The sequence below is a fragment of the Pezoporus wallicus genome, unplaced genomic scaffold (assembly GCF_028554395.1).
Source record: "Pezoporus wallicus isolate ANWC-B61680 ecotype Strahan unplaced genomic scaffold, APGP_CSIRO_Pwel_v1 scaffold_11491, whole genome shotgun sequence".
NCBI lineage: Eukaryota > Metazoa > Chordata > Aves > Psittaciformes > Psittacidae > Pezoporus > Pezoporus wallicus.
In genome coordinates this window covers 4192397-4405202 of record NW_026642649.1, presented here as the reverse complement: position 1 = coordinate 4405202, position 212806 = coordinate 4192397, and the positions used below count along the sequence as shown (strand labels likewise).

Sequence of the window (212806 nt, the reverse complement as noted above, 5' to 3'; positions counted from 1 at the left end):
GCATCTGCAGCTAGGCAGATGGCTGCCTTTCTTGTTCAAGTCCCTGCATGGGAAGTTAACATACATGTGTTTGTGGGATGAGGACTTTACAATATTAACAGTTACACAGGGTGACAACATAGTTCGTTATGTGGACTCAAAGACTAGAGAGAAATGGCATGTGTTAGAGAACATAATGGCACACAGCATGTATGAGAGGTGGTCTGTAGACATTCTGATCTTCCATTGGAACACTAGCTAACATAGCTATTTAGTTTTTAATGACTGATGAAATCAAATACACTCCAAATCCACTATACTTGACCCACGAGTGAGTAGCAGGAATCAGCACACAAGTGTTGTCATGGCTTGCCTTGCTCATTTCCCCAGACATGGAAAATCCTTCCCGATAGGATTACTTGACAAACAATTCCTTAATCTCTGCAAAAAAGGCCATTTGGCATGTACCACCTGCAAGACTGTGATGAAAAAATCCCCCAGTTCACTGCATTAAGAGATTACCTAACAACCACCAAGAAAAGAAAGGTTGATGATGACAGATTCCCTTTTTTTCCCTCGCAGTATGCACGCAATGATACCTACTTCCACATCAGTACAGAAGTTACCAAGCTGAGACTCCATCAATAGTGGTGATGAGGGAAAACAGACACAAAAGGTGGTACAAAAGATGGGATGACACAGACCCTTGGGTTGTTCACTGGATGCTGTCTAGGGATAGTGACTTCTGGACATCAGTGAAACATAACCTCCCCCTCCTTGACACATAAGAGAGAGCAGTTTCTGTATGATTTGAGAAAGAAGAGGGAATTTACACATTATCTGTGTATTTCTTCATAGCACGCCCCGATAGGTGTTCAGGTTTTCTTTCTGTCTCATGTGTGCTGAAATTACAGACAGCAGCTTCTATAAATAATCAAATCTATAGCACAAAACCATACAATCTGGAGTCAGATCTCTTTGCTATTTTCTAGTGACGCTGCAGGTATGAAAAAAACACTGCTGGCTATCCCACTGAGAAGCTGTTCTTTATAAATGTCACCAACAGAGAGAAACCTGGCGAAATTATGAGTCCACAACTGTGATATGAGAAGAAGGATTTCTTTTGAGTTTCTTACCTGCCATTCCAAGTGCTTGTTCCAAAAAAAACTTGGATCGTAGGTTCAAACGATCCAGCATATTTCATTAAAATTCAATTAGGTTCCTACCAAGATGTTTATTCAGTGGAATGAAAATAGTTTACTGCAAAATCATCAAGGTACTCCAGGGAAGTGGCTGGAAAAGGAGAGAGCACCTAAGCAGAAATAATGAATTTCCAACAGCTTTTCTCTCTATCCCAAGCAAGGACCAAAAGCAACTGAAAAGATTCTTTCTGTGATTAGTTATCAGAAGTCAAATGTAACATATCTGGCCTTTTGAAAACAAAGTGCTTTCATGGGAAGTGCTAAAGCTCTTGTGAACAGATCTATACCTTCACACAGGTTGACACTAGCTACCTATACAGCCCCTCCAGCACGTCTTGCCAGCCTGAATGCTAGCTAAGCATTAACAGTCCTCACTGTGTGAGATGGGAAACTGAAGACATAAGAGACTAAAGGCTTTCACAAGTATTTGTCAGTGCTAAGGTTCATAAACTGATTTACCTTTATCCTCTGGTCTAGCAGCTGCTGTATTAAATACACGTGAACGTTTCCAGCTGGTTTTCCTAAGAAAACCAAAACCAGGAACCAGATTTGATTAGCTCCTACTGCAGTAACTATCACACCTCTACTCCCATGGAGGGATTTGTGGTGTTTGCTGTTATGAACTCAAGATGCTGTAGACAATACAACCTAACAGCCAGCTGCTGCATAAAGGACTTGCTGTGTTCCCATCACACTGTCCTGTGTTTGCACCAACACCCAACATCTCAGGAGACAGTTCAGGAAGCAAACCCAGCAGAAAATTAGCCCTGCAAAAAGCAGGGAAACCTTCCTGCCACTCAGCTCCCTGAACCAGGCTAACACAGGGTCAGACATGCACCAGTACAGGGCTGGATTGGGCAGGGAGACTAGCACAGTCACCCCCTTGGTGCTTGCTAGTCACTCAGTTGGATTTGCTGCAGTGCCAAACCATATGCGTACTTTATTCTCCTCTTCACCCAGGCACAGCTTCCTCTGTGCCACAGCTGGAACAGACACTGCTGCACCCTCGGGGGAAGCAGAGGGTACCAGCCCAATGCTAGCTCATGCTTCATTTCAGGTTTCACACTGAGTGAGCAGCATCCCAGCCAGGAACTGGTATTCTAGCCTACCAGCCTTGTGTTTTCAGTTTAGCATAAGCAATAGCATACTGGTTCTATGCCTGAAAAATTATTTTTAAGGTGACTTTGAGCTGGCATTGTGTATAATTTAATACTTAACAAAACACCACGCGCTCCTTCTACCTCTGCCTGCTTTCAGATGGCACCTACTGGTGGAGAAATGGGCATAGCAACACTTCTCCCTTCTGAAACACAGTGAACTCATAGCATCCCAAAGCTGACTGGAAGGTTAACCTCCTCAGAAGAACCAGGGCTCACGCTGCTGCAAGGGCCCACCAGAACCCTTCTGCAGGCTGCTCAGTGCCTAAGGGCACCTTCTCCAACTTCCTTACACAGGCATCTGTTAAGTGTTATCAGATGAATTGTTCTGCTTGTGCTCTGCAAATGTCAAAGCAGTTTGCAGTGCTATCACCTTCATGTCACAGAGTGGAAATAATTTGGTGTGAAGAAGTAAGGGCAAGATAAAACGCTGGATGACTGGAAAGGGAAGCCTGCTCCTAACTCCTGCATCACCCACAGCTCACTTTAGTCTCTCCATGTGAACAGTGGCTGCTACATCACTTACCCTACAGGGAGCAGCACTTCATCTCTCAGTCTTTGTAAAACGCACCAGGATGCACAAGGAACAGCACCATTGCAAGACTCAGCTACAGGATGGAGCCAAGGCACCTCCGTGTGCCACAACAGGCACGCTGCAGCATGGGGGAGGAGGCAGAGTCCTCCAGGTAAATCTGTACCTGAGCTTCTGCATTCAGAGCAGTGTCTTGGCAAAGGTTGCTCACACAGGTCAGTGATATCTACTGCAGGAGAAAGCTGTCTCTGAGCTCATGCTCCTGTCACAGCAATGTGGCAACCCGCAAATTCCTTGCATTATGAGCATGACTTCTGCCAGTCCATGCCTGTGAGTCATCCTTCAGCCAAATGCCCTCTGCACACGTAGTGAAGATCATTGCATTTGAGCGAGGAAAGCAGAAATACTGACCTTTTCTTTTCCCTGCATCTAACATTTTACACAACCACCTTACCCATAAAGGCTAACATGATGAATTCACAGAGAAACTGCATACAAATGGGATGCACCAGCACGTTTCCACAATTTTACATAAATAAAACTAGAGGTGGGAGGCAAATCCCAGCATAACTGTGTAACTAATGCTGCCTTCAAAGTGCCAGCTGAGACATGCCTTTAAACCTGGACCTAAGCCTTCCAAGGCCTAAAATGTTGCTGCTACTTTCTATGATTTCCACTGAGTCTGTTCCAGATTTAACAGCTGAAATGCTTCTTGGTACTCTGCTCCTGACAGCTTCTAATCCAGAGTTGGGCATTCCAGCCTTACAGCTTCCTGCTGGAGTACAGACACAAAGGAAGGCAATGCAAACACTCCTCCAGATCTAACTGTCCTCTGTCACATCTTCCTGTGACCTTCTAGCAACCAAAGGGGACAGCAAGAGTAGGAGGGGAGCCTGGGTGCACCAAGGAGGCACAGGAAATGAGACTTACCTCCCAACTTCGCTCTCTGCTTCAGTAGTTATTCCCGATACAAATAGGTGCCACTGATCACATCTTTGGTGTTACCAGATGAACTGTCACACTTGCACTCTTTAGTTCTTAGGGCCTGCTCTGTGTGAAGCCAACCCCTGTAAGTGCACAGCGGTGGTAGAGAAATACAGGGAGAACACAGCATGACGGACATAAAGAGGATTGCAACAAATCTCCCCAACACAGAATCATCAACTACAATGGCTCAGTTACAGCTAACAACCCTTTCACAGAGAGTGCCTTAAGTAGGATAGCTGCACCTTCCCTTTGTCAAGTAAGCCCAGGAATATGGGTGGAAAACACTATATAACAGTATTTTCATGGGCACAGAGACAGTCAAACACTCCCCCAAAATCAGAAGCACTTTTTATATGTTTATATACACATATGTAATGATTTCAAGTGAAGAAGTCACAAAGCATGAAATGATCCTGTATTGGGAACACATACATGTTTACTTTTACATTCCTGTAATACAAACCAGTGCTTATTTGACATGTATCTGTCGTTTGGGCTCACGCTTTAGCAGCAGGAACACTTGTCTCCTCCTGAGGGCTGACCAAAGCGAGTCATCAGAAACAACGTCTCATGCAACTACGACTCCTGTTTTCCAACACGTCCTGCCTCAAAACTCTTTAACACATTTTAAAGCCACGGTGAACCTTTTAAACACCGTTCTTCCCCTCTCCGGAGCTCAAGGTCACTGCAGCACGCAGTGACCACTGCAGACACCCACTGTTAGCTTCGTTTTGCCGCAGATACTCCCGAGGATTCACCCTTGACTCAGGGAAGCTCTCACCGACACATCCGGACATCGCACACAGGGCGGTGTGTCACGTCTTACTTAACCGCACCAAGACGGACCCACACCGCATTTACGAGGTGAAAAGTGCCATTATTCCCTTGCACCCTTTACAACGGTGCGCGGCCCTTTCTGGGCTGGTCACCTCAGCGCACGATAGGAGCGAACGCCGATTCGCCTCAGCGGTAGGCGGGACCGCCGCGGCTAAACGCTGCTGGCCCGCGCCGCCGCTGCGCTCTCCTTCCCCGACAGTCTCTCTAGCCCCGCCGCTGGGAGCCGCCGCCATGGCGGCCACCGAGGAGAGGAGCCTCGACGACTTCTTCGCCAAGCGGGACAAGAAGAAGCGGAAGGAGAAGAGCAGCCGAGGGGCCAACGCCGCCGCCTCCAACGCCGCCTCGAGCGCTTCGGGGGCGGCCGGAGGAACCCGCCCGGCTGACGGAAGCGGCTCCGGGGCTGCCGCCTCCAACGCCGGCTCCGCCAAGACGGCCACCAAGGTGCGGGCGGGAGCGGGGCCGCGCCGTCGGGGCGGCGGTGGGGGAAGGGTCACGGCTTCCTCCCGCCGGCAGGGGGCGCCGCAGTGCCTGGCCCGCGGCAGCGGCGCGGCGCCGCCCGGCCATGCGGGCGCCCGGGGCCGATGGGGCCTGGCGGAGCTGCCGGCCTCGTATCCGCTGGCGGGGAGGGAAGGGTGGGGTGGCCGGTTCCCGGTCTCCGGCTTCGGCCCTACCCAGCCCGCACAGGTTTCTGGGCCTCGACGCATGGTAGCAGCCGGAACTGGCTGTTCGGATCAGGTGACGGCTGTAGGCCAGCTGGGTGTGTGGCCTATGGACCTCGGTGGTAAGGTCCCCCGGCTCTGCAGGAAAAGTACTCCGAGCTCATTGCCTTCCCCGTTTCCGGCAAGGGTTGTACTGCCAGTCATTAGTCCTTTTTGTGCCGATTTACAGTGAAACAACGGGAATGCGAGAGAAGCTTAAGTGCTCATAGTTGAGTTAATGCCTTACAACTGGTCGTGCTGTGTATTTTAAGCAATTTGAGGAACACGCTGCTACTTCCCAGTGTTCTTTAACTTGCGGAGCTTGACACCAACAGTAGCTCCCTAAATAGACCAGGGTCAGTGGTACTCTTTAGCTGCTCATTTGCTTGTAGAATAATACATGCTTGTGATTGAAACTTGTAGTTGGAATAGAGATAAAGATCATTAAATGTGAAAGGTACTTTAGTTTGGAAACAGTGATGTTTCCATGGAGATGGGGATATAAGAAATCCAAGAGATTTTAGAGCTGTTGGCTCAGGCTCTTCCAAAGGACTGGATCTTCAGCAGACGGTGCAGTACATCAGGTCATTTTCTGTTTCTGCTGTTACTTTAAAGCAGGTCAAAGTTTTCCTGCTAGAGGTTGATAATGTAAAGGTCCTAGGACAGGGCTCTTAAAAGAAGCTGTATTCCCGGCTGAAAGGGGCCATGCCATGGGTAGACCCTGCTTGCCGGGTCTTCATATTTGAAGTAATAAAACTGCATTTCATGTAGAGTGTAGGAATTATGTTTAACTTAAAGCCTGGTAACTTTAATTAGGCTGAGTGTGTGTGTGTCTTAAAGATGTGACTAGAAACACGGGAGGCCTGCTTTTCTGGTCCATTTCTGGCCTACCTTATCCCCAGAATCTACTGATTACACAACAGGACGAAATTGGACCCACTTAGGTGGGTCCTGATTTCTCCAAACATGCAGTCAAAATCCTGTTTTAAAACCTTAAAGTGGGGCTCTCCAGAGACTTGTATTCCACTGGTTTTGTGTGCTCAGATTGCTGTGGGATTTGAAGCTGACCTTTTTACTATTCTAAAAACACTATTAAAAAGCCAAGAAAGGCTGTAAATGTGGTTGTGAATGTGAAAAAGTCAAATGTACCAATATTAATCTTTGTCATAAATCCACTGTAAGCTGTTCCAAATGTCCTTTAATGTTTGGCTCATGAAATAAGCGATGGAAAAGTAAATCTAAAGCCTTCTGTGCATTCAGGCTGTCACAGAAGCTTTCCTTTATGTAAAGGGAGAGGTCTTGTCCTTGTATTTTCCTGGTCCTGTGCTGCCCTGTGACTTCCCACTGGATTTTTACTGACATGATGTGGTTTTCTTTCACTTGAACAACTTTTTGCTGGGGCATCTCTTAGCTGTGGTAGTGAGTTAGTCAGCTCACAAGTGCATCACATATGGTAAGTGAGGGGAGGAGGGAGTGGAATTCCTTCCCAGTTGGCAGTGGCGCAGATAGATCAGTTTCCCATGGAACTGCACCTTCACCCTTAGTTTTCTTTTTATTATCTTAGTTACCTTAGTTACAGTCTTCTACTCTCAGTGTAAAGAAGTTAACTTGTATTTCTCTTGTCTTACAGGAAGAAGATGATTGGAAGGAGTTTGAGCAAAAGGAAGAAATTGATTATAGTGGTCTTAGAGTTCAGTCCATGCAAATAAGGTACTACTTCTCTTGTTAATTCTTCTCTCCAGTATAATCATTACCTCTGCCTAAAAACTATGTTCTTCAGAGCTGCCTTCCGGGAGTCCAGTTAAACAGAGGTCTGATATGTTTCTGCTAGTGCAGAAGTTTGCTGAGGTTTGACTGTTCTCTGACAACGTTCTCTTTATTTTCTGTATCTCTGTGGATTCTCCAGGTTTGTTTGGTTTGGTTGGGGTTCAGATTTTTATTACAAATGCTTAACATTGCCCTCTGTAAAGATAGTGAAGTAGGAATTTTCCTGAGGGAGGAGTGCAAGACAGTAATTCCCACTGAATCATTGGACTGCTGTAAGGGTAGCTGACTCAGTCCATTCAGCATCTCAGTTTGGGGAGTGAATTCCTGAGCCATTGCATTTTTATGTCAAAAAACCCAATCCTGTGCCATGCCATTGAAGTGGCTAATCACATGTCTCAACAGACACGTGACAACTGGGCTGCTGCTTCACTACCTCTTGGTACTTTGCATTCCGGATGCTTTTGGTGCTGTGGCACATTCTCAGGCGCATGGAAGCTTCTGCCAGAGGATTTTATAGCTACTCAGTAGGTTCAAGGGAAGAGTGGAGAAGTAAATGGAAGAGCAGCCCACTGGAGGTTATAAATTATCCAGCTCTGGAGATCTCTTTGCTGAAAATAAGCCATGGAGTCTGTGGTGGGAGTGGGATGTGTGTGCTTGCTCTGCTGTAGCTAGCCTATAGGCATCTGCCTTTGACTGGAGTTTAAAATAGGATAGTGATGTGTATAAGTTCTTGGTCCAGCTTACTGTGATTTTTACTGTGTTTGGACAATAAAAGGGCATTTAATTTTCAGCAATTATAGGTATTTTTAACTGTTCTCTGATTACTTTTAAAGAAAACTTATCCAATCATGATGAGTGTATTATAACTTCTGTATTCCCACTTTGGTGCTGCGATGCACATGAGTGGCTTTGGTTTTTCTATAGCCTCCCCCTGTACCTTTATCCCATTACACCACACATCTTTCTGAAGCAGCTTTGTTTAGCAGCTTATTTGGAGTCTTTTGACTATTTCTGAGCAAAAAAAGAATAGTCTAACTAAAATAGTTTTTTTCAGAGTATTTCTCTTTAAAAACTGGGGTAATTCTGTCTGTGGTTTTTCTGATTCCCTCTTTTAAAAACCCAACCAAACAGCACTGACTTGGTTTGTAGATTGCCTTGGTATGGGCAATAGGAATGTTTCTTGGTTGTGGTTATAGGGAAGGGGAGCTCAGGACTTGCTTTCTGTCACTGTATTTTTCCACAATTTCTTCCTCTTGAGTAAAGCATTTTATGAAAGCAGGACTTGTAGCGCTTTCCTTCCTTAGCTTCTCCTCATGTCCAAATGCTTGACTGTCTTGTTAAGTAACTTGAAGCACAAAATAAGAAATCAGTTTATTTGGGTCACTTAGTACAGTTTGAATTCTTCTTTAAGAACTTTTTTTCTTCGCATTTGCCAAGTTATGTAGCAGTGTACCAAAAGCTGTTCAGGTGCAAGTACCAGTGCAGTGGTTACAGGACTGATGTAGTCTGGTTAAATACAGTATCTTCAGTGCAGCAGCTGTGAAATCTTGTCTGTGGTGATAGCGTAGCCTTTGGCGAGTCTTAAACCTCTGTGTGTAAAAGGCTACTTATCATTGCTCTTTTTTAGTGAAAAAGAAGATGAAAAAGATGATGATGAAAGTGAAAAAAGAGAAGAGCACGGTGACCACTGGGAGGAGACTGGTGGTGGTGGTGTAGACAGATCATCTGGTCCTTGGAACAAGTCAGCTCCTGCGCCGGCACCTGTCGTCGAACCAGTTGGTAAATTTAACTCAAGAGTTGTTGTTTTTTCCAACCAGAAGCATGTTGGGTGGAATGAAGCTCCTCAGAGAGTAGGGCTCATGGAACAGTTCCTATTCAGGCATGTTCTAACATACCATTGGCTTGGTTGACATACTAGGAAGTGTAGTTTTCTTGTAAAGGGATCTGAGGAACTGAACTGATAGCATTGTCAGGTACTTTAAGAAAACACAAGTGGAAGGGTTTTTGGTTTTGGCTGAAAGCGATCTCTCTGCTTTGCTATCTGCAAAATACCTGTTGGAAGCATTTCTGTTGATCCAGAAATACTGCTTTGACAGTCAAGTGGATGTTCAGCCACTATCGGCTGTGTGGATGGCAGTTCTTGGGTAGGGTTCTGTAGCTGGTAGGACGCTTTTCAAATCTGCTCTAGGGCACAGAGAGCATGACATTGTAAAATTGACTCTTTAACTGGGATAGGACTTCAGTGGAGATAAATCACTTGGATGTGATCCGAATTCAGGCTGTTCTCTTCCATGGAGAAACTCATTTCAAAGTGGGCTGATGTATTTTCTCTTGTTTCTGCAAGCAAGGAGATAAAATTAATGAGTTACTTCATTGTAGATTGTTACGTTAAATATGAACTGTTTGGGAATTCTCTTCTGCATCTGGAGAGGTGCTTGAAGTAAGATTCAGCCAATACATAATTATGTGTTTGCATCTCTAGTTTTAAATATAAGCTGCTAATAAATAGCGGATAAGAAACGTGAAGTCCTCATCATTGCTTTTGGTTCCTTGAACTTTGTGAGGCAATACACTGAAGCCACATCTTAATTTGACTACTAAGTATAGTTTAAATCAGGTGACACCTGATGTCAGAGCTTTTAAAAGCGCAAAAACATACCTGTCTTTTCTCTTTATCATTTGTGGTTTGTTTTTTTTTGGTGGTGTTTTCCAGATATGAAGGCAAACTTCTCTTGTCTAAATCTTGTTTTTATACCCAGTTACAGAAGCCCCTGAACCAGTTCAGACTGGTGGTGTGTACAGGCCTCCTGGTGCCCGGGAGGGTGGCAGGCCACGGAGAGCACAGCAAGGACCACCAGAAATCTATAGTGATACGCAGTTCCCATCACTGCAGTCCATCGCCAAGCTCATAGACAGTCGAAGGTAAGTACATCCCTATAAGATGCATTTTAACTGCCTTCTCTAAGGTCTTGCTTCGGTTTAGAGCTTAAGCCTAAATCAGTCAAGAGAGGAAAGAAATAACTAAGAAATTATTTATGGGAAACAGGATTTTCCAACTCTAGGAAGGACACAGCCCAGTGAAATAGCCAAACAAGACTGCCCGTTCCCTTATCTTTGGCTTGCTGAAGGGTTTTCCTAAAGCAGAATATTGCTGTAGCAGTGATAGCATCTGGTTCCCTGGGATACTAGCCACGGTGAGGCTCTGTGTTACTAGCATCAGTAGGCATGAGTAGGGTGTCTCGAGCACACTGCCCTCTTATTAGAGCTGTGAAGATGAATAAGATTCCTTCTTAAATGGAGGAATGGGATTTAATGCCAATATAAATCAATAAACCTGCTGTTGGAGCTGTGGTTTACAATGATGAGCTCCCAGAGTTTGCTGAAGGGTTTTCTTTTCGTGGTGCTGAAGACTTGCAGTCTCACCCTGCTTTAGAGTCTTCATCTTTTCACAGCCATATTCCCTACAGAAGATATAGCTAGGCCAGTACACTTGGGTTCTTTTGTTTCTTCTGGGTTTTTTGGGGTTGTTTTCTTCTTTTTTCCCTTTTTTTTTCTTTGTGTGGCTTTGTCTGCTTGGCAAATGAGCTGTGCTGTCATTGCTCCTTTAGGGTTTGAGGGGTGCAAATTGAACTAAGAGGAAATTCTGAGCGAGCATTCTAGAGATAGACTGCTGCCTTTTAAAGCCTATTTTTCATAAATGCACTGAAAGTTACTTTTGAGAATGTTAATACTGAAACTTGGAATGTGATCTGAATTGTAGTGGGTGATGAGCTTATTCTGGAGATAAGGTTTTACAAGTTTTGCTTGGGAATGCTTGGCTGTTGTGTTAAAACTTTAGACCTTAAGTGTTCTGTGTTCTTAATGGTTTTGTTGGGCTGGGGTGGAAGTAGACTAGAAATTCACAATTCACAAGCTAGTGATAAGATATTTACTGATTACATTTATTTTCCCTTAGGGATAAAGAAATGGAGAAGAGCTTTGAAGTAGTAAAACACAAAACTAGAGGTAGGGATGAGGTGTCAAAAAAACAGGCACTTAAACTTCAGCTAGACAACCAGTATGCTGTGCTTGGGGATCAGTAGAGCTGCATACACATTACAATTAAGGAATGCTTTTTTGGTAACCCTTCTACTAAGGTAACTAAACTACAGCTAACGGCTATGATGAACATGCCACCTTATTTCTGCTGGATCTACTGCAGCAAGTGCAGACTACTTTTGACGTAAGTGCTTGGTTCTCCTCCGCTATGGAAGCGTTATATGTTACAACTTCTCCATTGGAAATGGGGCAGATTAAATGTAAATGATTGAACAAGAGTCATCAGTGTTCTTTAATTGCTCAGAAAGATACCTTCAGCCAGTGGTCATTTCAAAATCTTTTTATGTTCAGATACTGAGCCTTCGTAAAGGTTGACTACCTCAGACTTGCTGCACTCATTGTGGACACCATGTGGATCACAACTTCTGGAAGAGAAGGTTACAGCTGTTTTAGTGGCCATCTGAAACTTGAAACCAGCTCTACTGGATTCCTGTCAGAAATCCTGCAGAAGTCAGCCATTTGGTTCCAATTTGCTATAACAAAGATTTAAGTGACCTTAAATGACAAACATATTCTGTTCCCCTTCTGAGGAATCCTGTCATGTGTAGCCATAGCCTACTAGAGACTTCTGGAGCGTACCAATACCACTCATGCTACCCAAGTATAACAGAGCTGTAGTTTGTTTACCTTTTTAGATAGCTGTTCTGAAGTAACTGCAAAACAAATTAAAACTCACTATCAGATTGGGGGAACAATGGGTTTGAATGGTCTGTTTGCATTAGCCATTTTCACAGTTGTCTGTTGAAGCATCTTATTTTTCCTGTTCTCCACAAATGCCTGCCTTGTTTCTGATATCAAATTGCAGTATATTTAAGTAATGATGAGATGTTGTAGTGAAATAGGGTTTATTTTGGCTTTTGTCATGAGGTTTGTCTTTCCTACCCTGCAGCATTAAGAGTTTTTTTTACACAGAGGTATCCAGACTCTTTAAGTAAAGAATTTGGCTTTTAAAAATGAGATACGTGGCAGTAGTGGTACTAGATAAAAACTTCTCCTCTATTAAAAAGTGATTTGTTTGTTGAAGGGTAATGGTTACTTGATAACCAGAATAATGTAGTATGCAGAGGGATAACTAGAGCTGGTAAGCCTTATTTGTTTGGCTACTTCTGTGAAGCATGCAGGCTCTTTGAGGCATAAATCCTCTATGTAAAACTCAAATGCTGTTTATTCAAAGTTGGGAAGTTTAGTACTAATGGAAGGCAGTGACTTCTTCCAGTTGTTTTCATCTTTGATTTAATTGAGTGGAAGTAGGCAAAATGGCACTGATACACTAAGAATTTAGGACACTGCCCCCAACACTGATTTGATGAACCAAACCTGTCAAGTACCAAAAGTGTCCTGCTGTAACTGCTTTTCTCTTCTCTGAATTCTTATACCAGAAGCAAAATGAAGTAAAATAGTGGCATGCTCCAGTGTTGAGGTCTCTCAGAGTAAATGCCAAAAACTAGACCCAACATCTATAGGAGTTGCCAATGGCAAGAAAAACCAGGGAACAAAACAAAACTTGTTGGCTCGTGTGGTAGTTGTGTGTATGTGCAGAAGATGAGGTTAGTGCAGGAATCGCCTCATTGGGTTCCCTTTTGACTGCTGACTTTCTTTAAATCTGCTTGAGGCCAATGGGAATTTTGCTGTTGACTTCAGTGGGGCTGGGGCTTCACCTGAGTCTTTTGTGCACAGACTAAAACTGGCCTTGCCCTTGCAGAGTTACCTGTCTCTAAAACTTCTGCTAGAAGCTGCTATTAAAGAGGGCTCAAGAGACTATCCTTAAAGTTGGAGAGTTCATTTGGAAACAAAACCTCACAGAAAGACTCATACCAATACCTTGGACTCTGAGCCATGTATCTTCCTTGAAAATATGTTGTTGCCAGCAAAACTGTTGATTTGTCACTAAAGATTTCTGTGGAATTCATGGTAAACGGACACGTTGCTTGATGTGGTAGAAACATGAAAGCTTAAAACACTTTTCTTGATGCTCTAAAGTAATTGGGATCACCAATGAACTGAGTTTTAGTCTACTGTATGAAGGGTAGATGAGACTGTTCATTGTACCATCTTTGAGGTTTTGGGCATGAATTCTGGCAGTTCAAGAAAACCCTGTAACAGTTTCAAATCAAATAAAATGGAAATACGGAGTCTGGAGTGTAATGAATCTTTACCTTTAGTTCTAGCTTATGACAGACAGCTGAGGAGACACAGCATTTGGATCTTAAGGGACAGGCCATGGAGTGGGTAGTCAAGTCAGCCTTATGGTCAGGTGGGCTGTGTGTAAGAGCTTATAGCAGTGCATTCTAATACAACTTCTGTTTGTACAGAGAAGTTTAGTTGCTTTCTGTCAGAGTGTCTTCTTAGTCCCACCCTATATGACTGGATTGAGATCGTGAATTGAGTGTGAATGAAGCTTTGATTTGCTTTTCACTTGAAAGTAGCTCTGCTAAATCAAAGAATGAAATAAACCCGTAAAACCTCTTGGATGGGTGCTGCCATCAGAGTCCATCAGCTACTGATAACTAGAGCTGTAACTCTGGGGGGCTTTTCTTAAGCATTTCATTCCAGGTTCTTTCTGGAGGCATCAAGGAAAAGAAAGAAAACACAGCAATTTCCATAGCACAGAATGTTAAACTATTGAAAACTGTTCCTTGTGTTAAATATCGCTGCCACGAACTAGCAAAAAACCAGTTGTCAGTATCTTCCTGTAACAGTGAATTGTTGTGCATGCCTGAAATCTTGGAAGTCATCCCTCTGTGGAAGCTCAGTATGCTTTTGAGACTCTGAAGTCCAACTTTACCTGGTTTGTTGTTGCATCCATTCGAGGCACGCTGAGACTGTCCATGTCATTCCTTCAGAATGCTTCTTGAAGGCTCATTCCATAAATGAAGGATTGTAGAAATGAGATTCTTGGTACCAGTCAGTAAAATGCTGTTGTGTGCTCCTTCCGAACCTGTAACATGCTTTTGTGGTGGCTTGGTTGTTAGTTTCCAACTTCAAGATTCCATTTTACTTTGTCTGTGACATAAAATGAAAATACAGCCATGAAGTTACCGACCTGCTGGTAGAACGTTTAAACGTCCAGTACCTAAAGGGAAAGGAACAGTTGGGATTTGTGACTCTCAGTGGTGCAGTCTGTATTTAAGGAATGTTGAAATGCCAAAACCTAGATCATTTTTAATAAAGTTGGACTTCCCAAATCCCTGCTGTAGGAATCTGGCATCTGTATTTCCTTGAAGTGATGATAAATATAGAAGAGGATTAGTTTTGATCCCTGCTGCCCCTGGTTTAGCTGTGCCATGCTTAATCTTACAAAAAAAGAGGAACTGACAACAAAAAGCAACCATCTCCTGCTCCTTCAGTTTTGTCTCTGAAATTACCTTTACCAGTCATGTCCAAAGTAACTCTTGCAAAACTTGGGAATAGCTGAATTGTTAATAGCACAGACTGTGTTACAGACCTGATACCAGTGTTTTGGTGTCTGCATGTGCTAGCTCTCAGAAACTTTCACCACAACACACTGTTTAGGTCAGGTAAACACCATATAAATGTGATAGGGCTGCAGATCTTAGAGTTTGCTTATCTGAGCTTTTGCAATACTTGTTGGGTTTCTTTTTTTTGTCTAAGTTCAGCCTGGTTGAGTAGTTTTAAACTTGCTTGGGGTTTTCTGTCAAATACTGTAAGTAACGAGCGGATGATTGGTTTTTAGATTAATACAGCTTCATGTGCTTAAAGGGTGCTTAGTTACAAGGTATTAGTACATTATTCTGTCCAATACTGACATGGTCAGAGAAATGAATACCTCCTCTTTTACATGACCAATTTGTATCAGAGGCCCAAGAAACTAAATATATCAAAACCACCTTGAGTACTTCACAGTCTTTATGAATAGCCACAATCCAGGTTTCAGCACCTGGCTGTAACTGAGTTCCCAAATTGTCCCCTCTCTGCGTTCAGTTTTTGATTGCACAAATTGAAGGCAAATTGGGGCTTTTTTGGGGAATGTAACAAAAATAATAACATGCCTTTACATTTCAGAGAGATGAATTAGGTACGTACAAAGGGGGAGGAAATCTGATGGGTATTTGCTAAGGAGTTCTGAAGAAAAAGTTAAAAGGGTGGCTTGTCTGTGTCCAGGTTCATACAAGAACCTGCTTTAGCTGATGGAAGAAGAAATGGCAGCAGGAAACAGCTGAGGAGTCTAATACTGATTTGGATAAGTTGTAACTGTCATGTACCTATAGTTTGGCTTCTGAAGCCCATGTGTAGTCCTACTGTGTTCTGTTTGAAGTGAAACTGAACAGCAAGGAAGAGATTTTTATCCTTTTTAAATAAGGGAGATTGGAAATTATGCAAATAGAACAGAAGGTAAGAGAGGGATTGGGAAGGGGGCTTTCCTAAAGGATAGTGTTAGATGCATAGCCTGAGGCAGGGAGTGGAGTGTAAGTGGTTGGGTAGAAGTGCTGCTTTCGCAAGTGACAGATCCATCTGACCTGAAATGAGGCAACGTGGAGTTCAGTACTTAAGGAAGCCATCCCATTTTCTTTTTTCCCTTAAAGAAAAGGATTGGGAATACCTGTCCAGAGAGAAGGTAGAGTTTTGCATTGGTCCAAAGCTGTCTTAACTGGTTGCCTGTGGAGAGAACAGAGAAAGGACAAATTCCAAGACAGCTCAGCAATCTTCTTAGGAAAAAACTTGTTTCATTTTTAAGAAACCTTTCTTGCTTCTGCATGATGAAAAGCTGAAATGCTGATTCAAATTGCTGTGAAGACCTTTCTTTTTATTGTGAAGCATGTTCTAATGGTACGTATACGAGGGGCTTATATTCAGTAACTTAGGGGCTGCTATGCCAGAATACAACTATTGGAAATGTTAATTAACAGTGTTAATGAATCACCAGAACAAGTTCAGCTGGAATACCAGAATGGAAAAGATTGTCTGAAATCACTGCATGCACTGAGAAGCATCCCATTTTGTAGCAAGAGCATGGACCCAGGAGAGTGGGATTTGACCTTGGTTTTCCACTGTGCTGCTTTGTTGACTTCAAGCAGTTTAGGTTCCCTTTGCCTCAGTTTCCCCAGCTGTACCAAAAAACCCCAGCCACCTACCTCACAGGGGTGTTGTGAGGCCAAAGCTGCTCCTTGTCAAGGTTTGGGACTGCTGGAAGGTGCTGCAGAGGACTAAAAACCTTCATTAGAGGCTCTTTATATTAGCTTTCATTACAGTATTTTAATACTACTTTGGGAAAGGCTTATTTCTACAGAATGTAAATTACATTCTATTTAAGCATTATGTAATTAGACGTAGTATGTATGGGTAAGGAAAAGGCTCAGGCTGAGCACTCCATCTAACTGGTATTTCATCTCTAATTCTCTGTGCAACACAAATGGTATACTAATATAAGGCTTTTTGGGTTTACGAGATAGGGCAAAATTGATTTCATGTATTCCACATAAAAACCAATGTCTGAAATAAAATCCTGTGCACAGTGGATAGCCATCTCTTATAACGTGGCTGGTTTAAAGTCTATTCCAATTATATGAACTAGAAATGTTCACTGTTGGAAGTATGTATTTGTGTCAGGGTACTAAGTGGTGTTTTGTGATTGGAAAGTAGTTTTCTTCTTTCACTGTAAACACACGATTGTCCTGCTCTTTATCCTTTCCCATGTTGAAGCAGCATACAGGTACAATGGAAATTGGGAGAGACAGTAATCTGAAACTTTAAAGGCTGGTACTGAGGCAGGCTGTGGGGGAAAAAGATGAGGAAATAAAACAAAAGGACACAGTTGCCCATGGGGAGGCCTCTGTCAAAGGGATAAAGAAATGCTCAGAAGGCAGAGCTGAGAGGGGCAGGCAGGAGAGGAAGGTGTATAAATACAGAGGTGGTGATGACCCTATCTACTTATCTCCTGTTTAGCAGTTAACTGCAGCTGAAGGAACATGAAAAAATGATCGTTAGGAATACTAGAGACCCTTGTCAGCTGTAATGGTGAGATCAAGGCTCACTGCTCAGCTTTTACAGTGGGTCTCCACTGGAGAAGCAGAGAACATGATGGTGGCATACATGCAGAGAGACTGCAGCTCTGGTGGGGACTGACCAGAGGTGAGGCCTGGCAGCTATTTTCTCTTCCTAATGTTTTTCTCACTGCGGCACCTCTAAGACAGTTGTTCCTCTGCATCAACCATGACAATGCTCTGTCAGAAATGATTACTGCTAAATTTCAACACATTGCTGCAGTTGCTTCAGAGGAAACGTTGAAGTTGCTGAATTACAAGCATTAATGAATAACACAGGGAGCTTTTTGGAATACTTGATGATGAGTGACATTGAGGTCAAGAGAGTTGTAGGTGGCTTAAAATGGATAAGATAAATATCCTGCTATATGGTGGGGAAGAGAATAAAGGTGTAGATCATCTATCCTTTTTCCCTTTTATTAAACAAATTACTTTGGTCTTGATGTCTTTCAGCTACAAAGAGCTGCTTCTGCCATTCTCTTACCACTTTCCTCCCTATACTTTCCTAATCTGTCACTTTTAAAGATGCTGATGAAACAGCAAATACTCATTGAGGCTCTTTAAGAGAAATACGTGCTGTAATGTTTTTCCATATTATTCTGTCTTTAATGCAGCCTAACACCTTACTCGCTTTCTTGACTGCAACTACACATTGAGCAGATGTCTTCATCCAGCTGTCCATGGTGATGCCTAGATCGTCCCTTTGAAAGATCACAACTAACTCAGAATCCACCAGAGCATGTATGAGCAGTTTAAAGCCCTTCCAGTTTTCACTGCCTTGGGCTTCTTTTCTCTCACCACTGAAATGCCAACTTTACAGAGGGATTTAGCATCCCCTGGCACTCACCCCCTTCCCCAGTGCTGACAAACCTAACAACTTTCTATGGGTATTGATTCTTGCCATCCGATGTACTTCAGTCTTCAGTTTCATGTGTATAACCCACTCTCCCTACCAGTTGTTAGCGCATGGCACGCTCTTACCAATTTTTACTCAGTCTGACCTTTTCTGTTCTATTTCTTGTCTCATGTATTGAGTTTTTACCTAGCTCAGTTATAGCACTTAAGTAACCAAGTTAAAACTACTTCATTTCAAGTAATTTGCCTCCAGAAAACTGTCAGCACAAGCTTCTTTTTCCATTAAAACAAATAACTTACCCTATACCTCTTTCAGAGTATGTACAACCACAACAAAATGATTCAAATTGTAAAAACAGGCTGATGATAAAAGAACAAACATATTGAGAAACAAACAGTCTGAGTTTGATCTCCCAGAGCTTAGCTTCTTTGGTTTCAGTGGAGTTATTTGTGTCACATGAGCTCAGTTTCATTAAAACTTGATTTGAGATCTTCTCACTTGAAGTCTAGATACAGCAGCTGGAAAGGAACACAATGAATAAGCCCCATAGCAAGCTTGCTTTAAGTTCCTGGGTTATTCTCCTCCATGTTTGTGGCAGAGATGAAGCAGATGTATTACTTGGTCTCTGAGCAGCAACCAGCTGGGCTCAGCCACACTTAGCTGAACATACCTGTTGTAGTATTTAACTGGACTTTGAAATTAGATTACAGGAGTTGAGATGGAGATGAGTGCAACACTGGATGACAGGCTTAGTCTTTGTGGTTTGTTTCATCTCTTCACATTCTCATCTTGTACTTTAAAGATGGTACAGCTGTAAAGAAGGTTAAGTTGTTAAGTGCTGACTGCATCTACCAGCAATGCTATATTTATAAATACAAAGGGGATGTCACGAGGGAAGACTCAAGCCTGTTGGAATGCACAGCCTGCCACTTGAGAGCTGCACTGTCTCAATACCAGAATACAGCATCATATACAACAGCTGCAGCTCAGTTCTAATAGATGAGTAGTATGAAGAACATACCTTGGATTTTTCATGCAAAGTGTCCGGTGTTCTGTTCCACCACTACCAGTATTCTGTCAAAAGCAATTGTGGCTGCTGGTGTTTATAAAGCTGGCAAATTGGAGCTGAGGTGCGAGTTAATTCTGAGGGGATGAGGGGGAAGAGAGCAGATAAGGAGTAACTGAGAGCTGTTAGTGCAGTACTTCATGTGTGTGGGACGGGGTATGAAAGACTCCTCTCTGCTGCTACACTCATCAAAGCCATGTCTTGCCACTGTAAATCCTGTTACCTACTACCCACCCCGTGACCTTCAGGACTGACTAGTTGGTTCTCTGACTGTGCAATGTCTTTAATCTGGGAATTAGGTAGAAGGCAAACTGGCTTTGTGAACTGGCATAACAGTGTGTTCTAGACAATTGGCTCTGCTGCTGGTTTTGGTTGGTTTGGTTTTTTTTCTACAACTCACAGCCCAGCAAAAATCTCCTGATTTGACCTTTTTTCACCCCAGAGCATTCCCTCATTTCGTTCATCTACGTTATTACCATGCCAAAGTTTTCTAGTCAGGTACCTGAATTATTCACCACTGTAGAAATTCACCATTTAGAAAGCTCTGTAAGCAAAACCTGAGTCTTGATCATGCTGTATTTCTTCAGTCCGGGCTCCCAGCATCAAAACATGGCTCCATCTGTTGCAAAACTGCTTAGCAAGTAAATATGGTCTCCATGGGCAATTTAAACCTAGACCCTGGAAGGCTACACAGGAGCCTAATTCCCATGGAAAGAGCAAAATGAAGGCAGGAAGCACTGGTCACAGTACAGCACAGTTCAACTATGAGAAAGAGTAGGGTTGCATGACTGGTAACATGCTAGCTCAAACAAAACTGGCGTACCTGGACATCAGGGTCTGGCCTAAAGCCTTTATTTTTTTAATGAAGAGATGACTGAAGAATAGTCTCTGTAACTGAAAAAATAGGAAACTGACTTTGCTTTCAGCAGTGTACCAGAATGTCTCACCACCAGACTGAACCTAAAGAAAGGAAGATAAAGCCATTTGAGTGCTTACTGTAGTGCAAAAGAACAAACAATACCATCTGGTTGGGAAAAGGGGTGGCTGGGAGCCCCCCGAGCACAGCAGAAACTGCTTGAGCCAAAGCTGAGTACAATATGATCTGAGAATCCCTGTGTGGCCCCCACAGTTAACACAGGAACCGAATGGTGCCTGTATGTTTATATATATAGTTTAGAGTTATAATTTAAGCTCCAAACCTGAACTCCATTGTTTTGGCAGTAGATTTTTTTTACCCTGGTTTACCTCGCATGGCTTCTGCAGATGACAGCTTCAAACTGTGCAGTGCACACACCCCTTGTTGCCCTTTATGTCCCACGTTAAAGGAATGGTATTGAACTCTGTAAAGCACTTTTGTGATGTTTCCTGTGAAGAAAGCTGAAGAAAATAAACTGATTTTAACTGCACCAACTGAATTCCTACCTCCAGTTTGTCTCGCTCTTGTGTTAACCCCTCTCTTCAGTGACAGAGCAGTCAGTGTGAGGACAGCAGCATGCTGGTTCCAGGCTCGGTGTGGAAGCGGGACTGGCACACACGTGCACACGCTGAGCAGATGCCTGGAGAACAGGTAATGCTCAGATCCCATGTCACTGGTCCCACTGGAGCTTGGGATGTGTCTGATTTCAGCTGCTCCCCTTCTGCTTTGCCCCCAGGATTCACTGTGGCTGTGTGGCTCCAAGGCTGCTTTAAAGCTTAGCTAAGTGGGTCAGGGAGTGGTTCCTTAGCTGCAGAGTGAGAATAGCAGCATGACCCTTCCATAGCAGCTTTTTCCAAGGACTGGGAAGAAGAAAATACAGCAAAATCCCAGGACCCTCATGTCTCACCTGCCAATATCCATGCCTGTTTACAAAACTTGCCAACCAAAGCAGCATTTTGGGGATAGAACAGAGAATTGCCAGGGAAATACGAAGTTAACTCAAAATGTGATTTAAGGCATTAAAAGCAGCATTAGTTTCAGCATGTGGATTTGGAGCAAATTGGAGGTGTTTGTTGGGCACCCACAAAGAGCAAAAAGCATTCAAGCTGTTAAGGTCAAGAAAAACAAAGCAGGTGGCAAGACTAGTCCCTGCAGCTCAGCAATCGTGCCACAGCCCAAGTGCCCACTGATGGGAGCACAGAAAAGAATCAGATCCCTCATGGCCACGGGCATCTTCCTGACAATTCCTTCGGGTCATCATGACAGTGTGTTGTGGAGCTCACTGACAAAACATCCCCTGCACTGCAGCAGGAAGCAGACAGCGGAGCCTTGCACACCAGGGCAGGCTGCCTTCCTGTCCCCTCCCACCTGGAGACCTTTAGCCCTTCCTCCACCACTAGTTCTCCCCAGCCTGGGGCAGGGCTCTCCAGACTGAACAGCACTTACTAGATGCTTGTGGCTCCTCCTGTCTTCTAGCTGCAACCAGTACTGATGCAAAGACTTCCTGTACAACAGTATTCAGCAACTAGAAAATACAAGTAGGATAAATCTCCCCTTCAAAACAATGGAGATGTAAATTAAATATAAAGATGTTACATGCTCCCCCAGACAACCACACTGGGTCCTGTGTAACTGGACATTGTGCTTTTCCGTTCAGACAGGCCACAGCAATTCCAGCTGCTTAAACACAACTCTTTCCTAAGCACACTTTTACCCAAGCACAGTACAACTCACATACAGTAAGTTCAGTAAATAGAGACCCAGACCCCATAGTTACTAAAAGGTCAGTTTGTCAAATGTGGTTGTCTGAGTAAGGCCATTTCCAGCTGCTGGAAACCAGTATCTTTGTTCTGGCTCTGATTCCTGTCACAGACCCAGACTGGGAGCGTGGTCAGGCAAAATTCACCTCTCATGTTAAAGAGCTGGTTCTGTGTTTGCTGAACAGATGCATCAGCACTCAGAATGGCAGCACCTCAGCAGTGCCTCTGCTTTATAGAGGTCATTCATATACTCTTAGTACAAAAATTTACAAGGCAGTTCTTTTTGTCCTGTTCCCCCTTTCCCCTCCAACAGAAAATAACAAAAGGCAAAATTCATGTGGAACCTAACAGAATTCCTGAATAGAATTCTTATCAACTGGTATTTTCCCCACAACACACGCAGAGAAGACATGACAAGCACCTCACAAAGTTTCTTACCCATTATTATACAATGGTGTTCCTAAAGGAAACCATTAGTGGAACAGCTCGCACATTTTGGAGACACTATTTTTTGGATGAGTTCTTGCTGTATTTTTAGATGCTCCTGGTAACCAAAGCAATCTTTCCTATGAATGTTACTGTAAGATTATTTTAATCTCAAGACAAATGAGAAGAGAAACTCAGAAGCTTTTAATTTTGGTGGCGAGAATGAAAAAATATAAATATGAATTTAAAAATGTACAGCTGGAAAGCACAGGAGTTGCTCAGTGGACTTTGGATCGCTTGACTCGGCTCATCTCTCCCACTGCTTTTCTCTTCTGGGACAACCCCGTTCCAAATTCTGTGTTGTTCTGAAGGGAAGATACAGCTTCTGGTAGGCAGTAAGACTCCACTGGGGGAGGTGGATCCTTCAGTAGAAGAAGACAAAAAAAAGACACAACCCATAGATTTACCTTAAGTCTTTGTTTAGCTCAAAAAGCTTCTGAGAAGAAAGAAACAGCTCATTTGTTTTCTAAAATGGAAACTATCAAACCCAACATTGCACACCTACATTTTGAGTAGGTTTCACAAGCTGCCTATCCTGCAGCACTGCCAGCTCTAGAACAAGTCAGGTTAAAGTCTGAGGCCACATACAGAAGTGCTGAGCACAGGCACTTGTGGCCAGGATTCCAGCATGCACACCTGGATGAGGTAGTCAGCGATGTACTCTGGTTTCAGGCAGTTCACTCCTTGGGCTGCTGCCTCTGCTATATTGACCCTGCTGTCCCCTGGCTTCAGCTTACTGAAGTCAGCGAAGAGGTGAGTTGTTTCTTTGAAGAGAGACACAGAGTGACCAGAGAACACCTACACATCAAAACACGACAGACAAAACAAGTTTAGTTTTGTGGCTCTTTCCCCAAGACAAATGCAGTTCATGACCTATAATTTCACCCATCAAATTAACTAGTGAACCAATGGGGAATAAAATGCCATTTACACTGCAGTCTGTACCCTCACACACCTTTAAAGAAGGGTGATCTTTCTCATCAGAGCAGGGCACAGAAATTCTATCCTAATTCCCACCAGCACTACTGACTGTGTGACCCCAGGTAAGCTGCTGTGCCCAACTGCTTGGAAATGGAAATGACACAGCTCTTTCCTCCCACCCTGTGACCACGTTTCAGATATCCTGTTGTCGTGGTTTGAGCCCAGCCAGTAACTCAGAACCACGCAGCAGCTCACTCACTCTCCCTCTTCTTCCCCCCCAACTCCCAGAGGGATGGGGAAGAGAATGGAAAGAACAGGTTGAGATAAGAACAGTCCAGTAACTAAGGTATAACACAAAACCACTACTGCTACCACCAGTAATAATAATAATGATAAGGGAAGTAACAAGGTGAGAGAATACAATTGCTCACCACCCACCAACCGATACCCAGCCCAATCCGAGCAGTGATCTAGCTCTTCCAGGTAACTGCCCCCAGTTTCTATACTGGGCATGACGTGCTGTGGTATGGAATACCTCTTTGGCTAGTTTGGGTCAGGTGTCCTGGTTCTGCCTCCTCCTGGCGTCCCGTGCCCCCTCCTCACTGGCAGAGCATGAGACTGAAAAGTCCTTGATCGGAGTAAGCATTACTTAGCAACAACTAAAACACTGGTGTTACCAGCGTTGCTCTCAGACTAAAGTCAAAACCACAGCACTGCACCAGCTACTAAGAGAAAAAATGACTGCTACTGCTGAACCCAGGACACCTGTGTAAGCAATTTTCTTGCTTCAGACCTTTTACTCATACAGAAACTGCCCAGCATAGAGTTTAACAGAAAGAACCCCCCCCAACCAACCAAAACCCCACAAAATCCAACACATATGTATATTTAATTATTAAAACCCCAAAACTCTACATACTTTTGCTCCTCCTGACTGAAGAAGGCGTCTGAATCCTGCTTCCTTGGTTTGATCAACATTCAGGATCACTTTCCAGCCACTGAAAGCTCCCTAGATAAAAGACTCAATTTAGTCAAAAGTACATCTGTACTACAAAGACTTACTGGATCTCTCATTTTCCTCTTTCAGGAATATCCATCAGATAAAGATATGCCATCACCTCATTTTGTCTTTAAGTGTAAATAGCAGAAAAAAAGCACTCTTTCTACCTTTCAATGAATGCTCAACTCCAGTGCTCGATGTGAGAGAAGAGTTAAAAGACTTTAGGAAACACTTTTTGGGACCCCTTTAGGGAGTCTTTTAACAAGAGGGAAAGTCCCACTTTCAAAAGCCTCACTGAAAGACTATGGAACTCGCACCATAAAGATCACAGAAGGTGCTTTAGGGAAGCACCTTATACTGTTTTAAATGTAACAGTATGCACACCGCCCTGTCCTGTCCACCCATGCTGAGTATCTAAATATCTCCACAATACCATACCTCAACAATACCAGTTTCTTGTCTCCCTTTATGGATTTTTTTCCGCCACCTCATGGCAGCAAGTGCTAGTTTCTTCTGGTTTATGCTAATTGCAGGCAAAGCATTAAGTATGGAATTACTTCCCCACTCATAATCTTCTTCCTAGAACAATCAGAAGCTTCAATTACAAAACATTCCTGACAACTTTACCAGCAGAAAAAAAAGTTTAAGAGTAAAAATTCATCCCCCCAATCCTCTCCAAATCCCATCTCACTCTAGTTTTATCCGTTGAGTTTATCTGGCCCAAGCAGCTCTAGTTAAAGATGAGAGACCTGGCTCTTCACTGCACATACATGTCTAAATCTACTCATGTATTTCTGTGACATCAAGTCATGTACACAACCAGATTCCTCTGGCAGTTATCTACAAAGGAATTCAACAGCAAGTGAATTCCTCTGTGTGAGTCCAGAGTAGTGAGCAAATTAACCCACTACTCTGGGTGCCATCAACTCTACATTTCTGCAGTGTCTTCCACAGCAATGAGAGTTGGTGTTGATACATCAAGATATGAACCAATTAGCCTGGTCAATGTAAAAGAACCACCAGACTCAGGAGAACTGTGAAGTAACAGGAAGGTGAGGAGCTAGAAGAGATACTGTTCAAAAACTGTTTATGTCCATGGTTAGAGAGTTGGATTATTTAAAACTATTCCATGCTCATTTACTGAAAGGATCAAGATCAATTCCTGGTGCAACAAAGCCCATGTGATGCCAGCTGATACTAGTGAGAATTTATCAAAAGGTATGCAAGCTGCAGTTTTCAGAAGCAGCTATAAAAACTGTGGGTATTTCATTTAGCCAATACTGGGAGTTTGGTCCAGGACTAGTTTCCAGAGAAAAGCCTGTCAGTCTTTGGATCCTCTAAAACTCCTAAGGCACAGGCACCCTAAAAACCTAATTGGGTTTGAGAGTTTTAAGTCTAAACTAAAAGGAAATGCAGCAGTGTACAAGTACAGGTCACTTGCCTGAACAAAGCAGCCAGCTCCTCTACATGCCTCCAGGTAGGAACGATGAAGCACCCACTTCCCAGCTGCCATCGAAGCCAAGAACTTTTCGTTTCGAAGAGGATGTCCCACAACGGTGTGTGTGCAACTTGGATCAAAGCACTGTTTCTCAAGCAATACTCCACCTTGAATTGAGAAATGAATTTTATTCACGTTATTTAAAAGGTACCATAAAAAAGATCAACTCAAAATGAGAATTACTTGAATCCAGATAAAAATATATTTCACTCAAATTCACATTGAAAGCATTATCACTGAAGTCACACTGGCAAGGAAGGAGAAGCAGCCGGGAAAGAGTGGCTCTGATAAACAGACAGGAATAAGAGAGACACCAGAGGACAGCAGATCCTGGGCACTCCCAGCAGTAAAGAATGAGGCTGTTGTGGAGACAGCTAGAAGAAAACTGCCAGCAGACAAACCCACTGCTGTTTTATGGCAAAGCTGAGTGCTCACATCATAATAATACATTCAAAGAATCACTCATAAGCACAGAAAGCCATAAATTTGAGACCTCAAATCTGGTAAGTCAGTAACAGACGTCCTTTCTTTTCCCCAGTGAGCCACAGCTGACCAGACACATCCACACACATACTATTCTTTGCATTTCACAAATAGCTGGTACCTAATTCCTCAATCAGATGGCAGTAATCAAATCTTTCTTCAGGATTAAAAGAAGACAGCTGAAATTTACGGACTTTTTCTGGTTCTTCATCAGCCTTTTCTTCTTCTGTAACAGCCTGGAAGTACAGTAACAGATTCTGAATGTATGACAGAAAGATTAGGTTGACAGCTGACTATTTCTCTCCCAAACATTCTGGATTATTTTTATACTCAGCTTTCTTTTAGCCAGCAAAAGCAGAACCAAACCTGTCAATTACTTGACAAAAAACATTGCATCAAATCAATGTTAAGTTCCTGCTTAACAGCCACGTGGTTGCCCCTTTCTTCAGGGCACAACTGAACCAACCTGTCATAAAAACTAATCCTTCATTCATATCCAGTGAATGACAAGTTGAACGCATGAAAAAATCATCATCCATCTATCACACTGCCTCATTCATTCACACTTCCTATAATTCAAGGGTCTTCTGCATTTCTACCACAGCTTATGTACTCGCATGACAAGTTATGCCTCTAAAGACACACTGCTGCTGGAAGTTTGTGCATCAGGTGATACACTACAAAAGACTAAGCTTTTTTTCCTAGCCCTTTCCTAGTTCCCTATAAAGTAGTGGAATTTTAAATCAGGTTTTTGACAGAAAAATAACTTCCCCTTTGTATCTAAGCATAAATTCCAGATACCACAACCAACCACTAAACTTCTTCCATCATCCTAACACGGCTGGAGGAGTTCCAATGAATGCACATAATAACTCCTCATTCCAAAGCCTACCTCAGCATTCCAGCAGGAACTAACTGGACAAAAAGCTTTATCTGTCTGAACAAAAAAAGCTTTTTCTCTTTCAGCAAACATTCTTTGTCCAAAATCTCAAAGAAAGGAGGAAAGAGAAATAGAACTGCACAGAAGTTATCCACAGAATATCCACAGAATTCTGTGGTTTTAAACCACAGAATCATAGAATCAACCATGTTAGGAAAGCCCTTTAAACTCATCCAGTCCAACTGCTCCCCAGCACTGCCAAGGCCACCACTAACCCATGGCACTGAGGCCTCGTCTCCACGCTGTGTGAACACTTGCAGGGACGGTGACTGCAGCCCTGCCCTGGGCAGCCTGTTCCAATGCCTGAGCACCCTCTGGGGAAGGAATTGTTCCTCAGCTCCATCTAAACCTGCCCTGGTGCAGCTTGAGGCCGTTTCCTCTTGTCCTGTCCCTTGTTCCTTGGGAGCAGAGACCGACCCCACCTCACTACAACCTCCTCTCAGGCAGATGTAGGGAGCGATCAGGTCCCCCCTGAGCCTTCTCTTCTCCACACTGAACCCCCCAGGTCCCTCAGCCGTTCCCCATCACACTTGTGCTCCAGGCCCTGCACCAGCTCCATTGCCCTTCTCTGGCCCCCTCCAGCACCTCAATGTCTCTCTTGCAGTGAGGGGCCCAGAACTGAACACAGGATTTGAGGTGCAGCCTCACTAGTGTGCAGTGCAGGGAGACAATCACTGCCCTGGCCCTGCTGGCTATTCACCTCTTTTATACCTACTGTCATGTTCAAAACTATTTTAAGTGCCCCTACATCTCTCAGAACACAACTCACTGTAAATATTTCTTCATCTGACCAACCTTTTCTTTGGGCTGAGGTGCAACAGGAGGGTTAGCCAGTGGGAAAGCAATGCTGGGGGCCTGCAGAGTGGGGATCGAGTGATCTTTGATTGGTGTTTCAGGATCTCCACATACAGGATTCTTTAGACCTTCAATCCCATCTCCATCTACAGCCTCAGGAAGAGCTGTGAAAATAAAGTGCTGACTTGCTTTTGGCTGAATATAATTATGGGTAACAAAAATTAACAATTAAAGAAGTAGCTATCCTAAAAGGACAAAACACAACTGCTGCTGTAATACCTACAGTTACATTTCACCACTGCCCTTCCGAAAGATGCTCTTCCTCACACCACAAACCAGCAACTATAATATTGCAAACTCATGTCCCTGGATGCCTTCCTTGGAAAAAAAGACTCAAAACCTCAACAGTTCCGGTTTCTTTGTCTAAACCACACCAACATGGTTGAACCAAAAAGCAATGGAATGCATTTAGCCGATTTTCTTCGGCCTCCTCTAGGACAAGGCCAGTTTTCAGGATGACTGTTGCCACAAGCAGAAACTCTCCAAGTAGACTGAGGGAAGGAGATGGGGGCAGGAGGGAGGCAGTGGGGAGAGAGGAATAAAGGATTCTGCTATCTCAGGAGGCAGAATGGGAAGAAAGCAAAAGCACATGAAAAAACAGACGTATGTTGCTTCCTTAGTCCTAGCAGCAGACTAAGGCTTAAAAAAAACAGGGAAGACAAATACAGTACCTTCACTGAATCCTGACTGAAGCACATCCATTGGCAGCTCTGACATACCTGTTTTTCAGGCTCATGGGTTATCTGCTTCCTGTAATCTTCATTCTTCACTTGTTAATACTTCCACTACTTTGCTACTAGTATTCCCTTTAGAATTCCACTACCCTGACCTGAACAGGTTATCTGGAAACCAGTTGTGGTTCAGAAAACACTGGGATTTCCTGAAGTTGAGGTAGACCATTTTAGAGAAGCATTGTTTTGGTGTTTGACCACAAATGGTAAATGGATAGGAAAGCTTCTCTTTATAAAACAGCAATACATAATGGAGCTCAAAGATGTGAAATTGCATTTCTGGCATTCAAGAATGGCAACAGTGCTCTTGTTTTGTTTCTTTTTAAGTAGAATTCAAACACTACCGTATTTTAAAGTCCCCAGTATTAAATGGATGCTGTAGCAAAGAACAAGGATATTGTATTTCTCATTTTACCTATAGCAGCAATCTCTGCATCAGCTAAAGATCCTTTGAAGACAGTTTCATCTGTGTTCTTATTGGCATTACTCTGACCTTGCTCAGTGTACTGGGAAGGACTATTAGGCCACTGAAAGTTGCTGACAAGTCTTGCCCTCTCTTCCCTGGCAGTAGGATCATCCCAGATGATCTGCTCACTCTGCGATGGCTCTGTGTTTATATCTGCGACAGCCTGGCGGGACTGCCTAAGGAGAAGAGCACAGATACCTTAAATATGCATTTGTTGTACAGACTGCCAGAGCAATGTGTTAACAAATCTCATCAACTGTAGCATCCAAGTGACCTCGTTATTAGAAGGCATAGATGGGAAAGGGGACAATTTCAGTATAAAGGCAACTCCAGCAGCCTGACTTTGGGAGCTTAAGTGTCAGCATGGCTGGAAAAAGGCAACCAAAATCTCACAGAATCACAGACTGGTTTGCGTTGGAAAGGACCCTTGGGTTGGAGAAGACCATCCAGTTCCATCCCCCTGCCGTGGGCAAGGATGCCTCACACTAGACCATGTCACCCAAGTCTCTGTCCAACCTGGCCTTGAACACTGCCAGGGATGGAGCATTCACCACTTCTTCAAGCAATCTGTGCCAGGACCTCACCACCCTCAACATCTCAGTAGGAGATGTTTTTATTATGTGTCATATTGATAAATTACTCCAAAATGAGTGTACTCCACTCTTTACTGAACCTCTGAATTTGCAAATGATCAAGTTAAAGGAGTAATTTTGCAAGGTTTCCATTACATCCTCACTGTAGCTCAGCACTGTTAAGAGTTCAAAACCTATTCTCTGTTTAGAGAGAAAAGAAACAGAGGAGAACCATCCACAGAGGCACTTTGCAGGAATACCCACTACTTGTATATGACCTATGTATTGAAATAGTGCAGCATTGCTGTCTTCGGAATTTATGAGAACACTAACTAATCTGAAGAGAAAGCAATCAGTTGGCCTAATTCAATTAAGACCTAAAAAACAATCATACCATTCTGTGATTTTTTCTTTAAACCAAAAGATTAAGGTAACATTCTGACTTTATCTGGCACATCAAGTTAAAGATTGTGAATTGCAAGAGACGCAAATTAAGTGTATCAGTAGAGAAAGACAGTACACTTGAAACCCTGGCCACCTATTCATGTTTCAATGAATGTCTAAGTATGTGCAGAGATAACAGCTCTGAAACACAAACCAATACCTGAGAGCTTCCAAGACCCTACTGCGGCCATTCCGCGCAGACCGTGCGCTATCAGGAGTGGCTGGAGAACCATCAATACTGTTCCTTGAAAGGGATCCTCTTTGCCCTGGTGGTTTCACCAGTGATGTGGCAGACATGATCTCCTGCAGCTGCCTTTGGAAGTTCTCCCTCATTTCTAGTGCTTGGGTTAAAACTTAAAGAGAAGGAACAGAACTCGTAAGATCAAGACTGTTATAACAAGTGAAAAGTAACCAAACCTCCAGTCAGCTTCCCCCCTGCACTGGGACAAAGACAATACATTGAGGAAAAGAAAAGATACCTGGGAAAAATTACCTAGGAAAACTACACATGGCCAGGTCACCTGTCCTAGACACAAGAAGTCTCCCCTTGGCTCACTTCTGAATTTGCTAACATTATCTAACTTGCACCCACAATTCTCCTGTCACACATTTCTTTGCATAACAAAAGGTATATTCTGAAATAGAGATTTCTCATGCTAAAGACCAACTTCAGTGCTCTAAGAACAAGGAAATGGCAGTTAAGTAATTGCAAGGGATGATCATGATTTTCTGTGGGCTATCAAAGTCTTCAAAATAGAGAACAAAACCCTTTCCTGTCATCCAGCAACAATAAGAGCTAGCTATACTTGACCAGCATGTAATAAAGAAATACCAGATCTTAATATTCAGCACCTGAAACTAAAAAATTTATCTTGTTAGTGTGATGTTCCACAACTATTTTGATTTACATTTACCTCCTTTGGATTCACTTGCTCCAATTTGTTCTTCTCCTGCAGTGACCATTTCCTTTATTTGGTCAGTGGTTGCATCATCTTCCACATCATCTTCATCCACTGGAATAATCTACATACAATAAAGCAGAATGCTCAAACACCATTTTGTTTTTTGCTTTTTACCCATGTTCACCACCTGTATAAATACTGAAGATCATTAATCTTGCCTGAGAGTAAATCTAACCTTTCTGCTACTGCAGGGACAGCAGAACAGTAGAACCGTGCCATCAGTGACATCTATTCTGCAGTCTAAATGTCAGCTAAGGGAAGTTCACACCTTGGATCTCGTTACCTACAAGGGAAGGCGAAGACTGGACCTATATTCATTTCAAATCTGGGAAGTGCTTCTAAGCCCAAAATGCCTGTGTTTCCATCCACTGCACTACAAAGAAGAGTATTACAAATGCAGAAAAACCTTGAGGAACATCTGCAATAGCTACTATTAATTACTAGCTAAACCTGAGACAGGTCATCACTGAATAAGCATCTATGTTTTTTATTTATAGAATAGTTTGTGTTGGAAAGGACCTTTAACACCCTGCAGCCAACCCCCTGCCATATGTTATTATAACAACAAACTGAATCTAAATTGCTTTTTAGTACACGAATTCACATCACACATTATACCTCGGTTTCCTCTGATGGTTTTCCAGTTGATGGAAGTTTACTGGAGGAAGAGAGTCTGTCATCTTGCATTGCACTGATGTCCAGGCTCATTTTGGGATTGTATGTGTGAGGAAAGAGAGATTCAGGAAGCCGTTTACATTCTTGGGCACACTGCAATAATATCAGTTAACGTAAGAAAGATGAGAAAACGATCTAGGATAAAAGAAATTTCACGTCTAAACACAGGAAAAGTATAATAAAAACGCAAAAAAGAAGTATTTTACACAAGAGAAAAACATGGTTCTCTTTCTGGGAAAGACACGGAAGAAACGTTCAATGGAACAGAATTTCTTTCCTCCTCATGGACAGCAAGGTAAAAGTACATCAGTGAATACTGATGAATTTATATATTCAAAACAGGATGCAAAACATCAGTAAGTATACATGTTCAATATAAATGCAAAACAGAAAAAATGAAGGGAAATGGTTTTAAGACTCCATTTCCCTTCAATTTTACAAAGCAAGCTCCATACCTCCAAAAGCCAGTGTTCTGAAACAATATGTATACCCCGTTCTTTAACTGATTTGTACTCCTTATTACTGTCATTTTGTCCTCCCTTGTAGATGAAGTGTGTTACTGATTCATCAAAACACCATCTAGAAAAGAAAATGAAACAGAATCACAGCCTGGTTTGGGTTGGAAAGGACCTTAAGATCATCCAGTTCAACCCCTTGCCATGGGCAAGGACACCTTCCAATACAACTTCAAGATATCATTTCAAATAATTTTCAAATGTAACTCCAAGATATCATTTCTATGAAAAAGTATCAGAAATCCAAAGCAGAAGTAGTCCTATCCCTTGTTCACATTAACATATTGGTTTGCCTATTTTGTTACGCCTAAATAAGCAATGAGCCCACTTTCATCATCAGAAAAAGACAGCAGTTTCAGGATTGAACAACTTCAGTGTCTTTTGAAAGCATTCCTGATGCAAACAAACCAAATGTGATAAACACATGGAATAGGAGGAATTTTGCTTTGGTTTGGTTTGGGTTTATGTAAGTAAGTGGAGTTTCAAATCAGTTTCTGAAAAGAATATGTGACCCAGGATGAGAAAGCTTTTATCTTTGGTTGATGTACTCAGCTACAAGTGAAATACTGATCCTCCAAGCTCAAAATATACAAAATGCAGGATTCTAACACTTAAACTGATAATAAACCCTAGTATTTGCTACCTAATGCAAGTATCTTCAGCATTTCTAAACCAAACATAAGTGTAACCTATCCAACCTGTGAATAGTAACACTTACTGTAGAAATCAGTAACAAAACACATAAATTGGATTTAGTGGGAGCAGTCTTAAATCCCAAAAATTCTTTCCATGACAACCTATTTTTCCTGAGCTTTTCTACACACACAACTTGGCCAGGCTTACAACCTGCAAGATAATTCTTTTTCAGTCTTCCCAAGACAGACTTTTATCAAGACCACAGAGAGTGGGGACATGTCAGGGAATGTGTGTAGCATTATTTCTCATTAATAGTGGATGGCCTTATTTGCAATTGAAATTGTTCAAGATGGTGAAATCTAATGTATAGCTATAGCAAAAGCTCATGTAGATAAAGCATATTAGAATCCTAAGATTCATACTTATTAGACGTTACATCACTGCAGAAGCTTAGAAGTTGTTTGTATCAGTTCATACCTGTAGTCTGCCCCCAGAGAAGCTGCTACTGCATTCAGTTCACTTTGTTTCTTACCAAGTTTTTTACTAACATAAATAACAACATCTGCTAGAGGCTTGGGCTCTTCTTCCTGTTCAAGCAGCAAGGATAAAACAGAAGATAATGTCTGGAAGGTTTCTGTATCAATCACAAAAAAAACGCTAATATTAAGTATGACATACAATCATAGAATAGTTAGGGTTGGAAAGGACCTTAAGATCATCCAGTTCCAACCCCCCTGCCATGGTCAGGGACACCTCACACTAAACCATATCACCCAAGGCTCTGTCCAACCTGGTCTTGAACACTGCCAGGGATGGAGCATTCACAACCTCCCTGGGCAACCCATTCCAGTGCCTCACCACCCTAATAGGAAAGAATTTCCTCCTTATATCCAATCTAAACTTCCCCTGTTTAAGTTTTAACCCATTACCCCTTGTCCTATCACTACAGTCCCTAATGAAGAGTCCCTCCCCAACATCCCTACAGGCCCCTTCAGATACTGGAAGGCTGCTCTAAGGTCTCCACGCAGCCTTCTCGTCTCCAGGCTGAACAGCCCCAACTTTCTCAGACTATCTTCATACAGGAGGTGCTCCAGTCCCCTGATCATCCTCGTGGCCCTTCTCTGGACTTGTTCCAACAGCTCCATGTCCTTTTTATGTTGAGGACACCAGAACTGCACACAATACTCCAGGTGAGGTCTCACAAGAGCAGAGTAGAGGGGCAGGATCACCTCCTTCAACCTGCTGGTCACACTCCTTTTATGCAGCCCAGGATACGGTTGCTTTCTGGGTTGCAAGCGCACACTGAAGCCAGCTCATGTTCATTTTCTCATCAACCAACACCCCCAAGTCCTTCTCTGCAGGGCTGCTCTGAATCTCTTCTCTGCCCAACCTGTAGCTGTGCCTGGGATTGCTCCGACCCAGGTGTAGACCTTGCACTTGGCATGGTTAAACTTCATAAGGTTGGCATCAGCCCACCTCACAAGCGTGTCAAGGTCCCTCTGGATGGCATTCCTTCCCTCCAGCGTATCAACCGAACCACACATTTAGTAAAATAAGCAATAATAAGAAAACTAACCACATTTTTACTTCTCCCAAAATCCAAGGTCAAAATCCAGTACTATTGTAATTCCATGCACTTGGAATCCAAAAGCTGAAGATTCACCCTCAGCCAGTTTCCCTGGAACATAATCTCCGCATAGAATCATTAGCTAATCCACTTCCAACCCCCCGCCATGGGCAGGAACACCTTCCATTAGACCATGTCGCCCAATGCTCTGTTTAACCTGGCCTTGAACACTGCCAGGGATGGGACAGCCACAGCTTCTCTGGGCACCCTGTGCCAGCGCCTCAGCACCCTCACAGAACCCCCAAAGTCTCCTACCTCTTCTGGCTGTGCAGCAGTCAGATGTGGGCTGGCAGTCAGAGCTGCTGCATGCCTCGTGCTGTTTGCCAGGGCCGACTTCAAGTTCCTGCTGATGACTTCAGAGAGGGGTGTGCTCAGCTTCCTGGTTTTTTGATCAGGACCTACTGGACTTTCCAAAGCTGCCAGAGCATCCTACCAAAAAAGAAGCAAGTGACTTTCAGGACCACATTACATGTCCTAAACCAGGACGGGATACTACAGTAGAAGCTAGCAAGTGCAACTATAGTACCACTGTACAAAGGCAGTACAAAACAATCCCAATCTCAGATTATATAAGCAAAATAGGACGGTAAATTATTAGTCTCTCTTTTCATTGCATCAATGAAAACTGCCTTCAGTGGAAAAGCCAGTGGCCAAACCCTGGTATTCTTAACCCCAATCTATTACTTTAATTTACTAATACCTCCCACAAAAGTTGCATATGAGTATGTGATTCTACCTGCACCTTTTTAAGAAGGAGAATTTTTGGTCTAGAGTATGTCATTTTGAAAATACCAGTGTAAACTATCAGATTTTGAAAAGCAGGGCACCAAACTGAATCACAGAATCACTCAATCCCAGCCTGGTTTGGGTTGGAAAGGACCTTAAAAAGCTCATCCAGTTTCAACCCCCAGCCGTAGGCAGGGACACCTTTCACTAGACCAGCTTGCTCCAAGCCCTGTCCAACCTGGCCTTGAACACTGCCAGGGTTGGGGCAGGCACAGCTTCTCTGGGCGCCCTGTGCCAGAGCCTCAGCACCCTCACAGTAGAGAACTTCTGCCTAATGTCTAATCTAAATCTACTCTCTTTCAGTTTAAAGCCATTCCCCCTCATCCTAACACTACACTCCTGATAAGGAGTCCCTCCCCATCTTTCCTGCAGGCCCCCTTTAAGTACTAGAAGGGTCCTATAAGGTCTTCTTGGAGTCTTCTCTTCATGAAGCAGAACACTGAATTCTTCTGGTTTGGTAATACAGGTTTTGTTTTATTGCAGGCAGAGGCATTAAAAAAAACCTGAAACAAACCAAAACCACAAAACCAACAAAACAACCCCAAAAAATCCCCAAACACCCCGAAAAACAACACCACATCAAAACAGCCAACCTACAACAAACCCCAGAAAAACCTAACAACTCTGCAGGAACTCAATGCACTGATCTTTCACTTAAGGCCTCAAAAATGAAAACACAGATTGCATACTGTGTGAGGTGTAGAACACACAAGCATATGATGCAGTGGGCACAAAGGAGATTTGTTAAGAACATTATTGCATCTACTAGTCAATAAATTTGGTCCACAGGTCATTAACTATATATATTAATACAATATATGTGTGTGTGTGTAAGCAGAGCCAGTTTTCCTGGCTTGGCTTGGGTTGGAAAGGACCTTAAGATCATCCAGTTCCAACCCCCTACCATGGGCAGGGACACCTCACACTAGATCATGTTGCCCAAGGCTCTGTCCAACCTGGCCTTGAACACTGCCAGGGATGGGGCAGCCACAGCTTCTCTGGGCACCCTCACAGGGAAGAACTTCTGCCTTAGATCTAACCTGAACTTCCCCTCTTTCAGTTTGAACCCATCACCCCTTGTCCAATCACTACAGTCCCTGATGAAGGGTCCCCCTCCAGCATTGAAAATGCAAAGTCTACATGTTAAGAGCATGAAACAGGGTAAGCAAAGGTTTCTGAGCTGTTTTAAGATTATACACATCTTTACTGGCTTTACAGACTAAAGAATATGCAATGATGATCACCTTTACATCAAAAGAAGGCTTGAACAACTTGTCCTTGGAAAGAAATTTTGATGGTGTATCAAGATGTAAAGACGGCTCTTTCTGTAGCACTCCCCCTTGGGCAAGAGGGGTTGTATTCCCCATGTGACGAGAGATGGCAGCCTGGAAAGCTTTACTCTGGAACCTGCTGATATCAAGAGGAGTCACAGGTTTTTTTCTTCCAACTTCAAGGAGATAATTATATTGTTTCACATCAGGAGATTTAACAGTTGTTGGTGTCTTGCTAAGCTGAGTAATGGAACTCTCCTTATCTTTAAAAGAAGCAAAAAAAACATAAGCAAGCAATCGATTTTTAACAGAGATCTCACATATACTCTTACTTAAACAAGAAGTTCATCTGACCTTTCTTTCCCTAAAAAAAAATATAATTCATATCCTCTCCAATAAATGCTTGAAACTGACAGTTCCATTTTAAAAGCCAGTATTGTAAGTGTCTCTTCCAGTTAACTACTTCCATTAACTACACTGGCACTGAGTGTCAATACTGAGACACCCTAAGTGTCTGAAAAGGAGAGAGCAAGCCCAGGTCTGCTCACACAGTTCCACACATCCCTGTATAGCTCATACACCTCATACAACTACCAAAATACAGATGTAATACACAACAAATCCTTCCCTTTCAACATTAAAGGCATTTCCTCTCTGGCTCCTTACTTCCCAAGCAATGTAAAATGTCATGACTCTTAATCACAACACCTCTTTAGGTCACTGCATACACTTCCAGTCCTTTATGCCTTTGGATAAATAGGACTGAAATTTAGACAGCAATAAGCCCTCAAAGCTTCTCCATCATAAATGCTTCTATTTAAGCATAGCTCAAAAACATTAGCGCAAGAATTGCTTTTACATTTTATTGCTCATGTTCCCAGTTTCCCCTTCTTTTTTTTTTTCCTTAAAAACGTAATATACAGGGAAAACATGCCTATGCCAACAATGTATTTTTGTTCTTTAAGTGATCCATATAACTAATTCACAAGGGCACTGGTAGTACAGGTCTGCTAGCATTCAGTATTAAATCACTGAATCATTAGATATGGAAGAAATATTGCCAAATAAAAAGCATGAAGTAAAAGGAGCAGAAGCTTCAGAACATGAAGCAGGCATCAGAGGGGCATCATGTCATTGCAAACTAACAAGTATGAAGTTCTAAGCGGGATCTACCATCAACTCCCAAGCAACCTACAGAGCAGAATGTGTCCAAAAGGACAAAGCTGAGCAACTGAGCCAGATTCCCAACTGACTGATAACTACAAGAATCCACTAGGTTGCTCCAAAATACTTAGAGCAAATGCACAGTATTGTTTCTGTAATCACAACTCAACAGCAGGAGAAAGAAATATGGAAAAATACTTGGAAAAATATCCTATAGCTCTAATACTTCAAATGTGTCAGGGAAGAAAAATTCATACTACCTATACTCTTCATTATGAATGAACAGTGATGTGACACAACCATATTCCCTAACTTGCTAATAACCAACCTTCAGCCTCTGCATTTTCCACCAAGAACTTGCTTTCATCTGCTCTCTTTCCTGTCCTTGCAGAGTGCAAAAGCCAAGCTACAGTGACTGCTGGTAAATTCCACTTCTTTGCAGCTTCATATTTAGAACCATCCGCTTCTCTTACCACAAGGTGGGTACTGGCAAACATGCCCTTTTTTGCATTGGCTTTCCGCACAAAGAATTCTTGGACTCTAAAATCAGATTAATAAAATACTCATTGAGCCATAAAATCTTCATTTAGTCATAAACAAAATTCATTTAGGGCAGATTTATACTATTGTAAAGTGCATTCAAGCAACAGAAAAAGGACCTATAGAATTATCTAAGACCATCCACATTGTAACTTAACCTACCCTACACTTACAGGCAAAAAACCCCATAACATTTCTCATACTCTAGAAATCCTCACATATCCCATTTTCAAATCATAGCATCGCAGAGTGGCTTGGGTTGGAAAGGACCTTAAGATCATCCAGTTCCAACCCCTTGCCGTGGGCAGGGATGCCTCACAAAAGAACATCTTGCCCAAGGCTCTGTCCAACCTGGCCTTGAACACTGTTCAATGGCCAACAACCATCGTTTTCAAATGAACAATACTTTTCCTCATATTAGTTTTTCTCTTATCATCAAGGACCCATATTCCAAGATGACACAGGACTGAGAACTCACAGGCAGAGAATTTAGTCCAAACAGACCACAAATCAGATCAAATGATATTCTAAGTTGTACAGTAAGAATATATACAATGTATGAAACGGCCACTTCGTGATTAAATATGTTGTTCTTAACAACGGCTGTCTAAGAACAAGAAAAAAGGGTGACAGAAGACATACCTGGCTCCTAGCAGTCCTGCCAGATAAACCAGAGAGTCTCTCTCTGCACCAGTGAACTGGCTAAAAGAAAGAACACAATCTTCCAGAGGGGTAACTCCTTCCATTACCGGGACTGGTGTGAAAAGTGGATTGGACTGAGGATCTAAAAGGAGCTGCTGTTCCACACATGTTAACTTAATGAAAGCGAAAGAGAATAAAATACAAATCAAGCCAAATAGCAACAAAGCCAACAATATTTCAGTAACTGTACTATAGCATTTATGGACTCAACAGCAAGCAATTCTGGGTCCATCCTTACATCTGAGACAAAGTATTTCCCATTGAATCAGACAAATTCTTCCCTGAAGGATTTTGTCAGGTCTGACATACTGAGGCATTATTCAGAGCTTTTCAGTTACTACGCTTCCAACCCTGAAGGCTCCCTGAAAGTAGTTTTAAGACATGTCCTAAGATTCTGCATAGATTTACTTCACAGAAAGCTACCTAGTACTGAGAAATACTAATAGCAGTTAGTCTACATCATGTGCACACTCTTGGCAAATAAGGTTAGTATTTGACTTTGAGCTATGAAGCTGACTTGCAATTAAAAAGCTGTAAAAAGCATGAAACAAGAAAAAGTTAAGCACAAAGATATCATATGAAATCATTACTAGTCAAATGGCTCCTTCTACAATTATTAGTTAGAGAGAATGCTGTCAGACTGTCATATGAGGAGCCTTTGAGTCATGACAATGAAGTCTGTTTAACAAGCCAGTAGAAAACGAAGTGGAACAGATAAAAGATTACTTACCAATGCAGACACTTTAAAACATGCTTTCATTTAGTACACATCAAAAGCAACAAGGCTAATCTCTCAGAATCTTACTTATATTTAAGCCACTCATAACTCTGCATACTGACAAGACATATCTCTAATAGATAAATGTCTACTCACAGAACTGACAGTGTAACTCCCTTACCAGCCATGTGTTTGTGACAACATCACCAACAGTCATCTGCACTGTGCACCCCAGTAAAGGTACCACTGCATAGTCTGCCAGGGTTCTGCTTTGCAGTGGCAGGACATTCCCAGCATTCTCCTTTATAATATCTGCAATGCAAGACTCATCCTCTTCACCAAAACCCAGAAGAAGAAAGCTCTTTCTGACAAACAGTCCTTCTTCAGCTAGTGCAGACGACTCTCCCAGAAAACCACTATGGATGGAAGATTCATTCTCTCCTTGAACAGTCAAGTGAGTAACATCACTGAAGGTTCTGGATGTTAGTTTTCCAGCTTCATCTGAAAGGGGAAAAAATAATAAATCTAAACCAACCAAAACCAGTAATTGCTTGATTAGAAAATTAAAGACAACTCAAAATAGTTTCATGAAGAAACTACAGTACTTAAACAGGGGACACTGGGGGCAAATGTAAGGAAGAAGTTATACATTGTGAGGGTGCTGAGGCACTGGCACAGGTTGTCCAGAGAAGCTGTGGCTGCCCCATCCCTGGCAGTGTTCAAGGCCAAGTTGGATGGAACTCAGAGCAACCCGCTCTAGTGTGAGGTATCCCTGCCCGTGGCACGGGGTTGGACCCAGATGATCCTAAGGTCTTTTCCACCCCACACCATTCTATGATTCTGCTGCTTTCAGCCAGGTTTAGTTAAAACTGCTCTATATAGGCCTGATTTCTAAAACACACTAGCTGTGGCTAGCTTCTTAATAACGAAATGTTGCAGGACTTGCATGCTAATAATCATGAGCAGTTAAACTTTCTATGGTATGCTGAGACCAGAACATACCTAATGTAGAATCATTAGTTACATATTGAGAGAGGACATCATCTTCAGCAGCTTTCTGATGCTTTCTAACATTCACAGCTTCTTTCTTCAAGAGACTGTTATTTTTAGGAAGAACTGACTTCATTCCAGGTTGCTCCAAAATTGGATTCTCTAACAGCTGATAGTTTACAGGGATATATTGCTCCACTGGCTGTAGATTATTTTTACTGAATGAGTCCAGCAACCATTTTGCTGTGACTACATGAGGCCTATAAAATGAAGTATGACACACACAAGTTACAGCAGGTTTCAAACCTGTTATTCTTCTTTCCTACTCCACAAATACTAGTAAATACACACACACACGAATTTTGTAACTCCAACACTAAAAAGCTTTGGGCACTTTACAAACCTCAAGTTTATTGTTTGATTGGTTGGTTTTTCATTCTTTGAGTCTAAAACCAAAGAATTTCATACTCATTTTCTATAATGTGAAGTATATCTGCCACTGCAGGGTTGCCAAACCCTTTCCTCCTCAATATATTAACAAATACATGTTAACACTTCTTTTCAACAATTAGAATACTGTTCTTCTATTTCCTGAGGTGACTCATAGCTACCCAAAGAACTACAGTATTCAAGAACCCATGAGGATGTACTTATGAATACTCACTGAAGAACTGGTTATCCTTTCTACAGGGTGGTGGGAGAAAGAAAACAATCTAGAAGTAGACCTTAAGCAACAAAGTTACTATAACCTGTGAGACGTCTTGTCCAAGAAGTGTTTCAGCTCCTCATCATTTTCCCCCAAAATGACATGGGTAACATCTTCATTAAGTTGATTAAATCGAACACCACCACCACAATTAATAAGCCGCCTCATCTTGTCCAACTTCCTGCCGCTGAAGCCACATAGATATATCTGCAAAGGGAACAGAGCAACAAAAAAGGCTTTGAAAAAAAAGGAAAATAAAAAAAAGAAAGAAAAGAAAAAAAAAATATTTTGGTATAATTTGACTGCTGTAGAACACAGAAACAAGTGGTATAGCTTCTGAGAAGCAGCAACAAAGTTAAGCATTTAGAACTCGATTCATTTATCTCTGTGCATAAATCGAGCAAAGTGTTTACTAATGGAATGAACCCCCAGCCACTCTCTATAGTGTTTAAATATATGTCTATGTCATTTTGTACTTATACTGCGTATTGAATACAATCACACACACACACATACAGTTAGACACACATGCAAACTACAGCATGTCGACACAAAAGAAATGTGGCGTTTGCTGCTGACCATGGAAACAATTTACTCAAGCAGCAATTGCCAGCTTCAACCTAGATGCTGCCACAGGGTTAAAGGCTGAACATTTCAAAGTAGACATTGTTAAACATACTCGACACCCATCTAACAGATCTTCGGGGGCTTGAAAGGAACTTATATCCAAGTTTTCCAGCTCATCAGGAAGAGGATCCTGCCTGCTGCTCAGAGCAGAGCTGAATTCGGTTTCATTAACACTACTCAGATTGATGTTGGAAATGTGGCTGACATCTGGAAGGGCATGATCTGAAACAAAAATTAAAAATAAAGAGGAGGTGTTAGTTTTGATTCATCTTTCTCTGCTGCTTCACTAAACAGAACACAAAACTGCCATGTATGATTTTGTTATGATAGAAGGAAACATAAATCTGAATAACAACAAACGCTAGAGAAGTACGACTGGTTAAACCAAGGGCTTTATTTATACGCAGACTGAGTACAGTCTTACTAGCAGTTTTCAAAGCTTTTATCCCAGTTTTGTGCTCACCTATTAGAAACACTCTTAAAAACAGATAATCCTCTCTATAGTAAAAAGAAATCAACATGAAGTCCAATGATGTTAAGAGTTATATGCAGTTTCCATAATACCTAACTTGAATTCCCAATGCTCTTTTGGTAGTGCTAACCCAGCGCTCCTGCTTAGTCACTTCCTGAAGTCCCAGGCAGTAATAGGTGTTTCGAAAGGCACATTTAAAGCCAACTGGGTCTTTCATGCTGCATTCATGTTTGTTTACAAAATGCTTTTAGTTTTCCTTATGACAACAGCATGGATTAAAGTAAAAAAAAAAAAAAAAAAAAAAAATTAAAAAACCCCAGAAAATTAATAATTAAAATAAAATCAGCATTTGTTTCCCCCCTCCCCAAAACTGCTTTTGAGATTAAAATCATAACAGACTCATCTTAACCTATAAATGTATGAACAGTCATGCTTTTTTAGGAGATACACACCACTGATTCTTAAACAGACAATCCTGTGCCTAATTCAAGTCTACTTTTTAAGTATTCACATGTTAAGTCTACACACATTGGAATATTCAATGTGCATAGAAGTAATCTGTTGTGTTTTAAGCATAAGTAGAATCAGAGCCCAAACTGCCAAACCAGCATTGCAAAAGCAAGCAGTGCCCTACTAATTAGGAACAGTCTTTCTTCCTTACTACACGTTTCCTACCTTAAACGTATTTTAAAATGTCTTACTTACTATCAGGCTTCCCAACATCATTCGTAGGTGTTGATGTACTGGGTGTCAGTTTTGATCCAGCTTCTATTTTATACATTGTCTCATCCTGACAGAAGCCTTTCTCGATGCTGTCAGAAAACCACTTGATAGACACACAATGCACATTCCATTTTCTAGCACATTCATACTTCTGACCTTTCAAATGTAAGCAAAAATACAAACCACAGATCACCAAAATGCTGTCAAAAAGTGATCACTACAAGGTGGCTGGACATGAAGAAAAGTTAAAAATTCATGATTTCAATGTGCAGGTTGTGTTACCCTTGGACTCTTCTGATAAGCTGCTTATTTATTCTCGAAATAAAGTTAGAGCAAAAACTCTCATTGATGATTAGCTCAAGGGTACAATATGACAGGACACTAAAGTAAAATTATAAAAAGGGCTTTAAAGCTTTCATACACAGGGGAAAAAAGAGTTTATAAAGTCCAAGGATATTTACCCATAGGAAAAGGGAGGGAAATTGGGGAAAATTTTCTTCTCACAATAAAACTACAATTGTTTCATCTTCCCAAGAGGAAGGAAAAGTAGCTTAAGGAAGCTTTCATTTTACCTTAGTAGGGTGCTCAGAGGGCACACAGAACAGATCAGGTAAAAAAACATTAGTCCACAACACAATTTCAATCAGAATATAAATTAAGTCCTATGCAGCTCTCCCAAAAAACTTAGTTTTTCCTTATTCTTCCATCCCCTCTTGGAGTCTCCCTTTTTCTTTCCTTAAATACCATCTGGGTCTCTGTTCTTTTGCTCTTTGGTTCTCTTTCTCACGCCTTTAGAGCAAAGTCAGGGTGCCCTGTGTTACTCTTCTTATGAACAGTGCTCCCCTAAACAGCATCAGTGAGAGCAACACTGAAGCAAACTGACAGTTTAAACTCTCATACATATTTACACTACTTCAACTCAAGAAGTGAGAATAATGTTTACTCTGCAGGTCCTACCTTTTGGCTCTTGAACTATCAGATGAGTACATTCATTCATCTTGAGCTGCCCCGTATATTGTCCACCATGTTCAACAGTGAGGCGCTGGACTTCTTTCCTGTCTGAAGTGTTTAAGCCAGTTACACAAATTGTACAGCCAAGGAACACAGGACAAGCATAATCATCCATGTTAACATCAGTGTATGTCATTATGCTAAAGGAGGAAGAGAGAAAAAGAAACAGTTTTTCTTCCAAGTAAAATCAACCAGAAAAGGAAAGCAGACTGTATCAGCATAAGAATTAGCAGTCTCCAAAACAAAACTGGTTTTGTTTAGTTTCTTTATACCTTTGCTGAGACTTATCCCACAGAGTCTTAACCCAAGCTGGAAGCAAAACAGGTTTTTTCAGAGAAGCAGCTACTACGTATTTCTTGCTGCCAACTTCTCCAGCTATCAGGTGAGTTACTGCCACACTGAGGTCTCTGGACACACGTCCACCCATCAGCTGCACATATTTATGAACTTCTTCCTGAGTGAGGAAAAAAATACAGAACATTAAAGAAAAAAGAAAACCTACAGTACTTATGTTCTACAGTTGGACTTGATGATCTTAAAAGATCTTTTCCAACCTAGTTGATTCTATGATTCACCTTAAAAACCAAAATCGTGGATTTCAGTAGTCCATGGTTTCTCCTAAAAAATGGTTCAAAACACAAAATGGATCTATATGGAAGCCATAAAAAACCCATCAAATATAGTTTACATTTGATTTGTATTTATGATAAGCTGAACATAATACACATCCTTAATATAAATACTACATTCATATGGTACAAGTAAAATTTTATGGCTGGTTGACATCTTCGGTACTATATATTAAAAAGAGATACTGGAATAACTAAAAGGTCAACTTCAAATTAAACCATTTAAACCATAGCTGCCTGGGTAGCAGATCTTTACTATGTAGTTTTGAGTAACCAGAAACAGAGCATGTTGCCTGCAGCGCTACAGCCACAGATAAACCAGCAAGATAAGTGATCTGTCCCATCAGTTAATAAAAATCCCTAAACCCTCCATGTACCCCCATATTAATACAGCTGAAATCTTCTATAACTACATATATACATATGCTTACATAATATATATATGTGCATGCATGGATAAACCACCAGAGAGATACACATTTATACACTACATCTACAACTCCTTCTTTCCCCATACAACTCCCTACATAAATTATATGTAGTGTATGAACTACAGCAGACAAATCCAGACAGAGGCACAGTAAAACTTAGATACAGTATGACTGCTGCTGTAGCAGTGATCCATCTGAAGCAAATGTCAATGACAACCACCTAAGCAATCTATTTTGTACAAAGCATTACCCTAACATCCTTTTCAAGGCTGGTACAGGATACTGTTACATCGACCATGGTCATGTTGTACACGGGATACTCAGCTCTTGGGACACATCTCTGGGCCTGTATACAGTACAGGACTACCTGTGGTCCAACAATCCTACAGCCAAGCTGCAATAAATTAACAGGGGGAAAAAGAATTAGCAGAAGGTACAATGGTATCAGAAAGGTTTTCCTTGTCTCTGAATCCTGAGGAAGGCAGGACCTCTGGTCTGTACTCCTTTAGCATCTCCAGGTAGCTGACAGTTTTGGTTTTACTTTCAGCTGTGGATTTCAGTACAATCCTTGTAGATTTTCTGACCTCAGTAAAAAGCAGCAGATGGCATAAGCTAACATGCCAGAGAATCCCAGCTATTCCTTGCATGTCAAACAAAATCATATTACTCAGGAGGCAAAAAGGTGTGAAAATAAGCTTAAACCTCCACCAGAATCAGAACCGATCATGCCATTTATTTTTGCACGTGCTTCAAAATATTCCTTATGCTTTGCTAGTCATCCTCCTTAAACACAGAACACAGTGAAGCTTCAAAGACTTTATTGTGAATACTTCATACTGCTGTATTCAGTGTAAAAAGAGCATACAAAATAGGGGCACCTATGCTTCTAGAAGAGAATATAGGTAGAAGTAAGTTGATGGGTATCATACCTGTTTGAGATGATTGAAAACGACACCTGTAAAAGGATCACAAATGTAAAGCGATTTATCATTTTCTCTTATATTGAGCGCTGTCCCTTCGTCAAGGATCTGGAGATGTTCTTCTGACTGAAATTCTTTCATAGACTGCAGGTAAACAGCATATACACCACCACTTACTTGATTATCAAATCACAAACAGCCAATCCTGTGGAAGCTACATAAGTACATCTGCCTGAAACAGCTCACAGCAAAGCTACCACACAGGAGTACACTGGCAAAAGAAAGGGCTAAAACACCTCATAGGTGTCACCCTTATTCCCCGGACTCTTCACCACACACACTTTCAGGACCACACAGTGCCCTTAGCTCCCACTATCCTCTCAAGGTGGATTAAGTCTGCTTAGTTTATATGAGTGACACCCATCCAGACCACTTAAACTACATGCCACTTCACTAAATGTCAACAGGTTTTGAAATTACAATTATTTCGTGTTCAGGAAGCAACTTCTTCAATAAAAGCGCCCATCAAACTTTATTAAACACCGGAAGTAGCTTTATTTATGTATGCATGTAAGTTACATCTAAGCCAACCACAGAAATCATTTAATGCCTCACCAAGCTCACTCAGAAAAGCGATCAAACCTACTCACCTCAAGAGCTTTATAGAAATACTCCGAGCTCGCAGCAGACTTTATGAACTTCACAAAAACCAGCTCCTTACTGCGTTTCATTCTTTAACTGAGAAGCAAAGCCCAGTAAGCCTCCTAGCATTACGGCCTAGCCCGGAACCCCCTCCTGCCCCTGATCCTCAACGGCCCGCCCCAGGCCGCCGGAGGAGTAAGGGGCCCACCGGGAGGCCCTTTACCACAGGGTCCCCTCCTCACGAAGGGATCCAGCGCACCCACCGTGCCCTGCTCCGCACCGGGTGCCGCCGGTTCAACCGCACACACACACCCCCCTCCCAGTCCAAGTCCCGGTCCCGGTCCCAATTCCCGGCCCCACAGCAGGACACAAACCCCAACCCGCAGAGAGCGGGAAAGCAGGGCTCACTGCTCTGCGCAGGCGCGGACAGGGGCCAGGCAGCAGTGGGCGGGGAGGCGGGCGGTGCCACGTCGCTGCGTGACTCTGCGTGACCCTGCGTGGCCCTGCGTGCGTTCCGGGGGGTAGCTCGATGGGGGTGGTGGCTTCGCCCCCTCCTTTTCCCCCTCCTTTTCCCCCTCCTTTTCCCCCTCCTTTTCCCCCTCCTTTTCCCCCTCCTTTCCCCCTTCTTTCCCCCCTTCCTTTCCCCCTCCTTTCCCCCTCCTTTCCCCCTCCTTTCCCTCTTCCTTTCCCTCTTCCTTTCCTTCTTCCTTTTCCTCTTTCTTTCTGCTCCTTCCTCCCCTCCTTTCCCCCCTTCCTTCCCCCCCTCCTTTCCCCCCTTCCTTTCCCCCTCCTTTCCCCCTCCTTTCCCCCCCTCCTTTCCCCCCTTCCTTTCCCCCTCCTTTCCCTCTTCCTTTCCTTCTTCCTTTTCCCCTTTCTTTCTGCTCCTTTCCCCCTCCTTTCCCCCTCCTTTCCCCCCCTCCTTTCCCCCCTTCCTCCCCCCCCTTTCCCCCTCCTTTTCCCCTTCCTTTCCGCTCCTTTCCCCCCTTTCTTCCGCCCCTCCTTTCCCCCCTTCCTTCCGCCCCTCCTTTCCCCCTCCTTTCCCTCTTCCTTTTCCCCTTCCTTTCCGCTCCTTTCCTCCCTTCCTTTCCCCCTCCTTTCCCCCCTTCCTTCCGCCCCTCCTTTCCCCCTCCTTTCCCTCTTCCTTTCCCTCTTCCTTTTCCCCTTCCTTTCCGCTCCTTTCCCCCCTCCTTTCCCCCCTCCCCGTTAGCAGTAGTTCCAGAGAAGCCTCTCCAGGTCGGGAGTCATTGCTGCCGTAGGAACTGTCGGGAAATACTGCTTCCACAGTCCGGCACCCCCAGAAACTAGTCTCCTAAACCCCCCTCTGAGTCCATCGGGGAGGCTACATGGAATAGGCTTGGGGTGTCGGTGCTGTGCTAGGGACAGTGTCACAGCTGCCAGGGGCTGCGAGAGGTTGGAAGCGTGAGCATCCCATTGCCGTCCAAGTTTCAATCCTTTCTGTCTTTCCAAAGGAAATAATGGCAGGGAATGTAGTTTTATTCTTGTCGCTTCATGGACAAGAGTGCCAAATGCTCCCCTTCCAGAGCAGATGGCTGGAATCCGGACAACTTGAGGGCGTGCAAAACTTGTGCTGACACCAAGCCTCACTTCTCTTACATCCCACTTGGACCACCGTTAAAGGGTGACCATGCCCACCCATCAATGGTCCTCCTTTCGTAGTGGCCAAGAGTGTTTCCTAAGCCCCATCCCTGGCAGTGTCCAAGGCCGGGTTGGACGGGGTTTGGAGCACCTGGTCTAGCCGAAAGTGTCCCTGGTTGGAACTGGATGAGCTTTTAAGGTCCCTTCCAACCCAACCCGTTTGATAGCATGAAACAATACGGTGTGGCCACAGGATGGCACCCTAATCCTAGGAATTGAAGGGAAGTGTGTGCTCAAGTCTGCTGTGGCTGAGGTGTTCGGTCGCGGGCAGATCCTAAACACACTTAACAATTCTTTTGCATGCTTATTTATTTTACAAACACTTAGTCTTTTAGGATCAGCGTGAATTGTGTGAGATAGTGCTTTTACCATCGGTAAAAATAAAGAAAACCAAATGTGACGATGACCAAACTAGTATATTTAGCATTATATTATTAGTGGCAAGCAGTTAAGAACACTGGAGTCATCTTGGTGGTCCTGTGTTATCTGATCATGCTGGTTCTTAGTCCACTTGTAAACCCCTGACTTCATCCTGCCTACTCTTTCAGCAACCTGTTATGAAGAGGAATTTGTCTTCATTAGATAGGGAATTTATGTTCAATTAACGGGGGGAGATCAAGAAGTCTAACACAAGAAAGTTAACCAACTTTAATGGCTTGTATAACACAAAACATTATTACAATCTATTGGCAAAGTCTATAACTGAACGTACCAGCAGAGCTACCAGACACTGTGTTCTCTGTTGTCTCCTTGAATGTGGAGCACAGCTCACTACAGTAGCTGAAATCTGGTTTATTCTCATTTGCTGAAGTGTGGTCCCTTCTCGGTGATGGGATAGCAAGTCTTGATAAGCTGCTGAGGCACTGGGCCACCAATCTCTTCAGTTCCACATCTTCCCTCTGGAAGCTGCTTGTCACTTGGAAACATCCAAATGATGCTGAAAGTAACCAGTTTCTGCTTATACTGATGTGTGTTTTAAAGGCATATGCAAAGTCCAGAAAGTAACAGATGTGCAGGGTCTTACATGCAGCTGAAGATCTTGTATATTAGAAGTTGCAGCATACTTCTGTTCCAGTTCCCACGGGGATGTAGTCCAAAAGTGGGGCTTAATATGACAAAACTGAATAACTTCAACCAAGTGGTTTGCTAAGCAGAGATTTCCCTATTTTACTTCCTGCTTTCACAAGCACATGGCAATGTAAAACCTCTTTGGGGCTGCTTAAAACAGTTGCTTCTTTGAAAAATAATATTTATGAGGCTATCTAGAGGAGCAGAGAAACAGAAATTGCTCTGATGGAAATCAAAATCCTCAGTTTTAATTTCCTGTCTACACAGTTGTCCAAACCCACATATTTTAGGGGGAATACAGGAAATGCTAGGAAGGACAATTTGTCCTAAATTAATACTGTGATCTTAAGAACACAAGTATTCCCCTTTCATTTCATCTTTTCTACATGTTCAAGTGCTTTGTAGCATCTGAGCTTTAAGGGGAACCCCAATCCAGTCTTACTAATTATGGAAGCTTTTTATCTCAGTAAAACTCCTAAAGGGCAGAAAAAGCCTGCTTCTAAAACAGAAAAGAGATGCTGTAGTCTGTAGAACAGTGAATATTTTTACTTACTCGTATGTTTCAATAACTTAAATGTCTATAGCCTATGTTTATCACTGAAAACATCTGGGTCAACCCTGTTCAGACATCATTTTCACACCTCTGATGGTGTTGTGGTTTTGCAGCCATTGCGGCTGTGTTCTTTTGAGATTTTAAAGTTATTCTCTTATGTAGGCTAGAAAAATGGCAAGCAAAATCACTGCACTAAAAAGCTAAACCTGTGTTGATTCAGCCGTATTTGATGTAGCCTGGTTAAAACTCCATGTGCAGTGCTTTATTTTTAAGGTATCAAACACATGGGTTTTTCTGATCAATGATAGGTCACTGGATTAGCTTTTTAGTACAAATAGCATATAAAGCAGCAGTTGATTAAGAGAGAGCTTGCTGAAATATCAAACTCTTAAGTCACTCACATGCCAACACCTAGTAATCAAAGCTATTATGAGAAAGATCCAAGAGATTGGTACTCAACCATACACAAAGGAAAATATACCTTGAACTATCAGAGTCTATTCTAAATGTGTAAGACTTTCCCATACCACTTGTAAGGATTCTCTATCACAGGCCTCAGTAATTTAGCATTATTTACAGAGATATACAACCAGGCTTAGTAAAAGCTGTGACTGAGACTGATTTAAATGAGTGAGATACCTTGTATAAGGTACAGTCAAGAGATCTGTCCGAAGAACCAGTGTGAATTCCTAACCTCTAGTTCACTTCAAAAAACCAGTTCATGAGCCTGCTAGCTTAGGCCCCCAGCTTTTGTGTGATTTTGGGCTCTCTGATACAAAACCATGCTTTTGCAGTCACACAAAAAAAGCGAACACCTTTTTCCCCCGTACAGGTGAGCGTATCTAGGTAGCTAATTTGATGCATCCTTTTCATTAATCATAGAAACAAAGAAGGGTTTACGTTGGAAGGGATGTTAAAGCTCATCCAGTTCCAGTCCCCTTCCACGGGCAGGGACCCCTCACACCAGAGCAGGCTCCTCCAAGCCCCATGTGTCCAACCTGGCCTTGAACACTGCCAGGGATGGGGCAGCCACAGCTTCTCTGGGCACCCTGTGCCAGCACCTCAGCACCCTCACAGGGAAGAGCTTCTGCCTTAGATCTAACCTGAACTTCCCCTGTTTCAGTTTAAAGCTATTTACATACAAATACCCAAATACATGAGCAAAACCAAGCTTTGGTGAACATGCATTCTGTGGTCTTTTGCAGCTGCCTTGGAGCCAAAATCCAGGACAGATTCTGCAGGTTTCCATCATAGACTTAATTCCACGCTAGTCAATTCCCCCTTTTTGCTGGGCACAGCTTACAAGGCAGCAGAAACTTCTTGTTCCCCAGTAGACTGCGTGTAGGTGGAGCTGGCCCTTTCAGCTGTGTCAACATAGAAAACGGGACAGAATTTAGGGAAGTGGAATGCAAGCTGCTTTCGGAAAAAGCTATGGAGGTACTTCCTGAATTTTTCCCCAGCGAAGGCATAAATGACAGGGTTGATGCAGCAATGGATCATGGAGAGCGTTTCTGTCACTTGGATCGCTTTGTGCAGTTGACCACTGCCTTGACAAGTGTTGATGAAAAAGGCACCTTGAAAATCACGCAGGAAAATGCAGATGTTGTACGGTGCCCAGAAAACAAAGTAGACAATCATGATGATAAAGATCAGCCTGACCGCTTTATGTTTCTTCTCATTCCTACATTGCAGTAATGTCTTTATAATTTGCGTGTAGCTGCAGATCATAATGAACATTGGGATAACCAGTCCCAGGATGTTCATTTTTAAGGTCAGGAATTGCTTCCATACATCTCTCTGCTCTGATGGATAGTGAGCACTGCAGGTGTAATGTGCGTTTTCCTTCTGAGTTGTGTGGAACACCATGCCAGGAACGGAAGCAAACGCTGCAACAGCCCAAGTGACCACGCTGGTGAGGATGCCGTAGGTAACTGTCCTGGCTTTCAAAGCAAACACTGCGTGCACTATGGCCAAATACCTGTCTAGGGTCAACAGGATTATGAAGAAGATCCCACTGTAGAAGCCAAGGAGGTAGACACCGGAGAGAATCCTGCACAGCGCCTCTCCAAAAATCCAGTCGTGGACAGCATAGTAAGCCCAAAAAGGGAGAGAAAATACAAAGAGCAAATCAGAAATTGCCAAATTGAGCAGGTAGATGTCAGTCATGCTCCTCAATCTCTTGTATTTTACCAGGATAAGGACAACAAGCATGTTGCCTGTGAGGCCAAAAATCACCACCAAAGAATAGAGCGGTGGCAAAAGCTTCTCTGCTAAGTGCTTTTCCTCTGTTCCCTCACACGGTACTGCATCACCGTAGTCATATCCTGTTGTCTGTTCCCAGTTGTCTAAGTCTGTGGTGTGGTTTTCCATGGTGCGTTGGTCTGGAAAGGAAGAGAAGGATGTTAAAGTAGAGAAACTCCAAGCTTGTCAGTGATGGGAACGAAACACACGGGTGTCCTCCTCTGCAATGCTTTTTGCTGTTGAGCACATGAGCATTTGCACCTCAGGGTGTGGATGAGAATGAAACTGCAGAGCTCCCAGGAAACCCATCTCTGTACCTGTGAAGCCACACTGCTGCATGTTGGAAGTGTGCTGAGGATGATTTCCTATGTGTACGCTCTCTGGTGTGGTTTCCCTTACCACCAGCTGCCTGACCCAACCAGAAGCAGAGGAATGATGAATTCAATCTGAGCAGCGGGTAGTTTGGTGCTGTTGTGCTCAGCAGTAGCTCAAAACCACCACTTCATTCTCTCTGCAGGAAGAAACTCAGCTTATGGCTGGAGGGAGCCAGGGGCAGACCCTTGGTCTGCTTTTGGTGACGCTCATAGTGATCCACTCTGATTTGCAGCCTGTGAAATCCCTGAAGCGCCTCTTTGTGTCTCTCTAGACAAAACTGTTAAGTTCAAAGGACTTTTTCATCCTGTAAGCACTGATTGCTCAAAATGGCAATGTCCTTACTGTATTTTGTGTTAAAGGGGTTAATTTAGCTAAACCTAAGCTGAGGTCCTTGGGAAGGGACTGGTTGCACGGTCTTTGACCAGTTTCCTGTCCCAGGATCTGAGCCCCTCCTGAGCTGCCAGGTGCTAATGGAGATTCTCATGCTGTAGAGCACAGACAGGAACCTGCCCCAAAAGGAGCAAGAACTATTGGAGCCCAGTCTGCACCTTGGGGACAAAAAAGAGGTGCTGTTTCTGCAAACCTTTTTCCCACCCCTTCCCCAACTTCTTCCCCAGTCCGGCTGTCATCTCTGCTCCGAAGAGCATCAAGACTGAGTACATCCATGTTCATCCATTCCTTTGGTGTGTGGAGCATGGCGTGAAGTTTTCAGGAGAACAAGAAGAGAAACTTGGTGTGTTTTGGGGTTTGGGTCTCAGCTTTGCCCAGACACAGTTTCTTGGGGAGGAAAGATTTGCTGCCAGACTTCTCAAAGGCAATCTCTGTGAAGCCTTTCCCCCCCGCAAGCCATACTAACTACACAGTTATTTGTATACTGAGACAGTGGGATTGTTGGGAAAGGAAGTGGTTGTGGCTCAGGTGTATTGACAGTAAATAAGTTGATTTTAATGTATCTGAGGGTTTAGATTTAAGTATTTTCAGCAACTTTTCTAGAAAAAAAAAACAAACCCACCTTTATAAAACACTCTTTGGTCCAAAAAATGAACTTCTTTCTTTCAAAACATGACCAGACTCAGACACTGTGAAATAGTTAATATTCCATTCAGCTACATCTGTGTTGCATACCCTGACAGTACAAGTCCCTGGTAATGCACCTAGCCAAATACCTTCATTTCGGATGTGTCACTCAGCCATGCTGTGTATTGGGATTATGGGATGTGGCACTGGCTGCAGCAGAGTGCCAGACTCAGCAGGTCCTGTCTTGATCGTTTGGCACCTGCGTGATGCTCGTGTATAAACACGGGTGTGGAAAACACCCAGGTCATAAACCCAGAATGGGATTTTATGAGTTTATGGTCAATAGGATTCATGCAAATGTTACTGCAAAATGCTGCCTCCACATTATTGTGGTAATTCTTTCTGTGCCAGCCCCTTCTCCCTGCTAACTGCTGTCTCAATGCCTTCCCTCCTTTTCCTCTGCTTTCTTGGAAAGACAACCACATCTTCCCTGCGTTTCATCTCCTTCCTCTCAACCCTTTTTGCATGCTTAAATTGTGGTCTCCCCTCCGGGTGCTGCCTTTCACTGAGCCCTATTCCTCTAGCCCAGCCCTTGCTTCAGCAGCCTCTCTGAAAAAGCTCTTACTACTTACTACATTGTATTGTGTAGTATGCAGCACATGCTGACAAGGGAAACTTGAGGTACTAAATGTGGAAAGCAGAAGAAGGAATTGTAAGTGGTTTTGTGCTTTATGCAGAAATCTCACTCCTTTAGGACGCAGTGCTGGCCACTGGCTAGAACGCTTCAGTGGGTTATAATCGACCTGGCTTGTTCACCTAATGTTCTAATGGTCAGATAAGCTCAAAGATAATACTGGAAGATCCCTGAAGAAAGGATGTTTCAAAAAGAGGTCTATCTTATGTTAAATACAGCTTAGATAAATGCAGGATCTCTGGATATCTGCAATCTGCTGTACAAATTCTATTGCTCTGGTTAAGACCAGCAGTCTGTCATGCAGTTCTGGAGAGAAAAGCTCCATAGAAAGGCTGAGTAACTCATGCCGTGTTTCAGTCTGAGTTTCAGGGCAGAGCCCTCTGTTTCTAAAGAAGCAAGACTTTATTAAGTGATTTTCAGTTCATTTGCACAGTGCTATATAATGGTAGCAGTTCAAAAGCTGTAGTAAATAGAGGTAAAGTGCCAGCTATGCTGCACGTGAACAAGTTCCATGGCACAGTGTTTAAAACACAGCATCAGATTTTCTGTACTCATCCTGTGAGAAGAGTTAGGACTCTTCACTGAAACAAGCTGGTTTGTCCTTGCAGTAGCAGGTTTAAAATCCAGACTTCCATCACTATTTATCATCTTATACATTTCTTATATATTCTCCCTGCTCGTGGCAGGGGTTGGAACTGGATCATCCCAAGGTCCTTTCCATCCCAAACCATTCTGTGATTCTATGATCTTCAGAGAAAAAAAATATCACAAGCATTCTCCATCATATTTCTTAGCTCAATCTCTACAGGTTTACTTTTTTGCTTGCCTGGGTCCTCTGCTCAGGTCTTGTAGTGGTTCTGTCACTTAGAAATAGTGTATTCCATTTACAATATCCCATGCATTTCCCAGTGTAACTGTTAAAGGGGAGTTCCCAGGCAAGATTCCACAAGTGTTTTTTCACCTCAGGCATTAGACTACCTAAGCAACTCCTATATGTGAAAAACAAGCAAAGATGACTTACCATGTGTCTTATGGTGGGAGTGATGGCTTGGGTTATTAGATGGAGAATAACGCTAAACCGACTTGTCAGTCACGAGAGGAAGCTCAAAAACACCTCTTCCTGCTTGAAAAAGGATGTATCCGTTTGAAAACTTCTAGCAAACAAGTCTGTTTGCATTGAAAAAAAAAAAATAAATCAAGGAGCAGTTCTCTTTTTGCTAAAAATGAGCCATCAGATGTTACTTTGCTGTGAGACGTGCAGAGATGTTGAAATGTGGATCCTCCTAGGAGCTGAACTCACGGTTTCACAACCCGCAGCTGGAGCTTTAGAAAGGGGGGTGTTATATTGTTGTGGTCTCTTTTTGATTGAGCTAAGCTCCTTGGAGCAGGACCAGTTTGCAGGAGGTTCATCCCTTTATGTTTCTGAATCATTCAATGCTTTATGGGGTTTGCCCAGGGACAAAAAGTGAAGCTTTTGTAGAAAGCTTCTGCTTCTACTCAGAATTACCTGTGCTTTGCGTTGGCTTGCTCTGAGTTTCAGTCTTTGTATTTTAGGAGATGTGATTGATTCTATTCTCCTCCAACCTAGTCTTTTGGACTGTGGTTTTTGTTTCAATCCCTCTCATAAGACTATGACTTAGCCTCTATAGTGAGTCTCACTTCTTTTAAAACAACACTGTTACTTCAGAATCAAGCTTCAGAAAAACCTGATAGAATCTGATTTCCGATCAGTTCACTTCCTTGTGGCTGATCCTGTGCCTTTTTGAGTCAAACTGAAGCTGCACCATGAGCAGCTTTTTAGATCCTTCTTAGACATCAAAGAAACCACACGGGAGGCTGGAAAGGTACAGAAAAAAGCAAGAACAAGGTGATGCCTTATCAGATACCTGGGAACCCCTGAGATAGAAACCTTGAGAAGATACCAAATAAAGCACATCCTCCTGTTGTGTCCCCCCCCTTGACATCTCTTTGGGCAGTTCCAGAGTGTCTGATTCTATCAACCTAGTGAAGGTGCTCAAGGAACATCTTTCCTGCACTCAGTCCTCAGTAGCCTTAAAAGATTCTAAACTGCCAAAAGCCCAATGGAGATGTCTTGCTTTGGATGCTGCCATTCCTTAATGGAAGCCAAGGGAATCACGGCTTCTCAGTTACCTCTCAGATCTGGGGGGAGACAGTAACAAGCAAAAAGCATGGCCTGTTTTCCTTGTCAGCCCTTCTTTGCATGAGGGAAGGACTCTTCAAGGTCTTTATCCCAAAGGATCAATAGATTTTTCTCTTCCTTTCCAAATCACTTGTTTCAGTGAGCTCTCTAAGGGCTGGATTCTCAGGGTCAAAGTGAATGGCCACTGTAGGGTATTTTAAGGGTATGCTCGCACTACCTGATGGACCCCCTATAGAGTCAGTGGGAAGAGATGTTTCCACTCCTAAATAATCAAGCTCCTAATTGCTGCCAAAATCCTGCACTTTTGCCATTAATTCTTATAATTCTCAATGTATCAAATTAATGTTTCAGTGTATAATTCCTAAAGAGCCCACAGACTGAAATTAAGAGACACTTAAAAGAATTCCTTTCTGAAACCTGCCTCACTGTTCTCTGTTACATGTTACTGAGCCTGCTGGAGGCTCCAAAACCTTCCGCAATCTCAGTGTGATCAGCAGCTGGGTATCGCATTTACTGAGCACCACTGTAAGAGTGCAGAGGGGGTTGCACGCCAAAAGAGGGCCTCTGGCACTCACGGTTACAGCGGTTAACCAAGGGGAATGGTTTTGGTCCGCTCATCAGCTGGGTCTTACAGCTGCCTGAGACGCAGAGTGAGAATAGCTGTGACATCTGCAGCCCCAATACAGGGACACATGCTGGCAGCAGGAACCTGCGCTGTGGCTTTTGTTATCAGCACCTACACCGTGTGTTCACTCAGCTCTACAGCAGCTGCACATAAGCAGAGCTGCTGGGAAGTCAGATTTGATCAGGTCTTACATGTGGCTGGAGGTGAGCCCGGGCCCCTGGTGCTGTTTGCTGGCACTGGGGTGCTGCTGGTGTGCTCTTCACCAATGCTGTTAGAGCTTCCTTTTGGCCCCTGCTCCCCTCAGTCACTGTCAATGAACCTCTGCAGGACTCGGTCTCCCACCCAATCTGAAGCTCCATCACACCAGGCTGGGACTGGCCATCCTCTTGCTGCATCACCCCTTCCTCCCTGCTGCCTTCATAGAGTCCCAGAATCCCAGACTGGTTTGAGCTGGAAAGGACCTTAAAGCTCATCCAGTTCCAACCCCTCCCATGGGCAGGGACACCTCACACCAGACCAGGCTGCTCCAAGCCCCTGTGCCCAACCTGGCCTTGAACACTGCCAGGGATGGGGCAGCCACAGCTTCTCTGGGCACCCTGTGCCAGCGCCTCAGCACCCTCACAGGGAAGAACTTCTGCCTTAGATCTAACCTGAACTTGCCCTGTTTCAGTTTGAACCCATCACCCCTTGTCCTATCGCTACAGTCCCTGATGAAGAGCCGCTCTCCAGCATCCTTGTCCTTTAGATTGCCTCCATCTAGCGTGTGTGTCAACACTGAGGTATGGACAATGCCAGCAGCATTGCTACAAGTCAGGGTTTTTTCAGCTTTTCTCAGTCCCTTGCCCAGCATCTCTTTGGGAACATGCGCTGCTGCTTGCCAGGAGCTACAGCACATGTAAGAATTTCACCTGCAGGTGAACCTCCTGATTTTACCAAGCAATTGAAGCTATTGTTCAGTAAGAAAAGGAATCACACAGTGGGTTGATGTAGCTCAGAACTGTACCTGTTATGGTTTTATTTCATTGATGAGTAGAAGTCCTGTTTAGCATTGTGGCACTCACTCCCGCTGTAAAGACATTCCTAGAATGATACGGTGAAGCAGAAGCATATTTCCATGTTGAGCTTTAAATGCTTAACATTCCTTAAGCATAAACCTTGAGAGATCAGGTGCATCACCTGGCTGGCGTCACTCTATACAGTGCAAGGAGGTCGGAAATCAGCTGCAGAAAGTCTATGGAGTCTTCATCCCAATATTAAAAGTCTTTATATCACTATTAAGAGTGTCAGCTGTTATTACGCTCCTTTATACCTCCTCTTCTACTTATACACAGCCCTGTTTCTCCAGATTTCACCCATCTAAAACCTGTGGTCCCAAAGCTTTTGTAATGCCCTCTACTCAAGCTTGTGGATAGATAAATCTGGGCCAGTTACAGTAGCTTGAGGACTGGGCAGACAGTTCTTTCTTTGGTTTCTTTTGCTGGAGTGTGGTATGGCAAGGGTTTAAATCTGTTCTATGAGCAGAGCTGATGCCCTTTTACTGATGGAGAAGGACACGGTGCTACAGGGTTTACATTGTTTTTCAGACACTGATTTTATTAATTTCCCTTCATTAACATGGAAACAGAAAGAAACAGAATTCCAACAGGGCAAGAATTTAAGCTACAGCAGTAGCAACATCACAGTTACAGCAGGGTTTGTATCACACTGAACTCATTTCTGCTTTAATATTAAAAAGGTGCTTCCACTTTTGTGCAGTAAAACAGTACAAAAGGAAGGAAGAGTATTATTTCCAAGCAACGAAGCTTACTGTGGGGATAGTTTTGGGTCTTTTGGCTATTGACATCACAAGACAGTGGGCAGATTATAACAGCTGATAGGATAAAAACTAACAACTAACAGATGCAGTGGTTGATGCTACAAGGCTTGAGGGAGAAGAGTATTTGCACCACCTGGATTAAGGCATCTGAACCCAAATGAAGAGGGTTTTCTAAGTTCCTCCTGCAGTTGGACAGGTAATCGTCCCGTTTCAATCATATGTCTGCTTCTGACTTGGGCATCTCTCTTTCTCTGCTGACCACTGAAGGACCTTGAAGATACTTGCTTCAGATGAGGCATCTGAATCATGTGCCTCATGTTAAGTAGTGTGGAATCCCTTCTTGTGTCCTTATGTTGCCTGGAGGTTAGTTGAACTTCCAGATTCCCATAGGCAAGGCCTTACCTGTAAGAGTGGTGCCCTTTGATGTAAATGAGAGAAAAAGCAGGAGGACAGTTCTCTTGTATAAAGAGTGTTCACCTGCACTTCCTTACAGTCTGAAGCAAGTTCTCCCTCTTCTTCTTTGCTAACATCACGTCCCCAGAGCACCACTTTCTTGTACAGCAATGGCATAAATGTATGGCCATAGGACACCAGTTGACTAACGGCCTCGAGTCGTCAATCAGCATGCAGTAGGCCATGAGCACTCTTCTCCAGGTATGACTCCTCTGCAGTTGGTTGCTTTTGCAGTTCCAAGGCTACTGTCTGCCTGGAAGTGTATCCCAAGCATCACACTTAGGAGCTGTGAAGAGCATGTTTTTCTCACGCAGGAGCCTAACCTGACCCACTTACTGCATCTGCCATGTAAAGTCTTCCTCTACACACATGATTTACCTTGTCCAGGAATAGGGAGGCCCCCACTCAGTGCTGTGCTCACAGTGTCCAGAATCCTTCAGAGTCCTGGTACTTCTTTAATACAGAAAGTTGCATAGCAAAAACCAAGGTGATTTTCATTCTGGCCTTGCAGATCTCTGCTCAGGGCCTTTTATTGGTTAAAAGTGCTGCTTTCCTTGGAGAAAAACTGCATCCACTAAGCCCACTTTGGAAAATGTTAGCACCTGAACAGAGCTATGGCAGGCATAACATTAAAGAACTCCAACAAAAAGACTATAACTTAGCCTATAGTCCAAAGGATTATGTTGAAAAATTACTACACTATTAGCTAACAGGTAAACCCCTGGGTTAAATGGCCCTGTGAGATAAAGGTGGTTCAACTCTCCCATCAGAGGAGAGATATCACATTGATCTATCTCATATTCATCCTCAAATTCCTTTTCATGGAAATATCTTTTATTCATGCAGGGGAAATAAGGGGCTGGACATGAAGAAAACTTAAGGCCTCCCCCTATCAAATGCCTGTGACCGTGTTGCAGAAAGAATACAGCCACTTCCAAACGTTACTCCATTAATGCTGAATGCTAAACAGGTACATCTATCCTCAAAGCTTCATCCCAGCGTTCATTTTATGGTGTTCACACACCAGTAAATGGCTCTTGTGAGATGATATAGTACTCCTTAGTCTCTTCAATACTGTATTGTCCCCAGGTCAATCTCACTAGCATTGGTTCATTGGACAGAATTTGGGTGAAGAAACAGAATCATACTGGTTTAGGTCCCACCCAAATCTTGATGCTCTGGAGAACTCCATGATTCACTTAGTTTAAGAATGGAAAATGCTATATATAAAACCCCCAGGAACAGTTAACCACAAGAACTGAGGCTCATTCAGTAGTGGTTGGCAGAAAGACCTTCAATAGCATCAGGCGGTCCCTAAGGCAAAGCAAGTGATGCAACTAACTATTGCCTTGGGGTATCTTTACAGTCCAGTAGAGACGTCACGCTCTGCAGTGGATGGTGTGGCTATGGAAGTTACTCTTTCTAGGTCCTCATGATAAAGAGCTGGGCATTTCCTACAGAGGTGGGCAGCAACGTGCTTTCGGAAGAAGACACGGAGATACTTCCTAAACTTTTCTCCAGCGAACGCGTAGATGACAGGGTTGATACAACAGTGGATCATGGAGAGCGTTTCCGTCACTTGGATTGCTTTGTGCAGCCGAGCCTCGAATTCACAACTTGTGACAAAAAGTACATATTGAAATGTGTGCAGAAAAGTTGAAATGTGGAACGGTGTCCAGAAGATGAAGTAAAAGATCATGATCACAAAAATAAGCCTGACTGCCTTCTGTTTCTTCTCATTCTTACACCTCAGTAATGTTTTCAGAATCTGTGAGTAACTGAAAATCATGATAGCCATTGGAACAATGAGACCCAGGATGTTCATCTTTAAAGTATAGGAGTACTTCCAGTTGATTGCGGTACCACTTGGATAATGAGGACTGCAAGTGTAACGTCCATTTTCCTTCTGAGTTGTGTGGAACACCATGCCAGGAACGGAAGCAAACGCTGCAACAGCCCAAGTGACCACGCTGGTGAGGATGCCGTAGGTAACTGTCCTGGCTTTCAAAGCAAACACTGCGTGCACTATGGCCAAATACCTGTCTAGGGTCAACAGGATTATGAAGAAGATCCCACTGTAGAAGCCAAGGAGGTAGACACCGGAGAGAATCCTGCACAGCGCCTCTCCAAAAATCCAGTCGTGGACAGCATAATAAGCCCAGAAAGGGAGAGAAAATACAAAGAGCAAATCGGAAATTGCCAAATTGAGCAGGTAGATGTCAGTCATGCTCCTCAATCTCTTGTATTTTACCAGGACAAGGACAACAAGCATGTTGCCTGTGAGGCCAAAAATCACCACCAAAGAATAGAGCGGTGGCAAAAGCTTCTCTGCTAAGTGCTTTTCCTCTGTTCCCTCACACGGTACTGCATCACCGTAGTCATATCCTGTTGTCTGTTCCCAGTTGCCTGAGTCTGTGGTGTGGTTTTCCATGGTGTGTTGGTCTGGAAAGGAAGAGAAGGATGTTAAAGTAGAGAAACTCCAAGCTTGTCAGTGATGGGAACGAAACACGCGGGTGTCCTCCTCTGGAATGCTTTTTGCTGTTGAGCACGTGAGCATTTGTACCTGTGGAGCTCCCAGGAAACCCATCTCTATACCTGTGAACCACAGAATGATTTGGGTTGGAAAGGACCTTAAGATCATCCAGTTCCAACCCCCTGCCACAGGCAGGGACACTCACACTAGACCAGCTTGCTCCAAGCCCCTGTGTCCAACCTGGCCTTGAACACTGCCAGGGATGGGGCAGCCACAGCTTCTCTGGGCACCCTGTGCCAGCACCTCAGCACCCTCACAGGGAAGAACTTCTGCCTTAGATCTGCCTTGAACTTCCCCTGTTTCAGTTTGAACCCATCACCCCTTGTCCTGTCACTACAGTCCCTGATGAAGAGTCCCTCTCCAGCATCCTTGTAGCCCCCTTCAGACACTGGAAGCTGCTCTGAGGTCTCCACGCAGCTTCTCTTCTCCAGGCTGAACAGCCCCAATGTTCTCAGCCTGTCTTTGTATGGGAGGTGCTTCAGCCCCTGAGCATCCTCATGGCCTCCTCTGGACTTGCTCCAACAGCTCCATGTCCTTCTGATGTTGAGGACACCAGAGCTGCACACAGTGCTGCAAGTGGGGTCTCAGGAGAGCAGAGCAGAGGGGCAGGATCACCTCCCTCAACCTGCTGCTCACACTGATTTTGATGCAGCCCAGCACACAGGGGGTTTCTGGGCTCAAGCACACACTGAAGCTGCTCATGGGGCTGTTGTGCTCAGCGGTGGTTTTCCAAAGGGATGGAGAGAGCAAGGAAGGCAGCAAAAAGCAAGCACAGCATCCAGTGTGCAAAGTGCACCGTGCTTCTCCTTGGGACACGGCCACCTTCTCACCATGCCAGCCCATACTGTAGCCTAGAGGACGTAGTTTAATCTGGGTCTTTATCCCAGTGGATATATATGTAATATAAATAGTGTTCTTGAATAAATTCTATCGATTACACAGTGTTAAAGCAACTTTCTTTGTGTGTAATGCACAAGTGTACATGCATACATATACACTCATCTATTGAATCATGGCATTGTAGAATCATAGAATGATTTGGATTGGAAAAGACTCTTAAAACCATCAAGTCCAATCATTACCACACACTGCCAAGTCCACCACTAAACCATGTCCAACAGCACCACACCCACAGGTCTGCTAAATACCTCCAGGGATGGTGACTCAACCACTGCCCTGGGCAGCCTCTTCCAGTGCTTGACAAGCCTTTTGGGGAAGAAATTGTTCCTAATACCCAATCTAACTGAGATTTTAATGCCGAAGGGAACATCTGCAGACTTCCTTGCCAAGAAGTCTGGGTTTGGCTGAAAAATTATCTAGGCATGGAGCACCATGTTGGTGTGTAAGCAAAGAAATCTCCAGCTACCTCTGCTCTTGTGCTGTACATATAAACAGGCTCTTCAGACAGGTTATGATTTGACAACTTGTGATTATTTGGCTTATTTCCCTCTTCCAAAATGACAAATGAACATTGAGGAAGTCTTCGTGGTTTTCAGTTGAGGGGCTTTCTCGTTGGTTTTATGGACTGCATGTGGCCACCAGTGCCCACACCCCCCCTAGTCTCTGCCTGTGCAGGGTCCTTTTGGTTGCTAACAGGAAGTCTGGATGATTTCTGCAAAAGCAGGCAACCGAGGTGCGACCTCACCAGACAGTCCCCTCCAAAACGAAACCTCGCTTTGGAAACCTCTTCCGCTGCTATAAGAGCTGAGCATTAGAAACAGCTCCTCAGAACTGCCTCCTGACTGAGGAGGTTTCTTCATCCCTGCAGAACTTGCATGGAAAAAACATGTTCTGGGCTGGAAGAAACTGCCTTAATTCCCTGGGAAGCCTCAGGATCCAATTGTCTCTATTCCCACCAAACCCAGAAAGACACTGCAAACATTCTGAGCTTTTATGCATCTAAATAGAGGCAGTCTGTGGTCACAAGACAGAAGAAGTAGGAAGCATTCTTACCTAAACAAATGTACAGTGAAAGAGCAGCATAAGCACCGAAAATGAGCACTCTGAGAAAGAGAAACTTGTGACAGCTATTCAATGTCTTCCTCTAAATCGTGGCTGTATGTTTAAGAGGACTTTTCCCTTGTGTAGGCAAAGTCCTGTGCTAGTATCTCTGTTCAGTGGTGTGGGTTTTCCGCAGTGTTCTCTACTTAAACTGCTTCACATAAAACATTGAGTTGTAGTCACAACCCATCTGGAGATGAACTCGAATATAAGAAAGAAGGATAACAGTCCGGAGTGGAGATGGCCACTTGCATGGCAGGATCATGTCCCGGTCATGTTATTGCTATAAGGGTCTCCACGCAGAGTTCAAGCCCACTGTTCCTTGCAAATCACAGTGCAGTTTTCCCATGAAAGCAAGTGTTGCTATAGCTGCATATTTGATATATTACACACACACAAGTTATATTCTTAGGCTGTTGTAGCTGTTTTCACTAATACCCAAGTGGCAAGTCTCATTTATCCAAGCAGAGAGCTCACCATCCCTTGTATATGGAGAGAGTACAATTCCAGTGTAGTACTGATGAATTTTATTCATGGAAAAATGTGTTCACAAAAATTGCAAGCCAGATTATGGCTGATGTCTCCAGCTGAGTTACGGGGTAGAAGCTTTCTAATGTAATAGCGCAGAGACATCACATTAAAAAGCAGAACTGATCCCAAAGAACATATTCTTCTATAACATGACAATGAAACAGCACTTTTAACAGATTAAACAAATAACACAAAGAAACCATGCGATAGGATAATGATGAGGAGAGGAGATGCAGAGCATTTGCATCTCACAGGGCAAGATGCAGCTAGGATTAGCAGAGGTTAGGTTAAGCATGAAGGGTTTCACATCTGAGTGGTTTATATCCTTAGCAGAATACATCTTCAAGCTACTGATCTCCTGGAACAGGTTCAAAATCAAGACCCAGTAAGTTTCTAGTACAAAAAAAGAATAGCATTTCCTACACCGTTTGTCCAGTGCAATCCTCTACTCTCACATTTAACCTCATCCCCAGTCACAAGCTAGTTACGAGACTCAATTGTTCTTAAAGATAGTGCCTCTGCTTGAATGGTTGCTCTACTGCCACTGTCATTAGGCACATATACATCCCCACTGAGTGAACCTGTAACTGCATAGACACATTTACATGTAAAAAAGGAAAAAAAATAAGCTACTCACTGATTTATCAAGCTGGGGCTGTCTGACCGGGTCTTCTACTTCGTGAACAAGCACATAGTTAAACCCTATATCTGAAAATAGGAAACAGCACTTCCTGTGTGATGTGTGTTGCACATAATTACAAGAATCAAGGGCATGGTTCTTCTTTTCTGGAAACACTCCATTTCCAGGCTGGGTTCAGAACTGAGGGAGGAAGACCTTATGGGTGTCCTGCTCCAGCTGGAACTGGAGCAGTCAGTATCTCAACTGCTGGGTTAAGACTGGGTGGTTGAATTCAATCAGACCTGAGTATTTCTAGCTGCTCTAGACACTTCTGCAGCCCAACAGAAAGTGGTGTGAAATACCTGGCATCCAGAATGTGTGCTTAGAAATGAAATTGTTGTCTCTGTTGAAACAACACCACCAACGTATTCTTTACGTTCATTATCACCGATTGACTTGTACATCATTTCGACACGGTTGTGTCATCGCTAGTGAAAAAGAATCTGTAAGCAAAATTAGGATGTGTTTATACTGTGCAAACCATTAGTGTGCCAAGTTCAATAGCATCACACTTGCCTTAGGTGAGCATTGCGAAGAGACACAAGTGAAGGTCCAGAGGCTTCTGAGCTTATTAGGTCAGGCAGAGCACTGTGCTGGTACACCTACCTTCCTTCCAGCTATGTGGTGCAGACTGCTTGAGCTGGTTTACACCACGCTGCACCCTGTGGTGCAGACCCCTTCCTTGAGCATCTATTGTAATTTCTGTAATGATCTTACACTTCCAAGAGCCTCTTGTATGAGGCAAGCTGGAACCTGCAGCTCATTCCCTTTCATGATGGGACATCGCGGGATTGAAAGCAATAGAAAGAAAGAGATTAAAATAACACAAAGTAGCTAAGATAAGTTTTTGCTTCAGAGGCAGGAAGTGCAGTCGAGTCTAGAGGCTGGTGTCATGCATTTGTTGGTTTTAGACATTCACCTCACCGATGCCATTGGCACTGCATCTGCAACAGCCTTCAGCTGATGGAGGCCTGTATAAGTGATCATTATCATAGAATCATAGAATCATAGAATCATAGAATAGTTAGGGTTGGAAAGGACCTTAAGATCATCCAGTTACAACCCCCCTGCCATGGGCAGGGACACCTCACACTAAACCATCTCACCCAAGGCTCTGTCCAGCCTGGCCTTGAACACCGTCAGGGATGGAATGGGTGGATGGATGGGTGGGTGGGTGGGAGGATGGATGGATGGATGGATGGATGGATGGATGGATGGATGGATGATAAACCAGGACTAATGAATGATATGGCCACTTACCTGCTCCCTGAGGAGACTTTGTACAACTGTGTAGCAAGTTACAGCAAGGCTACCCATTGCAGGCTTGCAGGCAGCAGCTCTTGACCATTTTCTCTAAGACTGCTGGGTGGTTTCCTACAGCATTTCCCAAAAGCAGTGAGACTGCCTTGTGCTACAGTTATAGCTGGATTGGGTCATTTCCTAGAAAATCTAGGTAGTTTCAATAAGACCAGCCATACAAGACATGACCACAGGCGTTCCAGAGAGTGTAAAGGAGACTTCGCCAAGCTGGGGCTGGTGCCTAAGCAAGGCTTTAGGAAGAGGGGTTTCTGTGATGGTTGAAAGAAGAGAAACATTTCCTGTTGATCTCAAAGGAGCTGTGTAATTTTGCTGGAAGTAGAGACAGCAAATCACGGAAAACCTTCAAGCCTGAGCAGGAAGGACTTTCCATACAGGAACACAACGATAACAGGGAGACATAAACCACAGATTTTCTTCTTGTACCATCTCCCTCTGAGTTGCTGTTTGAATTTGCAGAGTTATGTGGTTTACCACTCAGGAGATCTCTTCCTCCTCCACGTACCGGCTGCTAGCTCAGCAGGTTGGTTTGCAAGTGTCATCTTTGGTGAACTGCTGTTGCTGGTGAAGAAACACTTGGTTTGCAGCACCAAGAATCCTGCCCAAGGCACCTTGTTTTCACTGCCTTATCAAAAAGAGGGGCTTGTCTTCACTCTTGAGAGTAGGGCTCCTCTGGAGTCTATTGCCCAGGGGCTACAGAGGGTTTGAATTGTCTGGGGGGTACCAGAAGTAATCCTCGCTCTGTCTTGTGACATTGGAGCTTCCTTCTGCCTTTTCCAGGGCCTTTCAGGAGTCACCAAGCTCCTTCTTTTTGCTCGCTGTATCAGTTCACCCAAGCAAAAAGCTGGGACAACAACCTGTAAGATGGCAAAAGCCTGGGGAACTTGGCAAATGCGGCACTTTGGGATCGAGTCCCTCCCATGCAGGGCAGGAAGAAGACCTAGTTGAAGGGCAGACAACCGTTTCTAAACAAATGTGGGAAGAAAAAGTGCATGCAAACCTGCAGGCATCCAGATATTGACTGAATTGCTAATATTAGAAGGCTCTCAGGAGTTAATGAACTTGGTTTTGTTTTCTGTCTTACACAGACCAGTTGTAGGAAAGATCATAAAAGAAGTCATTGCTTGGAAGACCTAGGTTTGGTTCCCCTTGTGATGGGGAAGGAGTGACTCGTGACTAAAAACGTATCCTTTGAAGGAAACAAAGCATGATTTTGCACATCTGGTTTTAAAAGAGCTTTAATTCTTTGTGCCTCCAGCTTGGGTGCTTAGATAGAAGACAAGTGGGCAGTGTTCTCAGGTTGCCGGAGCTCCAATTGCTCTCACTTTTGATAATAATGGACAGTTTCTTTCCAAAAAGGTGATGTGAATACTTGGAAGCTACTTCAGAAAGTTTGATGGAGATTACAATACGGGGGAGGGGGGAAAGAAGGATTCAAAAGAGAGGAAATATTTCATATTGGACACTTCATTTTAGGTGACTGGAATGGGTTGCCCAAGGAAGTTGTGAATGCTCCATCCCTGGCGATGTTCAAGGCCAGGCTGGACAGAGCCTTGGGTGAGATGGTTTAGTGCAAGGTGTCCCTGCCCATGGCAGGGGAGTTGGAACTGGATGATCTTAAGGTCCTTTCCAACCCAAACTGTTCTATGATTCTAACTGGGACTACATTTTGAGTTGTAGCTATTTTTGTTATTATCATTGTTCTAATTGTTATGTTATAGAGGATAGGACCTGTTAGAAAGGACAGAACAACCCCAAAATCCCTTTTGCAGGGATCTTGAGACTGAAGAAGTATAGGGGAAAGGAATGCAATGTTCATTGGTCTAGGAAGCATGGTCTGTGAGACAGGATTGGGAAAGGTCTCCCAGACTTGCATCTATGATTTTACTCCTCACATCCTTCCTGCAAGGGTTTAATGAGCTTTATAAACATTCACTAATCCAAAGAACTGCCCAAGAGATGGAAGGGGAGGAAGCAGTGGGAGAAAAGCATCCCAAAAGCACAGACAAGTGTAAGTGGAACCTCTTGTGTTCCAGTTTGTACCCATTACCCCTTGTCCTATCATTGTTTGCCACTGAGTAGAGCCTGGCTCCATCCTCATGACACTCCCCCTTTATATATTTATAGACACTTATAAGGTCACCCCTCAGTCTCCTCTAAACTATAGAGACCCAGCTCCCTCAGTCTTTCCTCATAAGGAAAAACAGTTTGTCGTTCTTCTTGGAAGAGATTGTGCAAGTGTTAAGATGAAAGCCACAAATAAGTGATAAAAATAACCAAGAGAAGAGCTATCTGAGCAAGAGAATTCAAAGGAAAGCTGGTATTTCTACCTCCTTCGGGCTAAAGTACGCTCAGATGAAGTCTTACCTAAAGCTTTAAGTGAATCTTAGCAATAAAACATATTTGCTTTGCCTGAAGTGCACTTGGATTCACCTGAAATCTCAAAACCAAACTACCACTTGAGTGTTTCTTTAGGGAATTACCATCATGCACTGAGGCTCCATTTCACAAGACTTTTTCAAGTCACTATATGCTTTCAGTACTGTTAGCACTTGTCCTTGGAGAGTGAAGTTTACTGTCTGTTACCTGTTTTTACACTGACAAAGGTCTATTCCTTATCTCCTAGATGTTCATATGCTAAATGCATTAAGCATTAAATACTTACAGAGTGCTCACCACTGACAACTTCCAGCTTCCCTCCCTCCACCCATTGAACTGAAAAGACTGTCAGGTAAGCCTAAGCCCCATAAACCTGTGTTTTTAACCTGAAATCAGGGAGTCCCCTCCTATTGTTTTCTCTGCCTGTGAAAAAAAGCCTGGAAAAGCTAGGCCCAAAGGCTTTGGACATCACAGCCTGGAAAAGCTGTATCAGGAAGCTGTAAGAAGGGAAAACACAGTTTGTTACCAAGCCTGGGCATCGGTGTGAAGGAGGGGGAGAACAGGATGACCCATTAGGAGGGGAGACAGACTGAGCAGCCAACACTGGAGTGCACTGGGATGGATGAGAGAGGCCACCTGGTTATCTTCTCCAGCTCAAGAGAAGGAAAGGAGCTGCTGACAGAGAGAGAAGCTGAGCACAGAAGTCGTCTAAGGGCCATGAATATCTCTGGGATGCTCAGGTTCTTAGAGAAAGCTGAAGGCAGGCAAGCTTCAGAACTTCGTGGCATCATGAGGTTGTTTCAGCAGATACTGTAAACCACAAAGTTTTGTGTCTCACTTCTGGGTCAATTCATTAATGCATTTGGGGTTTGCATTGGATAATGTATTTGGGTTAGAGTGTGTTTCTGATTCAGAAGAGCAGAACCCACACAAGGTGTCAGAAAGAAGACTGGATGAGGTGTGCTTCTGTAGCCAAGGGCTAGAGGTATTTAGAGTGCATGGCCACAAATGAACAATATCAATTTTGGCTGATCCAACTCTTCTTTATATCTTTATCTTAAATAAGAGCAGAAGGTAATAAGTAGTGCTTATCTGGATCTTTTTAACGCTGATGGAGAATGTTATACAAGTCATGCTGACCGTTGCACCCAACCTCACTGAATTCAGTGGTGGATCTCAAACGTGTGACAGAACCTGGCTTTAAATTGGCTATAATACACAAAGCAGTGAAAGCTCAGGGTTTCAGGGTGAGCCACATTCTCTATCTCATGCCTGTGTTGGGTTTCCCCATAGTGGTGCTGTTACTCAGGAATTTGCAGTGCCACAACCCAGCCTGTCTGCCAAGGTGCAGAGGACTACTTCCTTTGTTACAGGAGGTGTAGCCTGGCCTTCAACACTGCCAGGGATGGGGCAGCCACAGCTTCTCTGGGCACCCTGTGCCAGCGCCTCAGCACCCTCACAGGGAAGAGCTTCTGCGTTAGATCTAACCTGAACTTCCCTTCTTGAAGAGTCCCTCTCCAGCATCCTTGCAGCCCCCTTCAGACACTGGAAGCTGCCCTGAGGTCTCCACGCAGCTTCTCTTCTCCAGGCTGAACAGCCCCAGTGTTCTCATCCTGTCTCCATACAGGAGGTGCTCCAGCCCCTGAGCATCCTCGTGGCCTCCTCTGGACTTGTTCCAACAGTTCCATGTCCTTTTTATGTTGAGGACACCAGAGCTGCACACAGTGCTGCAAGTGAGGTCTCACAAGAGCAGAGCAGAGGGGCAGGATCACCTCCTTTGACCTGCTGGTCACGCTCCTTTTGATGCAGCCCAGCACACGGGGGCTTTCTGGGCTCAAGCGCACACTGAAGCCGGCTCATGTTCAGTTTCTCATCACCCAACACCCCCAAGTCCTTCTCCTCAGGCTGCTCTGAATCTCTTCTCTGCCCAACCTGTAGCTGTGCCTGGGATTTCTCCAACCCAGGTGTAGGACCTTGCACTTGGCATGGTTAAACTTCATGAAGTTGGCATCAGCCCACCTCACAAGCGTGTCAAGGTCCCTCTGGATGGCATTCCTTCCCTCCAGCGTATCAACCGAACCACACAGCTCGGTGTCATTGGCAAACTTGCTGAGGGCGCACTCAATCCCACTGTCCATGTCAGCGACGAAGATGTTGAACAAGACCGGTCCCAACACCGATCCCTGAGGGACACCACTCGTTACTGGTCTCCAGCAGGACATTGAGCCATTGACCACAACTCTTTGTGTGCGGCCATCCAGGAAGTTCTTTATCCACTGAGTGGTCCATCCATCAAATTGATGTCTCTCCAATGTAGAGACAAGGATGTCGTGTGGGACAGTGTCGAACGCTTTACACAAGTCCAGGTAGATGACATCAACTGTTCTACCCCTGTCCATCAGTTCTGTAGCCCCATCATAGAAGGCCACCAGATTGGTCAGGCAGGATTTCCCCTTAGTGAAGCCATGCTGGCTGTCACCAAGCACGTTGTTGTTTTTCATGTTTCCTAGCATGCTTTCCAGGAGAATCTGCCCCAAGACCCTGCCAGGCACAGAGGTGACACTGACTGGTCTGTAGGAATTCATTGTAAGATAGTTTCATGTGATCTTTTTTCTTTTCCAGAGCTGTAACATCCTAAAGTATTGCATCATTCAAGGACAAAGGCAAAGCCCAACACAGAACAAACCAGCACTTTACCCTGCTCTCACACCAGGCACAGCTCTTCATTTATTCCTTATGGAAAGAGGGGGGCTTCATGGGGCCAAAGAGAGAAAGGATGATCACCAGCAGCACCACATCTTACATGATGTTCTTGCTTTTCTCCCCTGCACTGCTTTGTGCAGTTTAATAGCACCTTATTTGTTTTAAAGGTAGGTGTTTTTGAAGGTGTGTGCATTTGGATGCTTTGTTGTACACTGCCAAGTGGTCTTGGACTAGAAAAAGGCCAGACTTTCCTCTCAGTGCCCTCCGCACCATGCAAAAGGGCAGAAAACATGAAAGGGGGGATTGTGAAACGTGTTAGATGAAAATCAACAGCTAGAAAGTTCGGTTGGGTTCACAAACCTTCTAGATCTAGCTAGGGAGATGCTAGCAATGTGAAAAGCGGTACTTGGCAATCTGATAGCAATGGTACGTGTTACAGCTTGGCCCTTGGAGTAACACCAGTTGCTTTAGTTGTGCAATATCTGATTAGGTGATCTGGTCTACAAACATCAGTCGTTTCCTTACTCCATCCTCTTCAGAACAGTGACCAGCTTTCCACTGATTTAAAGGAACAATATTGGGCTAGATATTTTGGTATATATATTCACATCACCTTGTACAGCACCAGGAAATCCAGGTGACATCAAATCTGAATGTTCCTTGCTGCCTTTGCATCTGACAACATCTCAGCACATGAAAATGAACTGATCTGAGTAGACTGCAGAATCCTTTTGCCAACTTTACTTTGTGTCAGAACCCTTTCAACTGAGGAAATAGTGCATCTGCTACCTGCTTTACCCCAAGGAGAATATTATGTCTGCAGGAGAAAGGAGATTGTCATTGACAAGTCTCTAGCTAAAAGTAATTGTAACAGAAAAAATGGCACTACCAGCTCCTTAATAGTGTGATGCTGTGGTCCAGAACTGTTTCAGTGTGTAGAAGTGCAAACATTTTTGAGCACTGCTTACCGTCTCCATAGATTCTTTCCGTCGCATATAGGAGCAGCATAAAATCCTGTGGGTTTTCAACAGTGTCATGTTTAGAGAAGAGGCACAATGCTCCTGAGAGCTCTGCTGTACATGAGAACTTGGGGTTATGTTGGGTATGTTTGTGTCTCTAGACTGGTAGTTCATACTTAAAAGGGGGAAAAGAGCTACTTGTATTATTGCTTTCTACAGACACATTAGGCAGAGAAATAGCCTTCTGAAGGGAAAAGTGTCCTAAGGATCAGCAATCTTAATCTATGAGAGATCAACAGTGCTTGAGAGAGGAGGGTGTGTGGGTGTGTGGGTGTGTGTATGTTAGATGTATACTACTGGATTCTTAAATACCAGTCAACACTGCGAATCTCTATGCAATGTGTTTTATGTGACACTGGCTAGAACATCCTTTCCTCCTCCTAACTGAAGCTTGTCATCCATTGGAAAGACTTTCAGGAGCCAAGACAAAGAGGTGCAGTTAATATGTTTATTCAAAGAAGACAATTCTAAAGCAGCAGGAGATGATGATGTATGGAAAAAGAGACAGAGCCTACGTGCTACATGCTACATTGGGTGGTGCTTACATTCAGCTGCAAGCTCTGGGGGCACAGAGTTGTAGATCCCACACCCCCAGCAGTGATGCAGGCTACCAGGCTGCTTTGATGATGACATATCGGAGTGTACGGGACTCTATGAGGCACCTGGAGGTGTTGCTTTGCTGTTTTTGAAGGCATCACCACCCCAAAGGCTCCTTTGGGCAGCTGCAGCTGCAAGGACCCCCCTAGCTGTGTCCCCTGGGATCATCCCACAGGAAAGCAACAGGGCCCTGGTCTGAGTGGCCTCGTTATCTGGGAGCTGAAGCAAAATGGGAATGGTGACAGTTGCTGACGTGACTCCCTCTTTGCAATGCGAAGTAATCCCATGCCTTCCTAGAGGAGCGTCCCATGCCTGTCCCAGGGATGTAAGGATTCATGTATGGAACAGCTTCCACAAGGCAGAGCATAGTCTGGGGTGAGGCAGAACCGATGCTTTCATCAGAAGAGAAAATAAATAGTAGAGGAAGCACGCTACTTGCTGAAATGAAAGAGCTCTAAAGCTTAGCTAAAACCCATTCTGTGGCAAACTCGTAAAGTCACCATCTTACAAACCCTTAGGAAACTAACGTGGCCTCTTCTTCTGCTCACAGCATACCCCAAAAGGAGGTATACTGGTTCTCCCAAGAGGATGCTGCACACATGGTACCAGCCTCCAGGTCCACGTTGGACCTTAGGCCAACTACTCACACAGGAAGAAGGCAGCTCGGATGGGCTCACAGGATCACTGCACTGTCCGAGCAGCTGGAGATCTGGCTGGGTGCTGGGAACAACTGACCAGCCCCAGCACCTGCAATGGGGCTGGAGAGGACACGGACACAGGACTGCAGCAGTCCCTTCAGATGGGCTTTGAATGTCACCCCAGCAAAGGCGTAGATCACGGGGTTCAGGCAGCAGTGGATGAAGGAGATGGTTTCCGTCAGCTGCAGCGCCAGGGCTATCTGGTAGCTTGCCTTGCAGTCATTGATGATGTGCAGGCTCTGCAGGGAGTCGAGGAACAGCACGACGTTGAAGGGAGTCCAGAAGAGGAAGAAAACAATGACGATGATGAAAATCATCTTGATGGCCTTGATCTTGTTCCGGTTTTTGCATTTTTGCAGGTTTTTCAGTATCTGGGCATAGCAGCAGATGAGGATGCTCAGGGGAATCAAGAGGCCTAAAATATTGGATGCAAACTGAGAAGCAACCTTCCAGGTATTGTCGCCTGGGGGGTATATGGGGACACACTGCACAGACTGCTCGATTTCCAGCTGCTGGTTGAACATGATGTTGGGGACAGAAGCCAGGCCAGCCACCAGCCACAGGATTAAACTGGTGATTATACCACAGGAGGCTGTCCGTATCCTCATGGCATAGACAGCATGGACAATTGCGATATACCTGTCAATGCTCATGAGGGTTATAAAGAAAATGCTGCTGTAAAACCCTGTGTAATAAATGCCAGCCATTATCTTGCACATAGCGTTGCCAAAAACCCACTGGTCTGAAGCATAATGGGCTTGGAAAGGGAGAGGCACAACGAAGAGAAGGTCAGAGGCTGCGAGGTTCAGCAGGCAGATGTCAGTCATTGTCGTCAGCCTTTTCCTGGTCAGGAGAACCCAAAGGACCAAGGTGTTTCCCAGAAGGCAGAAGACAAACACAAGGCAGTAAAGAATCGGCAGGAAGAGGGATTTAAACCTGCGAAAGCCATTTCCTTCATTGCATGGAGCAGTGTTTTCATCATATCCATAGTCATATTCTGTTGTGCCAAAGAATGGGCTTGTGGGATTCATCTCAGATACCTGTGCAGGAAAGAGCAAGGGATAAATGGCTGGTTGTCCTGGCATGGGACTCCCAGAGTGGCTTCTGCCTCCCTCTGTGCTGCATCGAGCCCATGGGTCAGCCTTCAGGCAGAGAGGGACTGCAATATGAAGTCTTGGTCTCATTTGTACCACTCAAAAGCACGGGGCTGGTGCTGGAAGCCTGCCACCATTCCTTTACATGCATAGTTATGAGCACTGGGGTGCTCTTTGTTTCCCCCAAACTGCCTCAGTGGCAGTGAGTTAGCCCCTCATCAGAGGAACATAGATTTAACTAGGTTGGAAAAGACCTTTAAGACCTCAAGTCCGACCATTACCATTAGAAAGAATTCATGCTCTGAATAGTTGTAATGGTGTAAAATGGTACAAAACCTGCATCTGATCTAAGAATCTGGATTTTATCGTGGTTCCTTGGCTGGGGAGGTTCTTCACTTGTAGCATAAAGACCCTTATGAAAGTGTGTTGACTGAAGAAGCCATCACCCAGCAGCATCAGCACATTTTCAGCTGAGCTGATGAGGGCATGGAGAGCATTTCCTCTCTGTCCTTTCTGAATCATTGCAGTGAAGACAGTGTTAAAATAGTCTGATCTCCTCTCCAAAAGGGAGTCAGTGCTTTAAGCCACCTTTTGGGTTTTGTTTGGTCATTTGTTTCCAGATGTCACCTCATCACCCCTATAAGAGGGATCTGGTTTGCAGGGTGAGGTACCCACATTTTAAGGAGTGATGCTTCTTTCGAAAGACACTGTTTCAAAGGTGTTTGCCTTGTCATTGCCAAGACATTTGTATGTTTCTTGTTCACTGCACCTCTGTTATGCCTGCGTACAGGTTGATCACGTCTTGAAAGACCTTTGAAGATACCGTTTCCAGGACTATAATTATTGCTAATAAGCTCTAATAATAAAATAATTGACAGTGATTAATTCATTAAAGCAGAGGCCATGCTCTTGTAAGTTAAAAGGTATACAAAAAGGCAGAGAATGGTGGAAGTGTTCATATTGACAAGGAAGGAATCAGAATTCACCCCTTCTTGCCTATCTTGTGCCACCTTGTGCAGGGAAATAGGAGGATCAGTATGCACAACACAAAGAGGTGCTGGAGTCAGTGGTCATCCTCTGCTCCAGCTATGGATACTCATCCCCCACTGATCTGCCTCAGCTTTCCTTGGGGCACCAGGACTGTTTCCTCCAAAGGCAACTGGCATATGCAATGCAGAGAAACCTTTTACAAATACAGCACTCAGCCCTATGGAGTTCCTTGTTCATAAATATGAGTAATGAAAAGAAAGCAGCACTGCAACCTACGCTGATCGGGTGATGCTTTCCTATATTGAGGTTTCAGCTGTACGTAGGACATTTGTGTTATTAACTTCAACTTTGTTTTCATGCCTAAGCCCCTAAATATTGACACTTCGAGTCACTAGATAACGGCTGTTCATGCAGCAACACATATGGGTAGAAAATGTTTCCTGCTAATGCTTTTGATGTGTGACCCCCCACACGCACTGTGACTGTTCACATTTCAGCAATGGCTTGATTTTCTTATTTCCTTGAGGGACCCCTTAAAAGCAGTCAATAGATTGAATCAAAAGTAAAACCAAAAATCAAACAATAATGAATGCTGTGCTATAGATATATATGGGTATATAAATACATGCATCGATTGGTAGATTTATAGATATAAAGCATCTGATTTTGGTTGAATAGGGATTGGAGAGGCTCCGCTTTGGACTTTCAGATGACTTTTGAAACATTTAATACCTTTGACAGCTTCCAACATGGGCACATTTTCCATCATCTCCCCTCTCCACATCAGTCAGTGGAACAGTCAGAATGAAAAAGCAGTTTTTCCGAGGAGAGAGGTAACTGCTGCAGGTCCCTTCACCCTCTTTGCCAAGGTTAGACTATTACTTTTATGAGTAGCACATTAAATGTGGATGGACTTTACCTTTGACAGCAAGAAGCCTCTACTCTCTCCGCTGACCCTGGTCCCGTCCTTCTACTGTGTCCTTGTCCTCTCTTGCAGTCTTGGGAGCTTCCAGGACGCTTACTCCATCGCCTGTGGAGGTGGCTGAGCTTTGGTGATATGCAGGTATCGAATGGGCAGCTGCTAGTTACAGAACAGAGGCAAACTGAAGATCCTGAAGCTGCGGTAAACAGGAAAAGAGGCGACACAAACACATTATGTGAAACAAAACTCAAACACGGCCCTTTTCAAGGCAGCGACGGTAGCACCTGAATAGGTGTTCTCCTTCCAGAGCACTTGCTAAACCCCACTGCTTCACAGCCGCCCCTGACAGAGGTGTGAAGTTGAGATATCTCCATCACAGAGCACATACATAAACTTGCAGCTTTCGACAGAAGCTGGTGGATCATTTCCAGCTTGTGTTATTTTAGTGTTCTGTTTCCTTCAGCTAAGATCTGCACCCTGGCTGGGGCCCTCCCCATCAGTAGCCTATTCACCTTAGGAGCAAAGTAAGAACTCACAGCTGCTGATACCTCTTCGCAATCGGTTTTTAAGCAGCTTTTATTCAAGTGGAGCTATCTCAGAGCTTCTTTGCTACTTGGGAGTTCTTTTAGGTATAATCTAATGCATTATTTTAGGTCAAGGATAAAATACTGAAACAAAGACAAGCTTGACTTTCTTTACTTTATTCAATAGCTTTAAATGATGTCTGTACTGTATGTTGTAAACTGTGGTGCTTTGTAAGTCAGCCAAATGATACGTTTCTCATTCATTAATCTCAACAAGCACCGGTTTCCTGATTTATAGGAGCACAGAGAAGATGAGCTTTGCCCAAGAGACACAAACAAGTACTTGTTAGATCCAGAGCTTGGTTGTTATTAAAGTCATTCACTTCTTTGGTAGCAGCTCCAATCCAAAGTAGCTTTCCAGCTTGCTGGCTGGTGCAGAAACAAATAGTGAAAGAGGATCCCAAAAAAAGAGAAGAGCTAAAAGCTGGAGGCAGACAAAGAAAAAGGTGAGAAAATGGGCTAGAGAAAAATGAAGAAACAACCTATTTATAGAATCATAGACTCACAGAACGGTTTGGGTTGGAAGGGACCTTCCAAGCTCATCCAGTCCAACCCCCTGCAATGAGCAGGGACATCTTCAACCAGATCAGGTTGCCCAGAACCACATCCAGCCTGGCCTTGGCATGCTGGCCACACTCCTTTGGATGCAGCCAAAGGACTTGGCACTCGTCAGTAGCACAGGCAGAAAGAAAAGACCTCTCCCTTGAGGAATTCAGAATGCTACCAATGACCATGGCACCACTCTGCCTCTAAGCACCCAGTTACAGGGTTTACTGTTAGAACCCTCCTCCTGTTACACGCATAATGTAACTCCATTCTACCTACTTTCATTGTTTAGAAATCAATAGCTTTCATCATTTCTTCTTATGAGCGAACATCAGTCAATTAAAGGTGCCTCCTTTTCCATTGGATGGTTTGTGCATTGGCCAGTAAGTTATTAACATATATACAAAAGTATGAAGAGTTTGTCGTGAAAGCAATAAAACAATGAAATACAGCTAAATTTTAAATATTCATGATTATTTTAAAATGGAAAGAGAATCTTGTGCTTTTTCTTGAATCATTTTCTGCTGCAGGTATTATGCTATTGCAAAAGACTTCAGTTCACTCAAAATGCCTATTGGTTTCAACTGGGAGATCTTCAAGCTGTGTACGTGCAGCAGCAGCAGTCCTGCAGAGCCAGGCAAAGTGAGGCATGGAGGTGGAAGAGTGTGGCAGGGAGCACTCTGTGGGTTGGAGAAAGCAGGAGCAAGCAAGAAGATGCAGAGAACCTTAAAGGCAAGGAAAAGAGCTTGAATTCAAGCAGCAAAAGAGGAGATACAAGTGAGCAGGCCTGGTGACTGCTGTGGTTGGAGCTCCCAGGGTGATGGGTGATCCTGGCACAGTCATCCTCCAAGCTTTCCTCAATGGAGGAAGGCAATTCAGTAATGGCAATGGAAGATGTAATCTGTTGAAGGCAGTGAAATGAGGGGAGCAGCGATGGGTTTAGGAGATGACTAATCTGGCTGTTCACTCTCTTACAGGTAATTTGAGGTGAGTATGGGCAGAGAGAGCGCTGCTGGGCTGGAGGGTGGTAGAGATGAATGTGTGTTCACAGATGTGGGAGGCTGAATGCTGTAGGCATGCTACGCTTCCCTTGAAAGCTCAGAAGAGGTTACCTGGAGGGGGAAGGATGGGAGGGACGTGTTTCCAATGCTCTCCACCATCAGCTATGAGCCAGGCTGCAATGACCTGCACCCTTTCCATCCTTTTTCAGTCTGCAAGTAGCATCGGCAGTGTTCAAGGCCAGGTTGGACAGAGCCTTGGGTGACATGGTCTAGTGTGAGGTGTCCCTGTCCATTGGCAGAGGGTTGGAACTGGTTGATCTTAAGGTCCTTTTACAACCCAAACCATTCTATAATTCTATGACCCTGAGTTACACCTCCTCCTGAGTTACACAAGGACCACGCAGGCAAACAAGGACTCTCTATGGAGCCAACAAACATCCTTTGGAGTTCACCTGCAGAGGATAACAAAGCAAAAAATGTGGTAAACCAGCAAGAGGTTTGAAGTTAAAGGTCACCTGCATTTGAAAGTGCTGAGCTCGGATGGAAAGAGGTGCAGAAATGCTGCGAGGTGGCAGGAGCACCCACATGAGAGAGCTGGGCTTAGCCTGATAAAGGAAAGACATGTGAGGGATACATTTGGAACATACAGACAGCCCAGCATGGAGAAGGGCAGGGGAAAAGAGGATTGTCTTGCTTTACAGAAAGCACAGGCATAGCAGGGCAATGTTTGCAGGTTGCCCCTTGGGCTGAAGGGAGCTGGTGCTGGTGCTGTGGAGCAGCCTTCCTGCAGGAGGAGAGCAAGCCAGCTGGTGTAAGTGCTCCTTGGTTAAGTGTGGGAAGGGAGACACCAGACCCGGAGGCTCTCATAGCTGGGGATGGGGCAGCAGGCACCAAACAGTCCCTCCCAGGGCTTTGGGGGTGATCCCAAGGTGCTGGGTGGGACACGGAGGGCAGGGAGGTCTTAGATCTGCTTGCTAAGAACCCATCCAAAACCCACCCTAGAGCTCCCTCCTCCAGCAGGCCTGGCTGCTGCCTTGCAGCATGCTCCAGCTGAGTTTTATCTGGACTCTAAAAGCAGTGGTAGTGATGGCTCCCCATGTTCTTGTGGGCTTCCCTGGTAGAAACACCTTATGGCAAGAGAGACAGCTGATTGTTGGTATCTCCAGTGCTCCAACCTATGGCCAGTTTGGGTGCAGGAGCTATGCCACACACTGCTCCATGCCCCCAGTCAGAACTGCAGAGGGAAGAGCCACGTGGCATCACCACCATGGTGAAAACACTGGTGCACAGGTTCAAAAACTCAGGGAAAATGTCACTGTAGGAGAAGCCTTCTGGTTTGTCTTATGTTTTGATGGTGGTTGCCAGGCTCACCCTGCAGCAGCCACTTTGAAGTTATGGTTTCTGCCTCAGTGATGACGAAACCTCCCATGCAATGCTTCATGTAGACACTGTCAGCCTAAAAGTGACCAGCACATCCGAGTAACGCAGAGTTCCTCTCCCCCAGACTATTCAGAGCCCTGAGGTCATGGAAGTGATGCTCTGTGGAAGCCCATGTAAATTGGAAAGGCTGTGGCAAATGCCACGACCACAACGAATCTTGCTGTGAGGCAAGGAGCATGGCCACATCTGCAGCTCCTACAGCCAGCCATACCTGCTGGCACTGGGGGAACCACCATGCACACCAGCTCAGCTTCTGACATCAGCCCCAGAGGGTTTTCTTGTCCCTTTGGGGTGACAGCCAGCTTAGCTGCTGCAAAACTATGCCTGCTCTTGTAGAAACCTCTCCTTCCTCCTGCAAATGGTCTGGGTGAATCGAGCTTCATCACAGAAAGGAAACTGCGGTTGAAACAAAAGACACCACCAGCAAGAACTTGCTTTGGCCTCAAGAGCCTCAGCCACAAGCCCTGCTATAGCTCTGGCTGTTTGGTCAAGTGGAGGGGAGGCACCTTTGTGTCACCATGGTAAAGGCTATGGTGTTGGTGCAGCAGCCATTAAGAAAGGATGGGAATAAAAGCAGAGTAAGATACCCTACCTGGTAGGATATTTCCCAAGAAAAGACTAAGTCTTTCCTGGAACTGCTCACTATCATAGTGGAAAGTGGAGGACCAGTTTGCCTTGATGTGGTGCTCTGCTTCCACCCATCTCAACACGGTGGTAACCATCCAAGTGAGGCCCAGAGACTTTCTCTACCTTGGCTTGACAACCAAATAAGAGCAGCTTCTTAGTCAAAAAGAGGCCTTTCCCTTTCAAACCAGCCCTCACCTTGCATCTCAGAGTTCTTACTCTCCCATATTAGAAGAGGAGGAGAGGTGACTTAGCTCAGGAGGGGAAACAAAGGCAGGACTGAGTGCAGCAGGGGGTATGCATGCTCACAGATGCTGGGTTGCTCAGCGAACATGGTTTATAAACCACCAGGAATCATCACTATTGATGGGGAGAACAATGACAACAGCTTGACTTTGCAGGGAAGGCAGGGGGTCGGGGCAAGCATGTCCTTTGTGGAGGGAGAGCAATGCGGCAGGTAGCACCTTGACGAACATCTCACCCCATATTCCTCTCCCTGGCCATCCCTCTGCACCAAAATCCCTCTCCCAAGTGTCTCTGCTGCCTGCATGGACCCACAAGAACCTTCCACTGGCTGTATCCCCCTTGCACCCCTCTCCCACAGGGCAGCAGGGATTGGAAAGCACTGAGTGCACAGAGCTGGCACTCACCTGGGAGCTACAGGAGGAAACCCCACACAGGAGCTGTCTTTGAGGAATCTTGGCCTTTTTCAGTTATTGCCACGGTATCTGGGTCTATCAATCAGAAGTTCTTCAAACGTGCCTATGGATGATCTTAAGGTCCCTTCCAACCCAAACCATTCTATGACTGTGATTCCACAATCAGCCTCAGCTACCAAGACACCAGCTTAGCGGGACTGCATGATCTTAACCAAAGATGTTTAACCAAACACTGCCAGTGTAGAGGTACAAAAATGCCATACACAGAAGGGCTCGTTTCACTTTCCTGATGGGGATATCGTGTCTGTATGCCTGCGTACAAAGAGGGGGCTGAGGTTTTGTGACCAGGTGAGATTTTGAGTATTTGGGGCTTTTTGTCATCAAAAAAAGTAGGTTTATATTGACAAAAACCTCTGAAAGTGCCGAGGGGGATTCCCCCTTCCAAGTTAGAGGAAAAAGAAAAGTAACAGAAGAGTCACAATACTTTATTCTGATAAGTTCCAGCCAAACCGTTGCCATTTTTCACCCTTAAAGGTGTCGTTTTCAAATACAGCATTTTACACAGAAATAACCTCTTCTTCTAACCCTGCTTCCTCAAACCAGGCAGGCTGCAAAGCTTCAGAGGTTCTTCCAGTAGAACTAAGATGTGCCTGTTTTGCTGACAGCAGACACAAACGTGTAGTTTTCTTTTCAGCTTGGTCAGCAGACACATTGACACCCTCCACCACAGTGAATGCATCACTGTGACAACGCACTTGTGTGTGCAAGCAGCATCATAGAATCAACCAGGTTGGGAAAGCCCTTTAAGCTCACCCAGTCCAACCGTTCCCAGCATTCCAAGGCCACCACTGCCCCATGGCACTGAGGCCTCGTCTCCACGCTGTGTGAACACTTGCAGGGACGGTGACTGCAGCCCTGCCCTGGGCAGCCTGTTCCAGTGCCTGAGCACCCTCTGGGGAAGGAATTGTTCCTCAGCTCCATCTAAACCTGCCCTGGTGCAGCTTGAGGCCGTTTCCTCTTGTCCTGTCCCTTGTTCCTTGGGAGCAGAGACCGACCCCACCTCACTACAACCTCCTCTCAGGCAGTTGTAGGCAGCGATCAGGTCCCCCCTGAGCCTTCTCTTCTCCACACTGAACCTCCCCAGGTCCCTCAGCCGTTCCCCATCACACTTGTGCTCCAGGCCCTGCACCAGCTCCATTAACCTTCTCTGGCCCCCCTCCAGCACCTCAATATCTCTCTTGCAGTGAGGGGCCCAGAACTGAACACAGGATTTGAGGTGCAGCCCCACCAATGCCCAGCACAGAGGCACAATCCCTGCCCTGGCCCTGCTGCCTACGCCACATGTTCAAATGTGCCTATGAAAAGCCTTGCCCTGTCTCCCTCTTCTGCAGCAGATGCTCAGTGCAGATAAAAGGCTGTGATCCAGGGCATCCTCCAAAAGCCGGTGCTGAGTCTGTGAAGGAGAAGCAGCTGGAGGTGCATGGCGAGGCCTCTGGCTCACTCTCCTCCACGCTCTGCTTCTCACTGCCGCCACCAAAGCCACAAGGATTACGGCTCTGACAGCTGCAGCCTGGCGCAATTGCTGAGTTGCAGCCAGGCAGGAATCAGAGCGTTGCAAACCTCCCAGCACACTAACTCATTCACAGCAGTGCCAGCAGCCAGAGGGGTTTTCTCACCCAGGTTTCACAACAGGGCGATTGTGGGACAGAAAGAAGTAACCGAATCCACCCCGTGCACATGGGATCTCTGAGAACAAGACTGCCCCTTGTTTGCCCCTCATCTGATGCATTTCTTCTCACCCTGAAGCACTCTGCTGTCCCACACCTTTGGTATCTCAGCACAGGGCACCTCTCAGATCTGCATCTGACCCTGCTTTGCCTGAGGGTGGGGAACACAGAAGGACAAAAGCAGGAATGAATGAGAGCAGAGAAATCCCATGAGAGGGCTGGATGGGATGCTGGCAGATCAGGTAGTCCATCTCCTGTCTTGAAGGCAAGGGCAGTGTCCCACTGTTATCCTTGCCGAGCCTGCTCCTACAGCCCCTGCTTTCCCCCCAGCTTCTCCTTACAAACCACCCAGTGCTTCTTCAGACTCATTCCTAGTAAATCTGTCTTACTACTTCTTCTTCTTTAAGTACTTAGTGCTTAATGTCTAAAACCCTCCTGGTATGATTCGAGTCAGTTATTGACCTTCTCCCTGGAGGAACAAGCACTACTTTCTTCTAGATGCTTCAAAGCACCCTAAGTGCAGTTTTCCCTTCGATTGCAGTAGCTCATATTCCATCGTCTTTCTCCTTTTAGGCCATGTTTTCTAGACTATTAATTGTGGCCACTGTTCTCCTGTAGCAGCTGCCAAGCTTTCCTTAATCCTTTTAGCATCACAGTGCCCAAAACTAGACATAAAGCCCCAGCTGTGGCCTCACCCCTGGCAAAGCAGACTGGAAGCCTCTTGCCTGCAGTAGCTGTCTTGTTCTGCAATTCACGTACCACTGGTGACTTATGCTTCTGTCGTGCTGGATGACAGCACCCAAATCCTTTTCTCCAGAAGCCCTGCCTTCCCCATCCTGTGTTTGTGGTCTCAGTTGACCACAAACTCAATGTCTATGTGCAGAAGTTGGTGCTTGTCCTTAATGAACTGCAACCCATTGCTCCCAGGCTTTTTAATCTGTCAAGGACACTTCATCAGGGGCTGTAGCGATAGGACAAGGGGTGATGGGTTCAAACTGAAACACGGGAAGTTCAGGTTAGATCTAAGGCAGAAGCTCTTCCCTGTGAGGGTGCTGAGGTGCTGGCACAGGGTGTCCAGAGAAGCTGTGGCTGCCCCATCCCTGGCAGTGTTCAAGGCCAGGTTGGGCATGGGCTTGGAGCAATCTGGTCTGGTGTGAGGTGTCCCTGCCCATGGCAGGGGGTTGGAACTGGATGATCTTAATAATCATAGAATCACAGAATGGTTTGCGTTGGAAAGGACCTCACACTTCCAGGGATGGGGCAGCCACAGCTTCTCTGGGCACCCTGTGCCAGCGCCTCAGCACCCTCACAGGGCAGAACTTCTGCCTTGGATCTAACCTGAACTTCCCCTGTTTCAGTTTGAACCCATCACCCCTTGTCCTATCACTACAGTCCCCTATGAAGAGTCCCTCTCCAGCATCCAATTGAGGATGATGTGATAAAGCTGCTTCCTGACAAATATGTATTGTCTTTTACATTTTCTGTTCTCTTGCAGGCTGTTTATTCTTCCTGTACTTCCCAGCAACTGCAATTACACTGACTGGCACGGAATTCCCTCTCTGGTGTAGGCTGCTGTTTCCTCACCATACTGACTCAGATCAAAGGGCCACTGGAGTCTGGCACTGGCAATTCTGCTTTGAAGCAAAGAGCCACCAGAGCCAGCACCCTGCCCCAACAGCACCCAGCCCCAGTCTGCAAAGGGGACAACCTCTCCTGCCTTGGGCCATGCCAGCCTGGGGGATGTGAGGGGTTGCAGGGTGGGATATTCCCCGTGCAGCCCCCGGTGCCCATGTCCACTCTCACCACAGGAAGCAGCTCTGGTCATTTAGCATGTTCTAAAAGGAAAAATAAAAGGCCTTCAGTGTATGCAACCATGCTCTTAAAGCAGGGAAGCCTGTGTGGGTTAAGAGCAGGATGGTGACTTGGGGACCCTGCCACTTGCAGCAGGACCCCTTGGAGGGACCCATGCCTTTAGCAATGCCCTCGCAGGGTGGGCTGCTCTTAGCACAAGAGCATCACACAGCGCATCCATTGGCGATGCCCATCTAGACCACAGTGCCTACGATGGCAGAGCAGGCGTCTGAGCGGTGTTATCCCATCTTTCACATCTTCCCTCAGGCCTCTGCCCTTGCCGGACTGTGAAGAGAGCTTTGCTGAGGGAGAGGAAGTGTTAGGAGAGCTCGGCAATGCCGCTGATCGATCTATACCTGAGCCGCTGGTAAACAGGAAGCTGCTGAGCGGCTTTATTCTTTTTCTTGGGTTTTTTAGGCTCTTTTGATCTGGTTTGAGTAGCTGTTTTTTTTCTGCTTATTTCATCTCAGGAAACACATTTTTTCTGCCACCTCTTGCAGGAAATGTGCAAGATACAAAGTGTTGAAAACCTCCCAGTTAGCCCAAGCCGCTCTACAAGAGGCGGTGAGTCAAAGGCAAGGAGGGCATCACAACGGCACTGAAAACTTGCACTGAAAAGCTGAAGCTCGTAGTAGTGAAGGAAAGGCTAAACCAATTCAACCGTGCAGAATACAGACACTTGCACACATCTGTGCTATGATTAGATCACAGAGTCACAGTCATTAGGATTAGAAGGGCCCTCTGGAGATCATCTACTTCAAGCCCCAAACTCAGGGGCTTTTCATCAGTATCAGAAAGAGCTTTCAAAGCATTGTGGTCAGGAGAGCCAGGGGCATAGAGCTCTTTCCAGAGCTGCATCACCAGCCTCTTAGGAACTCATTTTCAACACCAAAGTCCCACCATGGAGCCTGCTGTCCCCACCAGGCTCGTGCACCATCCACACTGCTGCAAACAAGTGCAGCTGCACTGAGCCCATGTGCCAGAGTGTGATGGGGAAGAGGGATGCCACTTGTGCTCAGCACCTTAGCATGGACCCAGCAAGTCATCCCAGACACATCAGGAGCAATGAGGACAGACACTACAAGGGTTTGGCAGATATCTGTGACTTGTCCTATGCTGCAGGCAGCAGTGCAGGTACAAATCCTGCAGGGATCAATGCTCACTGTGTTTAAAGTCTCTCCTAATCTTGCTTAGGAGAACAAGCAGATAATCAGGCCCCTGATGCTATCAGGGAGACAAGGTAATGCTGGCAGGAGAGGGTGAAGCTGTGGGGAGTAGAGGGATGGACAGGCATTCCTCCCACCACAGCCTGGAGCTGCAAGCTTGGCTTTGTCTGCAGCAGGGCTGATCATGCACTGACAGGAATGGGTTTGCTTTATGCATCAGTCCTTCTTAGCCCCTCTTCACCTCACCAGCAAAGAGGATCCCTTAGGATACCCAGGGCTATCCCACCACCTACACTGTCCTCCTCTCCTGCGGGCTGGGGATGGACATGCACACCTCAAACATGATACAAGATACAGCACAAACCTACCAGATCCAGCAAGAGGCTGGGTTGAAGAGGAGGAGGAAGAGGATCTTTCTGGCATGCAGATGCATGGGGCAGGTTTTCTCATTACCAAACTGCAGTTTCATGTTTTTCTGGTGTACTGAAAGCACAAGAGGTGCTCTTGTGGGTTTTGAATGAGTGGGACAGAATAGATGAACTTTTGTTACTGTGAAGGTAACTTCTGCATTTCCTTTTATAATACCCAGAATTTCTCTTGCTCTCTCTTTGCTGATACAGCCCAATCATCTCAAGAACCATCAAGGTTTCATACCTCACCTCTGATAAGTTTGGAGGCAGAAGAGGTAAAAAGTCAAACGTTTCATTGCTGTTGTGAAATCACTGGGTGTGAATGTGTCTTTCTGAGCAGAACCTAACACAAGACCAACTTCAATAGACAAGAGTAATAGCAAAGTGTCCACATTGCTTGGGCAGAACAAAGGACAACTGAGAAACCCTGAAGTCAAGAGCTGAGCCCCGATGCTTTAGGCCACCTTTAAAGAAAAAGGAAGCTCTTGAATTAGCCTCAGATAATATTGAATATTCACTAATGAAAAGTAGTGGTTCGGGTGTTAGTGCTTCTTCTACCCCGAATGCTGTCTGCTTGTTTCATCTTTATTCTATCAAACATGTGCAAAGGCTGTGATTCCAAACACAGAGGTTTTCCTTAAGGAAGAGCACAGAGCAAAGGTGGTACCCCATTCTGCACTGGGAAGTCTGTGCACCCCACTTTGCTACTGCTGATTGTCATAAGCTGGGACAAGGAAGGCTTTCCTTTGTGGTCACTTAGGCTTTTTGTCAGTAAAGTGGGTCTGAAGGTGAACCAGAACAACCCTCGTTTATTCCTGTTGTGTTTCGTTTCAGTTTTGGAAAATTAAATCCAGAGAGTTAAAGTGGAGATTCTCCATTATAATGTAATAAAATAGATCCAGGGTCCAAGGCAGCAAAGTGGAACCACTTCATAAACCCCCAGATGCACAATGTTTGGGGTTTTCTTTGCCTTTTGAAATGTGAATAGATGTTCTGATGAGATATTAAACAGCACCTAACCACATATACCACAGGAGGTTAATGTTCTATGTACTTCCCATAAAGGCATGCTACTCAACAACACGAGTGTGCTCCCAACATCACTTCATTTATGCTCTCCGTGTTGAGCTTGGATTAAAACACACCTTTTTACTAGCCTATTGTGGAGGAAGTAACTACATAGAGCAATTACATGTTTGCCTCCAGGCTTTCCAGAAACCTGTGACCAAGAAGGGTCATTGAATCACTCGCTGTGTTAAAGCCTCAGCCCTGGGACTCATCTACAAGCCTGATATTCAGACATGATTTCAACACGAAGCTGGGTTTGAGTCTAGGATCATAAACTATGGCCTGTGCATGCTGGTGGCCAACGAGATCACACAAATGGCCTGCAGGGGTTACAGAACCATGTCAGGAGCAGCATTCACCACCCTCCATCAAAATGCTGCCCCCAAGGGTGGTCCTTCAAGAAGCTCTTCAGGAAACAAACTCATGTAGGCTTTTGGATACGCATGCGACCAACAGGATGCTAACCGAGGGACCTGGAAAGGACTGGGAGAGGTTGGCCTAGCAAAACACAGCCATAACTGCGGCTGGCACAACCCCTGCAGCACACACTGCCAGGGGCACGCCAGGGCTGCCTGCTCTCCCTGCCAATCCATCTGCTGCAAGCAGAAAAGGCACCAGAACAACAGGTTTTCAGCAGCATCAGAGAAGAGGCCGGTTCCATCTGCGGTGGCAGGGAGGTGCCATGCAGGCAGTGGGGAAGAGATGCTGCCTGCTGCTGCCTGCATTTGCCTGCTGCTGCCTGCATCTGACTGGTACTGCCTGCATCTGCCTGCATCTGCCCACTGCTACCTGAATCTGCCTGCATCTGCCTGGTACTGCCTGCACCTGCCTACTGCTACCTGAATCTGCCTGAATCTGCCTGCTGCTGCCTGCGGCTGCCTGCTCTTGCCCTGACATCTCACTCCTGCCACATGGTCACAGTACAGTCCACCTGTGCTGAATGGAAGGAGCTTGCCTATGGTAAAAGCGCAGTGGGGAGGGAATTGCCACCAGACAGAACATGATGCTCTTATGAACAGCAGGCAGCTCGGCTGCAAATCAGGGGTACCAGGGATTGGGACCTTCCAGAGGTCTCACATCCCATTTGAAGTGTTTTGAGAGAACCAGTCAGGTGAGAAAGGATCAGCCCTTTGGCCATTGCCGAAGTGTGAACACACCGTGCCTGAGCTGAAAGCATCATCTACGCTGTTCCTCCCCTAGCAGGCCTGTCTCAGCTCCTCTCTCATGTCACAGGCAGTAGGGACTGAATTACCAAAGGTAAGAAGCACCACAAAGCTGACGGATGCATATGGTCACTGTCCCCCGAGCTGTGGGTGCAAACATAGAGCAATCAAAAAGAGGGGAAGGAGGGGCAAATTTTCCATATGGCAAAGGCAGCTGTGTGAGGAGGAAATGTGTGGCAACAATTAGTCTTCATAGAGTCATAGAGTCACAGAACGGTCTGGGTTGGAAAGGACCTTAAAGCTCACCCAGTTCCAACCCCCTACCCATGGCAGGGACACCTCACACCAAACAGGTTCCTCCAAGTCCCATCCAACCTGGCCTTGAACACTGCCAGGGATGGGGCAGCCACAGCTTCTCTGGGCACTCTGTGCCAGTACCTCAGCACCCTCACAGGGAAGAACTTCTGCCTTAGATCCAACGTGAACGTCCCCTTTCAGTTTGAACCCATCACCCCTTATCCTGTCGCTACAGTCCCTGTTGCAGAGCCCCTCTCCATCACCCAAAACACACCAGGAGAGCACAAGAAGGAAACCAACGGGCTGTCCTAAAGAGAAAACACCACCACCACGGAGTCCCCCTGTGGAACAGTGCCGGGGTTTGGGCACGTTCTCCTCAGCGGCGGGGGGGTAAAGCAGGTTCCCGTGCCTGGGAGCGGCACCTACCTCCCAGCTCAGCTCCGCTGCAGCCTCCTCCTCCTCCTCCTCCTCGGCCGGAGCAGCGCTGTGGCAGGAGCCGTGCGGGATGCTGGAGGCAACAGCTCTGAGTGCTGCAGGGCAGCAGCTGCTGGCTCCTGTGGAGCTCCCAGCTGGAAGCTGGCGCAGGGACAGCACCGGTGGCTTTGGGCATCACGGCTCCCCCCTCCCTGAGCAGTCAGATAGAGCCTGGGTGTCTCCGTGTGCTTCAGCCCATGAGGCTGTTGTGTCCATGGCTGCTGCCGCTGTCAGGCAGCTCCTCTGCATGGAACTGTGAGCTGGGGTCTGAGAGCGCACACAGATTTCATGTTACACCATTACAGTGCACAGTTCTCAAGCCACACAGTTGCCTCTTAGGGGTGTCTTCCCCTTGCACAGCCTCTTGCCCTGTGCACCATCTACCCCCCTGGGCAGCAGCATCTCCTCTGGAGGTGTCCCCCACCAGACTCTTCCTCAATGGCCAGAGCCACCCCCCCACCCATAAGACATGCACGTCTAAGTCTTGGGCTGATGGGATGGCAGGGACTGGCATGGGATGGCAGGGGCCACCATGGGATGGCAGGGACCACCATGGGATGGCAGGGGCCACCACGGGATGGCAGGGACCACCATGGGATGACAGGGGCCACCACGGGATGGCAGGGACCACCATGGGATGGCAGGGGCCACCACGGGATGGCAGGGACCACCATGGGATGGCAGGGGCAGCCTCAAGCAGAGGATGGCAAGAGGCATCCAGGCACCCCAAGAGGAGCAGCAGGAGGAGGGATACAGACAACATCTGCTGATGGGACCCCTTCTGGGCTTCTGCAAAGCACAGCCCAGAAGTGCCTTGGATGCCCACAGCTCTCCCTCAAAGGACATCTCCGCAACATGGGGTGACAGTCCTGCAACTGCAACCATTCCCCTGCCAGCATCTCACTGCTGGGAAGAGGGGGCTTTGCAGGCATTCAGCAGAGGAGTCAAAGGGATCTTAGCTCCTCTTTTCTGTCATCTGGTGTAGCATGTTAGCCAGGAATTGCAGACAACAGGAAAAGAGCTGAGCAATGGATTTGGGAGAAGAGAGTGAAACAGCAAGAGCACAGGGAGGGGAGATGCAGGGAGGTCATGGGCAGCCCGGACAAGGCAGGACGAGCAGTGATGCACCAGGAGGGAAACAGGAAGGAGCTGGTGATGAACATCTTGCACAGTCCTCAGCCTCGGCCACGCTTGAGCTGATCTGTCTTAGGTTTGTGTTCTGAGGTGCTTCAGCACCAATCCCTCATCCGCAGCACCATGCTGACCCAAGGGAGCAAGCTCTGCTGCCACTGCTGCCAGGTGGGTGTGGAGCTGGTTTTCTGCAGCTAACTGATGCTTAACTTTACCTGCTGTAAACCGAGAGCATCCAGTTCCCCTTTGTGCAAAGCCTATTTGACTACACACCCCGGCATTCACTTTTGGCCTCCTCACAGCTGTGTGGCTCTGCAGAGATGTGGTCCACCTTCTGCTCTGCTACCAGCTCTCCTCAGCTTCTCCTTGCACACCCTGGAGTTCCTACTCCAAATCCCTCCAGACAACAGGAGAAACCTTCCAGAACACACCATTGCCCTGTAGCTCTCCAAAGCTACGTAAGTAAAAGTACTGTGAAGATCAGACCTGTCCATGAGTAGTGCCAAGCAAGCCAAACTCCTCCCATCTGCCTTGCCCTGGGGTCTTTGTCTCCTGGCATTGTACCTCACTCTCAGATGCTCCTTCTCCAGTGTTCTTCTTTAGCACACTAAAGACATGCTCTTTTCTGCAAGAAAACATTAAAGAATAAGCTTTGGATCTGGAGCTAGCATTTGTCCCGAGGTCCTGACTCCAAAACCTACCCTATTGAAATACCCTCAAATGTTCACCCTCACATCTCAGATCCTGATTGTCGTCACGTCACGGGGCTGGTTTTGTGGTGGCACACACTGCAGCAAGGAGCAGAGACTACAGAACAGCTTGTGGGAAGGGCAGGGCCAGAGATTAGCTTGAAAGGGAAGCATTGGGAAGAGGAAGATGCATCAGGGTCCAGACTGTCCCCACCCAGATTGCTCCTGCCTGGGTTTATACTTGTAAAAGTAAAATTAAGACTATATATCTTTGATTATCATCACGGCTTCAGTTCCAGAGCAGGATTCCAGTTCACTCCTGTGTATTTCTCCTCCCTTTCCACTTTTCCTCTTGCAGTTTAGCAGGACAGAGGCCCACAGGGTCAAATTCAGCCACCCGGGTGCAGCTCCACTGACCACAGCGGGGTTGCTGCACAAAGCACTGGGTGAAATGCTCCAGCGATCTTTCTTTCTGGCCTCATCCCTCTTCCCATCCCTGCTGCAGGTCATTTACACTGACTCGGTTTGATCTGAGCTCTTGTGATGACTGTATTCCTGAGCCAAAGCTGCAGAGTGGGAACAGCAAACTTGGGAACGGGCATGCAGATGTGCTGCATTTACCCCAATGGAGAGGGCCTCGCTGATTTGCTCCTTGTTCTTAACCTTCAAGCAGAAATCCAAAGAGGTTTCAAAAAGCAGATGGTTCATACCTGAGGTTTCCACTTTGAGGCTTTCATTGTGCAACAGTGATTTGCTGAGGATAGCTTTTATTTTCCAATCTGCTCCAATCCTCAAGTCATGCCAGCAGGGATTGACTCCTGCGCCCTGTGCTCCTCATCCCTGCAGTGTTGGACTGGCACGAGACCTTCCATAGGGTCACATCTTTCAAAATACTGCTCAAGAGGTCTGGGCAAACTCCCAAACACCATTCAGAGCCTCATGGCACCAGCCAGGCTCCCATGACCCCCTCCAAAACACCACCCCATAGGGAATCACCCTAAAGGAGAGGGGCTGCTTGGATGTGTGAGCCCTGGGTGCAGCTGGCCCTGTGTCAGCCACACTTTGTCAGGTCCTCATGGTGTCCTCTAAACAGGACATGAATCCACTCTGCCATCTTCAGCAGAGCAGGGGCTCAAATGGGGAAAGGTAATGTTTCAGCTAAGTCTGATGCTTGGTTTCATGATGACTTCAGTAAAAACGTGCAGGAAGCTACCAAAACCGTACCAGTCCCCGATGCAGGAACATGTGGTGATGCTTTGACTCAGTTTCTAGAATAGAAAAGTCTTTCAGGCAGCTTAAAAGCAGGTTTTAGAGAAACCTGTTCACAAATGGTTACACCAAATCTGATTGAAGTGGGGCTTATTAACTGAGCTTGCCTTGAGAGGAGTAAGGTATGAAGTTGATACAGCAATACATAAACAGATATAACCAGACTTGAACCGAACTGCGATGTCACTTGCATGATTTTAACCAGATCAGCTCATAACCACCCATTAAAGCTTCATAGCTTCTTATGGCAGCAACTCGAATCCCTGCCTTCAATACCCTGTGCTAAAGCAGCAAAGCGGGGTGTTGAGTGATGTCTGGTAAAGCTGGGCACTAACGTTAACCCTGCTTTCCTCACCAGTTTCAGCTGAACAACCTGACCTGCATGCAGGGTGCACGCATTTCATCCCTCCAGGGGGTGAAAAACCTGCCCAAGGGTCAGCACATACAATGCTGCATCCGTTCTCCTCCGATGGGGTATGAAAGCCCACAAGAGCCCGACCAGCTAAAACCCCACAAAGGCACTTGGAACAAGAGTTGCAGGGGCTGTTCTGGTGGTGTTGTCTTCAAGCTGCGGCTTTGGTTTTGTCTGTCTGGAGCAGAAGTAGACCTGTTGCCTTGGCAGGGGGTTCTCAGGCTCACTTGTGCTCTGCCTCAGCTATACTGGGGTTGAGAAGCCTGGTTTTGCTAGGAGAGGTCCCTGCTTCCCTGCGCTTAAGAGCTTTCCCAGCCTTGAAGTGGAAACATACTCAAAACTTCATTAAACCTGTTTTCTCCAAAGCATTCCTTTGTCATTAGAGGTAGAAAGATATTAACAAAATCAACCTAGCATGCAGGAAAACCACTTCCCATCTCAACCAGTCATATTTCATTTGCCAGTCAGCAGAAGATCTCTGCATTCAGCTGCAGAGCACTTCAGGAAAACCAGAAGAGTCAAACCTGCCATGTGCTGTGGGCCACAGCTAGAAGTTTGCCCTGCCTTTTTGCCTGTATTTAATTTTCTGAGCTTCCTTTATGTATCATAAGGATGCATTTCCAAGCCAGGGTGCAAACTTTGTCATTTTTCTCTGTCATTGTTAAAGAAAATATAGGCATTAAATCTTCAGCACAAAAGAGCAGAGTTATACTCTGTTGCTCAGATACCTGAGGGACAGTCACATAAAATCCTAGATTAAGAACTGAAACAAAAATACCTCTATAGGTGTGATAGAACAAGGGGTGATGGGTTCAAACTGAAACAGGGGAAGCTCAGGTTGGAGATAAGGCAGAAGTTCTTCCTTGTGAGGGTGCTGAGGCGCTGGCACAGGGTGCCCAGAGAAGCTGTGGCTGCCCCATCCCTGGCAGCGTTCAAGGCCAGGTTGAACAGAGCCTTGGGTGACATGTTCTAGTGTGAGGTGTCCCTGCCTGTGGCAGGGGGCTGGAACTGGATGATGTTAAGGTCCTTTTCAACCCAAACCATTCTGTGATTCTATGATTCTATGAATTGAGATTTGAGACTTAGTTTCATAACCAGAGGCTCATAGAAAAGAAGACTTCATCAGTTCATCTTGTATCTCCTCCACTCGAACTCCAGTTGACTATAGCAGGGTTATTTCCTTGTTTATTACCTTAGAAGCATTGCTGCAGCCAAAGGACCGTCCATACATGGTAGATACAGCACTAACCACTGCAGCTCTGACAAAATCCTGTCACCCCTTTTTGCTGGTTCCTGCATCACCTGCCTCATAGGGATATTTAGGAACAAGCATCATTGATGAGCAATGTGGATACACCCAGATGGAAGCCAAGATGGGGCAAAGTATCAGGGTGTCTTTGAGAAAGGGAACGCTGAAACCTAGATACTGTGTTACCACATTAGGCGGTTGTTATCAGATGAAGTGTGAACGTGGCTGCTGGTGGTGGAGCTGTGATGAAAGAACATGCTATCTTTTTATCTAAAATTGAAGCAAAACCATAACACTTCCATCCATCAGACCTGGCCAGTTGGTGCCTCCTGTTTCAGACACCTTCTCTTTGGAAATCCCATGAGAAAGATGCTTCAGGAGGAGGTGCAGGCAGCAATTCTGCATTCCTCCCATCCAGGGGCAAGCCAAGGCACAAAGATGCATGGCCTGGGTAATGGAGTAAAGGCACCCTGCCTCTTACCAAAAGTCAACATGGGAAGTTTCAGCTTCTAAATGCAAGGCTTGCCCTTGTGGTTGTGGTTTAAAATGGTATTTGTACTTCCAAAACTGAGAAGAGCACCAGGCAATATGAGTGCTCTCCTGCCTTCCCCAGGAAACACTTTGGTCCCAAGCAAATGGATGTTTCTCTTGCTCTTTCACTAGGAACAAACCCCATGCATTTTTGTTTCAAGTGTACTTGAAATCCTCCCTTTGCTGCCAAGGTTTTAGTCCAGCTCCACAGAGTGAGCCATGAATTACCCATGTGGATGCTGCCAGTGCTCAGAGCCTCTCGTGGGCTTTCCAGGAGAGACTCAGCTGCCTGCTGAAGACCATGGGACCCAGAAACATCCAGCTTGGTGGCTTGAAGGCAGCAGGGAGGAAGGGGTGATGCAGCAAGAAGATGGCCAGTCCCAGGCTGGTGTGATGGAGCTTCAGATTGGGTGGGGGATCGAGTCCTGCAGAGGTTCATCGACAGTGACTGAGGGGAGCAGGGGCCAAAAGGAAGCTCTAACAGCATTGGTGAAGAGCACACCAGCAGCACCCCAGTGCCAGCAAACAGCACCAGGGGCCCGGGCTCACCTCCAGCCACATGTAAGACCTGATCAAACCTCTGCCTGTGATCTAATGCCAGTGTGGATATGGATGTATCTGCTTGCAGATGAGCTCAGCTAAGCCTGCCTTTGGAAGAGAGCAAAGGGGTCCTTTCCACGGGATGTCTTGAGCTGCTTGGGGGAAGGCAGGGGTTAACCCTATTAAAGCATGCCACCTATTGCTAACCCTCACCACTGCACCCGTCCAGCACCCTTCTTCCTTCTGCAGAGCCAGTGTAGGCAAGATGTGCTGGAGCTTTTGTCAAATCAGCTGGTCCTGCTGCAGAAACCAGGCAGAGCTCTTGCCTCACGAGTCTCCTTTCCTCCAGCTCTACTTAGAGATCTAAGAAAAGCAATAGTATCTGTGAATATGCAGGAAAACTCCCTTAAATACGTGCACACCTCATCCTCAAGCAGGACGGAGAAGGGCAGCGCTGCTGCTGAGGGGCATGGGCAGGGTGGGTTGTCACCAATCAAAGCAGACACCCCAATAACCCTTCTGGATATTAGGGTGTCTTCTATAACATGCATGTAAGAAACTGCATTATGCTTGAAGCCCAGGGAAGCACAGGGCTCCTAGTTCTTCCACTTGTAGAAGGAGCAACCTGGTCTAGTGGAAGGTGTCCCTGCCCATGGCAGCGGGTTGAAACCAGATGAGTTTTAAGATCCCTTCCAACCCAAACCAGTCTGAGAATCCATGATTCTGTAAGAGGTGCAGACAAACACAGAGGTACTGCTGGGGGGGGTGTGTCTTAAGTTATATAGCAAAACCTAACAGCATTGTCTTTGAGTTTTAAAGTCTTTAAGGTTTCCTTCAAGGAGCACAGGGGCACTTGAAACCCCTGTGCTCCTTGGGGCTGGGACCCCTTGGAGCTGCTCCTTTGCGCAGGGAGGGGGTATTTGGGATGACATCTGTCCCAGCTGTGAGGAATGGAGATGTGCTTCTTAATGTTACATCCTGCACGGATCCTTCATGCCATCCATGGCTCATCAGCCTGAATTCAATTCCACGTTACCATCCACAAAGGTATTTAAAATCTGTTTTAAGTAAGGAACAATTGGGAAGGAAAAGTGTCCTTTACACAAGCCTGGAGACTCATGCTCACAGCTCCTAAGCACATTACTGCCTTCAGCTTCTTGTTTCCTGCCCCTTAATTTGAGGGAAGGAATTGGGCATCCTTCCCAGCTCCCAAACTTCATTTTCCCTGAGAGAAGCAACAGTGGTTGTTTAACGTGGTTTGAGCACAACATCACTAGAGAAGAAGCATAACCCTCTGCCATGTGAATTGACCGGACAGATGGCCTGAGCGATTGGAGCTACCTTGGAGCTGACGTAGGAGCAGAACATGCCAACCCTTGTTGCATGACGCATTGGTTGCCCTCGTTACCCTTACCACAAGTCCACGCCAAAGGACAGATGGCCGGAGATGTGTTGAAATGCCTCAGGAACTGGAATATGAAGGTTTCGTCTCGCTTCACCCATGCTTCCCGCACAGAGCCCCTGATGTTACTTCCTGCTGTGGAATGTGGCCTAGAGCTGACTTGATGCTAAAGAACAGATTATCTGGGTGGGCTTGGTGCTGTTGGCCACCTGCTTGCTCATAGTTTGGTGCTGAAAGATGTGTGTGCAAACCGCACAGCACTGGCAGATGGAAATGTGCAGATGTCTTCTGGTTGTGTCAGGGTAAAGCGCTTTGTGCTGCCTCTAACAGCAGCAGTGGATCTTCAAGATCAGGAAATGAGCTCTGGGAATGTGAAAGCAAGCCAGGGCTAGCAGGAGCTTCAGAATTGCTGGGCTCAGTCTGAAGGTTTCAGCCAGCTGTATTTCAGCCCAAACCTTTGAAAGGAACAACTGGGCTCAAGGGGAGCCAAGGGAAAGGATTTCTGCTCTGAAAAGCCTATTGAAAGGGAAACATGCACTTTGACTGCCAGGAGATGGGTCTTGCCTGGCAGCATGGACCAAGAGCAGTCCAGTGACACCTGAATTGCAATCACCACAGATCAGCTTAGGAGGGCTGGACTCTTCATCCAGTACTGTAGTGATAGGACAAGGGGTGATGGGTTCAAACTGAAACAGGGCAAGTTCAGGTTAGATCTAAGGCAGAAGTTCTTCCCTGTGAGGGTGCTGAAGCGCTGGCACAGGGTGCCCAGAGAAGCTGTGGCTGCCCCATCCTTGGCAGTGTTCAAGGCCAGGTTGGACACGGGGGCTTGGAGCAACCTGGTCTGGTGTGAGGTGTCCCTGCCCATGGCACGGGGTTGGAACTGGATGATCTTACAGTTCTTTCCAACCCAAACCTGTCTGTGATCCTATGAAGCCATTGCTGCCAGTGTTGTTCTTAAGAACTGGGGGAAACATTTGAAGAGATGAGATCCCCTCTTCAGATGAAGCTTTTGCAAATGACCCTGATGGGGCTGTGCCTCTGGCACCAGGAGGAAGCGCTGGCATTTGGGGAAGTAGTGGCTACACCAGCACAAGAGTGTTTCTGGCTGCGGTCAGTCCGTTGTGGTGCAAGTTACGAATTGCCTCATTGCTAGCATAAACAGTGCTCTGAATGTAACCACAGCTTGGGGGTTTTAATGAAATGCGATTTATTTTGCTCTGTTTCATCAGTGCATCCACAGCGAGCTGGGAAACAGTGCCTCTCCCCTGTACCTGCTGTCACACCAGCACTGCCAGCAGCTTCCCTCTGGTTCAGCATCATTCCTGCAGCAACACTGGAAATCCCACCCCACATGTGGTACACAAGTTCTTTGCACGTATGGCTTATAACCCTCTTGAAAAAAGTGTTTAAAAATGGGGTGTGTATAGCAAAAATACACCAGCAGCAATGGAATTCTATAGAGAAATACATCCCTGGTCTGGAAGTTGCTCCTGAGCCATAAAAATGAGCTCATGAACTTCCTGCAGAGGCCGAAGCTTTGCTAAGCTTCAGAGGGAAGATAAGCAATTATTTTTCCCCAAAGTGAAATATGCTCCTTTGCCTTGATCACCCTCTTTATTTTGTGACTGAAAGAACTGGTGAAAGAACAGCATCAGCTCCTTTACACACATTTACTTAACAGACCCCTTCCACAGTCTTAACATTAGCTAATGAAATACATGGTGTAGTGTTTGCTGTGTTCTGTCAACGCCAGCCCCATTTTGCAGTATACCATGGGGGGATGCTTGTACATCGACACACAGAGAGCCAAAGCAGGCACAGGGCAACACTTTGTTGGCAGCAGAAACCTGCAAATCTGTTCTGCTTTAGTATTAAAAATAAGAAGCCAATTTGCTTGGCTTCCTACTAAGAACCAAAGAGATGTTCTTTTCACAGCTGAATAATGGAGCGTTTATGCTCTCCATGGAGCAGATGGAAAATTGATCTGTCACATCCCTGCTGTCTGGCCTATGAGAAATGCACTAGTGTTTGGTGCCTGGTAAGTGTTGCTATTAAGACAAATCAGAATTACATGTCAGACACAGAGATCAATGCAATCTCTTTGCTTGCAGACAATACACTTAAAGTCTCACTCGTTTCTACCCTGTAGAAACAAATGGACAAGTTCCTCACTCAGAAAACCCCAGACAGCTCCAGTTTGCTGTTTCCTGCCAGAGGACTATTTCTTCTCATGCTCAGGGTGCTCACTTTTGCTCATCCATCCCTTCATGAACTCCCAGGAAAACCATGGCCAGACTCTGCCCAGCAGGGGCTGGATGGATTGCTCCTTCCCTTGCTCTTGGGCAGCATGGGGAATACCCTGAGCTATAAACACACTGGCTCAAAGCCTATTGCGGGCAACCACAGGCTGGTTAACTAACACCACTTCCATCAAAGCCTCTTTGGCCGACATTGCTCCTGCCTGAGTGCTTCATGGTTGGTTGCTGCCCAGCCACCAGCACCACATCCTTTCCTATCAGCCTTAGAGCCAGCAAAACTGGATCAAGTAGGCACAGGGTCATGGTTTCACCATCAGGTACCATGGTCCTGCAGGCTATATGCCCTCACCCCAGTGCCCCAGCAGGGTGGCAGGAGAGGGGTTACTGCAATGCCCCCAAAGGGAGTCCCCAAATGCCAGCACGTCCTGTTGATAATGTGTAACTCACAATGACAGTTTGGTTCGCTCTTATCCCTTCTGTCCAGAAGTGTGGTTTGGGATGGAAGGAAAGGTAGCAAAAGCAGAGTGTGAAGGCCAGGGTGTTATTTCTCCCCCCACAAAATACCTCCAGAAGAGAGGAACCTACAGTGAAACTGTGATAAAGGGCCCAGGGCATGTGCTGGCAGCTCTTCGGAAAGAAGAAGCTGGAGAGGGAGAGAAGAAGAAGAAGACACCATAACCTCTTCCTCATTGCAAAGACAGACTTAGCTGCTAATTCTACCACCAGGGCAACTCTGGATGAGGAGAAGGGCTGCTGCTTCAGCAGCTGCTGTGGCAGTGCTTCCAAAGAATATCATCCTTTGCATGGCAAGTGTCACACACATTAATTCTCTGTGTCTACACAGATAACATAACCTGGTCCTGCCTTGGCTGTAGTGGTACCTAGTATGCATATTTGATCTCCTATAGGTATTTCAGGAGTGGGGGCCAGGCTCTTAGTTTGAGATGTTTCTGCTTCCCTAGACTGAGGTTATCAAAGGGCTCAGGACTGAGGGCAGAGATCAGAGATCAGGGGGGAACTGGAGCTCAGCAAGGAGCTGAGTGCACCGTGTGTATTGGGAACCTGCCTTGGGAAACCCCTGGAGCACAAGTGGAAGCACTAGTCCCCAAAAAATGACACCAACTCAAGAGCAGGTTTTGCTTTAAAAGTACAGTAAGAGTTTTCTTGAGGAGCTGTGCTTCTTGGGGCTCTGCAAAACTGAATGGGGCAAAGAAAGTCCTGCTGACTTTTCACTTTACCCATGTACTGAAAGAGTCTGTTACCATGTGCAAAACTCCCCTAAGGCAGACAAAAAGTCGTTTCACCCCACACTGTCCATAATACTTCTGTGCTTTGGGCTAAGTCGACATCCTAATCATGACTTCCAGGACTTAGCTGTCCACCTCCAATATGTGACTCCAAGTGTGTGCTCTGAGATTGATACCAGTCATAGTTAGGGAAGGAGAAACATTCTTTAATGTGCTTTAACTTCTTTCAAATAAAAGGCTGTTCCATCAACCTGTTTGAAAAACTAAACCCCCTTCCTGCCAAAAAGAATCCCCATTTGGGTTTTTTCTTGCTAGCCCGAATTGGAACAGGAGATTGGTTGAGGAAGCAGCTACCAGGTAAATTCCAGGTTAGGGGAACAGAAACTTGGTTTTTGACCTTTGCTGCCTCCGTGCAACCTAAAGTGCAAATCAGACTCTGAGAAACCTGGAGAACAACCTGTGCTGCCCAGAGGAGCAGCAGCAGTCTGAACACAGATGCTTTCAAGGTAGGTGCCATCAGTGCACGCCTTATGGTAGGGGGCTTGTCCATGCTAGATTCACTTCGTCCTTTCCAGTGAAGATGTGGTTAACCTCGGTTTGCCTGTGTAATTGACAGGAACCTTCCCAAAGCGAGCTCAGCTCCCACTGCAAGGGGATGAGGCTGGTGTAATACCCACTGAGGGTGATGCGGGTTCTGCCAGTGCCAACTTCTCCCTCCACTGACTGTAAAGGGAGCAGACAACTCTTCCCAGCCACTCTGTCCAATGCTCAGCATAAGGAAGAAAGGAGCTGACAAACATCGTGGACCGCCAGCTGACAGAGGAAGTCTAACTGAAAACCAGGAGTGAACTGGAGGCCCCTAATGATAACACTTCCCCATTTCTCTGTTAAAATCCCTTTTTTTTCCATGATCCAAGGCAAAGAACAACACTGCTAGAAAAAAACAGCTTCTGGAAAAGCTGTGGTTTCTGGCCGTGAATGCAATGAATGCTGAATGCCTTGCTGAGTGCTCTTCACAAGGACAGGGATGACTTTGAACTGTAGGATGTGCTTTTCTTCCGTTCCTATTTGTCCTGACAACAGAAACTGAGGTAATTCCCACCTTCCAGTCACCTTCTGCTCTCATTTGTATCATCATATATATAATGACAACACCTGTATGATTTGTACTTCATGTGTTACCGTAGCATCTTCGCCTGTTGATTCAATCCGATCAGGTTTTTACCTCCTTTGCACGTTTCTTTGCTGAAAAATCCATGTACAGGAGTTCCTGTTTACAGAGCAGAAAAAGGTCAAATACAATAAAGAAAATATACAGGTTTAATCCCAGCAGTGCTTTACTGAATCTCAAGCAAGAAGGGAAAGATCCAGGTGCTTCAGTTTCCCACAGGGCTCCTTTATTAATCAGTGACCTGATGGAGGGCTTGTACAAACACAACATCAAAGCACACACTTAGTCCTGCTCCACCCAGGAGCAGGAGGCCCCAGGTGACATGGGAACAATGAGCCATCTCTGGGGGCAGGTGAGATCCTCCATCGAGATGCTATGGAGGAGTCATACCTTCAGCCTAAAATGAAAGGGGACATGATGGTGATCAAGACCTCAATCTAACCCATAGAGAATCACAGACTGGTTTAGAATTGGAAAGGATCCAGTTCCAATCCCCTGCCACAGGCAGGGATGCCTAGCACTAGACCACATCGCTCAAGGCTCTGTCCAACCTGAACACTGCCAGGGATGGGGCAGCCACAGCTTCTCTGGGCACCCTGTGCCAGCGCCTCAGCACCCTCACAGGGAAGAACTTCTGCCTTAGATCTAACCTGAACTTCCCCTGTTTCAGTTTGAACCCATCACCCCTTGTCCTATCGCTGCAGCCCCTGAAGAAGAGTCCCTCTCTTAATCTCTATTAATCCACAGATATTAATCTCTATTAATCCATATATATCAATCCATATATCTCTGAAATACCATCTGTACCGCCAGTAAAACCAGAGGATGACTTCCTCGGCAGGTACTTGTCCTGCAAGCCTGAAGATGGCAGCATGGGACAGACTGAGGGCCACAAGCACCGTTTCCAGTTAGAGCTGCGACCGGTGACAAACGTGCCAGGGCCACTTGCTGTCACAGTGCTGAATCCCGCACATACCTCACCTCCAAAACTGGATGACCACATCCCAGTGGATAGACGGTCCCTGGATTGTGCTGCCTGTGCGATGCTCTGGCTGACCTGAAGCACCTACCCCCACGGATGGCATTCAACGCTGGCAGCCAGCAGTGCTCCCTGGCAGCTTTCCTGCTGTAGACAACCCTCCCTTCATCCAAAGGTCTTCCAAAGGCAATGTGTCTTTTCCTGGCTGTAGCAGGCAGGTTCTGCCTTCACTGATCCAAAAAGGAAAACATCACCAGCACAATTTTGCCCTGAGTCTGGGAGATTCTTTCTTGCAACTGTACTGCCAAAGAAATCAGCGGCAGGTCCCTCACTGGCTTCAGTCAAATCAGTATCCAAACAGGGTGCTGTAGGTAAGCCTTCATCCAGGCTGTTACTTTAGACTTTGAACCACTGGCTGGAGCACTTTTCTATACCTATTTTTAGCTGACTTTCATGAAGAAATGCGGGTACTGTGACCATGTACGTTTAGCTGATTGTATGTCATCTTCCAAGTCCCAGTAACTTTTAATACTGTTGGCCAGTTTCAAACCACCATCCAGTTGGGATTAAACTCCTGACTACAGACAGCTAGACAAGCAGAGGGCAGAACCCCACAGAAGAGGGCTGCGATGTGAGCTCTGCTCTTGCTGCACTCCTGAGAATCAATGCACCCTCGACCTTCACATTGTAGAAGCTCAATAACTAACAGTTGTCACCAACCATATTCATAGAATCCCAGACTGAAAGGACCTTAAAGCTCATCCAGTTCCAACCCCTTGCCATGGGCAGGGACACCTCACACTAGAGCAGGTTGCTCTAAGCCTCTGTGTCCAACCTGGCCTCGAACACTGCCAGGGATGGGGCAGCCCCAGCTTCTCTGGGCACCCTGTGCCAGCGCCTCAGCACCCTCACAGGGAAGAACTTCTGCCTTAGATCTAACCTGAACTTGCCCTGTTTCAGTCTGAACCCATCACCCCTTGACCTATCGCTACAGTCCCTGATGAAGAGTCCCTCTCCAGCATCCCTGTTTGTTTTGTATTGATTTAGAAGCATCTTAGTTTCTGACTTCTTAAGTATTTAAGATCTCAACATTGCTTTGAGGGTAAATCTTCAGTACCCACCAATTCATTCTCTAGCCGTAAGCAATGACTTCTTTCCCTCCCAAACCCAGGACAAACAAGGTAGTTTCACTGCTTCTTTTTGTCTCTTAAAACAGAAGGCTCCACAGCAGGAGTTTAGTTATTGGGTTGATTGTCGTAAGGATTTTGGGTTGATTGTTGCAGCTCTTCAAACTAGCTGCTGGAGAACAGTTCAAGAGTTGCAGAGGCAAATGGATGAATACTATTATACACCCAATTCAGGCGATAATTACTCCTATGAAGATGTTTTTAATGAAAGCAATGTCTGTGAAATGGGCAACTATTTTGTATTTTACACCCATCTCTCTACTGTCCTCTACACTCTGGCATTTATGCTCAGCCTGCTTGGAAACAGCCTCGTGTTACGGATCCTATTCAAATACGAAAACCTCACATCTTTAACGAACATCTTCATCATTAATCTCTCTGTCTCTGATTTAGCCTTCTCCTGCATGCTGCCTTTCTGGGCAGTGGACCAGTCCTTTGGGTGGATTTTCGGTGAGTTCCTCTGCAAGGCAGCAAATGCTGTTTTCTCCATTGGCTACTACAGCGGTGTTTTCTTTCTGACACTCATGACGATCCTGCGGTACTTGGCCGTAGCGAACCCACTTTCAACCTTGAGATCCCAGACGCAGTGCTGTGGGCTTCTGGTGAGCTTGGCTGTTTGGACTGGTAGTACATTAATCGTGGTTCCTGAGGTTATCCACACCACAGTGCAAGGAAACCTGGGGGACAAGATCTGTGATTATGATGATTGGAAATGGAAGAAGGTGGACATTTATCAAAGAAATATACTCTTCCTGCTTTCCCTTGGGGCTATTGTATTCTGTTACATCAAGATACTGATAATCCTGCTCAGATCAAGATCTCGCAGAAAGCACAGAACTGTGAAACTCATCCTCACCATTGTGTTGGCTTTTTTCCTGAGCTGGGCACCTTACAACATCCTCAGCTTTCTGACTACTTTTCCATCACCTACCTGTCAGTATGAAAAAGACTCCAACCTTGCCTTTTACATCAGCCGTAAAATCGCTTTCTTCCACTGCTGCCTCAACCCTGTGCTCTATGTCTTTGTTGGAGCCAAGTTCAAGAGGCATTTGTTCCGTTTATGCAGTCAGTATTCACCCTGTGGCCACAAACAAGTCTCCAGCCCCAGGGTCTTCTCCCAAGGCAAATTCCACTATGAAGATGTGTCCATCTACTGAAGCAAGACCTCACTCGTAACACTTACCCTGGATGAGCTTTCTGATTCTAAAAGCCATGGATAACCTCTAATTCTTAGAGGCACTTCCCTGAGAAAGACACATAAATTTACTCTTTGCAAACATGCCGTGTATGGAAAGTCACAACAAAATGTACTTGTGGTGGGATGGGGAACTGAGGATGCTGAGAAATCACTTCATTGACCTGTAAGTCTTATCTTTATGTTTTGTGCAGTGAGATGGGTTTTCTCCCATGTTTAGTTTCTTTTTAAAAGCAATATATTTTAAAAGAAATATATTCACCTTTTCTTTGGGAGCTAAAACATTGGGTTTTAATATAAGCAGTGCTGCATGTTGCTTTGTCACCTGACTTAGAATACATGGGCTGTATATAGCAATGGACACATGTATTTCTGTAGCCTTTATAGGATTTGCAGTGTTTACCAGTGCTGAACTCATTGGTTATCTCTTTTGGGGACTCTCAGGATTAACTGGCCTGACAATAGAGATAAGAACTCTAAGTCTCTGAAGTTCTCAGCACAAATGTTCTTTTATCTCTTGGTATATATATGTATATATATATAAGTAGATTAGTGTAAAAGTAGTCTTTCAGATCTAAAATGGGAAGTTTGGGAGAGCTCTAGAAGGAACACAAGCTCTTAAGCAGATACTTCACTAGGATAGTAGTTTTCCTCCTGTTACTTCAGGCACCTTCCAGCCTCTGAATATCCCTTCAGGAGGCTGCAGAGGATCAGCAGCCCATCCCCACAGCAGCACAGGAGCATATTTGCCTCCAAATGCTCTCTCCCTTTCTCCTTTTGCCATGGAGCTGAGAAGACTTAAACTTTCTAAGAAGCTTATAGCACAAGTCAGTCCTGGTATCCCATTACTACAAATATTGCCTAAAACTTAAAAAAAATTGAACAGGTTACTCATTAATCCCAAAGTGTTCAGACAAATGGAAAGGCAGAGGTTGCCATGTGTCTTGTGGTGAAGACCAGCCTTTGGCTCTCGTCACCTGATAAGAGACATTTGAAATGGATGTGGTTGTTTCTGTGCACTTCAAGAGACTTTGGACTAGAGACTCAATACCACCAATTATGAAGAGACAACCTACTGAAGGACTAATGAGTCCAAATTCTTCTTCTGCTAAGCCAGGACCCCCTCATGGGCACCAGCAAAGCTCTGCAAGAGGAAAATGCTATGATGAGGAGTGAAAGGTCTTATGCACCTACATCATTTCAACAAACTGTCCTTCAACTCCTGGCACTAGAGCTATACCACCCTGAAATCAATACATTTTACATGTCTCTAAAAACACCAGTCAAGAATTAACAGGAGCAATAAAATGAGAGATTGAAATATCTGCTCTGTGCAGGCTTGAACAGGTTATTTAGTTGTCTGTAGCTTGAGCATGTTTTGTTACAGTATGTCTGAGTGTGTAAAGGGAATACTTAATACTGCTCACTTGTACTGCTACCTACCATAACCAAAGTAACTCAGAATCTGGAGATTTCCCCTCCTGATCTAATAAAGTTGTACTAATAAACATTCAGGAATTCACTGTGACTATGGTTCTCTGCCTTTGATAACCACCTATTAAAGTTAAGGTATTTGAAGAAGTAATTGTGACTTTTCATAGGTTCATTTATCTTGGAAGAGTCCTCGAAGCTAAGGTGGAGGAGGATGCTCCCAGTTAGACAAGGCTGCCTGGGGCCTTGTCTGGTCAAACTCTGACAACCCCCAAGACCAGGGACTGCATAACTCCTCTGTGTCTCTGTTCCAACGCTTAACAACTCTCATGGTGGAATTTTTTCCTTCTACATGAACAAAATCTCCTTTGCTGCAACCTGGTGATGTTGTCTTTTCCTTGCCTTCTCTATGTCCTTGCTGGCTGCTCCCAAACATTTTTGTCCTGCTTCTGGCTGGTAATGGCTTCCAGGAGGATTTGCTCCACCATCCTCCAAGGGCACAGGAATGAGACTGACCAGTTTCCAGGATTGCCCTTCTTGCCTTTTCTGAAAATGAGCATGAGTTTTGCCTTTTTCAAATCACCATGGACTTCCCCTCGTCACCATGGCCTTTAGAGGCAATAGATAGCATGCTGCAGTGGTACTGGGCAATGCCCTCAGAAACTATCACATGCATCCTGTCCAGTGCAGACAACTATATATCCAGTCTACTTAAGTTGTTCCGAAGCCATTCTCCCCTGTGTGGGCTGTATCCCTCTCTCCAAACTCTGCTACTAGGCACAGAAACCTGTAAGGCACTTGCAGCTACAGCCATCAGCAACAAGAAACACATTGGTGTGACTTCCACCTTTGTTTACACATATATGTTATTAAATATCTATATTGCTAAAGCCATAGGATGTGTCCCATGCAGATCTAGGGATGGGCAGCCTTTGCATCTCTTTCTCTCCAGGACCCCCAGATGCTTGGAAAATACAGACTGCTCCAGATAAAACATAATGCTCAGGAGACCTTGAATCTTTAATTTCACTCCATCAATCAAATATTATGTGGTCTGAGCAAATGCAGAACTGAGAGAAAGAAGCCTGTGAAGTGAAAAAGGAGAAATTAATTGGGTTTGGAAACCACAGTCTATCTGGGGGCTGGGAGTGGTGTCAGACTGAGTGGTCGGAGTACTACAACTGTTGTACAGTGCCAGGGTGGCACCTCTAACCCTAGTTGCAAGTTCCAGTTAAATGCACATGCTCTCGCTGCTCTGATTAAGTCCATACTAAATTCCACCCAGTGGGAATGGGAGGACAACGGCTTCTCTCACAAGCAGTTTAGCTGGACTGAGCCCTTCTCCCTAGCTCTCTTTACAGCTGGTCAACACAAAGCTGAGCATCACTGCCACAGCCTGTCAGAGCTCCAACCTTCCGTGCAGCCATGGGAGCTTGTACCAGTAGGGAAGATTCTCACTGGTAAGGGTCAAGGCACCAAATTCACCCTTTCCACTGCTAATGCAAACTGACTTACATAAAATAAGCAAACTTAAAATCCACACATTTCAGAAAGCATGCTGTTCGTACTAAAATAAATGATAACTTTGCTTCTGATCATAATCAGAGCAACAGTCAGACTCGTAAGTGGGTGCAATGAATTGGGCAAAGCACAGCATGCACCACTTATTGCCAGAAGGATTGTCACTGGGAGTCAGGATATCTCCATCTGTAACTCAGTAGTTTGAAAATACCACCAGTGTTATTAAAATCGTAAATAAAATTCTATTGTATCTTCTCCTTATGGTTACTACTCAGCAGTTTCAAATGCTCTTGCTCATCCAGTGTTTAAATAGGAAGGGCTTGTGTTAAACGGAGAGTTTTACTGATAAATGAAGGGAAGTTAAAAGAACATACATGTATCTTCAGTTTTACATCAAAAGAACGGTGTAATATGGCAGATCCTGACTGGAGTGAAGCAAAGAACTGAGAATGGCAATGGGAAGTGCAGGGAGTGGAGTACTCTCTCCATAGACAGGAACGGCTGATACCAAATTTAAGATAACTCTGTTTCTTTCATTCTTCTAAATAATGCTGCCTTCTGAGGTCAAGTTCTCTTTCTTGGTGGTGAAAACCTTCCAGCCCTCTGAACCAGCTCTTAACTTCCTAAACCTCAGTATTCTCTTTATACATATGCCATACATCTCAGTGTATATAAAAGACAGCTCATTTAAACTGCACGGTCCAGAGTCTGTGCCCTGGTTCTCCCATATCATTGCTGCTCCAGTTGAACCAGCATCAAACCAGCTCTACCTGCTTTGTCCACACAAGAGTGAAATTCAGCCAGTTCTGAGCAGTGGTAGCTCCTAAACCTGCTGTGCCCTGGTGGAAGTCAGTCTCAGAAGCTGACAGCTTCCAAAAATCAAAAACCTTGACCCTCTTGTTGCTAAGAAATGAGAAGATGTAAGGAATTCTAAGTAAGTTTTGGTCAGGTACGGGCATAACTGGAAACAGAACGTTCTTCTCAGAAGAAATTGTCTGTATAAACAGGCAAGAATACAATAATTAATGTCAATTATTAAATATTTCAGACAGTAACTTGTCACTACATGATTAAAAAGAGGAACACTCTATTGTACTTGATTAATGTTGAGTGAGAAGTAAAACTGCACATAGACTTTATGCAAAGTTGCAAAAAAAAAGGCCATTGCAGTGAGATGATGTGGGGTTTCATTTATCATTATTTGCAACTGATGACCCTGAGGTTACTTTAGGAAGACACCCAGTTGTCTGCTGATCACTGGTAGACATTTGTTTTCATCAGATGCTCTTGGTCGTGTAGTCCATGATGCCGTAAAGAACACAAACAGAAGTCAGCCTGAAGGTTGCTTCTGAACTATGCGAGACATCCCATCATGCTTCACAAGTCATGTACTCACAACAACCTCAGCCCTATTGATACACGGATAGACTCCACAGCGCGTTAAAGTTGTAAAGTAGGTATGTTTTATTCAGCGCTGAGGCGCATGGGGGATCGCTCCTCCAAAGGCATGCGCACCTTTCCTTTGTTATTCAGTTTGCTTATATTACATATAATGATTATATAAACACGATTGTTTCACACCTAATATATATGCAAAATCTATTCCCGTCTAGTATTATAATTAGATTTTCTGGTATCGTCCCATTGATGCGCTTGCACAGTGCCTCCTGGTGGTGGTTGTTACGGGGTCGTGAGGATGAAGGCCTGCAGTTCCTCTTCATCACCGTGAGTAACCTCTTGTTTTCACGCAGACTCAATGGGGTTTTGGCTCCCATCCAAACTTCAGGTTTGGTACAAGCAGGTTTTATGTATCTTAAAGCAAAAACTTGTCAAGTTTGTAAATTTTGTTACTCTGGCTATCTTTTGTTCCTTTTCTTTCTAAAGATACTATTTGAACAAGAATGTCTTCAATATTAAGCTATGAATCTTATCTACTACAATTCTGCCTAGCAGCTGTTAACTCCTACAATTCTGCTTCGCCATTCTAGCAACTTTAACTCCTACAGTTCTGCTTCACCAAGCACAATGACTGCTTAAGCAAGCAGGCCCAATGTTAACCCTTTATTCCCAGGTAGCACTATAACCTGCACTTCTGAGGGCATCAGAATGCTTTTGAGCTATGCAAAACCATGGGGAAGATTAATCACCAAAACTTATGGTCCCTTAGTCATCCTGAAGCTGAGGATATAGAAATGAGGATGATGGTGACATGCCAGTGACTACATACTATATGTATTTCCTCAGGAGTGTTGAAAATACGATGTTTTGACCTTATGGCTGCCTTAAGCTGAAGATTATGACCTTAACATAGTCACAAGCATTGTGACCAGAATTGATGACAAACTGGTCACGAGTTTTATTTAAAACCATTTATTTACCAAAGCAACGTGCAAAAAAAAAAAAACCCACAGAAACTGAGTTTTCAAGTACGCTTCAAGTTGCAATCCAGCATAGCCTATTTCAGCTGCGGTGAAATAAATACCTTTGAAGTACCACATGTGTTACGGAAGGGTTAAGATTTGCATAGTGGAAATACTTTGCTTGTAGGAGCTGGTGTGGGAGTGTTAAGGAACTCCATGCACCACATACCCCCCGCACCCCACCTTAGGAAGGGGGCCTCTTCCAGTTTCACACCTGCTTCCTCACAGTTCCTTCCCATCTGTAGCCTTTACTAATCCCTACCTACGCCTTTCAGCTGTGGGAAGAGGCTTTTCCTTTCGTCAACCAGGGCAGCAAGGGCAAAATCTGTGCCTTGGATTTGCCGAGCCTGACTTCCACATCCGCTTGCATTGTCCGTGCAAAGAGCTTGAGGAACTGCTGCACAAAACCCAACATAACCCAGAACAAACAAAAACCCGACAACGAATCCATGCTGAACCGTGCTGAGAGCAGGTCCGTACTGCATTAAAAAGTGCTTGGGGGTCCCAGCAACACAGCCCCCTTCAAAGTAACCCCCAGACCCTGCAGCTGTGCGGAAAAGCGACTATTTCCCCCACAGAGACATTTAAAACCCCTCCGTTTCCACCACGGGGCCTTCCCCCGGCCTCCCCGCTGAGGCGGCCGGGCCGGGCGGGCAGCGCACACCGCCCGCGGGGTGGGGAGGCACGGCCAGCGGCCTCACGGGAGTTGTAGGCGGCGGGGAGCGGCGCCGGAGCCGGAGCTTCACCCCCGGGGCCTCCTCTCCGCGACATGGCGGCGGCCGCGCAGGTACCGTGCGACAGCCCCCGCACAGCCCGCTGAGGGAGGGAGGGAAGGAAGGAAGGAGGGAAGTAACTTCGGTGGCTTCCACTTGTTGCCTCTCGGAGCTCGGCTCCGAGGGGAGGAGCTCCGGTGGGACGGATGGAGGGGGGCAGAGAGCTGAGCTGCGGGCCCTCAGCGCCGTGGGGGGGGGGGGTGTCGGCCACCTCTGCCCGCCGTGCGGGGACCGGCTCCGAGCGCAGCGGCCCCGGGGGTGGCCCGTGTCCGGCCAGGCGCTGGCTGTCCCTAAGGGGGTGGCAGCCAGCCCCCAGGCCCCGTCATCTCAGGGGTCGTTGTTTGTACGTGGTGAGCGGTGGCTTTAGGCCGACATAAACACTGTTCTGTCCCCTGGCATCCACCCCACTTCGCGCAGCGGCGGGAGCAGTCACTTGGGGCCCTGCTAGAAACTAAACGCCGGCCCGTGTCCGTGCTCTCACCCGCTATAAAGTGCTGACAGGGAAATATTTGCTGCAGCCCTAATCCCGCTCGCCCTTGTGTCGGCAAATCGCCGGCGGACAGACGGACAGGGAGAGTTCTGCTGGCACAGACGGGCCGGGTCTGCCTCTAGAGCAGATGCTGGGGTTGCAGCCAGCCCTCTTGCGTTGATCCCGGTAATCCAGAGCCAGCAAGGAAGGAGGGGGGGAAGCGAGGCTTTAGTGACATGGTCATCTGCTGCCTTTGTGCTCTGGGCTCTCCTCGGGCGGAGGTAAGTCGGGCTGTGGCGGGGCTGTGTCATGTGTTGGACGCTGGTGGATCTGTTGCTGCCTGTTTCGGAGCTCAGGGTCCCGGTGTTTGTGTTCCCCGGGTCATTGCACCCAGCCTCCTGCTGGTTTTGGCCTGTGCAAAGGTTTCCTTGGCCTGTGGAGGTGGCCTCTCACTTGAAACCCAGTTACTTTTCAAGTGTAAACAGGGAGGAGTAGCAGTGCTGAAGAGTGAAAGTGGGTGTTTGCTTTTATCCAGCTCTGGCTTCACACACCCATGGAAGCAAGCTGGAATTAAACTTCCAGCGTAAAACCCAGACTCTGTTTGCTGGCCTCATGGTGACGCGTTCTCTGTTACTGGCTCTGACGTGATGTTGCAGGCCACGCAGCAGAGGAGATAAACTGCCTTGCAGGACTGCGGGTTCTGGTTTCTGGATATTACTCTGTACAAGGCAACTTTCTGGAGTCTTCCAATGATCCTCATGGGAATGCTTGAACTTAAAAAATGTTCCTGGTGTTCCAAACAGCGTTTCTGAATGTTCACATTTAGAAGAGAACGCTGCAGTTAGAAAGTTGTATCTGAGATATTATGGTGGAAAACGAGTGATGGTCGATTTTGCTCATGTTGCAGTATATATATATTTGACAGCATTTGTTGTGAACGCAGTTTCACGACTTCTTCTGACAAGCCAGTTAGTTTTGGAGCCTGATTTTCCTGTAGAAACTAGCCTTTTATGTACACCATCTGGTAACAGTGAAAGAGTGTATTGTATTTGCAGGCACTCTTCTCCATTGCTGCATAAAAGGAAGACATCCTGGATCCCAGGGTCTTCTATGCCTTGGTTGGTATGGGATCAAGACATAAAGGAACAAATAGGGAAAGAAAGCTATTCAAAATGTGAAGAAAAATATGTGTAAGTACAGAAATGACCTGGTGGACTCCAGGAAAAGTAGTGCTGAGAACTGTTTTCGGTTTAGAGTGTTACTTGTTTTTCTTAGTTGATCCCGTTTAAAATGAACAATTGCCTATTTGTCAAATAAATGCCAAATCCTTCTGGTATTCCTTAGATGTTGTTGAGATGATTAAACCGGAGGGAACTGTAAGAGCACTAAGTGTTTTTATTGTGACACATTCTTACTTACTGACATTCCTATGGTTTTATTTCTGTTTGGTTTTGCCAGTGCAAAGAGACTTTTTAGCAGCTCTTGTCTAATCTAGTTCATATTTTCTTGTAGGGTTTGTCCAGGGAGTGGTTGCTCTTTGTGTCCAAAAATCCTATAATAGTAGTAAGCTTGAATGCTTTGCCCAGATGTGTTCAGAAGAAGGCCTTACAGTTTGTAACACTGGCAGAAGGAGCAGAACCTTTTGTGTAGAGCATAGCTCTGGGAAGCTGTTGCTGCACAGGGCCTTGACTTGTACACCCTTCCCTTTGGATTAGTGTTTTTGTCCATCACAGTGTTCTGTGATTGTGGATGATAAAGTGATCTCAGTAGAGATATCTGTAAACAGTTAACCCGAGTGTTTCCACCATGACACTGAGTTTACAGCTCAGTGGTGACAGTCTCATACAGGTCTCTCTTCCAAAGGCTTTTAAATGGTTGGGATTTGTAATTGAAATTTCCCTTTTCCCCCAAAATGGTGACCTTCACAGGAGAAAAGAGGGAGAGAGAAAATACTCCGTACCTCCTGCTACAGAGGAAAGGAAACAGGGTGTTTTGCTGTTGGCTGGAGTAGCATTATTCACCCAGTGACCTGTCAGTGTGGGTTGTCTCAGCGCGTTTTTTGCTTAATGTGTTTGCCTCACCTCCTATTTGATTTATGTGCGTGTGCCCAAAACCTATAATTTCCAGTGTTGCTTGTTGCTAGTTCCCTGGGAACTACATATGGGCTAGGGAGCTACTACTGCTGTTGGCTGGATGGAGGACAGATGGAGTTCTACAGATGAGCAAGTCTCAACATCCACCTGCCAAACTTCCCAAAACCTTTAGTTGGAGGCAGCCTTTCGAAGTACTTCTGAAACCTCGGCTTGGAAGGTCAGTGTGGAACGGGAGATGCAGAGGTCACAAAATCATCCTGAGGAAAGCTCCCATTCAGCGTTAGGATGCAGTGGTTGTTGCTTTAAACTATCCCAAAGGCCCAGAGGTGGCTGAGATGCTGTAGGCAGGCCGAGCTTGCTGAGGAAGTTAAACTTCAGAGACCAGCTTTGGAGACCTGAAAACCTCAAGATTTGTTGAAGACTCCAAGCTTGTATGATGAGCAAGTATCGTGGACCACCAATGCTCCTTCGCAGCTGGAAGACCTCTAGTGTTTCTGTTTCTGTAGGTGTCTGTGTGGTGCTCCTCAGAGTAGCATCTGATCATCAGGAGCCTGGCTTGAAAACATGTAAGAGATTTAAATAGTTGGGTGAGTTATGGAGAAGAAGAGCAGGTTTTATGGCAGGGTGTCTGTAAGTGTCTGTATTGTCCTCCTCAGAGTATCATTTCAGCAGCAGGAGCCTGGCTTGAAGAACGTGCAAGAGGTTAGAATAGCTGGGTGAGTTATGGAGAGGAAGAGAGCAGGTTTTATGGCAGGGCAGGTACATAGGGCCATGGGGAGAATGGCTTGGAAGAATGAGAATGCAAATGGGGAAAATAACTTTTAACTTTTGGATGAAATATATCTTTTAAACTAGCCATACAGGTGCTGAGGCAGCAGGGTACGTTTTAGGGGAATGAAATAGGATGGGAGCAGCTGAGGAGAAGCAAGTCTCTGAGAGTTAGATGTTAGATGTTAATAGACACAGCCTAGCATTCCTGACGCACAGTGAAGTCTGTGGTGTCCTAAGGGAAGAGGGCAGAAGTGTTTGTTAAAAGCGATACGAGTGCAATTCCTGTTATCAGAAGAGCTTTCTTCTCCTTGTGAACTGACTGCTTCCTCAAACAGACAACTTCTTTAGTCATAAGACAGGGCTGAGACAGGCTTGACTTTGTGAGATACGTACAAGCTCATCCCTGTGGTGGTGGTGGCAGGAAGTGGTCATTTGAGTTCGCGTTGTTCAGCAGTTGTTGACGTGAGGAGTATCAGAAAAAGCACTGTATTTTTCCAGTCAGGAATTTGTGTTCCTGGTCTAACGCATCTGCCCTTAAGGCAGGTCGTGCAGTAGAGATCCAATTTGGGAAATGTGGCATTAAAAAACATTGTTAGGGTTGTCAGCTTTCACCACTGAGAGTTAAATATTAACTTATCTCATGGAGCTGTTATCCTGCCACTTGTATACTTGATTATGTTTTGAGCTTTTCCAAAGAACAGCTTGCAATTATAAGGAATAAAGGGGGAATGCAGGCCAGGTGTCCATAGAATAGAGAAGTTTGCACAAAGATTATACAAAACTTTTCCAGTTCTTTTGTGTCAGTCTCTCCTGTCAGGGGTTAAAGCAGGATTTTGTCTATGTCATTAGCTTGAATTCTTATGCTGTTAGATGCAATTATGGCTAAAGCACAAGGGCCTCCCCACAAAAGGTCTTTATTGTAGGGACCCCCTGACTATAAGCATGCTACTTTTTCTGCTAGGCATCTGCAAAATATGTGATTGGCTTTGTGCACTTTGTCTGGTTGCTCGGTTTTGCTGAGCTATACTCTGTGAATTTCTTTTTCTGGATGCATATTTTCTGCAGGATATGTGTTAGTACCGAATGTTAGATTAGATCTAAGGCAGAAGTTCTTCCCTGTGAGGGTGCTGAGGCGCTGGCACAGGGTGCCCAGAGAAGCTGTGGCTGCCCCATCCCTGGCAGTGTTCAAGGCCAGGTTGGACACAGGGACTTGGAGCAAGCTGGTCTGGTGTGAGGTGTCCCTGCCCGTGACAGGGGATTGGAACTGGATGAGCTTTAAGGTCCTTTCCAACCTGAACCAGTCTGGAATTCTATGAGTCTAGGTTTATATGCCTGAACACTTCAAAACAAGGTTTGTATCTGTGAGTGTGTGGAAATCCAGCATAGGTTTGCAGCATGGCCTTAGATTTGAAGTGCTAAAAGAAAGAAAAAATATTCCTCCAAAACATTAGTTTTGTTATTGAAATGTGAAGGTTTGTTGGTGTAGAAAATGAAGGGGGAAGGTTAACTCAGCAAGAAAATTTCACTTCTTGGAATGGAAACCTTGGTTGACATTCAGGCTGTGCCTGCCTTTTGTTTTTTAATGCTCCTATTTCACGTAGGCCAGTGTGTGTTTTTATCAGTCCCATATCTTTATATGCAGTGTTGAGCACAAAGGGTTGGGTTGCTCAGGAGAAGCATGTGTGTGTGCCTGACAGAAGAGTCGTGCTGTCTTTTTTGGAGTTCACCTCAGAGCCTTATTTCTAGCAAACAGTTCTTTAGCTTTATGGATGTGCAGCTTTGTGGTGCAAAAGGAGGAAAACTAACTCCACAGCTGTAGTAAATTCCACTGGTGCTCTGATATTTCCTGCAACAACAAAGTGCTTTTCCCCACATAGTTACTGGAATGAAATAATTTAACTGAACCAGTGGTGGTACAGTCCTGTGAGGTAGAGGTAGCTCTTTTTCCCCAGCTCCCACTTCATCTTTGCTGTGAGGTTTGCATTCAGTGTTCTTTGTCAATGTTTCTTTTAGCATTGTATGACCGAGTAGGTTGGTTTTGTCCACACGCTTTCCAGAAGTGTGCCTTGCAGTATCTGCTTTTATGGGACAAATCAAGATCCACATTACCCAAGAGAATAACACAGTTACAATTGTTGGGACTCATGGATGTAGGATTTGGCTGGTTACCCTCACTTTTCTGTTTTGTTTCAGAGTGTTAGAACAGGTATGGAATTGCAGGCACCAAATAAAGGTCTGGTGATAGTAGTGGGTGCCAAGTGGTGAGTTGTCCTTGTTTTGCGTGGCTAGACCAGAGTAGTTACGTCAATGTAAAGTATTTTTGTAAGCAGTAGACAGTTGTGGCCTTGGTTTCCAATGAATTTGCCTTGCAGATATGATTTGAATCATAGAATCACAGAATGGTTTGGGTTGGAAAGAACCTTAAGATCATCCAGTTCCAACCCCCTGCCACGGGCAGGGACACCTTCTGCTATACCAGGTTGATCTAAGCCCCGTCCAGCCTGGCCTTGAACACTGCCAGTTTGAACCCATCACCCCTTGTCCTATCTCTACAGTCCCTGATGAAGAGTCCCTCTCCAGCATCCTTGTAACCCCCTTCAGACACTGGAAGCTGCTCTGAGGTCTCCACGCAGCTTCTCTTGTCCAGGCTGAACAGCCCCAATGTTCTCAGCCTGTCTTAGTATGAGAAGTGCTCCAGCTCCTGATCATCCCTTATTATTTGATTTTGAACTGAGCTATACCACGTCTGAAATGTGAGCTCTGCCCCTAGTATGCACTGCAAATGACTTGGATGGTGGGTGTATTCTCTGATACCAGGCTCTGACACAGGTCTCGCTGCAGCCTTTTTATCAATGAAGAGGAGCTCTGCTGATGGACTTCCTCCAGCTTCCCGTTGGGATTGCACATGGAGGAGTGTAGTATTTTGAACACCTCTACCTTGTCAAGGTTGGCCAGAATTAACCAATGAATTAAGCAGAATGTAGCTGCTGGAGATGCAAATATGCCTACAGAAACACAAAGAGAAATGTTATGAAATCAGATTAAAAGTGGGTCATTGCCACTGCTCCACTAACCAGTTTAATTACAGTCATTTTGCTTCTTGTTTTGGATGTGTCTCACTCCCCTTCAGGTCAGTCTTTTCCTGTAAGTGGGCTGTTTCCTATCTGCTTCTTAAATCTCCAGGATATCCTGCTCTGTAAAGAAGATTGACACCCCCACACCAGTACTTATGCCAGCAGGGAAGAGAGCAGCCACCTTCAGACACCAGCAGGCATGGCCCAAGAATGCAAGGAGGGACTGGTGACATGCCCTGTCTTGTTTCTCTGCCCTCTGGGTGCCAGGTCCTTAGTGTAACTGCACTGATGTCATTGCAGCTCTGCAGTTTTATGCCAGTTAATGCCCTCCCCCTTAGTCAAATGCTATTGCATAAGAGGGAGCGATGCATCATCTAAAAAGCTTTTGACCCACAGCTGGCCACTCGTGCCTGACACATGGGTGGTGCTGTTTTCACCTAGCAAATATTTATAGGCCTACATAATAGGATAGGAAATGCTGGGGAGGAACAGGATTGTGCTCTAAAGAATCCTGGGCAAAGTGTTCCGTGGTCAGGAAGGACTAGATCAGGTGTTACAGAAGCTCTTCCTGTTTTGAAACCTCAGGAAACCAGTTAAGGCCCGTTGTCAGCTTTCTTTGCCATAGGAAGTGAGAGCTCTGAACCTTTCCATGAGATGGACTGTGCTTCCAAGGACCACATCTGGAAGGACCATGGAGAGGATAAGTACCTTTCTTCCCATATTGCAGACAAGGCAGGTAGAAAACATTCCAGCACATTAAGGTGTCCCTGCCCATGGCAGGGGGTTGGAACTAGATGATCTTTAAGGTTCTTTCCAACTCAAAGCACCCTGTGATTCCCTGATTCTCCATGTGCATTTGCCCAGGTCTAAAGATCCCTTTTACCTCCAGGAAGAGGAGGGAGGAACTAAAAGTTTCATGGGTGGGAGCTGATGCAAGGGAGGGGGAAGCTGTGAGATCCTGCTTCCTGTACTGAGGAAGGGGGTGACTGGGAGCAGACAGGAGCTCAGCTGTCAACTGCCTTCTTTTCCGGGATCTCTGTTCATGCCTGCAGTTGGCCTGTTCACTTTTCCTGGCATGCCTCTTGCATAGTCTTTGTGCCTCTGGGACCTTGCACTGGGGCTTGTTCCAGCCATTGAGAAGGACAGGCAGGATCCCCTGGTTTGTCCTTGCTCTTTTCTCCCGTTGTGTGTGGAAGAGCATTTTGTTTGGCCACGTGCTTTGGTTTTCCATTGCCCATATTTCAGTCTTCTCACTTAAGCTCCTTTCTGTAACAGTTGCTGAAGTGAACAGATACAGCTGATGTTAATGCACATGTTTAGACATGGAAACATTGACTTGCTGGGTTCCCTTCTTGCTTTTTTTCCCTGGCACCCAAACTCAGCAAGGAAGTGTGGTGCTTTATATGATCACTCAGTAGAATCAAGATAGGAATCCTGGGTAAGTAATATTGTTGCTTTAGGGTAAAAGTCTATGTTTGGCACGGCAAAGGGTTGTGCTGTGCTGGCCTCCTCTTCCTGAAACAACCCAGTTGGGGTGGGGATTTTGCAGGCCAAGGCCCTTCCTCAGACACCACATGGGCCATGAGACACTTGTGTTGTAACAACTGCCATCAAAATATGGAAATAGAAACTAGCAGGTAACAAAACACAGGTATTGAGAGAAGCATCACACTAGTAAGATTAATTACAGCCTTTTCTTTATACTTCCCATGTTTCTATCTCTATGGCTTTGTTAAGGTTTGCTTTGTTTCAAATGGAAAAGAATACAGGCTTACACCAGGATAATTTCCAAACAATACCTCGATACATAGGGCAGAAGGATTTGCGTTTTATTCATTCAAACACCTGCTTCAGCCGCGCTAATGTAGTTAGGGGAGTGAAAGAAAGGAGTAAGATGTAATAATTTGACCTAATTACATGTGTACTTCAGAAGTTTGTAAGATTTTCATTACAGCTTAATTTCACTATTGTTGAGCTTGAATGATAGCAAAAGCACAGAAGTATAACAGCACGTTTTCTGAAAATTCAGTACTTTGTTTGCAAATTTGGCTGTACCATTGCAGGCAGAATGCCTGGTTTTGAGAACAAATGTTCCTAGGCTCGTATTTGAAAGTTTGGGTCCCCAGACGTGGTTGTTTTAGCAAAGTGTTTGAGGCTTTAGATTCATCTTAGTTCATTAAATTTAACGAAGGAGAGGTTTTCTACGAGTGCTAGGTATAGAATAGAAACACAGAATGGTTTGAGTTGGAAAGGACCTTAAGATCATCCAGTTCCAACCCCCTTGCAATGGTGTAACTTGCTTGTCATTGTTCTAAGCAAGGGAAGTGGTGCAAGGTATATTTATCTAACCAGGGGTGCTGCTACAGAGCTTAAAATAGAGTGGTATCCTCTTACATGTGTTTGGAACAGCGGGTTCTGAGGAGGGGATGTTTCTCGTGCTAAAACCAGTGCTAACTGTTTTAAGTAGCTCTGATGAGTTAAAAATATGCATCAATGCCAGAGAATCAAACATACATCATTTTTTTGACTCCTTGGTCTCTGCCTAGTCTGTGTCTTGAAATAACCTCTCTGCAATGGAAAAGTTGTTGTACCGTTTTACTCTGCAGCCTGTGGGGAAGATCTGGCAGAGGGTTTGTGAGAGGAAAGTCCCTTGTCATCAGAACCGACATCAGGGTCACAAGGTGAATGGCATGAAATGCCAGCCTGTGTTGGGCTGTCAGACCGACTGTGTTGTAACTCCAGCAAGGGAAAATTGCTCTCTGAGGTTTGCTCAGGAGTTTTGAAGGATCTAACTGAAGAAATAACTGAAATGGAAACTCAAATCTAGACAGAAATAGGAAAGAGGTTCCTGGAAAAGGCTTGGCCTTGTGGGAATTCATTACTAACCAGGATCTAAAATGCCAAAGCACCTCTCTTCTGCTTCTTTGACACTATAAAGTCTTTTGTTTTCATTTTGACTTTTACAGAATTGCAGGTATCACAGAGAAGAATCATCTTCATTAGCCCAATGATCATCAAGGACATGAACTCTGCTGTTTTAACTTAAATGGATGAGAAGGTCAACAGCCCATAAGGGGAGCTCCTTTGGTGTTCAGCATGGCAGCAAGTGGTGGTGAAAGCCAGTTGCAGCGGATTATCAGGGACTTGCAAGGTACGGTGCCATGCTGGCAGCTTCATTCTGTAGGCTGGAATGCACCTCTGTGTTTGGAAACAGAAGGAGTTGTGTTTTCACTTGTGTAACTGTTGTGCGGCAGTTGTACCAACATCGTTCAAGGTGTGTGATGTGCTCAGTAGAGATGTGGCTGATGTTTCTTGTGAGCGATGTGCTGTACCTTCTGCAGCTCCTTACATTCTTAAATCCTGCAAATTTAACCTTGCAAGATGAGAAGTAAGTTTTACAATTAAAAAAAAGAAGTGTCTTTGGGGTGTGTTGTGTGAGCTAGGACTTTGTTGGCTATGCTGTTACAAGACTTAATGTGACATAAAGGAGGAGGCCTGGTTTTTACACCCTCCCTTGGTGGGAAGCTGGTGAGGAGCTGTTGCTAATGTGGGAAGGATAAAAAACAAGAGGCCAAACCAATCTTGGAATGGAGACACAGAGGAAGAGTGCTGAGTATTGGATCTGCTGTTCTTGGAAAGTGCTTTCTGTGCACCTGATTTGTCCTCTGCTACCAGTAGCCAACTTAATTTTCCACAGCTCTTGTTGCAGGCAGGCAGAGATTCGTAACTGTTTTGCTTGCTCTGTCTCTGTCCTAACCAGCTGTCTATTCCAAGATCCAGATATTTCTCCTTTTAATTTTGGTTAAATGTAAAGTGTGATATGCACCGAAGCTGGGAATCTAGATCTTCCTTTAACATAATAAAAGAGATATGTGCCTGCTAACAGGAAGAGACTTTACTTCACAAAGGGGATCAAGTGGGACTGTGAGCTAAGGCTCACTCAGGCACCTGGAAGAATTAAAAAATCAAGTGGAAAGCAAGCTCAAAACCAGCAATTTCTGATGCTGAGAAGTGCACCCTTTGGGGGCCAGAGTGTCCAGGAAGATTACAGAGTTTGCTTTGACTTGGGGTTTCCTTACCCACTAAGGGTGTAGGTTTTAGGGAAGAGCAGTTGCTGTCTGCTTATTTTAATGTAAATTATTTTCCCCATTTGTGTTTGTAACCAGCACAAGCTGAACCTTCCTGAATAAAGCATGGAGAAGATAAATGTGCTGACTGTTCTCATGTTACTGATCCCCTCTAGCAGATGACATGCTTTGTCCTTTCTAATCAGAATCCTCTTTGTCCTGTGGCACTACCTTAATGTGCACATGAGGCAGCAAAAAGTTATTTCTCTTTCCTCTGTTGAAGAACCAGTTAGCAACTGTCTGTTACTCGTGTCAGAAGGAGGTTTTGCTCTTTTCAAGAAGAATTAGCCCGTGCCACAGATTGCTGTAACTTGAGCTGTAAGTTTTTTATAGGTCATCTTAAATTGCACACATAATCAGGAAGCTTTTTGCACTGTCCTTAAGACACTTTGACTGAAAGAAATTGCATACACATGTAATGTCCATGCAGAAAAGCCATTCATTTAGTCGTTTATGGATTCAGTGCTATATATCTATTGCAGTAGTTAACCGTTTTGGTGTCTTGTTTTCAAGATGCTGTGACTGAATTAAGCAAAGAATTTAAAGAAGGAGGGGAACCAATCACAGATGACAGTGTCAACTTGCAAAAATTCTCCTACAAGCTCGAGTACCTTCTACAGGTAAAAAGTGATGCGTGTCATTCATAATCCACCGTCAAAGTTAGGCCTTGCTTTCTCTTCTTGCCACTTCAGTATGTGGGATTCAACTCAAATAATCATAAATATCCGTTTGAGTCTCCCTCTTTTCAGTAAGAACTGAAGTATGTGCTACTCATTGTACATACTTCAAGTGACAGTAAATAAATGTGATCAAAAGGCAGTGCTGGCAGTTTGACTGAGGAATGCAAGGCATTTTTTAATTGATCTGAAAGATTTAAGCTTGAGTTTAAAGACATCTCCTGGTAAATTATCCTGGAAAAAAACGATGGTAATGAGATCTTGACAACATTTTAACACAAAATAAATACTAGTGAGGTGTTCACAGTGCAAATATAGTGCTGTGAGTAACTGACAGAATTTGTAGCAACTCACTTTGGAGATTCATTTTAATTGTATGGAAGGCTTAATACAAAAGGCTGATTATTCATTTGGCATGCTGCTCTTTGTCCATCCTCAGGATTTAAGTAAAAAGAGGACACTGCTCGGCAAACTGAAATCCAGTTTGCATATGTTCGTGTCCACACATAGTGCGTCCATGTCACTGATTGCGACAAAGACATGCTAATCTAGGCAAAGGGAGTTTTAATTGGGTTGCAGAGGCTTCAGCAGAAGCTCTTCAGCTTTCCTTTGGGATTTGGATGGTCCAAGCTACAGTCCATGCCCTCACTGCATTGCTGCTCTGAAGGTGATTTAGATAGACCAGGTTTTTCTGATACATACACGTGTGCTGTTGCCACACTTGATTCCAGGTCTCTCAGCAACTGATTGTCACTCTTAGACAGCTGCTGAATCTGCTGCAAATCTTTGTTTCAGCAGTTTTGAATGAATGTCTGTATTTTAACTATACCCAGAACATTATTATCTGTTAGTGTCTGTAAAGTAGCTTATGGATCTCCTGGATTCCATCAGTGTCTCTTTCCTTTGTGCATACATTGGCTAAAACAAAGAGGAGACACGAAAGCTTGTTGCTGGGAGAGGAAGAGAATTCCAAGTAGCTAAATATATTTGTATTTAAGTTTTGCTTATTGCATTTTCTCTTGCTTAAGTTTGACCAGAAAGAAAAGAACTCGTTGCTGGGGAACAGAAAAGACTACTGGGATTATTTCTGTGACTGTCTAGCAAAAGTCAAGGGAGCTAATGATGGAATCCGCTTTGTCAAGTCTATTACAGAAGTGAGTATATCAGTTCATCATCATAATATATGGCTTTACATTCTGCTGTGTCTTTGAGAGCAGTAGAAACCAGAAGAAAATGCACTGCTTTTAACATACAACAAAAAAAGTTGGGAATTTGTATTTTTAATTCTCATGTAAAGCAGCGTGAGCAGCAGGTCAAGGGAGGTGATCCTGCCCCTCTGCTCTGCTCTCCTGAGACCCCACCTGCAGCACTGTGTGCAGCTCTGGTGTCCCCAGCATAAGAAGGACATGGAGCTGTTGGAGCAAGTCCAGAGGAGGCCACAAGGATGCTCAGGGGCTGGAGCACCTCCCATACAAAGATAGGCTGAGAACATTGGGGCTGTTCAGCCTGGAGAAGAGAAGCTGCATGGAGACCTCAGAGCAGCTTCCAGTGTCTGAAGGGGGACTTCCAGTGTCTGTCCAGTGTACATCAGGGACTGTAGTGACAGGACAAGGGGTGATGGGTTCAAACTGAAACAGGGGAAGTTCAGGTTAGATATAAGGCAGAAGTTCTTCCCTGTGAGGGTGCTGAGGCGCTGGCACAGGGTGCCCAGAGAAGCTGTGGCTGCCCCATCCCTGGCAGTGTTCCAGGCCAGGTTGGACAGAGCCTTGGAGCAACCTGGTCTGGTGTGAGGTGTCCCTGCCCATGGCAGGGGGTTGGAACTGGATCATCTTAAGGTCCTTTCCAACCCTTTCTATGATTCTATCAAAATACCTAGTTACTGTTTTTACTAAGGCACTAAATTATATAGGATCAAGTAATGCAATTCTTACTTTATTTTTAAGACCACTTATGCAAGTGATTGTCCTTGTTTGTCTCTGCTTCTGCCTTGCCTTTTCATAAACTTAGTGCCATTTTCTCTTTAAAAGAATGAAGTCAAGGGTAGAGCCTGCCATTCTTAGCATAGCTTACAGCAGGACTTGGCACTAAGTAAGAGGAAAGATTCACCATATTTCACATTTTTAAAGACTTTTTCAGCTAGTCAGTAGAGTTGAGGATGACTGGCTGATTCCTTTAGAACTCAAACCAAAAAGGTGTTGCTGCCTTTGCTCCACATTTATTTCCTTATTCCATTTATAAAGAACATTTTTGTATATAGTGTATCAGTGAGTTAAATGAGGAACCTGAGTCTGAGTTGAGCACAGAAGCCCAGTAGCAGCATGGAATACTGATGAAGAAGGAAGGAAAGTGTGGCCTTTGAGCCTTCTTTCACACTAACTGTTCAGTCAATATTCACAGTAACCTACTAACTTGTGCCTCAGCCCCTCTCATGTTGGATTCCATTTCTTGAGTCTTGAGTACGTTTGGTTTGTTAGTTGGATGAACGGTTTAGTCGGGAGCATTGCTGCCTGGTGAGAGATTCTTTCATCACTATCAGTTTCCATTCCTAAATTGATCAGTGACTTTGATGGCTAGAAGAAATAAAACACTGCTGTTTAGTGTTTCACTGTTTTGCAGGACAGCAAATAGCTCAGATGTAAAAAACAAACCAACGTCTCAATTCCCCAAGTCAAGAGCTGTAACAAAGTTAAATACTGAGTTTTGTGATGCCCTTTATGTTGATATAACAGCTGTCTTCATGGAAAGAGCCATTAATTTTGGTCATGCAGCTGCTCTTGGTCTGAAGTAAGAATTAGGTTTTTATTAACTTAGTGGCTTAAGTATTAAGAAAGGGTGAATGGGTCTGTGGGGGTGTGTATTTGTGTATGTGTACATCTTTGTTCTATGACTAGAGCTGCTCTAAAGCTCTTCCAGCTGTGGCCAGACACATCCCAAGTAACCTAAGCAGACACTTCTGGCTTTGCTGGGCACATTGGGATTTTGCCTTGTGTTGGGAATCGTCCTTAGCGTAGTCTGTACTCATGTACTCAGTATATGAAATGAATCATTGGTCCTGTGATGTCTTTTACACTGTTAAAAAGTGGACATCAGCCAGCTGTAGGTGCACATTCATCATTCAAAAAGGGTTCCACCCAGTGACAGTATTGGGAGAAGGCGTCTCTCAGTTCTTACTGCTTCCTTTACAACTAGTGGCTTATTGTGAGTGGTTTTGAGTTGATACGTAGGCTGTTCTGGCCACGTCTCTACATCACAGATGATACTTAGGATTTTCTTTTCTTGTGGTTTCTCCCTTTCAGCTACGAACATCTCTTGGAAAAGGAAGAGCATTTCTTCGTTACTCCCTGGTGCACCAGAGGCTAGCAGACACCTTGCAGCAGTGTTTTATGAACACCAAGGTGACCAGGTGAATAGCAAAGTACCTTGTTCACTAATGGGTGTTTGCTCAGTGTGATCAGGCAGCATCATAAAGTAGCTATTGAAAGGAATTGAAACGCTTCCAAATGGTTGGCTTAGAGAGCTGGTAATAGGATAGGAAGGATAACAGACCTTTTGGCCTGGGTCACTGGTTCATACCTATTTTAGGCTGGTAAAGATTGAAAGTTGTTACAGCTAAATATCTGTTGAGTGGGAGGTCCTGATGCTTCTGTCTGTTTGTTTCAAAGGTGACATTTTTAGAAGCATTGAAGATCCTGGGCTTGATCTTCTGTGCTGGGCATCATAAAGGAGGATTAATTTGGATGTGTTGCTCAAAGCCCGAGAAAGCATTTAAGTGTATCTCTGGGTTGTCACATAGAAGAACAGCTTGCTCCTGCCCAAGGAACACCAAAGATAGTTTGTAGTTGGTTGGGGGGGGCATTGCTGTGGCTGTTAGAAAAAGCCATCTATTTACGCAGTGTATTTAACTCTGATTGCTGCGTTCTTTGCCTCATTTCTGATGTTTCAAGTGTGTGCTTTAGGTATCTACTGTGTGATTACCCAGTGTATAGCAAATATTTTGTCTTGCTGGTGTTTTGGCCAAGCACTAGAACAAAAAATACCTTGTGTGGGGGCTCCTCTAAAGATATTTCTGTGGACTTCATTAAAGCTGTTGAATTTCATTCGTATCAAAGGGATGGGTTGTTTCAGTTTGTGTTAGTACAGTGTATCATAATTTTTCTGGGATGGAGTGAAAATGATGCTGTGGGGCTTTTTGCGAGTGAAGCTGCTGCTTCTTTTGTACTTATGAATGAGTTTTGTGACTATTGCTTACTTTATTTTTGTGTCTGTTTGTTTTCAAGTGACTGGTACTACGCAAGAAGTCCATTTCTCAATTCCAGGATGAGTTCTGACATTGTGGGTCATCTCTATGAGCTGACTGATGTTCAGTTTGACTTGGCATCAAGAGGCTATGATTTAGATGCTGCCTGGCCAGCATTTGCCAGGTATGATAGAACTACTTTGTCATTTAGTATTAACAGGGCCATAAAATGTAGCATAAAATTCTTCAGAGTCTGTTAAAGCTTCTGCTTTTGAAGGTAGGAATATTTGTGTTAGAGCAGTATACGCTTTCTCTATGTAATTAGTCTATGATCAAATTGGCCTTTATTTCTTTCAGTATCCTGTGTACCAGAGATCAGAGTTGATGCTCTGTAATGGAGTACTTCCAATAAGGGCAGTTTAGGCCACCTCCCAAGCTATTCTCATCTTCAGAGGAACAAGAACAAATATTCTTAGCTCCTTCTGTTTTAAGAGCTGAGACATGCGGTGACTGAAAAGCCAAGCAGTGTGCTTCACTTGTAGCGATGGTAGAGATGACAGTATGTGGTCACTCACAGCCTGATCCTACTTCAAAGACGGGGAGAACTTTAGGCCTGATCCAGATCCATTTTCCAGTGGGTGTTTTCGAGGGCTGCATGCTGCCACCACCTGGCTGAGCCGCCACCAAGCAATTGCTTAGAGCAGAGCTGCATCGTGGTTCTCGTGGATGTGGGAAGTCATGGCTGCCAATCCCATAAGCTTTCTTGACATCCTTAGTTTGTTTTCCATCCACTTCAGTGGTTGTTGGCCCCATAACTGCAGGTGCTGTGATGTCTTTTGGTATATAGTAGTTCCAACTCCACAAATGTTACGTGTGAGAGTAGGAAGACATGCATGTATGTGCTTAGACTTCTCTTATAGCTTGTTTCTCTGTGTGATCAACAGGAGGACACTGTCCTCACTTGGATCTTCTGCATATTTATGGAAGCCCCCAAGTCGCAGTTCCAGCATGAGCAGTTTAGTGAGCAGTTATTTGCAGGTAAGCATATTACAAAGAAATGTTTATGTGACATATTAGATCCTTAATTAATGGCATCATTCCAGAGCGCTTGATAGCTTTATGGTGATTATGACTCATGTAATGGTAAACTACAAAAAAGTGTTCTTAGTTAAAAGTAAAGAGAATTGTCCAGTAGCTGATTCAACTGAACACGCAGACCTTGTATCTGCCTGCAGATAGAATCATCGAATGATCTAGGTCGGAAAAGACCTTTAAGATCAAGTCCAACCATTACCCCATGACTGCCAAGAACACCACTAAACCTTAGGGCCTCATCTACATGCTTTTTCGTTTATCTTTTGTGAAAACAAACCCCATTTCCTGGGAGTTGATATCTTATAACGCTGCGAGTGCAACATACAACATCACTGTGCATTAGAAACCTGAATTTGCTCTCATCTGAGCACACTATTTAAATGCATTCTTAAACTTTCTGCTTTTTCCCCTTCTGTTCCTTTAGGCCCAGGAGTTCCCCTCCAGCCCTGATGCAAATAACTCACTAAATGTTGAACACCTTGAGGGCTTTGAAGAGATGCGTGTAGAACTTGACCAGGCTGAGTTGAGGCAGAGGGAGCTTCAAGATCGTATTCACCAGCTAGAAATGGAAAATCAGGAGCTCCAGGCAGCTGTCAGCCTTCAGAAGGAACAAGTACAGGTAGAAAAGGAGAAGAGCAATAACTACAATGAGGAGAACTCCCGGCTGACAAAGATGATCACAGAGTTACAGAAACAGTGTGAGGTCTCACACTCCACTCAGAGCACTGTTCATGACCTGCAGAAGTGCCTGCAGTCACTAGAGCTGAATGCAGTGGAGCAGCAGAAGGAATATTCAACAAAACTCGAGCAGCTCATGGCCAGCAAGGAAGACTATGCCTCAAAACTGCAGGTGTTGAATCAGGAGCTGGAGGCCTCTAAGGCTTTGGTTGCTATGAAGGATCATTGCATTGATGAGCTCAAAGCCAAGCTGAGTTCCACAGAACAGAAGAACATCAATCTCCTTGCAAAAGTTGATGCTGCCTTGGAGGAAAGGGGACAGCAAGCCACAGCCCACTGTGATTCCGCCCTACAGGTACATGCACTGTTAGAGAAGCTTCAGGAATCAGAAAAGGAAAAGGCAGGCATGCAAAGACTCAATAATGAGCAAGCGTCTCAGCTGAAAGCAATGAGGGAGGAGCTGCAGCTGAAAGAAGAGGCACAGAAGGAGCTGGAATCTAGATACAATCACCTCACTGCTGACTCCAAAGAAGAGGATGAAAAGCTGCTTGGGAGGCTGGAATCCATGGCAAAGGAAATGGAAGCACTTCAGAAGGCCCTAACCCTGAAAGAAAAGGAAGTGTCTGAGCTCCAGACCCAGGTAATGGGGTCGCTGGCTCAGGTGGGGTCACTGGAAAAAAGTCTTGAGGAAGCAAGGAAAGAAAAAGAGAAACTTGAGGAGGAATATGGTAGGAAGGAAGGAACACTGAAACAGGAAGCCCAGTCACAAGCAGAGCAACTTGAACTGCAGGAGGGTCGCTTAGCAAAGGTGAGTCAGTCTGTGTATAGCCTTGAGGAGCAAAACCGGAATCTCTTGTCTGAGAAGGAGCATCTCGGCCAGAAAGTCAAGGAGCTGGAGGAGCAGATGGAGCAGCAAAACTCTGCAGTGAGTGAAATGGGTGAGGAGGGCAGGAAGCTGAAAGCAGAGAATGTGGATTTGCAGCAGTCCAAGAAGAAGATGGAAGGGAAGCTGAAAAATCTGGAAGCTTCTAAAGCCTCCCTGGAAGCTGAGGTAGCCAGGCTGAGAGCCTCTGAGAAACAGCTTCAGAGTGAGATAGATGATGCCCTGGTGTCAGTTGATGAGAAAGAGAGGAGGCTCCGGAGTGAGAACAAACAGCTGGATGAAGACTTGCAGAATGCCAGGAGGCAAAGCCAAATCCTGGAGGAGAGATTAGACGCTCTGCACTCAGACTATGAAGAACTAAAGCAAAGAGAAGAGACCATGAAGGAGTCTTACGCCTCACTTGAAGGACAGCTGAAGAGTGCCAAACAGTACAGTTTACAGATGGAAAAAAGCTTAGGCATTTTGGAAGAAAGCAAAGAGTGTCTCCAGACACAGCTCTTGGAGAAGGAACTAAAACTGCAAGACATGGAGAGCCAGTGTGAGCAGCTAAGAGCAGAAGCTGAAAGACATAGGAAGAAGTCAGAGGCTCTTGAGGTAGAAAAGCTCAGTGTTGAAAAGACATGCCTTCATCAGACAAAGCTTATAGAATCCCTCACATCAGAAAAGGAATCCGTGGAAGAACATCAGCTACAGCAGGCAGCTTCTCTGGAGAAGGAGGCAAAAGAGCTGACCTCCAGACTGGCCATGAGTGAAGAGCAGCTGGAGGTCAGCCGTGGTGAAGTGTCTAGACTGCAAGCAGAGGTCCTTGACCTGCGAGTCAAGCTTCAGCAGGCTGCTGATGAGAGAGAGCAGATGAGAGGTGAGCTGGCAGTCACAGAGGCTTCCTTGGGAGAGCAGAAGGCGCTTGTCCAGCATCTTAAAGAGCAGAGTGAGTCACTCAACAGAAACCATGTGCAAGAACTGGTGCAATGTAAAGAAAGAGAAGAAGTGCTGAAAAAAGAGCATGAGACAGCAGCCCACCAAAAAGCTCAGCTAGAAAATGATTTGCTGAGCATGAAGGAAGAGCTATGCAAGGTTAAGCAGTGCCTGGAAGTTGCTAGAATAGAAAATGAAGAAAACAAAGATCTCCTCCACAGGACCAACACAGATATGGCTGAACTTGGTATTCAGATTTGTGCCTTGACCTCTGAAAAGGTGGATGCAGAAGAGCAGTTGGCCCAGGCTACAAAAAGCCTCAAAGAACTGGAAGAACAGGCAGCCAAGCAACAGGAGAAGCTGAAGCTTGATATCTCTAATCTCAGAGAGGAGAACAAGAGCCTTCAAGAGAAATTAGAGGAGGCTCAAGTATGTGCCTCAGCTGTCCCAAGTCTGCAATTGCAGCTGGAGGCAGCAACGAAACGGGCACAGAGTTTCCAAGAGACCAGCCAAGAAGAGCTGTCTGCAATAAAATTTCAAATGAGCACTGAGATTCTAAATTGTCAGACAAAATTCAAGGTAAATGAATGTGATGGTTACAGCTGAGGGAGCTGTGCAGGATTTCCCCAGCTTTACCATCTGCTGCAGCAATAACTGCATGAAACCCTGAGGTTTGTGATTGTCAGGCTCTGAGACTAGCACACAGCTAGTCTTAACCTAGGAGTCTTAAAATGCCTCTACACTTCTTACCTAGGACTATTTGAGGTAAAATCACAGAATCATTAGGGTTGAAGTGACCTCTGGAGATCATCTGGTCCAACCTAAGTGGAGTGGGGCCAAGGCAGGGACACCCAGAGCAGGTCACACAGGAATGTGCCCAAACATGTTTGAATGTCTCCAGAAAGGGAGACTCCACAACCCCCCTGTGCAGCCTGTTCAGTGCTCTGACACCCTCAGTGTAAAGAAGTTCTTCCTCATGCTGAGGTGAGACTTGTTGTGTGTTAGTTTATGGCCATTGCTCTTCGTCCTGTCACTGGGCACCACTTGAAAGAGTCTGGCACCATCCTCCTGGCACTCTTCTAGTATTTTGGAGATGTGTAGTGTGGCCACCAGAGCACAGTGGAGAGGCCATGTAATATAGAAAAGCCCACCAGTAATGGAGAGAGAGTTGGCACTTTAGGCAGTGTATTCTGGAGCTGTTCCCTCTGGTCACAGCTTTGATTTCTTTCTCTTTTGGTAGGAACATTGCAAGACCTGTTCCCAACACCCACAGTGCTACTTCTCCTTAAAACTGATACTGACGAAAGCAAACTTAGACTGAGACCAGATACTTTTGCAGTTAATTCCCTCATGTAGTTTTGTGTTCAGCTGTTCAAAGCAGGAGCAGAGAAGATCAAAGTTTTGCTTCCAGAAAACATAAGTCAGGCCTGTGTATGTGAAACAGCACACCTAAAGGCTGAAGGTTTTATTGTGTTTGTGCTGCCGTGCTGAGATCATGGCTAAGAATGGCAGTCGATCAGAGGCGTATGCTGCTGGTGGTATCCAGAAATCCCACAAGTTTGACAAAACAGCACCCATTCACCTCTGTTTCATTTCCATGAAGGCTTCGTAAACCTTTGTATGATTTGGGTTATCTCCCTCTTTTGAGCCAAAGCATTTTGAAAGTTGGGCCGCCTTTTTGTTGAGAGCTGTAATGGGAACAGTAAACCACAGCTAGTCTGCCACAACAGAGGGGAATTTCCTTGCATCCAGGAGTTGTGTTTCTCCTTAGCTGCCTTTCACAAGGCTGACAGTGGTGCTGTGTTTATCCCATACACGGCAGTAGAAGCACTCTTGATTTACAGCTAGGAATCTTGTAGAGGTTCCCATGCATAAGCGCCTCAGCTGAGAAGATCCCATCTCAGGAGAGCACATCTAAACAGGAGGCCAGTGTCCACAGAGCAACAAGTGAAGGGGAAAGTGAAGGAACATGAAATAGGCCTTTGAAACACCTCTGGTGGCCAGGGAGGAGACGGCTGCCTGGAGAAAACTGGTCAGAGGGAGACAACTGCTCTGTGGCATCTGTGGCAGATACAAAAGGGAATTTATCTAGGGCTGTACTAACAGGAGCACTCCCAGGAGCCTGAGGGCAGTGATTATCTCTCTTTACTCAGTACTTACAAGGCCACATCTGAAATATTGTTTGCCCCTTCAAAACCATCAGTAACCTGCAGCTTGATCACCAGAAAGCCCTCAGGAGGATCAGTGCTGGAGCACTTGCTCTGTGCAGGAAGGCTGAGGAATGGGGCTTATTCAGCCTGGAGAAGACACAGCTTCATGGTGCCCAAAGAGCAGCCCCCCAGCGCCTTCAGAGTTACTAAGAAGAAAGAGCTGGGCTTTTTACAGGGGTGCAAAGATGGGGCTGCACGAAAGACAACAGACAAATGGGAGAGAGCAAGGGTGGCTGCTAGAGGAATGCTAACTCTTGGCTCCATCTCTCTGCTAGGCTGTCAGTGAAGAGTGTGGGAAAGTAAGAGAGCAGCTAGAGGAGCAGAAGCGACAACAGCGTGCTGCAGAGGAAGAGATTGCAGAGTTACAAGTAGGTGCTTGATCTGATTAAAAGGCAGAGGTGTTTGTGTCAGCAGGCATTAGTGTTCTCTCTGAGAAGGCAGCAGCATTTCTGGTGACTGGATATGAGGCTGGGAATGTCCCTGAATGAATACAAGTGCTGCAGACAAAATACTTGGCAGCTGAAAGTTAGCCACTGAAACAGCACTTAGGATTTGTCCTGCAGTGAAAGCTAGTTAGGGTTTAAGTAAAACCTAGCTATGTGTACACTTCTAAATGGGGGTGCAGGTTTAAAAGGTGTCTGTCTTAGGCCCTGCTTGCCCACTGCACACAGCCGTGTGTGTGGATCCAGCTGTTTGCAGGCTGCAAAGCACACTGAATCTGAGAATTAATCTGGTTGAGAAATAATCCAGCTGGGAAGAAAACATGATTTTTGCAATACATTTATCAAACAGTTGTGTTAGGAGGGGTGTAAGGACCCCAGAAATAAGACAGTTATTGAACCTGGCCCTGCCTTCTAGCAGAGATATGTACACCTTTAGATGCAGCTAGGTATGTTCCCTGAGGACTCCCAAGTTTGCCAGACTCCTCTGGAGAGGCTAGGTGTGAAAGAAGTTTTTGTTTCCATTATACTTCATGTGTCATATAGCTTTAATAATCATAGAAGCAGAGAATGGTTTGGGTTGGAAAGGACCCTAAGCTCATCCAGTTCCAACCCCCTGCCATGGGCAGGGACACCTTCTGCTAGGCCAGGTTGCTCCAAGCCCCATCCAACCTAGCCTTGAGCACTGCCAGGGCTGGAGCATTTACCACTTCCTTGGGCAGTAAACATTTCCCAAATACATTCTTTGTTCTTTTGAAACTTTCAGGTGGTGAAAAACCTTGCAGGGCATATTCTTTTGCCATTATCTTTGAGAGATGTTCCTTGATAAGGAGGCAAAAGCTCAACTGATACGGACTAGTAAGAATTAGAGACTTAATACTGTCTCGCTTTAGAGTCTATCCCTTACTCAGTGTGACAGGAATAATCAATCAGTAGTACACAACTAATTAGCATCTGCTTATACAAGAATATCTTAATTGGTGGTTTGGCTTTAACAGATTCTTTTAAAGCATTGTTTAGGTGTCTTGGTAATTGTCCTATACTTGATAAAGTGTTGTTTTTCTATGTAAGGAAATACAGTCATTTATTTCACTAGGCTACAAACACAAGTTTGTCTAGAAAGCTGGATGAAGCAAGAGAGCTGCTGTCTGAATCAGAATCTGCTCGGCTGCAGAAAGAAGAAGAGGTGGCATCTCTGAGAGAACTCTTGGAAAGGTGGGAATTTGGGTCCTTTACACCATTACCTGTAAGCCAAGTAAGGGGCCAGTAACCAAAGCATCTTGAAAATGGCTGTGGGTTATGAAGTGGCATATGCCACAGGGTTTATATAGGGCAAATAGTGCCTGGGCACTGGTGGAAAGTATGAGGTTGACACTTCAGATGAGAAATCTGTAAATTGCACAGCACACGTAAGTGCAAGGTTGGGTTTTGTTGTATTTTTAATTTAGCTGATGACATAAATTCATTGTATGACTTCCTTTATGAGACTGAAAGACATTTTACAACTTCTTTTTACCTTACAGCGTAATAACAAAACTAAAGCATCAATATTGGCTCTTTGTTTTCATAAGGAATGGAAAATTTGTGCTTTTTAACAGGTTTTTTTTTCCTCTCCTCAATATTTCAGAGAATCAGTAAGAATTATTTGAATGGGGCCACATCCTGCATGTCTTTGTCATGTTTCTTATCAGTTTAAAGTATCTAACACAGGTTTGAAATGTGAGCCTGTGTGGTGTGGATTAACTGGCAGTCCAGAATAGATCTTCATGGGGCATGGGCTCACACAGAGTTTCGGTTAACCAACTTTGTTTGTACATTTTTTGTGCTGATATCATCTGTCTTTGTGGGAAGACTGATGATTCTTGATCTGTACTGAAGGTTGTCAGTGCAAAATCTAACTCGTCAAAATATTTGAATACAGTTGAATTAGCTGAGTGAGTTCAGAGCAGCTCAACCGTTTGGGTTGTGTTGCTGTAGCATCTTTGATCCATTGCTGGGACTCACAGGACTGAAACTGCCATATTGTTAACTCAAAACTTACATTCTTGGAAGCTTCCTGGGAAAATTTCCTTCCACTGACTGTGCAGTGAACTGAGTTGTCTCTAGCCTTTAGTTCTTGAATTGCATCTGTGTTAGAAGAGCATAGTGAGAAACTGGTTTGCTTCCCTTTTGTGAACGTGAAGCTCAGTTTGCAGCTGCTGCTGATCTTAGCTTCCAAGAACAGCTATTTTACTCCCAGTGTGGTAGCCATCATAAGCTTTGCTATAAGCAGGGCATCCAAGAAATTGCTGGTTGCTGAGTGTGTTCACTAGATAACAGATCTGTGTGCACTTTCAGTGATGTAGAAAAGTGGAGAGATTCTGACTAACTGTAAAAACTATGCACACTGAGAACATATCTGTTTATGAGGGTGAAGGACCCCTTTCTTCCATGGGGAAGACTTGAATGCACATGAGCTAAATTATTCTTAATTGCCTTTGTATTTGATCAGGATGCAAAAAGAAGCTGAGGAAGCAAAAGAGAAGGTCCTGGATTACAGTGAGAAGCTTAGCAAGGTGGCAGCAGACAAAGACAGAAGCGACCAGAAGTTATTTGCTGAACTGGATGATCTGACAAGAACAAAACAGTTCCTTGAAGAACGTTTGATAGAACTTATCAGGTTGGCATTAAAATAAAGAGCAAGAAGCGATTAAAATCCTAGCTTAGGATGTTAAGGGTGGTTCAGTCTTGTATTCCTGAGTGGAAGATACAGGTAATGGCCAAGTTCAGCAGCAGTTGAAACTCTGCATTTCCATAATGCAGTCAAAAATATAGCATCCACTATTATTTCCTCCTTAATTTGCTGTCTGTTTTGCAAAAAATACGTAGTTCTCTCCATGACATACGTTTTTCTCTGCTCCTCCCTAAGAGCTTTGGTGGGTTTCTGATCTATCTTTATGTCTGAAACCTCCTCAGAAGTTTCATCAAAGCAATTTTTACTGTGAAACTTTTGCCAACGTTCAAGTTGAGGTCGGTTATCAGTAAACCAGCAGTAATCATTTCTGTGTGTTTTTCCTCTCTTTTAACTGTGTCTCTGCAGAGATAAAGATGCTCTGTGGCAAAAATCAGATGCTCTGGAGTTCCAGCAGAAGCTTAGTGCAGAGCAAAGGTGGCAGGGGGACACGGAGGTTAACCACTGCCTGGACTGCCAGAAAGAGTTCTCATGGATGGTGCGCCGACACCACTGCAGGTCAGTTTGTGGAACTCCACTACGCTGCTCAAAAGCAAAATCCAGTTTAAATGTTTTTATGGATGAAGTACTTCCTAATGTTCACAGTTCATTGGTCAAAATCATTAATACAAGTCATTGTAGAGGTTGAAAGAACACGAGCTCACAAGGGGAAAAGAGACATCAATGGAAAGGTCTCTTGACATGTATTAAGGCAAGAATCTGGATGCAACTTAGTTTCTCATTTCTGGAAACAAAGATAATCACACCTTATATAGCGTGTGTCCATGTTTTAATGTATTTATTATGCACTGCTCTGTGCATGGTGTAAACAATATTCACTAAAATGATTTTGCTATTGTGATAGAAGTACTTCAGAACACAAGCAACGTGCTGTGCAATTACAAATTTGGTTCCTTACGCTAGGTATGCTCAGGGATATTTGCTGATTGCAGAGTAAACTGTAAAAAAACCTTAACATTAAATTACTTCCTATGCAGTGAGCCTGCTTGGAGTTAACTAATGACTTGATCTAGATTTACTGAAATGTATTTAAGTGGATACATTTCAGGGTCTTAGTCATGTTTGTTTTGTCTCTCTTTACTGTTCTCTATCCTCGATTCATCCTCTAAGGTGAGTAGTACTAGGACTGTTTCAATTGCATATGAACGTAGGGAACATTCAATGAGGATTAATGAATAGTGAAGTCATTTCCAGTACCAACTTCCAGATTACTCATTTCTACTAAAATCTGCAAAACCTGCTTGTGTTTTCAGCTGCTAATGATTTATTTAAGAAACCAAAACCACCAAGACTTCATGAAGAGCAGTCATCCCTGCTGGGTGCTTTTCTTCAGGAAAATCTTAACACATTCATTAAGAAGTAGTTGTCAGGTTTAGTACTGAGAGGCTGCAGAGGTGAGAGAGCAGGAGGGGTGGATGTTCATATATGTGTCCAATGCTGGTTTTTCTCCCCTGTCTGAAGGGGAAAAGGATGGTTATTAATAGAGATGTCTAGATGTGTTCTTGTAGCCCTTACAATGAAATGGAGTTTGGCTCTGAGTATGAGATTTGGCCTGTGTAATATTGTTAAGTATATTTCCTTCCTTCAATATATGTAATATTTATTTGTATTGCACATTGGTGAGTATTTATTTGGCTTATGTTTTTATATTTAAATGTATATGTAATTGGGTTTTTAGTGTTTTTTTTTTAGTTTTTTTTTCTGTTTTCCCTATTTATTAAGGCAGTTAAGTATGAATCTGTCCTGTTTGTCAAGAAAACTTGCTTCATCTCAGGAAGCAGCACAGTCTGTATTGAGTACATGGGTACAGCATTTGTGCCTTTGCAAAGAACAAGACCATCATGACAAAGCCCCTGGCTCTGTCACATGGATGTGTTCCACTTGGATGTGGTACTATTCTAACACCTTTGGTTTTGACTCATTTCTAGAATGTGCGGACGCATTTTCTGCTACTACTGCTGCAACAACTACATGGTGACAAAGCCTGGTGGAAAGAAGGAGCGTTGCTGCAGAGCTTGCTTTAATAAGCCTAGAGTCATTGTGGACAGTACAGATGACTCTGGATCCAGTGCCAACCAGGAAGGATCACCAGCTTCACTGGAATCACCCGTGTCACCATCCGAGGGGGCTTTTGGTTAGCTTATTGTTTGCATGCTCTGGGGAAACAAGCAGAGTTCTTAGGCATTATCCAAGAAACCCCATGGCCACCTCGTGCATCAAGGACCTACATGTTCATGGAGTGTTTTCAGGGTGGGACTGGTCCAATTATTGAATTTGATGAGTATTGACAGACATTTGCATGTGTATTCAATGAGTGTCGTTCAGCCTGAGGTTTTCGGTTGATTCCAATAGTGACCTAATGCTTCCGTGAAAGTAAAGGAATGGCTCAGGCTTCCCCTGTAAGGGTTTTGCTTGTTTGGTTTCCAGACAAGCAGCTAATATTGTTTTATGTTTCTTTTTGTATCTTTGAATGGCACCATTTCAGGTGAAGCCTCGAAACCACCAGATGATGCAGCATTTGATATAATCACTGATGAGGAGCTGTGCCAAGTACAGGAATCGGACTCTCTCCACAGTGAAAGTCAGATGGAGCAAGATTCTCTGGATCAAAGCGTGACAGATCTGTGAGTAAACACTGCTTCGTGGAGAGGGGACTCTTCTGGGTTTTATTTGCATACTGTTTTTTGGGTTACTTTTCAGTTCACCTGGGATAGCCAACCTCTGCATACAGAGAAGACACTTCTGCTACCAGCCACGTGTTCAGTAGACCAACACAAACTGATTTTGGCCTGTTTGCACAATCCGCATCAAGTCTACTAAATCCAAACAGGTCCACCTACTTCACCACAGCACAGAGGAGTAGTCACAGTTCAGTGCATGTCAAAATTAGCTTGCAGGCTACACTGGATCACGTTCACACTTAACTTACAGTAGGAGCAAAGCAGTACTCTTTATCAGACTCACCATTACTTAATATCAAGTGAACAAGGAGGCCGGGAAAAGATAAGGAAAGATATGCTCTTTTTATGACAGGCTTTATTGAACTGAATATGAACTAGCTGGTCTGCATCTGTAGGATTCCTTACTGCTTTAGAGATAGCTACTTACAAAAAGCAAAAAGAACAGGAACTGCATAGCTAAATCTGGCACAAGTTTATTCTTTTTTCCTGAAATGAGCACAAATGCAGGTTTCAGTCATGTCTTTTACATCTAGTTTACATAAATGAGCAAGGAAGAGGACCTAAGGCCATCTGAATATCCAAGTACTTGGTTTGCAAAATATGTTGTGGCATTAGAGTTTAATATATATCCATATTTAGACAAAATATTGTTAAAATGCTACTAAATATTTTCCAAAGTTTCTGTTCTGTAATATATAGTCTTTCAAAATCTCCTATATATTTGAGAATCAAAATAAAAAGAGGGCATTTTCACCTCAGTTCTGGGCTTGTTCTGCTTCTGAGCAGAAAAAGAAGCATGATAAATGAAAATGCTAAGCTGAAGATAGCCACAGAGTAACCAGCCTGCTGCTGAGGAAGCAGACTTTGACTCTTTTGCCCTCAGCAGACCAGTTTCCAGCACAAAGCACAGCATTTTGCAGTTTGGGTAGAAGGCAGACTGTACAGACTGATTTAGTTGGGGGAAAAAAATCCAATTTTGTTGTTGGTAAATAAGTTGTATGCATCCTGCCCATTTTGTGTACTGTGACAGTGTATGTTTTTCATGCATTAGACAGACATGAGCAAACTGAACTTCACAGTGCTCTTTTGAAGTGAATCTGGCCCTTGTTTTGCCAAGGGACAATTTGTGCATGGGGTTTTTGTTTCTTTTAAGAAGAAAACCAAGTGTAATGTACTTCGAATTCATGCTGTCTGCAGAGAGGATGTCAATGAGTTAGATCCGGTGACTACAACCAGGACTAAAGAAATTAGTGTGTGTCACCATTTGTTTCAACTTGTCCCACAAAATGTTAAAGCTGGACGGAAGGATTGCCACTAGTGATGGAATACTACTCTTGAAGGGCACTCGTGCAACATCCTGCTTGACTGTGTAAACTGTTAGAAGCTGTCTGTCGCCCCTTGTTCACAGCTTAGAGGTAGGAAAGCCAAGTAATAGTGTTTTAACCTCTGTTGCTCTTGGTTCATCAGTCCTACTCTGTGCTTGAGACACTCTGAACACTGGAGAGGAGAATGGCTTGGATGGAGAATTACACTGTGGATGACTTGAGCATCTCAGTGTGGCTGAGATTTTCACGCTTGCCTTACCTTATTCTGGGTGTGAGTCCTTGCTGCCTGGAAATGCAAGTTAGTGCTCAAAAGAGTGAATGATCTTAAAAGATATTTTCCTTTTTACTTGTGCCCCTTTTGGTGTCTATTACACTGCGCTTTCCTAAAGGCTAGGATTAAAGAGTAGTCACTTCATGCTTTCAGGTCTGTTACGTAAGTTTGAAGCAATCTGATTGTGAGAAACTGAGGTAAATTGTGCAGTTGCAGCACATCCTGCTACTTCAAGGCTCATGGGTTCTCTTTTGGAGTGTTGTATTTTGAAGCTCTTATTTCTTTTCACATTTGCAGATTGTGTTCTACAACACAGGTCAGGAGGATATTGCATAACACTGAATCAAAGTCCACAGGGTAAACCAGTGTTCCCATTTTCACATATTGCAGAAATTCCATGCCTGCAATTAACATTGCAGCAGCAGAATCAAGATCAAAACAGAAGTGTGAAAAAACCCAAAAGGTGCCACTACCCTGGTATGGAAACAATGTCTTTGTTCACACCTTTTGTGTGTATTCACACCTTTGGCTGCTTTTGGTAGAAAGCACATCTTGGCCTGTCTGCACTGTGGTTGCTTTGGTTTGGATTCTTGTTTTTTAGAGACTCATAACAGTCTTTCCTGACCTGATTACAACTCACATGGCTGGGCAGGGTGCCAGTGTAGCCAAAAGGGGGAGCTGATTGTGGTCTAAAGCATTCTTTGGCCTGCACAGAACCAGCAAGGGAGAGAAGTGGGGACAGGAGAGCTTCTCACCACTCTCTGCTGATAAAAGCAGCCTTGTTGGAGCAGCTTTACTTGCCACACAAGCACAGCACATTACTTCCTAGTTTTGTTTTTAAGGATGTTGCGCTATTTCACTATGGGAGAAACAAGAGGAATTGGGTAGTAAGGAAAGGATTGCATAAACAGCTAAGGGGAAAAAAGTGATATGGATGTCATGGTGCCAATAAAGGTCAGATACAACTGAGCTGCAGTCATCTGGTAGGAAAGACCGAATATGGGGAGAAAAGGAACATCCAGAGTGAACATGGCTATTGCAAGAATGGTTTGAAACAGGTTAAACCTGGTATCTGAAAGCTGTGATACAAAGGACTTTCAGCCTTTGGGCCAGACCCAACCCTGTTTTCATCATATGTAGCCCACAGCTGCATAAAGCTCTCCCTCAGCTCCTCTGCAGCATCCCTTCTTTCTTTTCCCTAATCCAGTCTTCACTCCTGTTCTGCCACTCTGTGCAGGAGCTTTTGCATACTTTCTGCCCCAGTCTGCACTGCCCCTGTGCACCTTTGTGCCTTCCACTGAGAAATTAAAAGGCCAGAGGTGGAAAAGAGGAACTGCAGGAACAAGGAAGGAGAACAATTTAAGGAACCCAGAGTTTCAAGGCAAGAGATCCAGGGTGCCAAGGAGATGCCAGGAAAACCAAGAAAGACGTCGTGGTGCAAAGAGTGTGTGGGAATTAAGGCATGAGAGTTTACATCTGAGGAATGTTAGAGCATCTTGGTGTTAGAGCCCAAGGGTATATGATGTCACTTAGTTTATGTACCCACTATAAAACTGCCTAGAAAATCTGGCAGCTATTTACAGCTTCTTTTCTTTTCTTTGTAAATACTGAGATAGGCAGCCTGCAGGAAAGAGGAAATACAATCCCACTAGTAAAGATATTGTGATCAGCATTAGGTGTTTCATGCTTTTCCTGATCAGAGCTGATCCTAAGCCAAAACTGGTCACTGAGTTAAGTATATCTTATAAGACCATTCAGTGGAGGGATAGTGACCAACAGCAGATGCCTGAGGAAGAGCATAAGAACAGGACAAGCATTAAGTAATACCTCTTCAAAATGCTCCACCAGCCTCTGACAATACTTGTCTCAAGGAGCTGCTGAACCAGAGCTGTTCTCTTCTTGCTGTAGTGTCTTTCCCATGTGTCAGTTCTTCCTGCTTTTCAGACCCGCTTCACTTTCAAAAGACAAAGAAGAGAAACAGTCCAGACTGTTTTAATAGATACCAGAGGGTGCATATTCACAAGCTGGGGAACTGGCAAGCTGCAGGAACATCCTTAATGCTGCCACCTGGTGTGAAAAGCCAGGCAAGAATCAATTCTGTCAGGGAACAAGAGCTCTTGTTAAATCTTGAGACTGTTTCTTATATTTTCCATATAGGCTACCAGACCTCAGCTTAGACCATTGGACTCAATGGGATATCATAAAGAGAAGGGAGATTTGCTTTGTGATTGTAATGCACTTGGGTTTAAGAGACAAAGTAGAAGACTTAGTGTTCCCTTAACCTATAGCGAGTAGGTCTGCTGAATTTATGGATTAGAGCATCCAAGTGGCAAGCTAACCACCAAGCCATGTGCTTGCTTGAAGCAGCAGGAATAAGGAAAATCACATTTTATAGGAGAACATGGAAAATGTATTGGTCCTGGGATTGAATTACATTTCCAGGTCCCAAAAGAAAGGTGAAATAATGGATTAAATAAGGAACTCTAATGGCATTGCATAATAGATCACGGAGTTAGACACTTCTGGGAACCAAAGGCTGCGTGGAGACCTCATAGGAGCCTTCCAGTGTCAGAAGGGGGCCTATAGGGATGCTGGAGAGGGACTCTTCATTAGGGACTGTAGTGACAGGACAAGGGGTAATGGGTTAAAACTGAAACAGGGGAAGTTTAGATTGGATATAAGGAGGAAATTCTTTCCTGTTAGGGTGGTGAGGCACTGGAATGGGTTGCCCAGGGAGGCTGTGAATGCTCCATCCCTGGCAGTGTTCAAGACCAGGTTGGACGAAGCCGTGGGTGAGATGGTTTAGTGTGAGGTGTCCCTGCCCATGGCAGGGGGGTTGGAACTGGGTGATCTTAAGGTCCTTTCCAACCCTAACTATTCTATGATTCTATATTAGTTCTCTTGGTCTGTATAAATTCCAGGCTGCAAAATGAAAGCTGTGTACCTGTCGTGGTGAGAGGGTAGAGTTCTGTGAATCACAGCATGAAGTCTGCTGCTGTGCAAACAAAATATATGCATAGGTTTACAGGCTATAGTTTAGTTTTCTAGGGTTTTTATCAGAAGCAGTTTTCTTACATAGTTGTGTAAAGATAATAAATTATTTGTATTGCTTTATTTGCATAGGTGTTGTATTAACCTTTAGGGATGAAAATGTAGTATTTCATTCCTGCATTTCAGTGGACAGATTGTGCTTGTTTCTTGCTCAGGTTTGGGCACTTAGTGACAGGTTTGAGTCTTTCCTGCAGGTCACAGCTGTCTCCTTAGGGTATAAACGGTCCTGGTATGACTGTTAATATGACTGTTGACAGGCTGAGAACATTGGGGCTGTTCAGCCTGGAGAAGAGAAGCTGCGTGGAGACCTCAGAGCAGCTTCCAGTGTCTGAAGGGGGCTACAAGGATGCTGGAGAGGGACTCTTCATCAGGGACTGTAGCGATAGGACAAGGGGTGATGGGTTCAAACTGAAACAGGGGAAGTTCAGGTTAGATCTAAGGCAGAAGTTCTTCCCTGTGGGGGTGCTGAGATGCTGGCATAGGGTGCCCAGAGAAGCTGTGGCCGCCCCATTCCTGGCAGTGTTCAAGGCCAGGTTGGACACAGGGACTTGGAGCAACTTGGTCTGGTGTGAGGTGTCCCTGTCTGTGGCAGGGGGTTGGAGCTGGATGATCTTAAGGTCCTTTCCAACCTAAACCATTCCATGAATCTGTGGACTGAAGGTGCTGTTACCTGGAGATGTTTTCTCCTGCTCTTCTACTCAACACTGCTGCTTGTAGAGCAAGGTCCCATAGGATTTCAAAGAAAATGCTGAACTGTGCATTGGTTTTAAGAATCGGTCTACAGAATGTGTGGCAGTTATGCTGTTGCTACATGATTGATGGTTCAGAAGCACATATGCTACATGTGATACAAGATTTTATTAGATACCACTGGTTTTTGGAAGGAACCAACCAGTTGGTTCCCTGTGTATAAGAAGCCTTGGCTGGGAATGACAGCCTAATTGTCTCAGTTGATCAACCTGCTGAGGTGCAGAGAAGCAAAGTAAGTATCAGTTAGAGAAGCTCTTACATGGAAACTATCAGCATTTGTTTACTGACTCTCAAGCTCATTCTGTCTGTGTCCCAGTCCTGTAATTCCTAGCCGGTGCTACCCCAGTGTTCACCCAGAGCTTGCACCCTTTTGGAGGCAAGGAGTCTATTCCTTACCATCCATGGCAGGTTATTCCATCTACTTCCTTTGCTCTTCTGGATGCATCATGGTGGGGAGGAGGTATCCTGCTTTGTCCTGTAACAGCTTGTTTTGAGGTATTTGTGTTTGAATCACCCAGTATTTCTTCTATGAAAAGAAGATAAATGGTAGTGATTCTACAGCAATAAGATACACCTGGGGCACCATTGTCAGAGTAGGGAACTGGATAACATGTCTGTAAAACACCTCACAGATTAAATCCAGGGCAAATGGCACATCCCTGTGGAAGCTTCTTTAAAGGACAAGTCTTGCTTGTGCCTGCCCTCCATCAAGATTTCCACCTGCCAGGGAATCTCTAAAACCTGGCAGCATCTCAGATTATCTTCAGACTGTAGGAGGGATGTTCTGGATGTATGTGCTCCTAGCTCATGGAAACAGGATCAGAAGAGTGTGCCATTTGTGCACAGTGGGTAGCAGAATGGGGCTGCAGTTTTGCCCAGTTTTGTCACTAGAATTCACAAAATAAAGATTCTAGAATTGGGCATCGTGACTGTCGGAAGGTTTCTGTTTTAGGAAGGCATCAGCATGCAGATGGTATTTGACCACATATCACTCAGAGAATCATGTCTTTCCTCTTTTATCTTGTCCTAGAAACAGCACGTGCAATTCTTCAACCTTTGATGAATCGGAAGAGTGGCAAGTTGCTCAAGATGCTGAGATATGCTTGTTGAAGTCAGGAGAAATCATGTAAGCAGAACAGTTTCATTACTACCAACCTAAAAGAGTAGTATCAGCCATGCAAGAATAAGTTGCAGACTCCTGGGAGAGCTGATCACAGTAGAATTTGGTCTGAGGAGGAGGAGCAGAGGGTATAGCTCAGCTACACAGAGCAGGAGCAATAAGCGGGGCCCTCTCTCTTCAGCCCTGCAAAACTTCAGTGCAAGAGGGAGCAAGAAGGAAAGATCTGGGTCCACATCACATTAGAAAACCTTCTTTCCTGTTCTGATTGAAGGAGGTGCAATGAACAGGAAGGGGGCTTAGAGATAAGGCCATGTATTTCTTGTAGTCTCTGGAAGAAACTGCAAGGGCAAGTCCGGAAGTGCAGTGTGAGTTAGACCTTTGTCCCAGGGAGGGAATTTGTGGCCTTTTAGAGCATGTATCTATTATTTATTGGTGGTCTCATGGAAACTGCATTGCCTAGCATAGCATAATATGTTCAGCATCAAATGTTCAGCTGAACCTCTGTTCAACCTTTGTGAAGAGTGTGCACACAATTCCCTGCTGTATCCTGCTCTGAAATTAACAGTTGCATGCAGTAGTGATACAGCATGTCACTTGCACAGCCAAAAAGGGAATCTAACATACGTAAATGCCTGGCACATGGAGAAATTCCCCTTTTTTCCCTGTCCCCTTAGGCCTAGCTTTGAAATTTTGGCATAGTTACGGGGAAGGTTTTAAACTTCAGTCTGCAGGGAGGTAAATTAGTCCGTGTTTCAATCTGGTTGCTGCTCTTTGCAGAACCAGTAACTAAAATCATAGCTGGGCTGTAGGGCAAACCCAAGAGTATTAAAATCAAAGAACACCTGAGACACCCCAGAACACCAAGACACACTTCAGCCAAGAGGAAGTAGCAAGTTAGGCAAAACTTCATATAAAGTTTCCTCTGTTGCCATCCCTAAGCACTGTGTGGCCATGGCTGCACACTGAGCTCTTCCTTACTCTAGAGCAGCAAATTGTCATGGTGACTGTATAATATCCTCTGGTAAATGTGTTGGGTTTTGATAACAAATCGCAGTACTGTGGTTTGCTGTGAGCTCACTGATTTGGAAACAATTTAGTTGGCCTAAGGAGAGAGGTGTTAGATCAGTTTTACTTAGGGTCATGTAGAGGAGATCCACAGCTCTTAGAAATGACAGGTCTCTCCTGAAGAGAGCAAGCAGCGTTCTCCTGTTTAAGGGCCTCACTGTTTGCATTTTGGAATACATATCAGAATGAGGTAGGCTAATACAATGCTTCAGGACTTGGGATCATCTAAGAACTCCGTTTTTCCTTGTACTTTAAGTCAGCTTTTATGCAGCTTGCTTGGGTAAAACAGCTGTAGCATTAGATGCTTTGGAGGATCTAGGCAGAGCTGCTGTTCACATTCCAACCCTCTGTCCCATCTGTACTCCTGATCCCTATTTCCTGAATAAATAGTATCTGGAAAGGTGAACAAATTAGGTGACTATTTTTTGTTTCAGTTTTTCTTTAAAAAGAACAGTAGAGGGCAGCAGACTTTTTTTGTTGTACTCTATGTTTTGTACTCCTTACGTTGTAATTCTGTAAAGCTTTATTCAAGCACTACATTTTTCTAGTCAAAATGAACTAAATAAGTGAATAATATCCACATTTGCCAGAGTAGTGAAAGTGCTTGATATCAGTCATCTCTTCTGTACCTCTTGCCTTCATCCCAGGCTGAATTTTCCTGCATCTTGTGAGCATGTGCCAAAGTTTCTGTGGAGTCTGCCTCAAATAGATGGAAAATAAAAGACAATGATTACTGTTTCTGTCTGAGTGATTAGACTGGGTGTCATGGTTTAAAACCACTGGGTCTCTTCAAGTAATTGTATTTTTCTCCTTCCCAGGGTCAGATTACCCCTTACAGTGGAAGAGATCTTAAATTTTGGGGAAAGCAACAAAGAGCTGTTCATTAAGTCCAGCACCTACAGTATCATTCCCATCACTGTTACAGAGACAGGGCTAACAATCAGCTGGATCTTTTCATCAGACCCTAAAAGCATATCCTTCAGCGTTGTCTACCAAGAATCAGAGGACACACCGCTGGAGCAGTGCAAAGTAAGGCCTTTGTTTCCTTGTTACAAGAGGTTGTAGTACACTACAGTCAGCCACCAGAGGAATCAGCAAATATAGCTAGAAGGTATCCACAAGAGTGCCAGTTGCTACTGCATTAAGGACTTGATTCTGCAATTAAGCTACAGTGCTGCTGAAGGCAGAGCTACATCTTCGTGTTGCCTGGAAATGTGAAGTTGAAAAGCACTGTAGCTTCTATAGGTCACATCTAAAATTCACCTTGTTATTAATCAAAGATAAAAGTCCAAGTCTCCAAAATTATTCTTTTTCCCCCTCCTCTCTCTGCTCTTAAGCAGAGGCCACAAGGAGACAGATGAAGCAGTGAGGCACAGACTTAAGTGCCTTGATGGTATGCAGAATTGCTTTGCCAGTGCCCCAGGTACCATTTTCTATGTGTGCTGTCTGTATTTCCTGAGGATTATGGATTAAGTGAATAAATGTTATTCAGCTAATTACAAAGTTTTAATGAAGACAGGGCAGCTGTTGGTTTAACCCACTGTGGTAAGGGGGGACCGCACTTGCAGCACTGTGTGCAGTTCTGATGTCCTCAACATAAGAAGGACATGGAGCTGTTGGAGCAAGTCCAGAGGAGGCCATGAGGATGATCAGGGGCTGGAGCACCTCCTGTATGGAGACAGGCTGAGAACACTGGGGCTGTTCAGCCTGGAGAAGAGAAGCTGCGTGGAGACCTCAGAGCAGCTTCCAGTGTCTGAAGGGGGCTACAAGGATGCTGGAGAGGGACTCTTCATCAGGGACTGTAGCGATAGGACAAGGGGTGATGGGTTCAAACTGAAACAGGGGAAGTTCAGGTTAGATCTAAGGCAGAAGTTCTTCCCTGTGAGGGTGCTGAGGCGCTGGCACAGGGTGCCCAGAGAAGCTGTGGCTGCTCTGTCCCTGGCAGTGTTCAAGGCCAGGGTGGAGAGCCTTGGGCAGCATTGTCTGGTGTGAGGTGTCCCTGCCCGTGGCAGGAGGTTGGAACTGGATGATCTTAAGGTCCTTTCCAACCCAAACTATTCTGTGAGTCTATGAATTCTAAGGCTGTGATTTCTCTGGGGCAAGACGACATTTATAGTATGCATTAATTCCCTCCATGGTTTCTTTTTTTTTTTTTTTTCTTAACCTGAAAGCTGAAGGAAAAGTGAATATTGCTTTTTGGTGCATCTGTTTGATACAACTTTGCGGTTTATAGGCTTGTCTTTGATCTGTGTCACTTGCTGTTCTGACAACTGTCTCTGGTAGGGTTTTACAGCAAGATAGATGGTAACACATACTTTTGCTGTCAGCTTAGATAAACAATTCAGATTTGCTAAGAAAGCTTATTTTATAATGCTGGGAGTATAAAAGCAGGTATTACAAGACATACTTAGCTAAATCATGCTCTTGGATATATTTAATGGATCATTGCTGATGTTAGTAAACTTACTTAGATTAACATTAAAAAGATGCGGGTTTGACTGTCTCTAAAGCAGAGATTTATAGCCATGGTTTAATGCTGTAAAGAGGTTATTAAAGGAAAGCAGATGTCTCAATGTGAGGTGTTAGTTTGGGTGAATTTTTAATGATAATCAGTGAAAATAAGTAGTCTTGCAGGCACAGAAGGACTGTGAGAGCTTCAAGATAGCTCAAGTCTGAATATGAAGGCAAATGTCAATTTATAGGGCAAATGGCAAGTTTCATTTTGATTTGTATTGAATTCCAGGTCCTTATTCCTATGACCCGCTGCAACTCTCATAAGGAAACTATCAGAGGACAGGTGAAAGTCAGAAACTCTGGAATCTACACGCTGATATTTGACAACACATTCTCTAGGTAGGTCCTAGCTGGCTGGAAAAGTTAGTTTTACAGACTGTGGAACTGACCATGGTCATGAGGGGTACTCTGTCCATCATGGTCATGGTCTGAGAAGATCTCTTTGTGAGATCACTGCTGTAACTCAAAGCAAGGGCAGGCTGGATGTGAGGAAGAAACTCCTTACAATAAGAGTGGTAAAAACCTGGCACAGGCTGCGCAGAGAGGCGGTGGATGAACCATCCCTGGAGACATCCCAGGCCAGGCTGGATGTGATTCTGGGCAACCTGATCTGGTTGGAGATCTCCCTGCTCATTGCAGGGGGTTGGAACTGGATGAGCTTTGAAGGTCCCTTCCAACCCAAACCATTCTATGATTCTATGATCAGGTGTACCAGTATTCTGCCATTCAGAAGTAAGGATAAGGAATTGGTCCCAGCCTGCCAGAATATCTTCAGCCTGAGTTTTGGTTCTTGTTCTTGTTTTGGTTTTAAACTTCACCTCACCAGAATTCCACCTTTCTGTCTCAACATCTGGGAAGGTAAACAGAAGTAAGCCAGTCACTTGTGACTATTTCCAAGACAGTTTAGTCAGGATTGTCATCTTATATTAACAACAGCCCTGGCAGCTGTTGCACAGGCATTCTTTTGTTAACAACAGTCAGTGTTTTGACTGAGTATGAGCTGAAAGCCTGCAATCCAGGCTTCCTGTCTAATTGTCTTCAGCTAATGTGATTATCTTTCTCTCTTTTTTCCCTTGACAGGTTTATCTCAAAGAGAGTGTTCTATCACTTGGCTGTCGAGCGACCTGTCATCTATGATGGAAGTGATCTTCCATAGCCTTGACTTATACTGTGTTATTTTAAATTAATTTTTTAAGAAATGATCTTATTTATGTACACAGAAGCATTATGATTACCACTGTATTTGAAGACTTTGAAACTATGCAATAGTTATAATGCACTTAGAGAATGTGTATACACTAAAAATGGAAGCCTTTTTAGGAACACTAATGGTTCTGTACTGTGTACAGATTGCTGAAAAGCCATGTTCTTTGATGTAACAGGTCGAGAATCAGTTTCAGTGCAGAGAAAAATAAGTGTGGGGGAGTGTTAATGCAAAGTGAAATTTTGATTCCTTCCAAAAATCTCTGTCAAAAGGAAATTTAAGAAAAAAAGAAGTGTATTTTTGTTGACCTCTTCACTGAGGAGTAAATACAACCACTTATGTTCTGCTCTGCTGCTCCTGCAGTCAGAACAGCAAGTATGCAATGCTTCCATCTTCACAGGCATATAGAGTAATCCAACTGGAAGATTTTATCTTTTCCAGGTTTTATAAACAGCAAACATAGGGGATTCTTACATTTTAGGATAAGATTTGGGAAGTCTTACCTGGCTTTTAAAAATGCTGTGGTACTGAATGCCAGTTACAAAACAACACAACAGGAAGCAGCAACTCCTTTCACTTTTTCTCACCAGCGTCTGTAAGCTGGTGCACTGAAACCAGTGCTTATGGTGAGTACCAGCAGCAGAATCAGGAGTGTCATTTGTAGAATGAAGCACTGCTCACTGTGGTATTAGGAAAGGGAGCATTCCCTTTTCCTGCTTTAGCACCTTAGTCATCAGCATTCACAGGGAAGCACAGTTTCTGAGGGGGTCAGCAGTGTCTCTCTCTCTCTCTGGAACACATGGAACGTAGCAATAATGTCTGAATCAGTCTCAAAACATCCATCCAAACCCAAATGCATATCCAGCCCCATGGGCTCTTCACCCAGTGCTGGTGTATTCTGTCCCTTCCTACCCCTTGCACTTGCCCTAGCCAGCTGCTAAGTTTGTCTCAGATTTGGGGATAAAGCTGGCTCTCAGTCCTGCCCTTTAGGGCAGGCTGGGTTCTCATTTATGCAACATTTCCATGCAAACCATCTGCTGTCTATATAGAATTTCAACTTTTTGTCAAGATATCTAAAATGAGGGTTTTTTCTCTTTAAAAATCCTGTCTTCTAATGGAAAGGCAAAACATTTGACAGGAGAAAGAAGAAAAGCTCTTTCTCCTGATCAGCCCTCCTCATCATTTTAGGTGTGTTTGATTTCTCATGATGTTGTTCTCCCGGGGAAACCTCAAACCTGGAAGGTTTTAGCACAGCATTTAATAGAAGGCCAACACAGCCTGCCAGGAGCCCTGTAGACTCTTGGTGGCTGGTATACAAGGGGTCATGGTGGGAGACAGCAAATAAACCATGAGGGGAAAGAACAGCACAAGCTGAAGCATATGATTTAGGGGAGGGGAAAGGGGCAAATCTTGTAAGTGCAAAAGCAAGGGAAGGGATTTGGAGGGATCAGCTCTACTAGGGAAGGTAGCCAGGAGAGTCCAGCTGGTGTTTTGTGTTGCAGGTCTGATCCATTACCTGTAGGGATCTCCTACACCAAAAGGCTGGTTGTTTAAAAGGTGGGGTTCACAGGGTAAGTGTTGGAGATTCAGTGGTTGGACTTGATGATCCTAAAGGTCTTTTCCAACCAAGTCGATTCTGTGATTCTATTTACATAGCAGCAGCCAAGGTAGAGGGAAATTCTGATTATAGGAAAGGAAAGAATACTGCAGGTGAAGCTGAAGGTTGCTGATCATTCATTCCAGTTGGTAACAATGCATAAATCCAGTGATGTTGGAAAAAACAGTGAAAGGATGGCTCCGTTTCATGGAGCACCTAGATTTAGGTGTCTGCTTCATCCAGCTCATCAATAGCCTTCCCTTCAGATGCCTCTTCCCAGAATTGGTGGCGTGCTCCCAGCCTCCACCAGGCACCAGTGGAAGGTGCAAACTGGTTTACTCCCCTCCTGAGGGCACAGGCTGCAATGCAGTTAAACCCTGACCTGGCTGTGTGCATGGCAGTGAGATGGACAAGAGACTGAAGTGGGCAATAAACAGGCAATAACAGGCACACGGATCGGTTGGTGAGTTATGGCAGATTTCAGTGTTGAAGCTATGTTTTATATTTAATCAGACAAGAAAAGATTATTTATTGCTTAAAAATGTGTACCATATGCTCTGCAGCTTCACTGAGCTGCTCCTCAAGTTTTCCTTTAAGCTTTCAGGTGTGTTTTTTTAAAAGCATTTTGCTGTTGGTTTAGCTAGAATACTAATCTTACTAGGATACCTTTCTTAAAATGCCAAATGTAAGGTAAAGGGACACTGTCAAGTATCTTAAGCCAAAATAGGACATACATCTCTGCTCAGAAGTATTTGAAATGTCTTCATTCAAAGTTCTTTGACAGATTTGCCTCTTGATTTCCTCTCTGCATCCCAGTTCTTAACATTTTTCATCCTCTGGCGAGTATTTTTAATGGTTTTAAGTATATTTTAAGTATTATTAAGTATTTTAAAGGTTATTAGCTCTTCAAGTAGTTGCCTCCATCTAGTAAGGCAGGTGTTTCCCTGCAAGCCTTCCATGTAATCAGTCCTGAGGCTGGCTGAAGCAGTGAGGAGGGGAATAAAAACACTGGATTGGTTTTAGTTAGCATTTGTGTCGTTATGGTACCTTTTCTTCAGGTTTTCCTGCCCCATGAGAGTAGTTTTATGGGGCTTTACCGCTCTCTGAAAGCGGACACTAAGAGAATGAGCCAGAACCTGTACTTCAAGGATGAAAAGTTTGCTTTTAACCAAGGAGAGTATTTAAGAGGGAGAAAAAAGATTAAATACACTGGCTGGTAACGTACCACAAGTGGGCTGGAGTGCAACTGCTCCAAGCAACTATTCAAGAACAGGAATCTCATCCTGTCAGTTGGAAGAAGGAACCTTTTCCACCTCAGGGGATGTGCAGAGCAAACAGTCAAGCCCTTTTAAAACTGATGATGAAATGAGTTGAAGGGGATGTCACATTCATGTGACAAAGAGGTCAGCAGAAGCAATTGAGGTTTTTCCTGGGTGCTGGAGCAATGGTGGGTAGTATTTGTTGTTATGCAGAGGTTTATGTGAAGGAAAGAATGCAGTTGCTTTAAGAAATGACAGTGTTCCTTTACTCAGCGTTACTCCATGTTGCTTTATGACAAACCAGAGGTGTATTGCACCAGAGTGCACCGCGTTACAAGACAGCAAAGCTACAAAAGCCTGTCTTTGCTCCTTACTGAAAATGGAAATTGCACTATAGTTTTAGCTGTGCTCAGTCACTGAGATTGTAACTTGTTCAGAAGCATCTTTTGGTCTTAACTGCCAAAGAATTGCAAACCCTTTTCACATCAAACTTCATGCTTCAGATAGGGGAAAGAGGGATTTACGTGTCCCAGCGTCTGTACAGTTACAGAGATGTAGACGGTTGTGTACTGGGATGTTTCTTGATGCTTTTTTCCTCCTTTTTTAACCTCAGGAATTAAATAAAACTCTCTATCACTGAGAACGTGTGTCCCTTTTCTTGTCTTGTAGGGAAAGCTCTGCCTGGAGGATCCATCAGGTGATTGTATGATTCTGCTTCTGAGCAAGAAAGAATTCTCACAAGAGAAGGAAAATAGGAACCAGTTTGTGATGCTGGTGGAGAAGGGCCACATCTGTACAGCAAAACAGAGCAACAATAGACCCATAAATCAGTGCTGCGTGAGCTGGACCCCAAGATAGAGGAAATATCACTGTGTGCTGCTGGCTAAGAGCCACCGGCAAAGTTCTCCCCTGTGAGGGTGCTGAGGCGCTGGCACAGGGTGCCCAGAGAAGCTGTGGCTGTCTCATCCCTGGCAGTGTTCAAGGCCAGGTTGGACGAGGCTTGGAGCAACCTGGTTTCGTGTGAGGTGCCACTGCCCATGTCAGGGGTTTGGAACTGGATGACCATAAGGTCCTTTCCAACCCAAACCAGTCTATGAGTCTATGATTCTATGGGGATGAGGAGTTAAAGTGAAGGCTCTCAGGGTGATGATGCAATGCTTAAGGCATAGAAAAGCCAAGCTTTTTTATCTTCTCCTTCAGAAAATGGACAGCAGAGGAGGCTGCAGCCCAAAACTAGGAACATCTGGGTGAGAATGTCCTTAAAGAGAGGGGAAGGGAGCTGTGGAAGAGCCCAGACTTCTCCAGTGTTCCATCAGCTGCTTAGGTGGCCATCCTGCTGGAGCTGTGGGTAAGGCACAGTGTCCCATGGGACATGTGAGAGGCCACAATACCCCTCACCCTTGGGGAAACCTCCCCTTCAGGGAGAGAGCATCAGCTGAAGGCTGGGGACACCCTTGGGAGGCAAAGGTGGATTTTGCTGGGATAAATCCAGCTAAAACCTAAGGGCAGGGGGATTTAGCAGCCCCAAGACCACAGGCAGCCCTGGTAGGACAGACCCCAGGAGAGAAAACCTGTCCTGGGGGTGCTGGAGCCCTGACTCAGAGTGGGATGTGCATGACCCTGTCACAACCTGACACCCCGAGTGCTGAAAGTTCAGGGCCGTGTCACCACCCTCAGCAGTTTCACTCACAGACCAAGCACGGTGGTTTCCCACCGTGGTTTGTAGAGCAAAGATGCTTTTACCTGCTCTGAGAAGGCCCCAGAATGCAGGCTCCTGGGGCTGGGGAGAGGCTGTGCAGGGATGATGAGCCTCGAGACTGCAGAGCAGGACCACAGGTCAGCAGCAATTTGGTGCCTGTTCTTTTGCATGACTCAAGGGCTCTTCTGGGGCTGGGAGGACCCTCTGTGTAGGAGCATCCTCATGCTCACCCCTGGAAGGGGTGGTGGGGCTCAGCTGCCACAGGGAAGCATTTTCCTTCCTCCCCTGGCCTTGGAAACCTGCCCTCCTTCCTGAAACTGCACCTACCCCTCGCCTCGGGAGCCAAAACCTGCTCTGGGGTGCTTGGCTGAGGTCTCGCATCCCAAGGGTGAAGTAAACCCTGTTAGCAAAGGTTTCCTTTTGCCTGGTCTGGGAAGGGCAAGTCCTGTCACTGGAAACAGGATTCCAGCCTGGGAAGGGCATGGGGGAAGCAACAACCAGTTCATCCTCTCAGCATACCTGGCAGTGCCTTTATTTGACAGAATTTCAGCTTCCGTTTGCATTTGAGCTTAATGCAAATTGCAACCTCCTCCTCCCCCCCACATCCTTCTTACAGATGTAGTAAAAACTCACATCCATCTTCACCATTGCTTTTTCCCTAAGGAAAAGGTACAAAAGCTCACAAAATCTTAACACATACGAAACTAGAACCCCATCTGTCAGCTGGAAAAGCAGCACCAAACGGTGCAGAAACTTGTGTTCATCAACCTGCTTTAGTGATCAATGCACAATGAAAACACCTTCTACCTGCAAGAAATAATAATGACCAAGAAATAGTGACCAATAATGCAAGAAACAATGACCAGGAAGCAAAACAATTTCAATGTGGCTGCTTAAAACAAAGCCTCTGGGCACTGTAACTTGCAGTTGAAGACTGGGAGATGCAGGACAGGTAGGGGATGGCCATGGGCACCGACCCTGGCACACCAAAAGCCCCATAGAAGTTGTGGGGTGCATTAGAGCACACTGCTTTGGGGAGCCCCTGCCTTCACCAACCTGGAGTTTCAATCTAGATTTCATTAATACTTAATCTCTGTCTTACTGGCCCCAGGCTAAATGTGTTTTTCTCACCATTAGCAAAGATACTAGTGAATAGCCTGCACTTTGTTGACCCACAGGCTTGGGTTTGCTTTCTGGTTTACTATGGCTATCCCCCACATGGCAAATATAACTTAGTGTCCCTGATGATCTTGAATTTTTATTGTGAGGTGTGATTTGTTTCCAGTATCAAAATAAGGAACTGTAGCAAATAAATTGTACCCAATTTCACCTGACATCACACAGCTAAAGTATAGAACTACTTCTGCATCAGCCACTTGATAAACACAAACTATTGCCCTTTCTTTGCAAGAAGAATCACCTGCACAGGCACAGCCACAGAGAGCAGCACTTTCTAGTGCAGTAAACCGAGGAGCTAAAGGCTGCCCTCCATTAGAGGGGAGAGGAGCTGGTGTAGGAGCAGGCAGGCTCCCCATAGGAAACTGGGTAGACAGCAAATGAAGGCTGATTCCCCCTCCTGCTGCTTCCTCTGCCTCCGTTGCTGCTGTAGCTGGTTTACCACCTCCCTGCAAGGCTTGTTCTGTCAGGCTGTGGTCTGAGCTGCAGATGGGACAACTGCCTCAGAGACAGCTTTTGTTCTCTATCAGTTCTGCTTACGACTATGGCTCCATTTAGCTGCCCTGTGCTGAAGGTTTCCCTTCCTTTCAAGCCAGCGAGCCCCAGCTGGATCCCATGCAGCAAGGATGGGGCATGCAAGCAGCTCCCAGCCCTCCCCACTCCTCTAGGAGAGTCTTTGGGATATAGAGTTTCCAAGGAGTCTGGTGCTCCTCTGGAGCAGGGCAGAGACAAACACTAACTTACAAGAAGACTTGGCACGGAGGGGCCATAATGGAGGAGGTCAGTGGTTGGACTTGATGATCTTAAAGGTGTTTTCCAGCCTGGCTGATTCTATGACTCTATGATTAAGCGTGCTCTTGAGAGTGAAGGAGCTCCTCACCCGCCGCTTCCCCAGCACGGCAAAGGACCAGTGTGAGCTGTGCTCATGGCTGTTGCAGGCAGAGGAGCACTGGTCTTGGCCCCTGCCCCAGCAGAAGCCACCACTCAGCATTGCCCTGCCCAGGGCTGTCCTGAACCGCTCACCAGCAAAGGTGTAGAGAAAGGGGTTGAGGCAGCTGTGGAGGAAGGCGATGCTCTGGGTGACCTGCAGCGTGATGTCCAGCCGCCCGGCAGCATCACAGCTCTCTGTCGCCCTGGCACAGGTGCTGATGGCTTTGACCAGCAAAACAATGTTGTACGGGAACTGGGAGAGGAGGAAAGCGGTGATGATCATGGTGATGATCTTCAGTGACTTCTGCTTGTGGGATCTTTTGGCTTGCAGGAGGGTGTTGATGATAAGGGTGTAACAAATAATCATGACAAGGAGCGGGAGGAAGAATCCAAATGTGACTTTCAAGGCTAGGACAGTAACTCTGAAATTCATGCTGATGGTTGGTGGATATGTGATTTTGCAAACTGTTGTGTCACCCACCTGCATGCTTTGGCTGTACATGATTTCTGGGATGCACAGGCTCACGGATGTCAGCCAGACAGCCCAGCGCATCACTTTGCTGCGCAGGAGCTGCCTTCGCTTAGAGGCGTTAGCTTTCGTCACCTGGACAATAGTGATGTACCTGCCCAAGCTGATGCAGGTTAGAAATAAGCTGCAGCTGCAGAAGTTGATCTTATACATACTGTTGACAACTTTGCACATGAGGTTCTTGAAGATCCAGCCATCGGAGGCAGCATTGGCCCAGAAGGGGAGGGTGAAGAGGAGGAGGAGGTCTGCACTGGCCAAGTGAAGCAGGTACTGATCCATCAAGCTCCTCCTGAAGCAGTGTTTGCAATACACGAGCAGGACCAAGGCATTTCCCACAGTGCCCACAGAGAAGATGAGCCAGAAGAACACAGGCAGGAAGGCTCGAGCAAACTGCCTGACCTGCCTCATGTCACACATAAAGTCCCTGTTGTTCACTGGGATTCCATACAGGGACAGCTCTGTGCTGTCGTTCCTATAGTATTCCAGGTTGGTCTTGCCAGGGTGGGTGACCTGCAGTGAGACATGAGGCAAATTTGTATTGAGAGGTATCTCAGTAAAGCACAAATTTGCCTCTCTCCACCAAGTGCAGTTGAAGATCCCCAATATGTTCCATTTCAGATGGGAAAGAGCAAAGGCTGCCGGTGAAACACAGCACGTTTCAGACTGCTTGAAGTGTGTGGCATGGCAGAGATGTATAAAAATGACCCGTTGAGTAACAAAGTCTTTATGAAGGAGCAGTTCACCACCTCCTGCCCACTTCAGCTATTAAAATGGCAGGTGGGGAGATCTCTGTCAGACTATTCAAATCACTGTTGGCTCAGCAGCTTCAAATACAGAACAAAAGGCAAAATCCCCCCCTTTGAAAGAGGTAAGAGGCTTTTTGTGGGACACCATCAGTGGCTCAAGAGAGGCAGAAAACTGATGGGGGCAAAGAGAGGGGAAAGTAAAAAGGAGATAACACAGCATTGTAGCTGTATACTCACTACACTTGCAGCAGCCATCTTCACCCAGAGCTTCACTCAGTCTTGAAGGAGGCTCCGTGACCTGGAGAGGAAAGACGCAGGGAAAACAACTGATCTGAAACAGCTCTGAAGTACAGCTGTGACTTTGTGCTGTCTTCTTTTAATGTAAAACCTCAACCTTTTGAAATGCTTCTGGCTGGGAGACAAACCAACGCCACAGAAACTGACGGCTGGGTTCTAATTATTTAGCTGTTTTCATCATCACAGCCAGCAGTCACATCACTTTGAGGTTTATGTGGGCTGAGGTGGGTGTGTGCTCCCTCCCCGGACCCCAGCCCAATAAGACCTGTTACAGGCTGTTTTCTCTGCATGGTTTAGGTGGCTCAAACACAATGTTCTCTTTTCAATAGCAAAGGGAAGACCTCTCACAACCATCATTTTTCTGCTCATTTTTCAGGCACAGCTACAGATTGGGCAGAGAAGAGATTCAGAGCAGCCTGAGGACAAAGACTTGGGGGTGTTGGTTGATGAGAAACTGAACATGAGCAGCTTCAGTGTGCACAGCAGGTCAAGGGAGGTGATCCTGCCCCTCTGCTCTGCTCTCCTGAGACCCCACTTGCAGCACTGTGTGCAGCTCTGGTGTCCCCAACATAAGAAGGACATGGAGCTGTTGGAGCAAGTCCAGAGGAGGCCACGAGGATGCTCAGGGGCTGGAGCACCTCCTGTGTGGAGACAGGCAGAGAACATCAGGGCTGTTCAGCCTGGAGAAGCTGCGTGGAGACCTCAGAGCAGCTTCCAGTGTCTGAAGGGGGCTACAAGGATGCTGGAGAGGGACTCTTCATCAGGGACTGTAGCGATAGGATAAGGGATGATGGATTCAAACTAAAACAGGGGAAGTTCAGGTTAGATCTAAAGCAGAAGTTCTTCACTGTGAAGGTGCTGAGGCACTGGCACAGGGTGCCCAGAGAAGCTGTGGCTGCCCCATCCCTGGCAGTGTTCAAGGCCAGGTTGGATGGAGCTTGGAGCAGCCTGGTCTGGTGTGAGGTGTCCCTGCCCGTGGCAGGGGAGTGGAACTGGATGAGCTTTAAGATCTTTTCCAACCGAGACCAGCCTGGGATTCTATGATCATACCACTCACACTCCAAGAAAGTTTCCAAATCACAGTTCAGGCTCCGTTCCAGTTATGGAGAAAACAATGATGTGGGCTTGGTTTTGGATGAGCTCAGCTGTGACTGGGCACCACGCTCCAGCATCAGCAGCATGGCATCCCCTTCCAAGGGGAAGAAGCTCTGGTGCTAAACTGCAAAATCGCCGCTAAGGTGTCTCTGTACCCTCAATAACCAGTTGTCATGCTGAAACTCCTCCTGCAGCGGGTGTAGGCTTGTATGTGCCAGTACCTCTGTACAGTGCATGGCACATGGCTGCCTGCCAGTGGATCCATGGAAATACCCCTAATTCCAGCTAGTTTGGCCCTCAGTGTAATGCAGTCATTCCTCGTTGGGAGAGCTGCATTAACTGCAGTATGGTAAAGGCATGCCCATGGGTAAAGCCTCTTGTGCAAAGGATCTTCATGTCTTTTGGCCTCTCCTTCATGAATCTGAGCCTTCACATTCTGTATTTCAGTGACTTTAATTAGGCTTAGCTTAATTATCCCTAGAAGCAAAGTAATAAATGTAACTTAAGCTACCCACGGCACACAGACACTTCCACTGTCTTAAGAGTCTCCAGAGCAGAACATGGGCAGCTGCTCATCCTGTTTGTGCTTTTTCTGCCACGTCCCACTTATTCAGTGACCGCAGTTGACGCCACCATCATTTTTACCCCATTGGTGGGAACAAAAGGAGGAGAACAGGGTGAACCTTACAAATCCTCTTGCCAAATTGGTTCCCTATTTGCATCCTTGCTCAGGGCTGTCCCCAGGTAATTCATTTCAAACCAAAGCAGAGACAATGGGCTCAGTTCTTGCAATACCAGCCTGGATCGTGAAACAACCTGTCACTTCCCTCCAGCTCATGTCATTACAAAACTAAGCATCTCTCTTTGCTCACCAAGAGAACTTGCAAGTGTAACACTTCTTTTTGGTTTGCTTTAAGTGGGAAAATGACAACTACCAGCATCTCTTCTGTGTCTTCATTTACCTTCCACATACTCACTTTTGAGCCCAATTTGGGGTTGACTTTTAAGCTCCTCATTCAGTGTGTGTGCTAATGGCAGGGGCATACGCAGCTCCATGTGCTGAGCTTAAAAACCATCAGATTCTGCAGAAATGGAACAGAACTGGGGGTTACACCCTCTGCTGAGGCTGACCAAGAGGTTTCCTTTCCTCACAGTGAAAACTCCTCTGTGATTGCAGTAGATCTATCTCTTAACATACTTGTTTTTCTCTACCAGGGTAAACGGAGGACATTCACCCTTCTCTGTCCAAACAGGCTCAGCAGCCCCTCAGCTGCAATGTGTGTGGCTGTGATCCAATGCCATAGGATCCCAGACTGGTTTGGGTTGGAAAGGACCTCAAGATCACCCAGTTCCAACCCCCTGCCACGGGCAGGGACACCTCGCACTAAACCCACATCACCTAAGACTCCATGTACCTCTACGAGGAGCATGTTTGTGCTCGGTGAGGTCGGTGCCTCTCACACACAAGCAAATCCCATTATCTGGGAACTTTCTATAGCTCAGAACTCGAGACGAGCCTGCCCATGGCAGGTCCGCTCAGCTGCTCCTCGTTTCCCCAAGGCGAGGTAAAAGCAAAGCACCTGGGTTACTCCTGACAAGCAGGAACTGCTCCCTCTCACCTTCAAGCAGGGCCAAGATGCCCCTGCAGAACATCATTCCCACCCGAGACACCTGCAAACGCTTTGCAAATCAAAAGCGTGGTCCTACAGAGCTATAAATCACACAATTTCAGCCTTGAAAGCTCCTGGATCTGGGCTTTGCTCCATGGCTGACAACCGGGGCAGGGCCATCTGGGAGCGGAGCGGGGCGGAGCGGGCCTCGTCGGGGCGGAGCGGAGCGGGGCCTGGCGGAGCAGTCGTTCCCCTCCGCCGACACCGCCTCGTCCCGGGGCGCTTGGCTGAGGAGCGGCCGGTTCCAGTCTGCCCACCGCCGGCCGCCATGCTGCGGCTGCTGCTCCCCTTGGCCGGGCTGGCGGCCATCCTCCGCGCCGCGGTGAGTCCCTTGCCGCTTCCTCCGGGGGTTCGGGGCGGCCCTGGGCTCCGCGGGGGTTGCGGGGCGGGCATGTCTGCCCGCGGGTGGGAGTGATGAATTCGGTCCGTTTCGCGTTAACCAGCTCCGGTGGTTGCGGGTGGTGATAACCCGGGCCTTGTCCCGTGAGGCCTGGGCCGCGCCGGGACCTCGCTGCCGGCGCTGAGGAGGGGCGGGCGGTGCGGCCTTTGCACCGCGGCGGGCGGGCGGGGGGGGGATACCGGAGTTGGGGAGCGCATCGCAGGGGAAGCTTGCTCTGGTGTGGTGTGTGCAGGGAGAGGAGCCTGGCCGGAGCTGCCCAGGGTCCGCAGCCGCTCTGCTGCTGCGGTGTGTGCAGTAGGTGCCCGGGCACGTCCTGTGTCGCTGTATCGGCTATGGGAGCCTTGTGGCTGGAGCTTGAAGCCCGGCGTTGATGTTCCCGTAGCAGGCGCTGCAGCTGGGTAAGGCACGGGTTGCCCAGAGAGGCGGTGGATGCCCCATCCCTGGGGACATCCCGGGCCAGGCTGGATGTGGTTCTGGGCACCCTGATCTGGTTGAAGATGTCCCTGCTCATTGCAGGGGGTTGGACTGGATGAGCTTTGAAGGTCCCTTCCAACCCAAACCGTTCCAAGGATTTGCTGCAGTGGGAGGTTGTAGAAGCAGGCAGGGTTTAACAGGTCCCAAATGAGGATTAGCCAAATTAAAATACATTGGGTTAATCAACAAAACAATCCAAAAAGGCCCAGGCAAGGATTTGCCTTCCAACATCCCTGATGCAGGAGCTCTTGTCAGCTGGAGCGTGAGGAGAGCAGCCACAGACAGTGGCCGGGGTCAGGCTGTTCCCTTAAACAGCATTTCTTATTGCTGTTGTCCAGACAGAATGTGGCCTGGTGTGTCGAGGAGCTGTGGGCTCAAACCAGTAAGGCATTTCTTATGCTCTGATCTTCCTGGCTCCGCTCATTTGCTGCAGAGGCATGTGTGTAAAATAGAGTAGTTTTGTACCAGCTGCGAGGGCTGATGGTTCACTATCGACCCACGGCTCCCTGAGCAAGCACTGAGGGAAGGGTGCTCGTTAAAACTTGGTCTAGTTCTCAAAATACAGCAGGGTCCTGTCATCACAGAGGTGCTGATGCGCTTTGAAATGAGCGTGGGGAAGTATGTGCTGCAGGTAAGCAACCAGGCAAACTGGATTTGTAGACTAAGGGGCTCAAGCTTGCTGCAGGGCACCACAAGGCTGCTTTTGTGCCCTAGTTCTGAGGTATTTCTGGCTGTTAAGATTGCTTTCTCTTTCTCTAGTCAAGTGTGGGCTGAGAGAGAGGAAGGGTTTTGAAAGTGTGTGTATGCTGCTGCATGGCTTTAAATAAGGCACTTTGTCATCTCAGCCTTCTCTCTACTGTGTATTATGAAAGACCAGTAGGTTTATTTTAACCAGAAATGTGCAAACTTTAGCAGAAGCCCTATGAACTCTGTGCAAAATACAGGGCAAACAGGGAATTACGGTGGGATTCAAACCTAACTGGTGCTTGCTTGCTTACTTTCAGTCTGAATCAGTGATGTGTTACACTTAGTGCTCCCTTTACTTCTGCAGGAGCAGTGTGTGATGTTTTAGTCCCTTTTCATCATAGTTGCATCTGTTAGACCAGGATATGTGTGAGTAGCTGTTGAGCCTTAGGAGTTGTACATGTAGTGGAAGTGAGCAGGAGGTGAGTAGCCAAGCGCAGTGTGGTTTCGCTGGCCCTACTGATTCTGAGGGCTTTGGGGAGGTGTTATTTACAGCTGGAGGCAAAGATACCTGTGGATGATGCATCTCCTAGATTTTCTGGTCCCACAATTGCATCTGATGCTGTTCCAGTGGGGATTTCACTGCTGCTGCAGCAGGTGTTAGTAGAATGCCTTGCATTCAGTGAGGATGATGTGGGGTGAGACCTGCTTTTGAGATGGAGCTGGCTGCTTGGGCAAAGCAGAAAATTGTGTGTGTGAAGTTAACAGCAGAACATCTTAGTCCCAGAACATGTGTGAGGCTTACAAACAGTGTCATGATTGTTCCCAGACCTGTTGCATCACTGTTGTGATCTGCTGCCATCTACTATAAGGAAGTCTTAATGAGGAAAGAGTGTATTAAAAAGTAAAAGGGGGGTGGAAGGAGTAATTGAGGGAGGCAAGCAGAGAGCTTGAAAGGGGACTGCCAGAATCCAGTGTTTTCAGTTGCCTGATTTATTCCACACCAGGAAGTCTCCTCTCTGTCTCTATGATAGTGATTCTGCATGACCCAGTCTCTTGTAGCATGTACAGAGTAACAGTCCTTCATTGCAGGCTGGGAAAAGGGAATGTCTGTGCTGTTTTAAATGGGCTGATGCTGGTTCCTGGTTGCAGGCTTCGTTGACCCAAGGCATCCCTTCATAACCACATTATTGCCTACTGGAGACTCCTGCAGAACAAAAGGGACCGGTTGGGAAGCCAAGATGATGTCCTTCAAGCAAGCATCCCTTGAAGCAAAGGCTGCAGTGGCTGCAGGAGTGGTTTTCCTCTCCATGATGCTGTCGCGGAGTTACCTGTCAGAAAAGCTCGACCTCAGGATGCGGCGCTGGCTCCTGAGGCTGCAGATGGCACTGTTTGCTAATGCACTTATGTTGATAGGATCTCTTCACGTGTGGAGAAGTGTAGTTACCACGTTCTCCAGGGCTTCGTTTGCCAGCTCGTTCTGTTTCATGCCCTGGAAAATAGCTGTGTTCATGTTTCTGGCTCTGGCACACTCAAGCTTCTTCACGATGCTGTTTCTTGTTGCAGAAGAGCCCTATTTCTTTTCTTTAGCTGCCTACACTTGCCTGGGGGCCTATATCATTCTGATGTTCTTCCTTTTCACTCTAGGCTCTGTAGAGCAGGCTTACAAGCTGTTGGCTGGGAAAGGGGCTAAGGCAGGCACTGGCCACAAGAGCAGACCAGCGATGAAACCAGTCTTGGCAGTGCTGCTGACTGTTGTGCTGACTGTTGTGGGGCTTTTAAATGCCTCCCAGCCTCCTGCTGTGAATTCGGTGGAAGTTCCAGTTCACAAGCTGTCCTCAGCCATGAATAACCTGAAAGTGGTGTTGCTTTCAGATATCCATCTGGGGCCTACAGTTGGGAAGACCAAGCTTGCCATGATTGTGAGGATGGTTAAGGCTTTAAAACCAGATATCACTGTGATTGTTGGGGACCTGACTGACTCTGAGGCAGAGATCCTCCGACCTGCTGTTGAACCTCTTGGAGAACTTGCCTCCCCTCTGGGGACTTACTTTGTCACAGGAAACCATGAGTACTACACCTCAGATGTTAGCAACTGGTTTGAGCTGTTAAAATCATTCAACATTCGGCCGCTGCATAATGAGAATGTGAAGATTGTTTCCCCACAGAGCACCGAGGACTGGTTCTGTCTGGCTGGTGTTGATGATATTGAAGCAGATGCCTTGCACTACTCGGGACATGGCATGGATTTAAAGCAAGCCCTGGAAGGCTGTAGCAGTGAGCATGCGATAGTGCTGTTAGCTCATCAGCCTGTTGCTGCCAAGTGGGCCCTTCGGGAGAGACCAGACATCAACTTAATTCTCTCTGGCCATACTCATGGAGGGCAGATTTTCCCACTAAATGCTGGAGCTTATTTGCTGAATCCGTTCTTTGTTGGCTTGTATAAAGTTGGGCAGAACACCTTTGTGTATGTCAGCCCGGGGACGATGTACTTTGGAATACCCATGAGGCTGGGCAGCAGAGCTGAAATAACAGAGATAATTCTCCGTTCTCCTTGAGGAGTTTTCCATTTGACAGACTTGGACCATGCTTTTTGGTCAGTATCTTGGCTCTTTCGCTCTGGAAGCCCACCCCGTTTCAGGGAAGCTGCAGAAGATACGTTGGGGTGGACTTCAGCAGATTCTGTTCAGTGTGAGCAGAAAACACCAAATGTATCTTGGGCCTACAAAACAAATGGGGGCATTTTAAAATGCTGAGGAAATTAATTCTTTGTGTTTATTATTACTATTATTGAGGTTCTGCATTTAAAGATAGCACTGATGTGACAGAGACAATGTGTCCTGTGCATGTTCAGCAATATCTGTGTCGTGCAGCTGCTTCGTGTTCCACTGTTGGTTATCCATCAGGAGCTGCCTTCTCCAGCCTGAGGCAGGTGAAGTCCTCATCTCTTGCAGCGAAATCATTTGTGCATGTTTTGCAGAAGGAATTGAAGAGTATCCACAAAGTCTGTAAACTCAAGAAGCCTTTTGCTAGGGTATTTTCTTAGCTGTCTGCAGCACGCACTAGGGCTTCCAGTCTGTGTTATCAGTACTGTAAGTTGCCATGCATCAGTCCTTGAAATCCAATTTTTGGGGAGACTGATACCAAAGGGTGAAGCAGCTGTGTTTCTGCAGGCATTTCCCCCAGAATAACTGGGCATCGGATCATTACTTGCTGAAAATAGCTCTCATAAAAGCAAATAAGAGAGAAAACTTGGAATCACCAAACTTCTCTTGCTGTCTGTGCATACAGGACCTCCTATGTAAAGCAGAAATCCAAAGCTGAAATAGTCTCTTTTCATTCTGCACGTTTTTTGTTGATGCTCAATTGATCTTCTGTGATTTTTTTCTCTTAAGAGTAAGAAGATGCTATTTGAAAACAATGCAAACGGGTTAATGCTTGAATTTTGCTCGAGGTTTTAATATTTCAAGTAAATGGTGCCCTATTTGAGAATACTGAACTCTGCAGCAGTTGACTTCTCCTTAGCAGTGTTTATCTGTCAATGTCCTGGTTGTCTGATAGGCACATAGCAGAACAACTGCTACAGAAAAATGAGGGATGGAGATTTTCTGTCTGTGTTTCCTAGAAGGGCTTAACACAAATCCATATAATTCTAGGCATATAATTCCATGCAATTCTTGCTTTTTTATCTCTCTTTTCATATAAGAAAGCCAGGATGTAAATTCATGTGTGTGTGTCATCCAGGATGATGAAGCAGTTGACTTCTGCACATCTTCCTCTCTTCTGCCCTTCAACCCTGGTGTTGCTGTATGAAAACCATGAACAGTGCAAGTCTGGGAATCCTGCCTCTGAAGTCTGTAGCTGCAGGATGTCCCTTGCTTTGCCCTTCTGCCCAGCAGTACCTGGGTTCCTCTCAGGAAGACCCATGCAGCATGTGGCGAAAGAGATCGGTTCTTACACAGGAGACTGAGGATGGCATGACCAGGTGGTGTTCAATCTTTTCCTGCTTTCCTTGTGATCCTGAACCAGACACACTGCTGGTTTGTTCTTCTGCTCCTGTTGTCCTTTTGCAGGAGGAATGTGGGTGTATTTGAGCAGTGCCACAGTGAAGTTGAGCTTTTCTGTCTGCGACATTTCAGTTTCACTTCGTCCACTGCCTTCAGACACCCCTGCCCTAGCAGAGTTTCTAGCTGCTAAGCTGGTTTTGTATCCTCTGCCTCTCTTCAAAAGCTTTCATTTTTACTACAGGAATGTTGAGAAATAGGGCAAATGTGTCATGTGCTGGAAGGTTGGTAGAAGACTTGGAGGAGTCATGGAAAACTGAGCACGTTATCAGCCAGGCTCCCTGCTTTCTGGACTAGATAATTATTGCTCCCCAGCACTTAAAACTTTATGAACTTCTTTATGCTTGTGCAATAGTATCTGCTTAATTATCCTGAAGTTTCCACATGTATTTAATACTACCCATGTGGGATCCAGCTGAGGTTCTTTCCCATCAGTAGTGTAATGTCAAACAGTCTTTATGTAGAGAGAATCTTGATAGCCTGTAATCCTCTCTTATCACCATGCCTTCAGTTAAAAGCAGTATTCTGGGCTTAGTAGTGCAGAGGATTCACTCTAGGCCAGTGGTCCAGGAGGATAGGTTTTCACTTGTTAGGCTGAGGGTTAAGCTTAACTAATTCCATATTTATTAGATGGAATACATTTTTAAGCAAGTTTTCTCATCAGGATGCTTTTGTGGGACTGGTTTTAGGTAGTATTAGTTTCCCAGTGAGTTGCTAGTATTGTTTTTCTCTTTTTCCTCCCTATCCTTGTTACTTCTCTCTTCACTCTGTCCCACTGTGTGCAAAAACCTAGCTGAAGTGGGCCTTCCATCACAGGGGTGCATAGGTGGCTTCTTTGTTACTTTGTCCATGCCTCTCTTAGAAGATCTCCATGTATCCTTTCAGGACCAATGCACATCCTTTTAGGAGTGGTCACATTATCATTTCACGAATCTATTGAGTACTCCCAGTGGAATTTAGTAGTTCTATGTTATTTTTAAGTCTCTCCCTCTGAAGCCTTGATGGTTATCACTTCCAATGGTTTCTTTCTGTGCCAAAACACTTCAAAGCCTTTTCCTGATATGCCTTTTTCTTTTTTAAGCATGGGTGGAAAGGATTCTAGATCAACTTTGGTTTTGATAGCAAGAGGAATTAACCTCTTGTGAAATCTGACAGCAATCCCTAATTATCCTTCAAGGCTTTCTCCATACTTTTCCCCATTTGACTTTTCACCGTGCAGACCTATGTTCAGTATTCCAGATGGGAAGAAAATTGCTGTGCTGTTTTTTTTGTTTGTAATGATGTTTTTGTTGGTGTGTGTGGAATATATTTGATTTGGAGAACTTAAATGAATATATATTTCTTCCTGAAAAGGCCAGTTGAAGGGTTGGGAGGAAGTTAATCACTGTAAGAATAATACCAGAATAGAACAGTATCATCACTCTGTGGAAGTTATATTTATTACATTAAATAATCAGTATAGAGTGGATTTGAAAATATGTAAATTGTGGTATAACAAATGCTTTAAATGTTGGGATTTAATAAAACTTTATTTGCTTATTAAGAAAGATGCCTCTGAGGACCTTTTCTTTTGTACCAGTATTTACTGTAGCAGTTCATGGTGAATCGTTCTAACACACTAGTTCTGTTTGCCAACAGAACGGTACTGATGATAGATGTGAGTAGTTTGGGGGAGTCTTGCACCAGCCCTGTGAGGCGTGGTGGGAAGTGGGAAAGGTAAGGCCACTTAAAATTGCCTGATGCCTCTCCTAGGGGGAAGAAGTGCAGTTTGAAGAGATGAGGATGTGATGTAGAGAAATGGAACGCTGCAAGGGCAGAGAAAAGATGATGAGAGGACTTTTGGGGAAGGAGCAGATGAAAATAAGTGGTTTGTGTTTATCAATTTTGATACTTGAGCTTTAGGATAAAGTAAGGGGTGTTGTATGGTTGAATGGTCTCCATAAGAGATTCTAGATGTACTCCTGGGTGGAAGGACTCATTGAAGATTTGTATCCACTGTTGTTTGCTTTCCAAGTAAGGCAAAAAACCCTGTTTTGTAAATTTGGAGTTAAATAGTTTTGCATGCTGAAGCTATTAATTTTTTCCCTATGGTGAGGGACATGCCCATCCTAAAATGTTCAAAGAATATTAAGGTTGCACAAGTAAGTTCTTGTTTGATTTAAGAAAGAACAAATCCTGTAGTTTCTTTCCATGCGGGTGTGTTCTGAGCACGTAAGATATGACATTATACCGTTGCCTCCAAGGGTCTGGATTTTCATGGGTGTTATACACCCATGGGTGTTAATGTGATGTGGCACGAATTACCTGGCATCCTAAAGTGCACACCGAGTTTGTGTCTGTTGCATGTGCTTACCGGACTAGCAGACCTGCTACCCCATCTCCTAGGGAGAAGGAGTGGGAATGAATTCCATGCTTATTGATAATGGTGAGTACACAGCATTAACAGAGCGAGCCATAGATTCATGATGAGAACAGGTTCGGTTTTAAGCCCTGATCTGCAAGCAATGGCTGGAGTCATGCACTGACAATAAAAGAATGTTGAGTAAGTGCACATGAAGGGATGTTTGTTGCAATGGGCAATAAATGAGATGAGTCAGAGCAAGTGTTCTGGAAGCTTCCTCCTTCTCCTCACCCCTGTAATACTCCTGTAGCAGGTAGTGTATGTGTAAGAAAGGGGCTGTACAGTTATGGTCACAGCTTTAAAAGTGTGGCTTCTAAATGGCAACTGGCTCAGTGACGATAAGCATAATTAATACCTTCTCATAGTTTTATGACAAGTCTTATTTCTCTGCCAGAGGTGTGTGTCCCCTGAGGATGTTGATTCAGTGGTCATAATCTCCCAACAGTTACCTGCCATGAATGGAACAAAGTGTCTTTTGCATAGGCCTCTGTAGTTAGTCTGAATGAGGGGGCTAAAATCCTCTTTCAGAGGGAAACAGCAGCAACTTATTTTTGACTCTCCTCCTTTATTTCCAAGGATAATGGTTTCTCAATGTGCTTTTTCCCTAATGCTGCTTTATGTCTTTTAATAGCGTTGCAGAATTGTGTTGCTCCACCTGAGCTGTGCGTTTCATTTAGTCCTGATCGTTTTGAAGCTCTCGGTTCATTCACTGATGCTGCAATTTGTCTCAGTGCCCTAGAATAAAAACCATGCTTGGTGTTCCTAAGGGTGAATGATTTCCTTTGGGGATATGCACAGTACAATCCCATCTGAGTATGGCACGCTCAGGAATCAAGAAGCAGGTTATAAATTAAAGGTCAGCACAACACTCTCATGTATTTGAATTGAAAGTAAGCAGATGGTACCTACCTGTGCCACCTCTGCAGTGGCGATTTACTTGAGGTTTAACAGTCTGGACTTACTACAACAGCATAATTTCCCAGGAAGAATCCCAGCCTTTGAGGTGCTCCAGAGCAGTTGGCTTGTATTTCTCAGCTCTGTGAGGTCCTGATTTTGTGGAGACATGGAGCATCCATGCCTTTCAGTAAAGATTATTTCAGTGTTCATGGAACTCTGTTAATTAATATTAAAATGAGTCTGTGTTTGTGGGATCAGGGCTTCAAAACCTTCTGCTGTACAGTACTTGCCAGTCCCTTGCAGCTCTTCCCTGTGAGGGTGCTGAGGCACTGGCACAGGGTGCCCAGAGAAGCTGTGGTTGTCCTATCCCTGGCAGTGTTCAAGGTCAGGTTGGATGGGGCTTGGAGCAACCTGTTCTGGTGTGAGGTGTCCCTGCCCATGGCAGAGGTTGGAACTGGATGAGCTTTAAGATCCTTTCCAACCCAAACCAGTATGGGATTCTTGTTTCCCTGCCAGCTTAGGGCTGTATCTTACATCTGCTGTTATATATCCACCACACAGGCGATTTCACTTGCTCACTGTAGGCAGGGCAGAATCCTTTGGGCTGCTACAAGCATTTAAGATATTTTCCACAGCTTTATTTTAGGTTTCCTGTGAAGAAATGCCTTTGTCACAGTTGCAACCCACTGTAGTGTTTCTCCTCCTTGCAGTTTGTAGTGTTCAAGTGTTTGTAGAGCATTACTTCGCTCAATGGCTCTGTTCAATGGCACTCTAGGGATAGGCATGTTTGCTCAGCAGCTTCATCCTCCAGCTCTCAGGGAGCTTGCTTTGTTCTTTGTACTGTGCCCAGTAGTTTGTATTCTTGTTCTTTTGGCCTGTGACACGCTGCACTGGCTCCTTTTTGCTGTCATGTTGCACTAAGGATATGCTCTTAGCAGTTGCACCCAGTTGTTGGCCAGGAGTTTCTGTCCTGGCAGCTTGCAACTTTACATGCCTGCTGTATTCCACTTTTTCCATCCCCTTCTCTCTGCTTTTCCTGTAGTTGTACCCACTACTGTAACAAAGCAGTTCACCACTTAACAGAAAGAAGTGGTTTCGTGGGAAGGTTCTTCAAAACTGTGTAGTCTGTGGGTCTCTACTTAAACTTTGGGCAGGTTTCCTCTGGTGGCGGATGCTCTCGTGTAGTGGGGATCACCTGGGGTTATATGATGGCCTACCTTTCCCTTGCTTTTCAATTTCATTGCTTTTATTTCATACAAGCAATTTCCTAATTGCTAAGCCTTATTTTCCATATGGGACAGAGCAAGGTGTATCATTTCAAGAGCAAGGCCAGTGTCCTTCAATAGCTTTAAATTTACCTAGTGAAAGGTGTATTTCACTTAGACTAGTATAACATTAACTTCCAGTGAATCATGAGGTTACTTTGGCTGACTTCTGACTTATTTTCTGATAGATACGGAGCACTAACTGATTACATTTGCTGTCTCATTTTACTTTGTAAATCCCCACTGATCTTTCCTTGCTCAGTAATGAATCTGATGCTAAGTCATCAAACATGATGAACAACCCCAACTACTCATGGTTTCTGGAGGTCCGAAGTAGTACTGGGATGCCAAAGACATATGCAAGATGTGAGAGGTTAAGGTTTGTTTCAATAAGTTAATAAAGTTAAAGGTTCTTAAAGACACAGGGCCAGGCACTTAGCGAAAGTCCTTCTGGTTTCCCTTGTTTTTAAAAGCAAAAGAAGTACTGCTGTGGTCATAGTAATCTGAATCTTACCAAGATCTTCATCTCACTTGAGGAGTAATCCCATACTTGGAGAAGTGAAGGTGGGTTTTTTGTGGCTGTGAAGTGCAGATTCTTACATTCAATATACCTGCTTCTTTTTGAAGTCACTGGTTTGGCTCAGCTGGAAGGCATATAAAGTAGGACTTTCTACCCAGATTACTTATTTTTATGTCTGCACTTTGCCAGACTGATCCATCAAGCCTTCTTATACTTACTGGAAGCTAAGCTTTCAAATGTGTTTTTCAGACATGGAGCATTTAGAATGGGTTATTTGTCCCTCCAAAGCTCCCAGCTTGCTTTTGCTCCTAGACTTGAGCATGACATGAAGTTGGAATTTGGGCTGTGTTTTCCAGCAGTTTGGTAAACTAATCCCTTCAGTGCAAGTGCTGGCATTCACCAAATCTCCTAAGTAATTCCCTTATCCTTTGCACTGGTGTGACTGTGAAATGTATCACTGTAGAGAGGTAGTACTATATACCACATATGGCATATTTTAGTATAGTAGAGGTTGTAGTAGAGTTCCGAGTGATTGGCAGATGTACTGTAGTCCTTTGGTGTGTTAGGCTCAGGAAGGCTTTATGTAGCTAGAGGAGAGCCATTCACCATCAGTTAGTTCAACACTATTGTGCCTTCTATTGTGGACATCCTACAGATGTTGCATAGGCTGTTCTCCATGTCTTTCAATGCAGAAAAAGGTTATATTGTGTATTATCTCTTTTGGTACACAGAGCATACCCCCAAGGAGTTTTGGGATTGATTATGACTGCAACTGCTTTGTCAAGGATGGGAGACCTTTCCGTTACATCTCGGGTAGCATTCACTACTCCCGGGTGCCCCAGTACTATTGGAAAGACCGTCTGTTGAAGATGAAGATGGCAGGACTTGATGCCATTCAAACGTAAGTAGCTGTTGACTTTCAAAGTGATTTGTAGTCCTGGGACACTTATGAGCAGTAGTGAAGTGGAATGCTGCCATTGTTATGTGGTTTATTGAGTTGTAAGTCACAGGTAGAGCTTTAAGAAAGCTCTGAAGAAGTGAAGGGTGGTAGAGGATGACTGCTGCTCCTTCCTCCTCAGGGAGGATTCCTCACACTCTTCTGCTCCAGTGTGGGGTCCCTCCCATGAGGGACAGTTCTCTGTGAACTTCTCCAGTCTGAGTCCTTCCCAGTGGCTCTAATTCTTCATGGGCTGCTCCAGTGTGGGTCCTTCCATGGGGTGCATCCTTCAGGAACAGACTGCTCCAGTGCATTCCTTTCCATGGGGTGCATCCTTCAGGAGCAAGCTCCTCCAGTGTTTGTTCCCCATGGGTTACAACTCCTGCAGCAAACCCAATATATATGTGCTCTGCATTGTAGTCTCTGGTAGGCAGAAAAGGGGAGAGGAGCCAATAACATCTGAATACAGCCTAATATCTCCCTGAAGCCTTGAAAATACTGGCAAAAGCTGCAGTAATATTTAAAGCTGCTTCACCAGGAGATCTTAAATTTAGAAGAGTAGTTGGGAACTAGGTGTTTAAACAGCTTTTATTTGCAGGTACCAAACCTCTTCCTTGTCTTTCCTATCTGGTTGTGTACTTAGTACAGCAGCCGAGGCACAGATTAAACGACAACATGCAGCTTACTCTTATATTTGCCAAGCTTCCTTGACAAGGGAAGAGGAGCAGTACTAAAATGTAAGGCACAGTCTTTTCAAGCAATGAGTGTAATTCCCAAACACATTGGTTTTTCTCTCCTAAATCATTCCAAGGCTTAATGCTTCTCTTTGAAAGAGCTGCTTGTGTGCTATGGAAGACCAGACAGTGTTGGCTCGGCGAGTCGTGTACCATCTTTCCCTTCCCCTTCGGGGTTCTCTGTGTTGGGGTGGCTTTTTCATGTGTTAACCCTCTTCCCTGTCTTGTGATGATGTAATGACTGTTTGGTGGGTGTGTTTTGGGGTGGTTTCTGAGGTCTTTTTTTCTAATAAAGCAAGTTCTGTTTTCCCTCGCCTCAAGTAAGAGCAATGGAATTGACCCACTTGCTCAGGACATGGAATTGCCCATGGAATTGTTTTTTGCTGTAATAAAAGTAATCTCAAATGGACTTGAAAACTATACTTTTTGATGATGTCTGGCTTGGAAGATCAGGGCCCTGACAGTGGCTCTGTGACTCTTATGGTCTGTAGTGTCTCATATTTCCCTTATGTCTCTGATTTATTTTCCTCTTCCTTCCAAACCCCATGTATCTTCAGTGCCTTCTGTTCACTTCCAGCTTTTTCAACCAGTCCCTTCTTTTTTCCTTTGAAATTGCCTGTTCATGTCTCTGCTGTATCACTGGTCTTTTGGGATCCTCCCTGTTCACTCCATCACTGTTGTTTAACAGCAAAGTTGCTGCAGGGATGTGAGTAGTGCCCCCCCACCCTTGCTTCCTTCTTCCTTCATAATCTGCTAACAAAGTTGTGGGTTTTCCTTCTTCAGTTTGTCTTTTTTCACCTGTTGAGATCTCTTACTCTGTGCTTTACTGTTTCCCATCACTGTCCTTCCACCGTGCAGGAAGGAGAGGAAACTGCCTTGCGTTGCTGTTGCCAACCTGCTGCACGTTGGTCTTGGGCGGTTTGTTTCTGATACAGCTATCAAATGTTGCTCTGTAGTTACACGACCTGTGGCTTTAGATGTTGTTGCTGAATCACTGGTGACAGGTAACAGGTTTTTACATGCCTTCCTGCTCTGGGTTATTTGAGATAAAGCAGTGTTTGTTTCATGTTACCCCAAACATAAACTGCCCTGTGATTTTGTGTGGTTTTGGTAAAAATGGAGATCAGTCTAGGTGGTTATTTAGTTGTGTTTGTTTCCTGTTATGTCCTAGATCAGTAAACCTATTAGCAAGGCACTGAGATACCACTTGGGTGAAGTTGTTGTGCAAAGGGCAGCAGCGCTGCCAGACTTTCTGGCTGAATGTGGTACTTGGACTCCCAGCCTTGGGGCCACCTCTGAAGGCTGTGGCTTTTGTTGCTTGTGGCTTTTCCTGTTAGACAGGGTAAGGTCTTGCTGTAATCCGAAGTATGGGAGCCTTGTTCTTATCAAGGTGGTCCCAGTGAGGCTTCACCACTTCAAAGTAAACATGATCCTTTTATTACAGGATCGTGCTCCTAAATTAAATACCTTGTGGTGAAGGCATGCCAGGCTTGCTCTCCTTCCTGTTCTGCTCATGCCTTGATGCATGATTCAGCTGATGTGTGAGTCAGCACACAGCTTATTTGGGACTCTTGGATGGCTGAAGTCAGTATATGTCCATAACCCTCTGCACTAGGAAACACAGAATCATAGGAAGGTTCAGGTTGGAAAGGAGCTTAAGGTCATCCAGTTCTAAACCCCTGCCATGGCAGGGACGCCTCACACCAGACCAGGTTGCTCCAAGCCCCATCCAACCTGGCCTTGAACACTGCCAGGGATGGGGCAGCCACAGCTTCTTTGGGCACCCTGTGCCAGCGCCTCAGCACCCTCACAGGGAAGAGCTTCTGCCTTAGATCTAACCTGAACTTCCCCTGTTTCAGTTTGAACCCATCACCCCTTGTCCTATCGCTACAGTCCCTGATGAAGAGTCCCTCTCCAGCATCCTTGTAGCCCCCTTCAGACACTGGAAGCTGCTCTGAGGTCTCCACACAGCTTCTCTTCTCCAGGCTGAACAGCCCCGATGCTCTCAGGCTGTCTCCATACAGGAGGTGCTCCAGTCCCTGATCATCCTCGTGGCCTCCTCTGGAATTGCTCCAACAGCTCCATGTGCTTCTTAAGCAATAACAGAATATGAGTAGACAGGCAACAGGAAGCTTGATCTTACATTAAAGCTATAAATATATCAAGGCCCAAATGTTCAAATAGCAGGTTGAAATTCGATGTTGTCGTTGCTGTAACATCCCAGAAGATGAAGAGTATTGTTCTTGGAGCTCCAGTCCTGACCACAGCAGGTAGCATGCAGAGGCATCCGGTCACACAAGGGTACCTCTCCTCATTTTCAGTTCCTGAACATCTGGAATATGAAAAGACATCTGGAAAATACTGAAAGTTTGTGGTTGGTTTGGGGTTTGTGGGTATTTTGGCATGGAGGAGCTACATAATTAACCACTAGATGGGGCTAAATATGTACAGGATTAAATGAGAGAGGAAAATGACCCGAAGAAAATGAAGTTTATAGGATAAAGCTTACAAATTGTATGTAAATAGTGAGTAAGTGCTGCTGCTCAAATACAGAAACACCATGTTTCAAGTCTGTGGAAGGACTGTGGCATTCCTTTGTAAATTCATTATTCTGTAGCTAAAGCAGTACAGCATTAACAACTGCCTGTAAATTTGTACAACGTTACATAGGAATTATAGTTGCTAATAATATCAATTTCAAATTAAAATGATTTAGTTTGAGGCTGTTGCTAGCTGTAGACAATAGACTGGGGGATGAAAGGGTGTTAGTAACAATTTTTAGACCAGTGTTTAAAATACATTTATATCGTGATTCATTCTGCAAGAAAACGTTTCACATATGTTTTTGTCTTCGTTTGCTTCCCTTCTCCACCAAAATCTGTGGGATTTTTGTGGCCATGTGGGAATGCATGGGACATAAATTAGAACTATTTCTGGAACTACCTTACAGGAGGTTGTAGTGAGGTGGGGTCGGTCTCTGCTCCAAGGAACAAGGAACAAGACAAGAGGAAACGGCCTCAAGCTGCCCCAGGGCAGGTTTAGATGGAGCTGAGGAACAATTCCTTCCCCAGAGGGTGCTCAGGCATTGGAACAGGCTGCCCAGGGCAGGGCTGCAGTCACCGTCCCTGCAAGTGTTCACACAGCGTGGAGACGAGGCCTCAGTGCCATGGGTTAGTGGTGGCCTTGGCAGTGCTGGGAATGGTTGGACTGGGTGAGCTTAAAGGGCTTTTCCAGCCTGGTTCATTCTATGATTCTATACTTTTCTATCTTGAACATAACAGAGCTGGAGAAACCCTTTTATCCTCATCTTGGACGCTATTAAGCACAGACTTCTTTCTAGAACAAGATCATGAAACTCTCCAATGATTGTTTTTGCAATTAACAGGTTACAAGGTGTAGTTGAATTACTAGAATGCTTTTCTTGTATTAACCTGTAACAACTTACGAGTTATAACTTGTACTAAGGTTAGTACAAACTGACTTGTTTAGTACAATTGTTGTACCACTAACTTGTTTTGTAGCTTAAAGAGAAAGGAGTATAAGCAGTTGCTTGTCTTTCTGTAGTAGTATTTTTAGGTAGTGAGAAACTGTTATGAAGTTAATATCTAGTCATCCTGATTTAGCTGAAACAATTGCAGGTGTCTGCTAGAAGCATTTTTCAGTGAATGAGTTGCTGTCTGACCTGAGTTATATCTAACCTGAACTTCCCCTGTTTCAGTCTGAACCCATCACCCCTTGTCCTATCGCTACAGTCCCTGATGAAGAGTCCCTCTCCAGCATCCTTGTAGCCCCCTTCAGACACTGGAAGCTGCTCTGAGGTCTCCACGCAGCTTCTCTTCTCCAGGCTGAACAGCCCCAATGTTCTCAGCCTGTCTCCATACAGGAGGTGCTCCAGCCCCTGATCATCCTCGTGGCCTCCTCTGGACTTGCTCCATCAGCTCCATGTCCTTCTTACGTTGAGGACACCAGAGCTGCACACAGTGCTGCAGGTGGGGTCTCACGAGAGCAGAGCAGGGGCAGGACCACCTCCTTTGGCCTGCTGCTCATGCTGGCATACTGTGAAGTACTAAGCCTTATTTCAGTATTAACACTTTCTGCCATCTGAAGTACCTCACAGAAGAAAGGCCTTGGGGTTATTCTTGTATTTTATTAATCTGAAGACCAAGCCAGCATTACAAATGTGAGGTGTGTGGTGCAGGCAGTAGTTATTCAGAGTTCTGCTTAAGCCTCAGTTTCCTAATGGAAGGTGATCTTCTCTCTTCATAGGTATGTGCCATGGAACTACCACGAACCCCAGCTGGGCGTGTATGATTTTTCTGGTGACAGAGATCTAGAGTATTTCCTGCAGCTTGCTAACGACACTGGTTTGCTGGTTATCCTGAGAGCTGGACCTTACATCTGTGCAGAATGGGACATGGTACAGCCTTCTGTAACAGTTACCTCATTTCATGAGTAAATCTAATGCAAGTATTTCTATCTTAAGTAGGCAAACATACTTGGTATATCCTTGGACAAGACTCTTGGTTTAGCATATTAAAATCCGTGCATACAAGTGATTTCTTCCAACACAAGCTTACTTTGTGTTTGTTTTTTGATTGGGAGCTGTTACTTGTTGAAAATCAATTTTCAGGTGTATGTTTTGATAAAAGGCAAAATTCTTCTTACGTTTCCTAAAAGGAAAAAGAAAAAACTCACTTATGTGATTCCCTTTCTTTTCCCAGGGAGGTCTTCCTGCGTGGCTGTTGGAAAAGAAATCTATTGTTCTCAGGTCTTCTGATTCAGGTAAAGGCATCAAAAAAGACTAGCAAAAATACACTTTAGCAGCAGGGTGACTTACTGTTTGGGGCTGTTATTAGGCAACTCATATTTCAGCTTAGGGCATCTTGGAATCAGAAGTGTGTGGTCAGAAGCATATGGAATGAACAAAGTAGGGTAGAAAGTTTCCAAGGTATTGACAGCCTTCATGAAAACTTGTGCCAAGAGAGAAATCACCGTCGCCACTGAGGAAAAGACAGGTTGCCCTCAGCTGTGAGGTTTTTGGTTTTACAACAGCCAGCTGGGCTGGTTCTCATGGACATGGAGGGATTGAGATGAGATAGGAGATTAACAGGGTTGTTAAGAGTGCGTATTAGGGGACAAAGATACGTATCGTATCTGGTTTCAGTTCTGCTCGTGGTGGGGTAAGTTATCTATTTAAAGAGCAGAGTACACATAGCAGCATGCATTTTGCTGTTGAAATGTATTAGGACAACCTGTGTGAGACATACTGAAGTCCCTCTGGTGGTTTTCCAAGTTCATCTATTTTGTAGGAACAGTACTGGGCGTTGCCATGTATGAGAGGTATAAGAGCACATCAGTTCATTAAATGCTGTTCCATTGTACTTTACGTATTTAGAACACTAGGTAAAAACTGCACATATATCATTTAAAACAAAAACTAGGAAAAGAAAAAAGGCAGAAAAGCTGTGAAATCTCTATTTTGTGTATCACAGATTACCTGGCAGCAGTAGAGAAATGGATGGGTGTCCTTTTGCCAAAGATGAGGCCTCACCTCTATCAAAATGGAGGTCCAATCATCATGGTGCAGGTAACTCCGTGAGGATTCAGTGAATCCAAGCAGCATGGGTGCTTATATTGCTCTTGCAGACCCTCCATGGGTGTTGGAGGGTAATGTCACATGTGTTCTTTAACAGTTTCAGGAAGCTCGAAGATTCTGATGAATTTCCTTATCCTAAAGAACTGAATGCACTGTTTCCAGAGCCCAGAGAGGATTTATCTGCTCTATCAAAGTTGTTTCCCACAGCTATAGGAAGCAATAGAGGAATGTTGTGGAGCTTTTTAGATCAGAGTTTTATGCCATAAAGCCAAAATACATTACAATTGCTAGAAATTCTCTGACAGGGAAAAAGGGAATAGGGATAATTTAGGATGCAAGGTTACCTTAGGATAAGAAATACAGATAGAAGCAAAACCAGCATGGAGCAAGGCTAAAACTTGTGACAAAAAGAGCCTCGAAATGTAGGGTGTGTTCATGGTGAGTAGCTTGTCTCTTAAACTCCTTCTAGATGTGCAGTGGTGATTATTCAGTGTTCTTAGTATTTGACCATAACAAAAGCTTTGGTATAGTATTTCTTTAAACATCCTGGTTGGAACAGGATAAGGGTAGGAGACCCTTCTTACAGCATGTCCAAGATGTTGAACAATGTATTATGCATTGTTCTTGAACAATGTATTACATCTGTTGAGCAAAACCACTGGCAATGTTATTCTTTGTCAGAAATAAGATGCTTATGACATGATTTCTAGAAATAACCTTCAGGTGTGTGTAGCATTGGATCTGGAACTTGAAAATCCAGCCCCTTGGGAAAGGGGCAGGATGCATACTTCTCAGTAGTAGCAGGGTTGTCCTTATTCTTCCAGTCCTTTGAATCCATTGCAGGGCATTGCTGTTTATGTGAGCCCCTTGTAGGTGTCTCTGTTCTGAAAGTCCAGTTTTGATCATGTCACAACCTGTTCTATGGTTTGACTGTTGTGCTTGTGCTCTCCATTTTTTAATAGAGACTTCACTGCTGTGAAGTAGCTAGAGTGGAGACTTCTATGTGGAGGGTGATTCTATAGGAAAATGCCTTACCTCCACTGAATGCTTGCTTCATTGTAAGATACAGATGAGAGAGATGAGAACCTAAGTGTTGTCTTCTGTTACTCCTCAGGCATGGAGTTAAAATGATGTTTTCAGCATTGGTGCCAAAGAAGGAAGAGGGTTGGATTTGGGCTTTCCATTGTTGATATATGATGCAGGCTGAAACTGCCTGCTGCTTTACTGACTTGCTTTCACTGTGCAGGTAGAGAATGAGTATGGAAGCTACTTTGCTTGTGACTATGACTACCTGCGTGCCCTTCTGAAGCTCTTTCGCCAGCATCTTGGTGATGAGGTGGTGCTGTTCACAACTGATGGTGCAAGCCAATTCCACTTGAGATGTGGAGCTCTTCAGGGTCTTTATGCAACAGTGGACTTTGCCCCAGGTTGGAGACTGCTGTTTGTTACTGAAAATCGTTGCATGTGTGTTTGTGGCAGGACAGAGTGACCTGACTGCTCGACAAACCTGCCTGCTTTGTTTAAAGGGGGTAATAGGCATTTAGGTGTATTTGATATACTCTTAAATGTACAAGAATCACCCACAAGTACCCAGTTAGAGAGTCATAATCACTTCCTTGCATCATGAAACCATGAATAAGGAAATGACACTTCTCATAGCATGTATCTCCTAAATCTTAGCACTAAAAGCTGGCATAGGTTCCATTGATTTTTTTTTTTAATGTGCTCTGTCTGTCCCAGAATCCAGCCCTCCTTGTCTGTTTCTTTTTAAGCCAGTGGTTACTGTAAAACAAAATGACTGCTGAATATCACTGGAAATGTGCACACTGCCACAGTAGGCTGTGATACAGGCCTGAAGCTGTTCAGAGAGTGCCCTTCTGATGGAAGAGGAGTGTTAATGTAATGATGAAAATGTTCATATGCTGCATGTACTTGGCAAAATGGGCTTAAGGCACAGGAAACAAACTCCAGGATAGATCTTTCTGTGTTTTCTTATATCTGGCCTCTTTTGTACATTATTCTCAAAGATGTTTCCTTAGAAGGAAACTGTTTTCTTAGAAGTAGATTGAACCTGGGAACTCCTTCATGCAGATCCTTTATGAGATGGAAAGCTCCTATTGGAATTATTATTTCCAGGCTGTGTAGCTAGAGCCACTGGGATTGATGAAGAGTGAAGCTCCTCTTTAGAGACTGCCTGGCTTCTGTTCTTCACCACAGTCTTGGTACCGCAACCCCAGACCTCAGCTTTCCAGTGACCAAGTAGTCCTTTTGCACATATCTTTTTTTTTTTTGGTGCTAAGATGTCATTCCTGGGAAAAGCTGGGGTTTCAGAAGATGTATGTATATATTTTAAATAAGTTCTACAACTTAAACACTGTAATCAAAGGTGTTGATTCCTCTGTTTTCTGAAGTAACTTTCTTGTCTAGATTTTCTTAAAATCCCAGAATGCTTTGGGTTGGAAAGGACCTTAAGATCATCCAGTTCCAACCCCCTGCTATGGGCAGGGACACCTCACACTAGACCAGGTTGCTCCAAGCCCCTGTGTCCAACCTGACCTTGAACACTGGCAGGCATGAGGCAGCCACAGCTTCTCTGGGCACCCTGTGCCAGCACCTCAGCACCCTCACAGGGAAGAACTTCTTCCTTATATCCAACCTGAACTTCCCCTGTTTCAGTTTGAACCCATCACCCCTTGTCCTATGACTACAGTCCCTGATGAAGAGTCCCTCTCCAGCATCCTTGTAGCCCCCTTCAGACACTGGAAGCTGCTCTGAGGTCTCCACACAGCTTCTCTTCTCCAGGCTGAACAGCCCCAGTGTTCTCAGCCTGTCTCCATACAGGAGGTGCTCCAGCCCCTGAGCATCCTCATGGCCTCCTCTGGACTTGCTCCAACAGCTCCATGTTCTTCTGATCCTGAGGACACCAGAACTGCACACAGTGCTGCAAGTGGGGTCTCAGGAGAGCAGAGCAGAGGGGCAGGATCACCTCCCTTGACCTGCTGCTCTCCCTGCTTTTGATGCAGCCCAGCACACGGGGGGTTTCTGGGCTCAAGCGCACACTGAAGCCGGCTCATGTTCAGTTTCTCATCGACCAACACCCCCAAGTCCTTTTCCGCAGGGCTGCTCTGAATCTCTTCTCTGCCCAACCTGTAGCTGTGCCTGGGATTGCCCCGACCCAGGGGCAGGACCTTGCACTTGGCTTGGTTGAACTTCGTGAGGGTGGCATTTGGCCACCTCTCAAGTGTTTCATGGTCCCTCTGGATCCCATCTCTTCCTTCCAGCGTATTGACAGAACCACACAGCTTGGTGTCATCGACACACTCGCTGAGGGTGCATCAACCCCACTGTCCACGTTGCTGACAAACATGTTGAATGGGATCAGTCCCAACACTCTCCCCTGAGGGGAGATAAGACATCTATTTCAGTAAAATGAAGGACCAAAAAAGCCGTGGATGTAGCAACTCAGTTCTATTTCTATTTGCTTATAGGTGGCAATGTCACAGCAGCATTCTTGGCTCAAAGGAGCAGTGAACCTACAGGCCCTTTGGTATGTCCTTTCACTTAGATCTCTTGTATCATTCTTAATGGTGCACTTAATAGGAGAGGAGTTGACAACTGTGTGTTGGACAGTGAGGGATATGTTTACAAAGATGTAATTTCCAAGTCAGAGAAACTGAATAGAGGAGCTTCTGTGTGTGTTTGAAATCCACGTTAACTGCTGCTCTGCAAATACCATTGCAGTCAAAGGTAATGATTTTGCCTTGGCACTTTCCTTGCAAAGACAAATGTTTACAAAGCAGTGGAAACAGTGAGGATGGAGAGATGAGTTAGTGAGGTATGTGTGTAGGTGGAAGCTAAAAGCAAGCTTAAAAGGGTAGATTAGAAGTTGCTTCCTGTTTTCAGCTACCTTAGAGGTTTTACACAAGCTATAATGGGGTTTGAGATCACTGGAAGCCTTTTCGACAAGGGGAGAAGGCCCATTGAGCATGCAAGATTATCTCTGTGCTGTGAAGTTGTTTAGAATGCCATTTGATATTGGAAGGATCTATTTTAATTTAGTCTACTTGTGCTGCCCTGCAGACAATGTGTTACTTCCATCATTTATTTGAATGTCAAGCCTCTGCAGCGTGTTCATGTTGACAGGTTCATAGGAAGCTCATGCTCTTTGGTACTTCCACATTTATTTTCAAAGTGTTCCTATAAAATGATTGGAACAATTGTTTAATTTATTTGCCCAGTAATCTGCTGAAAAGGCCTGACTTAGTGTGTACTTTGCTGTATTTATAGTAGCTCAAAAATAGCTCTAATGAGTCAAGGTGCCCTTTTTCCTTCCCTCTTACAGTTAGTAACCTGAAATCACATTGCATTCTGTTCTTGTTCCCTCTTCATATTTTCCCTTCCTCTTTTGCCCTTCCTCCTTTCAGGTTAATTCTGAGTTTTATACTGGATGGTTGGATCACTGGGGGCACCGGCATTCTGTTGTGCCCGCACAAACTATAGCTAAAACACTTAATGAAATCCTGGCACGTGGTGCTAACGTTAACCTGTAAGTGTGTGCTTAGTAGAGGTTAATTTGGGGGGAGCATTTTTTTCCCAATTCAGCAAAACCTGATTTAAGTGGATGGCTTTTTTCCCCTTTTTAGGTACATGTTTATAGGTGGGACCAACTTTGCCTATTGGAATGGTAAGAGATGATTTAAGTGATGCTCATGATGTAGGGGAGATCTTTATGAATTAGGTACTCTGTGAAAGAGTAAGCTCTGCTTGCTTTCACGTGACAAAGCATGACTGCGTTAGCTGTTCTCTGTCTGTTGACAGCGTGTTGTCCTAAACCCACATGGTTTTGGAGGCTTGCAAAGGCTACTTCTGCCTCAGTCCTCTGAAGCAGTTGAAACATGGATAAACTTGTTTCTCTTCAGAGTATTTCTGAAGACTTTATGATAGAGCAGTGTGAGCTCAGAAGAATGTTGTCCTCCATCAAGAACTTTCTCTGTGCTAAATACCACTGTTTGTAATTGCCTTTTTTCCCCCCTTCAGGTGCTAATATGCCCTATATGCCACAGCCCACTAGCTATGACTATGATGCTCCACTGAGTGAAGCAGGGGATCTGACAGAGAAGTATTTTGCCTTGAGGGAAGTCATTGGCATGGTGAGTGTCCCCAGGACATGTTCCCTTGAAACATCACTGGTGTACTGCAAACACTCTCATTTTTGTGTTGGTATGGGTTACTTCTGAGTTTACTGCTTCCTGCAGGGAAGGGAAGTATAACAAGGCAATTAGGCCAGCCTAACTGCTCCTTGTTACAAAAGGGGAAAGATCTTGCACCTCTCTGGCTATCCTTTCTGTCCTGATGGGGAGTGAACAGAGCTTTTCCTCTTGCAGCATCTATCAGCCGTTGGGTTAGCTCCGGCTCATCACTGCAGCTTAGTGCTTTGGCTGACTGTACCCAAACCTGCATGGTGTGGTTTGGAGTCTCTCAGAAGGAGTGTGCTTGTCCAAATGAACACTTACTTGGGTTTTGTCATGCCACAAACTGTAACTAGTGCTTGGGAGCAGCCTTGCCTTGCTGTAAAAGTGCACGGTATCTTTACAAACTGGAGACTGAAGTGAAGCATGGAACCTGCATCTGGATTTTGAATATCTTTGCATTGGAGGGTTCAGATGAGGCTTAAAAACAGATTCCATGGGAATACCAAGGCTCAAGCTTGTACTCGCTGTCCTGTTGCATGCTAGCAACATCCCTAGTGACTAAAAGACATATTTCTGATGGGAGCAGGTCTCCCAAAGGTGTACTACACTTTCTCTAGGATTGAGCATGCCTTTGTCTCTGTACCTGTGGAAGGCCTGCTTATCCCTAAGCTTTCCATTGAGGGCATCATTTTAATAGCCTTTCAAGGGGAGCCTCCTGTCTTGGTACAGCTTTTCTCACCAGAGAAATTCCCAAGCTTCCCGTTTTTGAGTTGTTTTCTTCGAGGCAAGATCCTTATCTGAAATGCAAGTAGTGTTCTAGTGCAGTGAGAGCCTTCATGAGATCTGAAGTGTTCAGTATAAGCTAAGGCGTGTTGGTGTTGTGGTCTCTCTCTTACCTTCCATATCATCTCAGTAAAGTTTTCCTGTATCTGTGGGTTCTAAATTCCTGTATCTGTGGGTTCTAAACCCATAACAGTCCATCTACTCTGTTGCAGTTTGAAGTGGAGCTGATGGAAGAAAATTAAGTTGCCTGCCACTAATGACTGTGTTCCACATGTTGGTTGTGTAGAAGGGTAGCCTGTTACAATCTTCCTTTACTGTTCCCTTCAGTTACTAAATATAATAAAGAATAAAGGTTTCAGTGTACAGCTTCTTTCAATTGCTGACAGCATTCTCTAATTTTTACTGCTTGGGCTGAGATTTCCTACTTTTGACATCTTCTCTTGGCTGAATTACAGTTTTTCTTTTCTTTAAGCCTAAATGACCATGGCAGGGGTTTGGAACTGGATGATCCTATGGTCCATTCCAACCCAAACCAGTCTGTATTCTGTATCTTGATTATTTTCAAATACAGAAAGAAAGAAATGGACTTGTTACCAGAAATAGAAATCAGGTTTTCCTCTGTTCGTTGATAGGAAGGCTAATGATTCCCATATTGAAGTGCTGCTAAGGAAGGCTCAGCTTCAGACTTAGAAAGGTTCACTCAAGCTCCTGTGGACTGAGAAGAGGACTGCAAGAGGGTTTTAGAAGCCAGTAGTGCAGGCTCTAGCCACGGGAGGGCTCCAAGGGCATTGATTGTTTGGAAGTTCAGTCTTACACTAGATGCAGCTGTAATCCTTTAGCACAGTGAGATTATCTCCTTAAAGTGGATAGTGGAAAGTGAGACTTCCATTAAAGCATGCTTTAATCTGTTTCATGTGTTTGTTTTTTTTTCCTCCTTCCCTTTCTAGTATAACCAGCTACCAGAAGGTCTTATCCCTCCAACAACACCCAAATTTGCATATGGGAAGGTTCGCTTGCAGAAGGTAAATTGTACCTGTGATATGCTGTGTGTTACCTGCATAGAAAAGATAATTCTTACATTATGCAGTTTGTACCTAAGTTTTACTAAACTGAGATCAATATGTTATTAAGACAACAGAATCATAGCTGTCCAGGATCACTCATGTCTGATTAACGTAGCTGGGGGAATGCTGGCATCAGAGCTATGAGCAAGGAGTGTTTCTGTAGCTGGTGATGCCTCTGAAGTAGCAGCAGCAGGTAGGATATACTTGTCTTTGAATTATTTCTAGGTGCTTGAAGTTTGAATGTGGAACACTTCAATGCATTTGAAAGTCTGCTGGACTTGTGAAAATCTGTAGCTGGTGAGAGGAATCAGTTTCCTGCCGACAGAAGGGCATACAGATATGTTAAACCCTGTCTGACACAGTAGTATATAGCTGCTCAGCACCTGAGTAGCTGGGATTTGCCCACAGCACCATCATTTTACAACCTGGGGCGATTCTCTGTGAAAGATGGTTGAGAACTATGTTCCTGCACTGAGTATAGAGGATGGTTTGAGGGGGGGATGGAGGAGACCACAGGTATGAATTTGTCTGTATTCATTCTGCTGGGCACAGACAAGTTGCTTTGGTTACTGTACTGGATGCTGTAGTTCAGAATGCATTGGTTTTGTAATTTGAATTTGGAGGTCACCTTTCCCCTCAGTGATGTATCTGCTCTGTTGTGGAAAATTGGTAATGCAGAGGCTTTGCAGGTGCTTTCAAGTCATCCCACTCAAGCTGTGGGCAGAAACACCTCCTGTATCAAAGTGATAGCACCAGATCTTCATCATTTTCACCAGCCTTCGAGTATCCTCGGTCGTTTTAGGTTGGAGACTGCCATATGAGGTTTCACTGAACAGGCTGATGCTTGGTAGTGACTAATTTTATACCACTGCCAGTACACCCACCACTTCTGCTGCTATCAAAGCTCATCACTAAGCACAGCAATCAGATTTTGCCTCTTCCATCTTCTTATGGTTCATGGCTATCAGATAAGGCTGTTCAGTTTCGGTAGAATGATGAGCTTTCATGCCTTCAAGAAATGAATGCTGCAGAAAGCCCAGACCTCTGTCTTACAGAGGATGAGTCAAATTACTCAAATATCAGTTTTGACCTAGCCATCACACTGGGAGCCCTGTTCCTGCACCTTCTCAGCTTCTATACTCCCTGCTTTCTGAGGGGAGGTGTTTTACTCTCTGCCTAGTAGTTGTAGCAGTCCAGATGGCATGTCTGACCTGCCAGGTGTGAGGTTCCTATTGCTGCCTGTACATATGCTGCCATCTGCACTGAAAACCTCTAGAGCAGTTTTCTGGGAGGAAGGCTGCTTCCGTTCTGTGAAACCACTGCTTCGTTTCAGCAGCACTTTGTTCCTCTGCTTCATTAACCTGCAACGCAGGAGGAGTCTTAAATTACAGAGTGTTTATACCATCCCAGCCAAAGCCTTCCTCCAGCTTCATGATGCATTCTAGCCCCTGTTGGAACCAGGTCCAGTGAACCTTGTTGATGGAGAAGCTTGAATGTGTTTGGGTGAATATCAGAGAGGGAATATTCAGAATGATAGGACTTAGCTTTGGGAACAGCAAACTTCCCAGCTGTATCATTTGCAGTGATGATGCTAGTACAGGTACTGTGTGAAGCTTCACTGTGCAGTCAAGGTCCAGCAGTCTGTCTATGTAGACCATTGAATCTACCACAGTGACCTAAATCCCTTGGTACTTACACAGAAAGGAAGAGGGAAAGGAGACTCCAGAGTGTTTTCAGGGGTCATATGGTGCGTTTTACAGGGGTATATGTGACCAGAGCAGGCTGGGTTTTTTCTCACAGGATATTCTGTGACAATTCAATCCTTAAGTGCCTGATCCACTGCTCAGGACCTAACCTAGAGGAAAAGAGAGCTTTGCCCTTAGCAGTGTTACCTGTCATATTTGCTGGCTTTCGGGGGTCTGCAAATAGGTTGCCCCAGATGAAAATAATTGGGAACTTAGGCTAGTTGGGGAGGGGTAAAAAAACCCCAACCAACTAAAACCACCACCAAACATAGGACAAGGAGTAATGCATTTAAACTGAAACAGGGGAAGTTCAGGTTAGATCTAGGGCAGAAGTTCTTCCCTGTGAGGGTGCTGAGGCGCTGGCACAGGGTGCCCAGAGAAGCTGTGGCTGCCCCATCCCTGGCAGTGTTCAAGGCCAGGTTGGACACGGGGGCTTGGAGCAACCTGGTCTAGTGTGAGGTGTCCCTGCCCATGGCAGGGGTTTGGAACTGGATGAGCTTTACGGTCTCTTCCAACCCAACATTCTATGCAACCCAAACCCTACAACAGCAGCACACCTCCCCTGCTGTTCCCTTCTCAGACACTTGTTCAGTCTGAGCTATTGAATTATTTTAAAGAAATCCTGGTGGGATAAATTTGTTAAAAGGTGCTGGGGACACTGACATTGCTGCAGAAGACATGAAAGCAGGTGATAAGGAAAAGATCTTGTTGCGTAGATGCAGAACGTGTGTTGGAGATAAGGAATGAGGGTAAGCAAAGGCAGAATGGCAGTAGATGGGCTCAAGAAATGTGAGCAGGATGACAGGGTTTAGGCATTAGGCAGAATGCGGGGAGCATCGTTTCCAAAGGGAAGTGAATGAGTCTCAGTGCCTGCAATGTGTCTGTACAGGCTTGTGAGCAGGTGGTAGTTTCTGGTCACCACTAAGGAGGGCTTGTATATAAGTGCCCCAGTACTGCAAGCTGCAGACTGATAGGCTCTAGAGACATAATCAGTCCTTGGGATGTGCATACCTCAAGCAATAGCAAACAGTGGGCAGCACTGGTATGAGCTGGGACAGAAAAGGGTTAAGGAAACAGGATGCTGGTAGTTGCTGATACCATTCTTGTTGAGGCTTAGTTTCATGCTTGCTCTTACACTTTGGTTCTGAAGACCTTGCTCTGGAGGATAAGAAAGCATTCCTGTTTTTTGCTTAGTAGTCATCTGTTATTTTACAGATGAAATAACAGATTTTGATCTGGTTTTAAATGTTCTTGACAGTATTTGTGATTTTTAAGTTTACTGTGAAGTTTCTGTTGTGAACCGGATTATCCACTGAGTAGCAGTCGGCAGGAACTTGCAGCAAGAGCAGATCGTGCTTTTGAGGTTTCTTCGTGTATTCACCACTTCATGGTGAAAAGCTGAACAAAAATAATCCATTGAAGTGTCAAAGAAAGAAGCTGCTACCAGCCCAGGCCATGTATGAATCATATGTGGTCAGTCTGTATTTAGAACAGAAGTCTCCTTGATAGCAGGAACTTAAAACCAACAAACCCAAAGTCAAACAGGCACAGATCCAAGCTGCTGATATTGGTTCAGCGAGGCACAAAGATGCACTTAGTGCCAGTAGCTTGTTCAAGTGACCATGTATGTCCTAATACTGCTTACATTAATTTCTAATTTCATTTTCCACCTCAGGCCAAAACTCTTCATGCTCATAGGACTGTTGTTTAGTTCTGTAAATCGGCTCTGTCAGTGTCTATGTGGAGATACTGATCTCTTGCTTCACAGCCACTGTACAAGACCTGGTTGGTTGAGTCTCTCTTGTGGCCTGCCAAGTCTTACACGTTGCTTTAACATTACTGGCTCCCTTTGAGGAGCACAAGATGAGGAATGGAGCACATCCAGGCCAGAGTGTTTGGGGAATTCTGGTTATCAGTTTAGGTACAATGCTTCAACTGAAAAAATAAGAACAAGCCACTATCATCCAGATTTTGCAAGCCATCATTTGCCTGACAGCCCTCCTGCCAGAGTGACCATCTTAGCTATGGACTAGTGAGGGTGACCCAACCTCCAGGTAGTGATGGTATTGCCCTTTGTATACTTACAGCCTTCTTTTGCTCCATCACATGTAACTTGGGAAGACAAATGCCATAACATCTCCCCCTTCGTTGTTTTTTATCCCCCAGCTTTTATTACGTGGTGTTGAATATCCCTTGGGTCAGTTAGGGTCATCTGTCCCCACTGTGTCCTCTCCCAACTCCTTATGCACCCCCATCCTGCTGACTGGTGGGGTGAGGAGCAGAAAAGGCCTTGATTCTGTGTAACCACTGCTCAGCAGCAGGTAAAGCATCCCTGTTATCCACACCTTTCAGCATGAATCCAAAGCATAGCCCCATACATTATGAAGAGATTTAACTCTATCCCAGCTAAACCCGATACTATACTGAAGAAATAAGTCCATGTACATAGATGATTCCTGCTGACTTCCATTTGTGCTCTGTGCAAAGTCAGTAACTTGCTATTGAAGTAGCCTCAGAAGTTTGACTTGCTGTGAATGCTGTTAGAGTACACAATTTTACATGATTTTAAATGCCTACATTGGGGTTTTGTACCGTTTTTCTGAAGGATTTGTAAGTAAATCTGCATTTGAGGACTATTTTGAATGTCTAATTTGTTATTACCACAGTGAAATAGTTCTTGTGGAACAGCCAAGACATCTTGCATGAAAAACATGAATGCAGTTAGGTTTCTTGAGCTTGTAAAGCATATAGTGTGCATCCTGACTACCATCAAATTGATAGTGGACATTGAGAGAGAATTGTAGAGAGGGGAAAACTCCAAAATCACAAAAGGAAATTGCAAATGGCAATGAAAGGAAATTAAATTGTACACATGCAAGTCCTCATTCAGCAAGGTACTTATGCATGTGACTAGCCTCAACCATGCTCCAGTCTTACTAAGATCAGTCCAGCTACTTCAGTGTGACACTGAATCACAACATTAGGGTTTATAAAATCATTTCAAACTAAATAGGGTAAATGCATCTTGGATAACTTGTGATGGAACCAAATGAGATCCTTGCACACATGGTCCCTCACAATGATTCCAATGTAACTCACTGGAAATCGGTAATATTTTCCCTACTTTGATTGGAAGTCTAAGTGAGCAAAATTCAGATAATCTAACTGGTTTGTGTTAATTGTCCAGAGCAGTTGTGTTCATAGAACCTTTGGGAGAAACTCCTGGGTTAGTTCTCATTAAATGATAAAGTGTCACGTTTATGAACGTATAGCAAATTTAGAACATTTGCATTTGTAAAACATCGCTGCCTGTGGGGCATGTTTCTGTCAGGGTTCTGCAGTTCTCCGTATTGTATTATTATCTCTAAGGATGATGTAGTGGCTTAGGACTTCTTTGCTTTCTGGAAAGATGCAGGTAGGTGGCAGGATATACAAGCTGTTACTTTTGGACGGGTACTTACTGACCTTCATGTATCTGCATTTCCTGTGCTGCAGGTCGGTGCTGTGGTGGAAGTTCTTGACAGGCTGTCACATGCTGGACCAGTGAGAAGCACTTACCCACTAACCTTTGTTGAGCTAAAGCAGGTGAGGATCCTTTCAGTAAGCACTTGTCAGTAGTTTTGTCAAGTTCCCTTGAACAACCCTCTGTGATATTACTCTTCTTGAGTCCAGCATCTTTACCATCAGTCAGCAGGTGGTGAGCAATTGCATTGTGTCTCACTTGCTTTATGTGTTCTTTTATCATTGTTATTATTTTCCACTTCTTTTTGTTTCCTATTAAACTGGCTTTATCTGAACTCATACCTTCTTGTTTCTCTTCCTCATCCCATTGGGGAGAGTAACTGAATGGCTGGGTTAAACCACAACAGTCCTTTTTGCAAGCAAGGCACAACACAATTGCTCTTCACCCACTGCCTGATGCCCAGCCATCCCCCAGGCAGCAGGATGCCAACTCCTCCCAACTTTACTGTTCAGCATAATGTCATATGGTGTGGAACATCCCTTTGGGAGGTTGGGATCAGCTGTCCTGGTTGTGTCCCCTGCAAGCTTCTTGTGCTTCCTGTGCTGTCAGGGCTATATGAGAAGCTCAAAGTCCTTGACTTTAGTGTAAGCACTGCCTAGCAACAACTGAAACAGCAGCATGTTATCAGCATTACTCTCATCCTAAATCCAAAACACAGCACTACACCAGCTATAAGGAAGAAAATTAACGCTATCTTAGCTGAAACCAGGACACAGGGTTACGTTCTAATCCAAGCCTATAAGATAAATGGTTTTGTGGCTATTGAGTGAAACAGGTGGTCCATTTTTACTTGTTTTTTATTTGCGTTTCACTTTGTGATGAGAGCAGATCTAATCATTATGACATTTGTTGTTTTCTGATGGAGAACTTAGTGAAAAATATAGGATGAGGAGTGATGGGTTCAAACTGAAACAGAGGAAGTTCAGGTTAGGTATAAGGAAGAAGTCCTTTACTAGGAGAGTGGTGAGGCACTGGCATAGGTTGCCCAGAGAAGCTGTGGCTGCCCCATCCCTGGCAGTGTCCAAGGCCAGTCTGGATGGGGCTTGGAGCAGCTTGGTCTAATGTGAGGTGTCCTGCCCATGGCAGGGGGTTAGAACTGGATGAGCTTTAAGTTCTTTCCACCCCTAAACATTCTATGATTCTGGGATATTCTTGATGTAGATTAGGTAGTTCTTAAAATAAATAATATAGGCTGGATGAATATGTCAATTATGGGCAGGGGGTGATGGAGTTTGTTACATAAACTCAGTTGGGAAGGGGTTTTCCAGCTATCTTTTCATTGATTTCAGTGAAGAGATAATACTGTCAGTTATTAATTGCTTTGTTTTGAGGAGATAACTTCATAGGCAAGATCCTGATCTTCTAAAGTTACATAAATGTTTGGGTGCAACACTTAAAAATGGAAACTGTGGAATTTACACCCGTTACTTGAAGGTCAAAGTGAGTTCTAATCTGGAGTTGGTATCTGATAGATGCTGTCTGAAGTGAATGAAAGTTAACGTTTCAGTCTGAGCGTGTAGGCAGGAATGTGGGATACATCTAATTCATGACTTGAACTGAAGCTACAGAATGACTCTGTTCATTAATCTGTTTGGGGTTTTTCCTTTCTTTTCTTAGTATTTTGGGTTTGTACTGTACAGAACTGCACTTCCCAAAAACTGCACGGAGCCAACGCAACTGTCTTCACCTTCAAACGGAGTCCATGACCGTGCCTATGTCTCCGTCGATGGGGTAAACAGTGTTTCCTGGTATTAATTTCTGCAGTGGATGGCCTCATGAAAGTCATTCCTGTAGTCTGCCTTACCAAACTAACTCTATAAGGTAATCTTATTCGGTCACATGAAGGAAGGAAGAAAGTATACCGTTGATTCTCTTCATCAGGGACTGTAGTGACAGGACAAGGGGTGATGGGTTCAAACTGAAACAGGGGAAGTTCAGGTTAGATCTAAGGCAGAAGTTCTTCCCTGTGATGGTGCTGAGGCGCTGGCACAGGGTGCCCAGAGAAGCCCTGGCAGTGTTTAAGGCAAGGTTGAACGGGGCTTGGAGCAACCTGGTCTAACGGGATGTATCCCTGCCCATGCAGTGGGTTGGACCTGGATGATCTTAAGGTTCTTTCCAACCCAAGCCATCCTGTGATTCATACTAAATGTTCATATTTCAGAAAAGACTATGTTATTTCTAAGGAAAATGTAATTGTTTCAATTTTTGACACATTTGAATGTTGATACAGAGTCCTTACTTAAGTAAAACCAGCCAAACTAGAAGAAGGATTTACTTGCAGGTTCATGAAATATGTTAATGATATATATACTTGGTGGCTTTTTACAGTGTTTCCATAGCTTTTGAGGGATTTCATTCTCTTTAAGTGTGGGGGAAGTGGAAGCCTGAGCCTAACTCTTGTCTTAAAAAACTGGTTACTGCCTACAGGTTAAAAAGACCCCAAGTTTATTGTACAGGATGTGAACTTTACCTTTCTTCCCTTAAGAAGGGGTTTGTTCCTGCTTAATGAGAACTGATATGAATTCACAAGCTTTGATAGCCTTTTTTGGAATTAATCTCTGACCTGTGCTGACTCTCACAACCTTTGTGTCCAGGTTAAGCCTTTCTTTCCTTATGTTGTTAAAATGGGAATAAAGAAAACTCAACATTGAAGCAAGTTTAATTGGAAGATGAAACCCCTTTTTATTGCCAACAACTTTTCAGTCACTAGGCTCAGTTTGAGAACCTGCTTTTTTGTGAAGCAGGTGCCTCAAAACCCACTAGGTTTCTAATAGCTGAGTTAGTTGAAACCAGGTAAGGAAAGAGATGGTGTCAATTAGACAAATGCCACCTAGTAGCACTTGCTGATGTACTGAGATGTGAGTATTGATATAGCAGCTTTTGTGTGCACGTGTTCTCACATGCAAAAGGAGGAAAGGAAAATGAGGGGGTTCACTTATTTTGTTTCCTTTTTCCCCTTTCTACATGCAAGTTGAAGAGACAAATAACAGGGGTTTGTTGGTTTTCACTGGTTGTCATTTTCTTCTTCTTGGTATAACTCATATAGGTTCCTCAGGGTGTTCTTGAAAGGGACAAATCACTTTCAATAAACATAACTGGAAAGGCTGGAGCAAATCTGGACATCTTGGTGGAGAATATGGGCCGAGTCAACTTTGGTAGATACAACAATGACTTTAAGGTAAGTGAAATCATTTATGTTACTGAACTGTGGTGGGTTTTCCTCTTTTCCACAGGCTGAAAAACAAGTAGTGGCTTAGAACAAAAAGGATTACACAGCTCTAACTTTACCTCAGGGTATAACTACTAGTTTTCATCTGAGTTTTTTTTCCAGTCACCAAAATCTATGTGTAACTAAAAACTGCCAAACACAGGAAGCTTTTTGGTGGTGGTGGTGGGTCACTTCTGTTGTGAGCCACAGTGTCACCCACAAGACTTTCAGGTTGTCAAGTCTGTAGCTAACACTTTAAAATGTGTGAAGCTGTTTGGATGAACTCCAAAAGTGAGTTGGAAAATCGCTGGTTGATTGCCAATCGATCTGGGTTGTCCTTTGAGGTTTTTGAATCCTTGGATTGCATTTGTGTGTGTTTACATGCCTATAGTGTATCTCTCACCGTGTCACGTTTCCTTTGTCAGCAGCGTATCCTTGCAGTATTTTTGGTGTGGCTAGGAAGGGCTGTCTCATGAGCACTTTACCATGTAAACACTGCCAGTTCAGGTTTGGACTGATCAGGTGTTGGAGATAATGATCAGAAAGCTTCTGAATGCTTCTGAGTCAATGCTACACTTTGGGACTGACACCTTAAGTGGCTGTGGTGGGTTGACCTGCATCACTCTTCCGTCAACAGGAGGTGGGAGAAAATACCAGAAGGGTTCATGAGTCCAGATAAGGACAAGGAGATCACTCACCAGTTACCACTGGTACTGGGCAGAAGAGAGTTGACTGGGGGAAATCAGCAGCGGGTCTGTCTTGGAACTGGCTTTGTCCAACGCAGGGGCAGCTTCTTGCATCTTCTCACAGAAGCCACCCTTGCAGTCTGCCTGCTACCAAAACCTTGCCACGTAAACCAATGCAGTGGAGGTGCCGCTGAGGTAGGAAGGGCAGGGGCAAAAAGGAAACCTTTCTTGGTTTAGACTTAATGGGATCCCTGGTGTGATATTTGTGAGGGCATTGTAGAGGCCAGGCTTGCTGTGCTTCATGTTGGCTATGTTCAGTGTCAAAGCAAGCTATTTGTTTTTAGGTTTTGATATTATTAGGCCACAAGTGATAATGAAGTAATTGGAAAGCTTTACAATTAAGAAGAGATTTGCAGCCCCTAACTGCTAGATTTGACTTGCCTTGTATTGATTCCATGATGTTCTTTCAGAAAGCTTGTCAAATGTTCAGTGGCTGTCCAGATTAATGGCTGGTTATTACGGTGCTTTTTGGTGCTAGGGTGATGCCAGGAAAATGAGAAGCTGCTGTTTCCCCTCAATCTTTCTGTGATAGGTGTTGTGGAGCAGAATTTAGACTTCTCTAAAGCAATTCTTCATTAATTTAGATGCAAGAGCAGGAGAAAGATAAACATCACAGGAAAGACATGGGCCTGAAGAGTACCATTTAGTTATCAAGCAGAGGCATGGGTGCTGTGAGGAAACAGGACTTTAAAGCTTGTAAATAGAGGAAAGAGTGAACCCAAGTGAGGATATATCTTTTCTAGCCTAGTTGATGAGACCAAAAGCTGGTAAATTTGGGGGTTGTTAGAGAATCTAGCTCGTTCTGTCTAAAACACAGAGAGAGACTTGAAAGATTGATAGCAGCAGAAACTCCCATTCTCACACTTGTGTTGTGCTGCCGTGAGTAGGATGGGCCTGTTTGCGTTGTTGAAGAAGGATGTATATTTGTTATAGAAGATTTGGAGCTGAGACTTGGTTTAAAGGAATGTCATTGACCAGTTGTCTTATTCTGAAGTGTGTTGTGGTGAGGTTTTCTAGGTATATCTCCAGTTATGCTAAGACTCCATCCAAGGCAAAGCAATACAAACTCTAAGCATTTGCAAAGCTGGTAGCCTACAGGCAGCAGTAAAAGCACTTTAAAAAGCATGCAGTTCTTTTAAATCCTAATCAGAACAAGCTAAACTTGTTCTTATGGGAATTCTTAGGATGTATGAAAGCCTCTGGATTAAAACCATCAGCAACTGAGGCTTTTCTGTGCTTGAGGCGTATAAATTCAGTGGGTAGCAGTAGTGTCAACTCTGCTCATGCTATTTTTCCAAGGTACGTTGCCTTTATCTGAGTGGCAAGAGAGGGCAGCTAGTACCCCAGTGTGTTGCCTTTGTGTTGAAGCAACAGAAGCGTTGCATTATTATTTAATAACAGGCTAGGTGATAAAGAAGCCTATGTACTTACTGTGGACTTAAGGTGACCGAGTAGAGGGTTAGATGTTGGATCAGGAAGGTGCTCAGTGTTGCTGTGAATGAGCTGAAATTCCCCCTTACAGCAGGGTTTCAACCTTGCAAAGCAAGTTGAGTAGGCACATAGCTTGTGAGGATAATCCTCTAAAAGCAGGCTTCCTTCAGTACAAGAGGTTGCCTTTCTCAGGTAGCTTTGGAATATGTGCATTGCTTCTTCTTGCAGAACCCTTCCCTCATGCTGTTCTTCGTGTTGGTTTTGAAACCTGGGAATAATTGTACCTTGGGGTTTAGGCACTCTATGCTTTCAAAAGCAGTCTGGGGGAAGAGGTTCCTGCCTCCTGAAGCCTTGCATTTTGAAGCAGATTAGGGTGGCTTGTCTGGGTTTTGGTTGGCTGGTTTTCAGTCACTTTTATGGAGCTTGAAATTGAGCAAAGCATCGAGCTTTTGGGAAGGAATCTTAACAGGGTTTTCACTTTAAAACATCCTGCTGATCTCAGTCTTGTTGAAGGACACAAAGGGAGAATGTGGCTTCTGGTTTTTCTGTCTCTTTTCATATGCTCGCTTCCACCTACATCATTGTTTCACTTGGCAAATCTATATCCATATCTGACTGTTGACAGAGGAAAGTCTGGGTTGTGTAGAAAGGTTTTGCCACTTAACTCCATTGAGATACATTATTTTGCTATGAGAGAAGTAAGATCCTGTTCTATAAACTGGGCATCTAGGTAAAGGAAGAGAAAACCAGTTAGTGCTTGAACTGATGATGAGGCTGGTGGAGTCAGTGCAGTGCTTACTAGACATCAGAAGAGACACACAACATAGATCAGCCCTCCAAGGCCATAGAAAATGTGGTTTTGCTTGTTCCTGTTTGACATGTGGTGTTTGCAGAACTTAAGTTGCACTGATAAACAACCTCTCTGCAGGGTCTGTTCAAGCAGTTATATGGATGTAGCAGCACTGGTTTAAAATCAACCCTTTGTGTCACACTAAAACACCGTTTTAGAAACTTATTCTAGCACAATTAGGATTTGTGCAGGGGTGACAATGTTCCTTCTTATAGCATGTCCATACCTTGCTTTTGCATTTGCTGTGTGAGTCCACTGGTGTGCTGCAGACTTGGTTCCACCATGGAAGTGAAATAGAACTCTGTGGTCTTGAAGCTGACTGTAAGCTTTAGAGTATTTCACTGAATCAGGGTCACAAAGCATGTGCCCTTGATTTTGTCATACTGTATCTTAGCTGGAGAGGGTTTGCAGGAAGGAAATACTGCTTTCTCTGCTATTGTGCAGGTTGATGTCTTGGGTTAGTGACTCAGTGTTACCAAATCTCTTGATGATATCTCAGACCTATGATATTTAATGCTTCTTCCACTTTATATTAAGGCCTAGGTTTTGGAATCATGTTCATGTTGAAGCAAAACAGAAATTTTCCACAGTTATGGTGAAGAAAGCTTGAGGGAGGGGAAGGCACAAAACACCCCAGCACCAGAACCACAAACAGACAAACCACAAACAAAAACCCTTGGGCATCGGTGAAAGATCAGAACTTAGAAGGGGAACAGATCTTTCCCAGTGAAAAAACTGAACTCTTTGTTCTTAAGCAAAGCTTTTAACTTGGTGAAGACCAGATGCTAGGGTTTTATTCAGACACAGGTTGGCAGCTGTTGCAAATGGTTTGATGCAGTTTTTATTCCTGACTGAGTTATGGCTGCAGCCAAATAACTTCAATAGCATGAAGTTAATTATGTTCTCTTTTGGGTTTGTTTTTTTTCCTCCTCCTAGGGTCTCGTTTCAAATTTAACTCTTGATGAAGATATACTTGCTGAATGGGAAATCTATCCTTTGGACATAGACGGAGCAGTGAACCATGATATTAACAGGCACCTTGATGAACCAAAGAGATCTGTTGACGATCCACTGAGTTACGAAGCACCTACTTTTTACACTGGAACACTTTCAATTCCTGGAGGAATTCCAGACTTGCCTCAAGACACCTATGTCAAGTTTCCTGGCTGGACAAAGGTACAATGTTTTGCTGTAAAAAGTTGGAAGTCCACTTCTATGGACAATCAAAATTCACCTCTCTTGGATGGGTAGAGGTTGATTGTAGTGGTGGGGTATCTCAAATATATTTAAGCAACTAGGAAGTTCATTCCTTAAGTAAATCTGGAGAGAAACTATTAAAAGAGAAGGGAAAGGTATAGTCAAATGACACATAGTGTGGGTGTAGAAAATGGAGCCATCATCAGAAACGAAACCCCTAGTCTTTCAACACTGAGAAAGCTGAAATGTCAGGCTATTTAGAAATGCCTGTCCATGGTGAAGGACACTTTCCTTATATTAATTGATTAAAAACATGTTTGCAGTGCTGTCTGAAGAAATATGGACCTCTTAGAAAACAGAGGGTTGGACACAACTGCTGGTGGTGTGCCCATAGATACAGATCCAATGCATGGAATATGTTACTGCTTGTCTTCTGGAGGTTACCTGGACTGAATGGATCAGAGAGCACTACTCTGAGAAGCCTGTGGGCAGATCTGTGTTAATGGAAACTTCTCATAGGGCTGGAATGCAGCTAAAGCAACAAAGTGTGTTTTCACAGTGCCGTGTTTGAAGCAGCCAACATGCAGGGTGGGTAGAGACCACCTCAACTCGCTGGTGGGAAGCCCAGAGAGCAGAATGTGTGCACTCAAGTGCCACTCTTCTTAAAGACCTGAGCATCTAAGTCCAGGCTTATGGGAAGTGCCTGAGATAGATGGCAGAATTATTGATTTCTGAAACAATTCATTTACTGCTATTAAAACAGAATAGGAGAAGGAGATGCTGGTGGTCTGTTTACAGTATTGCAGTGGTTAAAGCACTTCCCAATAGGCAGAAGACTCTGATTTGTTGCTGGCACTGAGCTTGGATGAGGAAGTTTGATTTATTCATTCCTATATATGTGCATGTCTTAATCACTGAATAAAATCCAAAACCAGCTGTTTGCACAGCAGCTGGAATCTGAGACCCATGAATCGCAGATCTTGTTCAGGCAGTGAGATGACCATACCTGCCTGCTGGCAAACTCGTCTTTGAAATGGCAAATGAACCCAAGAATACTTATATATTGGTGGAAATATATTCCTCTGATCTGTAGAAACCCCTATTATACATAGTTTATATACCCTCTAAAGCAGTCATGGTGAGGAGATTCCAACTGAGCTGTAAGTAGGGCTATTGAATTGATTCTTCAAGCTTTATATGGATCAGACCAGAGTTTTAAGGCACCCAGGAGTAAGATTGAAGTGATACTGGGTATTGAAACCAAGACTTCCAAATAAAGGCATTTGCTCATTGGTGAAGTTAAGGTAGAGAGCCTTAAGGGTGTGAATTCCACTCGGGTCCCACTGTATCTGGGCCTTAATCCCTTGAGTGGCATTATGTGAACTGGCGAGGCCACGTTGAGGAGAGGGACTCTTAAAAGGGGTTGAAATTGATGTATTGGAGTAGTTGGAAAACTATGGAAACAAACATTTAGCAAGAAAACATCAGGGGGGTTGGAACTAGATGATCTTAAGGTCCTTTCCAACCCTAACTATTCTATGATTCTACGGTCCTGCATATTAAGACAAGAAGTCTGACATGCTGGATAGCCTGGAAGGAAGGGTACAGCATTAACAGTCATGGCCTATGGTTGTAGCTTGCTTGGCTTCAGTGGTTTTTAAACTCTTTATTGATAAAACTTCCTCCACCTTCACTTGAGGAGGCACGGTGGCCTTGAGTATACATGCCCTGCATGTGTGGTTAGGTTTATCAGACTTTCTCTTCAGCAGAATAGAGGATTTGGAGTCGGGACACTTCTTGATTTCTGTGGAATCATGGGTTGTAGCTGCTGACCCTGCTGAAGGAGTTCTTGGTACTGAAGATAGAGATCCCCCCATGCCTTTATTTTGTCTGGGGCACATTGACTGGTAGTCTATATAATATTGGGATTTGCTGGTTAAGGGCATACAAATTCCTGAGCGTGCAGTCTCTGGAAATTGCAGTGCTAATAATGATAGTTTGGAATTGAGCAGTGAAGTCCAGAGCTTTACTGGGAAAATGAGTTTACAACCAGTGACCAAGATCAGAAACAAGGGACCTGTCTGATCATACCATCTGTATTAGAACTGTAATGCAGTTGATTCCTATAGTAAGCCCCTTCTTCCCAGAGGGTTACAGTCCCTCTCTGTAGTAGGTGGAGTCACTCTGTAGCAGATAAGCTACTGTCTTCTGGGTACACTAATTCAGTTTGTGTAGGGAGGCTGCATTAAGGCCATGTTTTCCTTTAAAACTCTTCAAGCTCACTCCTTTGCTTCTGTAGTAAATAGTTCTTCCTCTTGCCTTTTAATGCAGCAAAAACAAGCCACAAAGCATGATGAACTTGGTCAAAAAATGAACAAACTTTGACCTCAAACCTGTTTTTTAACGACCACCTTAGCAGAACTGTGTAAGGCAGGATTTCATACCACAGAGCTGAACTAATTCACCTGCATTTGCAGATGTGCCAGCTCCTCATACAATTTCTCTTGGGAGTTTGGCAAAACTTTGTTTCCATAAATACTGGAAAGAGAAAACGCAAGAAAAATGCCTCAAAACCAGCTTGAATGCCATTATTCACTGTTAAAATTGTGCTGCTGGAAATCTTTTGAACTTGAGGTATTTATAATGTTAAACCAGTATTCAGAACTAGGGGTTCTGGCCATTTCCACTGTGAAAAGTAATTTCAAGGGAGTTTACATCCCAGGTAAACCACAATTTCATTGAACTTCAGTTAATGCTTGCAGACCTTCAGGGATTGTAATGGGTGTAGGTAGCTACAGCAAAATACAGTACTCTCTTGCAGTGTGATTTCAGCTTCAAGCAAATACAACTTTCAGGTTTGCTGTGCTCTTAAACTTGGTGCAGAATTCAGTGCCAGGAACCTGCAGTTGTGTTGTCTGAAGTGTTGGCATACATGGAATCACTGCAGTATTTGACCACTTTCTTTTTAAGCATTAATGATGGCTTTAACTCATCAGGTGATTTACATTCTTTTCACTGTTACTAGCATTTCCTTGGACCAATCTTCTCTCCTTGTGTTCTGCCAAACAGAAGGATGGAGGGAATTAAGTTACTATGTGAAGAGCATTATACTTAAAGCTATTGCTCTGCTTAAAGCATCATTTGTTCTCTGTCAAATTATTAATCTGTTGTTTTTCTCTCTCAACAGGGGCAAATCTGGATCAATGGCTTTAATCTCGGTCGCTACTGGCCAGCCCGTGGTCCTCAGCTGACCCTTTTTGTCCCAAGGAATATACTTGTTTCATCAACACCAAACAACATAACAGTGTTGGAGCTGGAGCATTCACCTTGCAGCACCCAGGCGTGCGAGATAGAATTTGTAGACAAACCTAGTATCAACGGAACCACACAGTATCCAAGTTATGCTCCCCAGCTCTTTGTTAGAGACTTGTGGCTGAACCATCTCTAATGATTTGAGTGTTTCCTTATCGTCCCTTTCCTTCCCTTCCCCTCAACCCGTACTTCCCTTTTTTAAAGCCTCAGTTTTAACCAGTAGGTTTCCTTTTCTAAACCTGCCAGAGTTAAATACTGAAATCATCTCAGAAAATAAAAGCTGTAGCTTCAGAATGTGCCTTGGACTGTGAAATTGAACTTCACTGGAAGATGCACAGCAGACAGGTGAAAATGTAGTCCTTGTAGGCTGCTTACAGCCTCTTACACTTCTCTCTCTTTACCATGTTTTGCAACTGGAGAGGAGCATGCAAAAGGGGTATGCAGTCTCACTAGCTTGCTGGTTTTACTCATGGGGACGGGTAGATCCAAGCTGCCAATAGACTAGACACTTCCAGCTGATTTTATCCCCTGGTTAGTATCAATATCATTTGAGTCTGAGTGGGCTTACTGCCTGTGTTGAGGGGAACCTCACCTCCGTGCAAGTGACCTTGGAAACATTTCAGTTGGTTTCTTACAGGGGCAGTGAGAAGTGTGAAAGAGAACAAGCTGGTCCAAATAGCAGTAGCATGGAGAAGGACCTGGTAGTCTAGATCTGGAAAGCCAATTGTCATCTCTTGGACAGCAAGTTCACTGCTTCTTTTCTGCTTCCTCTGAAGACTTTAAGTAAATTGATAAGTACAAGGATGCATATAACATATAAAATTTAGGCTGTTTTGGCTGGATCAAAACAGCCTGGTTAACCTGCCTGCAGTGTATAGTCTTAAAATGAGACATTTTTCCTTTAATGGATTAATGGATCTCGGTTGGGGTTTATTTCCCTTCTTTTTGGGGTCTGGAGTATGTTTTTCATAGGCCAGCACCTTGGGAGCAGAAGGCAGAATCTTCTTTTTGATTCTTATGGCTTTGCTGTCAATCATGCAGACTCTTTGGTGAGATTTAAACAACCAACAAGATGGAATTGAGTATTTTCATAATCTCTGGTTTCTTCCTTTGATTTGTCTGACATGATTAAAATGGTTCTTTAAAGATAAAATCAGTCCTGTGTGTTTGAGAAGGAAAAGGCAGAGGGGGGAGAGATAGGAGCGATTACAGTATTAAGGGAGAAATGAGGTTGTAAAGTCTCTAATGGACAAGGAGTTCTTGCTGATGTCTCATTTTCCTGTGTGATGAAGATGTGTGCAAAGTAAAGCACAAGTATCTGTAATGGGCTGTGTGGACTCTGGAGGTGCCACCTTTTGCTGAGATGGCCAATGCAAAAACCTGACTGTTTCTTCTCAGCTGATGAGGACTGATACTTCCAGAGGAGAAGAGAGTGAAAAGCAGCACCACTTGTATGGGTATCTACATCTCAGTTATGTGATTGACATGTTTGGGCTTTCAAACCAGACACATGCAGTTCACTTGAGCCAGAGAGCTTCTACTCTCAAGTTCCTACCCCAAATGCAAAGTCTAATGGCTGGGGGCTGTGTGGTCATTACCAGATGTGCTTCATTCTTGGAATAAAGTGGTCTGCTCTGACCCCAGACGTTTTTTTTCATGACACCATTCCTTTGCAGACCCTGGAACAGGCCCTGCAAGCAGTTTATCATCAAGTATTAATTACCTGAGAGCCAGGCCTTGGAAGGAAGGAATGGAACAGGATTAGCTTCATACCAGCTGTGGGTTTTGGGGCTTGAAGTGTGCAGAATGATGGTGGTATTTGGGTATTATTCCTACAACAGTTTAGTGCTTTAACTGCCAGGAGGACTTCTATTTTTCTGGTTTCTAGTGCTGTAAGAGGAGTGAGACTCCTGGCTCTTATTCCAGCTTCACTGGGGTTTACACTGTACTTGTGAAAATGTAATGTAACACATGAGACATCGCTTTTTTGCCATAACTCTGTGTAATATTACAAGCAGAAAGGCTTTGCATCACGGTTTACAAACCTGCATCTGGTTAGATACAGGAATTACAGCATACCAAGAACAACACAAGACTTACCCTAGGATTTTTAGCCTTGGCATGCACTTCTGCAACTGGATTATGGGATGCAGAATGGGGCAATATGGCCTTTCTTCCTTTGCAGTCTCGAGCAGGTCAGTTATTTTAACCTCTCAAGTGTAGTTTGTTTTCCACATCCAAGGGTGGAGATGAGATCTGAATGAAACCACCTGACTGAGGGTAAATGCATAGAAGAGGGACTGTGGGGAGTCATCTGGCTCACCTTGACCCAATGGTCAAGGCACTGGCGCATCTAATGTTTTTGAAGGCCATGGTGTGGGATTATTGTCAGAGCCCTGGCTGGTACCTGTGGTGTAGCTGTGTGATCTAATGCAGATGCTGAAACTCAGTGGGATGGCCTGTCTGGTGGAGCCGGCTGCCTCCTGAAGGCATGACAAGAAGAAATATTCCTAATGCTATAAATGGTCGTTCCTCACATCCTCCCTGCTGCCTGACCTTGGGAATTTGGAAGTGCTGCTTTGTTAACACAGCAGCTAAGAGGCACAGTGGTTTTAGCAGATGGGTGTAAACCTGGTATTTAGCCAGAATTGGTCTGTAAGAAGGGGTTTTACACAGGTCCATCTGGAAGGTAGGTGTGATGTTTGCAGTTCTGTAGGGGTTGAAATCTGCCTGCTCAGTGTAGCTGCAGGCACTCATCTGACCACAGGTATTTTTCCTGTCCCTGGAGTGAGATCTCTAAGCTCAGACTCTAATCCTGCTTATGCATGGGTGAATCCTTTAAATGTGATTACTCAGGATGAATGAGCAGGTAGCTGAATATGAAGTGGTGAATAGTGTGTGCTATGTAGTTGAATTCTGCTTTCTTAACCTGCTCTTTCCTCCTGACTGTCCAGCAAACACTTTCCACTTGACAAATACGTGTTGGGTGTTCTGTAATGGCAGTCACAGAAGAAGCCTGTGTTTAACAGCATGCTCTGAAGGAGGTGATAGTTTATTGTCCATGCTGAGAAGGACAAGTCCACCCTAAGCTTGGACTGCAAGGGGAAGGAATCTGCTCTCTTTGGATGGAGTTGGGCACGTTGATATCACCAGATGGCTGACTAGACCATTGCAGTGCCCTTGTACTCTCATTGTGGATATATTTAAATCACTGGGGACAACAGGATCTCTGTATGTCTAAATAGATATTCTGATCCTTTTCCTAGGACACACTTCCTGGAAATCCATCTGTGTTTGAGCAAATAGCTCACAGTATAGACCAGAGCCTCTGACAGCAGCTTGGTTATTTACTGGTCATTGTATCAGCAGGAAACTACTGGAGAATGTTCTTCTGACGTGGCTTTGCAATCACTTATCTTCCCTTTTTTGCTTGCAAATGTCCAACATAAGGTCCCAAAGGAACTGCTGATGGATGTGCAGTACATTGTCTTTGACCTGGTCCTGTATGTAGCTTTTACAAGACTGCAAACGTTATTTTAACAGGTAATGCAAGATGAAAGGCTTGTGAGAGATGGTCTAGCTCTGTATTTCTGTACCCTAAGCCAACATCATCTGTATCTGAAGTACTCCCAGTCTCTCTAACCTGTTATGATGGGGACTGTAGTCTTCCCTAGGCAAGCTGTTCTAGCTTCTACTGTTAGGAAGCTTGCCCACAGCTAACTGAAGTCTTCATTGCTGTATGTAAGCCAGTTATCACCTTCACTGTCCATAGCAGTCTGTGTGCTCTGAGACTGTTCTGTGCCCTCTCTGTTGTTTTCTTACCTCCCTGATGGACTGGATTTACAGATATGTTAAAAGGCACAGAGCAAAACAGAGAAGACTCAGCAAGGATGTGAAAGGGTGACCAGATCCTGACCTGGTCCAGGTTCTACAGCAGCTCTTTCTGAAGAGATCAATGGCAAGAATGCTGTCTTCCAGGCAAGGACTTAAAAGGTAGGTGACCCTGAAATCCTGGCTGGAAGATGGTGTGTCAAAAGGAACTTGAAGATGCCGAAGAATGGGGTCTGCTTTAATGGTTCTCCTTCCACACAAAGGCAAACCTGGGCAGGACAAGATAATCTTGGGACTTGATGCAAAGGGCTTAATGGGAAAAAAGTTGGAAACATGTCACAGGGATCTTTGTCTTGTTTGTACTGAATAAAGAGTGCATGTCTCAAAATCCCTTTTCAGACAGTATTTTCTTGTTATGCTATCTAAGATGGGAGTAGTGACCCCCAGCCCCCAGCTATGGGGCAGTTCTTGAGCCTGTGTGTTTTACCTACAAGAGTTTCACAGAACCAGTGCTTGGTTCGGGTAATGCAGTCCCCTTTCAGTAGAATATATGGTCTTTCTGGCCAAGGAATTGGGGATATACTTAAGAAGTCCTATTTTGTGCTTGCCCTTCAGGAGCCAAGTGTACACAGGACTGCAAAGTTGGGGTCTTAGGAAGGTCCCACTTTTAACTCCGTAGTGTTGCAATGGGAAACAGTCTTGCTCACAAAACTCCCCAGCATGTGTTGTTAGCAGACTCTGTGCGAGCATCACGATAAGATCTTTGTGCTTGGGTAACGTGCTTACAGCTGCAGGACAGGAGTTGTGTTGTCTTACTTACTGGCTTTGGTAGACAGTGGGGGATAGAGGGTGGGAAGAGGCTCCCTAATGGAAGTGGAAATTGCATTTGAAACTCCACCAGGTAAGGGCTTGTGTTGGGTGAATCTGTTGAATACTGGTGCAAATGGAGTAGGAAGTGCAGCCGGTGCCTGTGTTTCCAGAGGATTTTCTGTGAAGCTTCCTTATTTGTTTTCAGTGTAAGCACTATTTCTGTTTGGAGCTTGGTGTTTCTGTAGGGCTCGTGCTTCTCTACCGATATTAACTGAGCATTTCCAGTAGGGTCAGTGGTTGTGGGCCAGAGATCTGAGCGTGGAAACACCTCATAATTGTGGGTCACCCCTCTAATGCTATAGCTAAGAAATTGCTCCTCTCTGTTTCAGGTTTTAGTCTTCCTTTCTCGTTTTTACCCTCACACCAGGGGAGTCTTACGTGTGTCTTTGGTTGTCTGACGCAGAGCTGATGTGTCCACTGCTTCCACCTCTCTGCTCCTGGTTCACACGCTGGGTAAAGATGCGTTTGCTTCCAGCTTGCTTACGATATTCTCCTTGCTTCCAAATCTCACTCACAGATTCCTTCTCACAAGTCCCACAGATCTCAGTCAGGTGAACAGACTGAACGCTCTTTATGGATCTCTAGGCTCAATTTAGCCAGAAGACTTCCCTGGTTGTGGAATCCTGCAATAGCACCCTCCAAAGCACTTGCCTTGGGAGAAGGTGAATGGCTGTGTGTTGGACGTGATGGCTGCAGGATCTGGACTTAGAATCATGGAATGGTTTGGGTTGGAAAGGACCTTAAGATCATCCAGTTCCAACCCCCTGCCATGGGCAGGGACACCTCGCACTAGACCACGTCAGCCAAGGCTCTGTCCAACCTGGCCTTGAGCACTGCCAGGGATGGGGCATTCACCATTTCTTTGGGCAACCTGCCTGCTGAAGCTCAGGTAGAACTGTTGAGAAGAAACTGGTATCTAACTCTTGGCTTTCTTAAGGCCCTGTCTGTGGCTGAGCTTTAGATTGCACCCTTCCCCTGTTAACTGACAGTGTTGGTTGCTGTTTTCACAGCAGGCACATACGGGGTGAGAAGCTGTGTGAAAGGAAAACTTGCACTCCTTTCTTTCCTTTCCACTGTACCAGTGAGGCGTCCCAGAACACTTCAGGCTCAGAGAGAGGGGTCTGCATGCACTCAACATATCTTCTCTCAAGCTTTTGTGACTGTTTTCCCCCCCTCCCCTCCACTTAGGATGTGGTTGGCAGTAACCACGAGTAGGTAGATCCGGCGTGCTGAAGAACCCAAGAACCTCATCCTGAACTGCTGAGGAGTTAGCATGATTTCCCCCACGGTTTTCTCAAAGCACCGGCTTGTGCTGCAGTGCTTTCCTGTGGTGCTCTTCTGGGCCTTTGAGCCAGAGCAGTATCTACTGAGGATAAAACAGCGCGAGCCTTGCGTCTTATGTTTGGCTGTAGTCGAGCCATGACTTAGTTAAAGCACTGAGTCCCACCTATCTTGCCTTGACAGAGAAGAAAACTGCTGCTGGTTGGTATCTGCTGAGGCAGCTTTTGGGGTTTTTTCTTTTACCTTTTCAAGTCTAACCTCTCGTCTCTGCTCGCTTTGACTCAAAGGCTTCAGATGTCTCGAAGAAAACCTCAAGCTTCTCTGGAGCCTGTCTAATTTTAACTGTCTGACACCGAGATGCTTGGTGGTTTAGGATCAGCCAAATTGCACACTCCTCTTAACGCCTTTTGTTGAGAAAGGGACACCCCACCACCTGCAAATTAAGCTTGTCCACCCGGCCTAGGTAATAAAGGAGACTGGGATACAGATGCAGGAGTGGAAGCAAGACCTGTGCTGCAAACACCCCAAAAGGCTTCTTTTCTTTTTCTCTTCCACTCTGAACCTGTGCAGAACGGCTGAGCTGAGGTTACAGCAGCAGCAACCTTGACTTGCATGGAGTTTGTTTCTCCTGTAGGTACGCTATAAAGTGCTCTGAAGGGATGTTGAAGCCTGGTGGAGATAAGAGCAAGCAAGAATACTCAGTGTTCACAACCACGCTCTGGAGGCAGAGGTCTAATGGAGACAGAGGGAAAAGCACCATAATGAGTCAGGTGAAGAGTGGCTCCTCGGTGGGTTTTATGGCTTTATTCCTATCAATTCCTTTTGCAAACCCAAGCAGGTTGGCAGTGGAGAGGGGAAAGAGACTCATTTCCTTGGTGCCTTCAGCCACCGCCGCGCAGCTGCATGCTGTGGCTTTGCATCTCACCGAGCTGGCGAAGGGGAATGATGCTGAGCTCTGTCGTTTGCACGCTTTCAGAGTGGAGAACTGCACATGAAGGAAAGGAAGTGACCTGGGGTGAAGGTTCAGCTCCCCTGGCTGGATGTGCAGGGGGAGGAAAACACATCCACGTCCTAACAGAAATCAGCCTTACAGCAAGGCTGTGAATACCCAAAGATCTGCTCTCCAAGTGCTTTATCGTTGTCTTCTGTTTTATCCTTGCAATTCCAGGTGCAAACCGTGCTTTTTGTGACAGCCCTTGATATGCATCACCTCTTATCAGTCGTTCATGAAATACCAAGGGGAAACGATGCCTGCCTTGGTTTCACTGTGGTTGCTGGTGAGCAAGCACCTTGCTCCGAAATGCAGCCATCCGGTTGTACATGCCCTGAAAGGTGGGTGAAAGAATATCCAGGGACTTGTTCTCTCTCTGTGTGATGAGTTTGAGTGTGCAGCACACGAGAATGCTGCTGTCTCAGAGGCTGAGGGTTTCAAAAACACCCAGCTCATGTCATTTGTTATCTTTTTCTCATTTAATGAAGGTGTATTTTGTCATGTAAGTACAATGGCGCTGAGTTTGACTGGGGCCATTCAGCCCTGTATCCTCTTTTGGAGGTGGGCATATCTGACCACCTCCTGAGCTTCAACACCTTAAGCTTGCAGGTGATTTTTGGTTTATAGAATCCTAGAATAGTTAGGGTTGGAAAGGACCTTAAGATCATCCAGTTCCACCCCCCCCCTGCCATGGGCAGGGACACCTCACACTAAACCATCTTACCCAAGGCTTTGTCCAACCTGGCCTTGAACACCGCCAGGGATAGAGCATTCACAACCTCCCTGGGCAACCCATTCCAGTGCCTCACCACCCTAACAGGAAAGAATTTCCTCCTTATATCCAATCTAAACTTCCCCTGTTTCAGTTTTAACCCATCACCCCTTGTCCTATCACTACAGTCCCTAATGAAGAGTCCCTCCCCAGCATCCCTACAGGCCCCCTTCAGATACTGGAAAGCTGCTACAAGGTCTCCACACAGCTTCTCTTCTCCAGGCTATTTGTTGGTTTGCTGTTTCTTGCTAAGTTGAGCTGCAATTTCAGTGCTTTTAAGCCCTTTTCAGTGGAAGAGACTCAGCTTTAGCTGCGGATTCAGCTGCTTGCTCACCATGACTCAGTATGTAAAATAAACCAGCCCCAAACTCTTAAAGCTCACACTCTGAATTGCAGACTGGTGTTTGGAGTAATTGAGATCATTTAAAAGCATCAGCTCTCTTTGAACAACCTTGGTCTGTGCTTCACAGTGTTTTGATTTGGGGGATTACTTGCTTGTTGTCAGGCTGTATGCATTTTGATGCAAAAATGGGATGCTCGTTTGACTTGGGAATCATAGAATGGTTTAGGTTGGAAAAGGACTTTAAAGCTCGCCCAGTTCCAACCTCCTGCCATGGAGCAGCTTGCTCCAAGGCCTGTCCAGCCTGACCTTGAACACTGCCAGGGATGGGGCAGCCACAGCTTCTCTGGGCACCCTGTGCCAGCGCCTCAGCACCCTCACAGGGAAGAACTTGTGCCTTAGATCCAACCTGAGCTTCCCCTGTTTCAGGCTGATACAAACTCTGGTTGATAGGTAGTGACAGATCTGTTTGGATTTTGTTTTACTGTGCTTTGTTTTGCTTTTGCTAAACTTGGTGGGCTCTTACAGTATCCTTGTGGGTTCCTGTGGACTCAGGTGTCAAACTATGGAAGATGATTTTAGTTGTCACCGAAATGAGCATTGATGCTAGCCGCCTGTTTCCTCCACTCTCAGTATCAGCTTTTCCACAGCTATTTCTGTACAAGCAGCTGATGTTTCTAGAGCTCTTCCTGTATTTTTTCCAGGAACTTGGAAGACTGAACATCTCCAGTGCTTTATGTCATTGTGACAATTCGTGAATGAGACACGTGCCCTCCTGAAAGCCCAAGCCGCATTCAGTCGTACCATATTATGGCTCAGGTCTGTATTGTGAGTCACCTTACAGAAGAGGTGGGCTGCTTTCCCTGTTTATGCCCTGACTCCATCCATACAAACCCATTCCTGGAACTGAAACAGTCCCACAAAGGAAAAGCTCTGCAGAATCTTGCTTCCTGCTGACCCTTCTCGGCCTCTGATGCAAATGGTTAGATCACTGTCACTGAAGAGCTGACCTTTCATAATGCACATTCAAGGTTTAACCATCGACACTGAATCCATGCAGTCCCGTTTTGATAGTCTATAAAATGCTGTGGGGTTTTTACACTGCAGCAGCATCAAAACTTCATTTGCTTGGCAGGTTCTTATGAACCAAGTCATTATAAACCAGCTGCCATTAAAACCCCTTCTCTTCCTGGTGGGTTTTCTTCGGTAGCATTCATCACCTTAGTGAAACCTTGCTTCCTATGCTGGCTTTGTCCTAAACTCCGGCCCATTCCCATGGGTACATGGAGTAAATTACTGTATTATTAGTAGTGGATTAGTGTGGTGGATTTACTCTATCCAAGTTGCTCACAAAAGGTAGTGTGTTAAATTAAGACCAATCCATGAGTGCTTTCGACAGCTTTTGGTTGCATGAAGGCTTCTGCAATGATTTCCCCCATCAGTATGTACTTTTAATGAGACATAATGAAATATTCCCTTTCAATAATGGTGAAAAACAGGCTGTGCTTACTCAAAAGGGGATTTAAGATGAAGTGAAATGCAAGCAATGGTGTTGGGTTAAAGGGTGTGGAGACCTCATAGCAGCCTTCCAGTATCTGAAGGGGGGCTATAAGGATGCTGGGGAGGGACTCTTCATTAGGGACTGTAGTGACAGGACAAGGGGTGATGGTTTCAAACTGAAACAGGGGAAGTTTAGATTGGATATAAGGCAGAAGTTCTTTACTGTGAGGGTGGTGAGGAGCTGGAATGGGTTGCCCAAGGAAGTTGTGAATGCTCCATCCCTGGCAGTGTTCAAGGCCAGGACAGAGCCTTGGGTGAGATGGTTTAGTGTGAGGTGTCCCTGCCCATGGCAGGGGGGTTGGAACTGGGTGATCTTAAGGTCCTTTCCAACCCAAACCATTCTGTGATTCTATGATCAGTAGCCAGTGCATCTGCCACCAAAAATCTGTCCTTTCCAGTGCTGAGATCTGCATAGAACCAGAGAATCCCAGAATGGTTTGGGTTGGAAGGGACCTTTTGAAGGTCGTCTGCTCCAACCCCCTGCCAAGAGTGGGGACATCTTCCAGAACCTGCCTCTTCAAATGCGAAATGCTCTGCAGTGCTGTCAGAAGATGGGGTCCTGCTTGCTTGACTCTGTGTGGAGAACGTGAGCTTGAGCTGGTGAGGGAATGAATGGATTTACTCCATGTGGCTGTGGGAGAGGAGCTTGTGGCATGTGTGTTCATGCAAGAAGCCAGAGCAGGAGCAGATGAGAGCCAGCATCCCCATGGGGGATTGTTGCTGAACCCAGGACAGGGATTTTGGGGATTCCCTAGTATTTCTCAGGAGAGGCAGCGAGCACTGACCTGCGTTGTGCAGAGATGGGTTGGTGAAGCAGAACTGAGGAGAAAACAGCCTAAATCCATACTTCCCTTTTCTTTCTTTATGTAAGCTCTGCAGCCCCTGCTCTGAAGTGCTGCAGGGGGTTTTAACCCAAAACACCTCGTGCTATGGGTTTCACTCTTCTGGAGAGTGCTTTGATGGCAAGGGTGGACTTATGCTCTGCAGCTTCTCAACACTGTTTGTCTACAAGGCCCTGTAGACGATGTTGTTCCTTGCAGCCAACCAGCCCTGGTTCCTTTCTATTCCTGGTACTGTGAAAGAGCAGCAAGGGCAGAAGCAATGGGAGCAAGCATCCTTTCTCTTCCTTATGTGCTTTTTACAGCTTTCCCACCTATTTTGGTAGCGTCAGAGGCAAGTCACCGGGTCTGACTTGTGGTCAAGTTTCAGTTTACCGATTCTG

General features: G+C 44.9%; 10 protein-coding genes across 27 annotated transcripts; 5 read left to right on the top strand and 5 right to left on the bottom strand.

Annotated features, from left to right (window-relative positions):
* The first annotated feature begins 4860 nt into the window (after positions 1–4860).
* CDV3 (CDV3 homolog) lies at positions 4861–18234 on the top strand. Of its 9 annotated transcripts, XR_008975176.1 has the most exons (7): positions 4861–5135; positions 7023–7102; positions 8787–8938; positions 9919–10081; positions 11115–11164; positions 11296–11381; positions 11549–13389. XR_008975176.1 is itself a non-coding variant. In XM_057431582.1 (6 exons), exons 1-6 carry the CDS (start codon positions 4926–4928, stop codon positions 11563–11565), a joined length of 672 nt encoding a protein of 223 aa, XP_057287565.1. In that variant the 5' UTR covers positions 4861–4925; the 3' UTR covers positions 11566–13389. The 9 variants fall into 9 exon arrangements, 6 of the variants coding, with proteins under 6 accessions (XP_057287565.1, XP_057287567.1, XP_057287568.1 ...); XR_008975177.1 differs by lacking the exon at positions 11115–11164; XR_008975175.1 differs by having other exon boundaries at positions 11115–11381.
* A 4238-nt stretch (positions 18235–22472) lies between these two features.
* Positions 22473–47156, bottom strand: TOPBP1 (DNA topoisomerase II binding protein 1). Of its 3 annotated transcripts, none has more exons than XM_057431570.1 (27): positions 47009–47156; positions 46368–46502; positions 45689–45832; positions 44651–44832; positions 44325–44518; positions 43350–43523; positions 42225–42394; positions 41589–41752; positions 40852–41099; positions 40031–40350; positions 39072–39244; positions 38218–38429; positions 36699–36988; positions 34924–35097; positions 33519–33628; positions 32346–32469; positions 31834–31983; positions 31168–31276; positions 30414–30606; positions 29187–29413; positions 27981–28144; positions 26367–26481; positions 25702–25869; positions 24703–24839; positions 24184–24273; positions 22980–23141; positions 22473–22705 (listed from the first exon to the last, which is right to left on the bottom strand). In XM_057431570.1, exons 1-27 carry the CDS (start codon positions 47087–47089, stop codon positions 22562–22564), a joined length of 4554 nt encoding a protein of 1517 aa, XP_057287553.1. In that variant the 5' UTR covers positions 47090–47156; the 3' UTR covers positions 22473–22561. The 3 variants fall into 3 exon arrangements, with proteins under 3 accessions (XP_057287553.1, XP_057287554.1, XP_057287555.1); XM_057431571.1 differs by having other exon boundaries at positions 29265–29413; XM_057431572.1 differs by lacking the exons at positions 45689–45832; positions 46368–46502; positions 47009–47156 and having other exon boundaries at positions 44325–44426; positions 44651–44788.
* Positions 47157–51250: 4094 nt separating this feature from the next.
* LOC130611140 (C-C chemokine receptor type 5-like) lies at positions 51251–55787 on the bottom strand. The gene is made up of 2 exons (XM_057431568.1): positions 55626–55787; positions 51251–52658 (listed from the first exon to the last, which is right to left on the bottom strand). Exon 2 carries the CDS (start codon positions 52645–52647, stop codon positions 51577–51579), a length of 1071 nt encoding a protein of 356 aa, XP_057287551.1. The 5' UTR covers positions 52648–52658; positions 55626–55787; the 3' UTR covers positions 51251–51576.
* A 3428-nt stretch (positions 55788–59215) lies between these two features.
* Positions 59216–62105, bottom strand: CCR2 (C-C motif chemokine receptor 2). Its single transcript, XM_057431462.1, has one exon. It carries the CDS (start codon positions 62088–62090, stop codon positions 61020–61022), a length of 1071 nt encoding a protein of 356 aa, XP_057287445.1. The 5' UTR covers positions 62091–62105; the 3' UTR covers positions 59216–61019.
* An 11853-nt stretch (positions 62106–73958) lies between these two features.
* LOC130611073 (C-C chemokine receptor type 8-like) lies at positions 73959–90309 on the bottom strand. Of its 2 annotated transcripts, XM_057431464.1 has the most exons (3): positions 90085–90309; positions 77120–77278; positions 73959–75156 (listed from the first exon to the last, which is right to left on the bottom strand). In XM_057431464.1, the coding sequence occupies exon 3, from the start codon at positions 75145–75147 to the stop codon at positions 74092–74094; it is 1056 nt and encodes a 351-aa protein (XP_057287447.1). In that variant the 5' UTR covers positions 75148–75156; positions 77120–77278; positions 90085–90309; the 3' UTR covers positions 73959–74091. The 2 variants fall into 2 exon arrangements, with proteins under 2 accessions (XP_057287447.1, XP_057287448.1); XM_057431465.1 differs by lacking the exon at positions 90085–90309 and having other exon boundaries at positions 77120–77451.
* Positions 90310–104257: 13948 nt separating this feature from the next.
* On the top strand, positions 104258–105612 carry XCR1 (X-C motif chemokine receptor 1). Its single transcript, XM_057431466.1, has one exon. It carries the CDS (start codon positions 104341–104343, stop codon positions 105352–105354), a length of 1014 nt encoding a protein of 337 aa, XP_057287449.1. The 5' UTR covers positions 104258–104340; the 3' UTR covers positions 105355–105612.
* A 5814-nt stretch (positions 105613–111426) lies between these two features.
* FYCO1 (FYVE and coiled-coil domain autophagy adaptor 1) lies at positions 111427–150210 on the top strand. Of its 6 annotated transcripts, none has more exons than XM_057431447.1 (18): positions 111427–111551; positions 120911–121095; positions 122585–122691; positions 123777–123902; positions 126045–126151; positions 127026–127169; positions 127930–128023; positions 128505–131135; positions 133042–133134; positions 134303–134421; positions 135698–135865; positions 136286–136435; positions 137866–138071; positions 138423–138561; positions 145046–145141; positions 147019–147229; positions 148944–149053; positions 149795–150210. In XM_057431447.1, the coding sequence occupies exons 2-18, from the start codon at positions 121041–121043 to the stop codon at positions 149868–149870; spliced, it is 4632 nt and encodes a 1543-aa protein (XP_057287430.1). In that variant the 5' UTR covers positions 111427–111551; positions 120911–121040; the 3' UTR covers positions 149871–150210. The 6 variants fall into 6 exon arrangements, with proteins under 6 accessions (XP_057287430.1, XP_057287431.1, XP_057287434.1 ...); XM_057431448.1 differs by having other exon boundaries at positions 111497–111551; positions 120919–121095; XM_057431452.1 differs by lacking the exon at positions 111427–111551 and having other exon boundaries at positions 120645–121095; positions 128505–129398.
* Positions 150211–155253: 5043 nt separating this feature from the next.
* Positions 155254–158365, bottom strand: LOC130611129 (C-C chemokine receptor type 9-like). Its single transcript, XM_057431558.1, has 3 exons — positions 158092–158365; positions 156488–157618; positions 155254–155280 (listed from the first exon to the last, which is right to left on the bottom strand). Exons 1-3 carry the CDS (start codon positions 158107–158109, stop codon positions 155254–155256), a joined length of 1176 nt encoding a protein of 391 aa, XP_057287541.1. The 5' UTR covers positions 158110–158365.
* A 2790-nt stretch (positions 158366–161155) lies between these two features.
* On the top strand, positions 161156–202233 carry GLB1 (galactosidase beta 1). The gene is made up of 16 exons (XM_057431453.1): positions 161156–161238; positions 172353–172522; positions 177559–177709; positions 178014–178074; positions 178785–178879; positions 180135–180315; positions 182377–182435; positions 183313–183434; positions 183532–183572; positions 183926–184038; positions 185811–185885; positions 191168–191257; positions 192813–192926; positions 194242–194373; positions 198367–198606; positions 201815–202233. The coding sequence occupies exons 1-16, from the start codon at positions 161185–161187 to the stop codon at positions 202073–202075; spliced, it is 1959 nt and encodes a 652-aa protein (XP_057287436.1). The 5' UTR covers positions 161156–161184; the 3' UTR covers positions 202076–202233.
* Positions 161157–165502, top strand: TMPPE (transmembrane protein with metallophosphoesterase domain). 2 transcript variants are annotated; one of them, XM_057431454.1, is made up of 2 exons: positions 161157–161238; positions 163627–165502. In XM_057431454.1, the coding sequence occupies exon 2, from the start codon at positions 163716–163718 to the stop codon at positions 165030–165032; it is 1317 nt and encodes a 438-aa protein (XP_057287437.1). In that variant the 5' UTR covers positions 161157–161238; positions 163627–163715; the 3' UTR covers positions 165033–165502. The 2 variants fall into 2 exon arrangements, with proteins under 2 accessions (XP_057287437.1, XP_057287439.1); XM_057431456.1 differs by lacking the exon at positions 161157–161238 and adding an exon at positions 162885–162956.
* Positions 202234–212806: the final 10573 nt, after the last annotated feature.

Excerpts from the sequence above, each read along its gene's own strand:
- GLB1 (XM_057431453.1), top strand. The coding sequence starts at position 161,185 with ATGCTGCGGCTGCTGCTCCCCTTGGCCGGGCTGGCGGCCATCCTCCGC. Across the intron at positions 184,039-185,810 it reads TGAGGGAAGTCATTGGCATG|TATAACCAGCTACCAGAAGG; the intron begins GTGAGTGTCCCC and ends TTCCCTTTCTAG. Across the intron at positions 185,886-191,167 it reads GGAAGGTTCGCTTGCAGAAG|GTCGGTGCTGTGGTGGAAGT; the intron begins GTAAATTGTACC and ends CCTGTGCTGCAG.
- LOC130611073 (XM_057431464.1), bottom strand. The coding sequence starts at position 75,147 with ATGAATCCCACAAGCCCATTCTTTGGCACAACAGAATATGACTATGGA.
- FYCO1 (XM_057431447.1), top strand. The coding sequence starts at position 121,041 with ATGGCAGCAAGTGGTGGTGAAAGCCAGTTGCAGCGGATTATCAGGGAC. Across the intron at positions 121,096-122,584 it reads GATTATCAGGGACTTGCAAG|ATGCTGTGACTGAATTAAGC; the intron begins GTACGGTGCCAT and ends CTTGTTTTCAAG. Across the intron at positions 122,692-123,776 it reads AGCTCGAGTACCTTCTACAG|TTTGACCAGAAAGAAAAGAA; the intron begins GTAAAAAGTGAT and ends CTCTTGCTTAAG.
- TMPPE (XM_057431454.1), top strand. The coding sequence starts at position 163,716 with ATGATGTCCTTCAAGCAAGCATCCCTTGAAGCAAAGGCTGCAGTGGCT.
- CDV3 (XM_057431581.1), top strand. The coding sequence starts at position 4,926 with ATGGCGGCCACCGAGGAGAGGAGCCTCGACGACTTCTTCGCCAAGCGG. Across the intron at positions 5,136-7,022 it reads CCGCCAAGACGGCCACCAAG|GAAGAAGATGATTGGAAGGA; the intron begins GTGCGGGCGGGA and ends CTTGTCTTACAG. Across the intron at positions 8,939-9,918 it reads ACCTGTCGTCGAACCAGTTG|TTACAGAAGCCCCTGAACCA; the intron begins GTAAATTTAACT and ends TTTTATACCCAG.
- LOC130611140 (XM_057431568.1), bottom strand. The coding sequence starts at position 52,647 with ATGGAAAACCACACCACAGACTTAGACAACTGGGAACAGACAACAGGA.
- CCR2 (XM_057431462.1), bottom strand. The coding sequence starts at position 62,090 with ATGGAAAACCACACCACAGACTCAGGCAACTGGGAACAGACAACAGGA.
- LOC130611129 (XM_057431558.1), bottom strand. Across the intron at positions 155,281-156,487 it reads AGAGCACGCTTAATCATAGA|GTAGAAGGTGTTTTCATTGT; the intron begins GTCATAGAATCA and ends TATTTCTTGCAG.
- XCR1 (XM_057431466.1), top strand. The coding sequence starts at position 104,341 with ATGGATGAATACTATTATACACCCAATTCAGGCGATAATTACTCCTAT.
- TOPBP1 (XM_057431570.1), bottom strand. The coding sequence starts at position 47,089 with ATGAAACGCAGTAAGGAGCTGGTTTTTGTGAAGTTCATAAAGTCTGCT. Across the intron at positions 36,989-38,217 it reads GGAAAATGCAGAGGCTGAAG|ATAAGGAGAGTTCCATTACT; the intron begins GTTGGTTATTAG and ends CTTCTTTTAAAG. Across the intron at positions 26,482-27,980 it reads CACCTCAGCCCAAAGAAAAG|GCTGTTACAGAAGAAGAAAA; the intron begins GTTGGTCAGATG and ends CTGTACTTCCAG.